The sequence below is a fragment of the Xiphophorus couchianus genome, chromosome 13, assembly GCF_001444195.1.
Source record: "Xiphophorus couchianus chromosome 13, X_couchianus-1.0, whole genome shotgun sequence".
Taxonomy (NCBI): Eukaryota; Metazoa; Chordata; class Actinopteri; order Cyprinodontiformes; family Poeciliidae; genus Xiphophorus; species Xiphophorus couchianus.
Window position 1 is genome coordinate 25849009 of NC_040240.1, and position 210000 is coordinate 26059008.

Genomic DNA, 210000 nt, shown 5'->3' on the forward strand with positions numbered 1-210000 from the left:
GAAGAGGAGAGCACGGCTCGCAGCGTCCGCAGTCTTTCTCCCGCCGCTCAGACTCCGGACCGTTTCCACATGGACGGGACACTGATGCTGTTCCCGGGCAGCTCCTGCTCCCGGACCGGGTGAGTTTGATCCGGTACCGATCCGGCCCGCGGCGCCGATCCGGCCAGGACTCGTTCCTGACGGCTGTCCTGTCTTCCAGGGATGGGGTGAGGAAGTCTGGACCCGACGTGTCCGGCAAGACCGGTGAGTCAGGAGTTAAGAGTCCAACATGGTTCATCCTTTGAACACGATGAACCAGGTCTTAAAGGTCTTAAAATGTCTTGAATTCATTTAAAAACATAAAAATCAGTTTTAAATGAATCACAATCTTCGTCCTAGAAAGAATATTTCTATTTTGTCTCAGGGACTTTCAGTCAGGCAAAGTTTCAGTCGCCTGCATCTTAATTACATTCTGTGACTCAAGGTGGTTGACGCTATGCTAACTAGCTGCTAATACACCTAGCTAGCTGGCTCGCTAGCTTTTCCCTGTCTGTCATTGGTAAGTGTAAATTTACCCAGGACAAATTTACATGGGTAAATTTTGTTCCTTCTGTTGTCAACCCGATGCCAGGTGCATTCTGGGAAAACGGCTGGCGCTGAGCTTAAAGCAACATTTGAAATGGAAGGTTTGATGGATTTGAAACGGTTTTCCATTCTGATTGTCGTGACTCTGAGTCGGAGCAGCAGCATCCTGGTCCCGGTGAGGCTCATGTCCGTGTCTCCGTGTCCCCAGAGGAGGACGGCAGCCACAACAGCAGCCTGGAGCTGCCCGGCTCCATGCTCACCTCCTACCAGCCCGTCAACCCGCAGCGCAGCGCGGCCCGCGGGCCCCACGCCGCCGCCCTGCGCTCCCCGTCGCCCTGCTTCTTCCGGCCCAGCATCCTCGGCTCCGCCTCCAAGGTGACCTGACCTCTGACCCCGGGTTCGTACTGCTGCTGTGGATGTGTGTGTGTTCTGACCCGGTTCCGACCCGTTCTCCCCCACCCAGAGCTCCGACCGGCTGTCGGAACCGTCCCTCTGCCTCCCGGTGGAGGACTCCCAGGACCTGTACGCGCCGCCATCCCCTGGTGCCGCAGGGAGCGGCCCGGTTCTGGGCGGGGACTCCCAGGCCCGGTTCTGCCTGGAGGACGAGGTCCAGTCCCAGCTGTTGGACGCCGACGGCTTCCTGAACGTGGGGTCGCGACCAGGGGTGACCCACAAGAGGCAGCTGCTGCTGGACAGCCTGGACGAGAACGCCATGGACGCCCAGATGGGGGCGCTGCTGGAGCTCTGCTCCGGCTGCTTCGGGTCGGCGCCGACCGGCCCGGCCCAGGACGAACTGCTGGGGTTCTGCTCCGGAGCGTTCCCGCAGACCACTGCTGAGGAAGAGGAGGAGAGGAAGGACGAAGAGGAGGACAAGATGGAGGAGCTGATGGGGCTCTGCTCCGGGAGGTTCCCCGGCCCAGGTGGGTTCTGGTTCTGGAGCAGGAACTGGATCGGGCATCAGAAGTTTTTATCATATTGATGAAATAAATATTTAACTGTTAGAACATTTAACTATAAAATCTTTTTGTTTTTTCACAGATTTTTCTTTAATTTTTAAAAATATTTTCATTTGATCTGTTTCAGATTGTGCTGACTCGGCTTCACCAGCTGCAGAACGGTACCAAAGACCGATCCGACTTCCTTCCAGAGCGAAAGCGACAGGAAACGGTTAAACAGAAGTTTATCTGTGGGTTAAACTTCTGCTTTTTGTTTCCTCCCACAAAGAGAGACGAAGGCTGAGGAAGAGGAGGAGGAGGAGGACGACTGCGAGTTTCGTCTTCTGTCGGATGTAGAAAGTGAAAAGGTGAGGAAGTTTCCTGAGTCTGGACGTTTGATTGGTTCCTGGAAAAACTGAATCACGTGATTGGATTAACAGGAGGAAGAGGAGGAGGATGAAGATGATGTCGGTGAGGAAGAGGAAAATAATGAGGAAGAGGAGGAGCTGCAGGGCGTCTTCGCTCCTCGTCAATCAGAGAAGAAGAAAATGTAAATTATTTAAGCTAAGCTAACATCAGTGTGACTGTTCTGCTGTAAAAACCCGGTTCTGGTTCCGGTTCTGGTCACAGGGCGCTGATGGACTACGTGGAGTCGGAGGCGGAGCTCTCAGGAAGTGACATCGGCAGCGACGATGAGGAGGGCGACCGAGACAGCGAGTACGAGGAAGAGGAGCTGCTGGAGGAGCTCCCGTCGGACGAAGAGCTTCAGAACCAAGTCAACAAGATTCACATGTGAGTCCGAGCCGCCGACCCGGTTCCGCAGGCCGATCCGGTTCTGAAACGGTCCGGCTGACGGTTTCCTCTCCGCAGGAAGCAGATCCTGGACGACGACAAGCGGCGGCTGAGGCTGTACCAGGACCGCTACCTGGCCGACGGCGACCTGCACTCGGACGGGCCGGGCCGAGCGCGTCGCTTCCGCTGGAAGAACATCGGTGAGCCGACCGGGTCAGAACCGGGTCCAAACTGGAGACACAGGGTCAGAAATGATCCCAACTGAATCGGCGCCTCTGTAGAGAGAAAAGCGTAAATTTGCACCAAAAACTGAAATGTTCTGGAAAAAACTATTTTTGTACAAGAGTCAAAAATTCAATTTTCAGACTAATCCCAGAAATATCCAAGCTTTTCTAGAAAATTTCTGAGGTTTAATTTTTTTTTTTTAACTTTTTTTCTTAACTTTTCGAACAGAAAATTTTTTGATGAAGATTGACTCGGTGAAGTTTCGAAGCGTCGCAGCAGGACGGGTGGCTCTATCCCTTCATTTAGTCGGGTGACCCTAACCCTATCCCTTCATTTAGTCGGGTGACCCTAACCCTATCCCTTCATTTAGTCGGGTGACCCTAACCCTATCCCTTCATTTAGTCGGGTGACCCTAACCCTATCCCTTCATTTAGTCGGGTGACCCTAACCCTATCCCTTCATTTAGTCGGGTGACCCTAACCCTATCCCTTCATTTAGTCGGGTGACCCTAACCTTATCCCTTCATTTAGTCGGGTGACCCTAACCTTATCCCTTCATTTAGTCGGGTGACCCTAACCCTATCCCTTCATTTAGTCGGGTGACCCTAACCTTATCCCTTCATTTAGTCGGGTGACCCTAACCCTATCCCTTCATTTAGTCGGGTGACCCTAACCTTATCCCTTCATTTAGTCGGGTGACCCTAACCCTATCCCTTCATTTAGTCGGACAAATTTCTGCAGAGTTTATTTTTTGTACACCATATTTGAAGTGCATTAAAAGATGCAAGTAATCTCATTCTAAGTTTTAAAAAAAAAAAGGGAACCACAGCAGATGGAACCGATGATGTAGTTTTGGTTCTGAATCAAACCGGGTCTACCGGACCATCAGGTCGGAACCGTCCTGAAGTTAAAAACACAGAAGATCCGATCGTAAAAACGTCGTTGGCCATTTTTAACGACCTCAGCAGATGGACTGGTTCTGTTTGAAGCAGCCGGTTTAAAACCTGCTGACCCAGAACTTGGTCAGCAGAACCAGGCCCCTGCAGAACCTCTGAACCGGGCCTCAGTGTGTGTCCTCTGGTCCAGATGCCAGGTTCGACGGGTCAGCCGCGGACGGAGAGGAAGACGGGGAGGAAGAGGACGACGTGGACCCGGCGGAGGTCCAGAGGAGGAAGGATCGGCTGGAGAGGGAGCAGTGGCTCCGAGAGCAGGTAGGTCCGACCTTCATCACGGTTCTGCTGCGGACGGAACCGGGTCTGACCCGTGTGTCTTAGACGGAGCAGAAAACTCTGAAAGGAGAGGATCCGGATGGAGAGGACGAGCAGATCGGAGACGAGGACAGTCGGTTCATGAAGCTGGCCAAGAAGCTGACGGCCAGAACGCTGCAGAGGAAAGGTGGGTCCGGTCCGGTCCTGCCCAGGTTCTGATGGTTTATCGGATCAGAACCTAACTCTGACCTGTTGCTAACAGAACCGCCTCAGTCGGACCAGAGGACCGCAGCGGCTCTGAACCCGTTCCAGAAACCTTCCCAGCCCGTCCAGGTGGGTCTCGTCCTCCAGTACCGTCTGGGTGGGTCGATTCTGACGGGTCGGCGGCTACTCTGAGTGACCCGGCTCTCTTCCAGGTGAGGAGAGGCTCCCTGCTGAGCCAGCCGGCCGCCGTGCTGCAGAAGCTGGCCGGCCTCTCGGAGGGGAACCCGCTGGCTCCCAGGAGCTCCAGAGGATTCCTGTTCCAGACGCTGTCGCCTGACAAGGCGCCAACGGAGCGCGCTCAGAACCAGGTGAGGCTCGGTGGGCAGGTAGACCGCTACCTGCACCCTGCTGAGATTTAGTCAAATAAAATTTAATGTTAACCTTTTATAAGCCCGTCACTGTAAGAAATTAATGACAAAGATAAATAAGCTCAATTTCCATCCTGATGGTTTTGAAAGGCAATTTTATTTGCAGGAACTTAGAATCCAATTTGTTTGTCTTCAGTTTTTAATTTCCATTTTGTTTGGTTTTATTTTGAATATTTGATATTTTGCCGTTCCAGTGTGAAGCGTTCTGTACAAAATCAGTTTATTGATCTGAGAGGGCAAACATTTTACCATTATCAGTTTATTACTTGAAAAAATGGCCTCAAAACATGATTATCGCAATAATTTCTAAGAATTTATTGTCCATTAAAATGTTATTGTGGCAGGTCTACACTTTTACGAAATGTACAACTTTGGATCTAAAGAAACTGTTTAGGTCTTAAAGTTTTATAACCTGTATTGTTTTGGGATTTAAATGTAATTTATAGATGGTTCAAGGGTGAAACAGTCGTATAACGCTACTGCCGTCAACATAAAATTCAGAACTTTTAGCATAATGAACATATTTTTGCTCATTGAACGTCTTAATTTCTGATTGAAATATATTATGCTATGATATATTTCAATCACTGGCTGTTACAACAGTGACTGGAGCAGCAGTTAGCAGTTAGCTGCTCAGCTAGTTTGAAATGCAAACACAGTATTAGCGTGTTTTTTTCCCCCACTTAATACCTCGTCTACATGAAACTGGTTGATAACTTTTATATGATAAAAACTTTATTGGAATCACAGCCACGTGCTTAGCGGACACTAATAGCCTGTAAGTAAACAGAATTAGAGTTTAATCCTCCATGCATCTGTGAAAACTCACGGGAAGCACCGCCACCCCGTGGTGAAAATCGGTATAACACCTAAATTCATTACGCTTTCAACCCCTTTTAATTCTGTAAAATTACCAACAAAACAAACTGTTGTGACCTTTGTCACCTTTGTTTGAACCACCTCATTTGATCAGTTTTACGTTTTATCATTTAACTGGTTCTGTTAAAACCGCCCGAGTCGAGAGAGAACCTGCAGAACCTATGGCTGCACAGATCAGCTTCCACGTCTTCACCACTAGAGGGAGCTGTTGCCCTGCATTTGCACAATACTACAGAGTGGTTCTGGTTCTGTTGGGAACAAAGAACCAGTTTTGTTTTCTCATGGTTCTGGCTGTGAGTCCACCTCCTCACATGCTGGACCTAAGGTTCTGTTGGGTTCTGCTCTCAGGTGGTGAGGAAGAGGAGCCAGGTGGAGGCGGTGAGCCCGGCAGCCAAGCGGCCGTGCAGACAGAACCGAACCGCTGGACCCAACAGGAACTCTCAGAGGAGCATCTTCAGCTTCCTGGACCACTGACCTCTGACCTCCACCAGTTCTGATCCATCTTGGATTCAGACCGGTCCAGTTTAAATGTTTCATCCTGTAAATGTTGTCTGATGAATTTTAACCTTTGATGCTGACCGTCTTTGTTTTACAGTGTAAATAAAAGCAGATTTTAAGATCCGGTTTGTGTCGCTTCGGTTCCGACTGCTGGCTAAAACTCAAACCAAACCGCAGAGTCCGACCCGGCTGCTAAAGTCCAAACCAGTTCAACTGAAACCGTTTATTTTAAAATGGATTCACTAACTTCAGGAAGTGACATCACTAAACATTCAACCAATGACCTGCTCCGACTCCAGCTGATTGGTGGCGGATTCTGTGAATATTAGATGATCTGAAGTTTACAGAGGAACGTTTTCCTGCTGATTAAACCTCAACTAGACCCACAAACGCTGAAAATGTCAAGTTTGGAACGGATCCAAACCGGGGCTAGGAGCGTTCACCATGACCTTTAACCTTTGCCTCTGAGAGCACCAAGCTAGAATTATAAATGTATAAAATAACATTAATACAAAGTCAATGTAATTACACATGGAAATTTGATTTCTATATTTTCAGAGTTGCAAGCCAAACTGCTTGTTTACTGTAAATGTAGTTTCAGCTGATGTTACTTTAAATAGACCGTTTAAATGCCACTGCATTTCAAAATCCAGATTTTCTTTTAGCTTGCTGCTTCTGTAAGGTTAAAGTCAACAGTATGCTAATACCGGTATGATGCTAATGCTAGCAGCTATGCTACACAGTAGCTTAATGAGCATCTGCTGTCGACATGTAGGAACGGGGCCCAATGAAAACCTGCTTGGACCGGCCCTGCTGAACTGAACCGGTTCAGGAGCGGAGACTCGGCTGGTTCCTCTCCGAACCTTCGGTAGTTTGATCATTTGGACCCACAGAACCCGGACTGGAGGACTTTCTTCTTCCTGTCGCCTGATCGCAGCTCGGAGCCTAATGAGTCTCTAATGACAGGCTGCGGTCCAAACGAGCCCTTCATGTCGCTCCGTCTCATTAGGAGGCTCGGTGATTAGAGGCGGGTCCCGCGGTTCGGAGCGGGCCCATTAAGTACCACTAGGGGCCAGCAGCAGCGGGGGCCCCGCCTGCAGAGCCGCCGGTTCGACTCAGCATCGATCATTCCGCTCCATTCGGAGAAACCCTCCGGTTTGGTTCGGATCGCAGGGTCACCAAACCGGATCTGATTGGAGTTTAATAGCAACATTTTATCTGAAGCTTCCGGAACAACTTGCTTTAACCCCGCAGAGGTCAGAACCGCGCAGCCGAACATCCTGAGGACTCGGATCCGGGTCATTCAGACCCACAGAGGCTGCAGTGTGTGTGTGCGCGCGCGCGTGTGTGTGGGTGTGTGAGAGAGAACCAGGTTTTTATATCCTTGTCGGGACCAACGTCTGTCTGCAGCGCGGCTCCTTGCGGGACATCGATGAATCTGTAACCAACGGAGCCACAATGAGTTTACAAAGTTCTTAACACCCAGCTTTTATTTTGATAGTCCACTTATCGGAAGTACCTGCGTATATTATCTGCATATTTACGAGCTAACTAAATATTTAGCTTTCTAATTAGATATTTAGTTTTAAATTTTGATAAATGAATGAAAAACAGGCTGAAAATATGACTTAAAATTAACCCTTTTTTTCTCAAGGTGATAAATTAAATTTTGACCAATTTATTTTTCATGAGGACAGTGCATATTAATCAACATGAATTCATCACGTGAGGCTAATTTCCCTCTGTAGTTCCCTAGCAGGTTGTTAGTATAGTTAACATGCATGACAGATTTCAATATGTGGTTAAGTTTAGTGTAACATACAGTAAACATTTATTACAAAAATAAAAACAAGACACAACCAAGAAAAAAAACGAAGCAAAAACAGTTTCAAAGTCACAACCCAAAGTATTGCTGTTCATTTTTGACTCTAGCTTTACCACAGCCTGGTTCTGGTTCTGCAGGCCCTGTTCTGGGTCCGGCAGTGCAACAGGTGCTGCAGGTGGGTTCGACCCAAACAGAGCAGGTTCATGCAGGAGGTGAGAAGTTCTGCTGCTGCTCTGTTTGCTCAGCATGTTAACGTTTCAGCTGGCTGCGTCTCTTCGTCGCTGTCCTCTGCAGACGCCACTTTTCTTCTTCTCTCCCTCAAACAGAGGCGGCGCTCTGTGTGTGTGTGTGTGTGGGGGGGTGTGTGTGTGTGTGTGATGAGGCCGCAGGACTGTGTTTGATGTATTTTTCATGTGCTGAGGCTACTGCAAGAGGATGAAGAGGGAGTAAGGCAGGAAGGACGTCGGCAGCTGATGCACTTGAATGGGATTCTAGTTGAAGGAGAACGGGGATAAAAGTGTGTGTGTGTGTGTGTGTGTGTGTGTTTTGAGGGTTGCTCTTTCTGCCAGCAGCAAAAACATGTCAGGAGGGATGAGAGACGCTGAAGTTGTTAAATCTGTGTGATGTAGCCTCTCTGCATACCACACACACACACACACACACACACACACCCTGCAGCCTTCCTGCATGGTTTCGCCTGGCACTGTTGCATTGTGGGTAACACCTACCAAACACCGCAGGTTGAATCAGATGAACCTGGTGATCATGTCTGCAGCCTGAGTGAATGAGTTAATCTGCTTGTTGTTTAAACTACATTTCCCAGAATGCACCAGAGGAACTTATGATGTGTAGGAGAAAGTTTCACTCCCGCAGCAGGCTGAGATCTGGAGGTCAGCAGGTCAGGAAGCGACAGGTTAAAGGTCAGCCAGAGATCTGCAGCAGGTCCAGACAGAGTGGCTGAGTAAAGGTCAGAAGGTCGTCGGCGTTGTGATGTTCTGTGATCTCATCCTGGATCCGCTTCATGCTCCAAAGTGTTTGGTTTTATTGCAGCTCAGCTGTGACAGAACATCATGAGCTGCTGGGACACGAGGCGAAGGCGTCCCTCTGGAAACAAAGGAAGCATTCAAGGTTCCCACATTCAAAGTGACCTCTGCAGATCCTCCTGCTCTGACGCTCCGGTTCAGCCAGATCACAGAATCCTTCTGATCAACTTCAGTTCATTTAGAAAGTTAAAGCAACAGATTGATTTTATTTCTCATATTTCATTCATATTCGGAACATTGGCTGCAGTTTGTAAACTTAAACCGAAATAATTAAAATTGTTATAAGACAAAAAGTTATATTTTTACACAAATATTTAGTTTCACTCCAAGCTAAATGTTTAGTTCAGAGCTAGCTAAATTATATTTAGATAGATCAAAGCTAAAACTTAGCTCAAAACTAAATATTATTTGGTAATGTAAAGCAGTGCATAAATGTTCCAAAAGAGGGTGCTGTTGTTTTCTGTAATTGCTGGCACTACCACAATTCCGACATGTTTGTCCTGCCGGGGACACCGTAGCGCAGGGGATTTCTGCGCGCGAACTGCCGTATTCTTTACAGTGTGTTTACTGCCTGTAAGGTAAGCAGCAGCTCTGCTAGCTCGGTGTAACATATACAGTACATTAATATACCGATCCATCTCTGTTTGTTCAGTTTGCCTGTTAAGTATAAATTACATTTTGTTTTGGTGATGTTTGATTATTTTGTAAAAAAGAAAAAAACGATTGAATGCTGTCAGTGTGTTTACTGCCTGTAAGGTGAACAAAATAAACGCGCCAAAGTCTCCCCACAACGACGAGCCGCCTGACTGATTCCTCCTGCACGGAACACATCCCACCCTCACACAAACACAACGCAGAGTCCATTGGGTGTCTTCCAGCAGCTGCAGGGTTAAAGGGGGAAAAGCCTGGGTTACATCTTGGTGCCGTGACCCGGATTGTGGTTCTTGGAGACCAACAGGTTGGAGGGATTCTGTTGTAATCAAAATAAAAATAAAAAAAGAGAGACTTTATTCCGGTTGACTGTGCCTCCACTTGGGCAGAATCACATTTCCTGTGTATTCTTTAGAGATTCGAGTAAAATGTTGTGGTGTTAATTTGTTTTGTGATAGTAATGTAAAAAAAAAAAATAAAAAAAAGACTTTCCAGCTAGCCATTCAAAGGGGCCGTTGTGACTCAGTATTGAATATACATATTTATTGTTGTGGCATTTTATTTTTTTATTCTCTTTTAAATGTCTATAAGATGTGCTGAGTAGTGTGTTGAATTTATTTGCTGCAAAGAACACTATAGTGAACTTCCTGAAACACAGGCACAAGATCTGTTGTGCCCATAATTCTACTTAAGAGTAAAATAATAATAAAGAAAGAAAGGGCAAATATGTGGCATCATCACTCAGTTGAGCCCCTGAGTCCAGGATCTCTCGCAGAGTCCCAGCAAAATAACCTCAGTGCCATTCCAGGTCACACACAACCGCAGCCATGGCCACGTGAAGGGCAGCTTACTCCTCCTCCTCCTCATTTGTCCTTCTATAGTGACCAGTGCCCTGTCCCTCCGCAGCCGTCTCTCCTTCCTCTCCCTCCTCCTACTGCTCCAGCTGCACCAGCCCACGTTGGTCATCAAAGCTATTCTAGTGCATTCCAAAATGCACCTCAGTTACTACAGCAGCCCAGCACACAACCTCCAGGGGTTAACCAGACCGGGCAGCTTGTGGGACATAGCACCCACACCTACCCAGACCACCTACATTCCACCCCTCACTCCCAGCCCAGACCCACATTCCAGCCCTCTCAATCTGTTGCACCTATTTATCAGGGTTGCACTCAGGGGGAAGCACGAACACAAAATATACCCCAGTTTGCCTCATATGGAGCCCCCAACCACGTTGGGCACGAGCAGGCCAGTGTACCACAGCACGTGCAGCCGCATGCATTGGGGTTTAACACATATGACCGCTCAGGAGCTGCCCAATACATTCCTCGACCCCCACCTGCTGCCATGGCCTCGTATGTATACCATCCTGACCCTCAGTTAGATGACTGTGGGAGGACTACCATCAGTCCACGCCTCCCCCAAGCAATATATGGTGGTTTCCTGCAGACTCACCAAGTAAAGAACGTGCAAGTCTTTACTGGTAACGCAGACAGTAAGATGCTCGTGGAAGACTGGATCCGTGATATGCAATACCTGCTGGATGCCATTGACCTCCCTGTACATCTTCGCTTCTCCACAGTGGTTCGACACCTCAATGGAGAGGCCAGAAAGCTGGTTCTCAACCTCCCACCCAATGACCAGACCCCCGAGAAGGCATTTAACGAACTGAGGGCAGAATACGGTGATACTCAAGGCTCGTTAGATCCTTTAGCCGACTTTTATGAGCGGAGCCAGAGGTCATGCGAGTCAGCCTGCTCGTATGCCATAGCGCTGGAGGCAATCTTGCGGGCTGTGGAAGAACACCAGAGGGGTGGTAGGCCCTTTCCAGATCGAGATAGTAAACTGACTCGCCAGTTTTTAAGAGGGCTGATAGACGAACAGGTATATGCACGAATAGCTCCAATGAAGCCCATGTTACTGAGTTTCAGAGAACTGCAGTCAGAGTTACGAAATATGGCAAGAGAAACAAAGAAGTTCCAGCCACAAAATAAAATAAAGAAGACATTTACTCAGGTGCAGATGACCTCAGAAAGCTCAGCTGTGAGGTTGGAAGGAAAACAATGCACTTCTGAGCTCTCTGAACTGACTGAGATTGTCAGAAAATTAGCTCTTAACCAAGAAGAGCAAATGGCCAAGCTGTCCAAACTGGAATCAAGTATAAAATCCTCCAAGTTGCCCCCAAACACATCCCCCTCATCAGCACATTCTACGAGCCACAGTTCAAGTGTTACATGTCATCGCTGTGGAAACCGAGGGCACATAGCTAGATTCTGCCGAGCAGTACTTCCTGATTCCACCTCCACTGGGACTCGCCTTGCTCAGTGGTCAACCTCGGCAGAGGAAATCAGCATTCCCCCAGCTCAGGGTTTAAACGCTTAAAGCCCATGGTAGCAGGGGCAACCATGGGCAAGCAGGAAGCCCCACACAGAGATGATAAAGGCAATGCTAATAGAGCAGAGGGAACTCCTCTGGTGGGCCCAAGAAATGAGGGAGAAGTGGAGATAAATGGCATTAAATGCAGGGCTCTGATTGACTCTGGATCTCAAATCACGAGCATCACCCATAGCTTCTGGCACAACCACCCAGACCTTCAAAAACAGAATCTACACCCATCCAAAATAACTATAGAAGGTGCTGCAGCTCAAAATGTGCCTTATTATGGTGTTTTGCAGATCAAACTTAAGGTCTTTGGAGAGGACTGTATGACTGTCCCCACATTTGTTGTCCCTGATTCTGAATATCGCTCCTCAGTGCCTCTGCTCATTGGAACCAATGTCATCCGTGCATCTAGAAGTCACCTACAAGCAGTTTACGGTGTCGAGTTCCTCCACAGGATAAAAGAGAGCCATCCAGAATGGCATTCTGCTGTGATGGAGGTTGAAAACACAGAAGAAGATCAGATGCATGGCATGGTTGGCCCCGCTGTCTTCACTGGTCGGGCTATCTGTATCCCTAGTGGTAAAGAGGTGGATGTGAAATGTAGGATTAAGGCAGGCCCTCAGAAAAAAATCTATACAGCACTGATTGAAAGCCCTTCTCCACACCAGCTCCCCCAAGACCTACTAGTGGCTAAAGTTCTCACAGATGTAAAGAGGGGATATGCTCCAGTCAGAGTCATGAATGCGTCCCGGAAAAACATCACTATTAAGCCCAACACTCAGCTTGCCACAGCCTTCTTGGTGGACAAAGTGGTTGAATCTTCTGACACAGGAGGAGACAAACATCAAAGTGAAATGAAAGAAGAGCTGTGTCTGAGCCTGGGTCAAGTGGTGGCAAGTTTTGAGGTGGACCTGGGTGGAGCAGCAGTGGAAAATGAAGACCAGCGTGCTCTCCTCAGGAACCTAGTGGAGAAAAATGGGGATGTCTTCTCCCAGAATGCTATGGATTACGGTCATACAAAGACTGTGCAGCATGAGATTCCTCTGGTGGACTCAAAGCCATTTCGACTTCCATATCGTAAGATCCCCCCTTCTCAGTGGCAAGAGGTGAGGAACCTCCTGACAGAGATGGAAGCTGCAGAAGTTATCCGGCCAAGCAAAAGCCCATATGCATCACCAGTGGTGATTGTTACTAAGAAAGATGGGTCATTAAGGCTTTGTATTGACTACAGAAAACTGAATTCCTGCAGCACACGTGATGCATTTCCGTTGCCACGAATTGAAGAAGCATTGGAGGCACTGGGGCAAGCTAAATACTTCTCCACACTGGATCTTACGTCAGGCTACTGGCAAGTGGAAGTGGCAGAGCATGATAAACACAAAACTGCATTCAGCACGCCCATGGGGCTTTTTGAGGCCAACAGAATGCCATTCGGGCTCCAAAATGCCCCATCCACATTTCAGAGGCTCATGACATGCTGCTTTGGGGACCTGAATTTCACTCACCTGCTCATTTATCTTGATGACCTCATCATATTTTCCAAAACATTTGAGGAGCATCTGGAACGCCTCCAGCTGGTTTTTGATCGACTGAAAGAACATGGCTTGAAGTTAAAACCCTCAAAGTGTCAGCTGGTGAAGAAGGAGGTGCAGTATCTGGGCCACATTGTGTCTGCGGAGGGAATCAAGACAGATCCAGAGAAGATCAGCAAGGTTAAGAACTGGAAAACGCCCACTAATCGTAAAGAGGTCCTGCAGTTTTTGGGATTTGCAGGGTACTACAGACGCTATGTGAAAGGTTACTCCACGCTGGCTGCTCCCTTGTACCGTCTCACCTCTGGCGATCCCAGAAAGAAAAAGAGAAAGACACATAAACACACTGACTCTGACCGACCCTATCTGTGGACTGCTGAGTGCGAAGAGGCATTTCAGCGTTTAAAGGATAGACTGGTGACAGCACCCATACTAGGCTACCCAGACTACAACCTGCCTTTCGTGCTGCAGACTGATGCTTCAGGGGAGGGACTGGGTGCTGTGTTGGCTCAAGTTCAGAATGGGGTCGAGAGGGTCATGGCTTATGCCAGCAGAGGCTTAAGCCCACCTGAAACCAGATATCCGGCACACAAGCTGGAATTTCTGGCCCTAAAGTGGGCCGTCACAGACAAGTTCTATGACCATCTTTATGGACGTTGTTTCTCTGTCTTGACTGATAATAACCCCCTCAAATATGTGATGACGACAGCCAAGCTTGATGCCACAGGGCAGAGATGGGTGTCCCAGCTATCGTCCTTTGAGTTTGACATCCAGTACAGAAGGGGACAGAACAATGCAAATGCTGATGCTCTTTCACGCATGTCCAACCAAGAAGTCACACAGATCTTACAGTCATGCCCTCAGCATGTCAGGGTCTCTGAATCGAAGCCTCCAGGGCCCGAGTGTGTTCCAAAGCCCCAGCATACATTCAACAACGCTGCAGTTTCGAAAGTGCCAGATAGCTGTGTTTTCCCAACAGTGAATCAGCTGTATTTGGACGTGGGAACAGATGCACTTCCAGCCATGACAATTCAACAAATCCGTGCAGAACAGAAAGATGATTCCGTTATTGGCCAAGTTCTGTATTTCAAAAATAATAACAAAAAACCACCTCGAAGCGTGAGGATCGGCCTGGGAAGACATGGGAGCCTTCTCATAAAAGAGTGGAGGAGGTTGGTGGTCAGAAATGGCATCCTATACAGATGCATCACAGATGGGCAAAGAGGACGCATTGAGCAACTCATCTTGCCAGAGAAGCTGCGGGTCGTGGCTAAAACTGCTCTGCATGATGATTCAGGTCATTTAGGCTTTGAGAGAACTCTACAGCTGATAAGAGAGCGATTCTACTGGCCAAATATGTCCCTGGAAGTCAAATCGTGGTGTGAGCAGTGTGAAAGATGTTGTCTTAGGAAGACCCCCACAAGCAGTATTGGAGCTCCTCTTGTCAGCATCCACAGCAATGCCCCCATGGAGCTTGTGTGTGTAGACTTTCTCTGCCTGGAAAAGTCAAAGGGGGGCATTGAAAATGTTCTTGTTGTAACAGACCACTTTTCTCGTTACGCTCAAGCCTACCCCACCAAAGACCAAAAAGCACGCACTGTGGCCAAGGTTCTGTGGAAGAATTTCTTCTGCCGGTTCGGCTTTCCAGCAAAGCTCCATGCAGATCAAGGACGCAATTTTGAGAGTGCAATTGTAAAAGAACTATGCAAGATCACTGGCATCACTAAGACTCACACCACTCCATATCACCCACAGGGCAACGGGACCACTGAAAGGTTCAACCGGACCCTAATGAATATGCTGGGAACTCTGCCACCTCACCTAAAGCCCAGGTGGCATGAATATGTGGATGCCATGACCCATGCTTACAACTGCACAAAACATGACTCAACTGGATACACTCCGTACTATTTAATGTTTGGGAGACATCCCAGACTTCCAGTGGATCTGGTGTTTGGGACCTCAACCTCTAATAGCCAAGCGGGCTACAGTGACTATGTGCAGACACTCCATGACTGCCTGCTGGAGGCTTATGCACAAGCTAATCACAGTTCTAGGATTGCCAAGGAACAACAAAAGAAGTACTATGATCAAAAAGCAAAGGATCAAGTGTTCAGCCCAGGGGACCGGGTGCTGGTCAAAATATGTCATGTGGAAGGACGGCAGAAGCTTGGAGACAAGTGGGAGCCACGTCCATATGTGGTGGTGAAGAAACAGCCTAAAATACCAGTATACGTGGTACAACCGGAGGATGGTGGCCCAGAAAGAGTGGTTCACAGAAACCTTCTCACTCAGTGCATGTTTATCCCGGTAGAAGAGGTGGGCAAACCGACAGCTGAGGAGGAGGAGTCAGATTTAGATCTGAACGAGACAAGTTTAGAGGAAGACCTGCAACAGAATGCGGATGCAGTCAGCATGGAGGAAACTGGACCCTCTCTGCAGCGTGGAGAAACTAACCAAAAAGACAAACAAGCCAGCCAAGAGGAAGGGGATACAGCAGGAGAAAATGAACCCCATGACACTCCAGAGTCACTGCAGAGCAGTGGGATTCCAAGAAAAAACCCACCCAGGACTAGACGTCCTCCCAAAAAGCTGTCATATGAAGCACAGGTCACAAAAACAGAAGATGTGCTGCAGAAGATAGAAAGAGGATGGAAGCTGTGGCAGAGGGAAAAGGCAAAGAGAGCTCACAGACACACATAACACACTCAACGGCACACAAACATACATATCATACAAGATCAATTTGAGCAATACATTTTATTGAGCAATACATTTTATTGCTGATGTTACGACTGTTAAGGGTTCTTTCAGTTAATTCTTTTATGTTCTGTTTAGTTTTATGGCAGGGACGCCATCAAATAAAGAAGGGGTAGATGTAAAGCAGTGCATAAATGTTCCAAAAGAGGGTGCTGTTGTTTTCTGTAATTGCTGGCACTACCACAATTCCGACATGTTTGTCCTGCCGGGGACACCGTAGCGCAGGGGATTTCTGCGCGCGAACTGCCGTATTCTTTACAGTGTGTTTACTGCCTGTAAGGTAAGCAGCAGCTCTGCTAGCTCGGTGTAACATATACAGTACATTAATATACCGATCCATCTCTGTTTGTTCAGTTTGCCTGTTAAGTATAAATTACATTTTGTTTTGGTGATGTTTGATTATTTTGTAAAAAAGAAAAAAACGATTGAATGCTGTCAGTGTGTTTACTGCCTGTAAGGTGAACAAAATAAACGCGCCAAAGTCTCCCCACAACGACGAGCCGCCTGACTGATTCCTCCTGCACGGAACACATCCCACCCTCACACAAACACAACGCAGAGTCCATCGGGTGTCTTCCAGCAGCTGCAGGGTTAAAGGGGGAAAAGCCTGGGTTACAGTAACTTAAATATTTGACTTTGCTAATTTTTTTGCCAAATATTTAGCTTGAATCTAAATATTTAGTTCAGAGTTAAATCTTTAGGTAATATGCAAATTCACTTGCTGATGTCTGTAAGTGGACTGCCAAAATAAAAGCTGGGTTTTCTTAACCTCTTCATAATCTCCTAAATTTAAATTGTTCATGTCAACAAGGGAATTTGCATATTGGGGAAATATTTAGTATGAAAGCCAAATATTTAGTTAGCTCTGAGTTCGCTAAATTCTTAGGTTGGAGCTAAATATTTAGTGCAATATATTTAACTAAATATTTATAAAGCTAGCTTAGTTTGGTGCTAAATATTTAGCTAGCTCAGTAAATATTGACAGAACTCTGTATTGTTGCTTCCTAAGGATTTTGTTGGAAGCTAACTGTTTTGTTTGGAGCTGAACATTTAGTTTGTGTTGGTATATTTAGCTCCAAAAATGACATTTACTTTGAAACTATGACATTGATAAATGAATGAATAACAGTGAAAATATGACTTTGAAAACTTAACCTAACTTAACTTATTGACTCAATCGGCACCCCGTACATGAGAGAGCCCAGGACTCAGCCTTGGGGAACAGCAGCAGGAGCTCAGCCTGTAATGAGTGGAGAAGAATAAAAAAACATCCAGTTTCTCCTGGAGCCAGCAGGGGGCCGCAAAGTTCGCTGATTCCTCTGCTGAATGGTTCTGATCCATTTCTTTCATGTTCGAGCAGAAATTCAGAAATCAGAGTTTTCTGGTTTCCAGACAGGAACTCTGTGCTCACATTGTTGTGTCTTCCTCCCGCAGCAGGATGTTAGTCACACGGAGGGAGGAGGAGGAGCAGGGAGGAAGAGGAGGCAGATAAACATCAGCCAGGAGCGCGAGAGGAGGAGGAGGAGGAACTGGGAGGGCGCAGCGACCAGCAGCGGCTCCAGCGACCAGAACCAGTAGAAAAGGTAAGAACCAAGTAGAACCATGTAGACCCGATCACACTGCGAGAGGAGGAGGAAGAGGAGCGGGGATGGGGTGAGTTACATAAGGAGCCTGGACCGAACCTCCTGGCTCGGTTCACCAAAGCATCCAGAATCGGAGCGGAGCTCAGACCGACCCGGTTCGGTTCGGGTTCGGCTGCTCCATTCTGTCGCATTTTCACGGTTCTGCCGCAGGATCAGAGGCGGGTTCGCGGAATAAAGCGAACCGAGCCTTCATCAACATCAACGCATGCGCGCTCCAGACTCGGTCACGTTCCGTCCTTCAGCCTCACGTGCGCGCGCGGCGCGGGCTGGGGAGTGATTGACAGCTGCCTGCACGATGATGATGATGATGATGATGATGATGATGATGATGATGATGATGATGGAAGCGCCCATAGGTCACGCATCAGTGCGTGTGCGCATGCGTGCATATTGGGTGTTATCCTTCTTGTTGCTGCTGGATTATAATCTGCTGCTGCTCAGCGGTTCTGTTCTGGAGCTCCTGACCCGGTTGGTGGTCCAGACGGTTCTGGTTCGGTTCTTTGTCTGCTTCTCTTCTCTGGTTCGGTCCAATCTCCTCCGCTGGGTTAAATCTGGACCTGCTCCTGTTCAATGAATCCATGCGTTGGCCCGGTCCGGGGCTCAGCGCCCTGCGCCCCTATGAAGTGTGGACTCGGTCAGGGGTCAAGGGTCAGGGTTGGGACCGAACGGCCTGGGTCGTGACGTCACATCCAAAATGGCGGACTGGTCACTGTTTAGCATCCTGCTGCTAGCAAGACAGATCATTTTAAATGTACAGTAAAGATATTTCTGCTGCAGATATTAGTTTTGTTGTGACTCGTTGATCACAGAAAATTCAATATAATCCCACATGTTCAGTGAAACAAAAATTATTTCAATGCTTTGCTTTTGAAAACTGATTTTATTTTGTATTTTTGCGACAGACAGCTCGCTCTGTGAACTTACTGCATATTTCCAAGATAGGGAAAAAAAACACATTAAAATGTTCTAATATTTAATAATCAGTCTGCCATTTGGCTAATAGAGACATAAAACCATCTGTTTTATGCAGCTAAAGGTTAGTTTGGTATAAAGTGGAGATAATAACAAAGATCCAGTGAAGGACAAACATGCAGCGTAAAACAGAATAAAAATGCCTGATGCTACATTTGAAAAATAAAAAGACTAATGAAACTAAAATGTGTTTTTCCGTTTGTGGGCTCTAGTTTCCCTTTTTCAAAGTAGGCTGACAGGAAAGGGGAGACATGCGGTAAACAGGCGCGGTAATCCCTCCGCCACCACCACACATTTAAAAATGTCATTTTAAAAGAAACTGAATGTTGTGACTTTATGAAACAATAAATTCATCAGTTTCCTGCTCCTCTAGTCTGAGAAGAAAACTTTTGTTTAAAAGTCATGATAATAAAACCAAGCAGCTTTTTATTCCACTGCCACAAAAAAGATATTAATTTCACACTTTTACATAATTATTTCTGCAAAAGTTTTATACTTATACAAAACTTACTATATTTTATAATAGGTGACTTTCTGCAAAAGAAAATCAAAATAAATATAAATTCCTGTGAGATTTTAACATTTAACATTTTTTCAGCTGTAATTTCTCCTTCTGTTCTCTGATTGGTAGAAAATCCCGGTCAATGAGAAACAACCGGGATTAACGAGGCGGCGGCCAGGCCGGCCAGACAGCAGCTGCCTGGGTTGAGCTCTAACCCAGCAGTCCAGAATCGGACCGGTCCGGTTCTGGACTGAAACTGAGAGGCAAAGCAGCCAAATGTGTTGATCCGGATGATGAGGAAACTCTGGTTATTCGGGACTTTCAGACCCGGCAGAAGCAGCTCTTGGACCCGATGGTGGCTTTGAGTTCAGTTCTGTTGTGTCGTGTCTTTCAGTGAGTCTCAGTCGAAGTCAGTGATGCTGCACCATCAGAACCAACATCTGGACCTGGCCTACAGAGGCGGCACCAACAGCTGCCCCCTCAGGAACAAAGACAGCAACTTCAACTTCCTGCCAGGCGCCAACGACGAAGCCCAGGCAGAAACCAGGAGAGGAGGTGATGAGAACCGGAACCAGGTCCGTCCCCGGAACCTGCCGTTGGGTCGCGACCCTCAGAGTTCTCCTACCTCCGGCTTCAACTCGAGCCTGATGTCGCCTTGCTCCCGCCTGCCCTGCTGGAGCCCACTGGAGCCGCTCCCTGAAATCGAGACGGGGGATGACGGGTACGGACGGGTCCCGCCGGACGGAGCGGAGGAGTGGAGGACGGAGGAGGAGGAGAGGATGATGATGTTTGATGAGAAGAAGGAGTGCCAGAGGAAGGAGGAGGACCCGGATGATGAATGGGGAGACAGCGACTCGGAGTCGGAGTTCAGCTGTCGCTCCGGCGGCAGCGTCTCCTCCCTGAATGTGGAGAGTGGAGGCGAGGCGGGAATCCTGGGCGGCTGGGACCGGGTCGGCGTCGGAGAGCCCAAATCAAGCAAGCCTGAAGCCGGGCCGACCAGAACCGGAGATGTGAGACAGAGGAGCTTCAGCAACAAGCCGCCGACCGGGAGCGACCTGCCAGGGGAGCGTAACCACGGCGACAACCAATCGTCCGACTCGGACGGCGAGCTGCCGGAGCTGATGGACGCCGTGTGGACCCTGCGGGACCGCGAGCGCTTCAAGGCGCAGGAGATGGAGAAGCACCAGGTGCAGCTGACCATGTACCGCCGGCTGGCGCTGATCCGCTGGGTGCGCACGCTGCAGGGCCGCGTCCAGGAGCAGCAGAACCGCCTGCAATCCAGCTTCGACGTCATCCTGACCCACAGGAAGGAGCTGCTGCGGATGGGAGCCGCCGCCGCCACTGCTGTCGCCCAATCATAGGAGGCCTACAGTGTGATGTCACAGCGTGGTCTCATTGTGTTTCTGTGTCTGTAAATGTGTGTGACTTTCTGCGGAACCCTAGAGCTCTACATCGGTGTGACGTCACCTTGACGACGACATGACGACACCGTGACGATACCATGATGTTACTTCCGTAACATTGTGATGATACTATGACGTTGCCATGACAACAGGGTGGCCATACCATAATGATACCTTGAAGGCAGTATGATGAAACCATGACAACCAGTGTTGATACCATGACAACAGAGGCAGATAAACTTGACTCTGAACCAACCGTTCTGTCTTTATTCCTGAACATTTTGTGTTTGTATCTGACTTATTATCCCAGATTAAAGAAATTATCTGAACTTTGTGTGTTTGGGAGTTTTTATCTGATCTGGGCTGAACAGAACAAACATGGCTGATGCTATTTTTACCTCTGCTTCCTGCAGCAGCCTCTCCTCTAACAATGGGCTCTGTGTGGCCTGAACAGCGGTGTTGTGTGTCTGATCGTCACACGGCCGCTTGTTTGTCCTTGTGATTCCATGTGAGGCCGCGGCGCTCCCAGATACAAGCCGCAGCGCCGCCCTGTAATCTCCATCCTGAGGGGGTCGCCGGGCCCTTGAAGCGCCCTGGAGGTCCGATCTGTCTGAGTGCAGGAGCCAGGGCCCCGGGGCCAGTTCGGGATAATCCCTGCTCCTCCCCCGGCCATTTCAGAAGCTTATCAGAGCCGTTGTTCTCCGGCTGATGGTTCTGGATCCAGGCCGAGCAGAAAACATGTTTACCACGAAACCGAGACGGAAACCAGCAGCAGCTCCCAAAAGAAGGAGCAGACCGGTGGGGTGGAGGGATTTCAGAATCAACCTCCAAATAAATCAGAATATGGAAGAAAACGTCGATTATTTTCAGACTGAGAGTTTTTATATTGAAAACCTGGAACCTCAGGAACAAACTGGGCGTCACAGCAGCTGGAAGTCTTTAAAGAAGCGCAGAGAAACTCTGGTTTCCCACCAAACCCCAATTTAACCAGCAGCCGTCGGCTGCTCAAAGGCACTTCAACAGGAAACGTCTTAACACTGCTGAATATGTTTTTAGGTTTAAACAGCAGAATAAATCCTCAGGACCCTCCTCTTCCTCAGTCTGAGCAGTCTCTGGTCTCCTCCACCAGGGGGCGACACTGCACCGCCGAAACAGAAGAAAAATGTAATTCATAAATAAAAATTTATAAAATAATAAAAAATGGTTCAAATTCAAATATTTATATTTTGAAATGTATCTAATGTTGACTTATTTGAAATAAAGTGCATAGAATTATGTATTTTAAGTTTTATTTTCTGGTACAAATGAATCTATAAAGTAAAACTAAGAAATTTGAGCTTTAAGATTAATTATATCTGAGGATTTAAACCGTTAGCAGAACTTTTATACGCTGAACATGGGATTTATCCAGAAACCTGCTGCATAGGGGTGTACTTACTTTACCTCAGGATGGGAGGCCGCAGGTACACCCTGCTGTGTGCAGGAAGTAACAGCAGAGGGCGGCAGCGAGCAGGGGCCACAATGCAGGCCCCGCATCGGGACGAACGGAAACGGCCCAGTGCATGCTGGGAAAAGGAGGACGTTATGAGAATTTCAGATTTCTCTGTTCAAAATAATTATTTTGAGAGATTGATTTATTTTTTTCAGGACAAAAGAGACCGTTCTTAGTTTTAAATAAAAAGTTTCAGAGATTTGACCCAATTAAAGTTCCAATGAACGGGGCGCTGTGGCGGCGCAGGGGCAAAGCATGACCCACGTTGAGGCCTTACTCCTTGTAGCGGTGGTCGTAGGTTCGATTCCCGGCCTGGCGACGTTTGCCGCATGTCTTCCCTGTTTCCTGTCAAACTACTTTCAAATAAAGGCCACTAGAGCCAACAAAACCTTTAAAAAATAAAAAAAGTTCCAATGAATCCTGTCAATATTTACATGAAAGTTCATGAGTGTGAAGATTTAAATCCTTAAATTTAATATAAATGTGTTTTTACCAGATCATGTTGATGTTTGGAGATCAAACTGAACAGAACCAGAACCGGTTCAGTACAAAGACTCCAGTCCAGACTGGTGACGTCATCACCGAGGTCCCAAAAAGATTCCTGGGGAAAACTTCAAAACTATCATCCTCCTCCTCTTCATCCTCTGTTTTCGTCACTGAACACTCATCATGTTTGGCGCCCTTTCTCCCGCGGCGCACAGCCACTCTGCTCCTCCGAACCGAGCCGGACTGGACCGGACCGACTCCACATAAGAAAGTTTGGGTTCCGCTGCTGCAGTTTGAACGCAGACACCACGCGCCCTCTTCCTCCTTCTCCTTCTCCTCCTCTTCCTCTGCCTGATGTGGTGTGACAGAGCGGAGGCCCGCGGCGCTCCGCTGGCGTGGAAACTATCAGCTCTGACAGGAACGGGGTGGCTGGGGGGAGGAAGAGGAAGAGAGAGGGATGAAGGGTGAGGAGGAGGAGGAGGATGGAGGGGAGGCCACGGCCCGAGGATGATGAAGAGATGATGAAGATAGATAGATAGATAGATAGATAGATAGATAGATAGATAGATAGATAGATAGATAGATAGATAGATGATCACACCTGTTCTTCATTTTCCAATCAGCTGGTCTGAGTCTGCAGGTGAGCTCTGTGTACGGAAGCCCTGGAGGCCCAAAACATTCTGCTTCCATCAGTTCATTAACTGTTAATAAGCTGAATTCATCCTTCAGTTTCCTCCTTTAAATAATCTGAACTTAAAGCAGAAACAAAACAAACAAAAGAAAACATGAAAAATAAACAGATTTTTACTTTTAAGAGTCCATAATCTTTTAATTTCTCATTAATATCCTAAATGTTTTCCAGATTAAAACCTGTTTCCTTCAAGTAACATTTTATTTGATCCCATTTTTATTCATTTCTGCTTAAAATGTTTCAGATCCTTTTGTGCATCAAATCAGTTCATTTACTGCAAACATGGAGTTTTACCATTTTATTTAGTTTTTATTTGTAAACAAAAACTCAGGAGAAGAAATGCGTCATAAATATAAAAGTAGTTTCACATTTAAATCCAAAAATATCATTTTGTAAGTAAAGATGTCTTAAAAAATAACTTTGATTAGAGAAGAACAAAATACTTGAACCTGAAATGTTTCACTTGTTTTAATTAATCTGTTAAAATTAAATAATCTGTTTCTGTAATTCTTAATTAATAAAATACAGATATTTAGATAAATACAGATATACAGATAATCCAGGAAAAGGAAACAGAGACATTTAAAATATAAACATCAGGATGTTTGTTTATATTTTATTACAGGCTGAATTATTTTCTTCTATTTCATTTTATGATTTTTTCTTTAATTTCAGACAAAAACAGAAACGTGAAAATAAGTTTTCCAGGAAAAATATCCAGCAGGAAGTAAATCTGGTCAGTTTTCCTGGACCTGTTGGGAAACCTGCGGATCGCCCTGGAGGTCAGAGGTCAGAGTGATTCCAGGACTGGATCTGTGTGTGTGTGTGTGTGCGTGTGTGTGTGTGTGTGTGTGTGTGTGTGTGTGTGTGTGTGTGTGTGTGTGTGTGTGTGTGTGTGTGTGTGTGCTTCAGCTGCCTCGGCTGCTTTAACCAGCTAATAAATATGAAACCAGCAGGTTAAACTGGGAGCTGAAAGGATTATCTCCGTCTATAGAGTCCCGTGAAAAATCCCCCGACCTCATAAAGACGCATGTTGGTCCATAAAACCTCCGGGAACAAAAGCAGGAGAAAGAAAGCTTTTTCACGCTTAAGAGGTTCTCAGGAGCGCATTGAGGGGGTCCTCTGCGGGGCCCCGCCCACTGATTATCCGGCTGCGATTGGCAGGTGCGTGCGCCGGGCCGCGGGGGCAGCTGCAGGTCCCTCTGCCCTCTGATGGGGGTAAACGGTGACATCCTGGAACAAAAGTGAGGAGTGGAGTGGGAGTCTCTGACCCGGCGCCGTGAAATCGAGGATTAAACCGATAAGCAGCGAGAACGCTGGAAGTACCAGGCCGGGTTCTGGAGTCAGGGTGGGCCGCTGCACTTTGTAATGAATTTAGCAAAGTGACAGAAAGAAGGAAGCTAATCTTTAAACGCGTCGCCTCTTATCTGGATCTCCCTGAGATGCTGATGAACGCCGGGCGTAACTGACCCGCGCAGGGGGCATCTCTGCCTGGAAGTGGCTAATCTCTGCAGTCCAAACAGAGTCGCCCCCCCACACAGAGTCGCCCCCCCACTCGGTGTCGCCCCTCCACTCGGTGTCGCCCCCCCACTCGGTGTCGCCCCCCCACACAGAGTCGCCCCCCCACACAGAGTCGCCCCCCCACTCGGTGTCGCCCCCCCACTCGGTGGCCCGAGGCGACACGAGGCTCCTCAGCTTAATCCCTGGAACTCCTCAGAGCTGCAGCTTCACCTCCCAGCTAAAAGGGATTAATGGTCATAAATAATGATGAATAACAAACAGCGCGGTGTTTAAAGTGTTTAACCCAGAGAATCCCGTCCAAACTGCGGAGCTCAGAGCTGAACACCTTCCTGACAAAAGACCCAAATAAAGAGCAGCACCAGAACCAGAACCATGCGGAAGAACCTCCCAGGGAGACCGGATTTGTAAAGTTACACAGTTGGACATTAACAGCAGAAACCTATTAATTATTCTGTAGTAACAGTAAAAATGGTTGTTAATTGTTCTAATGAATAAATTCACTAGTAAGCTAAATATTCAGTTTTAAGAAGTTAATATGCAAATTCACTTGCAGATAAGGTTATTATTATTATTTATAGATTTCATGTCGGGTTTATTTGAATTATTGCCATCTACTATGCTGGAGTTTGGGCCAGAATATCCAAAACTACATTCTTAATCCCGTTTTTATTTTACAAATGTAATAACTTCATTCATCCTGTCATATTTAACCATGTTTAATGTCTCCACACCATCTTTTCTTGCATCTCGTTTTAATTTTTCACTACTCACCCTTTATTTTTCCACTTTCTTCTGCTGGATGTTTACCCGCCAAATGTAAAGACTGACAGATAAGCGGAAATGCACTATCAAAATAAAAGCCGGGTCTGAATCCTTCAATGCTGACGTGTCGCCGTTGCTGTAGATCCAGAGCTAAACGTCTGAATTGCTTTTTAAACTGAACTGTTGTTTAAGAAAAGACGAAATTAAACAACGACGAAGAGATGACAGGAAGCGATTCGGAAGACCCAACTTCCGGTTAACGGCAAGTGAATTTGTATATTAGCTGTATAACTATCTCAGCGCCTGCTATTTAAATATTTAGCCAAAAACTGTGACGTTTATAACATGAATGAATGAATAACATGGTGAGAATGACTTGCTCTTTGTTTTAAGCTGAAATGTTTAAGAAAAGACAAAAAGAAACGAAGAGGAAAAGTCAGAAGAACCAACTTGTATATTAGCTAAATATTTAGTTTGTAATCTAAGCCTTCTTAAAAAGAACAACATGGTGAAAATATGACTTTGAGACATAAACTCCTCATTTCATTCTCTTCTGACTAACCTGCAGCAGTTCGGTACCAGAAATACCCAATTATTCCTGGTAAGGTTTGAGTTTGTGACTTTACAAACGGCAGCCCGTAATGTCCTGCGTTTTCTAGATCCGGGGTGTCCAATGTGTGGCCCAGGGGCCATTTGTGGCCCTTAAAATTATGTTGTTAGGCCCCTTTATACAAGTGAAGAAGAGTAAAAAATGGCCAACAAAATAGAAAACAATTGACCCCAAAATGTTGGAAATTTATGGAAAATTGTCTGTTTTTCTTTTAATAGGGAAACTGTCTGAAGCCCTTTTTATGTTCAGGGTTGTGGAAAAATCACAAAACAAATTTTTTCATGTTTTATTTAATTTTGGGGCCCACAGGTAGCTGAAATGTGCGAGTTTTGGCCTCAGGGACAAAAAGTTTGGACACCCCTGATTTATTCATTTTAATCAACTATGTAGAAGCAAGGAAACATGATGCTGTACTGTTTCTACTGGTTCTACTGGGACTCTGTCCTTTAAGCTGGTAAATCTGTGTCACTACCTAACCCTCCTCTTCCTCCTCAGCTGTCAGGACGAAGAAGCTGCTAGAAACTGGGAACAGGAAAATGAAAGCTTGGTGCGATAAAACTGGTAGATAATCATCTTTTCATTTAACTTTCATCCGCCGACTTGAATATTCAAAAGCCCAATTAAAACGTTGGTATCTGCTCCTCTTCAGCAGCTCAGGCTGAGCTGACCTTTTGACCCCTGATGGAGGGCAGCAGGCCTGAATGCTCCGCGTGGCTCTGCGTGTCACAGCGGCAGAACTCCGAGGCCCACGGCCATTCCTGTGTGAGCCCGCGATAAAAGAGGGGAGCTTCCCGTTGGTCCTCCTTGCCCCGCTCCCCCATGAAGAGCGACTTGGCAGGGTAATTAAGAATGGCCTCTAAACACGGCAGCATGGCAGCAACGCTCCAGATGAAAGTAAATGATTAAAATAATTACAGGCTGAGCGCTGATGAGCCGCAGTGAGGGCTGGCCGCCGGACATCGGGCGGTAATTAGATAATTAATCTGAATGCAAATGATGAGCCCTAACGAAGCAGTCAGGCTAAACCAGCGACAACTGCCGAGAGTGAGGAAGAGTGAGGAAGAGTGAGGAAGAGGGAGGGGGAGAGGAGGAAGAAGGGAAGGAGAGAGGAGGGAGAGAGGAAGGAGAGAGGAGGAACGCATGAAAATGAGAGAAAAAGCTGCAGCTTCTGCTGTAAACCAACAGGAAGAGAAAAGTTTCACTGCTCCTGACAGCATCTGCTGAGTTAAAAATAAACAAAACAGCGCCTGCATGAGCAAAACACCGAAATGAGAAATAAAGATGAAAAACCACCTGAGGAGAAAAACAGCGCAGGCTGAGCACACGCTGGAACTGCAAGAGCAAACAGTGGATTTTCACAGAAACGCTCATTATTTCTGCTGCTCCTCTTCCTCTGCAGCGCCGAGGTAAACAGCCTCTGAGGCGGCGCGCACCTGGCAGACAGAACCCACCTCTGACCCGGACCAGAACCGTTTCATCTGGATCTGCAGACACACAACCAGAACCGGCCAGGATTACTTACACTCTTCATCACCTTTATTAACAACACATGGAGGTCCAATTCAATCAAATGAAATGAGTTACATTTACTAAAAAACAACTTTAGGAGAATTTTTACTCCTTCTGGAGTTCTACATCATCTAGTTCTACATCATCTAGTTCTACATTCTTTCACTGACTTTAAGCTGCTCGTTTATGAATCACTGAACAGATTAAAAATGTTTTGCTGCTGCTGGATCGACCTGCTGGTTCTGGTTCTGCTCTGCATCCAGAACCAAACATGGAGAAGCAACATTCAGCCTCTATGCACCACAGATCTGGAACAAACTTCCAGAAAACTGAAAAACAGCCAAAACCCTGAGCTCCTTTAAATATAGACTAAAAACCAGTTGCTTTGATTAGCAATAACTGGGACAATGATCAATATATTTGATCATTTTGATGTCATTTGATCAAATATAATTGGTTACTGTATGATGTTTTTCTCATGTGAATCACTTTGAACTGCCTTGTTACTGAAGGCTTCTGTACTAATAAACTCGACTGATCAATAATCCATAAATGTCCCAGATTAATGTCTGTTAATCTGGGGATAATCCCTGTTTTTTCCAGATGTTTATTCATAACTTCCTTTAGATTCTGTTTTGTTTTTGCAATAAAAACGCATTTGATTTGGATTGATGTACTAATGATCTTATTTCAGTTTTAATCTTCACCTTGTCCTCATTTTATGGTTATTATCTGCTTCATTAAACAAACAGGAAATAATCAGGTAATCCTGCTGCGTTCAGTGACTAATGAAGCTAATTAAATGAGCGAAGCCTCACGCTCCACTTGGACAATAAAACACAGGAAACATTAAGCCTTAAAAATTTTACAGTTCTTCTTTGATTATTACATAAGTTTGTCACCTGCAGGTGTTTTCTCCATGTCCTCTGAATCAAAATATCTGAGGATTTATGTTTATTAATATTTTGGTGATGCATCATTGAAGCTTTCAGAGAAACGTTTAACCGCTCACACTTATGACTGAGACAATCGGATTGATTATTAAAATAATCAACTAGTTTAGTAATCAATCATCAGCTGGAGTATGCAAACAAAAATAGGAATTAGCCAAAGGAATATCTTCAGAGCAGCAATTAAGACAAAAATGTATAAAATATATGAACATTTTGAGTTTAAAATGAAGAAAATCCCTTTATAAATCTCCTTTACCCAGAACTAAAGAAAACTTTATTTACACAAATAAAAACAGTAAAGAATGAATGAATGACACAGAACTGCTGTGTTCAGATTTTCTTCATTCTGGATTTATTCAGACAGAAAATCCAGACAAGAGTCCAAGAATAAGATGTTTAATAAAAGCGTCTCCTGGATAATCTGTAATTCCACCTTCATAATCCTAAAGTACTGAAGGAGAGCCAGAATCTTTCAGAACCTCCTAAAAAATGGCGGCAGTATTTACATAGTCCATATCCCAGCAGTCTGGTTCTGGTTCGGATAAAAACTAAATGAAGGAAGAACCTGGAGAATAAACTGTTATTGAGAACAGAACCGGAAGCTGCAGTTCGGTCCATTCAGTTAGAAAGATCATCCGGTGTTTCTATAACTATAAACTAACAGCTTTATACAGAAAGCCCCGCAGTCTGATCAGCCCAGGTGTTGTGAATCTGTCCGTCCCCCGGTCACTCCACCACCAGCTCGAACTGCTCTGCCTCCCGGAACTCCGCGTTCATCTGGGCCGCCAGGACCTCCAGCTCCTCGGTGTTGATCTGCTGCACCTTCCGCTTCTTCCGCTTCTCCTTCACCACCGCTACCCCGGGGATGTTCGGGTCCGGTTTGGGTCCGCATTCATCGGCCTCTAGCATAGACGCGAATGACCCAGAAACCTCCAGAGAGGACCGGGAGAGCTCCACCCGGCTCCGGACCACCTCCGGGGTGCTGAGCCTCTCGAAGCCGAACAAAGTCTCTCTGTGCCCGGGGCTGTGGAGCGAGCTGTCGCTGAGCTTGCTGTAGGAGCGGCGGACCTTCTGGGTCCAGACCGAGTCCTGTGGATCTGCGGGCTGAGAGGCGGCCGGGGGAGAGGAGGCCAGGATGGGGGACGGTACGGGGGGCCGCGGCGGCTTCCTCCTCCGGGCTGAGGAGGACGGGCCACTGGGTGTGGGTTCGAGGGCCTGCTGCCTCTTCTTCCCGGCTGAAGTGGGGGTCCGGCGGTTCGAGCCGGGTTCCGGGGTTGCGCCCTTTGTTTCCTTAAGGTTCTGAGACCTCTTAGGGGTGTTCTCCTTGTTGTTCCCGGACAGAGCGGTGGTTTTCCTGGGGGCGATCTTCCTCACAGTGATGGACCGCTTCACTCCCAGCGCCATCTTGGTTTCGCTATCCTGCAGAACTCCAGGGGAACCAAACCGAGGAGAACGTCTCCGCTGCGAGCCTTGGAGGTGGTTCGCCTCCACCATTACGGTGCGGGGGGTCCCTTCGCTCATCCCGCGCTCTGTCCCAGTGAGATTTCGGTTAATATTCCTGGTAATCTGATCACAATTCCGCTCAGTGAAACGAACACAACAGCGATCCGTTTAAAATTACCCGCCCTTTGTTTCTGGTCACGTCTTGATGACGCACTCAGGCTGCGACAGTTAAACTCCAGCTAACTTTTGCTGTGTAATCCGAACAGGAGAAGCTCCATTACTGCTTCATCTTCTCTGTTTTCCTCTAATAATTCACATTTCGCCCGTTTGACATCATGGAATATTTAATCGGGATTCAGGGACCGGATTATGTGCTCGTCGCTGCTGATAATGTTGCTGCCAGCAGCATTATTCAGATGAAACACGGTATGCTACCTCGTTAGCTTAGCTTAGCATCTGCTCTGCCGGTGGATTTAGGTCTTGTTTCGGTCTTTGTTTACATTTTAATGCTCTTATTATAAAATATAACTGGAGTCTTATGGTTTTATTGTTGTTATGTAATTTACGGGAGAGTTTTATTATACTTAATGGGGAAAAATTGAGGAAAAATTGCGCTAACGGCGTTGTTAACATTAAATTTATTAACTGTTATTGTGCTCTTTAATTTTATCCTCCAAACTCTCCTGGCTCTTAATATTTAATCATATTTGAAGGTGATTTTTGCTACATTTACCCCGGCCTGGCCTGTAGGTTTAACGCTAACATGATGAAAGTGAAAGTCGTGGCTGCTTCTGTCATTCTGGTAGCAACTTGATCTGTTTCTGTTGAAAACAACCAAGCTGTTTATGAAAAAAGCCCAGAACTTTTCCTGATTATTCCTCTATCAGAGACTCAGACCACCTGATCATAACAGGTTGATAACAGTCAGTAATAACTCAGTTTAAAACCACATAATAATAATAATAATAATAATAATAATGCAGCTTTCACTGAGGTGAAGAACTGCTGAGGGGAAAACAAGACAGTCAACATTCTCTCGTTTATATTCATGTTTTCTCTTTAAATCAGGACTGAACACATAAATGTTCTCTGGAAATTTACTTTTTTAAATTTCATGTCTTCATAAAGTAGCTTTTATTTGCTGAAATTTGCATCACTCCATTTTAAACTTTAATTTAAAGCAGACATAAAATCCACAGAAGAACCCATGTGAGCTATGTATTGCAAATATTTTGCTCAGGTCCCTTTTGAAAATGAGATCTAGATCTCAACGGGGTTTACCTGATTAAATAAGGGAATATGAATATGAGCTGCCTTTAATAAATCTATGCATTAGAATGAGTCAAGTCGAGATTATCAGTTTAATAACTGGATAAAAATTGATAAAGATTAATAGTTGGACCAAAGCAACATGGAGATTAAACTCCCTGTAAGTTTTGAGGTAGTTTTCATGTAAATAGGATTGTCTCACTGCATGTCCTCCGTTCCTTACAGGTTAACACCAGTATAACCAGCTTGTTAGTCAGTCTATCTGCAGTCAGTTGCTTGTACAAGAGTTGGCTGCTGTTAATTTAGTTTTCACATCACTACTCTGAAATATTTCCAAACAGCCACATTGTCTCTCTGATATCTGAAGGAAAGTGAAATGCATTTCTGCAGTGTTTAGCAACAGGTGGGGGAGGGATAATTACTGCAGAAATGGTGCGACAGAAACATTTCCTGGTTTTCCAGTCTTGGTGTTCCCTGATAGGTTCTGGTTCTGATTAACCTGAGCCCAAACGGTCGCTCTGCTGTCTCGCAGACTACGACAAGATGTTCAAGCTGAGTGAGAAGATCCTGCTGCTGTGCGTGGGCGAGGCGGGAGACACGGTCCAGTTCGCCGAGTACATCCAGAAAAACGTCCAGCTCTACAAGATGAGGAACGGTACGCCGCCGCCGTCTCCTGTCCTCAGCTCAGATCCGCTGCTGGTGCTTCATCCTCCTTCTGATTTCCAGGTTATGAACTGAGTCCGTCAGCAGCAGCAAACTTCACCCGGAAGAACCTGGCAGACTATCTACGGAGCCGGGTAAGCAGTTGACGGCTACGGTCACCCAGCAGCCCAACGCAACCAAATCTGACCTTTCACCCTAAGAAAAATTAAACTAAATCGTATCCGATAGTTTTCAAAGCATCTGCAGTCTGAATGCTCATACTGCATTTTACCTGACTTCTACATCATCAAGTGAGACTCTACTGGTTTTCTTAAGTTTAGGTTCAGTTCAATACTGAATGCTGTTGATCACAAAGGGGGAAAAGAGATTTTATTTAAATAAAGAGCAAAACAAATGACAGACTATTGGTTATTCAAAAAATCTGCAAACAGAAAAAACATTAGTAGAACAGCTTCTATTTCACACCAAACAGAAAAACACATTTTCAGAAGTTGGAGTCCACAGCAGTTCCCACTTTAAGTCTTCACCAACAGGTTCTGTGTTAATGGCAGAGATTCAGCATCAATATGAAATCATCCAGAACAGTCAACATGTAGAGTCAAAAAATATTTAACACTCAGTTGGTCTTAAAGCAGTTATAAATTTAAATGACTAAAACAAATGTTTTTTACCTTTAGCTATGCGTTCAATCTTATGTTTAAAGGAAAATCCACAACAGTAAATCTACTGAAGAAATGATTTTTCCTTTTTAATATCCTGGTTTTCATTCTCTGCAGCTTTAATAATTAGAAATAAAGACTGTAAGTATATAATACATGTGGACCAGATGTATGGAAGTGCAGCCATGTTCTGTTCTGATGATGAGGCGAGTAGCGGCGTCTCCATCGGGTCTGAAGGCTACATCAGGTTAGCTTCAACGTTTTCATCTTCTAAACGCAGAAAACCAACAAATCAAACATTTTCTAATGGAAACACAGAACTGAGACAAATCAGACAAATCTTCACATCCAGAACCTTCTCTGGACCAAGTTCTGTTCTCCGGTAGGGCTGGGCCACAAATCGACTTCATCCATCAGCGACGATTAATGAACTGGTCAGACTAACTAGCAGAGCCACTGATGACTGCAGATAAGTAGTTTTCCTGGAAAGGTGAGTTGTTTCTCTGCCATTAGCACATTTAGCAGCATGTGCATGAGGATGATTGACAGCGCTAAGCCCCGCCTCCTAGCTCTGATTGGTTGTTTTCGGTCAGGAGCGTTGCATTTCTTCAGACAGCAACAGCAGCTCATAGAGGATCGATCTTTTCACAGATTATCCGACTCATAACAAACTGTAACAACATGATGACAGATTTAACAGATATGGAAAACAGATTTTTGTAAAAGTTTTAACACATCGACATCAAATTATCACCATTAGCTGGACTTTTATTAATAAACAACTGAGTCTATTTGGAAGAAAACCAGACAGCCCGAGCTTCTCACATCAGACTCTGATAACTAGAAGCTTTTTTCCTCATTAAACCATTTTCCTCATAATTTTGGTAAAATTGTTTATTCCACTAATATTAAGTTTATATTCTCAAAATGAAACAGTTTCTGAAGGCTGGCCCAGATACTCCAACTCACAGAAAGGATGGCTGAAACAAAAAACTCTTTTTGAAACTATTTTCTCTCATTAGTAACTTGAGTGGGGGAAAAAAGTTGCTTAAAGTCGGATCTGGTGTGAAACATTTTATTTTTAAGCCTGTCGTCTTCCCTAATGTCCGACCCGTCAGAACCTCGGACCAACAGGAAGTTCAGGAGTTGTTTAATCGTCTGGGTATCAGAGTTTGTGCCGGCAGACGAATCATTTCACACGTTTTAATCAGACAAAGTGTTGCAGGAATCCAACAAACCAACAGTTTGTCACTCAGAACATGTTTCTGCAGCTAAATATGGGGTGCAAATGATTTGCTAATTATTTCATTTTACACAAAGTCCCAACTGTTGGTAAAAAGTGAGTTGTGCATAAAAAGTGTCACAGCAGAGGGAGGTTGGGTGGGAGGATGAACTCTGATCTGCTGCATGCGTCCGACTCGCCAGTTGATCCGTCCGCCTCGCTGCCACTCGATTCTGTTGCTAATTTGTTGCGGCGGTGCAGCCGCGGCCTGTCACAATAGCAGAGGGTGAAAATAATTACAAAAAACAATTAGTGAGGCAGAGTAGGGAATGTGGGACACATGGAGGAGGGGCTGCCTGGTGAGGAGGAGGAGGAGGTCCCAGGGGGCGCAGCAGACAACAACACACACACACACACACAGGTGCTGTGTGTGTGTGTGTGTTGGGGAGAGGCTCACAGGGACCTGTAAGATCAGGATCAGTTTGTTCAGTCAAGGCTGAGCGTGTTGTGCAGGATATCATTGATATTCATGCTGCTGTGCCTCACGGTGATGAAGATGCTCGTTACGCTGCAGCGTCTCAGGAGTGGAGACAAACCGAAGCTTCTCCGCTGCTTCCCACACCTTCCTCCAGCTATCCCTTCCTCCTCCTCCTCCTCCTCTTCCTCCTCCAGACTCTTGCTAATTATTGGCTTTAGAAACATGTTGAGTCTCTGGTCCAAGAAGGTCTCCAACTATTTTAACAGATTAATGAGGAATTATTTAGGTTTATTCCCTTTGATTAGCTTAAATAACAAGGATTTCATTAGATCCTATAGTAAATTAGAGTTTTTGTTAAATAGACCTGTTCATGTTCAAGTTTTGGTCTTCAGAATACGGTATATGTCGTGGTGGCGGCGAGCATAGAGTAACGTAATAACATTAGAGCCGGGGGAGGTAATTGTACAAGATACCGTAAGACCTGTGAGAGCGGCGGCACAATCCAGAACATTTACGGGAAAATAATAATACAGGAGTACGGCGGGAACGGGGGTAAAAAACGGGTGTGGGCCTGTCACAGTTACAAATGTTGCTGGACAATAAATTGTTCCAGAAGTTATTGGAATAAATAATATTGTTGTTTTGACATTAATAGTAATATAATTGGATAATAATGCAAGTACACATTCTCAAACACCAATGAACTCTAATTTCTAATGAAGATTTAACATTGGTACTGAGAGACATTTTAAATATCCAATACAAATAAACAAAACAGAAACAAAAAATAAAATTAATTATGAAGTCTCTGTAACCAAAATTGTAATAAAATGGCTAGTTGAGAGTTTAAAAATCCTTTTAAGTTTATTAGCAGCTTTCTGTTGCTTTTAAAATGTGATTATTATTTATTTCATTTTTTTATCAATGATTCTTCCTCCTCCGTGCCGCTGAGTTGAACATCGGCTTCATGTTGTTAAAGCTCCAGACTTTATTCCTGCAGGACACATTACAGATGAACCCCCACCGGGCCTCGGGAGGCTCCGGGCCGCAGAGAGGCGTAGTTAGCTCCAGTCAGAGCCGGGCGGCGGCGCCTCGCTCTGCCGCCCAGATAAACAACTCGGCTAACCTCTGGAGGGCTGCGCATGCGCTCAGAGAGCAGAGGCCGAGTGGCGGGAACCACCTGAGGTCTCGCGCCGCACCTCGGGAAGCTAAGCGCAGTAGAAACGGAGCGGTTCGGACTTTGCTCTGGTTCTGATAAAGCAGAAATCTGGTTCTGATAAAGCAGAACCAGAGTGTCTTCAGCAGCTGGTCCCTCGTTGATCCAGCCCCGGCCCATATGGGTTGGGGAAATATTCGCCATAACAGGCCCGCAATGGGCGCAAATAATTAGAGGCGCCATATTGCAGGCAGCGCCTCGGCTCCGGCGCAGATGAACTATTAATTCAGCAGATCGAGGAGGAATGGCGGTAAAAAAGAGCGGGGCCTCCGGGCGGACGGCGAGTACGAGCGTTTCAGCTGGAGAGTTTCAGATGATTAACTGAAGCTGGTTAATAACGGCTCGGCTCGGACCGACCCGGCTCGGCTCGACCCGGTGGCCTTTAATGGCCGCCGGTCAGAAGTAGTGACCGTTCTGTAGCGGCAGCCTCACTAATGGACCGGACCGCTCAGCAGCAGACATTTTTTATTCATCGGACCCGAGAGAGACATTAAAGAGGTTCTGTTTCTCTTCCAGAACTTTCATGTTCAGATGGATTATATCTGATCTGGTTTAGGTTCTGGTTCTGACTCGTGTTCATGAGGCTGTTTAACTACAACAGAACTGACCAACAGTCACTGTTGACCAGAGACGTGTTGGAGAAACCTGAGGTTCAGTTTGAAGTCAGAATTTCAAGAATTAAACTCACAATTATGACATTTATTGTTATTTTGATTTCATAAGTAGAAATTGTGACTTTAAAACTCATAATTATGACTTGTAATCTTTATTTTTATTCTCAATTATTGACTTTAATCTCAAAATTATGACTAAAACTTGGAATTATAACTTTTTGTAATTGTGATTTTTATTCTCATTATTATGACTTTAAAACTGATAATTATGACAAATTCTCATAATATCAGAGTAAATGTGTGGGAAATATCCACAGACTGAGTTCTCGTTCACCTGACCCGTTCTGTGGAACAGAACCTCCACAGAGTAACAGTAGTTTATCGTCCTGGTTCTGGTTCTGCAGCGCCTTATGGCCTGGCTGTTGAACCGGGTCGGGACAAGTGTGTTCTAGCAAGGTTCGGTTCTGTAGCGCAGCCTCACTCTGCAGGTGTGTTCAGGTGAGACGTTGGTGTCACCCTGTGGGGGGGAGGTGTCGGGTTAACAAGGTGCTGGTTCCCTCTGAGCCGGGTCTGCTGGTTCTGCTGCCAAGTGTTATTGTTAGTGTAGCCGGAGAGACGGCTGCCAGCTGGGGGGTTCACGCCCTCACACACACACACACACACCTGGGGATCGGTGTGTGTGTTGGAGACACTCTGAGCTCCGCAGAGATCCGGAGGGTCCACCTGGAGTTCTGAGGCGGTTCTGACTGCAGCGACCCGTCCTGCTGCTCCGTTTAACCAGAACCTCTCCCGATGAGGAAGACGAGGAAGAGGAGATGTAATTTAAAAACAGAAACGGGAGGGGGAGGGGGGACGAGTTCAGAAGTTTTAATGAGCGCTGGCGTTTCTCCAGGGCTCAGGGTGACGAAGAGGAGGAGGAAGAGGAGGGGGTGACGGAGGAGCAACAGGGGTGCTGACTCCCAGCAGATGTCACACTGCTCCCCCCCCCCATCCCTCCTGCCCTCTGACCCCTCCCACCTCATAAAACAATTTACTGTTTACTGGGAACTCAGCCAATCAGGAAGCAGGAAAACCGCCATCATCACCTCAGCTTCCTGTGGATCCATCAGTGGAGGAGGAAGATCATCTTCATCGTCAAAGAAAACACTCTGATGATCCAAACTTCAAAATACAAAAAAACGCTGCAACCACAGAAAACAAGCAAAATAGAAAATACAGCAAATTACAAGAACAGCAAATATGAAACCTTTCTCCACCAAACAGAAGTCCTCCAGACCACTAGGGGGAGTCTGGAGTCGCTAATATTACTTAGGTAAATGTCCTAAGTTCTGTAATTTTGGAAACGACTGCATCAAAAAGGACTGGGTAGAGTTAAGAGCTAGCAACCTCTACTTCCTGTTAGCAACCTCTACTTCCTGTTAGCAACCTCTACTTCCTGTTAGCTGCAGCTATGCGTAGCATCAACATCTCATGAAACATCTTTACAGCCTGGATGATTCGTTCCAAACCAATAGAGACCCTGGAGCCAGAAAGCCCAGTCAGACCCTGACGTCTGACCCGGTTCTGGTCCAGTTCTGTGAATGTTCAGACACCAACATGACCTCAGTTTATTCCTCTGCTATTTAAGTGGAGTTATTATTGTTCTCCACCACATCCAGAACCCTAATCCTGGTGTCCGTCCTCCTGCAGACTCCGTACCACGTCAACCTGCTGCTGGCCGGACACGACGAGTCCGACGGGCCGGGCCTCTTCTACATGGACTACATGGCTTCGCTGGCCAAGGCGCCGTTTGCTGCCCACGGATACGGAGCGTTCCTGACCCTGTCCATCCTGGACCGGTACTACAGACCAGGTAGGAGCAGAGAGACGCTGTCTTCCTGATGGACGCTCAGCATCGAGAACAACAGGCTGAGCTTCAGCGTTTATTATTTTTACTGTAATAAAAAATAATTTAAGGGAATAAAAGTAAATGTGAGAGCAACAGAACCTCCAACGTCCACAAAACGTTTAAAGTAATAAATGAATTAAATCATTGAAGGTCCGGTTCTGTAATGTTTGGACTGAGCCGTTCAGTGGAAGTCGTTTCTGTTTCTTCCTGTTGTCCTGACCTTTGACCCGGTGGGGGAACCGCCTGTCCAGACCTCACTGCTCCGGCTTCTCTTAAATAAACTGTCTGCATGTGGCTTTGGACCCGACTGGGTCTGCCTGGTACTTGGATGTTCTGTTGAAATCAACCCTGACTGGTACCAGCTTCGTTACGGGGCGGTTCTGACCCGGCGGGGCTGAGAACGTATCGGGCTGTGGTTCTGTTAAAGAAAGTTCTGTTGTGCTGCAGACCTGAGCCGGGACGAGGCCGTGGAGCTGCTGAGGAAATGTGTTGAAGAAGTGAGTCTTCCTCCAGCCTGAGCATCTCTGGAGTTGTTTGGACCAGAGTTAGCCGGTTCTGTTAGCATGATGCTAACTGCTCTTCCTCTTGCTCCTCTTCCTCCTCCAGCTGAACAAACGCTTCATCCTCAACCTTCCCTCCTTCAACGTCCGTCTGATCGACAAAGATGGAATCCACGACATGGAGAAGATCACGCTGACCGCCAAGTGATCCACCCAGAACCCAGATCCAGTTTTATACCGATGACCTTTTGTTCTGTTTCTGTTCCAATAAAAATCCCCAGACACACCAGCTCCTCCTCTTTCTATCTGAGATCGACTCGTCAGCCTGGCTGCATGTCTGATCCGGTTTGGGTTCTGGTTCTGACCCGGTTCATGAGGCTAAATAACCACAACAGATGTAAATAACCGTCATTGTTGACCTGAGATGTTAGAGAAATCTGAGGTTCAGTGAACGCAGCATGGAAGAACAAATAAAATAAATCATAGTTGAGTTTGAAATAATTCCATTAATAAAATTAGTAATTAGTACTTTTATCCCCAGTTATGACTTAAAAATGTAAAATTGACTCATTGAAATAGATTTTTATTTTCATAATTATGGCTGCAGAAAATGATTTATTCTGAGTTATGATTCAGAATTATCACTGTGAAGTTACGACTTAATTATAAACTCAAACTTATTTCTAGTCTCTAAATAAAGACTTATTGAGTTTTTAAATTTTTTCCCGCTCAGAATAAAACTGGTTTCCCGTGAAGCTCCGAACTGGACCTGGTTGCTACAGTCTGAACCAGTTTAACACCAGTAACTGGGCCCGAACCAGCCGAAGGTGTGTGTGTGTGTGTGAGAGAGAGAGAGTCGCAGCCAGGTGATTAATAAACATGAAACACAGCGGAATCTGACGGGAAGAGCAGCATATGTTTGCCTGCAGGCGCCGGGAGGCGGAGAGCGGCCCGCTGAGTGTCAGAACCAGGTGGGGGAGGGGCATGCGGCAGGTAGGAACAGGAGTGTGTTTATGTGTGTTTTCCCTGGAAAGCACTGATTGAAAGAGTCTCGTCTTGGTTAAATAAAGTGAGCCGGGGAGGTGGGAGACGAGCAGATGGGTGGAGGAGAGAGGCGTTCGGGTGAAGTTACTGAGAACAGCGGGGTGACGTCTCCACGGAGCTCCACGCAGCTCCACGCTGGATCTTAAGGTAAAGGGAACAACACGGAGCCAAATGATCCGCTCTAAATGGACCCAGTAATTTAAACAGCAGGTTCTGGTTCCCCGATGGGAAGAACTGGACCACAGAGAACCTTCCAGAAGATTCCCGGGAACTTTAGCCTTTCAGGCGGCAACGAGATCTGGATCCGGAAGATCCGCTGAACTCCAGTAGGTATGAATGAAGAGGAAGTAGGCCTTTCAAAATTAAAGTTTTAATTAAGATCACATCCGACTGGACCAAATTAACATCCGTCATTTGTCTTGTTTTTAAATGCCGCTAGCTTAACTTGTCTGGAGTCGGACTGACATGTATTTATTTAATTAGCTTCACCAGCTCGGTGTTTTAAAATATTAAGCCTCCATGTAATAACGGCAGGTTGATTCTGTTAGCCGGTCCAACATTAGCGGCGTCTCCATAAGTTCTCCTTCCGCCAGTCAACACAGAACTTCCGCTTACATTTCACAATAAGAACATCTGTGGAGCTGAATGGGGCCATAAAGTTTGTTCTTGAAAAAAAATTGAAAAATAAAAAATTTAAAAACTGCAAAAAAAAAAAAAAAAAGTAAACAAAAAAGTTTCCAAACTGAGAAAAATGAAACTTCTTGTCAGATTCAATGGTTTTTATTTTCAGTTTCAAAACTTTCAGATAATCGTTTTTCTATTCTATTTCAAACTTTTTTTCAGTTTCAATTTTTGTTTCTTTGAACAAACTTTATGGCCCCAATATAGCTCCATAGCCGGCGATGATACCTTGACATTACATTTAAAACAATCTCTTTTGGTTACTGAAATAATATGAAACTAACCTAAGTAGTTAAAAACAAATAAAAAATAAATATAAAATTATCTTTCTGTAGTCATAACTTCTGCTTCTGTTAGCCAATACTGTTGGGTTGTAGAAACGTCAACTTTGAGTCTGCAGAAGATTTAAACTCCTGAATGAACGAGTTCTTAATTCTTTAATAATATATTACATTTATGTTGTAATACAATAATAACAGTAACAATAATAATAATAAACACACACTGAAAGTACAAAATGATTTCTGTTACTTTAAGTTACGAACACCTGAAAATAAAAAATCTCCTGTAACTGAGAGGACTCCATTTCCCATGAGCACTTGCTGCAGTGGACTACAGATTGAACAGTTCCAGACTCCTGTAGATCCAGAACCGAGTCGGATATGGATTCAGAGCCTTCAGGTGGGAGTGGGCGTGTCTGAGTGGGTGGGAGGGGCTTGGAGAGTCCACAGAAACAGGAACAAACCAGAACCTCCCCACTGGGAGGTCAGAGGTCCATGCGGCGCCATCAGGTGTTCCTAAAGTACAGATATTGTTAGCCCGCCCCTCAGTGGGAGGAGCCGGCTGGCAGGTAGAGTCTGGTCCTGAGGGTGGAGGTGGCTCCGGGGCTCTCCTCATTTCCGGTGCTTCATCTGCTTGTCATGGTGGCCCTTCCCTCCTTCCTTGTCCAGCAGCTTGACGGCCTCCATCAGGTAGCTCTGGAAGGCCGACAGCGCCGCGCAGATGGCCGGCGTGCCGAAGCCGTGCGTCAGCAGGCTGAAGTGGGTGAGGCTGCCCTGGATGCCGGGCTCCAGGCAGGGCGCGGGCCGGCTGCCGCCCAGCGGGGAGCGGTCCTGGGTCATCAGGTCCACAAACTCCTTACAGATCTCCCTGCAGAGAGGAGAGAGGAGGTCACAGCAAACAGGAAGGTATGAACCATGATGGGTTTCCTCAAACTGCTGCTAACTAGAGATCTGACCCTGATGTAGAAAAGGTTCTGGTTCTGATTGTTCCTGAAGCCGAACCACTGAAATTTCCCATCAGTTAGCTGGAATGACTAAAATACCTGATGGTCTGCAGCACCATCAGGTATCTGGTAGAACTATCTGCTTGTTTGAACCAGAACTCCATCACCTGCTCCACCTCCTTCTGCTGTGGTTCTGATCCAAACCAACCTGTTCCCCTCCTGGCCTGTGGGGGCGCTGCACCAAGAACCACTGAAGGAAACGACACAAAAACCTCTGAAGACACTGAGAGCAACTTCCTTCTTCACCAGATGGAAACAAGATGGAGGCGTCAGATTTTAGTGTTGGAGGATTTCTCTTTAGTCTTTGGCTGAAGACCAGGAGCTATTTCTGCTGCTAGCGGTAGGCTAGCACGCTAGCTTTGGTTGTATTTACCCAGAATGCCCTGGGTCGTATTTACTCAGGGCATTTATAATGTGGAATAACTGGAGCTTGGTGGAGAAATGTTGACCTGCTGCTGTGAAATCCTTCGCTCTGTCCTGTCAGGTCATGTGATCAGCTGACAGTCTGATGGTGGGACTCACTTGGTGGCCAGCAGCATGCTGCGTCTGGTCGGCAGCTGGTCCGGGTCGCTCTGCCTGCACAGGTACTCAGCCGTGGCTCTGGCAGGAAACTCCGTCTCACACACGTAGCCAAAGTCCCGGGCCAGGTGGACGGCCTCACCTGCAGGAGGAAGAGGAGGAAGAGTTAACCGAATCTGCAGCGGCGGGCTCCGCTAACTGAAAAGCGCTAATCCTAAAAACCAAATTATAAACATTAGCTATGCTAATGCTAATGCACTTTACCAACTTCAATACAGTTAGTCAAACTATGTTCAACTAAACTTTTATGAAACAGCAAAGTAAATCAGAGCTTCAGAACAATTTAAGATTCGTTTCTGTCTGAAAAATGAACCTCAGTAGGAAGAAGCAACAGATTCCTGCTCTGAATAAATCTGACTGGAAATTAAGTTTCTGGACGTTTTTCCAGATTCACACATTTATCCAGACCTGCAGATTTTTTATCCAAGCATCATTTTACATGTGATGGTGAACTATGAACATGAACTAGTTCTGAATCAGTGAACTGAACTGGAGCAGAGGAATCCCAGTTCAACAGTATGAAGCTGGTTGAATGTGTTAGTTTGTCTCCCTCTCCTCTAACAGCTCTCTGCTGTGACACCATACACACACACACACACACACACACACACACACACACAGTGTCTGTGTGTGTGTGTGTGTGTGTATACGCCTGCAGCTATCAGAGTCATCCCTGTTTGTTCATGTGTGCTGAAGCAGGGACAGCTTTCTGAGAGTTTCTGTCAGAGTGTATGCAGGTCACTGTGTGTGGGTGTGTGTGTGTGTGTGTGTGTGTGTGGGTGTGTGTGTGTGTGCACCTACCCTCCACCAGAGATGTCAGCAGAGTGACGTTGGCGGCCTTGCGTCGCCCGGCAGGCAGGTTCAGCCCAATCTTCTCCAGACGCTCTCTCAGACAGCGGCCACCATTCTTCGACTTGGCCCTGAGGGACGACACTGAGCGCGCTCAGAACGGGGTGTGTGTGTGTGTGTGTGTGGGTGTGTGAGCCAAACAGAGAGAGGCTGAAATCTGTCTCATGTCAGCTCTGATAGTTTCTCTCTTCACGCTTCTCTTTTATTTTCTTCAGCTTCTGTTTATATAATCTATAATTTAGCATTTTTACTAAAAACAAAAATCAGTTTTCCTTTTTGTTTTTTTTTATTTCTGGTTCTGCAGGAAAGAAGCTCATTTCTAGTTTTGCCCGGTCCATATAGTTCTGTATGTCCCTGTTTGCCTCACTCCTGGGTTTTGGTGATGTATTCCTCCTCCAGAACAAATAGATCCAGATTTCTGGACGGATCCATGTTGATTCATCCGCCTGATGCTGCAGCTTCTGCTGCTGAACATTTCATTTATTTCTGTACTTTTACAGACATTCAGTATTTACTGTTTAGTATTTTATTTGTTGATTTATTTATCATTCAGTCGCCTGTCTTCATGGTGTTTTTAAATTGCTCCATTAATAAAATATTAAATCACTGAGAATTCAGTTTTTTTAGTTTTATTGATTGATTTTTCAGTTTGTGCGAAATCTTAATAGATCTGTCTGATTAGAGATTTAATTTCAGATTTCTGGGGGAGGTTTTTACATCTTTGAAGCGTTTCAGAGCGCAGCGGCGCCGCTGTCCTCAGGCTGCTTCATTAAACTTCTTCGCTTGTGATTCAGTCCCATGACCCAGTTCTGGGGCCCGGTCGGAGCCGCAGGTTCCGTTAGCAGATCTGAGAGAAGAAAGCCTCATGGAGACGTGAGGAAGGAGAGGTCATGTGACGTGAAGTTGCCTAATTAAAGGAAGATTTACATCCAGATAAAATTCATAAATCATCTGAATTTCAGCTTCCTGCTGCAGGTTCTGCTCTGTCGGACCGGGACAGTCCAGGTTCTGCTTTCAGCTGCAGCTCATTTCAGCAAAATTAGTCAAAAATGTACAACAATAATCTGGATTATTAAACCTGTCAAGGGAAAAATGTGGGTAAATTTTTCAAACTCATATTTTCTCCATGTTTATTTATTTAGAAGCATCAGAGTTTCAAACTAAACATTTAGTTTCCTAGCTAAATATCTCAAACTAAATATTTAGTTTGAGGCTAAATAAATATCGCTGAAACATTAAGTCATTTTGGACCAATCCCCATTTAGATCTTTAAACTGTTTCAGCGTGATGAGTTCAGGTAACCTGGGAAATCTCTGGTGAACAAAATAATTGATAAATAAACTTCCTGTTTGTTCCAGATTTAGCGGCTAACTTCTGAACATTGAGTCAGAATGATAAGCCCCGCCCCCAGCTCACCTGCGCAGGACTCCGCCCAGCAGCGACGCGTTGAGGCACTCAGGTGGAGACAGGCGGCGCTGCACCTCGCCCACCGTCACCTTGTACTTGGAGGTGGAGCTGAGCAGGGAGAGGCGACCCGGGACGGAGCAGAACACCTCGGCCGGGTTGGACACGGCGCCGACGCCCAGGCCCTCCTTCCCGATGGACAGCGCCGCCAGGGCGGAGCCGTTGAGCTTGGAGGGAACTGAGAGGACGGAGGTCAGAAAAAACTTTTTGTTTCATTTAAAAATGTTTCATTACTTTTATTAACTTCTTTTTGTTTTTTATTTCTTTCCTTTTTTATTTTAAGTTTATTAAATTTATTTTTATATTTAATTTTTTTCATGAATTAATATGTTTTTATTTCAATACTTTCTAAAATATATACCTTATTTTAAATAAATATTTCAACAGTTTTTTATATTTATTTTAAATAAAAAATGTTTTTTTTTCATCATTTTAATTTCTTTTTATTATTCATTTGTTTTACAATTATTATCTTGGGAATAATCTTCCTCTATGGAGACTGATGGATGTCAAATGGAGATGACCTTTGACCCTGGTTTTCCCGCCTGGCGTTGTGCTGACCTGATGATGACGAATCACTTCAGTCAAAATCAAAAATACTTTCTTGATCCCAAAGGGAAATAATTCTGGGTGTTTAGTTTTCACATCTTTATTTAATAAATTAGATTCTGTTTCTGTTCATTGAGGAAATTATTTTAAAATCTGGATCAGAAGATAAAACATTTAATCTGTTTAGTTTCTGATTTAAAGTAAAATCTTCTGATTTCTCAGCCGGTTCTTTCTGGTTCCGATGAAAACCCAGAAGTCCTTTCCGCTAAGCCACGCCCCCCGCCGTGCGACACGTCCAGGTGGGAACGAAACGCCTCCAGGTGTTTTTATCAGCTCCGTTTCTGAACCAGAGACGGAAACGCAACGAATCCAGAACCGGCAGAACTCCTGTTCTTACTCCCCTCCCCCTCCTCACCTCCCCCTCCTCACCTGCCCCTCCTCACCTGCCCCCCCAGCAGCAGTTTGGGTTTTCTATTGGGCCTCAGTGTCGCTGACGGTGATTTTAGACCATCAGCCTCTGCAAATTTATCCACAACTCCCCTTTTATCACATTCCCTGCGCTTTTCTCCCCTACACACACACACACACACACACACACACACACACACACACTCTCTCTCTCTCTCTCTCTCATATGACCATGAACAGTTCATTAAGAATCTGTGCCTTTGGGCTGCAGTCTGCAGCTCAGTATTAGAGACTTCTTGACTTCAAATGAAAAAGCAAAACAGAATTATTTATAGTGCGCGCGCGGATTTGTGTGTGTGTGTGTGTGTGTTAGTGGGACTTGTGTTAGAGAGCCCTGAAACACAGAAATCCCCCCCAGCATGTTGAACACAATTATATCGGTGCACGCATGCGCAGAAGAGTCTTCTGTCCTCTTACCTTTTTTAATGACAGAGTGGTCCAGGATGCCCAGGGCGGATCCTTCCTCCATCCCCTTCACACACACACACACACACACACACACACACACACACACACACACACACACACACACACACACACACACACACACACACACACACACGGTTAGCGTCATCTACCCACGTGCTCGCTGTCTGAGGTCAAAGATCGTCCTTCTCTGTTTCCGCCTCACTATAAAAAGTAAAATTTGATTCTGAAATTTAATTGATTTTGGAGCAAAAGTAATAATAAAAATAGTAATTTAAATATTTTTTAACAAATATTCAAATTGTATTTCTGCGCAACTTGAGAATAAATAATCAGAAGAAAAACTGTAAATATTTATATGAGGTTTAATTACAATATCAAAGTAACATCGTGACTTTGACGTCATTAATCAAAGCTGCGTGTCAACACGGAGCGTGGAGCCGCGTGGGCATCGATTCGTCTCGCCGTGTCTCTGTTGCGGCTGCACCTGCTGCAGGAGGCCGACTGCGCCAAAAACAAAAAAACTGCACAAAGTGTCGTTCAGCTGCGCTGTGCGCCGCGGCGGGACGCGCCGCAGCTGCGAGCGGGACGTGATTTCCCAAAGAAAATGTTTTCATTTACGACAAAAAGAAAAAAAGAGAGAGAGTTGATCCACATTTATAGTCCAGATAAAATAACAATTTCAAGATGTTAGGAAATATTGTTTGTATTTTAAATATTATTTTAAACTGAAGCAAAATTTTATCTCGCATTATATGAAAATATTTTAGTTTTTCCGTTTTAAAGGCCTGAATGATTTTTCTAAAGGGCCTAAAGGATTTTAGGAACCTGAAATAAAATAAAATAAACATTATTATTACAAAAATAATAAAAACCAGAAACTGAATTAAACCGAAACAGAAACATCTGCTGATAATAAAACATTTAAATCCTTTTTTTTTCCACTCTAATTTTTGAAAAACAAAGTAAAAAAAATGTCCACGGGCCTTTTTAAATACAAAAATCAGGTAATTGTATTTTTTAAAAAAAATCTAAACAGTGATGCTTATATAATCTAAGAGTTGAGAATTAAAGTTCCGGTTTTGAAGCGGAGGTTGAGTAGCGGGTCACCTGCAGCTCCTCCAGGCCGTGGTGTCCCAGGTGCATCCCCAGAGCTCCGTCCCCCAGCGCCGCCGCGCCCTCCCCGAGCCCGTGCAGGAGACGCGGCACGGCGGCGTACTCCCGCCGGGGGTCCAGGCTCAGCGCCCGGTGCGACTGCGACAGCAGGCCGCCGTCCTCCGAGCGGGACCTCTGGGAGTGCCAGGCCGCCTGCTGGTGCTGGTGCAGCGGGTTGATGGAGGGGTACGGCTCCGGCAGGTGCGAGTAGGCCGAGTCCTGGCTCTGGGAGTACGGCAGCGAGGACTGCGGGTAGGGCGGCGGGAAGTAGGGCGGCTGGAAGTCCGAGGCCGGTGTGTGGCAGAGCGGGGGAGCCGCGGAGTAGGCGGCTTGGTTCAGGGAGGAGAGCTGCGACAGGCGGCCGCTCGGAGAGGATCCGCTGAGTCCGTCCGCCCGCTCCTGGAGGAGAAACCCGCATGAGAAAACCCGCAAGAACCTAAACTAACGTTTACTCAAGAGGTGTAAGGAAATCAATATTAAATATTTAGACATCTTAATATTTTAAACATAAAGTTACTTTTAAAAGTGAATTAAATATTTTCCGGTTGAAGTGATGGTGGCAGCAGCAGCCTGTGGAGCCAGAGGTCAGAGGTCAGGACAGCTAATGCACCGCTGCAGGGAGCGCGGGGGTGACCTGTGAACACGGTGCGTGGATAAACGCAACAGAAAGTGCATCCACTCATCCAGCCGCATCGGCTTTCTGCAGCTGGGTCAGGCGGGTCGATGCGGGTCGATTCTCCGCAGCCAAACCAGGCCAAACCAAACCCGGTCAGTCCGGAACAAGTTTCTCCTGACAGCCAACCTGGATCCAACCCGCAGAGCGCCGCCGCAAACTGCGCAATCTGGAGTTTAATTAAAGCCGCAGCCGCAGCCCCGCATTCTGACTCACCATGGCTGAGTATGTGTGGATCAACATCTGGACGCTCCGCGGACCCGGGAGGAGACTCGCTGAGCACGCGCAGGTTCCGGTGACGCTCAGGTGTGTCCAGGTGTGGCCCGCGCCCCTCAGCGCTCCATCAACTGAAAAGCGTCCGCTGCCGCTCGCCGTACACCTGTCGGGTTCCGAGCTGGAGAGGAAGCTGCTGCCGGAGACGCACGCGCGCACGGAACACACGCGGACTTGAGCGGCCGCTACTTATAGGGCGCGCGCGCTCCCGGCGGGAAGAGGGGAGGGGTCGGCGGGTCTTAAAGGGACACTCCGGTCCAAACGGAACCGCTTCTTCCTTTAGTATTACTTTAAATGACTTTACGGAACGATTCACAAAATAAACACATTATGTAAAACATTGTCCCTAAAATACATTTTCAGAATAAAACTCCAGTTTTTCTGCAGATTTTATGATGGCAAATAAATCCCAAAATATTCGGAGAACCCGGCTGGACCCAGCGGAACCAGTCAGAGCAGCGGGGGTTACCTCGGCTTTAGTCCGGGACTTCCACAGCATCCTGCGGTCCGGGACGGTTCGGTGCGGTTCGGTGCGTGGCTGCAGCGCAGGGGTTAAAGTGAGGAAGAGGAGGAGGAAGAGGAGAAGGAGGAGACGGGCTGAAGGTGCAGAGAGGAGTGAGGTTGCTGGAGAGGAGCAGCAGGAGTTTGACTGGATGGGGGGGGGGGGGGGGAACTTTTCAGCAGAAACCATCCCACAGCTTTACACCAGAACCGGTTCTGAAGGTCCAGTAGAACCTCTGAGGATTCTCCATGTTCCAGAAAGAACATCAAACATTAAGAAAACCAGAATTTTGTTCTGATCCAGAAGTCTTAAAGCAAATTCAGTAATAATGAGGTTAAAGGAACAGATGGATCCATCAATAAACGTCCAAAGGTTTAAACTTGAACCCGAGAACGAAAAACAAGATCAAAATTTAACAAGTGAATCCAATTTTCTTCTGAAACCGGACTAAATAATTTTAATTTTAATAATTTTCATTGTGTAATTTAGTAAATTCTCCGGAGGTTCCGGTCCTGGACGGGATGGATCCTGAAGCAGCTGCAGGTTTCATGCTGCTGGTGAAACTGGAGCAGAAAAGTTCGGCCAGGAAATGATTCGAGTCTGGACCCATTTCTGACCGGTCCAAAGGTTCGGTCTGGTCCAGAACTGCTGGGTCTGGTTCGTCTGAGAGCTTCTATATTTTCTCTTTTCAAACTGCTCTGCACCAGGACCGGTTCGGCTGGAGAAAGAGCCGAACCGGCTCCTTCATCATCACTTGATGAAGAAAGCAGGAGCGCGAAGCAGCAAAACATTAAAACCAGGAAGTCAGAATCACATCGCTGGACCGGAACCAAAAAAATCTGTTTATATTAAACAAAAAAAAAGAAAAAGAAAATTACAGATTTTATATCAGGCTATAATTTAAATACATGTTTTTAAGAAGAACATAACTATCAGCATCTAGAGTGTAATTCGGTCCAAACCCATCAGAATGTTCCGGTTCTGATCCCAGCCGGATCATTGAAGACTCGTGATCTCCTGATTGGTTTTATGCTTTTAGTTACAGAATAAATTATTTTAAAAAGGAGGTTCTGGTTCCCGTTTTTATATCATCAGAGACGGGTCAGAACCTCTCCAGAACTCAGAAAACATCCGGAAAACGGGAAAATTCTGTTGGTCTGCAGAAACTGATGGCTGGAGTCAGTGCGCCACCTGGTGGCGGCAGAGAGAACTGCAGGATCAGAGGAAGGAAACGGGAAACTTCAGTAATAAAATAGATTTTTATTAAACAAAAGAAAGAACTAGAACATGATCCAGAACCTGATCAGAACCAGGAGCCGGTCCAGAGCCAGGTAAAGAGCACACCAGGCAGTTCAGCAGAACCTCCTTTAATCTTTAAGTCCCACCGCCGCCTTCAGCCTCTTCATGCGGCCCAGAGCCCCGCCGCTCCTCGTGGCCTCCCGGACCTCCCGCCGGCAGTCCGGGCAGCGCTCCGCCACGGCGCACAGCGCCTCCTCCAGCGCCTCCTGGCTGTGGCGCTCTGGCGCGGCGCCGCTCTGCGTCAGGACGCCCACGGTGTGCCGCAGCCAGCCTTCGTCCCGGATCAGCCCAGAGAGCCACGGCTGAGCCCGGACGCAGCCGCCCAGCGCCTGCAGGGACAGACGCCACAGCTCCGCCGCCTCGTCCCAGCTCTCTTCCCAGTCTGAGCTCACCTGAACCGGACCAGAACCGGAACCGGGACGCAGGGCGCCGCGCAGGAACCGCAGGGTTACAGAGAAGAAACGTCTCTGGCCCGAATCCACCGGACCTGGAGACAAGGGAGAGTTAGCAGAGTTAGCAGAGTTAGCAGGACGGACAGACAAATAGTTCAACGCAGCAGGAGGTTCTGATCCGCTTCAGGCCCGGTCCAACCATCAGCTTCAAAAAGTGGTCAAACAACTTTCTATTAGTGCTGAAACTGATTTAAAACAATCACTGGTTTGATTAAAAGTTAGCTACGCTAACCACAAAGCGCTAATCATAAACATTAGTTCTGCTAACGCTATACCAGCATGGCATTTAGCTGAAGCTAATGCTAAAGCGCTATATCTACAGAACATATAGTGGAAGCTAACACCAACAAATTCAATTCAAATTAAATCAGATTTTTACAGATTAAAATCCTGCAGCACCAACAAACTCTAGACATTAACAGCAGCAGATGTTTATTCATATCACAGCTTGCTCTGTTTTTATTTTGTTCATGTTTGGAAAAAATGATTTGGGAAAAAAAACAAGAGGAGAGGAAATGGAACTGGATTCACTTAATTCAAAATAAGAGCGTGAATATAAACAATTATAAATAAACAACTTGAAAAAGTCTTAATAGTCAATAACAAAAACTTCAACACAGATGTTGAACTTTATTTACTTGAAAGTTTACAAAACAAATCTTACAAGGAAAATTTAACTTGGGGAAGCTAAATATGCTAAATGAAAGATTAGCTGTGCTCACTACTGATTAACTAGAAGATTGGAAATGAACTCTGACCTCCAGTTGGAGCCTTTAGCCGGCCAATCATCAGCCCCAGAGTGCAGTAATTGGCTGCTAGGACCAGGAGGCGGGGCTTATTCATCAGAACAGGAAGTGCTTCACTCAGGTGGACCTCCAGGGTTCTGAAACACGGATCGTTCCTGGAAACGGACAGATGGGCTCAGAACCAGAACCAAACACCAGGAACCAGAACCAGAACCAGCAGCTACCTGACGCTGTCCGGCTCCGTCACCATCACGTTCAGGAGGGCGGAGCACGCCGTCTCCATGCTGGGGTCTCTGGGAAGCGCCGTCAGGCTCCGCCCCCTCAGGTCGGTCCAGGTCCGGATCAGGAAGTCCACCAACAGCGCCGGGGCGTCCACGCTGAGCAGCACCTTCCTGGGGGCGTCCTCCGCCGACAGGTGGCACAGGGCGGGTAGCAGGTACCTGCAGAGGGGGTGGAGCCTCCATCAGAGGGGGCGTGGCCTGTGCCACAGTGGAACCGGCTCCTGCAGCCGGTTCTGGGTTTACCTGAGAGCCCCGGTGCCCGTCCAAGCCCCGCCCCCCTCACTGAAGGACAGCCGGGCCGTCCAATCAGAGAGGCTCGGCTTGGCGGCTCCCTCCTGCAGGTGGCGCCGGGCGTAGCCAATCAGGAAGGGCAGCAGAGCGGTCACTTCCTCCTTCAGACAGGAAGTCTCCTCGGCCAGCCAGGCGCAGAGCGCCCGGAACGTCGCCAGCACAAACGGGTCGGAGAAGCGGTCGGACTCCACCTGAAGGAGAGGAGACACGTTACGCTCTGCAGCGCCCCCCGCAGGAGGAGACAGGTCCAGGTGCCCACCTGCTGCAGGTAGAAGATGACGGCGGAGAACGCCTCCTGCAGAACCTCCAGAACCTGCCGGCTCTGCTGCAGACTGAGCGCGCTCAGAGCGGAGCAGTGAGGCGGCGCCGTGGCGCCAGCGGCGCCGGCAGTGCAGGCCTGCTCCATGGCCGCCTCCATGATGCGGTAGCATCCTGCGGGGAGAAGAAGAAGAAGAAATGATGACGCTGCAGTCAGCTCAGGGACCAGAACCTACGGAGAGAAATTAGTCCCAATATTATGGCAAGTAATTCAAAATGTTTTTGCAATACATGAACCTACATTTATGGAGTTTATCTTTTAAAGATATTTTTCATATTTTTGAAATAATCTTTTTACATTTTATTTTTTTTATCCAATTCTTTCCAAATGATCCTTTTAACTGTTATTTTTAGATTTTTTTATGTTCTGCCTTTTTTTCAAACAAATTTTATCTTCAAACAAATTTGAAACTTTTTTTCCCAAATTATTTCTTCAGACTTTTTTTAGACAGACTGTAATTTTTGAAACGCGTCTTTTCTAGATGAACTGCTCTATAATTCAGGCAACATCTGATATGTTCATGCAAATTTATCCACTAAAACACAAACATGCAGGAAGTGACTCACTCATCGTTTTAGAAACTGATTAGATCAACGTCTAAAAAATAAAACTAACGCAGTCGGCTCTTTATTAAAGAAGTATATTTATTTATTTCTCTATTTATTGTATTTATTTTCTGTTGAACCAGAACTCAACGGCCTTTACACTGAGTTCTGGTTCTGGACAAGAGGGAAGTCGGACCCGGCGACCCGGTAGAACCGGACTCTACCTGTTAGTGTGTTCTGCAGCTCTGGACTCGGATCGTTCCCAGGCGGTTCTTCCAGACCCATCCGGACCTCCACGCAGGCCCGGTTCACCAGCAGGCAGCAGAACCGGGCCGGACCCACCGACTCCCAGCCATACAGGTCCAATAAGCAGGCACTTAGAACCAGAACCGGCCCGATCTGTTTGGGCGTCAGCTTGGCCTGCAGCGTGGGTCTCAGCGCCGCCCACACTCTGCCCACCGCCTCTCTCAGCTCCGCGCTCTGCAGCGCCGCCTCTGGCGGCGGCAGGAACCGCACCAGCTGGGCGCACATCTGGAGCCGGGTCGGGTCCGAGGCCCGGCAGAACTCCGAGCAGAGCCTGAGCAGCAGAGAGAGGAGTTCTGCCGGGTGTTTGCGCCAGGCTTCCTCTCTGGTTCTGGACAGCAGGCAGCCCAGCAGCGACAGCGCCCTCTGGTGGCAGCGGTTCTGACCCGCGGCCCGGCACAGGGCCGGCACCGCGCCACGGGCCAGGAGTCGCTCCGGGCCCCGGAGGAGCCCTAACACGGCCGTCAGAACCTGGAAGCAGTCCGCCACCACGGCTTCGTCCAGAGACTTGACCTCTGACCTCCTGCTCTCATCCCCCTCGCCCCCGCTCCCTCCGGGCCGGGCCTCCGGACCCGTCTCGGCCCGGTTCTGCTGCTGCGACCCCGGCCCGTCGGCCAGCAGGCCCAGCAGCAGCGGCACGGTGGCGAGCAGCTGGGGCCGGGCAGCCATGTTGGGGTCGGTGCTGAGGGCGGCCAGCAGGGCGGAACCCAGAGACAGCAGCTCCTGGGGAGGAAGTCCCGCCCCCCCGGCGTCCCGCAGGGCCGTGACCAGCAGCCGGGCCGGGAGGGCCGGGCCCACCGCCTCAAACACCCGCCGCATGGTGGCCGGGTCCAGCTGGCTGGCAGGGCACAGCCGCGTTATCTGAGGGAGACAGAACCGGGTCAGAGACGAATCAGAACCGGGTCAGAACCAGGTCCAGTTAGCAGGGTTATCAGCTTTTGTTAAAACATAGATGGAGGTTTCACTGTAATAATGTTATCAATAACATTATTTATAAAAAGCTGATCATGAATTTTAGCCACATTCATCCTAATGCCACATTTTCAAGCCATTTGGACCAGTTTTAATTTTTAAATACTTGCTTCGTGATGTATCGGACCAAACAACGGAGCAATAAATACAAATGAAACAAAACTACAGTTTGAAGGAGCATTCTCTGGATGATTACCTGTGAGTGTTTCCTGTCTATAAGGCAGCTGATTGGCTGCAGGGACTCCACTACCGGCTATTGTTGTATTACCGTAATACACCATGTATGCACGAAGCTAATCTTTACAGCCGGCTGGATTAACCTCCAAATTTCATGTGGAGAAATCGTGTCCACTACTTAAAGAAACAAATCTGGTTAAAGACTTTAAAGATGGAGGTTTACAAGTTATTGACTTTGAGTGTTTAAATGCGGTCTTAAAGGTAAATTGGTTTACATATTTTATTAATGAATAGAAATAGTATCTGGTTTTGTCTCCCCAAAGGTTTGTTTAAAAAAAATTAGATGCATAGATTTTGTTCTTAGATGTGACTTTGGTGTCGACAGACTTCCTGTTAAGTTATCTGCCTTTACAAGCAGGTTTTGTTGTTTTGGAAACTTCTGAACACGAACAGCTTCACTCCTCACCAAACTCCACCTGGAACAACAGATCTGTGTTACACAGGAATCAGTCTCTGTGTTTGGATCACTGGATGGAAAAAGGTATTTGGTCCAGAAGACATTTTCTTAATGACACTGGAGATTGGTTGACTTATGACAAATTTTGCTTATTGTATAATCTAGATTGCTCACATACTCAGTTTAACACAGTAATGAACTCTGACCCCTCTGCAGTCAAATATCTGGTTCAAAATATAAACATTCAATCAGCTAATCTTCAGTTACTTCAACTGTTTGGATGTAACCTTCTGGGCAAAAGTAATTCTAACAAACGGAGGCGTCAGCATCTAACTAATGTTATATTTCCTGGGTGTGCTGCGGTGGCGTAGGGGACAGAACGACCCATGTTTGGAGGCTTTGAGTCCCGGACCCGGCAATGTTTGCCGCATGTCTTCCTCCCTCTCCTGTCAGACTACTTTCATATCAGGGACACTAGAGCCACAAAAGACCCCCTGGAGGGGAGGAAAAAAATTATTATATTTCCTGTCCGACGAAATAAAAACTCCATTTTAAATTAGTTTTCTGATTCAGAGGTTAATAAGTGGAGAACCGCTGACCTTAAATCTCCTCTAAGTCCTAAAGCTAAAGAAGTTCATTTTAAAATTCTCAATAACTTTTTTCCATCCAGGGAATTATTAAGACAAAGATTCAACTTTGATACCAACAGCTGGACCTTTTGTGACAACGACTGAAACAACAGATCGTCTCTTTTTCTATTGTGTGCAAACTGGAACATTTTGGAGGAACTTTCAGGACTGGATCTCATCCAAACTTTCCTCCATCATCCCTTAAAAACAGAGGATCTAATATTTGGAAAAACCCACAGAGACAGAAGAACCTCATTCTTCACAACCTGCTGATCCTCACCAGATTCTTCATCCACTGCTGTAAATGGGAAATAGAAATCCTGACTTTTCAGCTTTTAAAAACCTTTTAATGGACAAAAATCACTTCAGAACCTTAAAACTGATGAAAAACCAGCAGGAATAAATACAGCTCTATAACGACCTGAATTTATGTGAGAACTAAAGCCTCTTTTTCTTTTCCTGTTTGTTTTTGTCGTTCTGCTTTCCCTCTGTTTGATGTCTGACGAATTTTATTTATTTTCATTTTACTTTTTTTAAAATTGTTGTCTTATAATTATATGTGTGCCTCAAGCCTGTCAGACTTGACTTCTTCATGTATGTACATGCCACGTGATCTTGTACAATTGTTCAAAGTGTTTAATAAAATAAATAAAAAATTAAAAAATAACCTCGGCAGGCTGAGACTCACCAGCATCAGAGCCGCTAACGTCTGGCTGTCATTCTTCGCGTGCCTGAGCGCGTGCAGACACCTGTCCAACACTTGGGTCTGAGCTTCACTGAGGCACCTTCCTCCTGCTGCTCCCTGCTCCTCTTCCTCCGCCGCTTGGTCACCCATGGTAACCCTGGCAACCAGCAACAGCAGTTTAAAGTCAGCTGAAAATGTGAAACCCGACAGGAGGGAGACTCTAAAACCACCTTAGTGATGTGTCAGCTGTTCCCAGACGCAGCACAGCAGCTTCTAAATCCTCCCGTATCAAAATAAACTACCAGAAACCAATAAAAACCCTCAAACAGTCGCGGGGAACCAATCAGATCAGGGTTTGTTGCGTAGCAAGGGCGCCATTTTAAGCCGCGCCGGAAAACGAGGCATTGACTGGGTGTGCATCGTTTAACAGCCGGCGCGTCAGCCGGAGACAGAAACGTTGAAGCGTTGTATTCCAGGCAGTGGTTTGGGTTTCCGGTGTTTATATTTTTAATAATACCTTTTTTTTTTTCTTTTTTAAATACATCTATAGCGATTGATGACGTCATCAACTTCAATAACCCGCTCCCACAGGGGAGTGCGGTGTTCCAGAAGTAATCTCCTCCCACACCACCTTGTCCTCATTTCTTCCTAGGTGATCTGCCGGCTGACGGTAAGAGATGCAACCTGTGACTCCTATTCAGCCTTATTTACTGTCCATAATCTGAGGAGTTAAATGGTTTCTGATTAGAGAATCAGTCAGTAGAAAGTTATATAACTGGATCCACCCGATCGTCCGGTTTTACCAGGCAACATGTTATTCAACTCAATAACATAAAGGCTGTTGGGAGAATTAGCTGTCAGGGTTGTAGGTTTGAATCCTGCCCAGGGACCTTTCCGCATAGTGTTGGCAGGCCTTCTCTCTAAAAACATTATCTTTCTAAACAACACTGCCATGTCTGACTGTGTGAGGTGGGTCCAGGGTTCGCTCTGGTATCTGTGACGGACTGATTAAAGCGAAAGCTAAATAAATAATCAACTGCATGTTATGAATTGGTCTCAAGGACTTTTAAAAGTATTGATCAAAATGGTTTTCCATACTTTAACTTTCAAGCACGTCATCATTCACCTTTTAAGAAAACAGCCAATCAGAACAGAATACAGCCGAGTTGGTGTAGTAGCGCCAAGCTGCCGCCAGGTGACGCAAAGCGGAAGTCTGATTAAAGTTCGTTATATTCTGGTAAATGAAGATTTAAACCCACAGTTTGCTTATATAACAGAACCGAACCTGTAACGAGTCTATCCCGAGGAAAGTATTGAAGGGAACTCGAACTGTTCCATTCATTTGATTCCTTTCAGACTTTTAAGTTGAAAATCCCTCTACCGGAAGTTGTGTTTTACATCGGTGATCCGTCACTCATCAGCTGTACAGATCCGCTCTGACCCACTTTACAGTACAGAGGGCCAGAACTAGCGGCACATCTCCGCTACCGAACCTTGGGAGGCGGCCTCACCGCTGGCAGAACCCCCGGACCGGGACCGAGCTCCGGATCCAGCCCCGGTTCCTGGAGAGGTGACCGCAGCTGTTAGCCTGAAGGTGCCTCAGCGCGGCTGATCCCGGATTAGACAGGTAAGCCTCACCGAACCTGCGGTACCGGGCTGTCAGCGCCAACCTGCTGCAGCAGACCCGACCCACCCCACGGCGGCCTGCCCACGCTCCTCCGGCGGCTGCGGCCGTCCCGCTGTGACCGCGGACTGATGTTTACACTCATGTCAGATCCACGGTGAATGATCCCTCCACATGACGGAATTTCCTCCAGTTTATTCCCGTCTTGGGCCGGTTCGAGCTGAATGCAGACCCACCATCTGGTCCGGACTCAGAGGTCCGGCCGGGTTCTGTCAGGCCTCTGGGCTCAGTGCTGGGGCCCCTCAGGGCTCAGTGCTGGGGCCCCTCAGGGCTCAGTGCTGGGCCCCTCAGGGCTATCCTCTTATTGATTCTTCATTACTGTATTTTTCCACTGTTGACATTGACTTTCCATTGTTTTGTAAATGTTAGCCAACATGCTATAATAGCCACATATTAATCGGCAGCATTTCAGTTCCTTTTAGCTCATTAACTAATGTTTGTTTACCAAATGCAGAAAGTCAATGTTAGTATTACCCACATACTAATGGTAGCAGTCAAGCTAACATCAGTGTTGTAGTTCATTTTGAGCTAAACGTAACATACTAGTCAATAATAGTCAACATGCTAATCTTCAGTGTTTTATCTTACATCTTGCTGTTGGAAAGGTTTGCTAAACTGTTAACATGAATTGATTCTTATTTACTAATGTCTGCATTCTAATTGCATTAAGTAAAACATGCTAGAGGTAGCCCACATACTAATGGTAGCATTTAAAGCTAACATTAGCATTTTACTTAATGTTAAGTAAATGCTTTACTGTTTGTATACTAGATGTACTATTATTGCAGATCAACATGCTAGAGGTAGCATGTTTATGTTAGTATATGAGCAAAAATTAACATTTAGGCTCATTTGATATCAAAATGGGAGTTAGCATCCTGAGTATGTTGGAGTTTGTCAGGATGATACTGACGGCATTTTAGCTAACCGTAGAATTTTAGCTATTTTCACTGAAGGTCAACATGCTAATTATAGCCACCATGCTAATGATAGAATTCATTTTGATAAAGCAGCTAGTGATAGCCTGCATGCTAACCAACAGCATTTTAGCTAATTCTGGACATTCTCCTGACATGGAATCAAAACAACTCTCATGTTGTTTGTGGCTGTTTCGGCTTTGAAGCTGAAACTTGAGGCCTACAGAACCAAACTAAACCTCAGAACCTCTGATTCGGTTCAGACTTTGGCAGACCCATGTTAGATTTCCTCAGAAACTTTCCCGCTTCATTTTTTATTTTATCCAGAACGAAGGAATGTCACCAAACCGCCTCCAGTCTGCCTCTGCCTTCCTGGACCGGTTCTGCTTCTGCTCCAAACACATTCAGGGATTCTTCCTGCAGAACCTCTGTGTTCAGCTTTTCTCTGACTTTAATTAGGACAAAAGCTGTGGTTTAAAGCTGACTCATTAAGGATCTCTGGCAGAAGCAGAATCTGCAGAGGAGGAAGTGCAGAAACTAGAAGCATGTGTGAAAAGCTGCCAGCAGAACTGCAGCAGGAAACAAATATCAGAACTGAGACAGAAACGTGTGGGCGGGTCGGGCCTGGATCACCGGACCGGAAACAGAACCGGCTGCAGGAGGGTTAGCGTTAGGCCCAGTCTGAGTTCTGCTGTTCTGGTCCAGATAACCTCACCGTCACGCTCCCGCAGGATATTCACTGAAGAAGAAGAGTAAACACTGGCAGAGGTCCTGCCCCTGGCTGAGCTCTGGACTTTGACTAGGCCTGGTTTTGTTGTAGCTCTGCTGCTGTGTTCGGGTCGTGGTTCTGACCCAGTTTGATCCGGTTGGAGGTTAGCTCAGGGATTCTCAAACGTTTCAATGCTATGACTCCAACAGCTTTGACCTCTGACCTCTTTGCAAACCCACAGGAATTACAAAATATGTAAAGAAATCTAAACATAAATATAAACTAAAATATATAAATATAATAAATAATAATATATAAAGCCATTCAATAATTATGACATTAATTCAGCATAAATAATAACCTAATTCCATCTGATTTTAGTCCATCATCAGATAATACATTATGACTTTATTAACAAACAATTTCCAACACAATCTCCTCTTGATTGTAAGAAAATGTAATATTGTAAAGGTCATTTTATTTCTGTAGCACATTTTCATCAACAGGGCAACACAAAGAAATTTACAGGAATTAAAAGGAAATACAAACAAAATAACAAACCAAAGGAAAGAGCAAAAGAAGAAAAAGATAATAATAATAATAATGTTGATCCAAAGTAAATAAACTAGATACTCTAGTAAATATTACATATTTAAAATTTGATTAAAATATGAATCAAATGTCATTTTATGAGTGTTTTGCAGCAGAGCTAATCTGGTGTTTCTGAATCTGACTGGCAGCCAATCAGAAAATCTGAATTTATTTCAACTTTTCTTCTATCTAACAAAAAAGAAATCATGATGAAAAATGTCAAATAAAATGTTATATTTTTCTTCTCATCTGTCTGAGCCCTCGGGTTTAGAGGACCGTGTGACTGTGACGTTATTGCTACCCGTTGCCATGGCGATGCCAGGATCAGAACCCGTGGGTTTGGTTCTGCAGTTCTCTACAGCTCACCTTACCGTTGCTATGACTGCAACCCTATGGTGGCCCTGAAGGGCCCGAAACGGTTTGGACCTGCAGTCAGAACCAGGTGGTTCTGGTTCTCCGCTGATCCGATGTTTCGCTCCGTAGCGCGGCGCCGGAGCCTCCCGAGGCGGCCATGTTGGATCTGACAGTCAGGGTTCTGGTGTCGACCCGTCTTCACCCGTCGCCTCACTGCAGCTCACTGCCAACCTAACTCCTCTTCCTCATCTTCTTCTCTTCCGTCCCGGGACCAGAACCAGAACCAGGACCAGGTGAGCAGCTAATTATCCAGGAAACATTTACAAGATAAATATTTATTTCACCTTTTATCTATTTTATCATGTTTTGTTTTATTTGTAAATTTATTAAAATGTAACTTTTAAAAATTAAATTGTACTTTTTATGCATAATTTATTGTGCTGTAATTTATAGTTTATCTATTTAATTGTATTTTGTAATTAATATATTTCTTCATTATATTTATTTACTAAATGTTTCTTATGTTATTTTTCTTTATTATAAAAAAATCATTTAAATGTGAGAATCCAGTGAATGAGGAAACATTTAATCTTTTAATTATTATTTGAAATATTTGAAGTCAGTTTGTAAACCTTTTGAATATTTATTTATTTGTCGTCTGTCACTTAATTCACTGTTTTCTCATTTTCTTCTAGTATTTTTGTCTTTATTCTAATATTAGGACTTTTTTTGTTTCTTCAGCAAAGATTAAATACAAAATTTAACCTTATTTGATCTTTAGCTTTTTTATTATTTATTTTTTGTAAAAATATTTTTATAATATTTTATTTCATCCCTTTAATTTTTTTGAATAATTTAGATGAAATGTGATCTGTTGTTTTGGACCGGTTCTGGTTCCGGTCCAGTTCTGGATGTTTGTCTCCGTTGCTCCTGCAGGTTCTGGTACCAGGTGGAAAATGTCCGGCGGCCTGCTCACCTGGCGCTGGCCTCACCTGCTGCTGCTGGCCCGCCTGTGGCTCCTGGCTCCGCCCACAGGTAAGCCAGCCAACATGGCGGACAGATGAACCGCAGGGCTTTGTGTGGCGTTGCCTTCAGCTCTGACCCCATCACGTTGCCATGGCAACAGCAGTCAAAGGTGCCGTCCGGGTTCAGTTGGGCCGTCCTCAGTGCACCTGTCCCACCAGGAGACGGAACCGAAGGTTTCTGATTAAGCTGAACTAAAACCTGTAATGGCCAAACATCCGCTAACACGCTAACAGCTAATTAGCATATGAGCACTTTAGCTTCTTTGCTAATGTTTATCTTAACCATTATTAAAGTTCCCAGATAAATTCTAAAGCACTAATTTAATTGGCTGTTTGGTAAATTTGAACAAGTTTGGATTATCAACGTTTTTGTTCATGCTCTTATTTTGAAGTGGGTGAAGACACAGCAGTTCTGTTTCCTCTCGTCACAGCCTCTTTGTTTTTCCAATAATTTTATTTAAAACACGAAAAATTTATAAACAAAATAAAACAGACAGTTCTGACCTGGTTCTGATTCAGTTCTGACCCGGTTCTGTCTGGACATGGAGTCAGATGTGTTGGGTTTGGAACGTGATGCGTTCACTGACTGCTTTCATTACTGCGTTATTTTCAGAATCCTTTAGATTCTCCGTCTGGACTCTTCTGCTGCGTGTGGGATGACCTTTGACCCTTTGCCTCCTCCTCCTCCAGGCCAGGCGGCCGCTCTGTGCCGGGTCTCCGGCGGCGTCCTGGGGATCCACTGGAGCAGCACCCTGAGCCTGGGCTGGTTCCCGCTGGCGTCCGGCCAAGGCGGCGCCACCTGCTTTGAGACGTGCTGCCTGCGGCCCGGCTGCGGCGCCGTGTGGAGCGTTGGGGGGCGCTGCGTGCTGCTGGGCTGCTCCAGGACGGACGGCTGCGGCATCTCCGCCCTGCCGCAGCCTCACCAAGAGTCGCTGGGGCTGCTGCAGCTGCTGGCCAAGGTGGCGCTCGTTTTATCGCTGAGGGCTGGGAGGAAATTAGTTTCATTATAAGAATAAAGTCATAATATTAGCAAATGTACCAGAAAAAAAAGTTTTAATGAGGAAAAAGCTTCTAGAGTTCTAAGCATCCGATATCAGTTTGTGATTCTTTCTTCCAAAAAAGATTCAATCGTTTCAAATTTGATGCCGATGTGGCAAAAGTAATTAATTAAACCGACATGAAAATATAACTTCACTTTAATTTTTGTGTCATTTTTGTGTCGCCGTTATTATAAAATTTACTTTATTCACCAAACATTACAACTTTTTCCTATTTTTATCCCGGCGTTACATTTAACTCTTCATTTCACCAGATGTTCAAAAGTCATAAAAACTTATTTTTTTCTCATAATGACTTTTTTGTTATACTATTTTCTTCATGTACAGTTGTGACTTTTTTCTTGTAATGAAACTTAAAAATCGTGAACTGGCTCTAATATTCCACCTGAATTCAAAGTGTAAATAAGAGAACATAATTGTCAAGATGGCCGCCCTGGGCGCGATGATGTCACTGAAACCCAAAAACATCCAGATTTCCCAAAACTTTTTCCTTTCCTGACCCATTTGTTTCCTCCTGCAGGGTTCGGTCAGGATGAGGCGCAGGAATCCTCGACATGCACGAAGACGCGACCTCGTCACCATGGTAACGCCATAGAACGGCGCTCCAGCAGCAGATTCCGGTTCTGTTCTGGTTCTGATCCGTTTCGTTCATGAATCTGTGTGTGCAGGAGACACTGCACGCCGCTCCCACTTCTCCCACAGCTCCCACAGCTCCCAGCAGCTCCAGTCTGCTGCCGACGGCCCAGCAGAACCTCAACCTGCCGGCCAATGGCAGCTCAGACGGCGTTCCCGTTCCACCGCCGCAGAACGCCACCGTCGATCCCACCACGTCCTCCGACACGGCTGTGGCTCCGCCCCCAGCAGGTGAGAGGCAGCAGAGGCGTCACATGACCTGCAGGTGGGAGCGTGGACTTTGCCCCCGCCCGCCCAAGGTCAGCTGTAGTTTTCCCAGATCCGGAGCCGTTTTAGTGTCGACAGCTGGAATGTGGCGCGGCGCTCCGAGGCTCTGCAAACAGGAAGAACCGAGTTATCAGTTCCTGTGAGCCGAGCAAATATCTGGAAACCAGAAACAATCAGCTGCAGTCAGAACAAACTCCTCCATCTCACAGATTCATGGAGCTAACCGAACATGCAGCCATTAATCCATCATTAAATACATTTAACTTTTGGGAATTTCAAGAGAATAAAATAGTAATTTCATGCGCGTTTCCTGAGGGTCAGCGAACGCACCGCGCAGCTCACTGGTCCTGCTCTCCTCCAGCAGTCAGGGAGTTGGTGGTTTCGGCCGGACAGAGCGTGGAGGTGACACTGCCGCGGAACGAGGTGGAGCTCAACGCCTACGTGGTCCCGACCCCCCAACCAGGTAAGGTCTCACCTGGAGGCGGGGCATCGTGGAGAGGGGCGGAGCTTCCCTCCACGATGCTCCATGTCTGGTTCTCTTCAGGAAGCAGCTACGCCTTCGACTGGCGGCTGAAGACGCATCCCAGAAATTACACCGGAGAGATGGAGGGCCAGAAGGGACAAACACTGAAGCTCAGCAAGGTGCCCAGGTTCTGGTTCTGAACCTGGTTCAGGTCCTGGTTCTGGTTCTGAACCTGGTTCAAGTCCTGGTTCTGGTTCTGGTCCTGTCTGACCTTCTCTCCCACCCTCCAGCTAACAGTGGGCCTGTACGAGTTCGAGGTGACGGTGATGGATGGGGACGGCGCTCGTGGGCGGGGCTACGTCAACGTCACCGTTAGACCAGGTGAGACGGGAGGCAGGTTCTGTTTAGGTTCTGTTCAGTTTGTGTTCAGGTTCTGTTCATTTTCACAACAGAACCTGTTGTGAACCTGTTCACAGGTTCTGTTGTGTTCAACAGGTTCTGAACACAACAGAACCTGTTGTGTTCAGGTTATGTTTAGGTTCTGTTCAAGTTCTGTTCAGGTTCTGTTCAGGCCCAGATTCATTTCCAGGTTAGCTGTTCACGGAGCCTCACCTGAACTCACCTGGAGCCGATTTTAAACCCTGAATACTTTTTATCAACGACCGATTCCACCAACTGAAGAAACGAGGAGCGATGGATAAATGTCTGGATCCTGGAAACTGAGTCAGAAACCTTGAAGGTTCTGGAGGTCCGACCCGAACTGCAGAACCGATCAGCAAAGACCCAGAAAAAACTTTCATAGTGGTGGACAGAGCTGGTCGGTAAAATAAGTTAGAGAGGAGCAGCTGTTTGAAAAAAGAAAGATACATACTTTTATATGACAATTTATATTTATTAATTGAAAATGCAAGATACTTTTTCATAAAAAATGTTATCTTACCTGCTCATCAATAAAGTAAATGTTTATGAAATGTGCATCATTAACACAAACAGAACTACACCTGCCTTATTAAAAGAAAAACTGATCATTTCCATTTTTTGGGTCATCAGTTGTTACCCAAATTATTACGTTTTTTTATTTGGTCTTGGGCCGAACAAAATCACAAACAGTTGATAAATGAGCAGATGAGGTCGCATGAATGAACATCCCATGATGTGTTTGACTGGTTCTGGTTCTGCTCAGTGATCCACTTAATGCCTCATTTTCCACCCGGTAGAGCCGCGCGTAAACAAACCCCCGGTTGCCATGGTTTCCCCCAAGTACCAGGAGATCTCCCTGCCGACCAGCTCCACGGTGATCGACGGCAGCCGTGAGTGGTTTTCACTCGACAGAAACGCCGCCAGCCGCCATGGCTCTGACCCAAACTTTCCTCCTCTTCCTCTGCGCAGAGAGCACCGACGACGACAAGGTCGTGACCTGGCACTGGGAGGAGGTCAAAGGTCCCCTGAGGGAGGAGAAGGTCTCTGCCGACACGCCCATCCTCACCCTCACCAACCTGGTTCCTGGGAACTACACGTTCAGGTGGGGGTGGAGGAACCCGGCCGGTTCTGCTGAGGTTCTGGTCCAAACACAGACCGGGTCCAGAGAGGTTAAAGCTGCCAGCCAGAACTTTTTTCTCTGAGTAAAAAATTGTGAATGAGTTTTCCTCTTCCTCCAGTCTGACCGTCACGGACTCGGACGGCGCCACGGACTCGACCCAGGCCAGCCTGTCTGTCAACAAAGCCAAGGACTACAAGCCTGTAGCCAACGCCGGCCCAAACCAGGTCAGAAACCTCCTTCCTGTTGGTTCTGGACTGTGCGGCGCACCAACAGTGCCAAAACTTAGACTATTCTCCACCCAGCATCGAGTACTTCTTTGTTCCCAGGAGGCTACTTCTGCTCTGGCGCTGGCCGGCATCACTGACTGAGCAGGACAGTATTAGCTAGCATTAGCTTTGGAGAGGCTAATGACTAGCATGGTTAGGCTGGTCATCCTACTTCCTCTGCTGTCCATTATAATGGATAGGCTAGCATTAGCATTAGATATGCTGGTGTTACCATCAGTTCAGTTAGCATTAGCATTGGATAGGCTAACAACTAGCATATCTAGGCTGATGTAGAAAAAATGATCAAGATAAATGTTTAGCATAAAGTACCAGTAGACACCATGCTCCAGATGGATTGTATTTTTGTTTACTGTAATTCAAAGCGACTCTAAGTTGGTCCATCACTAATCAGATCAGTAGTTAGCTCTGGATAAAACCTTCTGGAACAAGGCAGCAACCTCTACTGGGTGAACAGCAGTGTTAATTTTGGCCCCAACAGTGCACCGTAGAACCGGGCTGTAGAACCGGCTGCAGGCGGTACCAATCCCAACGGGCTGTGCGTCTCTTTCCAGGCCATCCAGCTGCCGAGGAACTCCATCACGCTGTACGGCAACCAGAGCACGGACGACCATGACAACCTGGGCTACGAATGGTCGCTGAGCCCAGAGAGCAAGGACAAGGTGGTGGAGATGCAGGTGAGGTTCTGCAGCGCCGCCGGGTCGGTCCCGGTCGGTCCGGATGCGCCGGCCTCACCGTGTCTCGTGGTTTCCAGGGCGTCCGGACCCCCATCCTGCAGCTGTCGGCCATGCAGGAGGGAGACTACACCTTCCAGCTGACGGTGACGGACTCGGCAGGACAGCAGGACACGTCTAAGGTCACCGTCATCGTGCAACCAGGTCAGAACCGCCTCAGTATGTTTCATGGATCCAGAACCTTCCTGTTGGTCGGTCTGCCAATAAACACAGCAGAAAGTATTCACACTCTTCAGTTCCTAACGATTTGGTCAAACAAAAGAAAAATGAGACATCTTAAGCTGGTTCTGGTGGTTCTGCTGGGTTCTAATGGTTCTGCTGGTTCTGCTGCAGAGAACAACCAGCCTCCGGTGGCGGACGCTGGGCCGGAGAAGGAGCTGACACTGCCGGTGGATGAAACCACGCTGGATGGCACAGAGAGCAAAGATGACCAGAAGATCGCCTCCTACCTCTGGACCAAGACCAGGTCGGTTCTGGGTCTGGTTCTGGAGGTGCACTGGACTTGGCCTGATTTAAAAATGGACCCCTTTCTGGATGCTTTCTGTTTCTCCAGCGGTCCGGACGGCGTGAAGATCAACAACGCAGACAAAGCTGTTGCCACGGTAATGGGCCTGGAGGTCGGGGAGTATCATTTCACGCTGACAGTGACGGACGACAGGAAGCTGGAGAGCAGCGACACGGTGAAGGTCATCGTCAGAGAAGGTCAGTGGGCCGTTCTGGACCGGGTCTCAGAGCCAATCAGGAGGCCTGTAGTGAGTGTCTGTCCCTGTCATTGCCCCAGAAAAGGACCAGCCTCCTGTGGCCCGGGTTCTGTCCACCCCGCCCGTCTCCCTGCCGGTCAGAACCGCCGCCCTGGACGGGTCGCGCTCCTCCGACGATAAAGGCGGCCTGAGCTTCCTGTGGAGCCGAGACGACAGCAGCCCAGCTGCGGGGGTAAGATGTCCTGCACCACCTTGCCGGGTCCAGGTTCAGGTTCTGGTTCTGGTTCTGGTTCCGGTTCCTCATGCTGGTGGTTTTGTCTTCCAGGACGTCCTGAACAACTCCGACCACCAGGCGGTGCTGTTCCTGGGGAACCTGGTGGAGGGGAAGTACAGCTTCACGCTGCAGGTGACCGACAGCAAAGGACAGAGCAGCTCAGACCGGGGAACCGTGGAGGTCCGACCCGGTAGGAGACCCGACAAGAACCAATCAGAACCAGGGCGGGGCTTTATGGATTCCAAATAAAACACCAGATCCAGTTACAGTAAATATTTTTATTTTAATCGTCCGTGCTCTGAGGCGGCGCTGCAGTTTAATAAAGAGAATAAAGTAAAGAAATATTAGCAGAATAAATATGCAATTTTAAAAAATATCTAAAACTATGAGAAAAGCTTTAAGAAAAGTTAAAAATGCTGTGAGCAGCTCAGTTCATGTAAATATTTGTATGATTCAAACTTTCAAACTAATTTGTTGAAAGATGAAGAATTTCCTTATCTGGAAAACGGATAAAAAATAAAACTTCACAAGATGCTCAACTTTCTTCATTGAAAGGAATTCTGATTCTGATTTTAACTTTTTATTATATTTCATGTCATTTTCATAAAATTCAGATTTTTTTTCTCATAATTTAAAAATAAAATATTCCAGCCTGGCTTTAATATTCCATCGTAGACGACCTGAAATAAAATCCATATACATGGAAGCTGTAAAACAATATGGCCGCCATGGCGCGGTGACATCACTATGAAGTTCGGAAACACAAGGAGAAAATCCAGATTTCCCAAAAATGAAATCTTCAATTAATCAATAAATCAATTAAAGTCAGACCTACCTGACGACCCACTGACCCGATTCCCTCCGGTGACCTTCTCCTGACCTCTCCTTGACCCCTGCCTGACCCCTGTCAGACCCGTGGCAGCGGGACCTGGTGGAGCTGGTCCTGGAGGTCTCCGTATCCCAGGTGTCCCAGCGGCAGCGGGACCTGCTGCTGCGTCAGGTCGGCGTCCTGCTTGGCGTCCTGGACAGTGACATCATCGTCAGGGAGATCGGCGCCTTCGGCGAGCACAGGTTGGCCACGCCCCCTTCCCGTTGGCCTCTGGCCGTTTGTCTGTGATGAAGCTGAGCCGTCCTCCTCTTCCTCAGCACCCGGCTGGTGTTCCTGGTGTCGGGCGGTCCGGGGCGCCCCCCGCTGTCCGGACGCAGCGTCACGCTCAACCTGCGCAGCAAATTGCGCAAACAGAAGAACGACTTCCTGATCTTCAAGGCTCAGGACGTAGACACGGTCGGTGAGTCGCAGCGCCGACGGGAACCAGCAGGGGGAGCTGCAAGGCCGGTCTGATGCTGAGACTCCTCCTCACCTCCCTCCTCTTCCTCAGTGTGCCAGCTGAACTGCTCCGGACACGGAGAGTGCGACTCGTTCACCAGGAAGTGCGTCTGCCGGCCGTTCTGGATGGAGAACTTCCTGAGAGCCCAGCTGGGAGACGCAGAGAGCAACTGTGGTAGGAGGAGGAGGAGGAGGAGGAGGAGGTAGAAGAGGAAGAGGAGGAGGTAGAAGAGGAAGAGGAGGAGGTAGAAGAGGAAGAGGAGGAGGAGGAAGAGAAGGAGGAGGTAGAGGAGGTAGAGGAGGAGGTAGAGGAGGAGGAGGACGAGGAAGAGAAGGAGGTAGAGGAGGAGGAGGAAGAAGAGGAGGAGGAGGAGGAGGTGGAGGAGGAGGAGGAGGAGGAGGTAGAAGAGGAAGAGGAGGAGGTAGAAGAGGAAGAGGAGGAGGTAGAAGAGGAAGAGGAGGAGGAGGAAGAGAAGGAGGAGGTAGAGGAGGTAGAGGAGGAGGTAGAGGAGGAGGAGGACGAGGAAGAGAAGGAGGTAGAGGAGGAGGAGGAAGAAGAGGAGGAGGAGGAGGAGGAGGATCCTCTCTTTAAACTGTAACGTGTTTTCTTTCCAGATTGGAGCGTTCTGTACGTGACCATAGCGTCCTTCCTGATTGTGGTTGCCGTGGCAACGCTGATCTGGTCGATGGTGTGTTGCTGCAACAGGTGAGTTCAGATCCTGGTTGCTGATTGGCCGCCAGATGATGATGATGATGATGATGATGTTTTGTCTCCTGAAGACGAAGGAATAAAGTTCGCCGCAGTAAAAGTCGATATAAAATCCTGGAAGGTGAAGAGCAGGAAGTGATGGCGCTGCAGCCGCCCAGAACCAGTAGGACCAGCACACACACACACACACACACACAATCGATCACTGAAGGAATGTTGTTATTGACTCTTCCTTAAAAAATTTATTTATTTATTTGTTTATTTGCGTTTATGTATTTCTAAAATTGTGTAAAATATATGAGCATTAGGGCCAGACTAAGATTTTTATTTAAATTACGAGAATGAAGTCATAATATTAACAGAATAAAGTTGCAAAATAACCGGATGAGTTACTTTAATGAGAGTGAGAAATCAGTCTGTGATTATTTCTTCATAATAAATAAATTGTTTCTCAGTTGTTTCAAATTCCTGCTGCTCATAATCTGATGCTGATGTACTAAAAGATTAAATATTTCTTAATCTGGGGCGTGCCGTGGTGGCGTAGCGGTTAGCGCGACCCATATTTGGAGGCCTTGAGTCCTCGACGCGGCCGTCACGGGTTCGACTCCCGGACCCGACGACATTTGCCGCATGTCTTCCTGCCTCTCCTTCCCCGTTTCCTGTCAGCCTGCTGACATATAAGGGACACTAGAGCCACAAAAGACCCTGGAGGGGTAAAAAAGAAAAAAAAAAATTTCTTAATCTGTAAAACCAAAAACAAAGTAGAACTTCACAAGATGTTCAACATTCCTCATTTTTATGTTTTGTGTTGGAGTTTAAATGATAATTTATTCTAATATGATGACTTTATTCTGGTAATGTTATGATTTTATTCTCATTATTTTTTTTCTAAGCCAGGCCCTAACACTCGGTCATAAAAAGCAGCCTGCAGAAATTTTTTATCTGATTAATCAATAGAATAATCGTTTGCTATATTAATCGTTAGCTGCAGTCCTACAGAATGCATGATCTGACTCTGACCCCTGTGCCCCTCCGCAGCGCGCCTGAAGCCGGCCCCCGGCCCCGCCTCTTCGGCCCTCATGCACTCGGACTCGGACCTAGACAGCGACGAGGGCCAGGAGCGCGGCCACCTGCTGCGGCCCCAGAACGGCTCTCTGAACAACGGCCAGGGGCCCCCGAGGGCCAAGAAGCCCCGCGAGGAGCTTCTATAGCGCCGGGTCTAGCCAGAACCGGGTTCTAATGAGTTCTGGGCCGCTGGGTACTCACTGTGAGACGACATTTACTGATGGACGCATCACTTCCTGCTTCAGCGACGCGCCGGCTGGCGGCTGGGAGCGTTCACCTCGCAACCAAACACTGCCACCAAACCAGAGCTACCGACCCAAAGCCCATCCAGATCCCCGCATGAGGATTGACGGGCCGGATTGGACCGGGCCGGAGGTTCTGCTGCATGTCTGCTTGTTTTCTGTCTTGTTGACCCACTGGACAGTCAGAGTGGGCTTTTATTCTGAAATCCTGTCACACACTGGAGAGCAGCCTGTTAAGGCGCTGACTGAGCCCCTCTGCTGAGATGCTGATGATGAACTTTGACCCCGTTCTGTCTCTGGTGTTGCTTTGAAAAGGGAGAAATTGGCCGTTGAGTTGGAATCAAAGCTGGTCGCTGCAGACAGGAAGCTCACATGGGAGAAAAACTGAAAGCTTCTCTGACTGTGTGCTTCATTTTAGCTTTGGTTTTATTTCAATAAAAGCTTTTATTTTCCTGTTAAAGTGGAAACAGGGTGGGATTTTAATCTGTAGTCTTCCTGCTTAGACAGGCCATCACCAGAACCCTGATTTTTATCTGGATGATGAGCTTTTAATTGAATGTTTTCTTATTTATTTTGCTTGATTCTACTTTGTCCTGAAAAGCTCATAACTTCTAAAGCTGAGGAAAAGGAATAGTTTTGAGAAAAGATGTGAAAACTGAATGTTGCTTTTCTAAAAGTCAAAAGAGGAAATTATTCTAGATTCAGATGTGAAGCAGGAGATTGATGAGAAGGTTTCCTCTAATCTGCTCAACCAGAACCACCATGAAGCAGCCTGGTTGTTTCCTGGCTGGGGGGAGAAACGCAGAGCAACACCGTGTTGCTTCTTCTCATCCATCTGTCCTTTAGTTTTCCAGCTGCTTCAGCATGTCTCCTGTTACCTGTAGGACCTCAGCTCTGCAGAGTTCACTGTGAAGCCAGAACAGGGAGGCACTGGTTGCTTTTCTAATGTTTAATGAGGGATCGTCCTCCCGTCTATCTGTGGTCAAACCTAATGAAACTGGATCATCTGTAAATCTAAATAAAATGTTTTAAAAGTTTATTGTAAAAAAAAAATGGACTGTGATTTTTCTTTGTAGATCTTTCTATTGCTGCGTTTGTTCTTCAGTCGCTGGTTTAAACGGGTTCTGATAGTTAGCAATAGACAGGAGCTGAAGTTCTGATGGTTCTCTGGAGGAGACCTGAAAATGGCGGAGCAATAAATCGCAGCACCAGTGTGAACAACATAAAACAGCGACATACATGGAGGTTATGGGCCACAAATACCCATAAATTTGAGAGGAAGTTGAGATTTCCTCTAAAAATGCTGATAACTGCGTATTTTAATAGTTAAAACGCCAAATATGGCGTTATGTGTTAATACACAGTGGGAACCGTCTTAGCAGGGCTCTTCACTCCACGCTTACGGGTTCAGCCAATCACAGCCAACGAAAATAAATGGCTCTCCTGGATTGGATGGTTTTTCTAACGCCAGCCAATAGCGTGTCGGCTAGTATTTGGCTTTTGTGTTTCAGCTTCCCGAGCGACATTTTCTTTTGACTGTTATAGGCGTGTTGTCCAAAAAAACTAAAAGAATGATTGAATAGGCGATTTTTTTTCCACCAGTAATTAGGAGTCATGTTTCACAGAAAAACCCAGGAATAGTCGGGGATCCGCCGGTGGTTGTACTGAAGCAAGAGTAGCGCGACTTCAATGCATTTTTATCCAGGTGAGTAAAAGAAGTTATCCAAAGAATTACTCGAGTGAAAAATAATTAAGGACCGAGTAACTGTTCATGAGATCTGATTTAGTATTTATAAATGATGACCAAAATATCAAGTTTGGTGAAAATCCTTAAATGAACAAAAGAAAAAGATTTTTAGTCGACGTAAAACATGAAACAAATGCGAAGTACTAATAAAAATATCTACTGCTTACACTTGACCTCAAGGTAGCCCAAAGATTGTGTAGAAATAAGAGGTCTCACTTTGACATAAACTAAATGTTTGTCTGATACATTTTTGGTTGAACATCGTTGTTGTGGATAGGTGAGGGGCGGGATCACGTGGTGTTATTACTGATTGTAGATCACCTGTTGCGGACCAGGTGACTTTAGTGAGTGGTGATGGGGGAGGTTTACTTTTTGCTGACCGCCTTATGCTAGTATGTTTTTTTGTCCTTGATCACTGTTTAAACCTACGGATCCGGTTTTAATGCTCTTTTGGACACTGTTCTGGGATATTGACAACATGACAAAATAAAACCATCTTAACTGCATCCTGGATTGGCGTTTTGGATCAGCTGGCGCGTCAACAAGGATTCCCCGACTTTGTTTGACTCGCTAATAATCGTTTTTCATTCAGTGAAAGTGCTAACAGTTAGCAACACTTCATAATATTAAAGTGACGCATGCCTACTCAGAAGTAATCTTTTGTTTATAAGATACCGATGTGACTTCTATCCCCCTCTGGGATACGCTCTATAAAGAGCTGCTTGGATTGTGATTATTATGAGTTAATAAGTAAACCCAAAGCAGACCATTAATGATGTAGACTTATGGCAGATCATATCTGTCACGATATTCGCCTGGTTTTCTGCTGCTGTTTCCTGAAATGACCTCTGGTATCACACCGTATGCAGACGATATTTGGCTGTGTCTCCACTGTTTCACTAAAAGGTGTTTTACAAACCCATCTGTCATATTTAATGACCAGCTCCGCTCTCACTGTTTTATTTGTTTCTTTGCAGTTTTTAAATAACAATCAGGTTGTATCTGAGTTAGTGGGTCGTTTCTTTGTGCGGTTCTGGTTCTGCTGCTTCTGTATTGACTTTTCTCTGCTGTCTGTTGAAAACGTCTCAGTGTGAAGGAAGAGCATTGGAGAAACTGGAAGGAGTTAGGAAAACTTAACTAAAGTACGATGGTTACGATGGCAAACCCAGCATGATGTGTCTGCTGGCCCTTTGGCTCCTACGGAGTCTGCTGCCCCCTAGAGGTGAACTGCCACCCTGTCCTGGCTGCTGCTGGCTCTGGGTAGCTCCTCAGAAAACAGTGCATTTATAAAGTACTGATTTCTTTTTATCTTAATGTTTCACAGATTATCTTTTGTAATATAAGTGAATAATCAGTATTTGTACAGACTACATATTTACTCTTTACATGACTTTATTTACATCAGTCCTGATTTATTTAATTCTATTAGTTTTGTGATAAAAATAATTTAAAAGGATTTTATTTTCTGTATGAGAACCGAACAGCATCCATCTGTTGTTGCCACGGTGATCGTCTCAGTCAGACGACTCAGCTGAAGTTGATCCTGTCATTGACTTTTCTCAGCCCATTAACCTCAGCTCCTCTTTGCTGCTTCATTAATGATGATGATGATGATGATGATGTCTATAATGGCTGGTGTTTGGATGTGACCTTCTAAGAGCCGTTATGGTTTCCTCCTGAAACTGAAGCAGACAGAAATGTCCATGTTGGTTTAAGAAGGAAGCAGATTGAGGTCATTTCCTGTCATTAGATAACTGTTTTATGAGAAAGCATCAGTTTTGTTGATGTTGGTCGTACAAGCTGATGCTCTTTGACCTGGGAATAGTTCCGGGTCATCCCAACAACCAGGGCCGACCCAGAGTGTTCTGAGGCCTTCAGCAGAATTAGATTTGGGGCCCGACCGCCACTGACCGCATCTCAACGTGGAAGTTTAATTAGCTGAGCTAACTCAAAACATCAGAGCACTTTGGTAGTAAAATAATCAATTATTCTTTACAGTTTTATAAAATGAACTTAAATTTCCTTTAAGTCTTAAATTTAAATTCTATATAAAATATTTTAATTTATCTTGGCTGAAACTGTAGTAACAGTGGTGGGTACACTTCTGCTAATGTGCTAACAGCTGAGCTAGTATTTCATTTAGTGGCTTAGCGAACATTGAAAACATTTAGTACACTTAGCTTCCCATAAATAAATTTTAACGCAAAACCAACAACAATAAAACTGAACCCACGAGTGAAAAGACTGATCCAAAGAATTGATCCTGAAGCGCGACAGTTTAGCATTAGCTTCCCATAAATACCATGTTAGCATAGCCTTTCAGCATTAGTGGAGCTAATGTTTTCAATTAATGCTGTAAGTGCTGGTAACATTTTAGTTAGCAGTGTCCACCACTGTTTCATAGTATTCTCACTAAAACAAATAACATTTGTGATCTATTGTCATTAATGGGAGCGCCCCCTGCTGGTTTGGGGGTTTGCGTGAACAACCCGCCCCTCCATCCTCTTCTTCACCTCATCCACCTTCTGCTCCTGCAGCTTCACTGCAAGCTGTGCGTCTGTCCTACATAAGAGCAGAGTTCTGATTTGGTGCACATGTGCACCCCTGTGTGCAGTCTGTGCGCCTCTGACTGCAGAGTGGCGCTAACTGCAGTGTGCAGATGGAAGCATGTGTAGTTTCTGCTTCCTGCTGTCATGACGGTGCACGCTGCAGCCATGATGAGAGGAAGAAAAGCGGTGGTTTCTGGGCGTCATAGCGCCGCTGCCCTCTGCCTCCGCGCTCCTTATATGGGAAAGGAATCAGGCTGACAGGGGCGGAAACACGCCGCGGTGCCAGCCGGGTAAATTCACCTCATCCAGGAAGAAACCCACCGAAGCTCAGTCTGCTCTGCACTCTGCACACCCTGCGACAGAACACGGACCAAATCACTGCTAGACCCGGTTAGCAGGTAGGCCGAACCGGAACGCATGTCGCTGGTTTCACTGGGTTTACTGGTGAGGGGAACAAAGCGGAACTGGGAGCGGCTGGTCGGACGGAGAGGAGACAGACGGAGAAATCAGGAACTTCAGGGAGGGAGCGACCCGGAAAACACATGAACGGTGTTTATTCCGTACAGATAACCGAACCGGCTCGGTTCTGCCGCAGTCACCTGACCCATTTCAATGCTGCCAACAGAACCAGTCGGGTTAAATACGCTGTTCTGACCCGTTTAGTTAACCCGTTTAATTGTCTCCCTCCCGCTGCAGCGGCTCTGTTTTCAGACGGTGTTCTGGATGGTTTGGTAACCCCTGCAGGTGGTTCCTCGCTTCTGAAGCGGCTTCCCGCACAGAACCAACGGTACTGTCTATTCGGTTCTGGCCGGTGGTACTGGTTCTGGTTCTGAAGGTAGCGGGTCGGGTCGGTTAGGTGAACTCAACATGCTCGGCACTGCTAGCTTAGCTTTAGCCTGGCTGGCAAATCTCATTAACAACGTTAGCAGCCTGGACGTGATTTGTGGTCCACCTGTGGTCCAGGTGAAGGCTGCGCGCTGCGGGCGGCTGGGTGTGTATCCCTCCGCGGCCGGAACACCTTTCAGCCTGGAGTGAAGGCTGCAGAGCGACGCGCCCTGCTTTCTGTCTGTCCCCCTCCGTGGGTCAAACCCGCACAGGCCAAACCAGAACCCAAAAAGTTCCAGGCTGGTTCTGCTGGGATGGAACCAGAACCTTTTTTGTTCTGCAGAAGCTGTCCGGGTTGACAGGAAGTGAATCCTGCAGGAACTTTTCCAGCTTCAGGATTTCTCTGCAGGTCAGCCAGGATGCGGTTCTGTTGGGTTGACCCGGTTTTGCTGAAGTGGATCAGAACCGCAGTTTTTCAGATTTTGGACCAAATTGAGTTTTTCCACTGGTTTCTGTAGTTTAATTTGCAGTCATTCAGCAACTTTGTTGAGTTCAGAACCAGACCTGCCTCCTGGCTTCTGATTGGCTCCTCAGTTTTCCTGCTGCAGCTGTTTACTTCCTGTCTGTCCCCTGAAGCCCCGCCCCCTCCAGGTGAGTCAGTCACCTGGGAGCAGGAAGCGCTGGCGGCCCCACCCTGCCTGAAGGCGTCACCTCAGGTTAACGTTTAACTGATTTCCTCATGAAGGTCCAAAGTGACAGAGAGCCTTATTAATGGGTTCTGGATCAGAACCGGATCAGAACCACAGGCATCCGGTTTTCCTCCAGTTCTTCTCAGGTTTTCTCTTCTTTGGGATTCTGAGTTCATAAAGTTGAGTTTTTGTAAATTACTGGGAAACTCCATTTTATTCCTGGTTCTGACCCGATTCTCCTCAGAACCGCCGGTCCGACTGGCTTCCTGCAGCTTCAGCTCTTCCCCCCTCTGGGATTTTCCGTCTGTGTTTGCTTGTCTGAAAACTTCCAGCTGAAGTTCAGGGAGAAACGAGTCTGATTTAGATTTAAACAAATTTAAACAAATTTAACGTTTTATTGATGATAAATTTGGTTAAAATGCAGAAAAGGAACCAGGAGAAATCAGCTGGATCCTGGTGTACAAACATTTTATCACATGAAAAATACTTTTACAAAACCACATAATAAAAATGTTTCGTTTTCTTAACAATAATTTAAACATGAATGATTTTAAACAAATAATTTTTTGTAGGAACGGGATCATAGATCCAAAACTTGAAATGTTTTTTCCTTGTTAAATTTAATCATCCAGTTTGTTTGTTTTGGTCTCGATTGAAGAAAACAGACAAAATATTTCAGAATATTTCATATTTTATGCAGTAAAAACAGGAAGTGGGAAGTCTTCATCTGAAAACACTTCCTGTAGAGTGTAACAATCAATCAATGGTTACATGTAGACCAGGTTACCATGGCAACACCAGAAATATTTATTTAATCTAATATTTTAGTAGATTTTAAGTTAATTAGTGTTTTTGTCCTAATTTATTTGATCTGTGTCCGCTAACGGCCCGCCACCCTCACTTTGAACACCCTGGGTGTGGAGCTTCTCGCTTACAGAAGGAGAAACAGGAAGGAGTTTGGATCCGACCGGGACCAGAGATGGTCCGGAATGGTTTCACGCTGCAGAACCAGAACCGGGTCGAACATTAGAATCTGGGTCCTAAACAATACATTTAGTAAGTCAAGGTTTGAAAGAACTGGGCCGGCTGGTTCTGGGTGTGATCTCTGCAGAACCAATAACCTAATCAGAACCGACCCGATCAGCGGTACCAGCAGAACCGCCTGGTTGTTGTTGTGGAAAGTTTTCTGATCCTTTAATGAGCTGCAGCTCGTTAAGAGCTCAGCGGCCCGTTAACGAGCTGCTGACCCGAACCCGTTCTGGAGGAGCAGAACCCAGCCCGCTGGGTGGTTTTGGGTGGAGCGACTCCTTCTGGATCAGAACCGCTGCAGCCGTGTCACTTCCTGTTTCCTGTCCCCTGCAGGAATGGCGGCGGAGCTGGCGAGTTTGGTGCAGCGGCTGGAGGTGGCGGTGGGCCGGCTGGAAGTGGTGTCGGGCCCGCCGGGCGGCGCCGCAGGTTCTACTGGAGGAGGTAAGTCGGGCTTGGTCCACTTTGGACGGTTCTGGTTCTCCTGAACCAGAACAAAACAATCCACAGGTCCAGTTAGAATCGCTTCTGTTCCAGGTTTTGGGTCAGGCAGGTTTGGATCAGAACCAGTTTGTGTCGGAACCGGTCCGGATCAGAACTTGCCTGGATCAGAACCGGTCCGGATCAGAACCCTGTCTGTTCCCTCCTAGCCGTGGCGCCGTTCGTGGAGGCGTATGATGACATCATCAGAGGTCCGGTGGCGCAGTACGTGGCCCTGAGCCAGCAGATCGGAGGAGACGTCCAGAAACACGTAGGTCTCTGACTCCGCCCCCTCTGGCTGCCAGGGGGCGTCGCCGTGGTGACAGCGTTGCCATGGTAACCCTGTTCTGTGCTCCTCCTCAGGCAGACATGATGAAGCAGGCGTTCTCCAGCCAGAGGCAGCTCCTCGCCGCCGCTTCCTCCTCCCAGAAGCCCTCAGACGTGAGTCCAGAACTGACCCGACCCGGTTCGGTTCTGACAGCAGCAGACGGTTGGTGGTTCTGACCCCGTTCAGTCGGATCCAAACCTCTGCAGCTGGTTCTGATTCTGAAAGATGATCAGAACCGTCTAAAACTCATCATCTATCCAGACGGAACCAGAACCTGGTTCTGTCTGAACCGTCCCGACCCGGGAGCCTGGAAGGCACCATGAGGTCCAGCTGTCCTCCATGTCTGTAGTTTTTACAGAGGGTTGGTTCTGACCCAGTTCTGCTGATTTAACACCAGCTGATCATTTGGACCCAGCAGCAGGTCTACTGGTTCCTTAAACAGAACCATCTATCTGACTCGGTACCACAGCGGTCCATTTAAACCGAGCTGTTAATTCAATAAAACAAGTTTATTCCTGTATGTAACCAAACCGGGTTCTGATTGGGTTCTGGTGTCGGCCCGGTTCTGTCTGAGCAGCAGAACCTCTGGATGAGGTCAGAGGTCAAATCAGAACCAAGAGGGGAAAAACGCGCCGATCTGCTCTGATGTTGTTGATGATGTCACTGTCTTACTGATGATGTCATCCCCCTCCGCCCCCCAGCCGGTTCTGACGGCGCTCCTGCAGCCCGTCTCCAAGGCGATCCAGCAGGTCCAGGCCTTCCGGGAGCAGAACCGGACCTCTCCGCTCTTCAACCACCTGTCTGCCGTCAGCGAGAGCGTTCCCGCCCTGGGATGGGTTGCCATGGTAACGCCCCGACTGTCTGTGTGGTTCTGAATTGGTTCGTGTTCGTAGTTCACCGCTGGTTCGTTTGGAGTGAATGTGTGGCGCCGTTGCTTAGCGACCGTTGGCGTCTGGTAGTAACTAACGGTTCTGGTTCCGTCAGGCTCCGAAGCCCGGTCCGTACGTTAAGGAGATGCAGGACGCCGCCATGTTCTACACCAACCGGGTCCTCAAGGACTACAAGGAGAAGTCAGTACAGCTGCTTCCTGTTTCCTGTCCAGACAGGAAGCGGGTTCCTCATGTCTCCTGTCCCTTCCTGTCCCTGCAGAGACAAGATGCATGTGGACTGGGTGAAGGCCTACGTCTCCATCTGGACCGAGCTGCAGAACTACATCAAGCAGCACCACACCACCGGCCTGAGCTGGAGCAAGACCGTGAGTAACCCGAACCGGACCTGGAACCCCAACCGGACCACTTCCATCCCTTTATTTGTCGCTGACGTCCATCTTGTCTTGCCGTCCTCAGGGTCCGGTCGCCGTGGCCTCTGTGGCTCCGCCCAGCGCGCCGGCCGGAGGCCCCCCGCCCCCGCCGGGCCCCCCCCCTCCACCCGAGGAGCTGAGCGGCGCTCCAGGAGGCGGCAGCGACGGCGGCGGCGCCACCAGCAGGAACGCTCTGTTCGCCGCCATCAACCAGGGATCCGACATCACCAGAGGTCAGAGGTTAATCCACCAAAAAATAAGAAATTTATATGAAAATGTATTTTTCTAAATGTCATTTGTATTTGAGAAATTCAGTTCTTTATATTTTTCATAAAAAATGTCCTAAAAAGAAAATTATTATTAATATTATTACTTAATATTATAAAATTTAAAGTTTAAGTCATATTTTTCATTGCTGCGGTTCCGTTGAGGTTCTGTGCGGTTCTGCTGCAGCAGCCTCACTCTGATTTTTAACCCTTTCAGGCCTGAAGCACGTCAGCGACAACCAGAAGACCCACAAGAACCCGGCCCTGAGGGGCCAGGCGGCCCAGGCGGCCCCGGTGCGTACCGGACCCAAACCGTTCTCCTCGGCCACGCCCCGACCCGCCGGGTCCGCCGCACCAACCCGCACGCTGCCGCCGGTTCTGGAGCTGGAGGGAAAGAAGTGGAAAGTGGTGAGTGGGTGGTTCTGGTGGCTTTGTGCATCTGGAGCTGTGAGCGCTCTGACCCACTGGTTCTGGTTCTGATTCTGCAGGAGAACCAGGAGGGGGCCCAGGGCCTGGTGATCAGCAACACGGAGCTGAAGCAGGTTGTCTACGCCTTCAAGTGCAACCAGAGCACGCTGCAGGTCAAAGGCAAAATCAACTCCATCACCATCGGTAAGAGCTCAGAACCGGGTCAGAACCTTTAGGTCCACGCCAGGTTTAATCCACAAACATTCATGATTAAAAATCAGATTTAATCCAGTTATTTTCCTGGTTTATTTCCTGTATTGCCAGTGAGGAAGCAGCTCCCCCTGCTGGCCAGTTTTAGAACTCACTCATTGAATCATTGACCAGAAAACAAACTGTTTAAATAAAAACCTGAGATTCCATAACTTAATTTTTTTATTTTATTTATATATCAGAAACTTATTAAATTGTGAAACTGTTTAAATGAGGAAACTTTTGCTTCAGGTTTTTCTAAAAGGTCAAAAAAATAAAATGTCTGATCAGCTGACCAATCAGAGCGCTGGGCAGTGATTCAGGTCGCCTGATTGGCCGATGAAGCTGTGATGTAATAAAGCGCTGCTGATCCTCAGACAGCTGTAAGAAGATGGGTCTGGTGTTCGACGACGTCGTCGGCATCGTGGAGGTCATCAACTGCAGAGACGTCAAGATCCAGGTGCGTACGTCTCCTGGATCCGGTCCTGGTTCTGGACCCGATCCTGGTTCTGGCTGTTGACCGGCCCGTCTCTCTGCAGGTTATGGGGAAAATCCCGACCATCTCCATCAACAAGACTGACGGCTGCCATGTTTACCTGAGCAAAGACTCGCTGAGCTGTGAGATCATCAGCGCCAAGAGCTCCGAGATGAACATCCTGGTTCCCAACAAGGACGGAGAGTTTGTGAGTAACTCAGAACCGGTTCCGGTCCAACACAGTCTCCTTAAAACCAGCGTCAGGCGGATTACTTCTGAGCAGTCAGTGTCTTACCTGGAGAATCCGACTGCAGACGGTTGGCCATGTTTGGACCCTGTTCGGTTCTGGTTTCAGTCGGGACCGGAACTGTTGATCCGGTCAGAACCGAGCCGGATTAAAGAGAAACGTGATCTGAATTTAGCTGAAATGTTTATGAAGCTAACAGGAAGTCGGAAGTCTGATTGATTAGAGCAGATCATCAGCTTCAAATAGACTTCAGGCTCGACTTGACCTTTGACCTGGACTCGAGTCCAACACTCGAGTCTCAGTTTTTTATCTATAATGAATCTCCAGGCTGCTTGTTTTATTGTGAAAGGATGAACTTGATTATTAGCCAGTGACGTTACTAGATTATTATGGGATGCTAACGTCTCCTAGCAACCAGCTCATGCTAGCTGCAGCGTCATAATAATGAATGTATCGTCACCTGAACGCTGCTTTGAATCATTTGGATCATTTCAGAACAAAACAAACGTAAATGACCTCTGACCTTCTCTTGTTCCTAAGCTAACAGCTACACTGCATGAACACTTCCTGCTGGAAATGTCAAAATAAAAGCTTTTGCTTAGTTTGGTTGAGCTGGTTTGTCCTTCCTGTCCTCCAGACGGAGCTTCCTGTTCCGGAGCAGTTCAAGACCGTCTGGGATGGCCAGAAGCTCGTTACCACAGCAACGGAGATCGCTGGCTAGGCGGAGCCCCGCCCTCTAACCACCTGACTGATTGACCCCGCCCACCAGCTAATGTCACACTGTAGACTGAGATTCATGAGTTAACCCCGCCCCCTGCCTCCTATCAGCCAATCACAGCTGCAGCTGACCCTTCATTAGCCAATGAGAGGGCTGCTCGCACCTGGAGCAGATCCTCCAGCCAATCGGCAGCAAACAGCTGAGAGCGTAGATTAGATTCTCAGCAGCCAATCAGCCGTCAAGACGCTTCCTTGTTTCCTGCTCCACTTCCTGTTTCATTTTTATGCAACTTCCTGTTAAAGCACCTAGAAAACCAACTAAAGCATCACTTTGCTTCTGCTGAGTTCAATCCGGCTCAAACAATCCAGATCAGGTAGGAATAAAGCTCCAGGTTTCCAGGACATTCCCGAGTGTTAGCATCATTCCATGTTGGAGACAGAAAGCCTGGAAGTGGTGACCAATCTGTAAACATGTTTCCTTTTTTTCTCACTTCTTTATTTTTGGGTCCAAATTGAAATGTTCTCATCTGTGCTGAGTCATTAAAACGTTGCAATAACAGCAGGAAGTTTGTGTCTTTATTTGGTTAAAAGCAGCATCATTCACAACAGGAAGCTAAAATCACCCGGAAAGCATCAGTGCAAAAGAGGAGTTTCTGCTGCAGCGCCCTCTGCTGGTCTACCTGAGGAAGGGCAGCAGGTTGGCGGTGAACCATTCCCTGCTGAACTGGAGGTGATCTCCGTCTGTGGAGAGGAAGACCAGCTTGTGGGCTTTATCCATGGCGGCCAGACCCAGACGGTCCTGCAGGAAGACGGGTAAACTGTTAAACCGAGTCCAGACGAGAAAACATCCAAAAGGTTACAAAAATCTCATCCCCTCTTCAGATTTAACAGGACATAGTTATGATTTCATTGTTTTATGTTAAAACTCTTCTGCATTTCAGGCTGAAGCAGATTTAATGAACATGAGAAAATAACTTGACTGACAAAAACCAGAACAGCGAGAAACTTCTGCAGCATTTCCAGACTAAAAAAGCTTTTCCCCTCAGTCCAGCTGAACAAAACTCATTTAAAACTACAAACTTTACATACAATTTTGGGAAAAGATGACTTTTTTTTTTAATATCTACAATAGGATTATTTTGTTTAGGTTCTAAAGCAAAAAACCATTTACAGATATAATCTTATATGTAAAATGTAAATTAAAAAAAAATTATTAAAAAATTTAAAAAACCATTTTAAAAAAAGCTAAAAACAAATGAATAATTGTAAAACTGCTAAAGTGAGCATTTTATATCCATTTCTAAAACATTTGTTGGTTCTGAACTTTAACCAAATGGACTGGAGCGAACTGCAGAACATCAGGGACCTGATGACCTCTGACCTCTCCAGCAGCAGCTGCTTGTGAACATTCAAGTAGAAAAATAATTTTCTGCACAAATTAATTTTAAAATTGAAGTAATTACTTTTGATTCAAATTTTTGTTCCTCTAAATGATAAAACTGTTTGCAGAGCAGATTTAAACATCCAGTGAACTTCAGTTTCATGGTTTCACCAGCAGGAGGCAGCAGAGCGCCAACAGGACCTGCTCCCAACGCCAGGTTCTGCTGTTTTGTGGTTCTGGTCCGGTTGGACTGTTACCTCTCTGTAGAGGGCGCTCTCCTGCAGCGTCTCCGTCTCCTTGGCCTGGCCCGCCTTCAGGAAACCGAACCACTGCAGGAGGAAACACATGCAGCTGCATCACCTCAGCCTGTGGGTTTCAACGGGTCAGAACCAGAAGCGGACTTGTTACCTCGGTATCGACCGGGTCCACCACGGTGTCCTGCAGGAACTTCACCATGACGAACTTCTGCAGCTGCTGCAGGTTCTTCCTGTACGTCTCATTGACGACCTGAAACAGAGGAGATCCGGGTCAGCGGTTCTGAAGTCGGGTCGGACCGTCACGGCTGCTGGTTCTGACCCGCTCCTGGTTGATGTCGGCCAGGAAGAGGCTGTGCTGCTTGTACAGGTCGTCGTTGAGCGGGTCGTGCCAGTACTGGGCCTGAACGAGGCTGTAACCCAAACAGAACCGTCACGGCAAGCAGAACCGGGAAATGGGACGGTCGTCATGGTAACTCACTGTTTCTGGACCAGGTCGCTGTAGGCGCCGCGGTTCAGCGCCTCCCGGATCATGTCGCAGATGTGGGAGCTCTCACCTGGACACCTGGGCAGCCCGTACACACCTGAGCGATCAGAGACAGCTGCTGTTAGACGGCCCGGTTCTGGTTCCGGTTCTGCCTGCTGAAAAAGAGCCACTCCTTCCTACTGTCACCTTGTGCTTGTTCAAGATGAGAATCAGAGTATTTGGATCTGCTAATGCACTAATAGTGGAGCTAATTTTTCATTTAGCGCTTTAGCATTTTGATAACTTTGGTAATGTTTAGCACATTTAGCTTCCCACAAATTAATTTGTCAGATAAATTCTAAAGTGCTAATTTAAATGGTTGAAGTTAGCACTTTATCATTGGCATCGGCTAAATGCTAAGTTGCTGTAAACTGTTTGTAGTTAAAGCTTTAGTGTTTTTGCTAACTTTATAAGTGCGTAGCACACTTAGCTTTCCCTTTTTGCAAAAGTTTCATATTTTTCTTTACTTTAAAACCTGAGAATAAAAATAAAAGGGGGGTTCTTTAGAAATAAATACATTTTCTATAGTGGATGTTTATTAAAATTTATGCCTTTTTAAGTTATGTAACATTTGTGGCTCCAAACAAGTTTTAATTAGCCGGGCTAAAGACAAAATGGCTCTTGAGATTGTAAAAGTTGTAGATTCCTGTGCTAAACACTAAAACTGCTCCCAACAAAACCAGTAAGTAGTCACAGCCCACTGCTATTAGAACAGTAAATAGTAAAATATCCTGTTTACTTTCTATGCGTATTCATGCTCATGTTGTAGATTTTTAAATTCTCACACATTTCTTTCAATCATGACTACAATAGTTCCTGTTTTTATGTGTTTTATCTTTTATCTTGGTTTGAGTCTGTATGAGAAAAATCGTTTTTCAGGTTGTGAAATCTGCTAAAAACAGTGATGGTGTTTCTTCCATATCAACACATGGAAACCTCTCAAACATGAAGCTGAGCTGCTGCAGCAAAAGTGAAACTCTGGGCAGTAATGTTGTGAAACTCCCAGCAGGAAGTGAGCTAACCGTACCTTGATGCTGGCCGCCGACGGAGATCAGCGTTCTCATTGGTGGAGAGGGACAGCGCTGAGCCACGGCTCTCCTGTAAGAGCAGAGAACAGGAGTCAGACGGAGCTTCCTCATTCAGGCTGAAACCTTCTGAACAAACTCCCGTACAGAAACTGGCCTCCCTGGGAGAAACCCATGGCGTTGTAGCCGCCCTGCAGCCGGGCGTCCTGCGCCAGCTGGCTGCACACCATCGACACCTGAGTGTTCACGTCCAGGAAGAAACCGTTCTCCGTGTCCTGCAGGACGAACCGTCACTGTCGTTAATCACATTTTAATCAAACTATGGCTGCAAAAATGCACCTTTTTCAATTCCAAACCTCTTCCTGCTGCTACATTATTGAATAAATAAACATCTGAGCTCAACAACAACAAACACATTTATAGATTTAATCTGTTCTTCAGGTTCTTCAACCATCAGATTGAAGCAAAGAGTTTCAGGAACCCTGATCATTCATGGAGCTTCTTTAGATGCTACATGTTTAGCATTGAGATGCTATTTTAGGATAGCATAGCTTCACCGATAGGCTAACTCCTTTTAACACATCAATAGTCTTTTCCAGCATCCAATCAGATCGATTAGAAGCAGAAATTAAAACCTGGAGCGACTCGGCTTCACAAAATACGTATTTTACACATGAAGCAGAGACTAATTCTGTTCAAATGTTTACAGCGGTACAATGGGAACCCGTTGCCATGGCGACCGGTTACCTCGACCACGTTCTTCCCGATCATCAGAGAGAGAACGTAGATCCCTGGGATCTCCTCCTCCATCATCTTCTTTATGGATCCCATGCTGAGCGGGTTGCAGCAACTGTCACCTGGAGGAACGGAACCGGGAACAGAACCGGTAACAGAACCAGGAACAGATCCAGGAACAGAACCGGTAACAGTACCGGGAACAGATCCAGGAACAGAACCGGTAACAGAACCAGGAACAGATCCAGGAACAGAACCGGTAACAGTACTGGGAACAGAACCAGGAACAGAACCGGACTAGTAGGAGAACCAGCTCTGATCTTCAGTCAGAGCAGGACTGAAGGATTGATATGAAGCTACCAGAACCGGTACCGGTTTCAGCCTCTCTGTTCTGGTTCTGTCTGTAGTTGGCTGTATTAATCTAGAGCAGACTGACCCATCCCGTGCCACAGAACCAGAGGAACCGTCCCGTTGTTGGTGTCAGGAACTGGACCAGAGGCGACCAGCAGCACCGGAGCAGCCAGGGTCAGGGCGAGGAGGACGGCGGCCATCTTTAAACTGACAACACACAAACACAGGTCCGATTAGCAGCTGGACATCCAGAACCAGCTGGAGAACCTCCACAAGTCCAGAGGAGCAGAACATGTTGAAGTGAGACCTCCTGTTTGCACACAAGCTTTGTTGTTTTAATGTTTTCCATCTGTACTCAAAATAATAAACAGGAAGTTCTGTCAGATGTTACCCTTATGGGTCCCACTGTAAGCATCAGACCCATAAAGTTTGTGTTGAGTTTTCACTCTAAATTAATTTAGTTATTATTTATTAATATAAGTTTTTCATTTTACTCTTTAAGATACCAGAAACTGAACCAAACTTTTCTGTCTGATGTCATTTATAAAAATTAAATCAGGTTTTATCATCAGTCTCTGTTTCAAATACGTTTTACCTTTACTTTAGTAAAAAATATATTGAAGTAATAATACAGTTAATTCATGGAGCACAAATTCACAACAAATGTCTCAGCAAGTAAGTCAAACAGAACTAATCTACAGACAGGAATATAAAATCCAATCAATCCAGGTTGACATTTAATCCCAGATCTAACACTATGCTGTCAGATCCAGATTATAATTCCATTTATTATTAACTGTAGGAAAACTAGCAGATTGAATCAAGGCACTGACGACAAACCGTCATAATGAAAGGCTGATGAAGATGATGATGATAACTTCTGATGTGCCGCAGACTTCAAACCAATCAGCATCTTAATCATTCAGAGTGATTGATCTCAGATTCTGGTTCTGCTCGTTAATCTGGTCCAGACTCGCTCCTGTGTTTAAACTTCATATCTAATCAGCTCCTGGTTCTGCTCTGGCTTTGGTTCTATTAATAAATCAGCAGGAAAGTCTACAGAATGTCCGATAAGGTCTGTTTGAACGTCTCAGAGACTAAAGATTATTATGGGATGTTACATTAGTTCACTGCGTCGTTTCACAGGAGCGAAATGACCGAAAACAGGCCAAATAAAATCAGCTTTTATAGGAACAGAAGCGGCGCTTTGCTCCACTGAAGGTTTAGATCCATCAAATAAAGCTTTAAAATCAGATTCTTTTTATTTATTAAACTTAAATAATATTGAAAGTGTTATAAAACCTGAGAAAATGGAACTCACCGCCTGACTACTTCCTGTTTGATGGTTTAGCTGCTGGTCACGTGACTCTAGTGTTTGGAGTGAGGAGCCAATCAGAAGCCAGCTGAAGCTAAGCTAGCCGTGTTAGCAGCCCTTTAACTTAGTGCTCCAGAGGTTCTGGAACACCGAACCCGTCACAGTCCAGCTGCTGAGCCGCTCAGAACCCGGTCCGCCGACATGTTCTGATTCGGTCCGAACCTCCGAGCTATAAACAACAAGCTGCGGTCCCGGTTCGGGTCGACTGGGTTCCGACAGCCCGGGGTTCGGAGGAGGAGCAGGCCTAAGAGAGCCAGGGTCCGCAGGAGGACCGGGTCCAGTTCTGATCCGGTCCAGGATGAATATCCAGTACGAGGAGCCGACCCTGGGCAGCAGCTACAGCGTGGTGGGTTCGTTCCCGAAGAGCTTCGGTTATGGCGGGGAGGACCAGGACCAGGACCTGGACCCGGACCCGGAGGAGGCGAACCCGTCCGCCAGCAGACCCAGAATCCTGCTGATGGGTCTGAGGAGGAGCGGCAAGTCCTCCATCCAGAAGGTACCGAGGTTCTGACCCAGCAGCAGGCTGACCACCGGTTCTGATCCAGAACTCCCTGTGATCCGGACCGACAGGTCCTGGTTCTGAAGATGTTCTTTGGTTTTTACCTCCTGTCTGCATCCAAATCAAGCGGTTCTGTTAAACTCCGACCAGATCAAAGTAACAGTTTAATTCGGGTTCTACTTCAGATTATGACAAGAAATAAGATTAGTTACCATGACTACCAATTCTTAGAACAAAGCAAAGTGAGGATGCGCCTTAACCTTCTCCAGCTGAACCGAAACAAGACTGAAGTTATAGATCTAGAGTCAGCACAGCTTTAGTTATTACAGCTGGAACCTGACCTCTGACCTCTGACCTGAACCTTCAGAGCCACATAAAGACAGTTACAAAGTCGGCCTTCTGTCAGCTGAAGAACATTTCTAATAACTGTATGAAGTTCATGATGTTTAATGTTTTCACTCTGAGCTCCGTGTTCCTGAAATGTTCTGCATAAATAAATGTAATGATTGAACATGGTGGCCCTCTGTGTCCCGGTCCAGGTGGTTTTCCATAAGATGTCTCCCAACGAGACGCTGTTCCTGGAAAGCACCAACAAGATCTACAAGGACGACGTCTCCAGCAGCTCCTTCGTCAGCTTCCAGATCTGGGATTTCCCCGGCCAGGTGGATTTCTTCGACCCGACGTTTGACAGCGAGATGATCTTCAAGGGAACCGGAGCGCTCATCTTCGTCATCGACGCTCAGGTAGCAGGTCAGGGCTGGGTCACCTGACCGCCACGGAGCCAATCAGAACAGAGGTTCTGATCCATTATCCTGACCATTAATCTGATAAATTCACATCCTGCAGGTTTTTCATTTAACCACTTAAACTTTTTTTATTCTTTAGAAAATAATTTAATTCCCTTTTTAAATAAAATCCCAATTTTTTGCCAAAAATTGAATAACAGCGTTCTGTTGGTGAACATTTGATCAAAAAAAATCTAACATGAAAAACTCAGCTGAACATCCACACAGCGTAGAGCTTGCCTGATGATCAATTATTGATCACTGATTAATAACTGGATAGAAAAATGTGATAACAGGAGATTTTTTACAGAATGTGAAACTAAAACTATAAAGACGTAAATGCTAAATGTTTACATGTTGGTTTCTGCTCAGTGTTCGTTCAGTAAATGGCCTTCTGCAGTTTATATTCTCCAATTAATAATTAATAGATTACTGAATTGGTTGATTATTCCAATAATCCACTAAAGCTGCAGTATGTAACTTTTGTAAAAATATTCTTTACTTATTTGTTCAAACTGTCATGTTTGGATATGAAACAGAAAATCTGAGAAAATCTCCATGTTCTCCCAGTTCTAACTAGAAACAACCAATCAGAGCCAGGAGACTGTGATTGGTTGTCAGAGCCAGGAGGCCAATCACAGTCTCCTGTGGCGCTGCTCATCCTGCTCTTCCTGCTCTTCCTTTCTGCTACGCTGCAGCTAGCATAGCCTGTCATGAAAGCTAAAGCTAGTTAGCATAGCCATCAATGACGGCGAATGAACAGTTTTCCTGTAACAGTAAGTAGTTTCTCTGTCATTAGCACATTTAGCAGCGATTTCAGGAGGATTGACTGACAGCACTAAGCCCCGCCTCCTGGCTCTGATTGGTTGTTTTTACTGCAGCTGTAATCAGATCAGTCTGATTAATCGTTTCAGTCATAGAGCAGACGCTTGGTTTGTGTAGATCAGCGGTTTCTTCAGTTCCTCCAGCATCGTTCTGTAGTCCTCTATCGATGCTTCCTGGATTATAATCCGCTGTAATCTCCAGGACGACTACATGGAGGCTCTGGGCCGGCTGCACCTCACCATCTCCAGGGCCTACAAGGTCAACCCGGACATCAACTTCGAGGTTTTCATCCACAAGGTGGACGGACTGTCTGACGACCACAAGATCGAGACGCAGCGAGACGTCCACCAGCGAGCCAACGACGACCTGGCCGACGCCAGCCTGGACAAGCTGCACCTCAGGTGAGCCGGACCGGACCGGAACCGGCTTGTCTGGACCGGTTCTGACCGTCTCCCTGCTCCGATCCGCAGCTTCTACCTGACCAGCATCTACGACCACTCCATTTTCGAGGCCTTCAGCAAGGTGGTGCAGAAACTCATCCCTCAGCTTCCCACCCTGGAGAACCTGCTCAACATCTTCATATCGGTAGGTTCCAGCGCCGCCGCCACGCCGGGTCCGGTCCGGTCCGGTCCGGTCCGGTCCGGTCCCGTCCCGTCCCTAACATCCGGTCCGCTCTGCAGCACTCAGGCATCGAGAAGGCCTTCCTGTTTGATGTGGTCAGTAAGATCTACATCGCCACCGACAGCTCGCCGGTGGACATGCAGACCTACGAACTCTGCTGCGACATGATCGACGTCATCATCGACGTCTCCTGCATCTACGGGTGAGCAGAACCGGACCCGGTCCCATCAGAACTTCACCGAGATGGTTCTGATTAGGGATGCAAGTTACAGATTAATGAGCTGATCTAAAGTTGATAGGACAAAATAACATGTGGAATTATAGAAAAACAAGATAATCCAACATTATTTTGTGTCTGCTGTATTAAAAACTGATTGAATCAACAGAAAAAGGTGGTTTTCTCACATCAATAAAAGTACAAATATTCATCAAATATAACAAAACAGAAACATCTAAGGTTGCTGAATAGAAAAATACAAAGAGGAAAAGAATACAATATGTGAAACTTATAATTCCTTATCTTTTTTTCCTGGTTCATTAATTCATGACAGACCTCATAATAAACGGAGCTCCAATTTTTCTGTTTTGTGTTTCACAGAAAGGAAACTGGGCAGGAGGCGGGGCTTAGCGCTTTCTAAGCCCCGCCTCCTGCCCGGGGCTTAGAGCTTTCTCCTCTGTTTGTCTGTCGTAAAATCTTCGCCTTCTGGGCAGATCTGTCCTTTTTAACGGAGAAGTTGACGGTGCTTTAAGGAGAGACTTATGGATCTTATGGAGTTTATATTTCTAAACAGAACCACTTAAAAGCATTTACTTCCCAAACCGGACACTTTCTGATGTGCCCGCCATGTTTGTTTCTGGCTCTGCTTCAGGATGACCAGCAGCTCCCCCTGCTGGCTGGCGGCCAAACTACAACAATGAAACAAGGTGTAAGCGAGGTTATTAGATAAAAGATTGGAACTACTGTTAATCTAATAAATCATTAATCAACAACCAATCATAATTCAACTAATCCATAGTATCCATAGTTCTGTAAAGTTTTAGTTGGTTCTGATGGTTCTGTTGCAGTGACGTGCGGTGAGGTTCATAGCTGGTGAGGCACTGACGTCATCAGAATCAGATTTGCAAATAGATGCATAGATTGACAGCAGTTTACAGGTTATGTTTCACTTCTGCATCCTTACACATACAAACTGTAGCTCACAAAACACACATTTCCTTAAAAAACAAAACAAAATAAATGTTATTACTGTCTTACCTTTACTTATAAATGAAGTCCATGCGTCGCTCCTTCTGCACAAAAACATCCGTCACTTTGCGATAGAAGTCCTCCTTATCTTCCTTCAGTTTTAAAAGTCTCTCTGTCTCAATGGAGATCACTGCCAGGGAAGAAAAATCACTATCTCTATTATAATCTATCGCTGCACTTGACTTGCTTCCCGAATCGTTTAGCCTAGCTCGCTGTCACTTACTCGGCAGTTGAGGAGTGAACAAGACGAACGTCTGGGATCTTGAGCGCCCCCTGCCATGAGGCAAGAGAACTGCCTGCCTCACCTCGAACCTGTTCTCTGCCGTTTATAATCGCTCATTACACGAAACACGTTACACAAACACAGTTGGTGACAAAAAGCACTGTACATTATATACATAAGCTAAATTATTGGAAATAAGTTCACATATTAAATTTGTTTAAACCATTTTATTGACGCCGTACAGCAACATGCTCTCTCCGCTTAGCAGCCAGCGCAGAGCCAGGGGTTGCGCAATCCAAGGTGAGGCAGAGCTCGCTGCTGCCTCACCGGCATCGCTTCCAAGCATTTCAATGGGGAAAATAAGAAAATTCAGCGATTTTGAACAAATAAAAATCGAAATTGGTGAAGCTACATGAAAAATAAATATTTTTTAGTGCAAACCACCGGATGAATATAACAATTTAAATTACTTTATGATTATATATTTTCTTTCTTTCCATGATGGCAGGTGAGGCACTGCCTCACCTGCCTCCCCTGACCGCACGTCACTGTTCTGTTGATCCTGATGGTTCCTCCAGGCTGACGGCGGACGGCGGCGGCGGCGCCTACGATGACCAGTCTCTGGCCGTCATCAGGCTGAACAACACCACGGTTCTCTACCTGAAGGAGGTCACCAGGTTCCTGGCTCTGGTCTGCATCCTGAGGGAGGAGAGCTTGGAGAGGAAAGGTCTCTGGTCGCTCCGCTCTCACTCACAAAAACATGTTCTAGACTTTAGTCTTTCCTTTTGTCCTCCTCTCCTTCCTCTCTGTGCTTTTCCAGTTTTCCGTCCTCTGTAGGATAAAATATCTTGTTGTTTTCTGTAGAAAACTGAGGAACCTTAAAGGCCCAACAGGAAGTGACCCGTGTTCTGCTTCCTGTCCAGGTCTGATCGACTATAACTTCCACTGTTTCCGGAAGGCGATCCACGAAGTGTTTGAGGTGGGAAGCCTTTTTGACGGCGCCGTCTGGACGTCGGCTACTTCCTCCGGAACCAAGCAGTCGGCCAAGAAGAACCCGGTTCTGAACGGGAGCGCAGTGTAAAGCTGCTGGAGACCCGGAAACCTCCAGAACCTCCAGACCCAGACAGCTGGACACAGAATTATTCCCAGAGACACAGACAGGAAGCTGACTGGAAAACTCCAAGTCTGGATCTGTTTTCCAGGTTCTGCTTGAGGAGGCAGATGGTTCTGGAAGCTGAAATGTTTCCCAGTAAGCCCAGCTTATTGGTTCCCAGCAGGTCCGACTGGAACCCATAGAACCTCCGTCAGTGGAGACGGGCCTTCCTTTCTCAGTGTGAGGTTAGAGTTTAGAGTCCAGAACAAAACCAGAACTGACCCAGTTTAAACAGAACTGACCCAGTTTCACCAGAACAGAACCAGAACTGACCCAGTTTGACTCTACTGGTTCTGAAGAAGCTTTTAGCCACAGATCAGTTTGGTGCTTTTATTTTGGTGTGGATTTTTAATTAAAAGGTTCTGCAGAACTTTGTGTTTTGTTTCCATTGAAGAACAATAAAGTTTTTATGTTTCAAAACCATCACATTTATTTTAGCGGTTTAGCTTCTCCGAGCTTCTTAATGTGTTTAGCAGTTCAACATTCCTGGTTAGTGAATCCAACTTCTTGGTTCGAATGTTTTAGTGTTGCCATGGAGAACGTTCTAACCAAAACATTCTCCATGGCAGCCATTTTGAAAAATGTCCATTTGAAAAAGGAAACGCAACATCAAGAAAATGTTTGATTTGGTTCAAAATATATGGGTTATGATTTGACACCAAATTGATTCATTTCATTTGTTATTTTGGTGCAAAAATTCATTTTCCATAACTGTGGCGGCCATATTGAAAATTCAGAAAACAATTAGTAAATACGATTTCGAAATGTATATAATTTGAGACCAAAAATATTAATCTGTAATAAATGTTGGAAAATTTAGTGCAAAAACAGAATTTTCTCGATGACCGTTTTGTGTGTGTTTTTTTAAGCAGGCCCCTGTGAACACCTGTGCCAACAAGTGAAGCTGTTTGGATCCGAACTGGAACCATCAGAACCAGAACCACGACTCCAGCAGATCATCTGCCTGATGCTGGTGATGCAGAAATGTTCTGAAGCTTTGATTTGTTGTTTAAAGTCAACTTTAGAAATTGGTGAATGAATCTGATCAGAACTCCTGCTGGAACTACGATCCTCCGCCGGCAGGGGGCGCTGTAGATTAATGAACGGGCTTCTCCAACATGAACAGGTGTTACGCCGAGAAACGCAAATGCTGTCGCAGGAGCTGAAACTTTCAAAGATATTCGTAACATTATCACGTTTCTTAACCATGTGGCCATAAAACGGCGGGTTTTATTTCGCAGATTAATTGAAATAAATACGGTTTTTATAGCTTTATTGACACACATGAGTCAAACGATTTTCACTCAGTGTCTGATGAAAATGTTTTCCGCAGATGGTTTGAAATTCCCCGATTTTTTTCTTTTAACATCATAATAGCTTAAAGCATTACAAAGCAGAATCCCGTCATATAGAACATTTTATATCATCTTTTAAAAAAAGGGGCTTCTGTCGTGATTGACGCAGGGAGGCTGAGGGAGTCTCATCCTCTGCGCGGAATCGCCATCAAGTGATTTCGGAAGCATAATTTTTAATTTTTATTTTAAAATAATTTCCCTGCTGGGATGAATAAAGTAATTCTTCTAGTGTCTAGTCTATTAATGTGGGGAGATGCATTTTAATTTCTGAGCCTGCCAATATTTGCGTCCCCTGTCTCAGAGAACAAGTGTCCTTACATTAAAACCCGTTTATGGCTTACATGGTTAAGAAACGTGATAATGTTATGAATATCTTTAAAAGTTTCCTCTTCGGTCAGATTTCAGTCCGTTTCCTCATCAATATGCGAGAGTTTAGCGATGCGCGCTATTCTCATCATAACTAATAAATTCATTTCTAAGTTTTGTGAGATTTATGTTCGTCAGGACTTTCTGCAACAGAAACTGACTATGAACAACAGATCCTGCGTTTTGTGACTCGGATGTTGAGACAACAGAACTATTTTTAAATTCATTCATGTTTTTTGGAAACATTTTTCAAAACTAGATCTTATACAAGAAATGTTTTCTGCTTTTGAGTTTTGCTATTATAAAATTTGCTCTTCTGACAGAAGAGCTAAATTGTGGTAATAACATTTTAACCTCATTTAAACTTTTTTAAAAGTGAAATAATTTCATTACGAAGGTAATTAAACATTACAACAACTCAAAAGTCCAATCCTTAAATCAATATGTTAATAACTTAAATTAGGATTTGAAAATCCTCTTGTTATAGAAACATTTTCTACTTTCAGTTCCTCACTTTGTTCTTTTCTTTCTGTCTGATTTTCTGCTCAGTTTTGTCGCTTCGGTTGTGAACTTTGGTTCCTGATGCGTCACCGGGTTCGTTTGAATTCTCATTATAAAAGAACCTGACTCGGTTCCGGTTCGATCTGAATCTGATCATAAATAATGAAATAAAATTGAGGAAGAATGGGACGTGAGAAGAGGCGGAGGAGGAAGAGGCGGTCCGCTCCTCCCCCGCCGCAGCGCCGCAGCGCCGCAGCCTCTCCGCCTCAGTCCGTGGAAACTTCACGGAAGATTCCGGACGCGTGGGAGCAGCGAGGAGTCCCGGGAGATCCACGACGGTAAGTTCGCCTTTACTGACTCGGTTAGGGTCACCAGGGGTCATCTGGGGTCACATTTAAGGTTTAATCTCTGTGGGCTGCGCAGGCGCACAGAGTCTCACCTGTCCTCACTTTGAGCTCGGAGCTGATTGGTTAATTAACTTGAAGGTTTCTGACCGGAAACGGGTCAGGAAATGTTTGGTTCCAGGTTCAAGCAGACTCAGAACCGGACCAAGGCATAAGCAAACTGTGCTACAGGGAGGCCCCGAAGCTGAGACCACAGAACGCTTAAAATATTTCTCTTTAGTTTATTTGTTACTATAATTTAATGTAGTTTGTAGTAACGTAGTAATGTAGTTTTGTTATTAGTCACAATTTTGTCACATTTCACTCTTAAGATTAACTAAAAACAGAGAATTTTACCACTTAGATCCATAAACTCGGTTCTGTTCTAGAGTATTTCTGGTCCATTTTGTGGAAATCCTTCTGCCTTAACATCAGCAGAATGATAATTCATATTTCTCCTTCCCAGTGAAAACCAAACAGGAATCTGAATCTGAATGTTGGGAACGTTCTGTCGCCTCCCAGCAGCAATAATTTGGTTTATTTAGCCTGAGATCAGAGGAACAAACAGGATTCATTTTTCAAAGTCATATTTTCACTTATTCATTCTAAAAATGTCACAATTTCAAACCAAAATTTACCTTCCAAGCCAAATATTTAGCTTCAAACTAATTACTAAGTTATCTAACTAAATATTCAAGTAAATATTTGGCTTCAAATAAAATGACTGAGTTAGCTAAAGAAATATTTAGTTACTATGTTAAATACTAAGCTTCAAAATAAAAGAATATTTAGCAGTTAGCAGGCTAAATATTAAGTTAACAAGCTAAATATTTATTTTGGACTAAATATTTCAGCCTTTCTCTGTAACGTCCTCCGTTCTGTATGAACAGGTCTGACTGACGGAACGTTTCCAGGTTTAGCTGCTCAGCAGGAAGCTGAAAAGGTCAAAGGTGAAGCAGATGAGCTCAGCTGGACCTGATTTAACCCGAATCTCTCACCCGGTTCTGACGAGTCAGACCCCTGCAGGCGGTTCCAGTCCGTTCTGCCAAACAGACATATTCCCGCCATATCTGCGGAGATCCAAACGTTCCTCCTGAACGGTTTCCATTCTCGTGTTCCGACCCATTACAGTCCGCTGAGCGCCGGTTCTGTTCTGACCGCAGTCACATTCCTGATGCGTCCTCGAGGTTCAGCGGGCTTCAGCAGGACGGGTCTGACCTGGTTCGACTCAAAAGAATTAAAACACCTGGAGTCTAAAGAAGAGGTGCCCAAGCTGTGGCGCGGGGGCCCTTTGTGGGACTTGGTGTGATATTGTGCGGCCGCAGCATTTAATGAAATGAGTCTTTTATTTTTTAGAACACAAACATCCTGCGAGTTTCAGCTAATTTGGACTTTAAAGTTCTGGAAACGTTCCTTAAAAATGAAACCTTTAAAGATCCATTTAGGTTCTGGTTCTGAAATGGTTCACAGAATCATTTTCTACAAAAATAAGAAAACTTTGTTCCATTAAAATAGAAGAAGAAAAATATCAGGTTCTATTGGCAGAACCGAGTTTACAGATGAAATAACTTTTTTAATTTTTAAAACTCAAATCATTTTAGAAAAATTATGAATTTTTAGTTAATTAAAGGAACAATGATGTAAGTTATGAAAACATTCTGGAAGTCCGACAGCAGATCGATACTGGAGAACTTTAGTCAGACTGGAACCAGCTGACTGGTTCTGCTGGTTCTGCTGGTTCTGGTTCCAGCATCGGCCCACATGCTGGATCATTAAAACCTAAAACACCAGAATGCTTCAGACATCAGAACCCGGTTCTCCTGGTTCTGCTGGATCAGTTCTGATCATGTTTTAATGGTTCTGCTGGTAGACTGACGGGTCCAGTAGAGAACCAGAACAAGAACCAGCTGATCCAGTCCTGCTTCGGGAAGTTTCAGTTTCTGGAAGAAAATCTGAATGAATAAAAACATTAGCTGTAGTTTACTGTCTGCGCTCCTGTGATCCGCCATGTTTGTAGTCTTTAATCAAAAGGACTACAATTGCAGTCATTCTGTTCATCAGAGCTTGGAAATGATCCGGAACTTTCTATTGAAGTTCTTCTAGAGAGTATTCAGAACTTTATTGGACCTGGTTCTGGAACCTCCATCTTCCAGCTTCTCACTCGCCCGGTCCGGTTCGGTACGGTCCGGAGAAACTGTTAAATGTTCTGAAACATAAGGTTCTGATGGAGCAGCGAGCCAGGCCGCCGGTCCAGATGGCCGCAGTGAAATCTCCATAAAAGGTTCTGAATGTAATCTGGGCCAGAGGCTCTGACGGGTTCTGGTCCGGACGGGTTTATGACGCCTGATGATCCAGACTGTTCTGACACCGGAACCCGACCGGAGACACTTTCCATCTGGCTCCCACTTCCAAGCGGGCCGAACCGAGCCGGTCCGTAAACCTGTCCAGAACCAGAACTGACAGGATGGAATGTTTTTGTTTAATGTCTGAGCTGCAGGGCCAAACCGGAACCAGAACCAGAACCAGAACTGCAGTCCCACTCTGCACGTCCGACCCGGTCGGGTTCGGGGGAAGTTCTGCTGAAAGAAGCAGCAGATGTTTCTGAGCTGGAAGTCCAACAGCGAGCAGGAAGGAAGTCCATTGTTCTGGTTCTGCATTCCGGGTCGGCAACCGAACCAGATTAGAAACCCGAACCTCTGAGGACGTTCCAGGAGGAAGCCTGTCTGTTCCTCTGACCCAGCAGAGGTTCTACTACCAGAACAGAACTCTACCCTCCTTCTGCGGCAGCCGAACCGCAGGTCCAGATCGCTGGTTCTGACCCGCTTTCTGACCCGCAGGTCGGAACCATGAGTGAGCCGCCGAGCTGCCGCAGCTGCAGCGAGTCACTGAGCGGACAGACGTTCATCCGGGTGGCGGAGGAGCCGCTCTGCGTCCGCTGCTACCAGCGGCGCCACGCCAACACCTGCCAGGAGTGCAAGCAGCTGATTGGATACGACGAGAAGGTACGTCCTGCACGCGACCGGACCGGAACCAGGCGCTATGGGTCACTGCTGATGATCTGCAGCCGGCGGCCTCCTGCTGACTAAAAACTAAATGGGATTATTTTTAATAAATTAACACAGCAGCTAAAGAGGCAAAGCGCGCATCATTCAAACGTCTCGCTCCTGTTAACATGTTAATTTTAAACTAAATGAATCAAACAAACAAACAAACAGTTTTTGTTTTTTGGAGCAGAACATTTCCCCAGATAACTGAAACCCTTCAGATTATTTCTGACTGGCTGAGTTTACTGAAATGGAAATATGTGACATGAGCGACATTTCCAGTTTGGACTGACGTAACGACGTCGCTTCGTCTCACTGAGTTCTGACTGTCTGACGTCACCGGGGCACGCAGATAAACGTCAGATAAGAAATAACTGCGCAGGAGAAAGTTATTTATATTTATATTTCCCAATATCCCTTAGATGCTCCACAGATTAATAAATTTATTGAAACGTACGTTTTCTGTCTTTGACGCACATATACCTCTGACGTCACATCCTGAAAATCATTTCTCAACCCCAAACGTTGGAAACGTTTTTAACCTGGGAGATCTGGAGTTATATATATATATATATATATATATGCTTACTTATATATATACTTACTTTAGCAGAACAGTTATTCTATAAACTGGTTGATAGTTTTTATGATAAACTTGGTAAAAAAAAACTTCAATTTATTAAAACAAAACAATGGCATCACATGTCAATTTATCAATTTATTACATATTAAATTAATGTTAAAGTGTGTTATATAACTTAATTTTATTATGAAGAATGTCTGATTGATTCAGATTGAAGCTGAGCTGTTCAGACCGGATGGAAACCAGATCAGAACTTTAATCGACCAGAACATGGCTGGTCCTGTGGGTGCAGAGGGACCTGACCTTTGACCTGGTGTGAGGGGTTCCAGCTGGACCATCCCTGATGGGAGCGGAACCAGCAGGAAATGGTTCCTTTGGTTGTTTTTAGACCTTCAGCTCGTCTGCAGGCGGCGGCTCCACATCCTGGAGATAAGGAACCTGACGGATGAGGCCTTCAGGTTCAGTGCGAAAAAGCGGCTCTGGAGGAAGCAGCTGCAGACAGCAGCAGATCTCTGATAGGCTGTGAGTTATGGCCCGTTCCAGCTCTGATCCTCCTCTTCCTCCGCTCAGATAAACAACAACGCATCTTCATCGCTCTGCTTCCCGTCGCCTTAATGGAGCCGTCCATCACCGCTGCAGCCGCCCAGCAGGGGGCTCAGCAGCTTCTGCTCTCACAGATCTACGTGAACCAAGCACCGGTCCACTCAGACCCGGACAATCAGCAGAACCAGAACCAGAACTGGACCAGAACAAGAACAGAATTATTCTTCTCCAAGTTCCTGGTGTCTGAGATTGAAGAGTCAGCGAATCGAATTCATGAATCCATTAGAACCAAAATACAGCCGGTCCATTTCGCTGCAGCCAGCAGACAAAATGGCCTCTACTTAAGCTCCGCCCTAAAGAGGGCGTTTCCTATCATGTCACGTCCTTTAGCTTTAGCTTAGCAACAAGCTAAAAGAGATAAAAGGAAAACACAGAATTATTTATTCTCAGCATATTCTCAATATATTATAATGGGACCGGACCGGACCGGACCAGAATAGACCGGACCAGAATAGACCAGACCAGACCGGACTGGACCAGACCAGACCGGACCAGAATAGACCAGACCGGACCGGACCAGACCGGACTGGACCAGACTGGACTGGGCCAGAATAGACCGGACCAGAATAGACCAGACCAGACCGGACTGGGCTGGACCAAAATAGACCGGACCGGACCGGATGAGACTGGACTTGGATCGTGTGGTTCAGAGGAAACCATCACTTAAGAACTTAGAACTTAACAGAACTTTTATTTTGAAAGAGCTGCATGGATTCTACGCTCAGAAGAAGTTTGGACCCGTCTGTCGTCTCTAAGGAACTTTCAGATGTTTCAACGTTTAATTTTAGATTAAATGTGACTCCCCCCCCCCGACCTTTGACCTCCTCCTTGTCTCTGCAGGAGCTGGTGCACCAGGACAGATTCTTCCATGAGAACTGCTTCAGGTGCTGCAGCTGCAACCGCACTCTGGCTGCCGAGTCGTTCACCCAGCAGGGCGGCGCTCTGCTCTGCAGCTCCTGCTACTGCAGCAGCTTCTCCTCCCGATGCGCCGCCTGCAGCCAGAGCGTCCAGCCAGGTAGGGGCGGAGCCTGCAGCCGGGTGGGACCAGTGGGTAGAACCCAGCTGACCTCATCGAAATGAAGTTTTTATTTTGTCTTTATTCATGTCTGACTGATAAACTAGCCTCTGGCCCCTAGATGGCAGCAGTGCTGAAATTAAACAGGCAGCCTGCTGTGGCAGGATGACCTGAGTTCTGTAGGGTTCTGTAGGGCTCTTTAGAGTTCTGGGCCCGGTCCAGGCGTGCTGGTGCTGGCCTCCTATCCCCAACGGACCTGGAGTTTCAGCCGAGTCCGTTTCGTGTCCCGCTGCCCATCCAAGCAGTCATAAAACCAGGTGATTAAAGGTTCTGGTTCTGGCTCCAGGAGCTGATGGACTCCAGAGTCTTCAGAGCGCCGTCGCATGCCGAGCTGCGGCTCTGCTTTCCCTCAGCCTGTCTGGCATCCAGACCAGCAGTTTGTTCTGGTTCTGGTCCAATCGGAGCGGCGTCTATCCCTCAGGGTCCCGGATGCTGGAGTACGATGGTGCGGCGTGGCACGAGGACTGCTTCCTGTGCAGCGGCTGCAGGAAGCCGATCGGAGCCGAGGCCTTCGTCCCGGACGCCGGGCGCTTCTACTGCCAGGCCTGCTACGAGCAGCAGGTGGCGCCGCGCTGCAGCCACTGCAGGAAGGTGAGGAAAAACCGGCTCAATGCTTCGCTTTGGGCTGCAGCTATTCTGACGATTAATCGGTTGGAAAACGATACATTCTGCACATTTTTCACACAAATAGACTCAAATATTTATGCAAATAAATAACTGAATTTCTTTTTTCAATAAGAGAAAATCTTCATCTAAAAGTGAAACCCAGCATTCCTTCAGTGAGCGATTGCTAGCTGAATAAATCCTTCTGACAGAAACGTGAAAAGCTTCATCAGGATTCGAACCCAAACCAGTCTGAGCTAAAAACGCCGACTGAGGAATTCTGGGTAAAACTGATTTACAAACGTTTTCTAACCTGAAAGGAAAAATGTTTGTTGTTTTAACGGTGTTGGTTTTCAGCTTCATGCTGTCTGGAGCTTCTGACCCGGTCCTGACGCGGTTCTGACCCGGTTCTGACCCTGTCCTGACCCGGTTCTGACCCGGTTCTGACCCGGTCCTGATCCAGTCCTGACCCGGTTCTGACCCGGTTCTGACCCGGTCCTGATCCAGTCCTGACCCTGTCCTGACCCGGTCCTGACCCGGTTCTGACCTGTTCCTGACCCGGTCCTGATCCGGTTCTGCCCCGCTGCAGGCGCTGACTAAAGGCGGGCTGATGTACCGGGGCGAGGTGTGGCACCGGGACTGCTTCCTGTGCTGCGGCTGCGGCTCTCCTCTGGCCGGGCAGACCTTCACCTCGCAGGGCGAGCGGCCGTTCTGCGTCAGATGCTTCAGCAACCTGTACGCCAAGAAGTGCGCCGCGTGCAACGCGCCCATCACAGGTGAGACTCTGGCAGGCGGCTTGGTGACCCGCCACAATAAAAGCCTGGAGGAAACGTGAACCTGCAGGAAGAACAAGCAGAAATAATCATCAGGTTTCATCTGGAGAATCAAATCTTTGCAGAAAGAAACTGATAAAAAACTGAGAAAAGAGAAAGATGGCCGCCTCATTGATCAGGCCGCCATCTTTCTGCGATCAGTAATATCACTAATACTTTAATTTAAATTTTTTTGATTGTTTTGGTTTCGTGACTTCCTGTCCAGTAATAAGACAAACAGCAAATCATTTTCAATTACATTACATTTTATTCCAGCTTTATGTGAGCAGAGGCGGCTAGTAAATATATAGTTATAAATACTCATAAATAGTTAGAAATGATTATATAAATTGTCATAAATAGTTATATTTGAATAAGTTTTGGGGGAATGAAACATTTTTTAATTGTTTAGCTAAAACACACTTTTTACTTTTATTTGAGTAAAATTTGAGGATCCTCTACCCGGATCAGTCTGACCATAACTTGTTATTTTTGTCAGTTTGACGGCATCATTATAAATATTAAATCAGATGTTATGATTTAACACTTTTGCCAAAAACACATTAAAGCTGAAGTCAGTTTTTATTGCAGTAAAATGTGTTGAAGTTCTGCGGAGGAAAACGTCCAGGTTTATCCAGCAGCATCAGAAGTGATATTAGTTGTAAACGAACCGGATGACTTAGTTCTGACCCGGTTCTGACCCAGTTCTGACCCAGTTCTGACCCGGTTCTGCAGGCTTCGGCGATGGGAAGTACGTGTCGTTCGAGGAGCGCCAGTGGCACCAGCCGTGCTTCAAATGCTCCCGCTGCTCCGTGTCGCTGGTCGGGTCCGGGTTCTTCCCCGACCGGGACCAGATCCTCTGCGCCGACTGCAACAGCGACGACTGAACACCAGACCCGGTTCCAAACACCAGAACCGGTTCCGAACACTAGACTTAGTTCTGCTCACCGGATCATCACACTGCACAAATCATAAAAGGTTGAAACACCAAACCGTCTGTCTGGTTTTATTCATTATTAGAACCGGGTCGGCCACTTGGTTCTGGTTCTGAAGGTCGACTTGGACCAGAACCTGATGCAGATGGTCTGGTTTCCTGCTGGATGAGTTGGGAAACGCTCAGGAGATTCTGGAGTGTCGGCCCGGTTCTGATCCCAGCAGCTACTGAGATTAAAATCAAATTTCTGAGATTAGAGTCACAGCGCTTCCTGCGTCTTCTGACCAGAACCTCTGACCAGAACCTCCCGACTTATAAATGTATCTTTGGGAAGATCAGAGGGAACCGCCCCTCCGTGATGTCATCCATGATGTCACCAGTGATGTAATCATCTAAATATTTACAGATCAGAACCTCTGTGCTGCTCCTCTGATTGTGTTTATGTTGGACCGGGCCGACTCTCTGTCAGATGTTCTGCTTAGAGTCCGGCTCTCATGCAGGATGTGAGACGGAACCGGAGGTCGGGCTCAGAGGTTCTGACGGCTTCCTGCTCTGAACGGACTCTGATGGACTTTATGATCTGACTTGAGGTCAGCGCAGCTGAGGCGTTCCCATGACTCCTCTCCAGTCTGGTTGACCTTCCTCTCCGGTCCCAGCGGGCCGCCGGGCTCCGCCCACTCACCGGCGGGCCACCGGGCCCCGCCCACTCACCACCGGGCCCCGCCCACTCACCACCGGGCCCCGCCCTCTCACCGGCGGCCCGCCGGGCTCGTTAACTGGCTCACTATCTGAATATTTAGCTTGCTAACTAAATATTTCAAATTATTCTTGTTCTTTTTTGACCGTGTAACTTTACAAACTCTTCAGATCTGGATCCGTTAACACTGAAAGTTCTGTACCTCTGATCCCGTCCTGTTCGGAACCAGCTGTGCTGCAGTTGATTATTCAGTTATTTTTAGTCACCAGCGACCTGCTGTGGTTCAGATAAATCGCCTGTGAGTTCTGGGTCATCCCAGCGGTTCCGGTTCAGTGACTCAGGCCCGGTTTATTATTGGGTCAAACTCGCCTGAAGATGTTCGGTGACGTCATCGGGGAGGTTCTGGTTCTGAGTGACTGGTTCTGCTCATCATCTTCACTAATAATTACTAACCTCTGATGGAGATTGCTGAAGACGCCGTTTGTTCCGGGAGTGCTGTATCTGAGCGTCACAGAAAGTTGAGTGGAAGGACAAAGTGCAGCAGCACCAGGGAAAACAGCAGCCATGAGCAGATTGTTAAGCAGAATTCATTCAGGAATTTGGATCAACTTCAGCAGGAGTCAGAACATCCAGGTCCACCAGGATCGGACCCGGGCTGAGGGGAACCAGAACTGGTTCAACGTCATCTGGACATCCAGTGACCCTCCCAGTCAGTGATAAACTGCTGGTTCTCGTCCACTGGGTTCCTACCGTCCACCAGAACATTCTAGAGCTTCATGGAGACACTGGTCTCATTTTCCAGCTGGACTTGGTACCGACCCAGACTAACAACAGTACCAGAACCTGGAGGTTCAGTTATGTGGATTCAATTTTAATTGGTTTATCACAAAATTTTCAGAGATTTTCTGATTTATTATTAAAAACTGAATTTTCTAAGCAACCAGATCAGCGACACGCAGAGCCTCAACCTGTCATTATGGAAAAATAATATATAAGATCATTTATATTTCTACTTTGTACCCTAAAGTTTTTATTTTTCATTTATCTTAACCAATTTTAATTATTTTTTCTTCAAAATCACTTAATTTTCGCATTTTCCCATTCAAATGCCCAGAAGTGCAGCAGGTGAGGCAGCAGCGAGCGGAGCCTCACCTGGACTGATCAACCTCTGGCTCACTGTGCTGTCTGTACACCGCCAATAAAATGGTTAAAAACATTAACTGATTTTCCATAATTTAGCTTATTTATACAATGTACAGTTCGTGTGCCGAGGAGGGATTAGAAACGGCAGAGAACAGGTTGAGGTGAAGCAGACAGTTCTCTTGCCTCATGGCAGGGGGCGCTCATGATCCCAGACATTGGTCTTATGACTCCACGTCTGCAGAGTAAGAGACAGCGCGCTAGCATACAGTAAATCAGACAAGCGTAGCGACATATTTATTGCTTTCTCCATGGATGACTACATTTCTACCCTAAAAGAGTCTGAGAGACATGAAACGTAAGAAGGGACGCGAACATAGAGTAACGTAATAAGACCTGGGAGAAAACTAACGTGAGCGGCGGCACAATCCGGGATATTTACGGGAAAATAAGACGGGAGTACGGCGGGTAAAAAACCGTAGTTTCCCGGCCGAAATGGAAAATGGCTGGAAATGTATGATAAAGTGGCGTTGTTGTCATGGCAACGAGTCTGTGTGTCGCTTTACCGACATAGAGAGCGAGACAGAAGTGGTTTTGAGTTGTACTTCAACGGTTTTTCATAAATTATTTATACCTAGATTTCCAGGTTTCATTGAGTTAACGGAATTATTCCACCGCGGCTATGGATAGCATGTAAAGTTAGTCTTTTGACCTCCAGCGCTGTGTGCACGCGTGAAATATCTGTAAATAAACAATAACATGCAGGGAGTCTATATTTGTAAATCTGATTATGATTAAATCAGTGCCTCACCGCACGTCACTGAACCAGAGGTAGAACCGACCTGGAGGAACAGGCCTCTGGCGCCTCCTGCTGGCAGCTACATGTACTACAGCAGGAACTACATCAGTCAGAAATCCAACGATGTTTAAAATTTTATGGAGAAATACAAAAGTTTCCATTATGATTAAGTCTCTAATACCCGAATAAATATTATTCGGGTATTAGACCAGATTATTAGGAAAAGGCCTAACAGATTATTATTCAGACCTAAAATATATGCAGGAAACCTGGTCCCAGACTGGTTCTGACCCGAATGTCATGTCTACTGTCTGACCCGACTCTGCTCTCCACTCGGAAAAAAATCACTGATCAGATCTGAAAAAACCCGGTCGTCTGGCGGGCGGGCCGGCTCGGCCCGGTGATGGACAGCAGAACTTTCAGAAATCAAACATCTGATTCCAACATTTTATTGGTTTTCTGTAAAACAAACAGCTGATAAAACAAGAAAAACGTTGGTGGGAAACATGAGACAGAGCTGAACAATAAATACAGGATGGTTCTGGTGGTTCTGATCCGGACACAACCAGGACACCAGGTGGGAATGTTTCAAACTAAAGTCCAGAAACACGCTGGTCTGCAGAGGTTCGGAAGCGACCCGGTCCATCAGGTGGAGTAATCCTGCAGAACAGAACAGAACAAAACAGGGTCAACGGAACCAGAACCCCTACAGCACCCCGCTGACCCGTACAGCTGGTTCTGCTCTACTCACAGCTCTGGGTTTCTTGTTGACCTTCATGTCGAACCTGAAAACAAAACAGAGTGACCCGGTTAGTTCTGGACCGGAGGTTCTGATTCTGGATGGGAACGCAAAGGGCGGAGCCACTACAGAACCAGGAAGAAGTTTGGAACCCAAAAGGGTCAAACAGAACCTTTAGAGTAAAACCAGCAATGAGTCGGTTCTGGAGTGAAACAAGAGATGCTGAGAAAGTTCTGATAGAACACAGACATGCATCAGAACCGGGCCATGCATCAGAACCGGGCCATGCAATAAGAATCTCACAAAACAGCAAGAAAAAACAGCAGACAGGAAATGGAAACAGCAGAGCAGGAAGTGGAAACAGCAGAGCAGGAAGTGGAAACAGCAGAGCAGAAAATGGAAGCAGCAGAGCAGGAAGTGGAAACAGCAGAGCAGGAAGTGGAAACAGCAGAGCAGGAAATGGAAGCAGCAGAGCAGGAAGTGGAAACAGCAGAGCAGGAAGTGGAAACAGCAGAGCAGGAAGTGGAAACAGCAGAGCAGGAAATGGAAACAGCAGAGCAGGAAGTGGAAACAGCAGAGCAGGCAGGAAGTAAATTTCAGACTTACTCAAAGTCATAATCAAACATGGCGGAGGGGCTGAGGGAGCGTTATGGAGGAAGAGAGCAGCAGCTGTTAGTTCATCAGACGGTCCGGACCGGCAGACCGCCGACCTGCTGCAGCTGCAGCCCGGTGACAATCATTCACATGGTTCTGGAACTAATCGGGTCTGAACCGGTTCTGAACCGCCAGTCGGGTCCGGGTTCTACAGGTTCAGACCTTCTAACTGGATGAGCCTGAGGGGGTACTGAGCTGCTGCAGGATCCAGTGTTATCGGGCCCGTCAGAACCTGCTGTGGATTCTGTACCTGTGTCTGTTCTTGTTCTTCCTCTTCTTGTGGTTGCCGTGGTGACTGCTGGACGACGACGACGACGCGGCTTTCTGAGGCTTCAGGTCCTGCAGCGCCGAGTCCACGTCCTCCGTGTCGTCCTGGCTTGGCTCGTTCTCCTGGTTCTGAAGGTCCGGAGATGTGTCGCTCTCTGTGCCGCTGCCGGTTTCGCCTGCAGAGATCCGGCAGAACATCAGAACCAACAAGGGGCGCTGCTGCGGCGGTCTGACGGTTAAACACCACTCACGCTTTTCGTTCATGTGATCCGGGATCCCTCCGAGCGCGCACACCGCCTGCACATCACAACGCAGACACCGGCATGAGCCCGCTACTCAACACAGAACCATAACCAGGACCAGAACCTGACACAACAGAACTCACAGCAACAGATGTCACAGACGACTTGCTGAACAGACGCTCCGCCTCCTTAAACTTCCGGTTCCTTCTGTCAGTTTTACTGTTGGAGTTCCTGTGTAAAGAAAATGGAGGGTCTGGTCATCAGAACCAAACATCAGAAGGTAAAACCCGTCAGACCTTCCTCCTCCTCCTCCTCCTACTTCTGGTTGGTGAGGTAGCGGTCCCATCCTCGGATGATGTTTCCGTACATCTGGGTGTCCTCCAGGTAGCTGCCCTCGAAGGCGTAGATCTGTCTCTCCAGGTTCACCAGCGTCTCCTGTTAGATTGAAACAGACAGCTGTTCAGATGATGGGCATGTTTGGACAAAATCAATATTATTGGATAAAATAAACAAATAAAAAGTAAATTAATCAAATTTTACCCCATTTAGTTTTTCTAATTTCTAATAAAGAGTGTTCATCTTAAACATTTTTTTCTTTAGTGTAGTAAACTGCAAATTAGTTTTAATTGGAATACTGTGATATTTTCTTATGTTGTATTTTGTCCTTACTTCCTTTTATTCTAATTGTTATATAAATATATTGTTTTACCGTTGTGTGTCTGCACGTTCTCACATTTGAATTGCAGCTAAATTTCTCCCCTCTGGGACAAATTAAATTTAATGCTTATGTTTATAGCTTATAAGACATACGTTTATGTTTGTTCTTCTGGAAGTCATTAAATAATATTAATTTCATCAGTTAATTATGTCCTCTTTAACAGACTGGATGATATATTGATATCGCGAGATTTCAGTCGAACCGTTGGCGGCTGCATGTTTCAATGCTAACACCAGAGCGTTATTAACACATTTATTCGGAATGTTTCAACGATAATAAACATATGTAAATCTTTAGGAAACACTACCTGGGCTTTTTATCCATTCAATAATTTTCTAATATAGTTTTAGATGCGTTTTAAAAGGAAAGTAACCGTTGAGTTACCAAGAGCAAAACGCTACTTAGCCTCCATTAGCTTAGCATGCAGGCCTCATTTAATGGCGGAGCGACTAATTCCGCGAATAAACCCCCCCAAATCCACATCTACTCACAGCCAGCTCCTGTTTCCTCTTCACCAGCTCCGCTAGTTCCCTCCTGGTGTCCGGGATCTGAGGTGGGGTGGCCTTAGCGTGCATCGCCATGACGGGAGGAGGCTTTCTGGAAAACCGCAGCGGAGGAAAAGGTAGAAGCAGCAGGCTGCAGTGTAGCAGGGTCCCGATACATCCGGCAGGGGGCGCTCCAGACCACGGCAGGACTCCAGTAGGGTTGAAACAGTTACTATGACAACAACTCCATCTGCAGCTTCACGTTAATTTTGTATGTTTTTCAATGAGATCTGATCAGCGAAGATACCGATTTAACAGCAGAGAATATAAAGTTGATTAGTTTTAATTGTTACTTCACCGTGTTCAAAGTTTTATCACTAGCATTTATCCATCGAAGTTTTCCAAACATTTCTGGTTTCCTTAAATGTTTCCTAATGACTTGTGGAGCTGGAGAACAACCAGGAAATGCTTTCTGCTGCATTCAGGAATATTCTCAATCTACAGAGCCAAAAGCAGGGAAAGTTTACCAGAAGGAAAACATCAAGTCAAAGTGAAGTAGCAACACATCTCAGAGCATCAGAAAAACCTGACTCCTCTTCCTTCTTCATCAGAAAAACTTAGAGGAAACACTGCCAGAGCTGGAGGTTTATGGGATGTTCTTCTTCAGTCACACTTTTAGAAAGATTTTAGCTTCATTTTAGGAACATTTTAGCTTCAGAAAAAGGATTAAGTTTGATTCAGACATTCAGATTAATTATGAGGTTTTTTTTGTTTTAAATAAAATGTATGTTTCAGTTTACTGCAATCCTCATGTTGGGACAAAGGACTGCCTGAAGCCTCAAACATTCCTACAGCTCCTGCTGCTTGACATGAGTTATAAATTACATTTTCCATCCCTTTATTGTCTATTAGTGTGAGAATGAATCAGCTGCTGTGGAAGGTCAGCTGTTTTCTGACTGATGGTCATGTTGCAGCAGCTGCTGCTGGTCCAGGAACAGCTGAGAGGAGAAACTCTGCCAACTGCTGCAGGGCAGGATGGGATGTGTGTGTGTGTGTGTGTGTCATGTGACTAAGTGGAAACAGACCCAGGCTGTGATGCAGAATGAGGCTGGCTTCATTTCACCAGGCAGAGCTGCTTCCAATTTAAAGGCTCGCTGTCTCAGAGAGGGTGACATCTAGTGGTCACAGTGAAACATAGCAGCTGCGTTTCTCGTTGCTAACCTGAGCTCATCCTGCCTTCACTGGTAACCAACAGCCTGAAAATGTTCAGGTACAAGTTTGTCTAGAAAACCCTCAGAAGGTCTGGAAAACTAATGATGAAGGAAGAAGGAGATTTTAGCTGAAAACTAAAGTTTACAGGTGTTAAATAAATATTTAGCTTGCTAGCTAGCTATTTAGTTTGGAGCTAAACATTTAGTTGGTATACTTGATATTTAGCTTGATAATGTAATATCTATAAATAAATGAATACAGTGAAAATATAATTTTAAATGTTTTTTTATCTTCTCACAGGCTAAATAACCCAAATTATTGCTAGTTTTTGATTGTAACTGCACTCCATAGGACGCTGTATGATATGTGAATCATCATCCGTCTCTATCTCAGATCCAGCTTTTCCTTTTGCTCATTCCCTGCATGGTGCCTGATGTGATTCATCTCATACACATATTTTCCAGTCTTTCCTCCTCAGTGACGTGGCGCTTTCCCTCCAGCAGCTGCTGAAGCACAAAATAGACGCAGGGACAGAAAACGTTCCTCAGAAAGCAGCAGCAGCAGCAGCAGCAGCAGCAGCAGCAGCAGCATTTCCTCCCCAGCAGCTCGCAGGCTGGGAGTTTTCCTGCTTCTTTTTCTGGCAGCTGGGAGAACAGCTCACCGCAGAGACAGAGCCGCTCCCAGGCAGGAGAAGAGATGCTTCCTGCTGGAGGGGCGAGTCTGGACATGCATCACTGCTGCAGCAGCTCAACCAGCAATCTGCATCACTCACTGAAACCAGCAGCATCAGAAACAGAACCAGGTCTGTCTGCATCAACAAGGCCAGCAGCTCAGAGTTAGTTCATTTTGATGAAAACAAATAAATATGACAAATGAAACTGAAATCTTGTTGGAAAAGCTGCAGCGGTTTGAGGTCAGATGATGAAACCAGCACTGAAATCTGGTTAGGCAGAAATATTGAATCGATGATGAAAGCTGATATTAAAATTATGCAAAGCGACTTAATGCATCAACGTGAGATTTTCAGCCATGACTGGAATCAATGCTGATTCCTACATTTGGGTCTCCATGATTTTATATTGAGTCAGAATTAAGGGATCAACATTGATACATGTACATTTGACAATATTCATATTAAAAATGCATCAAACACACAAATTAATAGTTCAATTAATTTTAAGTAAGAAAACAAAAGTTTTATTGGCTAAAAGCCAGTAACTTCATTCCTTTAGAGAAAGTTTGAATATTTGATCTGCAGCTAAAAAATCCTTTGAGAGTAGAAATGATCTGGTGATTATTTATAGATTAACTGAATAATAACTGGATGCAAAAGTCAAGTTAAGTTTATTTTAATAGAACATTTCAGCAACTCAGTTCATCTTCAGTTCAAAGTGCTTTACGTCATAAAACGTCATCAAATATGAAATATGAATTTTGTCACCGGAATCAAGCAAATACACATCAAATATGTGCGCAATGTTCTTCATAGTAAATTATTATATGTTGTTTTTAATATGTTGTTTAATTTTATACACCTTTTGTGAATGTTATAATTATTATCTCTACTTTTGGGGAAATTCTGCTGATTATTTCTTCGGTTTTGTGTTGATTTCGGCCTGAAGTCCGGTCGGCCTGCGCGGCTCCACTCGCCGCTTTCAACTGCTCTGAATCATCTGGCGAACCGAACCATTCAGGGTCCGAACCGCAGCAGAACCTCCCGCCTTTGGGGTTCGCTTTGAGGAGAGCCGCCGTGAGGAGAACCGGTTCGGTTCGTCAGAGTTCCCCAGAAATGACCTGAGGTCCGCTTCGGCCAGAAAACCCGGTTCTGCTCTTGTTCCAGTTGGTTCCGTCCATTTGTCCGGCATGAAGGTTTTGGCTGTGATAAGAAAAAAGTCAAGGCAGCGGAAGAGAGACAGCGAGCGGAAATTAGGTGCTTAAGACTTCAAAATAAAATAAATTGAACAAGCAAAAATGAAAGTCAATCATAAGAACAATCCGTAGTTTTGTCTAAACTTAAAATTTAATTTACTTTGGAAAGTAAACTGTGGAGGTCTGGAGAAAATTCCTCGGCATTAACAGGAGAGATTTATTACATTAATTCAAAGAGCCGTTCTGTTTCACATCATTTTAAAACATTATGTCAAATGTTTCAAGATTATTAAAGTTATTGACTGTTTAACGTTTATTTAGTTTGTGTTTTCAATTTTACTTAATCATTAATTCAATTTTTCTTTTTTAATTTGATCATATTTTTTAAATTTATACATTAAATAATTTTTCAGTGGTAATTAAACTCACAAAATTACATTGTAGGTCATTTATTGATATAGATTTAATTTAGTTTCATGCTTTTTTATTTTGTCTACTTTATTATCTACTTTACTTTGTTTTACCGTTTTATTTTTATTCTATTTAATTTAATTTTGTTTCGTTTATTTTACTTTGATTTGCTTAATTGAATTATTATTAGTAATAATAATAATAATAATAATAATAACATTTGTTTTATTTTGAAGTCTGTGACCGGAAGTGTGACCTTCCTCATGGGAACTTGACCTCCTCGGTTTTCAGTCTCTCCGTGTAGATTCCTCAGTGTAGACCCTCACACCGCAGAACCGAACCTCTGTGTTTCAGAACTTACCTCGCGGTTCCGGTTCGGAGACGAGATTTGAACACTTTTTATATTCCCGGCGTTGGTTCTATTCGGAACCGGTTCTTTCCCCCGCACCGTCCGTGGTTCCGTTCCTTCCTCTGTAGCTGGGTGTGTTAGGTAGAACTGGACCGGAGTTCGGCTCGTGTACCGCGCTGGTTCTGAGGAATGAACCCGTCTGGACCAGGTCTGGACCGACACCATGGATTTTAAAGAGCTGGGGGTTCGTCTGGAGGAGAAGCTGACCCTGACAGAGAAGAGTGAGTAACCAGAACCCGTCCTGACCCGGTCCGGTCCGCGGCACCGGTCCGGTTATCACGTCCATCAGCTGCAGAGAGTCAGCCAATCAGATCAGCCCGATTGGAAGCTGCTCAGAGGCACTCCGGCAGCTCTGCTGGTTCTGCCCAGGGCGGTTCGGCTGGTCCAGAAGGAAAGTTCTGGTTCTGGTGGTCCAATTGAGGTAGATGGTGGTTGCAAGTTTGGTTCTGATGTTGTGGAGAATCTCCAGATGTTTCTGCTGGGTTCTGAGGTGGAACCGTCTCTGTGCGGGTCAGAACCTCCTGCTGGTTCTTCTGGATGTGTGATGGAGGCAGAGGACTGGACCAGCTGCAGGGGAAGGTTCTGTTCGCTGCATCAGAGGTTGGTACCGACGGTACCGCCATGATCTGGGTCAGAAGCCCGTTCTGAGTGGTTCTGCTGCAGAGGCGGGCCAAAGTTCATCTTCTGGATCGGGTTGGTTCTGAGATCTGCTGGGTTCTGGTTCTGGTCCAGCGGTCTCCAACTTGCGGTTCTTAGTAACTTTGGCTAAAAGTGATTTTAATAATTTATAATAATAAAGTTATTTTCTGTTTTATTTCTAAAATAATTAAATAAACAATAAAACATCATCGATCTATGAAACTCTGGACCTGATTCCGGTTCTGGTTCTGTTGGTCCAGTTGATGACCAGTGGAACCAGCAGTTCACTGGGATTAGCACTTTGACTAGGACGTTCTCTGGTTCTGCTGGTCGGTTTAAACTGGGTCCATAAACCTCATTCTGGTTCTGTGACAAGTTTATTCTAGAGCTGAATTGATTATTTGTGATTAATTGATTATCATTGTCAACTAATGTTATCGATTAATCGCTAACAGACTCTAAAAGAGAGAACAGAAAAATAAGTAAATATGAACATTTTGCATCTGAGATGAAGAAACTTTCTTCGTTGCTCGTCCTGATCAGCCAGAGCTGCTCTAGCGGCAGGTTCACCTGGTTCACCTGGTTTACCTGGTTTCTATAAAAATATCCTACTAATCACCTTTATGTCCCGTTATTAATCAGTTAATCAATAATCAATAGAGCGGCTCAGTCTGCAGATTAATTATTTGCCACAAATGATCAAATGTTCACAACAAATCAAAGCTGTTATTGGCTTTTATTTTTATATTTAAAAATAATTTATTTATTTGCATGTATATATTTTTTAACATAGTATAAAATACATTTAAGAAAAATCTGCAGAACTTAAAAACAAACTGATTAATCGATTAATCGTCAGAATAATTGATTACTAAATGGTTTCCAGCTGCAGTTTGTTTGGTTCTGCTCAGCTGAGGTCTGAAGTTTGCTGGTTAACCTGAAGCTGTGTGAGATGCTGTGCAGCCAGAACCAGAACCAGAACCAGAACTGGACCTGTGAGGTGAAAGTGGGATTACAGGAAAAGCTTTTTCTTCCTGGCCTCTGTAGCTCCGGTCGCTGGGAGTTTTCCGGAGCCTCTGGAAGGTTTTCGGTGTTCTGGATCTGCAGCCGGTTCAGGAATCGTCCGCGATCAGCTGGAATCAAGGCAGATTCCCAAACGGCCGGATGGTCCCGGAGGAGAACGGGCCATAGGCGCCATAACAGGGGGGCCGGGGGGCCACGGGCCCCCCACTTTACGGCCCTGCCCCAGCTGGTCCCAGACATTCACACAGACTGCACACGTCTCTGTGTTTATATACAGACAGAGAAAACCTGCAGCACTGAGCTCTGGACCAAAAGGCTCCAGATCATAACGGTTTACGGACCGGCGCCGCTCCGGGCCGGGTCAGGATCAGGAACCGCTGGGTAATGTCTGGACCAGTTTTGCCCAAAAATGAAATAAGAATTCTGTATTTGTGCCACATCTGGACCACATGCAGTATTTCTAGAACCGTGGCGATGTTTCCTTTCCAACCGGCGTTGGAGCGTTAGCTTCACCTGCAGCCGCGGCCATCTTGGCTCCGGGTGAGGCTGAAAGCTGCCGGACTCGGAGAAAGACGTCTGAACCCAGCGACTCTTCATCGTCTGTCTGTGATTCACGGAGCAGCTGATGTTTACCAGCAGAGGCTCCGCGGCGTCATCTGACCCGGTTCACTGCTGACTCCCTCCTCTGACCAGACCAGCAGCTGATCTCTCATCTCACCAACACAAACCGGAACCTGCAACTTTTCTCTGTTCAGGAGGAACATGCAAAAACTCATGCAGTCACTTAAAAAGCCCAACGTTCAGGACGTAACAGAAAATGATCCGCCAAGTCAGAGGAAACCTGCTGCATCCAAGCATATGAATGGAAAGTTGAGTGGAAGGAAGAAAATCGGTGAAGAGTGAAGACAACCAGAATCCACAGCTGCTGAGAGTCTGGTTCTGTTCGCTTTGGTTTGGATCAGTTCTGGGTTTCTGATCCGATTCTCAGCTCTCTGGGTTCTACCGGGTCTCTGGTCCAAATTCCACTGGTTCTGATCCGACTGGTTCCCCCTCAGTTCTGATGGATGCAACAGAATCAAACAGTTCTTCTGGTTCTGGTCCAGACCCAGAGCACCTTTCAGCTCCTCTGTCCTAAACATCTGGACCAGAACCAGAACAGAACCGGAACCAGAACAAGTAAAAGAACAGAACCAGAACGAGAACCAGACCAAAACCAGACTGGTACCGCTGTGGGCGGGCAGCCGGATCCGTCAGAAGAACCTGTGTGTTTCTGAACCCGGTCCAATTGGGCTCAGCTGGACCAGGTTTGGGTTTGAATGGGTTTAGAATCTGAAGAGTTCAGGAAGTGATGTCACGATGAGATCATGGAAAACAGGAAGTGAAACTCAAGATGGACGTCTTGATTTCCTCCTTTTTCCCTTTGGCCTCCTTGGGCTGCTGGTTGCCGTGGCGACCAGGGAAGCAGGAAGTCGACTGTAAAGGAATCAGTTCTGGCCCGGTTCTGGTTTGGTTCTGGCTCAGTTTAGACTGGACCTAATCTCTAACTAACTAACTAGTTTCAGTTCAGAAGCAGATTTTTGTTTTGGATCAAACTTCAGTCAGAACCAGAGTCTGGACTTTGTTTTCCTCCCTGAGATCAGGAAAGGTTCTGGTCGGGTTCTGTCAGGATGCGTGCCGTCTGCTCCTCCTCGGTTCTGCTGGCTGTGAGGAGGAGCATGTGGGCCATGCTGCGACACAGACTGCAGCGCTTTGTTCCTGGAATGTGTTTCCTCTGCCGGGCGCCCCGCTGTCCCGCTGCGCTTCCGGCCCTGAAGGTGGCGGAGGAGGAGCGGGGGTCCGCTCCAGGACAAGGGGCTTTTCCAGGACAAATCCTGGGATTTCAGGAGAAATCCAGGTTTCTCCAGGTCTTCCTGTGTTGTCATCCTGCAGCAGCAGCTGGTCTGTGGTGTGTGTGAGGCGTCGGCTGCTCAGAAACATGCCACAGATTCCTGTGTTCGGCCTGACCCAGATCCAAGATGTCCGCGCAGCAGCCAGAATGTTTTCCTCTCAGAACCCTGAAAACGGGTCGGCCCGCTTCACTGAAACTCAGAACCCTTTCTGCTTTTACTGACCTGTATATAATCTGATCCCAGTTAGATCATAATAAATCTTCAGTGGGACAGAAAGTGAAGTCTGAGCTGATTCGCTCTGTAAACAGACTTCCTGCTGCAGACGCTCTGCGGTCGGGTCGCCTCCCTGAGGAGCCCCGACAGCAGCCAGAACCTTTTATGGGCCACATTCTCTCCAGCTAATAATATCCTGCCGCAGGCGGAGGAGCTTTCTGGGAAATGGAGGCGTCATTAATGGCAGCATCGTGTGATGCTGCAGCCTGGAGGCCGTTAGCATCAGGCATCTGGAATATCTTCCATCCTCATTCATTTATTAACACTGGACTCTGCAGAGGGTCCAGCAGCTGCAGCTTCCAGGAGATTCATGAACCGGACCAGATCCAGAATGTCTCTAAACTGAAACACAGAACGGCCAGAGGATCTTCAGAGTCCTCCTGCTGCAAACCAGAACCGCAGCCCGACGTTCATTTACTGAAACATCAATCTGAGGACTAATCAGTTGTAAAATACATTCTGCAGTTTTTTTATTTAACCACGAAAGCCTTTCTTGAGAGAAATTTGGAGTCTTCAGCTAGCTCTGCGGCTAACTCTGTGGCTAGCTCTGCGGCTAACCCTGCAGCAGCTTTTCCAAATTGAAACTGAATCTACAGGAAAGATTCAGCAGGCTGCCAAGGTATTAGGTTTTATTTTAGTGTAATAATTTACATTTTGTACCAAGTTTCAAATACAAGACATTAAACTTGTTAATTTGTTTATAGTAACTTCAGCAGTTAAAATATGCCACAAATGTAAATGAAAGCATTTTGTTTGTTTGCTGTTCCTGTAAGATTAAAATCAACAACCATATTAACGTCAGGCCGATGGAAGCTAACCACAAATGACCATCAGAACCACAGACTCCATCAGAACCACATCAGAACCACAGACCCCATCGGACCTCAGAGTTAAATGAAATGATGAACGGTGTTCCAGAAACCAGCAGAGTGTTTTCGTTCCTCTGCAGGTTCTTCAGCTGCAGCTAGTTAAACTTTAAAGGCACCAACCCTGCAGTCTGGTCTCCTCTGCTTTCAGTGCATGTCAAGTTTGACCTCTGACCTGTCTTCTGTCCTGCAGCCCTGTCTCTGCCGTCAGACTCTCCGTCCCTCCAGAACCGAGACCAGAACCCAGAGAAAGACCTGCTGAGCCCGGACGACTCGGCCGTGTCAGATCTGTCCCCTAAAACAGACTCCAGGACAGAGGCCTCCCTGAAGACGGATGGCAGACCTCTGACCCCGGCCTTCAGCAGCTGCAGCCCGCAGCCCAAGAAAGGTACGGCGAGCGCTGCATGCTCCTGGGAAACCGTCCTGATGGTGGGTCAGCTTAAATAAAGATGAACTTAACTTATGAAGCAAAATAAAGTAAAACTAGACAGAAAAACATCTGAAATGTGTTTCAGTCTGCTAAACACACACACACAGAGACACACACAGACACACACAAACACACACACACCAACACACACACGCAATCACACTGAAACACTCTGAAACACACACACAATAACACACACAGGCACTCGCCCACACACAAACACACACACACATTCATTAGCCTCAGTTTACATAAACACATTAGTGCTACTCTCTTCCATATTTCTATGTATTGTAAAATTGACCTTTTGTTTTCTTTTAAATTGTATTAAATTTTGACTTTATCTCCTCATTTAACTTGTTCCATATTTTTACGCCATGAATTGAAATACAAAAATTCGTTCTAGTTATTTAAGTCATTAATTGACGACTTTCTTCCATCATCACTATTATTGTTTTTATTTCTTATCAAAACAATAACAATGATGATCAAACTCTTTTAGGCGACGCCATGGTAACACGCCGCGGGTGTAACCATGGAAACAACATCTTTATCTGTTATCTATTCTTATATATTCTGTATATTCTGTATAATCTGTGCATATAGCTCCCATATTTATATTTATACACAATATCTATATCTCTTGCTATAACCCCTTATAGTCCATACATACATAGTCTTGTACATCTGTAAATAAATATTTATATCTCGTAGAGCACTTCTGTATAGATGCAAACTACATCTCGTTGCTTGTACTTGTGACAGTGCAATGACAATAAAGTTGAATTCAATTCTATTCTATTCTATTCTATCTGCTGATGGAGTTAGGAGATGTTTTCATGCTTCACAGTCCTGCTTCACACAATGGCTACCGGGTCAAACCGGGTCGCTCAGCCAGAACCAGGGTTCTTAATGAGCTACTGGTCCACTAAATATTAGTTTGAATTTTTTAAAGTTTTTGATGGTTTCTGACGTTTCATGATGTTTTCGGGGCGTTTAGCTGCAGATAGCAGTGGCGTGTCAGAAGAAGGTTAAGCCACTTTAATGAGCAGAACCAGGACCGTCTGATCCGCTCTCAGCTGGGTTTCCTGCTGCAGACGGACTGGGACCAGTCTGTCCCTCCCAGTACCTGCTGCTACTGGAACCTGGTCGTTCTCCTGGTTCCTGAGCGACTCGGATGTGGAGACGAGGAGGCGATCTGTGTGGGACGCTCTCTGCAAGGCGGAGGGAGGGAGGGATGCAGGTTGCTATGGAGACAGAGCAGAGAAGTGCTGCATGGAGCTCTGATTGGTCAATAATGTTAACACACATGTACAGGACGAGAGGCCAAGCTCTCTACTTCCATAGATCTGCTGAGCGGGTTCTGGTTCTGGCTCACCACTAGCAGTCAGTGTTGCAGTGTATCTGAAGAGGCCTCTGGCTGAGGACTGTTGCTGCCTCACATGCTAGCAGCTTAGCATCCAGGCAGCAGAGACGATATTCCACAGTAACTTCCTGGATGAGTGGATCTGCTGATCCACCTCATTTGCTTTTGCTGTTGCTGTTTAAATCTGTCTGTCTGGTTAGAAGGATGTTGGAGTAGGGGACCAAGCGTTCCTTAGAACGATGTAATACTCCAGCAGGGTGTTTGTTTGGACTGGAAACTCATCCTGTTGGTTTGCCAAAGATCTACTGCTCATCATGATGGATGGATGAGAATCCTCCTGGTCCTCTCTGGGATTTGGGGTCATAGGTCAGGTATTATTGGAGCTTTTGAGATGGTAATCAGCTGAAAACACCTTGTTGCCATGGCTATGTATCAGGGCTGTTGGAAAGTGAAAAAGGTCTTCCAGACCTAGAGGGAATAATTATCTAAATCATTCAAACAGAATGAACTAAACGTCTGGAAACAGAACCAGCCTGGTGCCACCAGGCGGCGCTGTTCTGGATCATTTCAGCTTCAGCCTGGTGCCACCAGGCGGCGCTGTTCTGGATCATTTCAGCTTCAGCCTGGTGCCACCAGGCGGCGCTGTTCTGGATCATTTCAGCTTCAGCCTGGTGCCACCAGGCGGCGCTGTTCTGGATCATTTCAGCTTCAGCCTGGTGCCACCAGGCGGCGCTGTTCTGGATCATTTCAGCTCCAGCCTGGTGCCACCAGGCGGCGCTGTTCTGGATCATTTCAGCTCCAGCCTGGTGCCACCAGGCGGCGCTGTTCTGGATCATTTCAGCTTCAGCCTGGTGCCACCAGGCGGCGCTGTTCTGGATCATTTCAGCTTCAGCCTGGTGCCACCAGGCGGCGCTGTTCTGGATCATTTCAGCTTCAGCTAATTCGTCTTTTCATTGTTTTCCTTTCAGACTCCATGAACTCAGAGCAGCGGCAGAAACTGGCCAAGGAGCGCAGAGAGGAGCGCGCTCGCTACATCGGTAAGAACCGCCATCGCGGTAACCATGGTAACCACAGTAACCACGGTAACCTCCGACTCTCTGATGCATGAAGCCGGGTTCAGTCTGGAACTTACCTCAGTTTCTAACGTTTGTCATTGTTTTCCTGCTGTCAGAGCAACAGACCCAACTGCAAGGTAAGCTGCTACGCTAGCATCCAACCGTCCATCCAACCATCCATCCAACCATCCACTCCTCCCCCTCCGCTTCCCTCTTGTTTCTGTTTAAAGTTCACCAAGGCTGACTCCAGCAGCAGCCAATCAGATCACGGTAAACTGAGGTCTTCAGCCAGACCAGATTGATTATTGATTGGTTAGCAGGTGCTCTGGGATCCGCCCCCTGACCTGATTGGCTGCTCTGGGATCCGCCCCCTGACCTGATTGGCTTTCGTTCAGCCTGCATGTGGAATCGTCTCACCTGGCGCTCGGTGGCGGTTTCATGTTGAATATTTCATAATGAGGCAGTGAAGGCCTGACATCACTGGAACTGCAGATTAGCAATCAATTAATCATAATTAGTCAATTATTGAAATAATCATCAACTAATTTAGTAATAAATTAACCGCTAACAGGAGTAAACAGTACTTACTTTTTAGTGAAAGGTCATATTCAGGTCAGCAATGAAGCCAAAACTGAACAAAAACATAAACATTTAAATTAAGATGTAAACAAACATTTTTATCTGAAAATCTGTTTTACCCAGAATTCCTCTAGTGGCAGTTTTATCTTCACCTGAATCTATTAATCACCTTTTTCTATCCATTTATCAATCAGTTGACCAATAATCAATCAGCAGATCAGCCGTTCCCTGTATTGACGTTAGAATGACTTTTTTAAATAAAATGAAGTAAAGAAGGCAGATTGTTTTAGAGCAGAAACAGCAGCAGGCTGCAGCGTTAATGTTTCCAGTCAGTTACAACATGTTTTATTCTGAAAGACCACATTTAGAAGCCACTTCCTGGATGGATTTATGTCTGTGAATCATGGTTCTGGTTCTGCTGAGTCTGAAAAATCCTGCAAAAATTCCCTAAGAATGTAGAAACCAAACCAGATTATTTTAATGTGGAGGACGACAGGCGATCGGCTCGGATCTGACCCTCAGGTGACTTCCTGTTTGTCATCGGCTGTGTGTGTGCCGACGCTGCAGCCGCCAAGAAGGCCCAGTGGCTGGAGAAGGAGGAGAAGGCGCGGCGGCTGAGGGAGAGCCAGCTGGAGGAGCGGCGCAGGAAGCTGGAGGAGCAGCGGCTGAAGGCGGAGAAACGCCGTGCGCTGCTGGAGGAGAAGCAGCGGCAGAAACTGGAGAAGAACAAGGTGGAAGCTAACGACTCTCCAATAACCACTTAACAATTTCAACAAAGCAGCAACACTCTCAATTCAGAACCTTTTAACTGATAAATGATTGAATCAGAACCCAATAGCATATTTAGACATGTCATCTGTTCTATCCAGAGTTTCTCTGACCAGTCATGGAGCTTCTTTAGACAGTCACATTAGCATTAGCTGCTACATGTTTAGCATTCAGATGCTATTTTAGGCTAGCATAGCTTTGCTCATAGGCTAACTCCTTTTAGCACAACTTAAACACAACAAAAACTAAAAAAGGTTTAAACTGTCTGGCACGTTAAACTGGGCTGCTGGTTTCCATAGGAACGATACGAGGCGGCCATCAAGAGGTCGACGAAGAAAACGTGGGCGGAGATCCGGCAGCAGCGTTGGTCCTGGGCCGGCGGCCTCAACCAGACGTCCCGCAGAGAGAGTGAGTCTCAGAAACCCAACATCCTGCCAGTAACCTGACGCCTGGCGCTGCGGCCGATGCTGCAGCAGATGCTGATGCTGCAGCTGATGCTACGCCAGGAAACAGCGCATCATGAGGGCGGTGTGCCAGAGTTGTTTCTCCTGCTAACTCTCAGAATCCCAGAATGCTTTTGGGCATCAGCTGGTTGAGTCTGAGGTCAGTAGAGAGCAGAGAAGCCGACCTTCACCAGCTGCTGTCTGTCAGAGACGAATTCAGATTCTGAATTTGGTGAAATCAGGATTTTATACCCAACAACCCCAAACTTTCCTCTAACTTCCATCCCAGCTTCCACAGCAGAGTCCAGAGTGGCTGAAACACGGCTGGGGTATCCGGACCCTGGCTGGAGGTGGGCCGGGTGTTCTGGCCCCGCCCCATGTGAACAGCTGTCTGTGTTGCGTTCTCTCCGGTGCAGGCAGATGCTCGGCCTCCACGGTCAACCTGCCCCGACAGGTGGAGCCTGTCATTAACAACAGGCTGTCCAAGTCCTCTGCCACCCTGTGGAACTCCCCCAACAGAAGTAAGGACGAGCCGACGTCAGCATCCACCAGGCCTTCCTCCTCTCCTCCTCCTCCTCATCCCCACCCTGACCCGGTCTCAGTGCTCGCTGTCGTCTGTGGTGGCCTGCCTGCCTGCCTGTGCTTGGTGACTGGTCATTTACCACCTGCTCCCTCTTGCTGTCACGCTCTCGGTCTCGTGTGCATCGTGGGTTTTACTTTGAGTTGGTGATTTGTCTTGATTTGAGTCCTTTGCATTTTTGATCACCTCTACATCTTTACTGGTGCGTCTGTCTCATGGGTTTATGAGCTCACATCCTGCTGCGCTCTGTGCTGGTGGTGGTGTTCAGTGTTCATACAGCACACTGTTTAAGATGATAGATATTATAATATGTTCCTGTTAGTTACTTCATGAGTTCAACTAACAGAGCATCATGTTTCAAAACAAAATCTAATAAAGATTTTGTTGTTTTATGAAACCCTTCCATTATATTAATGTTAATAGCTGGTGTAGGCTCCACTGTTCTCTGAGCGATGGATCATTTGCTCAAAGCAAAGTTTTACCATTTAAACAGCTGTGAACTTTTTAACTGAATCACTTTGAAAACAACAAGCCGGTTTTTTTCTGAGGTTTTATGGCTCTGGAGTACTGTAAAGTAAATGTTAATTGTTGTGGTATTTTTAACCACAACAAACTTCAAAATATCTTATATTGGCCATGTTTCTCATTCAGTTACGCACTTCATATGAAATGCAATATAACTTGGAATTAAACCAAGAAACGTGGCTTTTGGAGGTTCCTTCTGGCTCCGACTAGGAAAAACATTTTGAGCCAAAGGCCTTTCTAGCATGCTAAAGTAGTAGCATGCTAAGTAGGTATATACAGTTCAACCTTAGGCTCAAAGAAATATTTTGAGCTTTAAAGTGTTTGAGAGTTAACAGTTTAACCAAATCACTTTAAAAACAAGAGGCTCTGCTACACACTGGAGTAAATGAAAGCATGGCAACATGTTTATTTCAAACCACTGTTGTAACAAAGTTAAACATATTTTATATGGGACATGGTGTGATTTAGGGTCAAAACGAGAGCTGCCTGTTGTAAGTCAGCTGGTAGAAACAACAAGCTTTGAGCTACTGCAGCATGCTAACAGGCTAGCTCTGAAAGCTATGAGCTGAATGTAAGGATCAATTCTTATCTCGTAAAAATTAATAGACGGTTGGTTGCAGTGCAGCTCCAGCAAACTGAGCTGGTACTCCTGACCCAGTGGAGCCCCGGCATCCTGCACGCTCCAGTTCTGTCCTGGTTTAACTCACCTGGATCCAATGACGGCTCATTGGAGGAACTTTGACCTGCTGAGGAGGAAGTTACCACCAGCAGGGAGGAACTGGAACATGCAGGACCCAGTGCAGCTCCACTGACCTAAACTAACATCTTACTACTGTCTATTTTATTTTTAATAGTTTTGAAGCTAATCGAGGATACTTTAAACTTCATAAACTCTGAAGGGCCAAGATGCTAAACCAGATCTGTAGTTCGACTTTAACAATTTTGGAAAAGTAGTCAGATTAAAAACTGAATTGGAAAAAAACAACATATTTTTATTCTGCAATCATATTATAAAAAGCTGCAAATTTACCATTAAAGCTTCTTCAATTTGGGCCAAAGGGTTTGTTAGTGATCTGTGTTTTAATCCAACTCATGGCAACTTTATGAGAATGATCTAAAACATTTACTCTACAATGTAAAAATGATTGGAATAAACTCATTTAATTATAGTTAAACAAGGGGATAATTACAGCTAAAATCCCATGTACAGTATCACCTGAACCACACCTGGCTCAGGTGATCATTAACCATCAACCATTAGCTGCTTTGATTAGGCTGCTTCAGTTCAGCACTGGCTGCGTTGTTACCAGTTTTTACACTCAGATTTGTCTCATTTAGTCTCATTTGGCCTGAAATCATTGCTGAGTTTATGGAGCCGTTTGAACAGCACATAGGTCCAGCTACTTCTTCTGACCTTCAGTCTAAAAGCTGTTAAACTGTCAATTAGGCTCATTAATTCAGCACCTGAGTTGCTACATAAATTAGCAGCATCGTTTTTTTTATTTCAGTCTGTTTGGTTCTGACCAGCAGGTTAACGCTCAGTTCAAAGCTAGCATAGTTAGATCATCAGACGAAAAGGAAGGCGTTTCTCAAGGCCACACATTATCGCTTAATTATCCCTAGTTAATAATAATCAATAATATCAACATAAATCACCGTTAGTTTTACCAGTAGCGATTTTCAGACGTTTGTAAGTAGGGAGGGCTAAATGTTTATACCGTATGTTAAAAAATAAAATCCGTTTTGGTTACTGAAATAATGTGAAACTGACGTTTGTAGTAAAAAACAAATAATTATTTTAAAAACAATGTTACTTAACCTGGCCTTGTGACAAAGCACTGTACCCTTCATTCTAATTTTGTGGTTGAACGTTTAAAGCGGCGCCTGCAGATGAGCGATTCTGTCAGATTTCTGCTGCTGCAACTAGTCAATCAGTGTTTGCTGCAGAATCGCCCACCTGGAGTCTGCAGATAAACTTCATCTCAGTACAGCTGCAGCAGAACTAATCACATGAAACACAGAACCGTTGGTTCTGGAGATCATCAGACACTTCCTGCTATGGATGGATGATGGATGGATGATGGATGGATGTACCTGCAGAAAGGTAAACAGTTGGTCAGCAGCTCTTCCTCGTCCTGCTGCATCGTTAGAGGAAGAGGAGGAGGAAGAGGGAAATGTCTGTATCCTAGCAACAGGAGGTAGTGAGGTCATCGGTTATAAAACCCGATGAAGAGCCGATTGTCGTCCTGCTGAGGCGGCTTGCCGGCTCGTTCTGTGTCTCCGGTTTAAAGACGTTTCCAGATCCTGGAGCTGCAGAGAAGAAAATAATCTGACTGTAAAAATCTCTGACGCGTTTCTGATCCTCAGACAGGAAGCAGCCGTCCATCAGCGCCGTTCTGTTTCCTGTTGCTGCTCTGCAGTCAGAAAAACTTTGAGTCAAGATTAGAACAGCTGATATATTCAACGGGGATCTGATCATTAATCAGCCTCAGCTGCTCAAGTTTGAAAACTAACAAGATTTTATTCTGTGTTCTAAATACTAATTTCAACCTGAAAGGAAACAATAGCAGCAAACAGGCTTACAGGAAAACTAATGGAGCCAGACTCAGAACCCGGCTTGGTTCTGGATTCTGGTTCTGGTCTCGTCTGACATTAAGAAAGCAGATTTGATTTTTGGGATGTTTGTGAAAGGATGAATGTTTGGAAGCTGCAGACTCACGTCAGAGATTCATCACCAACCTCATCATCCTGCTCAGAGGTTCATGTGTTCATGGACTTATAACACATGAAGGAAGCAGAAGCACATCAGTGTGTGTGTGTTTCTGTGTGTGTGTCTGTCATTGTGTGTGTGTGTGTGTTTCTGTGTGTGTGTCTGTCATTGTGTGTGTGTGTGTGGTGCTGAGCAGTCAGTGACGGCGCCCTCTTGTGTCAGCCCGCAGCCTGCGCCTCAGCCCGTGGGAGAGCCGCATCGTGGAGCGGCTCATGACGCCGACGCTCTCCTTCCTGGCCCGCAGCCGCAGCGCCGCCACGCTGCTGAACAGCAGCGACTCTGGTGAGTGATGAGACGACAGGGTTCTGGTTCTGGTTCTGTTTGTAAGACCTGCCGATTTTTCCCATTTACATCAGAAAAGTAGATATTAAACTAGAAATATTTCACAGTTTGGACTCATTTTAGTCAGAGGAAGAGCTGGGAGTGTGTGTGTTTCAGTGTGTGTTTCAGTGTGTGTGTGTTTCAGTGTGTTTCAGTGTGTGTTTCAGTGTGTGTGTGTTTCAGTGTGTTTCAGTGTGTGTTTCAGTGTGTGTGTGTTTCAGTGTGTTTCAGTGTGTGTTTCAGTGTGTGTGTGTTTCAGTGTGTGTGTTTCAGTGTGTTTCAGTGTGTGTGTTTCAGTGTGTGTGTTTCAGTGTGTGTGTTTCAGTGTGTGTTTTTCAATGTGTGTGTTTTAATGTGTGTGTTTCAGTGTGTGTGTTTTAATGTGTGTGTTTCAGTGTGTGTGTTTCAGTGTGTGTGTTTCAGTGTGTGTGTTTCAGTGTGTGTGTTTCAGTGTGTGTGTTTCAGTGTGTGTGTTTCAGTGTGTGTGTTTCAGTGTGTGTTTCAATGTGTGTGTGTTTCAGTGTGTTTCAGTGTGTGTGTTTCAGTGTGTTTCAGTGTGTGTGTTTCAGTGTGTGTGTTTCAGTGTGTGTGTTTCAATGTGTTTCAGTGTGTGTGTTTCAGTGTGTGTGTTTCAGTGTGTGTGTTTCAGTGTGTGTGTTTCAGTGTGTGTGTTTCAGTGTGTGTTTCAATGTGTGTGTTTCAGTGTGTTTCAGTGTGTGTGTTTCAGTGTGTGTTTCAATGTGTGTGTGTTTCAGTGTGTTTCAGTGTGTGTGTTTCAGTGTGTTTCAGTGTGTGTGTTTCAGTGTGTGTGTTTTAATGTGTGTGTTTCAGTGTGTGTGTGTTTCAGTGTGTGTGTTTTAATGTGTGTGTTTTAATGTGTGTGTTTCAGTGTGTTTCAGTGTGTTTCAGTGTGTGTTTCAGTGTGTTTCAGTGTGTGTTTCAGTGTGTGTGTGTTTCAGTGTGTGTTTCAGTGTGTTTCAATGTGTGTGTTTCAGTGTGTGTGTTTCAGTGTGTTTCAGTGTGTGTGTTTCAATGTGTGTGTTTCAGTGTGTGTTTCAGTGTGTTTCAATGTGTGTGTTTCAGTGTGTGTGTTTCAGTGTGTGTGTTTCAATGTGTGTGTTTCAGTGTGTGTGTTTCAGTGTGTGTGTTTCAATGTGTGTGTTTTAATGTGTGTGTTTCAGTGTGTTTCAGTGTGTGTGTTTCAGTGTGTGTGTTTCAATGTGTGTGTGTTTCAGTGTGTTTCAGTGTGTGTGTTTCAGTGTGTGTGTTTCAGTGTGTTTCAGTGTGTGTGTTTCAGTGTGTGTTTCAGTGTGTGTGTGTTTCAGTGTGTGTGTTTCAGTGTGTTTCAGTGTGTGTTTCAGTGTGTGTGTTTCAGTGTGTTTCAGTGTGTGTGTGTTTCAGTGTGTGTTTTAATGTGTGTGTTTCAGTGTGTTTCAGTGTGTGTGTGTTTCAGTGTGTGTGTTTCAGTGTGTGTGTTTCAGTGTGTGTGTTTCAGTGTGTGTTTTAATGTGTGTGTTTCAGTGTGTTTCAGTGTGTGTGTGTTTCAGTGTGTTTCAGTGTGTGTTTCAGTGTGTTTCAGTGTGTGTTTCAGTGTGTGTGTGTTTCAGTGTGTGTTTCAATGTGTTTCAATGTGTGTGTTTCAGTGTGTTTCAGTGTGTGTGTTTCAATGTGTGTGTTTCAATGTGTTTCAGTGTGTGTGTTTCAGTGTGTTTCAGTGTGTGTGTTTCAATGTGTGTGTTTCAATGTGTTTCAGTGTGTGTGTTTCAGTGTGTGTGTTTCAATGTGTGTGTTTCAGTGTGTGTGTTTCAGTGTGTGTGTTTCAGTGTGTGTGTTTTAATGTGTGTGTTTCAGTGTGTTTCAGTGTGTTTCAGTGTGTTTCAGTGTCTGACCGTCCCGTTGCCTCCTCCAGCCTCTCTCAGCCCGTTCACCAGTTGCTCCCATCAGCACCGGAGCTCCGCTGAGCGTTGGAGGGTTTCGTCCGCCAGCACGCCGGACATCACGCAGAGGCAGCGGCGACGCAACTCCACGCCGGTGAGCCGGGGGTCAGAGGTCATTTCTGAAATGTTGAAAGTGCCTGTCGCTGCTGCTTGAATAATTAGTAGCTGCAACTTTCTGAGCGATTAACTCAGAACATGTTGAGTCAGCTGTTGCTATGGCCACACACAAATCGCCATTAAACCGCCGCACATTTACATCTGACTTGTCCCAATAAGATATTAATCAATTAACACATGATAGTTTGAGATCAATCATTTCTATTTAATAGTTTTTGAAGGACATTTTTGCTAACAGAGATTTAATAATCTATTTTATTTCAGTTTAATTTATTAGTTTTTTCTTGTTTTATTTTGGATATATTTCAAATTCTTTCAGTATTAAAAGTTTATTTCAAAGTTGAAGTTTATTAGTCATATTTTACTGGAAAGGTTGAACCTGCATTATTATATCATTATCAATATATGAATCAAAAATGATCTCAAAAATCAAAATTATTGTTAATCACAATAATTACTGGGTCAGTTTATCCGTCCTCTCTGTGCGCGCTGCTGCCACCTGCAGGTGGACAAGAAGAAGAAGGAGAAGAAGGACAAGGAGAGAGAGAATGAGAAGGAGAAGAACGCGCTCGCCAAGGAGAGAGTGCAGAAGAAGAGACAGATGACATCATCAGTGAGCGCCAGCGTCTCCAGGTCCAGACCGGAGGCCAGGTACCGACCGGATCCGGAACGTCTTCCTTCATCCTCCTCTCTGCTCCGTAGCGCCCCCCGGGCCAGGAACCGGCCCCCGTCTCCGGCCCCCAGGAGCCGCCCGCTGTCCCCTCTAGTGCCGACCTCCAAGCCGCCCCCGGGCAAGAAGACGCCCTCGGCCGCCACCAAGCCCCGCCCCAAACGGGCCCAGACACCCGCCAGAGTGCAGCCGCAGGCCGTGGCCGCTGTTACCGTGGAAACCAGGGAGGAGACGCAGCGCACCGACGACTTGGCGGAGAAAAACAGTGGGTTGCCACGGCGATATACACTGTAAACACAGATAAGTTACCAGAACTCAAACTCAGAGTTTCTAAATTTAAAATCATAAGTTTGTTTAAATTAAATATTTTATTAAACATTTTAAACATATTTCAATTACAACCATTTAAAGTTTTTAGATATATAAACTCAAACATTTTCATCTTTCAAGACTTCAGTTTTTTTCAACAGAACTCAAAAAAATAATAATGATAAAATGTTTCTATTGTTATTGTTTTAAGTAAAATATTCTGACTTTAATCAAAGTGCAAAATGTAACATAAAGTAAAAATGACAATTATAAAGACTGAGAATCCAATCAGGGAGCTTCAGACAGACCCGATCAAAGGCTCACAGAGAGGAGCAGTTTTCCTCTGACATCATTTCCTGTGTTTCTCCTCAGGCTGCAGCGTCGTTCCCGCCATCGTGGTTTCCTCTGCCACGCTCACGCCTCCGTCCCTCGGCCCGCCCGTCGTAGCGCCGCAGCCCGCCGCTGCTGTTGGCGCTGCGTCCGCCCCGGCTGCGGCGCCGCCCAGCAAGCCGTCGGCCGGCACCAACGACCCGGAGGAGGCGGCGCGCGCTCTGGCGGAAAAACGGCGTCAGGCGCGGGAGCAGCGGGAGCGGGAGGAGTGGGAACAGCTGGAGCAGGAGCGCCGCAACAGGTGAGGATGACATCAGCAGGTCTGGACTGACCTGGGTGATGTTCATGTCTGGCTTCAGAAAACTTTGACTAGGACAGGAAAGGAAAACCATGTTAATGTTAAATTTACTGTTTATTAGCTCATGCTACTTTCAAATAGTTAAGATAATATGACACACTTCAATAACACTCTGCATTTCAAATCCAAATAGTTTTTAAAGTTTGCTGTTCCTGTAAGGTTAAAATCATAACAGCTGATATAATGTAAGCTAATTCCTAATGCTAGCAGCTATGCTACACATGCAGTAACGATGAAGCATCTGCTGTTGACTTGCTGTGATGGGGCCCAGATGAAAATCTGCCCAGGGCCCCAGAGCGGTTTGGGCCGGCCCTGTCAGACCGGAGATCAGGTTTTATCCCAGCGTTAGCCTGAAGCCGCTCTCTGCTCCTCAGGCTCGTCAGGGAGGAAGCGGCGGCCCGCGACGCCGAGGAGAGGAGGCGGCGCGAAGAGGAGGCGCGCTTCATGGAGGAGCAGCAGCGCCTCCGGGACGAAGCTCAGCGCGCCGAGGAAGAGGAGGAGGTGCAGAGGAAGGCCAAGGCCGAGCAGGAGGAGAACGAGAAGCTGCAGAGGCAGGTGGGTCACTGGCGAGGTGCTGCCCCCTGCTGGCTGTGGAAGCTAATGGAGACTTTCAGGATGTTTTCCACCAAGAACGTCTGAAGACACTGAGAGCAACTTCCTTCTTCACCAGATGGAAACTAAATGGAGGCGTCAGATTTCAGTGGTTGGAGGATTTCTCTTTAGTCTTTGGCTAAAGACCAGGAGCCATTTCTCCTGCTAGCGCAGGATGTGGGCAATCCAGGTCCTCAAGTCCTGCAACTCTTGGACGTCTCCCAGGTTGAACCCGCTTCAGTCAAGCAGCTGGATCACCTCCTGAGAGCAGTCAGGTTCTCCAGGTCATGCTAATGGGTCACATCTAAAGGTTGCAGGACTCGAGACCTGGAGTTGCTCACCCCTGAGCAAGCACTAGGCCAGCATGTTGGTTTAGTTGTATTTACCCAGAATGCTGAGGTTCGGAGGACCAGAGTTTGATTTCTCCATTTTAACCCGACTCCAGTCCGTTTGCCCAGAAAGTCCAGTTCGGTTGGTGAGGTGTGAACGCTAGTTGACCTCTGACCTCTGGTCCTCCAAACCTCGGTCTGGGTTCAGTTGAAGTGAACTCTGGTTTGGTTTGAATGTGAACGCCAAGAGGACTGGAGACCGCTCCAAAAGCAGCAGGGCATTCTGGGTAAATACAGCCAAAGCTAACGTGCTAGCCTAGCGCTAGACTTTAGCCAAAGACTAAAGAGAAATCCTCCAACACTAAAATCATCAGGCGTTGACTGAGGATTTAATCTCAGCAGGTTTTTTTGGGAACTTTTTAGAGTTTGTGTTTCTGACTCTTGTGGCCATTTATTCTAAATTTTTGTGGATTGTAATTTCTACCAATTTAGTTTTCTTCTTTGGGTAGTTAGAATACATCTAAGTTAATTTAGAACCAAAATTTGTAATTATTTTTTATATTTGGAATTATTCAGATTACGTTGTTAATTGTTAGACCCTCCATTGATTAGAGTAATTAAGATCTCCGGTGCTTGGTGGAGGTTTGTTGTTTGGTAAATGTCTGTTGTTTTTGACGGGAGGTTTTGTAAATGATTTTTTGGCCACTTTTTAGAGCTTCAAACATCGAATTGAGATTAATTTTCGTTTTCAACTAAGTTGCAAGACATTTTTAGTAATTATTTTGTCTCTACTTTTGCAAGAAATAAATCATATATATATACATTTTTACAAAACAATCAAGTCAGAAGTACGTGCAAATCAAACCACCTGTTACCACAGCTTTGTTTTTGGAACAAGGCGCTACGCTGACCTTCACCTCAGAGCTGCAGCGTCTGCTGCCCCCTGCTGGCTGCAGGTTGAGCTGGTCAGAGCGTCTCCTCTGGTTTGTGTCTCTGTCCTGCAGAGGGACGAGGCGGAGGCCAAGGCCCGCGAGGAGGCGGAGCGTCAGCGCGAGGAGAGGGAGAAGCACTTCCTGAAGGAGGAGCAGGAGCGGCTGGAGAGGAAGAAGGTGAGGGAAAGTTCATGTAGTCGGCGCGGCGCTGTGAGCGGTTAGCTGATGTGATCTGGTGTTGGCAGCGCCTGGAGGAGATCATGAAGCGGACCCGCAGGAGCGACGCCGGAGAAAAGGTTGGTGTGATCCGCCCCGAGTCGCCGCTTGTTGTTGAGGCGTAAAAACACAACGCTGCTGCTGTTCCGTCCTCAGAAGGACGTCAGAGCGCCGCCGCAGGTCAACGGCTCCGAGCCCAACCAAGGTCACGGTAAGGTCACCGCATGACACCGCGTTGCAGGAAGATTCCTCCTCGTTTGGTTTCCGAAACAAAAAACAACAAAACTGAACAAAGCAAATCAAAATTAACCTGGTAAAGATCAGCAGCTGGATGCAACAGAGCTGAAAGCAAACAGTATCTTACCTCCAAAAACTGGTAACAACTTCTCAGGATTCGATTAAATCCACAATGAAAACAGTAAAAATTATTAAAACGACCAAAAACGAAACACAATCAATCACAATTTGTAATAGTTTGACTGAAAACCTAAACTTTAGTCTTAGATTTCCTGGATTTTTAAAAACTCACTAAAATTAACCAAAAACACAACATGCAGTAAATACAGAGAAATACTTTATTTAGTAAAAGTAATGGGAGCAAAATAAGATATTACTAACATAAAGAAACAAACAGTCATTTTATGGCAAGAAAAAAATAGATATGAAGCCTAGGCGCAAATTCAAACTGGAAGACTCTTTTATCCCCACCGGGACCCGTTAATTGAAGCGACCAGCCCACAATCGTCGACCTATCAACGCCGGACCAAGCCACGTCACGTCCAATCATCGACCAAGTCCCAGCTGATAAGGACCTTCATTCATGGTGTCCTTCGCTCTCCAGCCGAGCTCAACCCACCACCACCCCTTCTCCTCCATTCGCCCGGTCCTGAGGCCCGCACCCTTCTTCAACCTCCACCACCAGAACCGGGCCCTGGGGGACGACGTTCCTAACAGCATCGGGATGCTCATCTGAAGCCTGTCGCTAACGCTGCGATAACCGTTATCCCCACCGGGGCCCGAGCGCCAAAGACTTTAAATTCTGTTTGTCAATAAACTCTTCTAATTATCTTCTCATCTCCGTCTGAGTCTCTCCAGATTGAAATATCAGTGTGATGTTTGGCAAGACGAGTTTATTTTTATATCACAGCAAAAATCAAAAACACAAAAACATTACAATAATTTTACAGTTAAAACTTTAAACAAGAAAACAGTGAAATATTCAATCTGACATCATAAAGCAACTTTATTAAATGTTACACCTCATTTTAGGTGTTTCAGGTCATATAGGAAATTTTCCGCCATCTGGCGTAAAATTACTTAAACTGAAGCTTTTCTCCTAGTTGTTGATAAAAATACATAATATTCATATTTTCTATAAGTTTTTCTTGAACTAAAGAGATTTTACTATTATTTTTTTTATTTTAGTATATAAATTAGAGTTAATAATAATAAATGATAAAACATAAAAATAATGTATAAATAATAGTAAGAAATTATTTTATTAATGATAAAAGTATAATTATGAATAATTAATAGTAACAATAATAAATGATGTCTCTACAGCTGCTGCCACCCTGCTGGGCCCCGGGCCCCCGGCCCCTGGACCCCCTCTGACCGGCCCTGTGACCGTTAACGGCGTCCAGCCCGCCTCGCATCAGAACGACGTCTCGGCCAACGGCGAGCTGGAGCGCCGTGCCTTTGAGGGGGCGGAGCCTTACCTGAGGAAGGCGGGCGCCATGAAGCCGCAGCATGTGGCAGGTAGCCAATCAGAGCGCAGTTTTCACCAGGTGAAAGAAAAAGTGAACAAACTCATCATCCTCTCTGCTGTCTACCTGCAGAGGTTCTGTGAATCACCATGGAGACCGCCTGGAGGTCACGCCCCTCTGAGGCCACACCCCTCAGACCAGCAGAGTGCCAAACATGGAGGAACTGAAACTTTAAAACTTTATGTCACTTCCTGTTCCAGCGCTGAACCCGGAAAGGTTTTCCTTCCTGCTGCAGCCAAGACGGAACGGCTGCAGCTGATTGGCCGAAACCCGACTGAACGGCTGCAGCTGATTGGCCGGCTTGCCCCTCCTGATCTGACCCTGGAGCAGCGGCAGTGGCTCCTGTTATTATTCTGCTGTTGTTCCTGTCTTCTTCAGTTCTACCGTGTGTGGGGGCGTGGGGGGAGTGTGTGTGTGTGTGTGTGTGTGCGTGTGCGTATGCGTGTGTGTGTGTTTCTGTTGTTATTTAAGCCGCCCCTGTAAATGTCAAACCGGCGGCTGCTTCCTGTTCAGGACAAATAAAGCTTTGAGGAAACGGAGCCAAGCTGCCTGCTTCTGTTCTCATCACGATGACGTCATCATGATGACGTCATCAGGTTCCAGGCGGTTCTGAAGCGGAGCCGCTCGTTATTCTGACAGTCAGCAGGAAGCCCGGCTGGTCGAGGTGCTGCAGATCATGCACAGGGCGACAGTGGAGAGGAAAACAGGAAGAAACCTCCAGCAGAACCAGGATCAGAGTTTAGAGCGGACAGAACCAGAACCACAGAACCAGGTGCAGCTTCTTCAACTGAAGTGTTAAATATAGATATAATAATAAATTGGTTAATTGGCTAATGATGCTTCTTACTAACAAATTTAGCAGTTTTCAGTTTTTGCTGGAATAAATTAGTTGAATTTCCACAACAGAGCGAAGCAGGAAGAATCAGAAATATAACTTCAGATATTTTTATCAGGTTGAAAACAAACTTTTCTTTATTTTAAAACCCAAAAATAGAAATAGATCCAGCGGTTCTGGTCGGTTTTATTCAGCCGGACCAGAGAAGTTTCAGAATCCTGGACCACAGGGAGAACCTGAAGGCAGCAGCAGATCAGCTGATTGGCTCCTCCACGATGACATCACTCTGATCATAAAACATTTCCCTATTTAAATACTTGAGATCGTTTTACATTCATGCTACTTAGCTGCAGTGTGACGAAACCTCCAGCAGGTGGCAGCACCAGCCTGTGTGTTGACAGTTTTTTCTACAGAGAAATCCTCCAGAACCAGATTGTCTTCAGTCAGAAGCTTCTTCAGAACCGCTGTGATGCAGACTGCTACAGGAGAGGTCCTTCCGTTGTGCAACAAAAACTCTTCACAGAAAATAATATGAATTACAGCAATATTTCAGTTAATCTCTCTTGGATCAGTTACATTTTTAAAAAATAGAATAGAAATGTGTTTATTGCCCCACTGTGGGGTATTTCAGGGTAATAAGTGTTCATCAGTGCTTTGACACAAAACGCAAAGTTTGGGGAAGTTTAAGTTTTAAAGTTTTATAATGCATTTATTAAGTCATAAATGCAGTAAAGGGTTTAGTTTTTATTGCTGAAATTATAATTTTGTTTGCAGACCAATAGAACCGAAAACGTTCGACCCGAAAAGTCCAGAACCTGAAAACGATTCTTTATTGAAGCAAAGAACCGAGACTCTGCAGCACTTAATAAACTCTACAGCAGTTTATCATAAATAAATTCAGTTTATCATAAATAAATTCAGTTTATTATAAATAAATTCAGTTTATCATAAATAAATTCAGTTTATTATGAATAACAAAGCAGTTTTAGTCGCTGATCTGACGTAACACTGGATGCGGTTTGTGATGTTTTCTCCTTTCAGGTTCTTGGTTGTGTTTCCTGAAGCTGCAGCAGCTGCAGGATTCACTCGTCTTCCTCCTCCAGGTGAGGTCATGGTGACCTCTGACCTCATTCAGAACGCTGACGCTGCAGACGATTTAATGCTTGGAGGCAAACAGCTAAAAGCCTCACAGCTTCATTCAACACGTTGCTCAGTGAGGTTTCCCACAGAGGCTGCAGACAGATGTTAGTCATTCATTCAGAAATGTTGCTGTTTTGAATTAAAAGTTTAGTTAGCATGAAAAATCTGTAATTTGAAGCTATGTATGTAACTCCAACATATTTAGCAAGCAAGTTCATGCTAACGTATTATTTAGCTTGCTAGCTGAATATTTAATTAGTAAGCTAAATATTTAGCTCCACCTAAATATTAAGTTAGCAAGTTTCAAGATAAATATTTAACTTCAGTATTTAACTTGCTAACTACATTTGTAGTTTGACACCCTGACAGCTGTAAGTGAATGAATATCACTGTGATAAATAAATCATATTGTTTTCTCTTATGACAGACTAAATAACCCAAGTCACCGCTTTAGTTTTTCACTGTAACCAGGCCGTTCCTCCCAGGCTCCAGCAGAGTCTTCCTCTCTGCGTAGTGAACAGACTTCAGACAAAATAAATCAGATCTTTACTTTCCTCCTTGCAGCCTCAGAAATGCTGCGGTGGAGGTGGATTTTCCTGATTTATGCAATGAAACCAGAGCTGGAGGAGATCTGATCATCAGTGTCTTTATTTCCACCGGTTGGAGCTGCGCTGCATTAATGCCTCATAAGATCCGCATGTGGCCTCGCATTGTGCTGGAAGGAGGATCTGCTGCAGTTAATTTTAACCTCGGCATGAACAACTGGCTGCAGACGACAGCGGGAGGAGTTAAATGTTTCAGCAGAAGGTCAAAGGGCAGCTGGGGGCCGAGGCGGGACAATCCGGCGACAGATGTTCCTCTAAAGCTGCCACCATGTGAGGAAAGTTAAAAGAACGGGATTATGTGTCTTCCAGGCACACAGAGATATTTTATATTATAATCCAGTAACTATGTTACCTTCAGTTGTTACAAAATGCTATTTATATTAAATCGGACCTAAAAGAAATTTGACTTCCTGATTATTTTTTACCCCTCCAGGGTCTTTTGTGGCTCTAGTGTCTCTTATATGATAGTAGACTGACAGGAAACGGAGAAGGAGAGGGGGGAAGACATGCGGCAAATGTTGTCGGGTCTGGGAGTCGAACCCGCGACGAGGACTCAAGGCCTCCAAATATGGGTCGCGCTAACCCCTACGCGACCACGGCACGCCCTTGATGTCCTGATTTAACTCCTTGAAATTGAAAGGAAGTCGTCCTAACATGGCTCAGCTATTAAACTTTAAAGTCTCTACCAGCTTTGCTCTGAGCAGCAGCTCCTGTAATGAGCTCAGCAGCTTTTTGCTAATTGCTGCTGGCTACTCTGAAGGAGCTGAGGGGGGAGGAGCTACGCCTCGAAGGCGGGGCTAGGTCCACCCAGGTGAATAGTTCCCATGGAAATTAAAGGATATCTCAAGCATGAAAGAATCAAAGCAACACTGCAGGAAAAAACATGATTAAAAAACAGTTTATTTTACATGATACTGGCCCTTTAAAAGAAGGAGTGGGCGGGGCTTAGAGGGAGAACTGAGGAAACAGAAAAATCATTTGGAGGATTTCTTCCATAATCAGCTAAGAGTTTCAGAGCAGATCCAGTTTGACATGAAAAGTTTCATCAAAATAATTCAAAGTAAAGATCTTCCTGACATGCAGGAAGATCTTAATAAATGCAATAAAGCTGATTAAAAAAATAAAAAATCAATTAAATGTGAAATAGAAATCTCAGTATTTCTTTTTTTTGATCTTTGCATTAATTTTGAGAGAATATGAGTAAACATTCAACTTTTAAATTAAAATTATGATTATATGAGGATAAAACAGAGTTTAAATGGTAAACCTGCAGGAAAATGATGCAGACTGTTTCAGGTGTTTCCATGGAGATGCAGGTCAATAACCTTTACTGTCTGCTTGAACAGAAACAATAATTACACTTTTATAGTTAATTATCAGTATCACTTTCAGAGATTAACTCTTTTTTCAATATTTTAAATGAAATAATCAGAAATAATTTTAGATAGAAATTAATTTCTAAACGAGCCAAACTGACTGACAAACATTACCAGGCTGGTGAATCCTCCGTGTGTTGCAGGTTGAAGCTGATGGAGACGTTGCTGGTGGATTTCTCTGGCATCGTCCTGCAGGTCTGTCGTTGGTTTCAGGATCACTTTAGCTGAAACTCTGAGCTCTCTGCAGGTTTCTGTCACTCTGTTAAAACAGAAAGATATAGGGAAACAGTAGAAAACAGCTTACATACAGTTTTTAAGTTTGTTATAAATGTGAAATAATTACTCCTGCTGATCTAGGTTTTTGTCTTTGGATCTGAGCTTTTGAAAAACAAAAAGTTTATTCCCTTAATCAGGATTGAACTAAAATGATATTAAACGAGTCTCGGTTATTTTGACCTGTTCCTTTAAGAACAGACTGCTGCATCCCAGGCGCACAAAAGAGATTTATAGAAGATCCTTCCTCCCTGCAGCTGTCAGACTAGTCATCACAGCATTTTTACGACCCATTGTTCTGTTTTTGCTATATTTTTAAAAAATAACATCTCTGCTGTTACTGAATATCTTTTTTTTGTAATGATATATTGTACTGTAAATAGCCTGTTGTCTCCTTAATGTTCAGTACACACATTAAATATTTTAAAGTCACCCCGTCAGGATATTTTTTGTTTCTGTTAACTTAAGGGTATTTTTTCATTTATTATCTTTAACAATATAATTACCATTATTACTGTTAATCTTAATATTTTACCCCGTTTAACATTTTTAACACCTTTTTAATCTTTTGTCTATATATTTTGATGCTGCTGTTAAAGCTGAATTCCCCCACTGTAGAATAATAAAGGTTACGTCTATTCTACTTTAGTTTATTTTGACCTTACTGGCGTTTGTCAGACTAGTTTAGCTATGTGACCTCCGGGGTGTTTGGCACTAAAATGTCTCCGGTCTCTTTCTTCCCGCTCTGTTCGTGTTTCAGGCTGCGCTCACACAAAGTCTCGCGTGAATTGGCCAAACCGCCTGTTACCGTCAGCTAGCGTCAGCTCGCTGGTTCGGAGCCGTTGAACTTCGCTGCTACCAGAACCGAGCTTTTTGCTACAATTTCCCAGCAGAGACAACGTTTGGTTTATGTTTATGGGCCGGAACACAGCAGTGGACCTCCGGGTTTCCTGTTTTTACCTTCTGCTGTTTATTGGGGCTGCCAACGGCTAACCCGACAGCAGCTAGCCTATTAGCATCGTTAGCTTCGGCTGCTGAGGAACCAGGAAGGAGGCGGCGGAGCTGCAGGCGTTTGGGCCCGAACCTTCCGCGGCTCCCCAGAACTCTCATCCGGATCAACAGAACCAGAACATCTGCAGAAGGAGAAAGGTAGGGCGAGTCTATTTTCTAGCCGGGCGAGCAGCTAGTTAAATTCAGAACCTGGTTAACATTGATCGGTTTAACGGTTAAAGGTTTGGCCGCGGAGATGAACAGAACTCCCTGGGGTGGATTTGGTTCATTTAATCTGGATTTGCAGGGATTTCAGTTTTCATTGGGGCATATTTTCCAGACTTTACTTACTGTTTTAATGTGAAAAACTGGAAGTTTTAACTGGTTTCAGGTTCTGGATGATCAGACATTTTAAACCTGATTTCTGAGCCAGTTTAGGTTCCTGGATCAGAACCGAAAGTTTTGACCCAAAACTACTTAAAAATTCTGGCCTGGGTCTATGAATATTCTGACATTTTTATAGTTGAGAACAAAGTCACTTAATCTGATAATCCTATTGTTCTGCCTAAACTTAATACATTAATGCGTTTTGCTTTATGTGTATGAACCGTTTATATGAAGACTTGCTGCCTTTAGCCTCGCTGGCTTTCAAATATGATCATCTTTGGTTAAAGCTAGTTGTAAATATTGACTTGCGGACTATCTGGTTCTGGTAAATAAAACAGTTTTGACCAAAATCTTAACAATAATCTTCATGTCTGTCTGGAATGAAGGAAATAATGTTAAAGCTGATCAGGATCGCCCAACATGATCACAGTTTTATGGATCCAATAATCCAGAACTGGACCAGAATAGAAACAGATTGAAGGTGAGATTATATTTCTAATTCCTGTTCACCATTTGGTTGGATTATCTTAGTTTGATCTGGTTTAAAACTGATCAGAATATGAACATAGACTCTGAATCTGTTTGGAGAAGGAGGCAATTCAAGATGGCTTCCTGCCACAGATCACTGAGTGGAGCTCAGAGAGGCGGTTCTGTTGGTTCTGTTGGGTCGGGTGTCCGTCTGCAGACTCCAGGAGCCGCATGTTCTGATTATGAAGCCGTTTTAGATCCAACATGGCAGATCTGAGGATGAAATAGAAAAATCCTGCAGTGCTGCCTGTAAAACTGCAGCACTAACAAAGTCATTAATTTGTAGTTATTTTGTATTTTTAATCATAGAAGCTGACTCTGTTATTAGCAGATGTTTAAATTAGCATCATGTGACCTTTTATTTTCATGAAATTAAAACATCTTCCTTCCTCCTGTGTGCTGTATGTAAATATATGGTCTCAGGACTGATGGACAGAAACCATTATGGCCGCCTGCTTGGTACATAGCAACTGTTACTAGGCAGACCTAAAACAGAGGAACAATGGAGGCGGAGGCTGGTTTATGGGTCACTAAGGAAGATGAAGCTGCAGCAGCAATTTGGTGTCATTCACAGGAGGAACGCTATTTCCTGTTACTTCCTGCTACTTCCTGTTACTTCCTGCTCTGGGTCGGATGTAGAGAGGTTTCTATTTGGTTTTTAAATATCACTAAAAAATGTTGAATGTGAAATGGCAGCTTGATGATTACATTGATTAAATAATTAATCTCATGAATCGATTATTGAAATTATTGTCAACGAATAGAGTCATTTATTAATTGTTAACTGGAATACACAATTATTTCTTTTACTTGGAAATTTAATTAAATTATTTTAGTTGCATTTTTTAATCTGCATAATGCCACTTTTTTATCCTAATAGATTTTTAATGAACCTTTAACTGCAGCCTGAGATGGAAATAATCCTCCTTACTAGGAAATAAAATCATGATTCAGCATGTTTGGACCTGAATCAAACTGCTGATAGGACCAGCATGCAGTGCAGCGCAGCATGCAGTGCAGCGCAGCATGCAGTGCAGCGCAGCATGCAGCGCAGCGCAGCATGCAGCGCAGCGCAGCATGCAGCGCAGCGCAGCATGCAGCGCAGCGCAGCATGCAGTGCAGCGCAGCATACAGTGCAGGTGCCTCTGATTCTCCATCAGCCTCAGATTTCATTCCCTTCCAGCTCCATCTGAAGGTTCTGCTGTTGGACCGGGTTCTGGTTAAGGTCCACTCTGGTTCCTGCTCTTCTGACCAAGTTGGATCCCCCGGTGCCGGTACCGCCAGTATCGCTCTCACCCTGATGGCTGTGTTTGTGTTCCTCAGGACAGAATCGACCCAGTCTGACTGCAGACATGTCCAAGGTTCTGGATTCTCCGTCCCGACCCAGATCCCGGTCCAGATCCAGATCCAGGTCCTACTCCAGGTCCAGGTCTCGAAGCCACTCCCGCTCCAGATCCAGGAAGCGCCACTACAGGTAGAATCCGTTTACCGACCCGGTCTGAACCTCAGGACGGACCCACTGAGCTCCTACAGGCTCTGTACATGCCTCCATGTTGGCTCTAACGGGTTAAACAGACCAAACTGCCTAGTTGCCCTTTGCCCTCTTATCTCCCCTGCTGTGGAGGAGGGGGGGTGGTTGGGGCCTTCATTGACCTTGTGACCTCATGTTTTTGGATAGTTTAGCAGTTAAACGTCTTGGTGCCGTCTGACCGGTCCAGCAGAATCGCAGCGGTTCTTTTGGGCCCGGTTGTAATTCTGAAAGCGGTTTAAAACCAGGAACGCTGCTGCACTGTAAAACATCCAGCTGGCCAATGACTTTGACTCTTTAAACCAAAGAAATCTTCAAGTTTTAGATTTTAAACTTAAACATGAGTTTGTGAAAGATAAACTTACAGTAGTAAATTATTAACTTTTTCCAAATGAACTCCAAATGTTGAGTAAAAGAAGTTTTAATTTGAGTTAAAACTACAGAAAGAAGGACAAGGCTGGAGTAGAACTATTTCCCAGGATGCTTTGCGGCGGTGTTACACGGATCTGAATGTCATTCAATCAAATATTTTTATTATACAGCTGTCAGTGTGCAGATGTATGAATGTTTACTCCATTTTTCTGAACTTAAAATTATGACCTATTATAGCCTGATGAGTGAAAATATTACAGAAACATGATTGTTTATCTCGGTGAGGACTGTTTGACGTTAAGATTAATAACAATCTACAAAAGTTTAGACAGATTATCTCTTGTTGTTAAATCAACTTGAACTTTAATTTCTGAGTTAAAATCAAAACCTTTTTCTAGTTGATGTTATTTTAATTTTCCAAGCAGCAGGTGAACCTTCAGTAAGTCAAACCAGATCTTTATTTATTCTTTTATTTGGATTTTTTTGTCTTTAAAATGAATTATTTTATTTTTGTGAGGTGACATTATGTGCCCTGAAAGCACCTTTTAAATAAAATATATAATAATTATTATTATAAATACTTATACTGCTACAAACAAGGCCGTTGCCATGGTTACTGCTTCACGTGGCGGCAGACCTCGGGGTATTTATACTAATTTACATTAAGATGTATTTATGGAGGCGACAGACGGACCAGCCTCCGTTCTGCTTCCTGTAAATTAGGATGTATAAAGGAAAGGTGAGCAGCAAGGCTTTATACATTTGGCTTTTTTTGTGCGCCACACTTTTCTAAATTTGTCCGTACGCCAAGTTTTAGTGTGAAAACTGCGCAGTGTTTTATACATGAGGCCCATGATGTTTTACAGTGCACATTGCTGTGGTGGCGCCTCCAGCTGTTCAGAGCGCAGAATGATCAGAGTGATTAATGAGTTCCTCCTGAGTAGGCTGATGAAGGAGCAAAACTCACAGATTTATTTAGGAAGGAATTTTAAAATAAATCAACTTCGATCTTCCACTCAGAAAACGGCAGGAAGGTTTATTGTCCTGACGGGACAAACGTCCCCGCCTCCGCTGGTTGACGGGATTTGACACTTTTGTTCATCAGAGAAACTCTTCTGCCAGCTCTGTACCGCCACGATTCGCTCCGCCACCCATTTTAATTTCCGGTTCTTCCGTAAAGCTTCGCCCGCAGTGTTCAGTTTATCGACTCACCTGTATAAATACTCCGCTGTGGTCGTCCCCGCCGTTCGCTCTGAGCACCGGCCACCAGGAAGCAGCTCTCGGCAGAGAAAGGCTGCCGTACTCCAGGCATTGCGCCAGTTATTTTAAGGATGCTTATTGTTCCCCTGAAAAACATGAAAAACCAGGACATTATCATCAATCAGTAAAATCCTCCAAGGCCAAAATTTAAAATTGGACGTTGTGCTGCTAATACTTAGCTTTCGTCAACAACTCATAGGCGGAAGAGGGAGCGCTGCACAACGGAAATGACGACCCGGCTGGAACACGATGTGCTAAACAATAAAACATAATTTAACAAAGCTTCGAGGCAGGTAAAGTTTCCTCGAGGTATTTTAATAATAGAGGTACTCGAATCACTTGAGGAATCTTTACAGCTCTACATTTGACCTGCTGGAGGGCTTTGATTGGTCCAATCAGCTGAAGCGTGTCCTGGTGGTCCTGACTGTCCGTCTCTCATCCCGTTTCCAGCTCCCGGTCCCGTTCCCGCTCCCACTCCCCGGGCTACAGGAACTACCCGTCCCGGGACTACCAGGGCAACAACAGAGGCTTCCGGGGTTACAACCGCGGCTACCGTCGGCCGTACTACTACCGCGGCCGTAACCGTGGCTACTACCCACGCGGCCACTACCAGAACCGAGGAAGGGGAGGCTATGGCTACAAGTCCAACTGGCAGGGTGGCGGTGGCGGAGGCGGAGGCGGAGGCGGAGGCGGAGGCGGAGGCGGAGGCTGGCATGACCGGCAGGAGCACCACAGCCCCAGGAGGCCCTACTCGCGCTCCCGCACGCCCAAGAAGCGCTCAGGAAGCCGCAGCCGCTCCCGCTACTCCGACCGCTCATCCTCCGGCCGGTCCCGCCAGTCCCGCCACTCCAGCTACTCGTCCCGCTCCCGTTCCCGATCTTCATCCCGACGCCACGACAGCAAAAGTCGGAAGAAGTCCAAGGATTCTAAAGACAAGCAGCCGGAGAGCCAGCCAGAGAAATCGGCAACAGCCGCCGACGGCACCGTCATCGCCAAAACGTCTGGCGGGAAGTGGATCGACTATGATGCCAGCCCCAAGCGGCGCAGTCCGGACTCCAAAAAGGAGGACACTTTGGACCTGGAGGCCAAAGGCAGCGGCGGTCAGATGTGGAAGACCGTCGGCTCCGTCTCTCCTCCAGGAAAGAGCCCCTCCAAGTCCGGACAGACGGCCTCCTTCAGCGGCTTCGGCTTCTTCTCCAAGGACGACACCAAACCTGGAGACAGCGCTGGGATCTCCGCAGCTTTTAAAAAGTATGTCCATTTCCAACATATTTTCATCCAATCAACTTCCTCCTGACTGTTGACCTCACCTGAGTCTCTGTTCCAGGTTCCTGGCTGAGAAGCAGCTGAAGAAGCAAGCAGCTGAGAAGGAGAGCAGCCGGGAGAAGGACGCAGACCCTGAGAAAAGCTCCAAGTCCTCCGACATATTCAGCATCTCCGCATCTCCGTACGCTGATCCCAAAGACGACAAGACTCTGCCCTTCTTTGACCCGGGGGAGGAGGAGTTCCTGGAGTCGCAGGGCCTGAAGGACCGGATCATCAACGAAAACGCCGATGGCAAACCCGTCCTTACAGAGCGCGACATCTTTGGCAAATGGGGCGACGAGCCGAACTACTCCACATCCTATCAGTCGGCCAAAGAGAAAGGCCGCAGAGATGCAGAAGAAGAAGAGGCTGTTGATGAAGCAGAGGAAGAGCTGTACCGGAGTCGCAAACACTCATCCAAGAAGGAGGAGAAGTCCAAGAAGAAGGAGAAGAAGGAGAAAGAGAAGACCAAGAGGAGCCTGAGTCCTCCAACGACATCCAAGGAGAAGGAGCGGCCGCTGTTCCCCGGCGCGTTCCCCTCTCTGGAGCCATCTCCTCCGCATCGCCTGTCCGCCTCAAGGGAGGAGTTCGAGCTGAAGATGAGCTGCTTAGAGGAGATGGCCAGGTAACCTCTGCTGCCCCTGCTGGAGAACAGCAGCATTACAACACACTGAGACCAGACTCACATCTAGTTTCCTGTACAGTTGACACAATTTAGAGCAGAAACAAGATAAAAATCACAGAATGCATCAGGGTTATGAAATATTTTATAAAGAACCTTAAAGGACAATCCGAATTACAAATATGTTTTTTTTAAAAAAGAATATTACATAAAAGTACAATATTTCTCTCCAGCCATCTCAGAAAGTGACAGGTCATTTTTATAAATTCAACAGAGTAAAAGATTTCAATCTTTTATTTCTTGTAGTTTTGATGATTCCAGGTAAATTCTTAATTCAGTGTCTCACATTGACCACAATTAAAGAATAAATTACATAAATTAGGACAAAATTAAACTTAAATCAAAATCTACTTCCAAAGATGTTAGGTGCAAGCTGTCCAACATCTTCTGGTTTCCTTCTGTTGTCATGGTAACTTGGACCACATCTATTCAACTTGGAGCACCAAAATCTGCTTTTAATTGAATTTTCAGTTGTTTGGATACAGGAAGTGTTTTCAGATGAATACTGACCAACATCCTGTTTTTATTTGTAAGTTTAATCAGTTGGACCAGAATGATAAAAACTGGAAGCCTTTCATTAACACGGACAACCATTTGAAGTTTTGTGGTCCTGTTCCTACAAAACAAATCTGATTATTTAAATAGTTCATGCTTGGTTTATTGTTGAGTAGATAAAAAAAGATTTTGGTGATTTTAGTTTTTGAACATATTTTCTCTACTTGATTTTCCTGGTTTAAAGCTCAGCAGCTGAGGTGAGTTTCCATTAGAGACTCTGAATGTTGACTTTGATTTTCTGTCAACGACATGAAATAAATCACGGTGATGAGTTTCACACTCTGAGTATGAATATTGTGATGTTTTGTTGTTACTAGTGAATCTGTTTCTTCTCAGCTCGTCTGTGTCGAAGGAGCGCCTGGCGCAGCGCGACCTGCTGCTTTCCTCCAAGAAGGATCCAGAGTTTCGCTCCATCTTCCAGCACATCCAGTCGGCCCAGCTGCGCCGCAGCCCGTCCGAGCTTTTCGCCCAGCACATCGTCTCCATCGTTCACTACATCAAAGGTAGCGCTGGCGGCGGCTCGGCGTCAGTGTGTGTGTGTGTGTCACTAACTGCTGTGTGTTTGCAGCTCAACACTTCCCCTCCTCAGACATGACTTTAAGTGAGCGCTTTGCCATGTACCAAAGAAAAGCTGCAGAGGCAGAAATGATGAAGCCAAGGAAGAGCCCAGAAATCCACAGGTACGGCTCCGCCCTCTCACCTTTGACCCCACCGCCACCCCCTGCTGACCGCTGCTCTTCCTCTCACAGGAGAATCGATGTTTCCCCCAGTGCCTTTAAGAGGCACCCTCACCTGTTTGAGGAGGTGGACGAGTCGAGCTACAAGGTGACGAGCGTTTAGAAATTTGCCGTTGTTGGAGTCTGAGGCAGTCCTGAGCAGCAGTGTTCAGCTTTGTGCTTTTCTTTCAAAGGATGCATATTTCTATATCAAAAGAGCCCAAATGTGTTTAATAAGTGCCAAGAAAGCCCCAGCCTATGAGATATGGTAATTGATTGGGTTTAAACGAACCGAGCAAAGGCTTAAAGGAATTATGATCCAGATCAACATCAGTGCCTTTACCTTGTAAGTATTTTTCCTGTCAGAAAAACCATCCAGCCTCAAACTGACAGTGTCACTTTGTTTCCGAGCTACTGCATGTTTCTGCCTGACAACGTTCAGATTTACTGCATTCATGTGATTATCAGTCCCACTGCGGCCGCCGCTAACGGCTAACGGACAGCCTCTAACCGCTCTCCTCCCTGCAGGACAAACGGTTCAAAGGAGACATCATGGACCTGCGGCTGGATATTGAAAGACGAAAGAGGTTTGCTGGGAAGGAGCACGACTACAAACGGGACGGAGGCCGGAGCCCCGCAGGCTCCCGGGGGCCCAGCCGCGAGCGCTCCACCGACAAATCTGGGAAGCACCACAAAAAGTCCAAGTAGGTTCCGCTGCTTTGTTCTGCTGCTCCAGAACCAGAACCAGAGCAGGATCTGGGTTCAGCTCAGATGCAGCAACCAGGAAGGTTTGATTTCAGATCTGAAGATTTTCCAAAGCTTGGACAGTTCGGTCCGACCCAGGATCATCGGTCAGAACCAATCATGAATGTGAAGCATTGTGTTTGGAGGGGAGGAGGCGTCTGTGTGTGTGTGTGTGTGTGTGTGTGTGAGAGAGAAAGAGGGATTAAATGTTCATAGTTCAGATTTTATTGTTAGCAGTGTGGTTAGCATTGTTACTATAGAATGGTTAGCATTACAGCAGTTAGCCTGGTTAGCATTGTTATAATAGAATTGTTAGCATTGCAGCAGTTAGCATTGTTAGCATAAAACACTGCGGTTTTATGCTAACTTTAAGGGAACTCTAATATGTCATCAGAAGTCGACCAATCAGCTCAGAGTCTATTTTTTCAGGACTTTCGTAGAAACGTTTTACTCTCGGCGCCGACCCTGACCCACCTGGCCGCGAGTCCGCCGTCCTCCATTTTCATTTAGCGAAGCGTTCTCTCGGGTTTCAGCCTCTGGACGTTTTTAGATATTTAATAATCTCTGTAGTTATTTAGGGTAAAGATTCCTCATGTCTCAGAGCGAATGGCACCATTAGAGGAGAAACATTCCTGGATAGAACTTCAAACTGACCAATCACACGACAACATCAGCGTGAGCCGCCATTACTGCTTCCCGTTTGGATCAGAGAAGACGTCACACTGTGTGAGAGAGAGCTGGGTTTTAATGGATACTATGTTGAACTGGCTTAGATTTTAACACTAGCAGCTAATGTTAGCATCATGACACGGCAGGATGTTGATCCTTACTTTAACTGTTCCAAAGCGTTGCCAGTGTTCCCTGATAGCTGAAGGGAGACATGGAGGAGCGTAACCATGACGACAGCTGCTGGTTTGTTCTCACAGGAAGAGTAAGAAGAAGCGTGACCGCTCTCCGTCCTCCTCTTCCTCCTCCTCCTCTCCGTCGCCCTACCCCCCCCACTACAGAGGGAAGGAGTACCTGGCGGAGGGGGCGGAGCATCTGGAGGAGGGCTACGGGCCCCCGCGCTACGCGCCGCGGGACTACGGCGGCCCCGCCGACCGGGGGCCGCGGGACTACGAGGGCCACTTCCCAGACAGAGGAAGAGGCCGAGGATTTGTAAGTTTCTCGGCTCTTCCTCCTGATGATGATGAAGATGAGTCAGGTTGAGCTGAAGATGATGATGATGATGATGACGACGACCTTTTTCTCCTTTCAGTTTCCCAGGATGAGAGGAAGAGGCTGGAGCAGAGGAAATTATCCCGGGAACAGCAACGGAAACCCGGCCAACCTGAACGCTCCGGTGCGCCCCCCGGAGGAGGACTGGGACCCCGAGTACACGCCCAAGAGCAGGAAGTACTACCTGGTGGGTTTCCTGTTTCTACAGCGTGCTTTCTGTGGCGGCCAGCAGAGGGCAGCAGAGCTTTAATCAGGAACCACAGAAGCAAAAGAAACATTTCTGTTTCTTTTGCTTCTTATGGTTTAATTAAATGACTCTGCATCAGACATACAAACATTTATGAACTACACAGATTTAAAACCAGGTAGCTTCAGAAAATAGAACAATTTGCAGCGAAGCTCTTTACTCTGTTTATATGTGAGAAGAAGCTACGCCCTCCACCTCAGATACCCGTCAGGCTCTAGGGTCAAAGGTCAGGGCCGCAAGGACGGGCTGAATCGTTTGGGAGGTTTTGTAAAGTTAGTCAAAAAGTAACAGCAATACTTTGTGTTATTTATAAACGTCAGTTTGAAGCTAAAGCTACGTGTTTATTTGCTTATGACAGCAACTATTCAGGTTTGAGATCAACACGTAGCTCTGAGCTAGCTGAATATTTAGCCTGATAATTAAATGCTTAGTTTGAAACTGACATTTCTAATGAATGTTCAACATGGTTAAAATTTGACTGACAGGAAAAATAACCCAATTATTGGTGTAAAGTTTTTGATTGTTTAACTTTTTAATCCGGTGATCTTCCTCACCTCCTCCTCCTCCTCTTCCAGCACGACGATCGTGACGGAGAAAAGACCTGGGTGGAGAGCCGGGGGCGGGGGCGGGGCTCCTTCCCGGCACGTCGTGGCCGCTTCGTGTACCGTAAGGGCGGCGGCGGCGGCGGCAGCCCGAAGTGGGCCCATGACATGTTCCAGGGCGGCGAGGAGGGCGAGCTGCCGGACGACGCCATGGAGGCGGAGCACAAGGAGCCCAAGGCCTCCGGCGACGGGACCCCCAAGTAGAGGAGCCATCTTCCAGCTAACGGTTGACATGTTTCTGTTTTTATGTCTTTTTAAGGGAGAACTTTAAGCTTCATGTTCTGCAGCAAATCAAAGCGTTTTTGTGCCTTAGAGGAGAATAAAAGCTGCTGACAAGTGAAAACGCAGTTCATGATTCTGTTAGCACGGCGCCGCTAAGCGGGACCAATCAGCAGCGACCCGGGCGCCGCCGACACCTCTCTGTGGTAAAACTGGCCCAGATCCACATAGGAATTTATCTGCTGTAGAGATTTAGCTTAAAGTTCTGGTGAGATCCTGTTTCAGGCTGTTTGGACCCGACCTGCATGTTCTGAACCAACTGTCTGACATCTGCTTCAGCCTGAACCTTTTTTACTTTAAACTCATTTGTTTTATTTTCAATAAATGTTCCTTTGAGTCGGGACATTTCTGGGTTTCCTGGTCTTTTCTAGAACTTCAGCTGCAGGAGGAAAATCTGGATTCGATCTGGATTCACACTGTCGGGTCAGATCACATTTAAACCCAGAAAATGTTCCTGGAATAAAAAATCATCTTTATTTCTGTAAACCTGTTGATTCACGTAGAAGTTTGATTTCTGGAAACTTTTTATTAGAGAAAATTCAGAAAAATAAAATAAAACCTGGAAAATTCTGTTCTGAGAGATAATTGTTTTTTTTCCCTGTTATCTCTGTTGTGCTCGTGCACGCGCACGTGCACGCTCCTGCATCTTTTCATGATGGACAGGAAGCTGCAGGTTGGTTTGAATGAGGAAAGAGTTTCTGACAGAACCGAGTTCAGAACTTTTTCAGTCTGGAAAACAAGTTCTGGTTCCAGATCTCCTTCTGCTCCGTTCGGGTTCTGTCTTTATCCTGGTTTTCAAAAATTAGAGTAAACTAAAATTTGCAAAAGCTGAAGGAACCTGGAAAGCTGTTCGTTTATGAAAACTGAACAGAAATAATCTGGATTATCAGCCTGTCAGAGAAAACTGGGGCTTAAATTCTGACTCGCCTAATATTTTCTGCTAGCCAATTTAATTAATTTAAATATTTAGTTTAAAAATTAAGCTACAACTACTAAACTAAATATAGAGTTTGAAGCTAACTAATTAGCTTGATAGCTAAATATTATTTCTCCATGCTAAATATTGAGCTTGCTAATTAAATATTTAGTTGAAACTGACACATTTATAAATGAATAAGAAATGGTGAAAATATGATCTTCCATTTCCTGGATCTTTGCTCTGAGACACAGGAGGGTCCTGAGAAACATCCAGCCCAGTCTGGGCCCCGGAGGCCCCAGAGGGCCCGGTCAGAACTGGAACACAGGAAGTGATGCGGTAAACAAGCTGGGAAAAGAAAAACAAACAGCAGTCAGAAAGTTGTTTACTCCCAATGATTCCCAGGAAGCAGTTTCAGTCTCACTGCAGCAGAAGAAGAAAATCATTCTGGACCCTGGGGGTTCTGGAGAACTTCATCTCCAGAACAGAACAGTGGCAATTTTACCCCTCCAATCGTCCAGGTTAGCATTAGCGTTAGCATCGTTTTTGTTCCGGTTAGCGTTAGCGGAACGTTAGCGGTAATGGACCCGTCTGGTCGTTTTTGTCCCGGTTAGCGGTAATGGACCCGTCTGGTCGTTTTTGTCCCGGTTAGCGGTAATGGACCCGGCCAATGGTTCCTGTCCCGGTCACTATGACGTCCGGCTGCCCGTTCCTCCAGATCTCGCGGACGATCCGCTCCCGCTCCTCCAGGCGCCGGGCCTTCTCCAGCTCCTCTGCGGATGTGAAGACGTGGAGGCTCCTCAGGATCCCGTTGGACTGGCTGCTGCGGTCATTCAAGGGCCCCAGCGCCACCTTCCCCTCGGACTCCGCCCGGTCTTCCTCAAACATGCTCTCTTCCTCCTCTTCCTCCTCTTCGTCGCTGGACTCTTTGAGGTGCCGCCTGTCGGGGGCCGGAGGATCCCTGCGGTGGCGCCGGGACCTGCAGGCGATGGCGGCCACCAGGAGGCAGAGCGCCACGAAGAGTCCGAACGAGACGCCCATCATGAAGTAAAGAGCAAAACTCTCTGGATTGGCTGAAACACAGAGGAGACGACAGGTAACCATTCGGATCAGAACCTGTTCTGTTCTCAGATACCGTCTCTTTAAGAACTGCCCACTCTGCTCTGATTGGTCAGACATGCTGATGTCATAATGGTCAGGAAGTAACGATGAGAAGTTTCTGCTCCAGAGAAAATGATTCAGTCTTTTCAGAACCTGCACAACGTTTCTAGACTCTGGAGTTCTGTAGATGTTTCACATCTAGAAGCTGACAGTAACTCTGAGCAAAAGAAAATTAAAACAGTAAAAACTTTAAAGGTTCATCCAGTAACAGAAACTTTAACTCCATTCTGGAGCAGACAGACATCCAGCTGCAAAGCTACAGCCAAAAACTGACTTACTGGAATCATTTAGGAGGAAAATATGACATTTTCAAAGCCATGTTTTTATGTTATTCATGGAATAATGTCAGAGCTTCAAACTAATTATTTTAATAAGCTAAATATCTGGCCACAAGTTAAATATTTAGCTTATGTAGCATGCTAACTACTGAGTTGATTGATTAAATAATTATGTTGCTAAATGAATATTTAGTTTAAATATTGAAACAAAATATTTAGTTGGAAATGTTAGTTTAATTACGCTAGTTTTAATGCTATTTAACTTTAGCACATGTTGAAATATTAGAAGGATTATGATTGTTTAGAGTCGACATCAGTTTAGGTTAGATTTAGACTCATGGTTTAATCAATACATCATTTAATCAGTAGAACATTTTCCTAGATATAATGATCATGGTTTGATTAAAATTAGTCTAATCAGTAGGTTTTTTTTATAGTAGATTACATTCCTAATAGTGTATAAATCATAAATCTATCTGAAAATATTTTAGTTCATTATAATCAAACGAGTAGAAAACTAATCAGAAAATGTTGAGTGTAACAGATGTTTTGGTATTGGAATAAGCTCATGTCTGCTTTATAAGAGTTTGAAGATTTTAAATGAAACATGCTAATTTTTAGAATCAAATCTGCTGTTTGACGCCCTGGGTCAGAGGTCAGAGGTCAGCAGAACTCTGTGGGTTCAGGAACCAGTTTGAAATAAAAAATACAGGCAGCTGATAAACTTTGGTCCCACTTTCTTGAGTAAAATGTTTCTGTATGAAATAAACATTATTGTTGGTTTGCTGGAGGATCAGGAGGATTCACCTTGACCTCAGTAACACCTCCATGACCTCTGGCTGCAAACAGCAACACCTCATTACGGCTGGTTGAGTTCACCTCTAAACGCTACGTTAGAGCCTCACACAGTAGAAACTGTGTGATGCCATTACTTGATATATAAGTAAACAGCCAATCAGATCACTGGGTGGAACTGTCTGAACTCAGTGGTCTCTGAAGGAGCGTCTTCATATTTTGCTTTTTTTTCACAGGTAATTAATGTTTCCTTCTTGGCCTTGGTATCTGACGACCATGTTGAGCTGTCGGTGTGATTTTATCCACTTGATTGTGTGAATAAATTGACTGCTGTCTTTGTGGTTTCGCATTAACACCTGAGGAGACCAGAGAACGACGAGCAGCAGGTAGAAAATGTCTTGTTTCTCAACACAAACCAAAATGTGCTAGCATGCTAAATGAAGCTAAACTAAATGCTAACAGTAAATTCAGACTAAATACTTAGCTTGTACATGTTTAGCTTATTTAGCATGCTAACTATTTGGTTGATGGACTGAGTTACCATCAGCCTGAATGAATATTCAGTTTCTCTCTGACCTTTGATGTGAGCGTAAGCGGCCATGCTGTTGCTCAGCAGCTCCATGTCCGCCTTCACCGGATCCATCCGGGTTCTCAGCCGGTCAAAAACCAGAACCTGGAAGAGTGCAGAGATCAGTGCATGTAGGTCCAGAACCTGCTGCTGGTTCTGATGGGTACCATCCAGACCCAGTCCTGTTTGGACTTCCAAACCTTCCAGAACCGAGTCCAACAGGGTCACAGGAAGCTGGGCCCGACCTGGTCATCATTCTGATCCACTTTCCAGTTTTTCCACAATCCTAGTTTAACTTCCTGGTTTCTGACCAATCAGAGAGCAGAGCTCATCTCTGATTGGTTCTGGAGAAACTGGACCTTAAGATCCACTGAGATGGTTCTGATGTTCCCTGATTAGGAACATGTTAGGAACATGTTCTGTGACTCAAGCTGAAGTTCTGGATCAGAACCGAACCGAAGCTGAGCTCTTTATCGGGATGTTTGGGCCAACCGGGCCTTCGGGTTCTGATGGTTAAAGCCGCTCCCTGGAAACATGATGACGTTGTTTCCCACGTTGGTTCTGTTCGGGTTCTGGTTCCAGCAGTGGGGAGCGTGGGAGCTGAATGTTTTCCTTTCTGATGCTGTCTCCCTGGAGACGACCCCCGACCTCTCAGCCCCTCCCTCCCCCCCTGACGTCCCTCAGACCCTCGGCGCTTTAAACTTTGGTTTGTTTGTTTTTGATGATAAGGCTGTGGGAGCCGCCATGATGGGAACCAGTCAGCCCAGCGGAACCAGTCTGCACGGCCCATTAACACGGCCCAGACCCAACATCGTCAGTGAGTTCAGACGGCTGCTTCAATCCATTAGCGGCTGAAAACTTCCAGCAAGTTCTGCTGGGAACCAGAACCATCAGAACCAGGTTCTGGACCGGATAAACTTCTGGATCAGTGACATCACCCGGAGCCTGGATGTTCTGGGCGGATACTATCTGGAGACCCGGCTAAAACCCGGCAATCTGAGGGGGCTAAATCTGCTAACGTGCTAATAGCTTAGCGCTTCAGTGTTTTTGCTAACTTTTAAAGCGTTTAGCTTCCCCTAAATAAAATGTTCTGGATAAATTCTGAATAAAGTTAAACTTCTGCATTGACGTTTTGGTCAAGAATCCTTAAAGCTGATGGAGTTTATATTCATGCTTTTATTTTGAAGTGTCTGAATACGGTTTCCGCAGCAGTTATACTTTTCTTCTCTTTTTTTCAACAAAAACATTTCAAACCCAAAACATACAGGAACAAAAGAAGCGGACATTAGAGAACAAAACATTACTGAGCAAATGATATTTAAGTTACTGCCCATTATGAAACCATTAGCGTTTTAGCTAGCTGAACTAATTGTCATAATTAGCGCGCTAGGGTTAGCGCAGTGAACTGCATAGTTAGTGGTTTGAACCAGTGCTGTTATAATTAAATGTGATAAATGTAACAAAAAGGCCCAATTACATTATTAAATGTTCCTCTAATAATGAATTTAAATAATCATCATTTAATTTAAAGTAAACCTGGCCCAGTCCAGCGGGGAACCAGCGTTCTCAAACTGACCCGATTCAAGCAGAACAGCAGAAATTAGACTTTAAATTACCATAAGACCAGGTTCTGTTAACGGACCGGACCGACCGGACCGGCTGGGAAATCAACAGGAGACAGACGGGAAACATTTTTGCTGATATCTGGGAAGATGTTTAAAGTGTCCAGAGGTTAGAAACCGGGCCAGACGGAACCGGGCAGGATGGAAGCAAGTTTTAGAGCAAATTACAGAGTAGAAGTAGACAGAACCAGAACCAGAACCCGAACCCGGTCAGTTAAAGCTGCAACACATGCCTCATCTGAACTCTCTACAGGTTCGGTTCATTTTTATCATCTGATCCGGTTCTGGCCCAGTCAGGTTTTGTTTAAACCAGCTGGTTCCTTTGGGTCTCCAATGAGTTGACTGGAGCTCCAGTAGAACCCAACCGGACCTCTTCTCAGTCCTGGAGAACTAAAGAACCAGAACCTGTTGGTCCAGAAGCCAACTCCAGATCTTCACTGTAGCTGTTCTTCAGCGGTACCGACCTGTAGCCCGTCTCGAGGCTCTGAATGGGGAATGTCGCCTGAGCCAGAAAGTTTTGGTCATTGAACATGTCGAGAGGTCCAGTTGTGTTCTGGGTGACTGAGCCGGTTCCTCTAAGGTTCTGGACCGATCTGAAGTTCTTCAGGTTTGGATTAAAGCTCGGGATCTTTCCAGAACCACATGAGCCCAGTCAGGGCGGAACCAACCCAGATCGCTCCTTCTCACTCACCTGGTTCTGATGGAGGTCCAGTCCGGTTCTGACCCGTCCGCTTAGAAAAGAGAACCGGGTCCAGAGCTGCAGAGAAAAGTTTCTCCTGGTTGTCAAACTGAGCAGACCCTTCAAAATAAAAGCTTCAAACTGTAGGTTGAGCAGAGAGGCGATCCCAGTCAGATCAGTCTGATCCCAGTCAGACCAGTCTGATCCCAGTCTGTTCCCAGTGCCGCTGCTCTGCTCGGGTCTTTGGGTGGGACAGGAAATAACTGGGCGGCTGCTGAATTTTCTCTCTGTTTTATTTAGACAGAAATAAATGCTTAGCAGTGGCGTCTGACAGGAGGGGCAGAGGGGGCCACGGCCCCTCCTGAAAATACGGAGGGTCATAAATTATAGTCATAAATGTAAAACAGAGAAAATACATTTTTAAAATTACCATATGCACACATATATATTCATTTATCTGTTTTTTATTGTTGTTCCACCTTAAAACTCCATTTTTCTGGACCATCACCGGCTACAGATGGATGGGAATTCATTTACAAAATTAAAAAATGGTTAGACAGTAACTGATTATTCCTAAATGTTGGTAAAATAAAGTTTATGATGTTTTTGTAGCAATAAAAATGTGCTGAAAAGAGATAATAAAAATACATTTTTGGGAGTTCTTATGAATGAATATTTGTTGTATATAGAAGAGATAAAATATCCTAAAGTATTAGTGTTTTAAATACGGTAAAAAGTCCTGCATGTTCTTTTTAACTCACTGTATTACTTAAAACATTTAGAAATATTTTAAATGTTTTCAAGCTGTTAGTTATTGGTGGGAGCAGATCACACAAATATGAAACTATCTTATAAAACGTACGCACAGATTTATAAAATGAGAAAAAATATATTTAAAACGGAACTGAAATATCAGATAAGTTTACTCATCTTTCTAATTATTCATATAATTATATAATCGTTCCCGCCACGGCGCTCCGACCGCTTCCTCCCGGCACAAACAGCCGGATTCCTGACATTCCCAGCTGCGTCCGGAGCAACAAACCAAACACAGCCGTGTTTTCCTGACTCATTACTCAACAACAACAGAACCGAACCCAAATGGGTCAGAATCATCCAAATGCCACTTTTAATTAGAAAAATCACTTTAATCGTTTCACATTTAAAGGGCCAGTACGGTTTTCCAGGCACATTGGGCCATTTTTTTTTTTTTTCCATTTTTTTCTCCAAAGAGTTTTTGCGGCGCTAGCGGCTCGTATTTTTTCTACAGTAGGCAGACAGGAAGGAGGGTGAGGAGATGGGGGGAAGACATGCGGCAAAGGTCGTCGGGACCGGGAGTCGAACCCGCGACGTCCGCGTCGCAGACTAAGGCCTCCAAACGTGGGGCGTGCTAACCCCCCGCGCCACCACAGCATGCCCCACATTGGGCCATTTTAATAGAATAATCCAGTAACTATGTTACATTCAGTTGTTACAAAAATGCTGCATATATGAAATGTGACTTAAGACATTTGACTTTGTAATTCAACTCCTTGAAATTGGGCCTCTGTCTCTTTAAAAGCTCCTGCTCTTTCTGAAGCTCCGCCTCCAGGAAGTAGTCCCAACATGGCTCCTCTATTAACCCTTTAGCGTTTTTACCAGCGTTGCTCTGAGCAGCAGCTCCTATAATGAGATCAGCAGCTGTTTGCTAATTGCTGCTGGCTAGTCTGAAGGAGCTGAGTGGGGGAGGAAGAGCCCTTGAAGGCGGGGCTAGGTCCACCCGGGTGTTTATCAGCTGAATGGCTGCCATGGAGACTGAAGGATTTCTCAAACATGAAAGAATCAAAGCAATACGCCATGGAAAAACATGAAAACGTGATGGAAACATAAAAATGGTTGATTCTACACGATACCGGCCCTTTAAAAGACAAAGAAACGGGTTCTGATATGCTGGAGTTAAACGTTCTGCATCAAACAGTGTGACTCGGTTCTATTAGAACCAGAACCACCTCCAGCTGCTGTGGTTCTGACCCAAACCAACCTGTTCCCCTCCTGGCCTGTGGGGGCGCTGCACCAAGAACCACTGAAGGAAACCACACAAAAACCTCTGAAGACACTGAGAGCAACTTCCTTCTTCACCAGATGGAAACAAGATGGAGGCGTCAGATTTTAGTGTTGGAGGATTTCTCTTTAGTCTTTGGCTGAAGACCAGGAGCCATTTCTGCTGCTAGCGCTAGGCTAGCACGTTAGCTTTGGTTGTATTTACCCAGAATGCCCTGCACTGTAGTCCACTTCCTGCTTTTGGAGCGGTCTCTGGTCCGCTTGGCATTCACTTCAACGAAACCCAGACCGAGGTTTGGAGGACCAGAGGTCAGAGGTCGATAAGCGTTCACCTCACCAACCGGACTTTGACTAGACAAACGGACTGGAGTTGAGTTAGTGAAAATCTGGATTTTTGGACAATTTTATTATCAATAACAGTAAAAATACCAGTCAGTTTTTAATCAGATCCTGGTTCTGAATCCTTCCAAAAGTTCTGGTTTTGGTCCAATGAGAACCAAGGATGAATAGTCTCCAAGTCCGAACCGGGTCACCTGGTAGAACCGGGTCTATAGTGAAACCGGGTCAATTGGTGTTCTTGCAGAACTCTCTCCTCCCGCCGCCTTGGCTGGCGAAGTTCCGGACCCTGTGGATCCGGGCCAGCTGGTTCTGGACGGTCTGCAGGATGTCCACGCGGTCGGGTACGTGCACGTAGCGCACGTTGCGCCCCGTGACAAAGAGCTGCTGCAGACGCAGGGCGCGGCCCCGCCGGTCCCGGAAGACGACGCCCTCCAGCCGGACGTTCATGAAGGCGTCCACGCTGAGGACGCGTCCGACCGCCGTCGACTCGTCCCGCAGCTCCACCGTGGTCACATGACCCTGCAGGCCCTGCAGCAGAACCACCAGGCTGTTCTCCGCGATGGTCCGCTCCCGGATGGAGCCCGCCGCGTCGCCACACGGGCCGGGGTCGCCGGGGTCCATGGAGGGACACAGAGGTCAGAGTTCAGGAGGATGACCTGGTTCTGGATGGAAATCTTTCGACCTTTAAGGATAAAAACCAGAAAGATCTGAACAGGTTTGGTGCCAGATTTTACTTTGACATTCCAGCTGCAGTGTTCAGTGTTCAACTTGAATAAAATGTTTTTACAGGTTAATCTAATGTGTCATGTTCAGTTTATGAGACAGATCATCTGAACAGGTCGACCTCCTCCCTGAGCTGCTGTTGCTGTCTGAAGAAATGCACCAAAAACAACCAATCAGAGCCAGGAGCCGGGGCTTAGTGTTGTCAATAAACCTCCTGTAACCACTGCTAAATGTGCTAATGGTGGAGAAACAACTTACTGTTACAGGAAAACTGTTTCTCCACTGAAATCAATATCAATGCTAACTCACATTAGCATTAACAACAGGCTGTGCTAGCTGCAGACACAGAGAATGATTAAGAGGACTAAGCCTCTCTCTCTCTATATATAAAGTGATTAAAATAAACTAATATATATATATAGCCGGAGAGGCTGATGTATGAAACAGCTCCTGTCATGATCCCAGACATTGTGACTCCACAGCTGCAGAGTAAGAGACAATAACAGCAAGCTAGCCATGGAGCTAGCCGTGGAGCTGGCCGTGGAGCTAGCCTTGGAGGTAGCCGTGGAGCTAGCCGTGGAGCTAGCCTTGGAGCTAGCCATACAGCAAAGTGCAGCGATATATTTATAGTTTTCTCCTCTTACACAGCCATAACTTATTAATAATGGCGAAATGTGTGTGACTGTGTGTGAATTGTGACACAGTTGGGTTTTTTTTACCCCTCCAGGGTCTTTTGTGGCTCTAGTGTCTCTTATATGACAGTAGACTGACAGGAAACGGGGAAGGAGAGGCAGGAAGACATGCGGCCGGGTCCGGGAGTCGAACCAGCGACGGCAGCGTCGAGGACTGAAGGCCTCCAAATATGGGTCGCGCTAACCGCTACGCCCTATTTTTTGTTTTTAAGCATATGCACTGACTGATGGCACTTTTTAAATTTCGTTGTTCTTGTGACAATGACAATAAAGATTTATCTTATTTTATCTTATGAAATAAACATTAAGCCTAAAACCAAACTACTGCAACATCAGGCTACTGAATGTTCTGCTCTTTGTGTGGGAAATATCTGAGTGGGTTTTTTTGTTGTTTTATTTTCTGTGATGTTGTCAGTTGCTATGGCAACGAGTCTGCGCTGCGCTGATACAGAGAGCGAGAAAGACGTGGTTTTGAGTTGTGCTTGAACGATCAGTTTTTTTGCTGTGGAGCACAGCACGAAATTAATCATATGTACATGTCCAAGTTTGATTGAAGTAACGGAATTATTCTACGGCGGCAGATTGTATGCATGACGTCGTCTTTTTGCCCTCCAGCTTTGTCCGCATGCGCGAAATTTCCCTAGGTAAACAATAACATGCAGGGAGTCTATATTGGTAAATCTGATTATGATTAAGTGCCCTGCGACAGACTGGCGACCTGTCCAGGGTGAACTCCGCCTCTCGCCCGGACCGTAGCTGGAGATGGGCACCAGCAACCCTCCCGACCCCATTAGGGACAAGGGTGAACAGAAAATGGATGGATTATGATTAAGTCAGAGCCTCATCAGCTATGAACCTCACCGCACGCCTCTGATTATATATATATATTTATATATATATATTTTTTTTTGCAAAAACGTGAAAAAGTGTGACAACTTCGCCGAAACACGTTGTTTGAGTTTTCCCGGTGTCCGTAGTTCTCTAGATCAGAGCTGAAAAAGCGCGTGCTTGTTACGCGCTCATAACGCAGTCGGAACCGTATCTGATGGGGAAACGGGGACCGACGTAACACCGGAACCTGTCCGGTACCGTAGAGGCTGGTTCTGACCAGCAGCTCTGGGCTCCTCCTCAGTACCCAGAACCGGATCGCTGAAGGTTCTAGTTCTTCTGGACCTTGTTCAGAAACTGGTTCCTGGTCCAGAACCAGGGCCTCAGCGGTTCCGACAAGATTCAGTTTTGACTGCAGTTTTTACATTTGGATCAGAACCAAGCAGAACTTTTAATGATCCTGGTTTCTGCTGAGACGGGTTTTCTGCCTGTCTCGGTTCTGATCCAGATCAGAGCTGAAACCAGTTCGAACTCCTACCTGAACTGGTGGTTCTTCTTCTGGTTCTACTGGACCTTCTTCTCTTCAGTCACTTTGTATCAGATTTAAATTCCTCTCATCGATCCTCTGCCGCTGCAAACAACAAACGACGCACAGCGTGATGACGTAAGATCCTGTTATTTATCCGGTCCTTGAGGTGTACTACCGCCCCCTCGTGGTGTAACGGCAAACTGTAGTCTCTTTATTTTAGTTTAAAAGGCTGAAATGGTTCGGCTGTTCGGTACCGAACACATCCAGGAATAATCTCCAGCTGTCCCCATGTTTTCTACATCCCATAATAAAAATTATAATCCTCCTGTCTGATTCCAGAACCTTCAGGATGGAGTGATTATAGATTATTCAGCTGTGGCGGTTTTTTAATTAACTGATTAACTGATTAACTGCTACCTGATCACATGATCAACTGGAGTTCACTGAATGACTAGAATTAAATATAAATCTATAATTAGTTGGATTTGATGTTTCTTACTCTCTGGTGGAGGCGGATGCTTTTTGTCCTCTGCTCCTTTCCTTTCCATCTTCGCCCTGCTTGCTCTGCTGTGTCTTCTGTTTTTGTTCTGCTGTTTTGGAGCCTCTCTTTGCACGTCCCCCAAATCTACAAATTATGGATCTTAGGGACCAAGGTTAACTGGTCCCTAAGTAATGATATTAATCAAATTTTCCCAACAAGAAGACTGGGCACAGGAAAGCCCACTTGCCCGCAGGGACCCACCCGGTGGAATACATCCTGGATTTACTTGGATTCGTGATAACAGGATTTCTGCTGTTTGGAGCTTGCAGATACCTGGCATATCGACAAATTTGTGATGGATTGGGCCGACTAGCTTACTCAGACTGACATGGTGTGGGACAGAGGCGCAGGCTGGAGACAAACTTTGGATGCTAAAATACACAAACAGGATGGAATCCATCTTGGAGAAGTTGCTAGTTTTGGCCCGGTGGAAACAACCACGCTAATTTGGATGACTGGAATTAACAGAGATGTACGGATTGAGACGGTAGGGCAGATGGAAATGTTAAGTCTGCACGATCTAAACAAAATTGTTTATTCTGAATCTGGCACCTCTGACTGGGTCTATCAAATTTCCTGGAGTTTAGGTAAACAGCTGCTCCCTCCCTGGAGTCACCCGTGGACCATATGGCTAAACTCTCCAAGGACTTGCTCTTAGATAATGCCATCTTATCAGGCTGTAACAAGACGCTCATGCATGGCTACTGACAAAACACCCCCTGATCTCACCGCCTGTCATTGGATTAAAATCCAATGATTAGTTACAATCTAATTATAATCCACTAATTGCAAAAACCATGAAAAAGTGTGATTACTACCATAATTATAATCCAATTAGTTACCGACTGTATTAATATTCCATTTATTCTCATGTCTTTGTAATGTCTGAAATTTGCTACATGTGCATAATTTATCCTGATATGTAATTTCTACCAGTCTGTCTCTCTAGCCTTGTTTTATTTTATTACTTTCAGAAATTGTGGAATACTCACTATTTGACCAATATTATACTTTTTAGATTATAATGCAGAGAAACTCCTATTAGTTTTTCCTACTTCTAGCTTCTAAATGATAAATTATGGAGTACTTATAATTATCTTGCAACCCATAAAAGGAATTAGAACAAACTTAGAATCCAGAGGAACTCACCTTGGATCAACATGATCAGAACAGGAACCCAGAGAAACCCCTAATAAGTAATGCATAAATCATGCATTACTTATTCTTAAACATGAGGAACTAATACTTTAGACTTTTTCTTCTTTTGCTCTTTCCTTTGGTTTGTTATTTAATTTCCTTCTAATTCATATAAAGTACTTTGAATTGCCTTGTTGCTGAAAATGTGCTTTAGAAATAAAATGACCTCAATATGAATCTGGATTGTTCTGTTTATTAGTTACCGTCTGTATTCATATTCCATTTACTCTCATTTATTTTACACTGGTTCTAGTTTAAACTAACTTTGTTGCATTTTTAAAGCAACAAAAACACATTTCAGCCTTAAAGGAAGAAATTCTCCAAAATAATAGAAATCACTAATAAGTTCAGATTTTATTGGAAACATCCAGTTGAAGTTAAAATAATTAAAATGTTTCTGATTCAGACAAACTTCCATTTTCACTTCATATTTTATTGGTTTTCCGTGTTTTAAAGGAGATAATATGTTCAGAGGTCAGAGGTCATCCATCATGGCCAGCAGGTCATCTCCTTTACTGCCTCTGGGATTCTCCAGCTCCGCCTCTTCATCAGTAAACTGTCCGGCGATCCGGGCCAGCGCCGACGCCGCCTCTTCATCCTGGATCAAACAGAACCCGGGCTGGTCGGATCAGAACACCGGGACTTCTGACCCGACCGGATTCATCCCAGAACTCAGACGCTAGTTTCTATTTGTGTGAAGGTTTGATGAAACTGGTTTCCATTTGAAACTTTTCCAGCTGATTTACTGAAGCTAAACGTTCCTCAGTCTCTGTTTTATGCAGAAATATTAAAAATACTTTAAAATGTTTTCTGTTGTGGTTCTGGTTCAGAAATGATCCAGCCCACTGAACATTTTTAAATATCGTAATGTATTAAAATGATATTTAAAGGAAAAGTCCACCAAGCTGAGCGGAGAGCAGCCAGCAGGGGGCGATAAACCCAATCAGAACCAGTAAATGTTCCGGTCCAAACGGGCCTCAGTGGAGCAGAAGCAGCCAATCAGAGCTCAGCCGTGTTGACCCACCTGCACAGCCTGGATGTTGATCACCTGGAAGATGGCCGCCTGCCCTGCTGGAGCGCCGCTGGGCAACAGACACAACGCCAGTCAGCGGGAACAACTCCAGATTTACCGGGAACTGAAGAGGAAGAACTCACCCCTCCTCATCCTCCTCCGGGTCCGAGGGGAACAGGCTGATCTGGAACCGCGGCGCCGCGGCGGGAACGGACCCGGCCTTCATACAGCCCATGAGCCGGGCCAGCAGGTTCAGCTCCTCCTTGGCCAGCGGGTTGGTTCTGTCCGGCTGTAGGACGGAGAACGGACAGCAGGGTTCAACCAGAACCAAACAGAACCAGAACCGCCTGGTCTGGACCAGCTTAGACCGGTTACCTGGGCTCCAGGTGTTCTGGACGTCTGGGTCTCCTCCGGACGCTCGGCCTGGTACCTGGAACAGGAAGCGGGGTCAGGCAGAGCGGGGTGTGGCCGCAGTATGTTACCGGCTCAGGGTTCTTACAGATTCTGGCCCAGCTTGAGAACTCTGTCTCCGCTCAGCTCAAACGATCCTTCACCAACAGAACCGCTGTAGGTTCCTCCAGGCAGGAACTCGCTCCGACCCACTTCCCTCCCTCTGGAGTCAAAGGTCCTGGAACGACGACAGCTCATCAGATGGGTCATATTTTACTCAGGCATTCAAATGTCACAGTTTCAAACGTAATGTTTAATTTGCAAGCAAAATATTTACCTTGAAGTTCATTTTTAGTGAACAAAGTAATTTAGATCCAATTTAGCTCTGAGCTAGCTAAATATTTAGGTCACAAACTACATATTTAGCTAGCTCAAGCTAAATGTTTAGCTGATGTACAAATCCATTTACCAATAAGCAGAAGTGGACTATCAAAATAAAAGCTTGGTAAATTGTAGATCCGTTTAGCCTTTAAACATTAATCGTTTGTTTTAAGCTGAAATGTTCAAGAAAACAAACGAAGATGAAGAGACGAGATGAAACGGAAGACCCAGCTTTTATTTTGATAGTCCACTTCCACTTATAGTTACCTCTGAGCTAATTACTTGGCTTCGAACAAATATTTTGCTTATTAACTAAATATATAACTTTCCAGATTTTTTTATTAGCTGTATGATTAATATTTAGTTTAAATGTTTCGTTAGTTAAGATTTATCTTGCTAGTTAATATTTAATAAGGTTTAGTTTCTCTTATAACAGACTAAATAACTCAGATTATTGCTGTTCATTTTTGACAGATCGTTATTCTGACGGGTCAAACCGAACCTGCAGGTCCAGTTTCTCCTGATCCAATCAGAGGAGAGATCTACTGGGAGAGAGTGGGCGTGTCTCTGCTCTCTGATTGGACAGAAATCAGGAAGTCCTCCAGCAGTGGGCGTTAGAGACAGATCCCACATGCACAATCAGAACGTTCTGGGTTCTAACCGGACCTGCTGCAGAACCAAAGTCCAACATCTGAGGAACAAACTAGATTTTTAAAAATTATTTTATTGTGGAAAAAACTAAAAAGCATAAAAATCCTGTTTGAGTCGGGTAAAACCCAACAAGCTTTAAATTATGGTTCTGATGGACCGGAGGAGATGTGGAGGTCCATACAGAACCGGGTTCAGGTTGTTTTCATTCTAAAGGTCCCAGCAGAACCGAGCCGTGTCGGTCCAAACGGTTCTGTAAGGCCGGTTCACCTGCAGGTCAGGAATAATAATCATAACTTATGAAGACAGAACCGGTACCAGCCTCACCTGATCAGTCCCGGTACCTCTACTCTGGTGGGAACCGGACCGGACGTCATCAGGACAAACCGGCCGCTGGGGTTCTGGATCTGGTTCTTCAGGAAAACAGAAACCTGAAAACGAACATTGGTTAGGAGCTGGGCGGTTCTGACCCGCGTGGTTCTGACCCATTTACTGACCCGGGAGGTTCTGACCCGGGTGGTTCTGACCCATTTACTGACCCGGGAGGTTCTGACCCGGGAGGTTCTGACCCATTTACTGACCCGGGAGGTTCTGACTCTTTTACTGACCCGGGTGGTTCTGACCCGGTACGGGTGGTTCTGACCCGGTACTGACCCGGGTGTGCACGTCCTGCAGGAAGGTGAGCAGCGTCTGTCTGAGCAGCTGGAATTCTCCGTCTGATAATCTGGAGTAAACCTGCAGGAGGAGACAGCAGGAATCACTCAGGGTTCACCGGGCCAGACAGAACCAGAACCAGCTGCGCACCTCGATGATCTTCCTGTGCGTCTCGTCCACCTGGTTGAGGACGGCCGGCGTGTCTCTGACGAAGGCCCTGGCGGCGTCCAGGTGGTTGTAGGAGACGAGCAGCAGGTCTCTGGGCCGCGGGCTGAGCAGAACCTGGTACTTGAAGGCCATGATCATCAGCTCATACAGCTGCAGGCCAGCAGGAAAAACAGTTTCTGGGTCAGAACCACGGACCCGGTGGCACAGAGAAACCTGCAGACTTTATTAAAAATAGAGCTGATAACAGATCTGATTGTATAACCTGGATATGGAACCAGAACTGCAACAACAGCAGGAACATAAATAAAACTTCTCTTCACTGGTCCTTCACTTTGTCTGCTAGAAACTGTGCTGCCCCCTGGTGGCCAGATTGACGACATTTTTTTTAAACATCAGGCACCGCTAACTGAAAAGTTAGCTGGACTAGCTCCATAAACATTAGGTCTGCTAAGGCTAAAGAGCTTTACCAAAATGGCATTCAGCATAAACTAAAGCTAAATGCTATAGCAACATGGCGCTTAGCAAAGCTAATGCTAATGCTCTACAGCCATGGTGACACCTGCCATGTGTCAAGGTGAGACTCAGAACATTTCAGGTAAGTGGATTTTTTTAAATGTGTTTGTTTAATTAACACTCCTGGTTGTTTATTAATGTTTTTTACAGTCATATTAATACTAACTGCCGTTTGTTCAATAAAGTTTCTTGAAGAAAAAAAGGAGAATGTGAGGAGAGGAAACAGAACTACTGTGTAGACATACTTCAAAATAAGAGCATGAATATAACAACTAACTATTTGAATAACTCTTAACAGTTAATAACCAAAACTTCAACACTGACATCAAACTTTATTCAACTGAAAGTTTACAAAACAGCCGAGTAAATTGGCTCTTTAGAATTTATCCAGAATAATTCATTTAAACAATTTGAAAGTTAAAAAACATTAGCTCAGCTGTTAGCGCATTAGCTGAAGTGTGCCTACCACTGTAATACGTTCCTTTTTTAAATTTAGCAGAAAAAAGTTTTATTGATTTACTTTGACAGCTGCTGTTTTTGTCCTACCCTGTCCATGCTGGCCGGGTTCAGCCTCATGATGGAGGAGTGGGCCAACCGGGTCAGAACCGTCTTCATGGTCCGGTGGGAATACAGCTGCTGAGGCTTCAGGAGTTCATCCATGAAGGATTTACTGAACATGGTGCCGACCACGTCGTTCAGAACTGAGCCACCCGGAAACACAGGAAGTCCAGCAGCAACATTAGAGGAACTAAACAGGAAGTTCTGTTCTAGGCCGAACTGCGACTTCCTCTAGGAGGCGGGAACTAAACAGGAAGTTCTGTTCTAGGCCGAACTGCGACTTCCAGGGGGGTGACGGAAGATGGCGGACAGGGCAGTCATGTTTCTCTGAGCTCCCTAAGAGGTCCCGACTCTAAACTACGTTATGAAGTGATACTACTAGTAAATATTTGTAAAAATCAGTTCTCAGCTTGAAGTATGAAGAAAAGCAATAAGTTTCTGCCACCTGCAGTCAAGACTCCGCATTCTAAAAGTGATCACGACTATTCTGGGCCAATGGAATCAGCTGCAGCTGGCAAACGGGAAAGGGAAGCCAGAACCCCGACCAGAACCCCGACCAGAACCCAGACCAGCACTCCGGAAAAAAACACACACATGGAAAAAAGAACCAAAGGTTCGTCCCAGGATCAAATGAACACTGAGGCTATTTTAAGAGCTATAAGTTCCTTAGGACAGAAAGTAAATGACCGCATGGAAGAAGTTGGCATGTAAATGAAGCAGCACAGTGCTATGCTAGCGGCTATTGCTAAATCGGTTCAGCTCAACTCAGAGGAGCTAAACAATTGCAAAAAGAAAATAATAGAATTGGAGAAACAAGTGGATACACTCTCCAAAGAGAACATGCAGTTGAAAGAAGGAGTCCTGAACAGTGAAAGATATAAAAGACGGTGGAGCCTCAGCATAAAGGGAAAGAAGGAAAAGTCTGGTTAGAACATCCGAGATGAAGTTGTGGCGCTTCTGGGAAAAATTGCACCTGATTTGGCTTCAAAGATGGATGAAGAGGTTGATGTTGTCCAGAGTGGGTCAAAAGATGCATAACAGGGACAGACAGATTATTGTTCTGTTTGTGAGACGACATCTGGAAGAGAAGTAAAACTTCTCCAGTTTGCAAAGAAGAAGGAGTTCGCTTCTCTGAAGATTTGACACCAGAAGATTGGAAAGCAAGACAAGTTATGTGGCCAAAAACTGAAAAAGCAAGAAAAGAAGGCAAAGCTGCAGGTTTCAGAGGCCCGTTTGGTTTCATTGAAGGAAAACGCATCATGGATATTTCTTCAGCTGAGAACTGAGATGCAGCAGAAATGAATATGGAAAGGTAGAGGACAGTTCTGTTAATGGGACCTTTTCACTCAAGGTTTTCTTCACTCTCCTAAACCGTTTGTTCATGTGTTCATGTGTTCATCTGTTCATCTGTTCATGTGTTCATCTGTTCAGTTAAAAACCGATTTTTCTTTAGTTTCTTTTAACACAAGGGGACTAAAAGACTCACTTAAACGGAAAGCAGTTTTTTTGTTTTGTAAAGGACAACAAGCACACTGCAGCTTTTTACAGGAAACTCATTCTGATGCATCTGACGTGAAGTTCTGGTCGCAGCAACGGGAGATAAAATTCTCTTCAGTCATGGGACAAATCGATCGACTGGAGTCGCCATCTGCTTTCTCAGGTGTCCCGGTAAGATTTTGAGTGAAAGAGCAGATAAGGATGGACATTCCTGTGTTTTAGAAGTTGATAATGTCCCAATAATTTTGTTAAACATTTATGGATATAATAATGATCAATACAACAGGAATCTGTTACATCAAATAACAAGGGTTATTGTGGAGGTCACTGCTAATTTTCCTACTGATCATATCGTAGTTGGAGGGGATTTCAACTTTTAACTCCAGATGAATGTTTGGATCGATGGATCAATGGATTAATGGATTAATGGATCGGTGGATCGATGGCCTTCACTGCTGGTAAAAGAAACTCCAAATCCTATTCTTAAAGAATTTGTTAGTAACACGAAATGAATAGACGTCTGGAGAGCGCTACACAGTGGAGTCAAACAGTTCACCTGGCATCAACCTAATGGTCATACTAGATCAGGTATTGATTATTGGCTGGTATCTGCTGCAGTCCTAGAGTGCATTAAAGAAACAGAGATAGCAAACTGTCCTTTCACTGCATTATCAATTTAAAACTACAAAAACTGGATAGAAGTTCTAAACCCAATAATTACTGGAAATTTAATTCAAACCTTCTTATAAACTTAGAGTTTTGTCAATTTATTAAGGAACTTATTCTAAATATATCAAGTGACAATTCTATTGAAACACCAATTCTTAAATGGGAATACTTGAAATATAGTATTAGAAAATATTCAATTAAATTTGGTCAAGAATTACATAGAAAAATAAAAGCAGAAGAGACAATGATGATTAAAGATCTTATGTCACTTTACAGAAAATTAAGTTGGACTGACAAGGATAAAGAAATAATAAATAAATTGCAATCTAAATTAGATGAGATTTACATAAATAGGGCAAAAGGTGCTTATGTAAGGTCCAGAGCCAGAAATAAAAAAATAGTGCTTTTTTTTGTAACTTAGAAAAACATAGACAGGAATATAATTATTAATAGTCTTATAATTGATGAAGTGGAATGTTCTGAGAATAAGAGAATAACAGAAGAAGTATTTAAGTTTTATAGTAATCTTTATAAATCTTCACATACAGAACAAATTACTTCATCCTTTTTTGATAAAATAAATAATCTGGTTCCAGTTATTGATGAAAACTTCAAAGAAATTTGTGATGAAGAGCCAAGAATCTCTGAATTTGACATTTCTATAAAAAATATGGCTTCTGACCGCCAGACGGCCTCACAGCTAATCTTTAGAAACATTTCTGGGAGGATTTAAAACTTTTGTTGTTTCAGGCTGTAGAAGAATGTGTTAGTAGGAAGGAACTCATGGAAACTATGAAACAAGGCGTAATTAAACTAATCCCAAAACCTGGTAAAGATAAGAAAAATTTAAATAATTTAAGACCTATCACGCTGTTGAACACTGATTACAAGATCTTAACTAAAGGTTAAAAACTGGTTTACCTAAAATAATTAGTCAAACCCAATCCGGCTTTCTGAAAGGCAGATCCATCATAACAACATCCGCCTGGTTCTGGACCTTATTGATTATAGTCATTAATAAAAGATGATGGTTTTATGTTGTTTTTAGATTTACACAAAGCATTTGATTCTGTGGAACATCAATTTATTGTTAACACGTTGAGACATTTTGGTTTTGGAAATAGTTTTCTTAATATGATTACCATGTTAAACGCCAATATCAACACTTATATAATAATATATATATATATATATATATATATATATATATTATTATATATTAATATTAATATCAACAGCTGTGTGTCTTTGTCACAGGGCTCATGCCCCAGATTCAAAGTAGAAAGACGAATCAGACCAGGCTGCAGTATCTCGCCTCTCTTATTTATTTTAGTCACAGAACTACCAGCAATAACAATTAAAAACTCTAATATTGAAGGTCTGGAAATAAATAACCAAAAAATAATCATTAGCCAATTTGCAGATGATACAACCCTCTTCCTAAAAAACAAAGAACAAATTCCTTTAGCTCTAAAGGAAATAAAGTTGTTCTCTCAGGGCTGCAGCTAAATGTAAATAAATGTGAAATTATGAGTATCCATAACTGTTCTGATTCTTCAATTTTCAATATTCCAGTTAAAAATGAAGTTAAATACTTAGGCATGTGGATTACTAAGTGTAAAGCTACCAGTGTTAGAAAAAATTTACAAGACAACATTGATAAATGTGGCAAAACTTTAAATAATTGGCTTCAAAGAGACTTGACGTTGTTTGGTAGAACTTTATTAACAAAAACTGAATCCTTATCCAGGCTGACGTTTCCTGCATGTTCCTTAGCCGTCCCTCCAAATATCATAAAACAGATTAACAGAATTAATTTTAACTTTATTTGGAAAAATAAGCACCATTACATCAGAAAAAGTGATTTGCTAAAACATTTGAGGAAGGTGGTATCAAGGCAATCGATTTAGAAATTATGAATGGTGCGTTAAAAATTAGATGGCTTCAGTCCTTTTTAAAAAACGGTGATTTTATTTGGTTTGTTAAACCGTCGTTTGTATTTCAAAAAGTTGGAGGTATTGAGCTGTTATTGAAATGTGATTTTGAATTATCTAAACTCCCTATAACTCTTTAATTTCCATCAACAGGTTTTGTTACAGTGGAAATTAATGTTTAAACAACTTCAGCCTCATAATGTTCCACTGTGGAACAACAGAGCCATTCTATGTGTAGAAGATCTATGTTTCTAGAAGATTGGTGGAATAAACAAATCTGGTCAATTATTCATTTACTGGATGGAAATGGTGAAATTCTGAGTTTGGAGGAATTTAACAGGAAGTTTGGAGCTGATTGTTCACTAACAATTTATAAGAAAGTTTTATATAGTTTCCCTAATGTCCTCATTCAGTCAGTTAAAAACTATTTACCTAATTTCTTTATTCCAAGGCTCCATAAGATTCAAACTGAGCTTGTGGACATTAGAGATAATAAATGCAATAACAGGTTTTTGAATCAGTATCTATAAATATTATGTACCCAGGAAGAACAAAAAGAACAGTTCTCTTACAAAATGTTAACAAATCTATGATAGTCAAAATTAGGACAAATTATTTGAAATTCCCAATTCCTCCTAAATATAAAGAATTACATTTTAAAATAATAAATAACGTTTATCCTTCAAATGAGTTCTTAATAGAGAGATTTAAGTTTAATGTTGAAAATTGTGGTTTTTGTAAAACTCAGTTGGAAACAACTAAACATTTGTTTTACGAATGTAAAACAAATATTAAACGTATGGGATCAACTTCGAAACTTTCTGTCTTCTAGAACAATAAATGTTGATTTTATTTCCTTACAAAACATTAAATTCGGTTTATCTATCACAGAAAAAAAATTGGAATTTTTAGTCAATGTTCTAATGATTATAACCAAATATTATATCCATAAATGTCGCTATGCAAAATGCTGCCTCTCAATCTCTGCTGTAAAAAATGATCTTTCCTTTTTAAAAAATGTCTGAGAAAGATGCAGAATTTAAACGCAATTAAAATGTTTGAGTTAATGGAAGAATTTAAGTTAGTAGTCTCCTCTGATTAAGTTATTTTATTTTATAATTAATTTTTATTATTATTATTTTATCTAATTTTATTTTATTTTTGTTTTATTCATTATTTTAATACTTTGTTTTAGCCTTGCATCTAATTGGTTTTGTTAACAACAGGAGTTGTGATATTAGTTTCTTTTGTAATGTCTGTTATTGACGTGTTGTTTGAGGTTGTTGTTGTTATTTTTGTATCTGCAATAAAAAAAAAAATAAAAAAAATAAAGAAAAACTGCGACTTCCTCTAGGAGGCGGGAACTAAACAGGAAGTTCTGTTCTAGGCCGAACTGCGACTTCCTCTAGGAGGCGGGAACTAAACAGGAAGCTCTGGTACCTCGTTTCCTGTCTCGTTCTGACCAAACTCCTGCGGAGCGCGAACGGTTCCCATGAAACAGAGGAAGACAGAGCAGTTACTGAAGAGGCTGTGGCCCCACCCACCACACCTGCCAGGTACGCCCACCTGTCTCTGATTGGTCCTCAGATGTGTTGAGCGCTCGTAGGCGCTGGTCCAGGATGTAGAGCATTTCTCCTCCCAGGTTAATGAAGACCAGGGGCAGCGTCCTCGCCGACATCCTTCTGGTCCCGACCCACTTCCCGGAGCAGAGGTCAGAGGTCAGAGACAGCTGGGAGCTGCTGGCTGTTCCTGCTGGGAATCGCCGCCATGTCTGTATCTGAACTGATCTAGATCCTGCAGCTTCCCTCCAAGAGGCGACAGCTGGTGAGCAAGAGGATCAGAGGAGCGGCTCAAGCCGATTGGACGGGATAAAGACGCTGGAGTGACGCAGCAGGTTGAGCACGGAGGTGGAGCCAAACTGGGGCCAAAAACATATAGAAACACACCACCATGACATCTAGAGAAAAAATAAAATTAAAATGTGGTTTATTTAGCATTTATATCATAAGAATGGTTTTGTAGTTCCCATAAACACCTGAAGTTTGACCTTTGGCCTCCTCCAACTTTGTTGGACTGTTGATCAGATCTAAACATCAAAGCTCATATTCACAAATAGTCCTGACACTAAAAGAAGCTCCACTTTGGTCAAAGTTTTCATAAATAATTGTTTTTAATTACACAGTGAACCCTCGTTTTTCGCGGGGTTTGCGTTCCGAAAAGAACCAGTGATTGGTGAAATCCGTGAAGTAGTTACCTTTATTTTTTACAATTATTATACAGCATAATTAAATACTCTACATTGAAACCAAAGAACAAAACCTGTTTTCAGGACCAAGCTTTTTTTAACAAATAGAAAGTTTTCTTACAAATAACTACAGTAAATAATCATTTTAATCATCAATATGAAGAACAGTAGGACAAATTGTGACAGGCGTATTTCTCTGTTCCTCTGACTGTGACTCCGCCCTCTACTGGCTTTTTCTTCTGAAGCCTGAGGTGCAGGTGAGTTTTTTCTGGAGAAGAACGTAGTTATCAGTAGTTGTTGTTGCCCTGTTTTCTTCTGGGCAAAAATATTTGCCAAAATTTGCCAAGCTGTATTACTATATTTAAATACCGTAACATTATTGGCACGTTACGGGTTATAGAGAAGAAGCGCGGAGACTGTTTAGCCAATCAGGACGCAGAACACAATGCACTGTGAAAGAAAACTGGACAAAAAACTCGGTGAAGCAGCGAGGCCGTAAAAGATGAACCGCGTTACAGCGAGGGTTCACTGTATTAAACTGAGTTTTTGTGTGTATGGAATCCAAAACATACCAAAATGTATTTGTTCCCCAAATATCCGTCTACATCATATCTGATATTCAGTTTTTTCTCCTATTTGTGTTTCTGCTTATCTTACAGGAAACTCGAACCGTCCCAAAGGAATCGTTCGTTAGCGTCTCTGCTTGACCTGAAACCAAAACATGACAAGTTTTGCTACTGATGCTAAAATCTGAGCCTATAATTCATCTCAAACAATGTTATTAAACATTCATCAACTTAAAACTTTAGGAGCTCAGACTCTGCAGACCTCAAGTAGCAGGTTAAAGGTTAAAGGTCGTGACCCTGAATCAGTATGGCTGCTTGGAAGGGTTGAAGGAGAAAGACTCTTCTCTCCAAAAACAAGATGGCCGTTCGTCAACGTTTAGCAGAGCTGCATCTGACGGAGGACGAGACTACTGGGACAATGTCCTCTGGACATGTTGGACCAGGATGGAGGAAATCTAACACAACAGACCAGCAGAAATGTCCAATGCCAATGGGTTTGGAAATCTTTCAGTCACTGAGTGGACCAGGTTGTCCTCTGACCAGGTTGTCCTCTGTAGACCAAGGTATTCTAGAGTCAGATCTGAGTCCAACTGTGTCCTCCCCCCGGCCGCTGAGACACATTTTACTATCCAAACGGAGCCGTCCCTTTAGGACGTCCGTCTCTGTCCTCCACGCTTAGAACACTAGATTAGAGTAAATCATGCAAATGTTCGTTTATCTCCCAGAGCGGCTGCCCGCTCAGCAGATAATTACCTTTGTGAGACAATTCAGTCACTAGTGACTGCTGCCAACACAATGTGAGGACATCGAGAAGACGAACCCAGACAAATCCTAACTTTAACGGTTTAACCACAGAAACCAGCATGGAGAGCCAGCTCTACCTCTGGCTCTTCTCTCTGTAAGTCTTCATCTTCATTCTACCTTCCAGATCCAGCGGGAACTCAGCAACTACAGGAGAATTTTACTGCCAAAAATCAAAAGTTTATATGTTCAGTTTGAGAGTAGGATTTTATATCTTTGTCCTCAAAACCGAAATAGAGGACAAAGTTTTGCACTCAAAATTTCTCTCTTTCAAATATTTTCTGTTCTCTTTTAGATCTTAGTGTTTACATTCAGATTTGGGTGCATGCATTACAAGTTTTGAGAGCAATGAGTTGAAATCCTGCTTTTAAATAGAAAACTTAAGCTCTTGACTTGTGGCAGTAAAATTCCCTCAGTCAAGAATTTACGTTTTCAATTTGAGAACATAATTTAATATATTTGCTCTCAGAACTTCTGCTCTCTTTCAAATATTTTCAAATATTGAGTCCCCTGCTCTCACATAGAAAATGTAAGCTCTTGACTTGTGGCAGTAACCATCTTCCAACCGTTGCCTCCTCCAGATTGCCCTCCTGTGTTTACACAGGGGTCGGTTTCAACGACAAGTCGGACCTGGACTCTGGTCTCCTCAACAGGAAGTGGATGGCGTCCATCCCTGATGCGACTCCGGTCTCCGCCATCGCGGTTCCTGGAACCCATGAGAGCCTGACGCTGAGCGGAGGACCGCTCGCGGTGACTCAGGTATGGACTCTGGAAAAGCAGCTGAACGTCGGGATCCGCTATCTGGACATCCACGCTGGGATCTGGTTTCCCACCGACAAGCAGGTTGGCATCCGAGACGCCAACTGGCTCTTCTCCCAGGGCGTCACCTTTACCGCGGTGGTAGAGAAGGTTCTGGCGTTCCTGGACGAGAACGGGGGCGAGGCGGTGCTGATGAAGGTGACACTACACGGCCTATACCAAGACCGAGCGGCGCGGCTGGTGGAGCAGCAGCTGCAGAGGTTTGAGGGCAAAATCTGGAGGAAGGTGTCGGTACCAGAACTGGGCCAGGTCCGAGGGAAGATCGTCTTTCTGCAGAACAGGAAGTTCCCCCTGGGAACGGAGAACCACCGTTCCTACTTCTTTGAGTCCAACCAGCTGAAAGCCGTAGAGGAGAAACTCAGAGACGTCCAGTGGCATCTCTGCGGCCATTACATCCTGCTGACCCAAACCGCCGCCACAGCGATGCAGAGGCCCAAGGCGCTGGCCCGGTCCGTCAACCGCCAGCTCAGCGACCTGGTCCGCCGCCGCAGGGCCGGCGCCGGCTGTCTGGGCGTCATCAGCATGGACTTCCCCAGCGCCCAGCTGATCCGCAACATCATCCGGCTGGGAACCTGCGGCTGCGGGCCGACCGCGGGCCGGCCGGCAGGACCGGAGGGACCGGGAACAACAGAACCAGGGGAACCGGGAGAAGAACCAGCAACAACAGAACCAGGAGAACCGGAACCAGTAGAACCAACAGAACCAGAACCAGGAGAACAAACTGAACCAGTAGAACCAACAGAACCAGAACAAGGAGGACAAACTGAACCAGTAGAACCAACAAAACCAGGAGAACCAACGGAACCAGTAAAACCAACAGACCCTGGGCCTGGAGAACCAGGAGAACCTGGACCAGAACCAGGAGTACCAACAGAACCTGGAGAACCAACAGAACCAGAACCAGGAAAACCAACAGAACATACAGAACCAGGAGAACAAACAGAACCCGGAGAACAACCTGAACCAGTAGAACCAACAAAACCAGGAGAGCCAACAGAATCAGAACCAGGAGAACCAACGGAACCAGTAAAACCAACAGAACCTGGGCCTGGAGAACCAGAAGAACCTGGACCAGAACCAGGAGTACCAACAGAACCTGGAGAACCAACAGAACGAGAACCAGGAAAACCAATAGAACATACAGAACCTGGACCTGGAGAACCAACAGAACCAGTAAAACCAACAGAACCTGGACCTGGAGAACCAACGGAACCAGTAAAACCAACAGAACCAGAACCAGGAGAACCAATGGAACCAGTAAAACCAACAGAACCTGGACCTGGAGAACCAACGGAACCAGTAAAACCAACAGAACCTGGACCTGGAGAACCAACGGAACATACAGAGCCTGAACCTGGAGAACTAACAGAACCAGTAGAACCAACAAAACCTGAACCTGGAGAACCAACAGAACCAGAATCAGGAGAACCAACTGAACCAAAACCTGGAGAACCAACAGAACCTGGAGAACCAACAGAACCAGAAGAACCAACAGAACCTGGACCAGTAGAACCAACAGAACCAGGAGAACCACCTGAACCAGTAGAACCAACAGAACCTGGACCAGAACCAGGAGAACCAACGGAACCAGTAGAACCAACTGAACCAACAGAACCAGTAGAACCAACAGAACCTGGACCTGGAGAACCAACAGAACATGAACCAGGAGAACCAACAGAACCAGGAGAACCAACAGAAACAAAACCTGGAGAACTAACAGAACGTGAACCAGGAGAACCAACAGAACCAGGAGAACCAACAGAACCTGGACCAGAACCAAGAGAACCAGAACCAGGAGAACCAACAGAACCTGAACCTGGAGAACCTGGACCAGAACCAACGGAACCAGGAGAACCAACTGAACCTGGAGAACCAACAGAACCTGGAGAAACAACAGAACCAGAACCAGGAGAACCAACAGAACCTGGACATGGAGAACCAACAGAACCTGGACCTGGAGAACCAACAGAACCAGAACAAGGAGAACCAACAGAACCTGGACTTGGAGAACCTGGACCAGAACCAGGAGAACCAATGGAACCAGGAGAACCAACGGAACCTGGAGAACCAACAGAACCAGGCGAACCAACAGAACCTGGACCAGAATCAGGAGTACCAACAGAACCAGGAGAACAAACAGAACTTGGAGAACAAACTGAACCAGTAGAACCAACAAAACCAGGAGAGCCAACAGAACCAGAACCAGGAGAACCAACGGAACCAGGAAAACCAACAGAACCTGGGCCTGGAGAACCAGAAGAACCTGGACCAGAACCAGGAGTACCAACAGAACCTGGAGAACCAACAGAACGAAAACCAGGAAAACCAACAGAACATACAGAACCTGGACCTGGAGAACCAAAAGAACCTGGAACAGAAACAAGAGAACCAGAACCAGGAGAACCAACTGAAAAAGAACCAGGAGGAAAAACAGAACCAGTTGAACCAATAGAACCTGGACCTGAAGAACCAGCAGAACAAACAGAACCTGAAGCAGGAGAACCAGGAGAACCTGGAACAGAACCAGGAGAACCAACTGAAAAAGAACCAGGAGGAAAAACGGAACCAGTAGAACCAACAGAACCTGAAGCTGGAGAACCAGGAGAACCTGGAACAGAACCAAGAGAACCAGAACCAGGAGAACCAACTGAAAAAGAACCAGGAGGAAAATCAGAACCAGTAGAACCAATAGAACCTGGACCTGGAGAACCAGGAGAACCAACAGAACCTGAACATGGAGAACCAACAGAACCTGGACCTGGAGAATCAGGAGAACCTGGGCCAGAACCAGGAGAACCAACAGAACATACAGAACCTGAACCTGGAGAACCAACAGAACCAGAACCAGGAGAACCAACTGAAAAAGAACCAGGAGGAAAAACAGAACCAGTAGAACCAATAGAACCTGGACCTGGAGAACCAGGAGAACCAACAGAACCTGAACATGGAGAACCAACAGAACCTGGACCTGGAGAATCAGGAGAACCTGGGCCAGAACCAGGAGAACCAACAGAACATACAGAACCTGAACCTGGAGAACCAACGGAACCAGTAGAACCAACAGAACCTGGACCTGGAGAACCAGGAGAACCTGGGCCAGAACCAGGAGTACCAACAGAACCTGGAGAACCAACAGAACCAGAACCAGGAGAACCAGGAGAACCAACAGAACCTGAACCTGGACAACCAGGAGAACCTGAGCCAGAACCAGAAGTACCAACAGAACCTGGAGAACCAACAGAACCAGAACCAGGAGAACCAACAGAACATACAGAACCTGAACCTGGAGAACCAACAGAACCAGTAAAACCAACAGAACCTGGACCTGGAGAACCAACGGAACATACAGAGCCTGAACCTGGAGAACTAACAGAACCAGTAGAACCAACAAAACCTGAACCTGGAGAACCAACAGAACCAGAATCAGGAGAACCAACTGAAAAAGAACCAGGAGGAAAAACGGAACCAGTAAAACCAACAGAACCTGGACCTGGAGAACCAGGAGAACCTGTACCAGAACCAGGAGAACCAACAGAACCAGAACAAGGAGAACCAACTGAACCAAAACCTGGAGAACCAACAGAACCTGGAGAACCAACAGAACCAGAAGAACCAACAGAACCTGGACCAGTAGAACCAACAGAACCAGGAGAACCACCTGAACCAGTAGAACCAACAGAACCTGGACCAGAACCAGGAGAACCAACGGAACCAGTAGAACCAACTGAACCAACAGAACCAGTAGAACCAACAGAACCTGGACCTGGAGAACCAACAGAACATGAACCAGGAGAACCAACAGAACCAGGAGAACCAACAGAAACAAAACCTGGAGAACTAACAGAACGTGAACCAGGAGAACCAACAGAACCAGGAGAACCAACAGAACCTGGACCAGAACCAAGAGAACCAGAACCAGGAGAACCAACAGAACCTGAACCTGGAGAACCTGGACCAGAACCAACGGAACCAGGAGAACCAACTGAACCTGGAGAACCAACAGAACCTGGAGAAACAACAGAACCAGAACCAGGAGAACCAACAGAACCTGGACATGGAGAACCAACAGAACCTGGACCTGGAGAACCAACAGAACCAGAACAAGGAGAACCAACAGAACCTGGACTTGGAGAACCTGGACCAGAACCAGGAGAACCAATGGAACCAGGAGAACCAACGGAACCTGGAGAACCAACAGAACCAGGCGAACCAACAGAACCTGGACCAGAATCAGGAGTACCAACAGAACCAGAAGAACCAACTGAACCAAAACCTGGCGAACCAACAGAACCAGAACCTGGAGAACCAACAGAACCAGTAGAACCAGGTGAACCAAAAGAACCTGAACCAGTAGATCCAACAGAACATACAGAACCTGGACCTGGAGAACCTGGACCAGAACCAGGAATACCAACAGAACCAGTAGAACCAGAACCAGGAGAACCAACTGAACCAGTAGGACCAACAAAACCAGAACCAGGAGAACTAACACAACCTGGAGAACCAACAGAAACAAAACCTGGAGAACCAGCAGAACCAGTAGAACCAGGAGAACCAACAGAACCTGAACCTGGAGAACCTGGACCAGAACCAACGGAACCAGGAGAACCAACGGAACCAGGAGAACCAACTGAACCTGGAGAACCAACAGAACCTGGAGAAACAACAGAACCAGAACCAGGAGAACCAACTGAACCAAAACCTGGAGAACCAACAGAACCTGAACCAGGAGAACCAACAGAACCAAAACAAGGAGAACCAACAGAACCTGGACCAGAACCAGGAGAACCAACGGAACCTGGAGAACCAACAGAACCAGGCGAACCAACAGAACCTGGACCAGAATCAGGAGTACCAACAGAACCAGTAGAACCAACTGAACCAAAACCTGGCGAACCAACAGAACCAGAACCTGGAGAACCAACAGAACCAGTAGAACCAGGTGAACCAAAAGAACCTGAACCAGTAGATCCAACAGAACATACAGAACCTGGACCTGGAGAACCTGGACCAGAACCAGGAATACCAACAGAACCAGTAGAACCAGAACCAGGAGAACCAACTGAACCAGTAGAACCAACAAAACCAGAACCAGGAGAACTAACACAACCTGGAGAACCAACAGAACCAAAACCTGGAGAACCAGCAGAACCAGTAGAACCAGGTGAACCAAAAGAACCTGAACCAGTAGAACCAACAGAACCGGTGGAACTAACAGAACCTGAATCTGGAGAACCAGCAGAACCAGAAACAGGAGAACCAACAGAACCAGGGGAACCAACAGAACCAGAAACTGGAAATCCAACAGAACCTTTAGAACCAACAGAACCCAGAGAACCAGGAGAACCAACAGAACCAGTTGAACCAGAACCTGGAGAACCAAATGAACCAGAACCTACAGAACCAGAACCTGGAAAACCAACAGAACCTGGAGAACCAAAGGAACCAGAAACTGGAGAACCTTCAGAACCCAGAGAACCGACAGAATCCGGAGGAGCAACAAAACCAGAACCTGGAGAACCAAAGGAACCAGAAACTGGAGAACCTTCAGAACCCAGAGAACCGACAGAATCCGGAGGAGCAACAAAACCAGAACCTGGAGAACCAAAGGAACCAGAAACTGGAGAACCTTCAGAACCCAGAGAACCGACAGAATCCGGAGGAGCAACAAAACCAGAACCTGGAAAACCAATAGAGCCAGAACCAGGAGAACCAATAGAACCAGTAGAACCAACAAAACCAGAACCTGGAGAACCAACAGAACCTCCAGAACCAGTAAAACCTTCAGAACCAACAGAACCCGAACCAGGAGTACCAACTGAACCAGTAAAACCAATTGAACCAGTAAAACCAACTGAACCAGAACCAGGAGAACCCAGATCAGGACCTGGACCTGGAGTTCTGGGCCCCCACCCAGTGGTTCTGCCTGGAATCCCTTTCAAAATAAAACACAAACAGGAACCAGCATGGAGAGTTCGGAACTGCCACCGGGGGCGCTGACGCCTCCTGTCGGCAGCAGAACCGCCATCTTTGATCCGCAGAATGAGAATTAATAAAAGATTAAAATCGGTGTTGTTGTCATTTTATAATCTGATGTGAATCAAATTAGGATTATTTTAATCTCAAATTCCTAATCTGGAGATCTGTCATATGATTAACATTTATCACTAATTATACTTTAATCTGGAAACATTTTAATAACTCTTAAAAACAGAAAAGGCACCGCTGCCACAGAACGGCTCAGATTATTACACAGAAAAGTCTGATAATTTAACTGATTGTTTAGCAAAACTTCGTACTGAAAAATGTTCTGAAAATATGTAAAAATCCAGGAGAAACAAAAGACAGAAGTAATAAAAACATCATATCTGTCTGCATTAATTAAATGTTTCTTTAGTAAACTTGAGTATGATTTATAATTGCTCAAATATTTGTAATAGTTTGAACCCAAAAACATGAAATTACTTCAAGCAACTGGCGCGCCACCTAGTGGCCACAGTCATTACAACAGGTACCGCTTTTCAACACACCACAACTAAAGCGGATCAGGCCGGAGGGCAGCAGAACATGATCAACCCGGCGCCATGACGGCACATCTGCAGATGAAACCCCAAAACAAACACAAAATAAACGGCGTTGAGGCCCGAACTTCAGACCGGTCCACCGGGATTTGTCCCGAACATCCCGGTTAGCCAATCCGGACCTTCTGCGGACATAAAGCGCTGCACCAACACGGAATGGGAACCAACAGACAATAAACCGACTGACGTCACTTCAGATTATATCTGACTTTGAACAAACCCTCAGCACCAATTTAATTTTCCATAAGCAATCTTCACCCACTTCAAAATGGGAACATGAATGCAAATTTCTACATCTTGGTCGATAACCAAACTGCAACACAGATGTTGAACATTATTGGATTTTAAAATAAAAATTTATTTAAATTATTTTTAAACTTTTTATACACAAGTCAAAAAAGAAATAAACATCCAGTGCTGAAAAACAATTGCAGAAATAAATAAACAACATTTAATTTTCTGTCAATGGCTAAAACCAAACTGTTGAGCAGGAGGAGTTTAGTTAGGAGGACAAGCCACAGCTCAGATATCCTAAAGATATCGTCCAGAAATTTCAGCTGAATCTGTAGACAAACACATAAAATAAACATGGTCAAACCTTACCGCATTTGTTTTTTTTAAAAAAAGTTTTTCTACAGTTTTTAAAATTTGAAGAGTGAAAAACAGTTTTTAATACTTTATTTTTATCATTTTAGCAGTTTCAGAGATACATATACATACATTGAACAGCTAGACCCTCTAACAAAAATTACAGAGTAACTAGTTTGACAGGAGCAGTTGAGTAATAAACAACAAAAAAATATGTAATTACATTAATTATACCGTTGGTGTCAGATGACTGATCCATTTCTTCCAGTATTTATTGTATTTCTAAGTGGCAAGTCTTAATGAAAGTCAGTCTCTCCATTGCATGAATTTCCTCAATAATGTCCTTCCAGTCCGGTGGTTCCACATCCAGCCACCGGCGAGTTACAGCTTTCTTTGCACCTGATAATAATATTAACAGGAGATATCTATCAGATTTCTCCAGTTCCTGGGTAAATTACCCAGGAAAACCACAGTAAAGTCACAGCGTAAATTTAAGTCCATTTTAGTATTGATTTCTTTTATCACTTCTGACCAATAGGGTGCGATCTTAATGCATTCCCAGAAAATGTCCTGCAGACACATTCCCACAGTTCCTCCAACATTTTGCCTTTTCAGTATCGTTACAATATTTACTTTTAATGTTCGATGTAACAAAAAAACGCACCAGGCATTTCCAGGAAAATTCCTTCCACAGGCCAGAACTTGACGTGTGAATCACAGAGTTACATATATTTAACCAAACATGGTCAGTTATTGTTATTTTGGCCTCTTTTCCCCATTTAACCTTAATATATGTTGTATTACATTTTCTCTCCATTTGTAGACATAAGTATAGTTTGGATATTGTTTTTTTGGGAGATCTTTCTTTCCTCGAATCTAATAGGATTTTATTATTTCATATATTCTGTATGTAATAAGTGCTGCTCTAAAATATCCCATAACAACCTGGCATGCAAGGAGAGACAATTTGAATGTTGGGCAATAATTTAACTACCCTGGACTTTTCCTTTGATGTGAGAGCGCATTTATGTCCTGTATATTATTGGAAACATTGTTGAAAAATCAATAAAGATAATGTTGGGGGGAAAAAGAACACATGGTCTATTATTTACATTTAACATAATCGGAACTTTGTTTAAAAAAAAAAAACGACTCAAAAGGACTTGGAATTCCAAGCTCCCGACTTGAGACTTGACTCGGACTTGAGGACCAAGACTTGAGTCTTACTTGAGACTTGCAACACAGTGACTTGGTCACACCTCTGGTTTCTAAATGTTGATGTGAGAGAATACTGCAGAGTTCAGGTTGGACCGGTCCGAAGACTTTAGAAAAAAATGTTTCTCAGAGACTAAAGCAATATCAATCAATCAATCAATCAATCAATCAATCAATCAATCAATCAATCAAATGTTATTTGTATGGCACATTTCAGCAACAAGGCAGTCCAAAGTGCTTTACATCATAAAAATACAAAGTCATAAAACACACAGTTACATTTAGTCAAGTTAAATGTTTCATTTATTAAATGTTCCAAAAGCAGCTCTAACCAGCTGGTTTTACTCTGGATTTAAATTAACTCAGTGTTTCGGGTGTTTTTCAATTTTCTGGAGGTTTATTCTTTTCTGCATCAGAACCAGAACCAGCAGGTTGATCCAGCAGCAGCAAATCTTTAATCCGTTCAGTGATTTATAAACTACCAGCAGTTTAAAGTCTCTCAGTGAAGGACTGTAGAACCAGGTGGTGTAGAACCGGGTGGTGTAAAATCAGGTGGTGTAGAACCGGGTGGTGTAAAATCAGGTGGTGTAGAACCAGGTGGTGTAGAATCAGGTGGTGTAGAACCAGGTGGTGTAGAACCGGGTGGTGTCTCTATCCTCCTGGTTCTAGTCAGAACTCCAGCAGCAGCGTTCTGGACCGCTGGGTTGTCAATCAGACCTGTGTAGACGCTGCTGCAGGAATCAAAGCCACTAAAGAGAAACTAAAGCCTGGATGAGTTTCTCTGATCTGAGACTTTAGTCTCTGGTCCTGGAAATGTTCTGGAGCTGGAGAAGAACCACTGTGGAACCGGCTTTATGTGGCTCTGGAGGGTCAGGTCAGAGGTCATCACAATAGTTGCATCTTGAGTCAGAGATGAACTTTCCTCTCATCAGTCGCCTGCAGTAGAAACCTGCTGAGAATCCTCAGAGCCGTCAGATTGTTTTACGTAGAAACTCTTGGCCAGTTCCTCCATCCTCCTGTTGCTGCGAGGCGGTTCGTTGGAATCAGGTCCAAGGTTTTTAAAACATTTACTAAAACCGGGCAACAGATAGAAGAGATAGAAGATAATTTTCATAGAGGAGATGAGTTGTTTTTGTTTCTTCACACACATCCACTTAGTTGGCTGGACATGAGTGAAGAAACTCATCTTCTCCTTCTTCTTGTCTTCTTCCAGCTTCTTTTCCTCCACATCTGGATGGAGGCCATAAAAATAAATCCCCTTCCAAAACAACCCAATGACATAAAAAGCGGGCACACTTCCAGCAAAGACTGCAATGTGCAAAGATGAGATCTGTAAGTGAAGCGGATTCGAGCCAATTCCACAGTACCACAACCCACAGAGGACCCAGATGTCCACCAGCATGTAGAGGTGGTAGAACAGCATCAGTTTGCTGGTCCTCCTCCTCACCACGCCACTGAACCAGCTGAAGTACCAGATGAGGGCAACAGTGCCTCGGAACAGCCACTTCTCACCGACAGACTTCCTGAAGACCGAGTCTTCTTGTTTCGTCTCGATGTAAGAGGCAACGAAGAACAGGAGCAGCCAGGAGCAGACGAAGTGGGTGAAGATGTAGCAGGGCTCCACGGAGGCGAAGAGGGCAAGGGCAACAAGGCGACTCAACACCAAGAGCAGCTTCCAGAGGAAGAAGAGTGCCAACCGCATCACAGTCATACAAGAGCAGCACCAGAATTGGTCGGTCTCACTGAGGCAGGAGATGACTGACTTGTAGTACTTGGCCTCAGAGAAGATGATGCTCACAAATGAGACCAGGATCTTACGCACTGAGGAGAAACAGAGACCATAACATTGAGAAAGGAGATGAAGCTAACAGTACGACACCAAAAACCCAACAATCTGTTGGCGTCTGATAGCCACTGAAAAAATTTGAGACTGACAAAAGTAATAACATTTACTGAAAATTATTCAATAAAAGTCAGATATTGCTTTTGAAATATGGCTCAGTAAAATAATTTTTTTTAAAAATAAATGAATGAAACAGCTTTTAGATCTTGCGCTCTGAGGAGGATCTGTACCTGTGAGGACAGCCGGTGTCCAGCCATCGTCACTCAGGACGATGCTGAGCAGGAGGACGACCTGAGGAGCGCTCTCCGAGTACGCCTCAAAGATCCCCAGAATTCTCTGATCGTGTTTACGGTACTTTATTATTTTCTTCAGCTCCTCGGACTGAAAGCGGAGGTTTTCCATTGAAGCCGTTGCTATGGCTGCATGTCTGGAACAGACACAGCGACACTAAGGTAAGGACACGCCGATGTTTAGGTCAGAACAGGAAGAAACCTGGTTTAACGTCCTCAGACCAGGAAACTTTAAATGTTTCTGTCTAAAAGCATTACAGTTAGAATGAATGAAGGCGACTTAAACAGGTTTGGACTAAAAGACTGAGGAACCCAGTCCTGCCTGCATTGGACCCACCTGGTGTAGATTCCTAAATGGAAGATGTGCAGAAATCCAAGGTTGGGATACAGGATCCTCTCCAGGTTGGTCATCATGGCAAACTCATCATCCTTGTACCAGAGCCAGCTGAAAGTGTGTGTGAGCACGGCCGAGCCCATGAGCAGAACCAGCAGAACAGCAAGGTGCCCATACTCTCTATTCATGCCAAACATCACCAGAGTCTTGAAGTCCAAAACAACATCAAGAACAAACAATGCAAGACCCAGCACATCGAGGAAGAATGACCAAATGCTCTTGGGCTTTCCCATAATAAAACTACATCCAATAGGGGAGGAAGACTCTTCGTCTTCGTCTTGACTCTCCTCACTATGGGAAGGAGGCCTGTTGTCTGAAAGCTCCTCACTCGACAAAGAAGGCCTGGCCTCCGCCATTGCAGCAGCTGAAATGCCAGAACAACTGACGGTAAAAGGTGAGGTTTCTGCAGAAACTCCACCCACTCCTGGTCCAACTTGTCAGACTGGAGGCCGGCTCCCTTCAGGCCTACAGGAGGTTTAACTCTGCTGCTCACCTGAATATCTGAACCATCTGCAGCAAATGTTCTGCTTCTGGTCTCTTCCTGTCTCTACCGACCCCCTAAACCAACCAATCCCACAAAGTGGGGATGAAACTTGAGAAGGAGATCCGTTTTCCTAAAGGAGCAGTGGAATCCAGCTCAATCAGTCGTGTCTGAACTTGAGTAAACCATGATAAAACCTCTTTATCCAAAAGAATATTTACTCTAAAGGGAAATTAAGCCAGCTTTCTCCAGAGTTGTGTAGATGCTGTGGGCAGGAAGCATCTCCTGTAGAGGTCAGTGTTACAGTGAGTATTAGGAAGCCTGTCTGAAGAATGAAGAACATTCCCACAGTTGTCTCTATTATTCTTCATTTTCTGAAGAATCCTTCTTTGATCAGCTTGTGGATCTTTTTGAAGTCAGTGGTTCTGATGCTGCAGAAGAGATTAGTCTCCACAACAGACTGATATTAGATCTGAAGCATCACATCGAACTGCTTTCATCATACTCCGGTTTGGTTCTGGCAACGCTTGGAGCTCATCTATTTAGTTTGCCAGAGATCTCAGGTTATGATCGATGGAGGAGAAGGTTTAACTTCCTTCTCTCTGCTCTGCATGAAAGTCTCAACTCTTCTGGTATTATCGTAGTCGATGATACCAAGTGTAAAAACACCTTGTTTCTATGTTTGCACATCATAACTGTCTAAAGGTAGAAAAACAAAAATCCTCTCAGCTGCACGGCATCCAGTACCAGATGAGCTAAACGCCTGAAAAAACAATCTTTAAAAGAAACAGTTTTATGGATTTTAGTTCCATTTTATAGAACAATCTAGTATTTATGTTACTGCTCACTGTCTTAACTTTGATATTTATTTTAACGACTGCATTGCGTTTTATATATTGTTCAGTTCCTAGTGCTAGCTATTTTTAGCCTGGTTAGCTTAAACGCTACTGCTGGGTGATGTCATCATTCTGCCTTTACTTACGGAGCCCCCTAGGGGACATGGGGAATTTTTTTTCTTTTGCGTTCCCTCGCAAAACTTATGCAGCATCACTGAATCCTGTAGCCTTTCTTACGGTGGGCGCCGTACTTTATGCTTTAATATAAGGTTATGTGAGGTTTTTCCATGAATGTTAGAATCTTTTTGTGAAATATCTGAAGTTTTATATCTTTCTTTAGGATAGAAAGGCGCCACAAACCTACGATATAAACAGAAACCTTCCATAAGTAGGAAAGAAATAAAAATACATTATAATTTGGACTATTTCTGAGTTATTATCGCGGGTAATAAATCATCTGACAGTTTTGATTGTGTCTCTGTTGTTCTAGTCTGAATGGTTTAAAGAGCTGCTTTCAGTTCCATCTTAGCCTTAACAGACATAAACATGCAGGAAAAAATAAATTGATTTTCAATCAATGTTTTGCACCAAACAGTTAATAATAATAAACAAGTTTTCACTGAGGCTCTGTAGGAGCCATATGAATGAAATAAGTAATTATTGATATGACAGCAGCAGGAGGCTTTGACACTTAGGTGTGTCGACGTGGGAGTGACGTCACCAGGTATGAATGGAAGGATACTGGCTTTGTGTGTATGAGGAAGCGGTGAGCGGGGCGGTCAGTCCTGGCAAAGTTTGGAGCCTGATCATCAAAATGGAATAAATCGATAATTGTGACAGAACAAAGAAAGAAGAGGTTTGGAGTTGATTGATACACAGACAGGTTAGATTCCCCAAGTTAACCCAGAGTTAATCCCTTTACCATCATTAGTTTGTCGTGTGTTTAATAATAAAAACTTGTTAATAGTAAAAACTGTTTGGTGCAAAACATTGATTGAAAATCGATTTATTTTTTCCTGCATGTTTATGTCTGTTAAGGCTAAGATGGAGCGGCACAGAAAGTACGGCGCCCACCGTAAGAAAGGCTTACAGGATTCAATTATGCTGCATAACTGACCAGTAAAGTTTTGCGAGGGAACGCAAAAGAAAAAAATCCCCCATGTCCCCTAGAGGGCGCCGTACTCACTAACTTAATTGGATGAACTCGTTTTTGTGAACAGCCATAGAACGCCCTCTGGTGGTTGTTTTGAGACAATGTTTGGTTGAGCTGAAAAACTAAACTAGAAAATGGAGAAAATGCGGTCGGATCCAAGATGGCGGAACGGAATGGCGAAGAGTTCCTAAATGAAACTGATGCCAACGTTGATGCGTTGCTGTTTTGGACGAGATCTGTCCGTAAGTATTGGTTAACGAGGAAATTTATAATTATCTATTTGTTTTGTGTAACAGTAGTGTGAAAATTAGTTTGTTTCAGTCATTTATGAAAATGTATTTTTACTTTAGCTTGCAGTAAGCATGCATCTGGCTAGTTTGCAGTGTTAGCTAATACTATGCCTTGTTGCCTTTATATTTCAGTTGGTCAGACGCCATGCTCCAATAAATCAGTAAAAAGAAAGAAGTCTGTTTATTGGAGCATCGTTATCTCGCTGGTGAAAACTAGAAAACTCGGTTGAGGAGAACACAGCTCGACATCACCATGTCTCCTGGTGACCTTTGACCCATTAATGAAGGTTTTAACTGAGCTTTAGATATAAAGTCATAAAGGAGAATTTCCTTCAATAAATCAGAACCAAACTGGAGGGAAAATCTGAAAACGGATCGGAGTCAGATTCGATTGAAACAGAAGTTTCATAAATCAGATTAAAATATTTAATCTCCAGCTGGATGGACAAATCCTTCAGAATCTCTGGGTCAGCAGGGATCAGAACCGGGAGTTCTGCTGCTGTCAGCCGTGTTCTGGAGTGGAGGCGTCCGACCCATCAGAACCATCAGCTGGACTCAGTAGAACCTCAAGGAACCGTTCTGATTGAGGCTGATTGGTTTTGATAAAAAATACTCAGTTTGAGGATTTTTGTAGAAATCTCTAAATTTCTTCAGGACTTTGCTGCGTTCAGGAACTGTGGGAATTGTTAACTTTTCTTGACTTCATTGATTCTCCAGGAATTTCCTAGATTAACTCAGACTTCAGTTCTCTGCATGTCGGGTCCAGATTTTGCCTCCATTATTGGGTTTTATTCAGACCGTTTTCTAAAGCTTCAGAATTTTTCTCCAGAATGAACCAATAAACAATCTGGACGGTTTTTATCGACGTCAGTCGTGAATTTGGACATGAACCACCGTGAGCTGAATGTGTAAGAAATCAGAAACTTGAGACAGAAAAGGTTTAAAATGTATTTACAGTCCGGACGTTTCCAGAACCGGAGCGGTCCGAGTTTCCAGAACCACATTCTGGTTCTGCTTGGCTCCGAAGTGAGATGAACAGAAAGAAGCGCTGAGGAGGAAACGGACCAGCGGGTCAATCAGAACCGCTGCTTCTTCAGAACTGATGCACGACTCGAACCGAGCTGGGTCAGAACCGGGACCAAGTTCAGAACTGGGCCTGAGGTCAGAACCGGGACCAAGTTCAGAACCAATATGGGTCAGAACCAGGATCAAGTTCAGAACCGGGACGGGTCAGAACCGGACCTGAGGTCAGAACCAGGACGGGCCAGAACAGGGCCTGAGGTCCGACTGGTTTCCATGGATTTCAGGTGATTTCCTGTCAACCTCCAGGTTCTGACCAAAATGTCTCAAAGTTCTCCAGAACCGGAGGTTCTGTCGTGATTTCCTGCCGAGTCGTGCCGCAGTTTTCCAGCAGTAACCTGACCTGTGATTGTCGCAGCAACTGAGCGACGCTCCTGGAGCGTCTGGTGAGATGAACCGAAACACGGAGAGACTTTATCCAAGCCGTGTTCGGGTCGGCGCCGGACGGAGAGCCTCCGGGTCTCAGTGCAGGCAGAACAGGAAATGAAGAAGCGTCTGAATGGAAAAATAACACTTTGATACGAAGAATCTGCAGATACACGAGCGACGCTTAAAGGCACAGGATATAAATACGCTGAGTCAGCAAACACACTGGGTCCACGTTCCTCACGGTCCAATCAGAACATTTGCTCCGCTTCCGCTTCCTGTTGGTCTCTGAAGGACAAATTTGTCTGGTTCGGTCCAGTCTGCAGCAGCTGGAGCTCAGGTACCGGTTCTGGTTGCCATGGTGAAGTTCTGATAAAGTTCTGGTGCGCTGAGGGAAAGCGGACGTTGGAATCCGGACCTTCACAGGGATTTTAGGAGTTGTTCAGGTTCTTTATGATTAAAGACGACCTGAGTGTTCATCATCTCGGTTCGGATCGGGTCGGAGCATGCAGGACCGGTTCGCAGAGCACAGCGGTCCAGAACCAGAACTTTCTGGGTCCAGACTAAAACACAATGAACCGAATGGACGTCTCCAGGACTGGAAGTCCTCTGCGGACGTCCAGATGGAGACGGGGGAAGTGAAGCGTGAGTCAGTCTGAGCGGCGGTGAGTTTAGCTGCCATAGAGGGCGAGGCGAACTCAGACTCCGCCCCCAAACATGGCCGCCAGGCGCAGGACGTCTACAGGAAGTCCAGCTCCAGCGCCTGGTGGAGGGAGACGAGGTCGCCGTGGGTGGAGATCCTCCAGAAAGGCATGTTGTGCTGCAGGAGGAGACGCCATGTTAGCTCAGAGATTAGCTTGCCCTGCCTGCCCCTTTTGCCTGTTTTCCCTGTCAAAGCTGAATAATCCGTTTTAATTATTGCTGTTTTGTTTGTTTATTCTGGATATTTAAAATGTCTTCCAGTTCCAGGGTTAAATATTCTTTAGAAGTTAACATACTTCCATTATTATTATTATTATTATTATTGTTTACTGCAGTAATTTCTGGGACAATTGATCCTCCAGTAAAGTTTGTTAAGACAGGATTACAGTTTAAGCTGTGAAACTGCGCCGCCTGCTGACAAAACCGGTAACTACACTGTAACCTGGAGCCATTAAAAGGAACAAGTTATACAAAATCCACTTTTTTAGCCCATAAATATTTTATTTTACCCTTTATATGTGAATAGTTATCTGACATGCATGGGCTGTAGTTAAACTACGCTCCATATTGTAGCTAGTTGGTGTGGATGCAGAGGGAGTAAATCCAGTCACACCATCACTGCCATGCCTTCATGTGAATGCGCGGTTCTGCAGGTTCTGCTGCTGTTTTCTATGGATTTACTGGAGGTCAAAGGTTAAATAAAGCGGCTGGAGGGAGACGGACGGTTAATGAAACGTAGCGAAAAACAATTGGTTCCTTTTCCATCACTATCTGGACCTGGAAACTGTCTCCAGAACATCTCCAGAACCTCGTACCTGCTTTGCTGCGAACTCCTCGTCTCGGCCGTCTCCGATCACCACATAGGTCACCTTCTTCCCAAAGCGAGAGACGATCCTCTCAAAGCAGCTCTCCTTCCCTGGGAGGAGAGGAGACCGTGAGGCTGGGCGGGTCTGGACCGGGTCTGGACCGGGTCCACCATGCCGGGTCATACCCACCGATCTTTGTGGCGCTGTAGATGTTCTCGATGGGGAAGACGTCTCCCAGGCCATACAGCAGAACCTTGGCCAGCGCTGGGACCAGCTGGGTCGTGGTCACCAACACGTTCATGCACTTCCCTCTGCAGAACAGAAAAACAACGTGAGCGGAAAGACCGGAACCGGGTCTGGGTCGAGCGGATCTGGGTCGGACCTGGACTGGATGAGCAGCAGGGACTTGAGAGCGGTGGTGATCCATGAGTCTGTGACGTTCTCGATCTCAGACTGCAGCCGCAGCAGCAGCTCCCTCTTTATGGGGTTCAGGAGGCCTGCAGCGAGACGACAGCACAGGGTCCAGATTCTGGTTCCAGGCCCGTGTTCACAAACAAGCCTGAAGTAGCTCTTAGTGATGCCAATTTATGAAAAATCTCTGAATATTTCCCTCGATAAGATAAAAGTTATTCACCAAGTATCTCAGGCCTGCAGAGAGGCGCTAACACGGCTAAACGTTCAGATCCTCAGAGTCTGACAGTCAACCTAGCAACACACCTAGCAACGGGGTCAACCACACCTAGCAACGGGATCAACCACACCTAGCAACAGGGTCAACCACACCTAGCAACGGAGTCAGCCACAGTTTGTCGTCTCCTCTGAAGCTGAGTGACTTCCTGTCAGGACGTTTTGTCTCCAGCGTTCCCCGTGAACTCTGGAAACGCTCTGTGGTCCAAACTCACCCCCCACGTTCCCCTTGTAGCTGCTGTAAATCTCTTTTAGGCGCCGGTACCGGAAGGCCAGCTTCCGCATCCACTCCACCCCCCCCTGGACCCCCGTGGTGGCCCCCGCCGCTCCGCCGGCGCCGCCCGAACCGTTGAAGCCGTCGGCCATGAAGTTGTAGTTACTGAGGAGGAAAAACACGGAGAGACTTCAGACGAGGGAAACCGGGCCGACGGTTCTGGGTGAATGACTGAACTGACCTCAGGTCCTGGCCGTTATCATCAGACGCCACGTCCTCGATATGGACCTGATCACATTCCTAGAAGAAACCAGGAGAAACATCCTTTACAAAAAGAACTAATCTGGTTGGTTACCTGAGGTTCTGTTGTACCTTACCTCCAGGTCGTTGAAGAACAGGTGAGTGTCGGCCAGCTCGAAGATCAGCTCCTCCATCTGCAGGCCGAGGTTCAGCATGGTCGCCGGGTCCTAAGCAACCAGAACCATGTTAAAATTATGGTTCTGGTCCGAAACTGGAGCTTCGGGTCAGAACCTCACCTTGCCGAACTTCTGTGCATATGTTCCGGTGAGCAGAGAGTGGAAGATGATGATGGTCTCATCCAGATCCCACAGGAAGACGCGCTGGAAGCAGCAGAGGTGAACATTGAGGCTCCGCCCCTTCCTGCAGGTGAGCTGCAGCAGCAGGTGAGCTGCAGCAGCAGGTGAGCTGCAGCAGCAGGTGAGCTTACCTCCAGGTCGCTGCTGGCGGGCGGCGAGCCGTCGGACTTCTTGGCCTTGGCTTTGGACTTTCCCACCGAGTTCCTGCGGCCGACCTCGTCCTGATCTCTGGCGCCCCCCGCTGGCGGGTTCTCAGGCGGCGATGCATCTGCAGCAGAACAGGTAAACAGATCGATGATACTGACCCGGCCCGGTCCAGACAGCCAGGGTTCTGACTGCAGCATCTGGGTCAGGAAGTTTTGCAGAACCTCCAGATGAACAGAACCAGCACCTGTGGGCGGTCCGGCTGGGGCGGCTTCTTCGGACTTCACTGCTGAATACCCAACTGCGCCGGTGCCAGTACCGGAGCCGTGCTCGTCAGCGCTGGGTGGTGCAGCAGGCGTGTAGTTGGGAGGAAGGTGGTAGTACTGGGAGAACTGGTTCTGTCCCAGTGAGCTGTAGCTGCTGAACTCCTGGAGGAAGGAAGAAGGAAGAGGTTGACTGGAGAGACTGGACCGGGTCAGACACCAGAACCTGGTACCAGGTTACTAAATACATTAAAAAGAAACCACCATAATCCTGATCACATGATCAATGAGCTGTCCTCTGATTGGTGGATGAAACCTGGTATGAACTGATGATTGACCTTTGACCCAGAGGTAAGTTTGGTTTGTTTCGCCGTTTAAAATGTTTGGTTTGCGGCGCTGCTGCTGTGAGACTCCATTAGAAAAAGTTTAATTAAATTTTCATAACGAAATGTAATCTGGACAACATGAACTCATTAGCAAACATTTTCTGTGGCATTCGGGTATCAATTATTAAGTCTTTATTTTATTTTTACTCGCTTTGTGACAAATATGCTAACTGGAAGTAGCATTTTCTAATAGGAAGTCTGGTTCTGGTCCCACAGGGAACCAGAACCCAACATGTTCTGCAGGGATTCTGGTTCTGGACAGAAGCGACAGGTCCAGATGCTCGTTTTGGCCTCACCTGCGGTCCGGCGGCGGCGCTGCTGACAGCGGTTGAGGAGGGGATGTTGGAGTAAACGCTGGACGTGGTGAAGCTGGAGGCTGAAGGCAGAAACAGCATCATTTCACCTCAGAGAGAGGGAGAGTGTGACTCTGTGTGTGTGTGTGTGTGTGTGTGTATAGGAGCGTGCGCAGCTAGCCTTGGCTGGGGTAGGAGTAGTGCAGCTGGCCCGGCTGGGTGGAGGTGTAGGCTGTGCTGAAGCTGAGGAACCCCGTCTGGCCACCGGGGGGCGCCTCAGGAAGCCCTGTCTCCGTCTTCACACCTGGCCACAGCGCACCTGCAGGGGGCGCAGCGGGGCAGGGTCAGAGCACGGCGGAGGCATACAGAGGCATGATGCTGCGGGAGGAAGGGGCGGGGCTAACCGAAGGGCGGGAGGCCGTAGGTCTGACCGCTCTGAGGGAAGGAGGAGTAGACAGCGGACTGGAACGCCACCTGGCTGCTGAAGGACGTCACTGCAGGGCTGGAGCAGCATCGCCATGGCAACACAGAGGACAGCACAGTCAGATCAGCCTGAAGGAGACAAACTCTCCATGGCAACCAGTCGCAGGCGCCACCCCCTGCTGGACAGGAGCTCTGAAATCAAACTACACATTTCTCCTCAAGGGGGCGACCTCGAGTGACGCTCTGGCCCGGCTGCGACCAGAACCCGACCAGAACCACCTGAGCAGGGATAAACTGTGACTGATTAAAATGATTTAGTTATTAATCTAAATTCTCCCATCAAACATAAAATATTTTCTCAGAAGCTTCACTTTTACTTCATCACTTATTTATTTCAATCCTCTGCGGTCATATCAGGATGAACTGATCGATATGATCGATAACCGATATATTGACCTCTACTGTTTCGGTTAAACATCCCACAATCCTTTGCTGCATCACTGTCACATGACCAAACAAACAGCAGCCGATTCATTCATCCTGATGTTCAGAAAGCAAGGTGTGATTGCTAAACGTTAGCATGAACTTCCAGGACCGGTGTGGGCCTCCAGAATCGGGCCGGTTCTGTCAGAATCTCACCTGGCCTCCTGGTAGACCTGCTGGCTGTAGTCGGACTGGGCCGAGTCGCCATCTGGAAGACAGAACAGGTTCTGAGTGAGTCCGATCCAGACACGCACGCTTCCTCAGCGCCGGCGCCGTACCTGGATGGGAGAACGAGTCGACGGAGTCGCCGATCGGCCGGTCCGATTCTCCTCTGGCGCCGCTCGGCTGGTCCTGCTCACCTGCAGGGAAAACAAAAACATGCAGGCGTCTTTACACGCTGCAGCAACATGCTAACTACAGGAGGCTCAGAGAAAACAGCTGGAGAACAGGAAGGAAGGAGGTTCTGGTTCTGCTCACCTGGGTCCAGCCGGGCCGCAGACAGAGCGGAGAAGGAGCCGTCCTCCTCCGATGAAGCCAGAGCAGCAGCTGGAGTCCTGTCTGAACTCAGACTCCTGAGAGCAGAGAAACTTCATCTGGGTTACAGATTAATGCTAATCTGAGGAGAAATGATGATAATCCAACCTGAGCTCCGACTCCTGCTCCCCGTCGGCCTCCAGCTTCGCCTTCTTCACCTGAATAAACCGAACAAGCCGAGTCTCAGAGTTGGAAAGAAAACGTTTGTTTTTACGATCTTTCAGATTAACTGGAGATTACAGATTATTTACTGTTTTCCAACTACTATAAACCAGTTCAGATGGGAAATCGCCTCATCGCATCTCCAGAGTAAAAGCATGAATGAATCTTTGTGTCACCGGCTGCATTTCAAGCTGAACACCAAACAGTCAAACCAGATTTAGTCAGATTAAAGCTACGTGTGAATGCTGACGCTGCGACTCACCGGCAGCTCCTGCGGGTCGTCCATCTCTGCGGCGGGGCGCGCCGCCACGTCTCCAGGCTCAGCTACGCTCTGCAGTGGGACCGCCGCTCTGGACCCTGCTTCACACAAACACCGGCGCTGTGAGGCGGCTCCGCTCCTCCCGCCCCATAAATACCCATCAGCGCCCCCGCCCCGCCCGGCGCCACAGGAAGTGCGGCGCCTCGCTCTGATCCGCAGCACGAGACCTGCAGGTGAGGCACGTGTGGACCTGGCGTTGACCAGCGTCTCCATCACGGCGGTGATCTGTGGATTAGGGGAGCGGGCCGCCTTACACGAGGCATAACCTACATTCAGGGAAATCATCTCCGCCCAGCATTATGAGCCCAGGTGCAGCAACACTCGCCTGGCCGGATAAGATCTAACCTGGATTTGTCCATCGGGCACAGCTGGAGGCGCCCAGCCGTTATCTCCCTGACATAATGCCGAGAGAGGCCCAAAGTGGGTCAGACGGCTAATTTAAAACCGCCAGACGTGTCGGCCGGCTCCTCGCCGAACACGTTCTGGGAGAGAAACGTGCCGCGTGAATCCGTCCACTCAGCCGCAATAACTACTTACACAAGCTTTAGATAACGGCATCACTAAACTGTCACAACAGCGAGGAAAGGAGGCCAGAGCGGAAAAACCAACTAAAAAAAGATTCACAAAGTTCAGCAGGGTTCAAGACAGCGAAGCAACCAGTTCAACAGAACCAGAACTAGACCAGGACCAGGTGACTGGGAAGAACTGGGCTGATCCTTCCCTGGGCTGATCCTTCCAGGCTTTAGAACCTCCTGGAACCAGGAAGAAAATTGGCAGAACGTCTCCAACCTCCAAAACCCAACGCCAAGAAGGAAAGACATCAGCAATGACCTCAGAGAAAACTACTTCCTGTTTGAGATCAGGACTGATGGAGACAGACTGATGCATCCATCCAGTCTAAATGTAACCCGTCAGGAGTCAGACAGACGGACTGGGTTGCTCTGTGCCAGCCCTGCGGTTCACAGGTTCTGGTGTGGAAATGTTTGGGTTCCCTCCTGGTACTCCGCCGTCCCTCCACCATCCAGTAATGTTGGTTTTTAGGGTAACTGGGCCCTGATCAGTGTCTCTGAATCGCTGTAATAAAAGCCCAATAAGGGCGGCGGGTTCTGCTGCCCCAGATGGTTCCAGATGTTTGTGCTCAAAAAAGTTTTAATAACGGAGTTTTGGTGAAAATGTTTCAGAAGATTTGAGAAAACCAAACAAATAATGAATAAGTCTGCTGAGGTCATTAATGGTGGACTGAGGAGAGGAGTGGAGGTGTTATCGGCTCAGTAGATAGAGAGCAGAACCGGTACCGGGTCCAGTCTGGTGTGAGTCACAGTTGGTGGTTCTGACTGAGTGTTGGACTGGATCGGAACCAGGTCTCCGCAGAACTGGATGATGTGAGGGAATCTGACTCAGGTGTTGAGCAGGGATGGAGGTTCTGGACCCGGCTCTTCCCGAATCTGTTTCAGCCCGGAACCGGCTCTGTTTACCTGGCGGCAGGTAAACATCCTGCTGCTGCTGTTAGACAGCTGACTCCAGGAAATACACCCCACCGAGCTCACCGTGAGAGTGAAGCCGTGAACACGGCTACTTCCTGGAAGGAAGCAACTCATCTCTGAGGAAACCGGACCGACACATGGATCTGGACCGGAACACTGCAGACCGCGCCAGGAGTTAGTCTGTACCCAGCAACGGGAACGCAAAGTCCTGACGTTAGCCAGCTGAAGCTAACTTCCTTTCTGACTCCTTCTGTCGGGTTAAGCTGCGCCGTTAGCGGCGGCCCGACACTTCATTACTGGGAATAATTCAGGCGGAACCACACAATATTCCGGCGGAACCAGGGTGGGAAAGTTTTCTGCTCCAGGGATTAGTCGGTCCCACCAGGCATCGTGTGCCAGATACTGAACCCCGGAGCAGCAAACAGCCCCCCCCTCCGGCTCCCAGGCAGCCCTCTGCCCGGACACCGCAGCCCGCAGACCGGCCTTACCATGGAAGGGGATCCGGGAGCGCCTCGATCCACTCTCTCCCCGGGAATCCACGCAGGAAAGCTTTGTCTGTTGTTAGGAAGCACTATCTGGCAGGAAGGAGCTCCTACGGGATCCGCGGCGCATGCGCAGAACGCTCACATCGCTGAGGTCGCTGGCGCAATGAGGGTTGACAGGTGAGAGGGAACAGGAGCGGGGTCAGAGGTCAAATCCTGCCAGAAGGAAGCAACTGCTGCTGCTCATCAAGACTTCCGTTGGTTCCCAGATGTTCAGGAGACTCGAAGTAAAGAAATGGTGTTGGATTATTCTAAAAATGAACAAGAGAAACCAAACATGAGCAGTTTGAGATGTTTTATCGCTGGGATCAGGATCCTGTTGATGGATTTACAACCATGGGGCCCCTGGGCCTGAAACCCATTTGGGGCCCGATCCACTAAAGGGAAGTTATTTTGCTAACACAGCAGGGTCATTCTCTGAATTCGGAGCATTTTGAGTCTCACAAGTTTATCTCAAAGATTTTCATATAATGCAAACCACATTTTTTGAGAAAATCAATAAATGGAAATATCCATGTGTCTTCGTAATATAACATGCAAATATATTTTAAAAATTATGTTTTGAAAATTATGTTTGAATAGACCTTAATCCTCCCTGGCAAGGTCTATTCAGGAGTTCTGGAGAGGAGGGTCAGTCAGATAGTTGAACCTCAGATTCAGGAAGAGCAGTGTGGTTCTGGTTCTGGTCGTGGAACACTGGACCAGCTCTACACCCTCAGCAGGGTCCTGGAGGGTTCTGGGAGTTCGCCCAACCGGTCTACATGTGTTTTGTGGACTTGGAGAAGGCGTTCGACCGTGTCCCTCGGGGAGCCCTGTGGGGGGTTCTCCGGGAGTATGGGGTACCGGGCCCTTTGATACGGGCTGTCAGGTCCCTGTATGACCGGTGTCAGAGTCTGGTCCGCATTGCCGGCAGTAAGTCGGGCTCGTTTCCGGTGAGAGTTGGACTCCGCCAGGGCTGCCCTTTGTCACCGATTCTGTTCATCACTTTCATGGACAGAATTTCTAGGCGCAGCCAAGGTGTTGAGGGGATCCAGTTTGGTGGCCTTAGGATCTCATCTCTGCTTTTTGCGGATGATGTGGTCCTTTTGGCTTCATCAGGCCGTGATCTGCAGCTCTCGCTGGAGCGGCTCGCAGCCGAGTGTGAAGCGGCCAGGATGGGGATCAGTGCCTCCAAATCCGAGGCCATCATGGTCTTGAGCCGGAAAAGGGTAGAGTGCCTTCTCTGGGTCAGGGGGGGTGTCCTGCCCCAAGTGGAGGAGTTTAAGTATCTCGGGATCTTGTTCACGAATGGGGGAAAAAGGGAGCGGGAGATCCACAGGCGGATTGGTGCAGCGTCTGCCGTCAAGCGACGCTGTACCGGTCCGTTGTGGTGAAGAGAGAGCTGAGCCAAAAGGCGAAGCTCTCGATTTACCGGTCGATCTACGTTCCCACCCTCATCTATGGTCATGAGCTTTGGGTCATGACTGAAAGAACGAGATCGCGGATACAAGCGGCCGAAATGGGTTTTCTCCGCAGGGTGTCTGGGCTCTCCCTTAGAGAGAGAAGCTTAGTCATTCAGGAGGGACTCAGAGTAGAGCCGCTGCTCCTTCACATCGAGAGGAGCCAGTTGAGGGGCATCTGGTCAGGATGCCTCCTGGACGCCTCCCTGGTGAGGAGTTCATGTCCCACCGGGAGGAGGGGAAAACCCAGGACACACTGGAGGGACGATGTTCCTCTGCTGGCCTGGGAACGCCTTGGGATTCCCCTGGAGGAGGTGGAACAAGAGGCTGGAGAGGGAAGACTGGGCCTCCCTTCTGAAGCTGCTACCCTGCGACCCGACCCCGGATAAAACGGAAGAAAACGGATGGATGGATGGATGGATGGATGGATGGATGTTTTGAAAAGGTTTATGGGTTGTTGAAGCGTAGAGGTCAGCCAAATGAGCATGAACCCACTGACCACTGTTCATTTTTCACTGTCTTTGATTTTGCATAAAACATTTGAATTATGTGGAAAAACTTTCTTTAAACTCCATGTATTTGGATTTTAAAAATAATGGATTTATGTGATAACAGTAGCCTTATTTTTAAGGCTCATGTTTGTTAGAAAAAAAAAGATGAATTTGTTTTGAAACTAGTTTCCCAACATTCCCACACTTTAGCACAAAACATGGAAGTTTTGTAAACTGTAAATAGGGCATTTTAAGTAAGCAAATCTGTATGTGTAAAATATGCACTGTTTTAGAAAGTTTTACTGCCGTGTTTACAACATACTGCCTCTATGTTAGTCTGAAATCAGTCATGACTCCTAGAAACTTGGTATAAAACTCTTTTAATGACAGCTCCGTTTATTTGACGATTTTTAGCTTCGGAAACCATAAATCTGAAGAATATCTATTAATAACCCCAGAAACACATCTCATCAGCCCACATCACCAACAAATGCGTCACTTGTTTTTGTTTTTTTGGGACACTAACCATCTTTTTGTGTGACGTCATTCCCGTCGGCAGCCTACGTCACTCCGTGTGACAAACGGTGCGGAGCAACAAATATAAATAATGACTAAAACAGCCCAAGTTAATGTTTGTAGCTTAGCTATTCTCTATTTCTAAAGCATTTAAAAGATGTAATAAACATGAGATAACTCGATATTTTAATTTTGCTGAGATGAGGCTGAACATGCAGCTGTGGAGCCCCCTGGCGGCCAGGTGGAAGAAACGCCTCTGAACTGAAGCGTGAACATGACTCCATCTATGACTGAACTATTGATTGAACACTTTCATTTTATCAGCATTCAGGTTGTTATGCATGCCTCTGGCTTTTAGTTGTTGATGAACGTCGGCATCTAGTGAAGTTGAAAAATAATTTCTGTGCGACTATTTTCATTCCCTCTGGGATGACAGGAACGGTGTTTTCTGTGGGATTAAAGGAAACAGTCAGGTTGAGTTTGAAATGTTTTATTTAGCATTTCTGATCCAGATCTCAGCTCAGAGTTTCACCTCAAGGAGCCAATTTTCTGCTTTACATGAAAATAAAAACACAGAAAAACAAACAAACTTCCAAATATGGAAGAACTTCAGGACGGTTTCCTTTCCGGGAACATTTCCTCTCCAATCCAATCAGGAACAACCTTCCGCATCCAGATCAGGAGATATTCTATGGGAACTTTTTATTGCACTTTCCAGAACCGGGCCGAGCCGGATCCGGCCTGCGGTTCCTGTCCAACCAAACGAAGCACTTCTTTAAGACTGAAGTTCTAGAAGGTTCCAGAGGGACGGAGATATGTTTCAACATGGATCAGGCACAAGACAACACAGTTCTGCTCTACATGATGCATAAACACAGACGCTACGGTGGTGGTGGACAGTACCGAACGGTACCGGGTTACCGCTGGTTCTGACCCGACATGAGTCCATCAGAACCAGCTGGGAATATCCTCCGATATGTACAGGTGGAAGAGCTGCAGGTCGTTTGCAGGTTTCCTCCTCAGGTCGAGGACAAACGGGTCGAAGGAAGCGTCGCTTTGGTCCCGGAACCGGAAGCAGAGATGTTTGGACCCTTCGGTTCCGAAGCTGCTCGGCTTCTCTTTGACCCTCGTTTCCTCGAGTGCAATTCAGCTTCTGCGTGAAAACACGAATAGGAGGAGCAGAACCGAACCGGTCCGGTAACGAAGGCGTCTCCTCCGAGGTCCAAACGGCGACACAGCTTCATTCCCAACGTCAGGCACTTCCTGTCACGTCACCAGCGGCTCCAGAACCGGCCCAAACACGCCTCAGGTCCGGAAACGCCTCTATTTGGCACATGCTCTCCTGTCGGGTCGGTTCAGCCCGTAGGCGCTGCAACACGAGTCCCTCCAGAACTGCTCGTGTCCGGACCAGTCCGGTCACATGAAGGCATGGTCGGACGGGGGTCCGTAGGAAAAGCCCGGGAAGGCTCCGGCCGCCTCCCGGACGCTGCCGGTCACCGCGGCCGAGTCGCTGCAGAGGGAGGCGGACACCGGCAGGTGGGTGAACTCCGGGTCGAAGTGCCGCAGGTCGGTGGGACCGGACTGGAGAACAGAGCGGACCGGACGTCAGAACCGGGGCTAGCAATTCAAATTTATTAGCCTAACATAAAAATAATGGTTTATTTTTTAATATCATGTATAAATATCAGGTTCAAATGAATTAATTAGTTAACATCCTAGATATTTAGCTCCAAACATGATAATCTGAAGCAAATTGTTTAGTTAGTAAGTTAAATATTTAGTTAGCTGGTATTTAGCTTGTAGTTAACCTAAATATTCTTGCTTCAGATTAAATACGTAAACTAAATGTCTAAATATTTAGTTTGGAGCTACATATTTAATTTCAGATAAACATTTAGCTTGCTAAATGAATATTTAGTTTGAAACTGACATTTATAAATAAACATGATGAAAATATGACTACAAAATGGACCTCTATTTTTCACTCTTAAAACTAAATAAACTAAATTATGATCTTTTTTATGGCTTTCTACTTAAAGACAGACTGAATCATTCACTGCTCAACATTTAGCTGCTGGTTCTGATCCGGGTTCGGGGCTGGATCAGAACCAGCATCGGTTGGTGTGACCGTACCACGGAGGGGACGAACGGGGGCGCCACCTTCTTGGCCATCAGGTCGTCCCAGTTGATGGGGGAGAAGAAGGAGTGATACTTGAGCTCCAGCTGCAGGGAAACACCAACACTATGAGGTCCGGTCCCTGTCGGGACGGCGCCGCGGCGGTTCAGGCAGACTTACGAAGTCGTCGTTGGCCCCCAGCCGGCTGCAGCGCTCCTTCTGCAGCAGCCCCTCCAGCAGCTCCCTGCCGGCATTGGACACATTGGGCTTCAGCACCGGCGCCTTGTGCAGGATGTTGTTGTACATCTCCGCCGTGTTGCGGCTGTAGAACGGCGGCTGAGGGAGACGGTTAGCCGGTTAGCGGCCAGTTCAACAGAGAAGAGCAGAAAGCAGCAGAAAAGGGACAGAGTGAGACTCACGAGTCCGTAGAGCATCTCGTACAGAACCGAGCCCAGACACCACCAGTCCACGGTCCGGTCGTACGCCTGCTTCTGCAGAACCTCTGGAGCCAGGTACTGGGAAACCAAACCGTCACAAACCGTCACAAACCTCCTGCAGCGTCAGACGCTTTACTACCAACAAATTAAAAAACATGTATACACCTGCATATAAAGACATACACTGCAAAAACGCTTATTTCAAATTATTTTTGCCCAGTTTATAGAGAAAATGTCTCAGTAAACTTGAAATAAGACAAAACTAACTGACAAGTAACATTTCTCCAAGATATAAGAACTTTATGTAAATAATTGATTTTTTGTAAATGACTAGTTTCACTGTTGGATTCTGTCATTTATATGGCAAAAAAAAAATCACTATTAAGGATTTATTTACATAAAATAAGCTCCGGTTTGTTTACTGAAAACAAACTTATTAGTTTTGTCTGATTTCAAGTGAAATGAGATTTTTGCACTAGAAACTAAACAAAACTACAGAGTAAGATTTTGAGTTTTTACAGTGTCCAAAACAACAACAATGTGTAAGATGAGAATCATTTCAGCTACTGGTTTATTCAAATAGTGAGAAGAAGTTTACACTTGTTTAATCTGGTTTATTCTTGAATATACCCTTATGTCAAAATGTATTTTATCAATCACTAGAAAACATAATTTTATGCTACATATATCTGAATAGTCTAAGAATATTCTGTATTATTTTACGGTTTATGTGTATATTCCATCTTCCTTATAACCATCTAAAAGCTTTTTTTGGACTCGTTTATGATTTTACATTTATTCATTTCTTTATCCATGCAGCTTCATGAAGTCACTCCACACGTCGTTCTTATTTTATGGTTTTTAAAATTGATATCTTCTCTTTCTGAAAGCATTTTTGAATATTTCCTGTTGATGGATTCTGTTATTACTTTGAGTTTAACCGGATCCAGACGTAATAACTGTAATTTAAAAAGTAATAACGGTAGTTTAAATGTTTTCTGGCGTTTACCTCCGGCGTCCCGCAGAAGGTGGACGTGGTTCCGTTGGGCTCCAGGCCTTCCTTGCAGAGTCCGAAGTCGGTCAGGACGATGTGGCCCTGCGAGTCCAGCAGGATGTTCTCAGGCTTCAGGTCCCTGAGGAACACCGGACAGCAGGCGGCATTAAAACCTGGGACCCCCAGCGGCCAGCGGAGGGCGCTGCAGGATCAGCCTCACCTGTACACGATGTGCAGAGAGTGAAGGTAGCCCAGAGCGCTGGCGATCTCCGCCGCGTAGAACCGGGCCCTGGGCTCCAGGAAGACCCGCTCCCTCTGCAGGTGGTAGAAGAGCTGCAGGGAACAGACGGAGTCAACATCCGGACCGAACCGAACAGAACCGGTCCCTTCCGGCTGCACACTGACCTCTCCTCCGTTGACATAGTCCAGGACAAAGTAGAGCTTGTCGGTGGTCTGGAAGCTGTAGTGCAGCCCGACCAGGAAGGGGTGCTGGACGTTCTTCATCAACACGCTGCGCTCCGCCATGATGTGCTTTTGCTGGATCAGAACCGGACCAAAACCGTTACACTCTGTCCCACCAGGAGCCGCTCACCTGCTGCCGCCGCTGACTCACCTCCTTCTTCTTCAGGATGATCTTCTTCTGCAGAACCTTGACGGCGTAGTACCTGGTAGTCTCCTTGTGCCGGGCCAGCAGAACCTGAGCAGAACCGGGTCCAGAACCGTCAGAGGAGAAACGAAAACGATGCTAGGAGCAAAGCGGAGATCACTCACCTTCCCAAAGCTGCCTTTCCCAATGATCTTGAGGTAGTCGAAGTCACACGGTTTGATCCTGAGAGACACAATAAATCAGCTTCCTGTCTGATCGCCGACTTCAGTTCATAAAACAGGAAATGAGCAGAAACTCACTGAGTGTCCTCGGCCAGCGACGAGCGCGGACTCAGGTACATCTGAAAGACGAGCAGGAAAAAACAGAAACTCAGAACCAGCAGATCGTCTCAGCGGCTCACACTGATCCAGAACTGCCAGTGGATCAGAACCATCAGGTCTGATGACGCCAACTCCCACCTGCAGGTGGCAGCGCTTCTTCAGAGAATAAAAATGTTTCTGTTCATTCTGTCCAATAGTTATTGGATTTTTAGATGTGGATTTTTTGGAAGAATTTAAACGAGGAAAAAAAATATTGTTTTTACAGCAGATCAAAAAATCAGTAGTCTAACAGCAAAATCTGCTAAAAACAACCAATCTAAAATATGAATATTAATACCAGATCAATACTTTAGTTTCAGATTCCCTCTTGATATTTAACTATATTTTCAAAGTTATTATAGTTTCTGAACTCTTCCTCAAAGACTGTTTCTAATTTTTCACACTTTATTTGGGAACAATGAACAGATTAGTTCTGTTTTTCTACTTCTTTCTGTTTATTGTATAAATATGTTACTGACATATTTTGTAGACACTCTAAGCTTTGTCCAAGTTTTAACAATAAGATTCGAAGGAAATAAAACACCAAAAGGTCAGGAGTTTGATAATATATCAAACTTAAACTATAGATAGCATAAGTATGTCAGACTGAAACCAGATTATTGATTATGATTTATTTTAAATAAAAGGTGGAAAGTGAAGAGATGAACTTACTGGACTTCCATCTTCAGCTTCGTTCTGATTCTCATCGATCTTCAGGAAGTTGTTCACCTCAGAGCTGCAGCACAAAAACAGAGAAACATTAAAAAAATAAACATTAAAATGTTCTTTCTGATCAGACCACAGGAGGTGCAGGTCAGGGGTCAGCAGGTGACCTCTGGCTGTTCCTCAGACGGGACAGTCCAGCCTGTCCCGTCTGAGGATCGGCTTAGAGCCGCCCAGCATGTCTGACTTTCTCCCGCAGGCGGCAGCAGCGGTGCAGTGAGTCACGGAGTAATCCCAACCAGATTTACCTCCAGGAACATCAGGGATTAGACTATTCTGGCTTCCTGGAGGCAGATTAGCAGCGGGGGCAGGAAGCCTGTACTGGGGCAGTTATGGACCAGTTTTACCCCCTGACCCGGGGCAGTTATGGACCAGTTTTACCCCCTGACCCGGGGCAGTTGTACCGCCTTTGCCCCCTCAGATACTCACTGCTGGCAGATGTGCGGGGTCGCCGCCAGCTTCTGGATGAAATCGTTCAGACCCATTTTCCTCTCCTTGATAAAAGCTGCAGAGAGAGAGAAAAAAAGAACCGGTCTGATTAAGAACGATCCGAACTGTGATCTGGACATCTGAACGTTCCTTCTGCGGTCAGTTGTTGCGTGATTGTTAAAGATTTGTGCAAAGCTGCAGCTTATTAGTTACGCAACCAGCCGGGTTTCCATTCATGCAGAACCCAGCGGCTTTTTCCATTCAGCCCGTCACACAGTCCTACTGCGCAGGCGCACTGGCTCCGCTATTTAAATTTAAACCGCATTTCCGTGAAAACAGACTAAAGTTCGGGTTAGAGTGCTGGTGTGTGGTGAAGGCGCCGGGTTCGGGCCTGGTACCGGTACCGGTACCGGCTCCGGTAAAGTGCGGGTTGCTGTGAGGCTCACCGGTCAGAACCGCAACGATCCCCCGCATCTTGCAGTAGGTCAGGTCGCATCCCGCCTCGGTCACCGCCATGTTGAGCGCTGCGCAGCGGGAAGCCAGTTCGGACGGGAATCAGAACCGAATCTCCAAACGCAGAAAATAAACAAGAATCCTCCCGCGGTTCGGTTCCGACGGTCCGGTGGATCTCCTCTGAAGCGGCGCGAGACTGCTGCTGCGCGAGCCCGACGCGCCGCTTTATAAGGGACACGTGGTGCCGGCAGACCCCGCCCCCTGCTGCGTCACTGGTAACCACAGCAACTGGGCCGTGACGTCACGGGATTCCGCTGCAGCGGCAGGGATGACGGTGATGAAAAGGAGGAAGATGAAGAGTTTCTGTCCTGCGCCATCACGCGCTGCAACATCTGCAACCTTTGACCCCGGAACCAGAGGCCCAGATGTTCCGACGGTTCTGACCCAGAGCGGCTTATGGACCAGCGGTTACGTAAAGCCGGAGCTGTGACGTCACGCAGCAGTCCAGCTGCTCCACTAACCAGCAGTTACATAACTGAGTCCGCAGCATCCGGAACCGGTCCAGTTCAGTTCGGAACCTGTGCCAGTAGAACCTCCTCCAACCTCGCAGCCCAAAATCTAATTATGACGTCACTGATCACGTTTCATTTCATATCGTTTCAGTTTCAGTCTGAAACTGGAAATATGAACCATTTTCTCCTTCGGCGGATTAAATTACTCTAATTATCGCTGTTAATTTTTTTAATGTGTAACAAATTGTTGCCATGGAGACCAGCAGCAGTCTCCATGTTGGACAGGTTCAGCGGTTCTTTAAAGAACCTTCAGGAACCTTCCCTGGTTCTACTTCCTGTTTCTGTTTTGGTCTGAGATGTTCTTCTGGGCAGTGACGTGCGGTCGGGGGAGGCAGGTGAGGCACTGCCTCACCAGCCATCATGGAAAGAAAGAAAATATATAATCATAAAGTAATTTAAATTGTTATATTCATCCGGTGGTTTGCACTAAAAAATATTTATTTTTCATGTAGCTTCACCAATTTCGATTTTTATTTGTTCAAAATCGCTGAATTTTCTTATTTTCCCATTCAAATGCTTGGAAGCGATGCCGGTGAGGCAGCAGCGAGCTCTGCCTCACCTTGGATTGCGCAACCCCTGGCTCTGCGCTGGCTGCTAAGCGGAGAGAGCATGTTGCTGTACGGCGTCAATAAAATGGTTTAAACAAATTTAATATGTGAACTTATTTCCAATAATTTAGCTTATGTATATAATGTACAGTGCTTTTTGTCACCAACTGTGTTTGTGTAACGTGTTTCGTGTAATGAGCGATTATAAACGGCAGAGAACAGGTTCGAGGTGAGGCAGGCAGTTCTCTTGCCTCATGGCAGGGGGCGCTCAAGATCCCAGACGTTCGTCTTGTTCACTCCTCAACTGCCGAGTAAGTGACAGCGAGCTAGGCTAAACGATTCGGGAAGCAAGTCAAGTGCAGCGATAGATTATAATAGAGATAGTGATTTTTTTCCTCTCGCTCATCCCGACTTTCGACATGGATGACTACATTACAACACTAAAAAAGTTTTCTCAAGTGGACTTTCAATCGAAGCAGGTAAGACAGTAATAACATTTATTTTGTTTTGTTTTTTAAGGAAATGTGTGTTTTGTGAGCTACAGTTTGTATGTGTAAGGATGCAGAAGTGAAACATAACCTGTAAACTGCTGTCAATCTATGCATCTATTTGCAAATCTGATTCTGATGACGTCAGTGCCTCACCAGCTATGAACCTCACCGCACGTCACTGCTTCTGGGTCAGAGGTTCTGATCCCCTGAGAGGGAAACTCTGGGTTATAACAGCCAACCTCCTTCAGGGGAACCAGAACCAGAACCATCAGCAGAACCGGTTCAACCGGTCCGATACTTGAGCCCAGATTCGGCGCCGGCTCTGTTTTCACTGCGGCTCTGATTGCATGAGTCCGTCTCGTCTCCCAGGTTCTGTTCAGGCCCGATTCCAACCTCACCTGCTGTTAGAGTGAATAATTCATGTTCTGCTCTGCGGTCAAACCGGGTCAGAACCAGAACGTGACTGAGGTTCTCCCAGCGACAGATTAAAACTAGACTGTCTGAGTTCACAGTTTGTTCAGGTTTTGTTCTGTTTGCAGCATTAAACTGCAGAACTGTTCTGGTTCTGGTCCAGATAAACCAGCAGACGGTTTGGACCTGCAGTCTCTGATTGGACCATGAAGTGTTCCAGAGTCTAATGTGAACCAAACCGGGTCATCATCAGAACCATGATCCAAACCCAGCAGCAGATCTGCAACAGGAGAGTCAAGGTTCTGCAATGGCCTAGTCAAAGTCCAGACTGATCGAAATGCTGTGGAGGAGCCGAGCAGAACCACAAGGAACTAAAGGAACGCCGGGAAGATCGGAGCAAAGTTCCTCCTCTGGATCAGGTTCTGGAGGTTCTGGACTAAACACCGTTGTGGTGACTCAGCAATTTCTACCGTCTGTGGAAGGAAAGCAGATCGTACTGATGAAGGATCGCTTCCCGCTCTTCATGTCCAGATGATCCAGAGGATCCAGAGGATCTGATCCTCGTCTGCAGAACGTCCAGCTGATGCATGCGCCGCATGGAAGCTGCAGCTCTATCTGAACACTTCTAACTTTCCTCTCAGCTCTGGCTCACCTGTCACGCCCCTCCCCTCCACCAGGGGAGCTGATCAGCAGGTGTCTGGTTGCAGCTCCTCCCCCTGGAGTTGGTCTCCATGACGATGGATCCACCAGGGAAATGCAGCGGAGGCTCCTGATTGGCTGGTAGCAACAAGGCTCTGAACATGCTGATCTGGTTGCTGATCCCTCGGAGGATTCCTGATGCGCTCGCTGCGTTAGCTGCGTTAGCTGCGTTAGCTGCGTTAGCTGCATTAGCTGCGTTAGCTCGACGTTTGAACCTGAGCGCAGCGTTTCAGAGGAACCTCAGGAGAAGCTCAAGAAGTTTCTCTTCCTGATGATCACAAAATATAAAATATTAATATTTATTCTTAAACTCAAACAGGCGTCACTCTGAGCCTCTTCAGTTTGTTTCTATTTAGACCTTTACTGTTAAATCTTCCCACTTTATTTCTTGTGTTAGTCTTGTTTGGGATTTTTAAAAAATTAGATTTAATATTTTTTTCTGTTACTGGCGATGTTTCCATCCTACTGTCATGAAAATTTAAGCAAACTTTTAAAAAGTGAGTTAGTTGTGTTTCTGTCTTTTAGTTTGGAGGGAATCAACCAGGCGACGCAGAGCCTGATGTCATCAGATGTTGACGCCCCACATGGGATAAACAGGAAGCACAGGCTGCTAACAGGAAGCACAGGCTGCTAACAGGAAGCATAGGCTGCTAACAGGAAGCACAGGCTGCTAACAGGAAGTACAGGCTGCTAACAGGAAGCACAGGCTGCTAACAGGAAGCACAGGCTGCTAACAGGAAGTACAGGCTGCTAACAGGAAGCACAGGC

General features: G+C 45.8%; 22 protein-coding genes, 2 long non-coding RNA genes and 1 other non-coding gene across 52 annotated transcripts in view; 13 read left to right on the forward strand and 12 right to left on the reverse strand.

Annotated features, from left to right (window-relative positions):
- clspn (claspin) overlaps nt 1-5856 on the forward strand; it is an 11850-nt gene extending 5994 nt beyond the window's left edge. The window contains exons 11-24 of the mRNA XM_028036921.1: nt 1-119; nt 200-243; nt 773-939; nt 1028-1484; nt 1648-1681; nt 1789-1867; nt 1940-2049; nt 2130-2291; nt 2370-2491; nt 3602-3726; nt 3790-3910; nt 3986-4056; nt 4140-4295; nt 5583-5856. The exon at nt 1-119 is cut by the window's left edge and continues 54 nt beyond it. Of these exons, the coding sequence (XP_027892722.1) occupies nt 1-119; nt 200-243; nt 773-939; nt 1028-1484; nt 1648-1681; nt 1789-1867; nt 1940-2049; nt 2130-2291; nt 2370-2491; nt 3602-3726; nt 3790-3910; nt 3986-4056; nt 4140-4295; nt 5583-5708 (1893 nt within the window). The 3' untranslated portion in view covers nt 5709-5856. The remainder of the gene's footprint in view (nt 120-199; nt 244-772; nt 940-1027; nt 1485-1647; nt 1682-1788; nt 1868-1939; nt 2050-2129; nt 2292-2369; nt 2492-3601; nt 3727-3789; nt 3911-3985; nt 4057-4139; nt 4296-5582) is intronic.
- An 11511-nt stretch (nt 5857-17367) lies between these two features.
- c19h1orf216 (chromosome 19 C1orf216 homolog) lies at nt 17368-20771 on the forward strand. Of its 2 annotated transcripts, none has more exons than XM_028036697.1 (2): nt 17368-17505; nt 19434-20771. In XM_028036697.1, the coding sequence occupies exon 2, from the start codon at nt 19456-19458 to the stop codon at nt 20398-20400; it is 945 nt and encodes a 314-aa protein (XP_027892498.1). In that variant the 5' UTR covers nt 17368-17505; nt 19434-19455; the 3' UTR covers nt 20401-20771. The 2 variants fall into 2 exon arrangements, with proteins under 2 accessions (XP_027892498.1, XP_027892497.1); XM_028036696.1 differs by having other exon boundaries at nt 17388-17575.
- Nucleotides 20683-23233, reverse strand: LOC114156326 (uncharacterized). Its single transcript, XR_003597921.1, has 2 exons — nt 21881-23233; nt 20683-21580 (listed from the first exon to the last, which is right to left on the reverse strand). It is a non-coding gene; the product is annotated as an uncharacterized LOC114156326 (long non-coding RNA).
- A 3079-nt stretch (nt 23234-26312) lies between these two features.
- LOC114156325 (uncharacterized) lies at nt 26313-26926 on the forward strand. The gene is made up of 3 exons (XR_003597920.1): nt 26313-26352; nt 26500-26565; nt 26654-26926. It is a non-coding gene; the product is annotated as an uncharacterized LOC114156325 (long non-coding RNA).
- A 1869-nt stretch (nt 26927-28795) lies between these two features.
- cdca5 (cell division cycle associated 5) lies at nt 28796-30019 on the reverse strand. The gene has a single exon (XM_028036698.1). It carries the CDS (start codon nt 29985-29987, stop codon nt 29193-29195), a length of 795 nt encoding a protein of 264 aa, XP_027892499.1. The 5' UTR covers nt 29988-30019; the 3' UTR covers nt 28796-29192.
- Nucleotides 30020-30111: 92 nt separating this feature from the next.
- On the forward strand, nt 30112-38707 carry psmb2 (proteasome 20S subunit beta 2). Its single transcript, XM_028036700.1, has 6 exons — nt 30112-30335; nt 31711-31833; nt 31905-31975; nt 37720-37882; nt 38366-38415; nt 38525-38707. Exons 1-6 carry the CDS (start codon nt 30245-30247, stop codon nt 38624-38626), a joined length of 600 nt encoding a protein of 199 aa, XP_027892501.1. The 5' UTR covers nt 30112-30244; the 3' UTR covers nt 38627-38707.
- A 1835-nt stretch (nt 38708-40542) lies between these two features.
- On the reverse strand, nt 40543-48363 carry tfap2e (transcription factor AP-2 epsilon). 2 transcript variants are annotated; one of them, XM_028036694.1, is made up of 7 exons: nt 48334-48363; nt 46874-47317; nt 45755-45809; nt 44273-44498; nt 42809-42927; nt 41951-42089; nt 40543-41292 (listed from the first exon to the last, which is right to left on the reverse strand). In XM_028036694.1, exons 1-7 carry the CDS (start codon nt 48361-48363, stop codon nt 41037-41039), a joined length of 1269 nt encoding a protein of 422 aa, XP_027892495.1. In that variant the 3' UTR covers nt 40543-41036. The 2 variants fall into 2 exon arrangements, with proteins under 2 accessions (XP_027892495.1, XP_027892496.1); XM_028036695.1 differs by lacking the exon at nt 48334-48363 and adding an exon at nt 47808-48225.
- Nucleotides 48364-49264: 901 nt separating this feature from the next.
- ncdn (neurochondrin) lies at nt 49265-57001 on the reverse strand. 4 transcript variants are annotated; one of them, XR_003597919.1, is made up of 9 exons: nt 55526-55924; nt 55118-55135; nt 52524-53463; nt 51695-51867; nt 51388-51626; nt 51088-51303; nt 50876-51018; nt 49666-50152; nt 49265-49576 (listed from the first exon to the last, which is right to left on the reverse strand). XR_003597919.1 is itself a non-coding variant. In XM_028036692.1 (9 exons), the coding sequence occupies exons 2-9, from the start codon at nt 55670-55672 to the stop codon at nt 49734-49736; spliced, it is 2295 nt and encodes a 764-aa protein (XP_027892493.1). In that variant the 5' UTR covers nt 55673-55679; nt 56904-57001; the 3' UTR covers nt 49607-49733. The 4 variants fall into 4 exon arrangements, 3 of the variants coding, with proteins under 3 accessions (XP_027892493.1, XP_027892492.1, XP_027892494.1); XM_028036692.1 differs by lacking the exon at nt 49265-49576 and adding an exon at nt 56904-57001 and having other exon boundaries at nt 49607-50152; nt 55526-55679; XM_028036691.1 differs by lacking the exon at nt 49265-49576 and having other exon boundaries at nt 49607-50152; nt 55526-55679; nt 55753-55924.
- kiaa0319l (KIAA0319-like ortholog) lies at nt 56944-71136 on the forward strand. 5 transcript variants are annotated; one of them, XM_028036687.1, is made up of 24 exons: nt 56944-57149; nt 59907-60070; nt 60683-60812; nt 61493-61761; nt 62381-62443; nt 62529-62724; nt 63122-63223; nt 63305-63402; nt 63514-63604; nt 64441-64533; nt 64613-64745; nt 64882-64987; nt 65602-65724; nt 65802-65925; nt 66115-66247; nt 66335-66483; nt 66563-66714; nt 66808-66946; nt 67668-67827; nt 67903-68045; nt 68136-68258; nt 68699-68789; nt 68864-68955; nt 69831-71136. In XM_028036687.1, exons 3-24 carry the CDS (start codon nt 60689-60691, stop codon nt 70001-70003), a joined length of 2877 nt encoding a protein of 958 aa, XP_027892488.1. In that variant the 5' UTR covers nt 56944-57149; nt 59907-60070; nt 60683-60688; the 3' UTR covers nt 70004-71136. The 5 variants fall into 5 exon arrangements, with proteins under 5 accessions (XP_027892488.1, XP_027892490.1, XP_027892486.1 ...); XM_028036689.1 differs by having other exon boundaries at nt 56946-57149; nt 59907-60093; nt 60711-60812; nt 65802-65940; XM_028036685.1 differs by having other exon boundaries at nt 56946-57149; nt 65802-65940.
- Nucleotides 71137-74632: 3496 nt separating this feature from the next.
- cap1 (CAP, adenylate cyclase-associated protein 1 (yeast)) lies at nt 74633-81964 on the forward strand. The gene is made up of 13 exons (XM_028036338.1): nt 74633-74793; nt 77272-77379; nt 77586-77686; nt 77779-77856; nt 78445-78588; nt 78728-78813; nt 78893-78998; nt 79090-79276; nt 79527-79717; nt 79798-79921; nt 80344-80426; nt 80506-80649; nt 81326-81964. Exons 2-13 carry the CDS (start codon nt 77274-77276, stop codon nt 81407-81409), a joined length of 1434 nt encoding a protein of 477 aa, XP_027892139.1. The 5' UTR covers nt 74633-74793; nt 77272-77273; the 3' UTR covers nt 81410-81964.
- ppt1 (palmitoyl-protein thioesterase 1 (ceroid-lipofuscinosis, neuronal 1, infantile)) lies at nt 81964-101562 on the reverse strand. The gene is made up of 11 exons (XM_028036340.1): nt 101558-101562; nt 86999-87008; nt 85763-85884; nt 85339-85448; nt 84739-84866; nt 84594-84664; nt 83522-83624; nt 83363-83453; nt 83195-83293; nt 83044-83115; nt 81964-82204 (listed from the first exon to the last, which is right to left on the reverse strand). Exons 3-11 carry the CDS (start codon nt 85875-85877, stop codon nt 82082-82084), a joined length of 912 nt encoding a protein of 303 aa, XP_027892141.1. The 5' UTR covers nt 85878-85884; nt 86999-87008; nt 101558-101562; the 3' UTR covers nt 81964-82081.
- Nucleotides 87063-92653, forward strand: LOC114156110 (ras-related GTP-binding protein C-like). Its single transcript, XM_028036339.1, has 7 exons — nt 87063-87548; nt 88091-88294; nt 89363-89562; nt 89632-89746; nt 89842-89984; nt 91830-91978; nt 92175-92653. The coding sequence occupies exons 1-7, from the start codon at nt 87351-87353 to the stop codon at nt 92330-92332; spliced, it is 1167 nt and encodes a 388-aa protein (XP_027892140.1). The 5' UTR covers nt 87063-87350; the 3' UTR covers nt 92333-92653.
- Nucleotides 93250-102721, forward strand: LOC114156112 (four and a half LIM domains protein 3-like). Of its 4 annotated transcripts, XM_028036344.1 has the most exons (8): nt 93250-93377; nt 94675-94964; nt 95900-95959; nt 97847-98011; nt 100080-100254; nt 100736-100905; nt 101507-101693; nt 102465-102721. In XM_028036344.1, the coding sequence occupies exons 4-8, from the start codon at nt 97856-97858 to the stop codon at nt 102614-102616; spliced, it is 840 nt and encodes a 279-aa protein (XP_027892145.1). In that variant the 5' UTR covers nt 93250-93377; nt 94675-94964; nt 95900-95959; nt 97847-97855; the 3' UTR covers nt 102617-102721. The 4 variants fall into 4 exon arrangements, with proteins under 4 accessions (XP_027892145.1, XP_027892142.1, XP_027892146.1 ...); XM_028036341.1 differs by lacking the exon at nt 95900-95959; XM_028036345.1 differs by lacking the exons at nt 93250-93377; nt 94675-94964; nt 95900-95959 and adding an exon at nt 96597-97754.
- LOC114156694 (U11 spliceosomal RNA) lies at nt 93840-93978 on the forward strand. The gene has a single exon (XR_003598005.1). It is a non-coding gene; the product is annotated as a U11 spliceosomal RNA (small nuclear RNA).
- Nucleotides 102722-105732: 3011 nt separating the features above from the next.
- Nucleotides 105733-108598, reverse strand: meaf6 (MYST/Esa1-associated factor 6). 2 transcript variants are annotated; one of them, XM_028036346.1, is made up of 8 exons: nt 108411-108598; nt 107521-107636; nt 107345-107432; nt 107211-107256; nt 106943-107135; nt 106645-106674; nt 106051-106084; nt 105733-105959 (listed from the first exon to the last, which is right to left on the reverse strand). In XM_028036346.1, the coding sequence occupies exons 1-8, from the start codon at nt 108498-108500 to the stop codon at nt 105945-105947; spliced, it is 612 nt and encodes a 203-aa protein (XP_027892147.1). In that variant the 5' UTR covers nt 108501-108598; the 3' UTR covers nt 105733-105944. The 2 variants fall into 2 exon arrangements, with proteins under 2 accessions (XP_027892147.1, XP_027892148.1); XM_028036347.1 differs by lacking the exon at nt 106645-106674 and having other exon boundaries at nt 108411-108597.
- A 1452-nt stretch (nt 108599-110050) lies between these two features.
- Nucleotides 110051-133926, forward strand: map7d1b (MAP7 domain containing 1b). 6 transcript variants are annotated; one of them, XM_028036335.1, is made up of 18 exons: nt 110056-110418; nt 117189-117383; nt 119760-119828; nt 119963-119983; nt 120993-121156; nt 121493-121601; nt 122053-122157; nt 125674-125793; nt 127742-127863; nt 128392-128519; nt 128589-128821; nt 129238-129496; nt 129928-130108; nt 131478-131582; nt 131651-131701; nt 131778-131832; nt 133185-133379; nt 133460-133926. In XM_028036335.1, exons 1-18 carry the CDS (start codon nt 110313-110315, stop codon nt 133468-133470), a joined length of 2229 nt encoding a protein of 742 aa, XP_027892136.1. In that variant the 5' UTR covers nt 110056-110312; the 3' UTR covers nt 133471-133926. The 6 variants fall into 6 exon arrangements, with proteins under 6 accessions (XP_027892132.1, XP_027892137.1, XP_027892133.1 ...); XM_028036331.1 differs by having other exon boundaries at nt 110051-110418; nt 128392-128821; XM_028036333.1 differs by lacking the exon at nt 110056-110418 and adding an exon at nt 112130-112526 and having other exon boundaries at nt 128392-128821.
- Nucleotides 133927-138393: 4467 nt separating this feature from the next.
- Nucleotides 138394-149599, forward strand: thrap3b (thyroid hormone receptor associated protein 3b). 4 transcript variants are annotated; one of them, XM_028036226.1, is made up of 12 exons: nt 138394-138765; nt 140850-140995; nt 143132-143932; nt 144009-144611; nt 145560-145726; nt 145792-145903; nt 145973-146048; nt 146468-146643; nt 146740-146847; nt 147691-147841; nt 147942-148088; nt 148724-149599. In XM_028036226.1, the coding sequence occupies exons 2-12, from the start codon at nt 140874-140876 to the stop codon at nt 148952-148954; spliced, it is 2694 nt and encodes an 897-aa protein (XP_027892027.1). In that variant the 5' UTR covers nt 138394-138765; nt 140850-140873; the 3' UTR covers nt 148955-149599. The 4 variants fall into 4 exon arrangements, with proteins under 4 accessions (XP_027892027.1, XP_027892026.1, XP_027892028.1 ...); XM_028036225.1 differs by having other exon boundaries at nt 138395-138765; nt 140845-140995; XM_028036227.1 differs by lacking the exon at nt 146740-146847 and having other exon boundaries at nt 138395-138765; nt 140845-140995; nt 147610-147841.
- Nucleotides 149472-162588, reverse strand: eva1bb (eva-1 homolog Bb (C. elegans)). Of its 5 annotated transcripts, none has more exons than XM_028036269.1 (4): nt 162581-162588; nt 155061-155100; nt 152756-152852; nt 149472-151018 (listed from the first exon to the last, which is right to left on the reverse strand). In XM_028036269.1, the coding sequence occupies exons 3-4, from the start codon at nt 152820-152822 to the stop codon at nt 150594-150596; spliced, it is 492 nt and encodes a 163-aa protein (XP_027892070.1). In that variant the 5' UTR covers nt 152823-152852; nt 155061-155100; nt 162581-162588; the 3' UTR covers nt 149472-150593. The 5 variants fall into 5 exon arrangements, with proteins under 5 accessions (XP_027892070.1, XP_027892069.1, XP_027892067.1 ...); XM_028036268.1 differs by lacking the exon at nt 162581-162588 and having other exon boundaries at nt 149472-150570; nt 150609-151018; nt 155061-156239; XM_028036266.1 differs by lacking the exon at nt 162581-162588 and having other exon boundaries at nt 149472-150513; nt 150563-151018; nt 155061-156239.
- On the reverse strand, nt 157474-160331 carry lsm10 (LSM10, U7 small nuclear RNA associated). Its single transcript, XM_028036283.1, has 2 exons — nt 160209-160331; nt 157474-158109 (listed from the first exon to the last, which is right to left on the reverse strand). Exon 2 carries the CDS (start codon nt 158046-158048, stop codon nt 157653-157655), a length of 396 nt encoding a protein of 131 aa, XP_027892084.1. The 5' UTR covers nt 158049-158109; nt 160209-160331; the 3' UTR covers nt 157474-157652.
- oscp1a (organic solute carrier partner 1a) lies at nt 162353-172684 on the reverse strand. Its single transcript, XM_028036286.1, has 11 exons — nt 171928-172684; nt 171802-171831; nt 166250-166404; nt 165173-165340; nt 165023-165103; nt 164696-164799; nt 163449-163577; nt 163325-163379; nt 163093-163238; nt 162962-163019; nt 162353-162535 (listed from the first exon to the last, which is right to left on the reverse strand). The coding sequence occupies exons 1-11, from the start codon at nt 172037-172039 to the stop codon at nt 162413-162415; spliced, it is 1161 nt and encodes a 386-aa protein (XP_027892087.1). The 5' UTR covers nt 172040-172684; the 3' UTR covers nt 162353-162412.
- LOC114156286 (1-phosphatidylinositol phosphodiesterase-like) lies at nt 171703-176011 on the forward strand. Its single transcript, XM_028036635.1, has 4 exons — nt 171703-171917; nt 173266-174070; nt 174555-175875; nt 175979-176011. Exons 2-4 carry the CDS (start codon nt 174036-174038, stop codon nt 176009-176011), a joined length of 1389 nt encoding a protein of 462 aa, XP_027892436.1. The 5' UTR covers nt 171703-171917; nt 173266-174035.
- Nucleotides 176012-177526: 1515 nt separating this feature from the next.
- On the forward strand, nt 177527-180862 carry LOC114156287 (transcription factor SPT20 homolog). The gene is made up of 4 exons (XM_028036636.1): nt 177527-177681; nt 177773-177782; nt 177848-178095; nt 180115-180862. Exons 1-4 carry the CDS (start codon nt 177527-177529, stop codon nt 180485-180487), a joined length of 786 nt encoding a protein of 261 aa, XP_027892437.1. The 3' UTR covers nt 180488-180862.
- Nucleotides 180863-183920: 3058 nt separating this feature from the next.
- Nucleotides 183921-186544, reverse strand: LOC114156048 (XK-related protein 8-like). The gene is made up of 3 exons (XM_028036247.1): nt 185647-186544; nt 185250-185446; nt 183921-184997 (listed from the first exon to the last, which is right to left on the reverse strand). The coding sequence occupies exons 1-3, from the start codon at nt 186057-186059 to the stop codon at nt 184105-184107; spliced, it is 1503 nt and encodes a 500-aa protein (XP_027892048.1). The 5' UTR covers nt 186060-186544; the 3' UTR covers nt 183921-184104.
- Nucleotides 186545-189398: 2854 nt separating this feature from the next.
- eya3 (EYA transcriptional coactivator and phosphatase 3) lies at nt 189399-198034 on the reverse strand. 3 transcript variants are annotated; one of them, XR_003597888.1, is made up of 20 exons: nt 197894-198032; nt 195865-195959; nt 195549-195598; nt 195384-195478; nt 195185-195265; nt 195063-195114; nt 194405-194502; nt 194182-194319; nt 194004-194083; nt 193306-193486; nt 193046-193182; nt 192855-192938; nt 192696-192785; nt 192560-192618; nt 192320-192483; nt 191800-191914; nt 191607-191728; nt 191427-191527; nt 190136-190729; nt 189399-190038 (listed from the first exon to the last, which is right to left on the reverse strand). XR_003597888.1 is itself a non-coding variant. In XM_028036243.1 (19 exons), exons 2-19 carry the CDS (start codon nt 195886-195888, stop codon nt 190649-190651), a joined length of 1752 nt encoding a protein of 583 aa, XP_027892044.1. In that variant the 5' UTR covers nt 195889-195962; nt 197894-198034; the 3' UTR covers nt 189399-190648. The 3 variants fall into 3 exon arrangements, 2 of the variants coding, with proteins under 2 accessions (XP_027892044.1, XP_027892043.1); XM_028036243.1 differs by having other exon boundaries at nt 189399-190729; nt 195865-195962; nt 197894-198034; XM_028036242.1 differs by having other exon boundaries at nt 189399-190729.
- Nucleotides 198035-200867: 2833 nt separating this feature from the next.
- On the reverse strand, nt 200868-206729 carry LOC114156054 (serine/threonine-protein kinase Sgk1). Its single transcript, XM_028036258.1, has 13 exons — nt 206505-206729; nt 206059-206134; nt 205579-205642; nt 204847-204887; nt 204712-204769; nt 204554-204637; nt 204346-204477; nt 204161-204273; nt 203956-204079; nt 202929-203024; nt 202690-202845; nt 202527-202616; nt 200868-201974 (listed from the first exon to the last, which is right to left on the reverse strand). Exons 1-13 carry the CDS (start codon nt 206572-206574, stop codon nt 201810-201812), a joined length of 1269 nt encoding a protein of 422 aa, XP_027892059.1. The 5' UTR covers nt 206575-206729; the 3' UTR covers nt 200868-201809.
- Between the last annotated feature and the right edge of the window lie 3271 nt (nt 206730-210000).

Excerpts from the sequence above, each read along its gene's own strand:
- cdca5 (XM_028036698.1), bottom strand. The coding sequence starts at position 29,987 with ATGAGCGAAGGGACCCCCCGCACCGTAATGGTGGAGGCGAACCACCTC.
- psmb2 (XM_028036700.1), top strand. The coding sequence starts at position 30,245 with ATGGAATATTTAATCGGGATTCAGGGACCGGATTATGTGCTCGTCGCT. Across the intron at positions 37,883-38,365 it reads GGACCGGTACTACAGACCAG|ACCTGAGCCGGGACGAGGCC; the intron begins GTAGGAGCAGAG and ends GTTGTGCTGCAG. Across the intron at positions 38,416-38,524 it reads TGAGGAAATGTGTTGAAGAA|CTGAACAAACGCTTCATCCT; the intron begins GTGAGTCTTCCT and ends TTCCTCCTCCAG.
- tfap2e (XM_028036694.1), bottom strand. The coding sequence starts at position 48,363 with ATGCTGTGGAAGTCCCGGACTAAAGCCGAG. Across the intron at positions 44,499-45,754 it reads CCACTCTGTCATTAAAAAAG|TTCCCTCCAAGCTCAACGGC; the intron begins GTAAGAGGACAG and ends CCGTCCTCTCAG. Across the intron at positions 41,293-41,950 it reads AGCATGCTGCTGGCCACCAA|GGAGATCTGTAAGGAGTTTG; the intron begins GTGAGTCCCACC and ends TCCTCTCTGCAG.
- ncdn (XM_028036692.1), bottom strand. The coding sequence starts at position 55,672 with ATGGGTGACCAAGCGGCGGAGGAAGAGGAGCAGGGAGCAGCAGGAGGA. Across the intron at positions 51,627-51,694 it reads TCATCTTCTACCTGCAGCAG|GTGGAGTCCGACCGCTTCTC; the intron begins GTGGGCACCTGG and ends CCTCTCCTTCAG. Across the intron at positions 51,304-51,387 it reads ACGGGCACCGGGGCTCTCAG|GTACCTGCTACCCGCCCTGT; the intron begins GTAAACCCAGAA and ends CCCCCTCTGCAG.
- kiaa0319l (XM_028036685.1), top strand. The coding sequence starts at position 60,689 with ATGTTTGTCTCCGTTGCTCCTGCAGGTTCTGGTACCAGGTGGAAAATG. Across the intron at positions 64,746-64,881 it reads CCTGGGAACTACACGTTCAG|TCTGACCGTCACGGACTCGG; the intron begins GTGGGGGTGGAG and ends CTCTTCCTCCAG. Across the intron at positions 65,941-66,114 it reads ACCAGGTCAGAACCGCCTCA|AGAACAACCAGCCTCCGGTG; the intron begins GTATGTTTCATG and ends GTTCTGCTGCAG.
- cap1 (XM_028036338.1), top strand. The coding sequence starts at position 77,274 with ATGGCGGCGGAGCTGGCGAGTTTGGTGCAGCGGCTGGAGGTGGCGGTG. Across the intron at positions 79,922-80,343 it reads AATCAACTCCATCACCATCG|ACAGCTGTAAGAAGATGGGT; the intron begins GTAAGAGCTCAG and ends GCTGATCCTCAG. Across the intron at positions 80,650-81,325 it reads CCAACAAGGACGGAGAGTTT|ACGGAGCTTCCTGTTCCGGA; the intron begins GTGAGTAACTCA and ends CCTGTCCTCCAG.
- ppt1 (XM_028036340.1), bottom strand. The coding sequence starts at position 85,877 with ATGGCCGCCGTCCTCCTCGCCCTGACCCTGGCTGCTCCGGTGCTGCTG. Across the intron at positions 84,867-85,338 it reads TCGGGAAGAACGTGGTCGAG|GACACGGAGAACGGTTTCTT; the intron begins GTAACCGGTCGC and ends TTCGTCCTGCAG. Across the intron at positions 83,625-84,593 it reads CGTCGGCGGCCAGCATCAAG|GTGTGTACGGGCTGCCCAGG; the intron begins GTACGGTTAGCT and ends CTGATCGCTCAG.
- LOC114156110 (XM_028036339.1), top strand. The coding sequence starts at position 87,351 with ATGAATATCCAGTACGAGGAGCCGACCCTGGGCAGCAGCTACAGCGTG. Across the intron at positions 89,747-89,841 it reads TGCTCAACATCTTCATATCG|CACTCAGGCATCGAGAAGGC; the intron begins GTAGGTTCCAGC and ends TCCGCTCTGCAG. Across the intron at positions 89,985-91,829 it reads GACGTCTCCTGCATCTACGG|GCTGACGGCGGACGGCGGCG; the intron begins GTGAGCAGAACC and ends TGGTTCCTCCAG.
- LOC114156112 (XM_028036344.1), top strand. The coding sequence starts at position 97,856 with ATGAGTGAGCCGCCGAGCTGCCGCAGCTGCAGCGAGTCACTGAGCGGA. Across the intron at positions 98,012-100,079 it reads TGATTGGATACGACGAGAAG|GAGCTGGTGCACCAGGACAG; the intron begins GTACGTCCTGCA and ends TTGTCTCTGCAG. Across the intron at positions 101,694-102,464 it reads GTGCAACGCGCCCATCACAG|GCTTCGGCGATGGGAAGTAC; the intron begins GTGAGACTCTGG and ends CCGGTTCTGCAG.
- meaf6 (XM_028036346.1), bottom strand. The coding sequence starts at position 108,500 with ATGGCGATGCACGCTAAGGCCACCCCACCTCAGATCCCGGACACCAGG. Across the intron at positions 107,433-107,520 it reads CGCTACCTCACCAACCAGAA|GAACTCCAACAGTAAAACTG; the intron begins GTAGGAGGAGGA and ends TTCTTTACACAG. Across the intron at positions 106,675-106,942 it reads AAGAACAAGAACAGACACAG|CCCCTCCGCCATGTTTGATT; the intron begins GTACAGAATCCA and ends ACGCTCCCTCAG.
- map7d1b (XM_028036331.1), top strand. The coding sequence starts at position 110,313 with ATGCTTCCTGCTGGAGGGGCGAGTCTGGACATGCATCACTGCTGCAGC. Across the intron at positions 125,794-127,741 it reads GCTGAACAGCAGCGACTCTG|CCTCTCTCAGCCCGTTCACC; the intron begins GTGAGTGATGAG and ends TGCCTCCTCCAG. Across the intron at positions 128,822-129,237 it reads CGACTTGGCGGAGAAAAACA|GCTGCAGCGTCGTTCCCGCC; the intron begins GTGGGTTGCCAC and ends GTTTCTCCTCAG.
- thrap3b (XM_028036226.1), top strand. The coding sequence starts at position 140,874 with ATGTCCAAGGTTCTGGATTCTCCGTCCCGACCCAGATCCCGGTCCAGA. Across the intron at positions 146,644-146,739 it reads AAGCACCACAAAAAGTCCAA|ATCTGAAGATTTTCCAAAGC; the intron begins GTAGGTTCCGCT and ends GTTTGATTTCAG. Across the intron at positions 146,848-147,690 it reads AGGGGAGGAGGCGTCTGTGT|AGGGAAGGAGTACCTGGCGG; the intron begins GTGTGTGTGTGT and ends CCCCCACTACAG.
- eva1bb (XM_028036268.1), bottom strand. The coding sequence starts at position 155,429 with ATGACCCTCCGTATTTTCAGGAGGGGCCGTGGCCCCCTCTGCCCCTCC. Across the intron at positions 152,853-155,060 it reads TGGACCTCCATCAGAACCAG|GTTCTGGTTTTTGACCGGCT; the intron begins GTGAGTGAGAAG and ends GCACTCTTCCAG. Across the intron at positions 151,019-152,755 it reads CGCTTACGCTCACATCAAAG|CCAATCCAGAGAGTTTTGCT; the intron begins GTCAGAGAGAAA and ends TCTGTGTTTCAG.
- lsm10 (XM_028036283.1), bottom strand. The coding sequence starts at position 158,048 with ATGGACCCCGGCGACCCCGGCCCGTGTGGCGACGCGGCGGGCTCCATC.
- oscp1a (XM_028036286.1), bottom strand. The coding sequence starts at position 172,039 with ATGTCGGCGAGGACGCTGCCCCTGGTCTTCATTAACCTGGGAGGAGAA. Across the intron at positions 163,380-163,448 it reads CTCAAGCTGGGCCAGAATCT|GTACCAGGCCGAGCGTCCGG; the intron begins GTAAGAACCCTG and ends TTCCTGTTCCAG. Across the intron at positions 162,536-162,961 it reads TCAACATCCAGGCTGTGCAG|GATGAAGAGGCGGCGTCGGC; the intron begins GTGGGTCAACAC and ends TGTTTGATCCAG.
- LOC114156286 (XM_028036635.1), top strand. The coding sequence starts at position 174,036 with ATGGAGAGCCAGCTCTACCTCTGGCTCTTCTCTCT. Across the intron at positions 174,071-174,554 it reads TACCTCTGGCTCTTCTCTCT|ATTGCCCTCCTGTGTTTACA; the intron begins GTAAGTCTTCAT and ends TGCCTCCTCCAG. Across the intron at positions 175,876-175,978 it reads AACCTGGACCAGAACCAGGA|AACCTGGACCTGGAGAACCA; the intron begins GTACCAACAGAA and ends TAAAACCAACAG.
- LOC114156287 (XM_028036636.1), top strand. The coding sequence starts at position 177,527 with ATGGAGAACCAACAGAACCTGGACCTGGAGAATCAGGAGAACCTGGGC. Across the intron at positions 178,096-180,114 it reads CTGGAGAACCAACAGAACCA|ACAGAACCCAGAGAACCAGG; the intron begins GTAAAACCAACA and ends CCTTTAGAACCA.
- LOC114156048 (XM_028036247.1), bottom strand. The coding sequence starts at position 186,059 with ATGGCGGAGGCCAGGCCTTCTTTGTCGAGTGAGGAGCTTTCAGACAAC. Across the intron at positions 185,447-185,646 it reads CATTTAGGAATCTACACCAG|ACATGCAGCCATAGCAACGG; the intron begins GTGGGTCCAATG and ends TGTCTGTTCCAG. Across the intron at positions 184,998-185,249 it reads GACACCGGCTGTCCTCACAG|TGCGTAAGATCCTGGTCTCA; the intron begins GTACAGATCCTC and ends GTTTCTCCTCAG.
- eya3 (XM_028036243.1), bottom strand. The coding sequence starts at position 195,888 with ATGGACGACCCGCAGGAGCTGCCG. Across the intron at positions 195,266-195,383 it reads TGCGGCCCGGCTGGACCCAG|GTGAGCAGGACCAGCCGAGC; the intron begins GTGAGCAGAACC and ends TTTTCCCTGCAG. Across the intron at positions 192,786-192,854 it reads ATGCACAGAAGTTCGGCAAG|GACCCGGCGACCATGCTGAA; the intron begins GTGAGGTTCTGA and ends CTGGTTGCTTAG.
- LOC114156054 (XM_028036258.1), bottom strand. The coding sequence starts at position 206,574 with ATGGCGGTGACCGAGGCGGGATGCGACCTGACCTACTGCAAGATGCGG. Across the intron at positions 205,643-206,058 it reads ACCCCGCACATCTGCCAGCA|CTCTGAGGTGAACAACTTCC; the intron begins GTGAGTATCTGA and ends TTTGTGCTGCAG. Across the intron at positions 202,846-202,928 it reads ACGAGATGCTCTACGGACTC|CCGCCGTTCTACAGCCGCAA; the intron begins GTGAGTCTCACT and ends CGTCTCCCTCAG.